At 35.4% G+C, this 257,017-nt stretch overlaps 2 protein-coding genes, 4 long non-coding RNA genes and 1 other non-coding gene across 10 annotated transcripts; 3 read left to right on the plus strand and 4 right to left on the minus strand.

The window, feature by feature from the left end:
- Positions 1–1,984: 1,984 nt before the first annotated feature.
- LOC136040745 (uncharacterized) lies at positions 1,985–20,680 on the minus strand. The gene is made up of 2 exons (XR_010620866.1): positions 20,499–20,680; positions 1,985–2,227 (listed from the first exon to the last, which is right to left on the minus strand). It is a non-coding gene; the product is annotated as an uncharacterized LOC136040745 (long non-coding RNA).
- A 4,184-nt stretch (positions 20,681–24,864) lies between these two features.
- On the plus strand, positions 24,865–24,936 carry Trnah-gug (transfer RNA histidin (anticodon GUG)). Its single transcript has one exon. It is a non-coding gene; the product is annotated as a tRNA-His (tRNA).
- Positions 24,937–46,791: 21,855 nt separating this feature from the next.
- Positions 46,792–130,420, minus strand: LOC136040747 (SWI/SNF-related matrix-associated actin-dependent regulator of chromatin subfamily E member 1-like). Of its 4 annotated transcripts, XM_065725059.1 has the most exons (13): positions 111,259–111,394; positions 101,242–101,267; positions 96,941–97,027; positions 92,633–92,845; positions 87,107–87,185; positions 75,500–75,598; positions 72,746–72,918; positions 69,334–69,435; positions 62,118–62,213; positions 59,795–59,947; positions 54,124–54,279; positions 49,640–49,661; positions 46,792–47,531 (listed from the first exon to the last, which is right to left on the minus strand). In XM_065725059.1, the coding sequence occupies exons 1-12, from the start codon at positions 111,314–111,316 to the stop codon at positions 49,644–49,646; spliced, it is 1,260 nt and encodes a 419-aa protein (XP_065581131.1). In that variant the 5' UTR covers positions 111,317–111,394; the 3' UTR covers positions 46,792–47,531; positions 49,640–49,643. The 4 variants fall into 4 exon arrangements, with proteins under 4 accessions (XP_065581131.1, XP_065581130.1, XP_065581129.1 ...); XM_065725058.1 differs by lacking the exons at positions 49,640–49,661; positions 111,259–111,394 and adding an exon at positions 130,325–130,420; XM_065725057.1 differs by lacking the exons at positions 49,640–49,661; positions 87,107–87,185 and adding an exon at positions 83,825–83,900.
- A 21,478-nt stretch (positions 130,421–151,898) lies between these two features.
- Positions 151,899–155,714, minus strand: LOC136040748 (uncharacterized). The gene is made up of 2 exons (XR_010620867.1): positions 155,594–155,714; positions 151,899–152,340 (listed from the first exon to the last, which is right to left on the minus strand). It is a non-coding gene; the product is annotated as an uncharacterized LOC136040748 (long non-coding RNA).
- Positions 155,715–165,840: 10,126 nt separating this feature from the next.
- Positions 165,841–169,850, plus strand: LOC136040752 (uncharacterized). Its single transcript, XR_010620873.1, has 2 exons — positions 165,841–166,046; positions 169,411–169,850. It is a non-coding gene; the product is annotated as an uncharacterized LOC136040752 (long non-coding RNA).
- Positions 169,851–174,100: 4,250 nt separating this feature from the next.
- LOC136040753 (uncharacterized) lies at positions 174,101–176,403 on the plus strand. The gene is made up of 2 exons (XR_010620874.1): positions 174,101–174,770; positions 175,944–176,403. It is a non-coding gene; the product is annotated as an uncharacterized LOC136040753 (long non-coding RNA).
- A 32,285-nt stretch (positions 176,404–208,688) lies between these two features.
- Positions 208,689–216,205, minus strand: LOC136040764 (shematrin-like protein 1). Its single transcript, XM_065725085.1, has 2 exons — positions 216,073–216,205; positions 208,689–209,368 (listed from the first exon to the last, which is right to left on the minus strand). The coding sequence occupies exons 1-2, from the start codon at positions 216,079–216,081 to the stop codon at positions 208,763–208,765; spliced, it is 615 nt and encodes a 204-aa protein (XP_065581157.1). The 5' UTR covers positions 216,082–216,205; the 3' UTR covers positions 208,689–208,762.
- Between the last annotated feature and the right edge of the window lie 40,812 nt (positions 216,206–257,017).

Consider the following 257,017-nt stretch of genomic DNA (forward strand, 5'->3'; position numbering starts at 1 on the left):
TAATAAATATACTGTATTACAAGGCAAAATAAGTGTTTGCGGTCCTAGCGTGTTCTCCTTTTTTTTAAACATTTTAGGAAAAATTTGGAAATTTTATTGAATATTGCAATCTAAAATTCCTTCAAATTTTGTTTTTTAAAATATTGTCTAAAGGAAAACCCCGTTTTTGTGTTTGAATCTAAAAAAATACTTGTACATACAGCTTAATTATTCCTTGTTTTTTCTATCGAAATTTTGGATTTTTTAGTTGCCGCAAATTGAAGCAAAACAAATTGTTCTCCCCCCCCATTTTTTTGTTATATTCGTGACCATTAGAAAAGCCGCAAGCTTTTCTCCCACCTTGCGAAAATTTGACATTTTCTGCTTACGATATGAGTACGCAAAGACTGTGTTTTGGTCTATTTAGGTTTTAGACAGAATTTTAATCGTGTATTAACATGGCTAGAATTTTACTTTTGGAAAAATATCGCTCATGTTGGTGTGAAGGAGGGGTTGAATCGTAAAAAATGTCTTTATATATTTCTTTATAGCCATAATATTATAGAATGGGCAAATATTGTACGTATTTTTTCAGAACCAGGGGGGGGGGTGTTTGACCTCTAAATAATAATTTAATTTCAAGAAGCAAATTTTATTAGGACTGACCTGAGTTAATTCATTGACCACTAAAAATAATTCGTAGTATCGGTGAAGTATACCAAGAAAAGCTTATGTGTGTGTGTGTGTTTGATAATGTGTTGGGTTGGAACCTTCTCAAGCCCAAAAATGACTATCGTAACTTCTCTTTAACCCATCCTTCCTCCTGAAATGAGCTTTGGGTGTCTAAAATCAGGACACTAAAGCCTCTCTCCCTAAAAGACCCCATTGTTCCCGGACCTTGTTTTTTTTTATAAGGCCAACATTAGATGATATTTGATTTGATATTCGATGTTTTGATCCAATGATATTCAGCTTAATACTTGTTTGAAGAGGGTGTTTACGAGAATACGTAAAAAAAAAAAAAACACATTTATCGTTATATCCATACTTTTTTTTTAAATTGGCTGAATTTATTATTGACAAATGACCGACCTAAAAGCTATTGAAAGACAAAGAAAACAAAAATAAAATATCCCCACCCCCTTGATCCTTCTTAGGTCTATGATAAGTTGTAATATTTTTACTTTGGTGATTTCAAACTATGAACTTTTTTGGACAGTACAACACTTAATCGGTGTTGTCACGTTGAGCCATTAAAATAAAAAAGTAATCCAGTAAATCCAGTAATCCAGTTAAATCTGACAAATCGTTTCGTTCCTAATAAATTAAACATAAGCAATCTGCTGGTTCTCAAGTATAACCAAACTGTTCTTAGCTGTTTGGTATCACATGTTTTAGCTCACTTTTCGCTAATTTTTTGCCCGTGTTTCTTCTCTTTTTGAATCTAGAGCTCGCTAAAGCCGGAAACTGCATATGGACAGGGGCGAATATCCAGAATTTTTAGGGCGAGGGGTGAGAGGGGTCCATATCCGGATTGTCAAGGGGCATTGGGTATATAATAATTCCCCCCGGAATTGGGGAGGGACTCCCCCCTCCCCCAAAAGACGCCCCCGCATATGGAGGTCTTTTTATTACAAGTTGAGTTTCAAACTCTATTAATTTTATTATTTTAATTTTATTATTTTATCTATTATTTTCATATTTTTCCACTTATGCAATTCAAACAATTAGAATTTCACTGTCCCTGATATTTCAATGAATTTGAAGTTACGATATTTAACACTAGAACATAAAATTGTTTTGAGACATATGAAGAAAACGGTATTTGTACAGGGTTGCCAAGTTTATAGTGATTATTGGTTGATTTAGTGATTTTCTTCAAAAATTTAGTGATTAATGTGCGGATTTAATGTTGTTTTTGTTTAGGCAATACAAAAATAACTAGAAATACTGACAAATCACTAGGCTGTCCTGTATTTAAGACCAAAGAATACTACCCCATACGTAAAAATTAATTTAGTTTTTATTTAATAAATACGAATATTACAAAGAAAAGAAACTCCGAAAAACAGGGTAAAAAAAATTATGCAGTAATTTTGAGAAATTTTTTCATCATTTCATCTGAGAGCATCTGCACCTCCTTTGAATCTTCCATATAGTCCTTAGGTGGCTCTGTAGGTTTTCTGGGGCTTGACATTTTTGGCCTTGGGATTCGGAGACGTTGAACCTCAGAATAGTTTTGAACTGCCTAGAAGATGCCATAGAGTTAAGAAACATATCCACAACACTATCCTAAGAGCCTTAGAGGCATTAATTACATATAAAAACTTCCCAAAAGCCCAATTTTACACTTGTAAGTATGACAAATAAACTATATTTATGTTTGTGAGCCAATAAACCGACACACAAAAGAAAAAAGCCCTATTTGAACTGATTTAGTAATGTTCCTATGGATTTTTCACCCAGAGAAGCTTATGCATAAGATGAGGAGAGCATATTCTGCCTTGTCTTTAATCCTGCATAAGATTAAACAAAAAAACAAGTCTTTTAACTGCAAATAAGGAGCGACATTAAACTTAAAACGAACAGAAAATTATTCAATTTACGAAAGGGGTTGTCCCCTCCGCAACGCCTCACTCTTTACGTTAAATTTTGACTCTGTCACAACTCTACTTTTAAAAACAATAAAAAAAAACTTTAGCGTAAAGAGCGAGGCGTTGCGGAAGAGACAACCCCTTTTTTATACTGAATAATTTCTGTTCGTTTTAAGTTTTAATATCACTCCTTATTTGTAGTTAAAAAAAAGTTTTTTTTAAATATAATTTCTGAACGTTTTTGAATGAATACATGTTTCGATTTAGGCTCACCACACATGAATAATTAAAACGAAATTTTCATATTAATTTTTTTTTGCTAAATGGCTTTCTCATAGCTGTGATCAAATGATTTTGATAAAAAAAGGGGTGGGCAAGGAAGCCTAGTTGCCCTTTAATTTTTCGCTACTTAAAAATGCAACTAGATTTTTTATTTCTTGTACGAACGTTTTTGGTAGTAATAAGCATACGTTCCGAATAAACTTATTTAACGAACTTCTATATTCGTGTATTTTTATTACGTATAAAAGGAAATTTGCCCCCTCGTCAATACCTCGCTCTGTACACTAAAGCTTGAATTTTATCCCAAATCTTTAAGAATGACACCTGAATCACAAAGGCCGTAGAATAAATAGTTGAAATTATTAAAAATACTTTAGCGTAAAGAACAAGGTATTGCGGAGAAGACGAACCCCCTTATAAACGTAATATTTTATGTTCGTTTTAAGTTTTAATACTACTCATTACTTCCAGGAGAGAAATTTCTTTTATTTAGTTTCTCATTGTTTTTTTTTTTATTCTAGAAAATCCTGTGCCCTCTTCATGGACACTCTCTTTCCTCATGATAAATTCCTCCATAGAAAGATCCTCCTACGTAATCCCCGACCCACTCCCACCCCAACACGAAAAAATCTCCCTGAAAACGTCTGTAGACTTCACAATAACCATTATTATATGTAAACAATGGTCAAAGTTTGTAACTTGCAGCCCCTCCCCCGGGGCCTGTGCACTTAAAAGGACACTAGAAATTTTAATTTCCCTTAGAATGAGCCCTCTCGCAACATTCTAGGACCATTTGGTCGGTACGATCATCCCTGAAAAAAAAAACAAATAAACACGCATCCATAATCCGGCTCCGGGCAAAAATACAAAGTTCCACATTTTTAGATATACTAGATTGAAACTTTAACAAAAGGATTCTCTGATACACTGAATCTGATGGTGTGATTTTCTTTAGGATTCTATGACATTTAGGGGGTGTTTCCGCCTATTTTCTTAAATAAAGCAAATTTTCTCAGGCTCGTAACATTTGATAGGTAATACTAAACTTGATTAAACTTATATATTTAAAATCAGCATTAAAATTTGATTCTTTTGATGTAACTATTGGTATCAAAAATCCGTTTGTTAGAGTTGTGGTTACTATTGAGCCGGGTCAATCCTTACTACAGTTCGTTACCACGAATTGTTTGATCATTATAGGTGACCTCTCCATACCTTCCTTCATTAATCTCCGTATAAATAGATATAAGGTGAGTCGAAATGCAGGGGGCGTCGTTTGGAGGAATGGGGAGCAAGGGGGACAGTTGCCCCCCAATATTGTGAAGAAGAAAATTATCATATATCCCATGCCCCTTGAATATCCGTATACTGACCCCTCTTGCTCCCCCTCAATAAAAATGCTGGAGATTCGCCCCTATCGAAAGGACAACGCCTTTCTTTTTTCCGAGCTAATCTCCATTTCGAACCTCAACCGGTTTTTGCTCTAATACTAATATGAATAAGAACAATAGATATAGCTTCTTACTTATGGTTTTTATTCAATTTTGCAAATGTACAGTAAAGACCCTGACATATGGTCAATTGAAAACATACAGGTCACTTCCAGATTCAGGGACGTGCAAAAGAATCAGGGACGTGCAGAACGAGGGAGCACAGATTCAAGGAAAATGATGAAATATTAGATGATAAAAATTTCCCAAAGATGTACCAGAAAAAAAAATATTTTACGGTTTGTGCTCTCCCCTGTAAGTGTTTGTAACACACAGTTTTTAGAAACACCGCTTGCGTGGCTCCAAGTGAACATTGGAACCACCAAAGATAAATAAATATTACTGTCCTACACTCCTCTGTTAAAAAGCGTACTGTAATTCCATTGGCATATATCTGTGACGTATTTTTGTAAGCCAGTAAAATTTTGCTTTATTTCCCTACGGAAACAGAGAGACACAGAGCCCCGCCTCATCAAAGCCTCATTTATTTTACAACCTCCTACTCAGAAAAGTAGTTTTTCTGAAAAGTTGCTATTTGAATCGAAGAATCTCTCAACTAATGCTTTGGTCCCGATTGGTTGTTTTGTACGAAGTTTTAAGCCAGTAAAAAGAACGGCAGGTTTTGAGTTGCAATGGTTTTTACAAGCAAACTCTCTGTTTAAATTTGGTACAAATGTTTCTAAATACATGACATCAAAGTTATCAGCTATAGGTTACAGGTTTAAAACATAGAAACAGTTATAGAATGAGTTTTAAAAAAAGAGTAGATAAAAAGCTTTTGCAACAGTTTAGCGCTTGAAGGGCAGTTCAACATCCAATCTCACTGGAAATATTTGAATCTGATGAAACATTTCGATGAAAACTTGGGAGCACCCCACCGAGCAAAACAGAGGGTTTTAGGGGGGGCCCAAATGCAGAAATTTTAAAGGCGCAAAACTTCAAACAAGGAATCTAACCGTTGCAATCATTTTATAATTTTTAAAGCTTTATGTCTATTAAACCGAAGTAGAGGGTGCAGTTAATAAATGAAAATAATTAATAAATAAACTAAAAAACATTTAAGTAATAATAATAATTATTATTATTTTATTTAAGAATTAACGACGCTTCTTTGACTACTATGGCCCCTGCGTCGGCCCTGCAGTGCGTTCCTGCAGCGTGATTCGATCTCTGGGTCCCGTATCACCAAGCTAAGGTCAAATCCACAGCGCCACCACAGGACAAAAAATAATAATAATAATAATTGAAAATAATAATATAATTTAAATAGATTTCAAAATAAATGTTTAATGAATAAAAAATAATTTTGCTATTAAATGAAAATTTTATGAATATTTGATCTGAAAATTCTGCAGGAGACAGGGAGAGACTAATCATAGTTTTACTTTGGGCGCAAGAGCGGCCAAAGTCGCCAATGTTGAAAAAAGGGGTAGACATTCTTTCTCCACGCCCGGTTAAAAAATCTGATAATGAAGTTCTAAACTAACAAAAAGGGAAATTTATTACACTTTAACATTACTTAGCATAACATTTTTGGAAAAAGCAGCAAGTGGAATGCAATGGCGAGACATATTAAAATTTTGTAGCTTTGTCAGTTCTGGTTTAAAATAAATAATGGGTTTTTATATTTGGCAATTAGAAACTGGACAGAGTGACGTCGTACCTCAAACTTGTGACCGACTTCGGTTTGTAGACGCAAAGTCATTCGATTTCCCTATCACGTAGAATTGGCAAGTCACAATTCTACAATTCAAGTCACAATTCAAGCCACAATTGCTTAATTCCATTTTAAGATTCTAGTGAAAAAAAGAAAATTCAGGCGTATCACGTTTTTGAACCTTCAACTCTTTAACCAATTTAAGCTTGTTTACTAGAAGCACCAGGGAATTGTTATTTATTCTTTGTGTTTAAATAAAACTTAGAGGAAAAACAAGACGTTATACTGAGATTTGTTTATTGATTATATTTTAGCGTCTGTTTACTGGCGGATCCAGGGGGTCTGGGGGGATTCCTGTCCCACTAATTATTTTTGGCACCCTCATTCCTTGTTTTTATCTGTTTTCACTGTTTTAATGGCACTTGGTATTAACCAAGTGACATATAGCAATCGCCAATTCTGTCGGTCTGTCTGTCGGTCCCGATTTTGCTACTTTAGGCACTTCCAGGTAAGCTAGGACGATGAAATTTGATAGGCGTATCAGGGACGGGACCAGCTTAAATTAAAAATAGTCGTTTTCCCAATTTGCCCATCTGGGGGGAGTGTGGGGCCAGTTAATTCTGAAAAATTAGAAAAAATGAGGTATTTTTAACTTACGAACGGGTAATCGGATCTCAATGAAATTTGATATTTAGAAGGATATCGTGTCTCAGAGCTCTTATTTTAAATCCGACCAGATCTGGTGACATTGGGGGGGGGGGGGGGAGTTGGGAGGGGAAACCTAAAACTTGGAAAACACTTAGAGTGGAGGGATCGGGATGAAACTTGGTGGGAAAAATAAGCACAAGTCCAAGATACATGATTGACATAACCGGAATGGATCCGCTCTCTTTGGGGTAGTTGGGGGAGGGGTTAATTCTGAAAAATTAGAAAAAATGAGGTACTTTTAACTGACGAACGGGTGATCGGATCTCAATGAAATTTGATATTTAGAAGGATATCGTGTCTCAAAGCTCTTATTTTAAATCCTGACCGGATCTGGTGACATTGAGGGAAGTTTGGGGTGAGGAACCTAAAATCATGGAAAACGCTTAGATTGGAGGGATCGGGATAAAACTTGATGGGAAAAATAAGAGCAGAAATCTTACATACGTGATTTACATAATTGGAACGGATCCGCTCTATTGGTGGGGGGGGGGGGGGCTAATTCTGAAAAATAAGAAAAATGACGTATTTTTAACTTACGAAGGAGTGATCGGATCTTCATGAAACTTCATATTTAGAAGGACCTCGTAACTCAGATTTCTTATTTTCAATCTCAACCGGATCAAGCGTAATTGGGGAGGGGTGCAGTTGGGGGGACTGGAAATCTTAGAAAATACTTAAAGCGGTGAGATCAGGATAAAACGGAATGGGAAGAATAGAAACCTGTCAAAGATACGTGACTGACATAACCAGACCGGATCTACTCTCTTTGGTGGAATTCGGGGGGGGGGAACAATTTTGAAAATTTAGGTATTTGTAACGCACGAAAGGGTGACCAGATCTTAATGAAATTTGATATTTAGAAGGATCTTGTGCTTTAAAATTCTGATTTCAAATTCCTACCAGATCCTGTGACATTGGGGGGAGTTGAAGGGGGAAACCGGAATTCTTGGAAAACGTGAAAATTGGGGTATTTTTATGTTACGAATAGATGATCGGATCTAAATGAAATTTGATTTTTAGAAGGAATTCATGTCTCAGAGCTCTTATTTCAAATCCCAACCAGATCTTTTGACATTGGGGGGAGTTGGAGGGGGAAATCTTGGAAAAACACTTGGAATGGAGGAATCGGGATGAAGCTTGGTGGATAGAATAAACAAATGTCCTTGATACGTGATTGACAGAATCTTACTGGATTCGCTCTCTTTGGGGGAGTTGGGGGGAGGGGTTCAGTGATTTGGCGAGTTTGGTGCTTCTGGACGTGCTAGGACGATTAAAATTGGTAGGCGTGTCAGGGAGCTGCACAATTTGACTTGATAAAGTTGTTTTCCCAGATTCGACCATCTGGGGCTAAAAGGAGAGGAAAAATTAGAAAAAAATAGGTATTTATAACTTACGAGTGGGTAATCGGATCTCAATGAATTTTGATATTTAGAAGGACCTCGTGACTCAGAGCTATTATTTTAAATCCTGACCAGCATTAAGCCTCTTATTTTCCTTTTTAAATCGATCTATTGATTCATAGAATTTTGTTAGAGCTCATACCATATGATCTCTTGGCTCTTAGCTCTTCTCGCCTCGTCACAAGTGCCATATGAGCTCTTAGCTCTTGTTTTAAGATAAATTAGTCAATTTAGTCCAAAATTGGTGCCCTTGTTACATTAAGCCCCCCCCCCCGAAGACTTTGCTCTAGATCTGGACCTGTCCCTGCTTACATTTTGGAGCTCCAGTTTACAAGCCACGTATTCAATCATTTTTTCTTTTTTGATCCTGGAAACACTTAGAAAGGTAGCATTGGGAGGAGACCTAAGGTCAGAAACCCCCTCACACAAGAGCTGTAATAATGATACTGTGAGACGGGGAATTACTCCTCTATACCTTTTTCTGGCAAGCAATTATAGATCTATAAGAAAATCTAGCTATATCATTTTATATAACATATAATAAGGGCGTACCCAAAATTTTTGTTCGGGTGGAGGTATTTTTTGCGGGGCACCAAAAACAGTTTAAAAGCGGCATTAAATTTATTTTTATGTATCTCCGTTATTGTTTCTAAGTTTGGGGGGTCCCAACCCTGTACCCCACCCTCTCTCCCACCCCTCTATGGATACGGCTTGATCAGTAATCAAAATACTGTCAGATAGAAACAATTTAACAGTTTAGGCACTAAAAACAGTTAAAAAACACATCAAAAAGTTATTTATATTGATTTCTGTTATTTTTTTACGTTTGGGGGTCCCAATCCTGTACCCCCTCTGTGGATACGGCCTTGATCACCAATCAAAATATTGTCAGATAAAAACAATTGTGGCCACTGTTTTGTAATACTAGCATGAACAAAGTTATTATTTAAGCCCATCATCAAATTGTGAATTTCACCAACTCAGCAGGAGTACTGCATCCAAATTACTAGGCTAGGGTAACGGGAATGTCAGTAAGCTTTCAATTAATTTAAATTATCTCGCATCTGGATGATTTCAAAATAGTTGGCACAACGGTACTTGACTTGGACTGATAAAAAAAATAATAATAGTAAAAAAAAAAAACAAAAAAAAAAAACATGCTTAACTGATCATGTGTCATCTCACATGAGTTATCTTGACTTTTATTTTCATTTTGCAAACCAACTGCTGCACTTAAAAATGAAACATTAACCCTCGAACATAGCTAAAAATAAGTTTATGTCTATTCATCTATACAATTTAACAAGTTTTTTATTTTTGTAAGAAAATTCGCTAATGAGATATATGGTTTTGAGGGACTTGTAACTTTTGTCCGAGAACACATTACGCGGGGATTTGCAAACTATATGACTGGATGAGTAGGCCGAGGCGTCAACAATTCTTTATTTTACACCGTATTTTGGACTAGTTTTTTTTTCTAGATTAAAAAAAAATCCTAGTGGGAGGGGAATTTTCCATGATGTTGGAACTGGATTTCCCGGCATTATTTAAAAAACGACCAGAAATTAAATTTAAAAAAAAGTTGTTTCAACCGAAAGTAAGGAGCAACGTTAAAACCTGAAACGTACAGAAATTAATACGTATATGAGGGGGTTTGTCCCTCTCCTCAACACCTCGCTATTTACACTAGGTATTGAGGAGAGGGAAACCCCTCATGTACGTATTAATTTCTGTTTTTAAGTTTTAATATTGCTGCTTATTTTCAGTTGAAAAAACCTTTTTTTAAATTTAATTTCTGATTGTTTTTTTTTTATTTCTGATCATTAACCCTTGAACATAGCTAAATAGGCTATATTGAATTGAACTGAATTTATTTATAACCCGTTATAATACGCATGAAAACGGAGTATAATGTACTATTATATTCATCTATATAAAATAGCAAGTTTTTTTTATGAGAAATTTGCTAATGAAATACATCGTTTTGAGGGGCTGGTAACTTTTTGTCCGAGAACACATTACGCGGGGATTTGCAGACTATATAACTGGATGTGTAGGCCGTGGCGTCACCAACTCTGTATTTTAAACCGTATTTAAGGCCTGTTTTTTTTTTCTAGATTAAAGATTTCTTCTTAATTTTTTTTTTTAGATTAAAAAAATCCTCGGGGGAAGGGAATTTTCCATGATATGTGAGCTTGATTTCCCGGCATTATTTAAAAATCGATCAGAAATTAAGTTAAAAAAAACTTTTCAACCAAAAAAAGGAGCAACGTTAAAACTTGAAACGCACAGAAATTAATACGTATATGAGGGGTTTGTCCCCTCCTCAATACCTCGCTATTTACACTAGGAGGGGGAAACCCCTCATGTACGTATTAATTTCTGTTCGTTTAAGTTTTAATTTTGCTCCTTACTTTCAAATGAAAAAACTTTTTTAATTTAATTTCTGATCGTTTTTAGGGAAATCAAGCTCAATATCATAGAAATTTCCCTTTCCCCACAAAAAACTCCTTCATGGAAAGATTGTCCCGCATACCTCTCCCCTCCCTCGAACATATCTGTATACTTCCCAGTAGCCAATGCTGTATGTACACCATGGTCAAAATTTGGAACTTACAGTCCTTTCCCGGGAGTTGCGGGGGGCCACGTAATCCTCAAAGACATAGGTATTAGATCTTTGGACTATATTGAAAAAATTGTCCGTCTCGAAATTCAGACCCGACGAATTTGGAGCTAACTGGGAGTGGAGCTAACTGCCCTCTAATAATTATGGTTACTTAAAAAGGCCGCTAGAACTTTTGATTTCCGATCAAATGAGCTTTCTCCGACCCTTCTAGGATAACTGGTTCAATACAATCACCCATGGAAAAAATAACACGCATCCCTGATCTAGCTTCTGGCGAAAAATACAAAAAAAACACATTTTTGCATATAGGAGCTTGAAACCTCTACAATAGGGTTATCTAAGGAGTTGTTTATCTAAAACAAAGAATTGTGTCCAAGGAAAAATTGCTATCAGGAGGGAATTGTCCGATTAAGAAGTTTTTTTCAGGGGATTTCGAAGAGTGGCTTTTCAGGGGGAATCAGCATAGATTCCCCCTGAAATCTATGCTCGTACACCATCTGCTATTGGATATGAACCACCATCCGTCAAACAGTTTGAGATAACAAACTGTAAGTGTAGGGATTGACTATTCTTAATGCTAATTGAAGCTTATAAAGAGAAGAGGTGGAATGAAACATATAAAGCCAGATAATCTGTTGTTTATGGCAATTCTGTTTTATTTATAATTATATCCTTCAATATTTTTTTTTATTTTTTCATGTTTGTGAGGTGTCGGGGTTTAGGGGAGAGGGGAATAAAGAAAATAATTTGATTTTTTTGGGTGGAGGGATTTAGGGGGAAGGGAATTTCTAGAAAATAATTAGCCAAGAATCGTGAACACCATCTACTTATAAACATGACCCACAATCCGTCAAACAGTTCGTGGTAGCGAACAGTAAGTGCGGAGTGACTCTTTTTAAAGCTAATCGAAGCTTAAAAAGAAAAGAGTTTTAATAAAAATACATACAGTCAGAATAAGTTTTTATTGCGATCTTATAGCATTTATTTTTATATCTTCATTTCTTTTGATTCTTTTTTTTCACGTTTTTGGGGGATTGAGCGCAGAGTTATCATAGTAAGGTAAGCTAAAAGCAAAACAAAATAATGCGATTCCTCATTAGCTTTGATAAATTATATACTGTTAGGCTTTTTTCGTCGTTTTTGGGGGTTGATTTATAATAGAAGGACAAGAGTTGATGAAAATCTTGACGAATCTATAGAGAATCTATACGAATAGAAAACTATACAGATAAATTTAAGGTTTTTCAAGCTCAAGACTTACAGCTAATAATTACGAGCCTGAAAATATTTGTCTGTTTCTAGTAAGAGGGGAGGGGGGTAAACACCTCCACAAGGGTAAATGATCATGATGAGAATTATAATCTCAATTTCATAGATTAGTGATTTTTTCTTCCCATGGTAATCGTATTCAAAAAAATGATCCAAGAAAATTGGAAGAGGGCTCATTCAAACGGAAATTCGAAGGACAATTATCCTTTTGAAGTAGCACAAATATTTTCCTGCAGCAAAGTGGCAGTTTCTGCCATTTTAAAACAACAATTTTGCCTCAAAGAGATCCAAAAAGCTATCAAGTGAAAATTCTAAGCTAACCTAACCGATTTAAAGTGTCAAAAAACTGTATTGTGAGCTTGCCAGTTTCAAGGGCTTTAATTTTTCATTAAAAGTGCACGTAGCCCATACAAAATAAAACCATTAACATAGACATTTATTTCAAAGCTCCATTTTACAAAGTTGTTTAATTTAGGGCTGAAACAATTATGAAAAGTGATATAAGCTATTCTGATAGTGGGTTTCTGTGCATGGTTGGGGGAAAAGAGCCTAAAAAAGAACCCCTCGGAAAACAATAATGTTTCCCCCGGAAATTTTACCAAATTTTAAAACACTTCGTGAGCCTTCAGATAAACACAGAATGATGGCTCTTTGGGAGACGGGTAGAAACTAGTTTACAATCACTCTACATATCCGACAGTATTTTTAGACCAAATCAGCAATACGGGCATTGTAGGTTGATAGCCCCCCTCTAGTGGCAGTTCTGGCTTTTCGTTCACCCGGAGCAAAATCTTGATTAGCGCCAGCTCCTGTCCCCCTAAAACTTGCTGACAAAGTTTTAATAAAAGTTGGAAATAAAAGTTTCCTTTATTGACAAAGTTTGAATACAAAATATCACGAAAAAACATTAGGCTAATCAGATTCGGTCTGTTTAATTTTTTTCAAGGAATGGTGATGAAGATATGGGGAAAAAGAGAATTTTGGATTCGATTTGCTTATATCTACTGCAAACTGTGCCCTCCACTATATTTTAATAAAAATGAAATTTCAAAAATGACAAATGATCATAACTGTTAGATTATTTATTTGAAAATTTAGCGCCCTTAAAATTTCTTCGGGCAGGGCAACTGTTCCCCTCCCTAAAACTGCCTCTGCCCCCCTCTTATTGTCGAAAGAAATACTAGTGTAGTATGGAAGATCACCTGCGCATGTTTAATGGTGGAAAATTAGGAGAGTTGGAGGATCATAAGGACCCCCAACAGATTTCCCAGGGGTGGGGGCGGGATTAAGTGCTAACAAAAAGCTCTGTTTTTACTGAAATTTAAATTTGAATATTTCTTATTTTCCTATTTATATATATATTTTTGATGTCTTCTTGTCTCTCGGGGGCACTGCCTCTTTGACCCCATGTTGGTAAATCGCCTTGGAAACCGTGGAAATGATGACCCAATAAATTAGTCTTTAAATCTTATACCCTCTCCCCCTCTTATTAAATACTTGGAAGGGTACAGTCACTAATTCTCAAAGCAACGTTATACGAACATTAATCCTAATTTTTTTAAAAGAGGCTTCAATGAAGGAGTATGGGAGCCTTGGGTCATTCGGTTTGCCATAACAAATTGTATGGGAAGAGCGAGCCTTGTCAATAGAAACAGAAACTTTGAAAAGTGAATTTTTGATTAATATATATACACAACAAAGAAAATCTGTTAATTATTCTGGTCCTAAATACTTACAACGTATTAATTTAGAGTTGCTCATCAAAAGCTATTAGGAGATAAAAATTTGCATAATTCTAGAAAACTGTAGTAAGGAGCGACCCGGCTCAATAGTAACCAAAACTCTAAAAAATGGAATTTTGATACCAATAAGCTACATCAAAAGAATCGCATTTTAATGCTGATGTTAGATATATAATTTTCATCAAGTTTAGTTATGCCCATCAAAAGTTACGAGCCTGAGAAAATGCGCCTTATTTTAGAAAATAGGGGAAAACACCCCCTTAAAGTCATAAAATCTTAACAAAAATCACACCATTAGATTCAGCGTATCAGAGAACCCTATTGTAGAGATTTCAAGCTCCTATCTCCAAAAATGTTTGCCTCATCAACAGGGGCTGCTTCCTCATCAACGCCCCACTCTTTACGCTAAAGTTTTTTACTGTTTTAAAAAGAAGAGTTGAGAAACAGAGTCATACTTTAGCGTAAAGAGCGGGGCGATGATGAGGAAGCAGCCCCTTTCATATACGAAGTAATTTCTGTTCGTTTTAAGTTTTAATGTCGCTCCTTACGTTCAGTTAAAAAAAAATTGTTTTTTTTTATTTAATCCTTAAGAAAACGTAGAGAAAAACTGCAGGTTTACAACTTAAAAAAATGTCCTTAGATCTTCAGCTATCTTTCTTTTTGTCCCAACGACCCCTAAATTTTTCTTGAAGGGAGGCAGGACAAGAGGGCATTGAAGAAAATCATCTTATCAACTGAAAGTTAGCATTATTATACAATATTTCTTGGTCAACGTCAGGAATTGGTCACAGCGAAATTGGTAGGCCAAACCCGTCTTTCTCGTTGATAATAGCTAGTAGCTAGAAAATAGCTAAAATTTTGTTTTTAAAACGGGTTAACTACAGGCCCAATTATGAAAAGCTGTTTTTAGCTGTAAAAAACACACTTAGATAATGGCGACTAAAACGAAAATTACATGCTTCGCAGAAGGCGTATCCAAATTTTTTTTTCGTGGGGAGGGGTGACAAAATCAGAAAATGCATCAAGAAATGGTTTAAATTAATTTCTATTATGTTTTTACGAGACAGGCCAAAATTTCTTGGGGGTGGGATCAAACCATGTACCCCCTCCCCTGGATACGGCCTTGAGCGTCAACCATTTTTTTACACAAAATGTATAAGGCAAAGAAGATATGAGACAAACAAACCACCCCTGATTGCATCACTAAGCGCCAATGATTGTTCTATTCAAAATCATGTAATAATCCCATTCATCACGGAAATTCCTATAAAATATAGAAGAAATAATTTTCTAAATAATGTTTTTGTTTCCACCGAAATGATTCAGACACACCCTATCCTGCAACCTTAACAATAATGGCAGTATCATGCACCAACGATGATATGCTGAAACTTTCACAAATAAAATGGTAAATATGAATTTATTTTGTTAGACGGAAGCTATAGCGCTAAATGCACCATTCTTTTTTATGTGATTATGATCAGGGATCCCAGTTCACAAAAAATTAAGGGGTAGGGAAACAATTTTTTTTAAAGATGCGAAGAAAGTTACTTTCAAAATTGACAGGGAATGATAACCCTCTTCCTCTATTTCCCTCAATTGGCACCCCCTAAAGCTAATTTTTGCTTCTTTATTAGCCTAACTGCTTCAAATGAATTAGTTATAAAACTTTGACTTTTATTTACATAATAAACAAAAAAATAGACTATTACAGATATAAATCACTTCGCTAGGGAAAAATTTAAATTTTGCTAATGCGTAGCGATTAACTACATAAACATTCCTAAAGGCATCCTCAATTAAAAATAATAATAAAAAAAACCTACATAAATGTTCCTAGAAGCATCCTACACTAATTAAAATAATAATGAACGAGAAAAAAGAAAAAAGACAATCACCTATCTCAAACACCCCCAGGGTAACAACCCTCATCCAAATACAACTCCCTCCACCCCAACCCCTTTAACCCGCTCCTTCCTCCAGTGCTATAGCCCATTCCAATCCCCCCCCCCCGAATATAAAAAACTAATTCCCCAACAAGCACTCTTTTAAACTGTGGGAGGTGCTCAGCCTCTATAACACTCAGAGGCAGTGAATTCCATACAGAGGCGGGAAGATACTTCAAATTAAAACCAGATCTTACACTATTTTGAATATCCACAACTAAATCATCACATCTTCTTGTATCATGCTCATGAACAGAACTTCTAAAACGATAAAACTCATTAAAAGTTTTCCGGAACTAGATTCTGCACATAATTGAACAAATCACCACCGCTTAATAGTCCTTTATCTACCCAACATTGAGTAGCCTTAGAGACTTAAAGCAAGCACTGGTGTCTTTAACATTTTTACGTACTTCCAAATTATTCTTGCTGCTTTATTTTGTAGAACTTGCACACGCTTGTAATTAAAATAAAAATTGCTGCTCCAAACTAAACATCCGTATGATATATATGGGTATCTTATTGCAGAATATATCGTGTGAAGAGTACATTCCGGCAGGATATGCTTCAATCTTCTGAGGATGCCAACTCCACGTGCAATTTTGGCGGAAATAATGTCGCTATGATCCTTCCACGATAGATTAGAATCAATATGGAAGCCAAGGTACCGCACTGATTTAAGTTGTAAAATAGGTTTTTCACCTAATAGCACTTTACTACTTACATCTACAGAATCACCCACTCTACAAAATGTCAGTAAAAACGTTTTCTTTACATTCACGCACAGTTTAAACTTGTAAACACCTCTAATCTTTTGAGAGCATCATTAGCTTTTACTATTAAATCATCGATGGATTTTGCGAATACTGTTAGCACAGTGTCATCCGCAAAAGAAGTAATACATGCATCCTGCAGATAAAAGCTCATCATATCCAAAGTAAACTAGATAAAGTAAAGGCCCTAGCACAGAGCCCTGAGGTACACCACACTTCCCAGGAAAAGACGATGAGACTACATCATTTAAAACGACTTTGAGGGACCTACCGTGAAGATAGCTCTCAAACCATCTGAAGAAAACTCCATTTATTCCAAGACTTCTCACTCAATGAATCAATACTTGGTAGTCAACCGTGTCAAACGCTTTTCTAATGTCAATGAAAATAGACATAGGTACGTTACCTAAGTTTAATGCACAGTCAACACTTTAAACCAGGTGCTGTAAGGCGTGCGTCGTGGAATGACTCTTACGAAACCCAAACTGTGTCTCTGACTCAAAAGCCTATTCATCTAAAGGAAATTATAGAGTCGTTTATGTACCACTTTCTCCACTATCTTTGAAAAGCTGGGTAGAATTGACATGGGTCTCCAGTTTTCTATATCTGACTTGCGACCACCTTTGTGAAATGGAATGTCCTTCGCCACCTTAAACTGCACCGGAAAAATTCCCTTTTCCAGGGAAACATTAATGATAAAAACTAGACAGGGAAGAATATATCCTAAAATGACTTTAAGAGCTCGAAGGGTCAAACCTTCAACACCGGCAGAATTAGACGTAAGTGACTGCACAACTTTACGCACTTTTTTATTCGTGCCCAGCTGAAATTCCGTATTTAAAGTTTCACCACAGACGCCATTAATAATATTACTGTTCGTTTCATTACATTTGTTGGTAACTCTAGATCGCACCTCGGAACCGACATTTGAGAAAAAATTATCAAACTTACTTACAATTTCAATCAGAGGCGCCATTTGGGCCAAATCTTGGGGTGGGAATGAACTCCATCTTAGCCCCCCCCCCGAGTCACTTCGTGTCGCATAAGAAAAAATGCGGTCGTCAGGTAATTATGCTCTTTGGTTAATAGGCGTGCAGTAATTTCAAATCAATTAGACAGAATGGATTATGTTGGACATAATGGATTATTATGGCCGGCAAAGGGCCCTTTGTGGTGGAAGTTTGGGCCCCCTGGAAAATCTGGGGTAGGCATTTGCCCACCCCTGACCCCCCCCAAATGGCGCCTCTGATTTCAATTGAATCACCAAGGTTGCACTCATCCAAATTGATGTCTGGCGTGGTCTCTTTTCCCTCCCATGATCTCATTCAAAATATTCCATGTTTCCTTCATATTACCTTTATTACCTTCAACTTCTTTACACGTCCTTTCATAAATAGGGTTAATGACTTCCATTAGACAATCCAGAGCTTTAGCAGGGCATTCATTCTCTTCAAACAATATACTCCAGTCTATTACACTCACTTCCTCTGAGAACTTTAGGAAATTTTCTTTTTTGTCAGTCGAAATTTTAGCTGCTTTTTCTGGACTCGTTTAACACTACAACAAATTTTAGCTGAGAGTGGAAGATGATCAGACCCAAGAAACATGATTACATCGGATAAACTTCAATTCAAATCAATTGAACGAACAAATACATCGTCAATAATCGAAGTAGTAGTATTGCTATAAAATTCTATTTTTAAGAGTTTCAGCTTCTATAGACGCTCTTTCCTCATTGTTCATTACCGAAAACGGTGTGTGCATGACCCCAAGTTAGTTATATTTTATACACCGTAATAAACGGTGTATAACTTGGGGCATGACCCCAAGTAAAACAGCCACATACTATTTTGGTCTCATAATGAGATACATAACGACCTCAAGAAAAAACAATCAAGTAGGTTTTTTTTCTGCAATAGTTTTTTTTTCTCCCCTTATCGGTTGGAGTAATTTAACTTCAGCAAGGAGCGATTACTCCACCTGATCTTTGCTGATTGGTCAGCAGGAAGAAGTAACATATTCATCTAAGTTTATATTTAAAAAAAAGAACCACAAAAAAAACAGAAACTAATTAAAAGAATGATATATATTTTTATTGTCAATTTATGGGTTTGAAATCCGGAAGTTTATGAATGTCAAAAGCCTTTCCCACCCAGGAAGCGATATAAAAGAAGGCAGGAGCATGACTGAAACAAATATTTCTTAAGTATTTTTATTATTATTATTATTACTAATCATCTGTACACAATAGAGCAGTCTTATCTTTAAGACTATAGCTCATGACACAGTGGAATCAATTAAAGAAAATAAGGGGGTTATGTATTTTTTTTTCAATATTTAGAGGTGAGACTTTTATTTTTTCAGTGTAAATACGAAAAAAGGCATTTTCAATAAAAATACAAAACAGGTGTTTTTAAAATCTAGGTGGGTGATTAAAATCTAAGGGAAGGCCTCAACATAACCTGTTTCGTAGCATTCTGCATTATAACCTTGATGCACCCCTTTCACAGGGTATTAATAGGTTGGAAGGGGGTGACATGGGGTTAATTACCTCCTCCTTTATATTCAAAAGACTTTTTTTGGTATTTTCATTTAAAACTTGAAAAAATGCGTCTTCCCCTAAATTTAAAAAAAAAAGCTTTTTTTGTATCTTTGCTCAAAAAATCTAAAGAAACTTTTTCGGACAGCTACATTTTCGTGAAATGCTACCACTGTTTTTCCACCTTGTCGTCTCAAAAAAACTTTAGGTCTGAGATAATTTCTTAAACCACATTGGCCTGCCATAACATAAAGAAAGAAAACGATCAAAAACGGGGTTTCTCAAGGCCAAACGAAAATACTGAAGAAAACACAGAAAGCAAATATTTCACTTTTGCAAATCGCTGATATTGGCGAATTACTTACTTTATTTAATTTTTTAATTTTTGGTCTTTTATTGGATTTTACTTAATTTTTGGCGGTTTTCTTTCATTGCTTTTGTTGTACATCCATGCTTGTTTTTTGGTTTTGCTTTTTCCTTGATCATACTATTTTGTTCGCACTGAAGAAGAGAGGTGGTTGTTCTCTCGAAATATTCGCTTTCTGAGTTTTCTTCAGTATTTTCATTTGGCCTTTAAAACCCCCATTTTTCCTCGTTTTCTTTCTTTATGTAAGGTCTGACTATAAAATATTGTAAATTTCTCGAGAATAATACTTAAATGAGCATATATAAGCATCATCATGGTTTCATTTCGCCATTCCGTTACATAAGCTACTTAAGATAAGTGTGAAATTAGTCTGTAAATGGTCAGCTAGGAAAAACTTTCCAGTGAAAAACAAGTTTACATTCTTACGAATATCCTGTTAACCAGTTAGATAGGTTTACATAGTGAATATGAAGACGCTGTTATTAAGCAGCAAATGCTCATAATTCCGAACTCTGGAGGGGTCCCTCACTGCTAGCCATGTCGAAAAAGCTATATATTTATAGCAAAACTATAGATGTGAAAACATTACCTAACAGCCTCAGTTCGAGGTGGGTTGAGAATTAATTGTCAAAAACGCGAACCAAACCATGAAAATAAGCATACAATTTACCAATTTAAACAAATTTTCACCGTTTGTTTATACAGCTTTGTATGAGACCATCAGAGGGGAGGGACTTGGGATGAATTGTCAAAAACGCAAACCGACCTATAAATATGATAATAAAATTAGCAATTTAAAAATATCTATCTTTTTCCTTTAGCATATCTCCTCCTTAAAAAGTCCAATTCTTAACCATTACTAAGCTACTTGCTTAGGATAGTGGCACTGTTATGGGGGCGGTTGCCCCCCCAAATAATATAGATAAAAGTTGAAACGGAGATCAGCACCGCCGGTACAGACTGTAAAGTCTAATGCCGTATCCTTTACCTTTTTTTTATTATATATCCCATGCCTTTTTGCTTTCCGGGTGGAGACCCCTCTACCCTCCCCACAAATTAAAATACTGGAGCTGCACCCTTGGCTTAGAATATATCTGTTCAACAAATGTTTCTTAAATGCACCTACCTCCATTTTTGCAGATTATTGATTCCAGTTAGTTTTATACGTTTTGAACTTCAATAATTGACTAATGTCAATGAATTGTGGCTTGGTTAAAAATCAACACGCAAATGTGCCTTCAGGTAACGCAGAAAGATGCATTTTTTCTATATTCATCTTGGCAGTGAGGCGATGATAGGAAGCATAACGTTTTAATTTGTTTATTGATACAGTTATAATGTGTATACCAGTTAATCTTAAGCCTCAGAGACAGCCTTTAATGCCTCAGGATCAAGGCCGTATCCAGAGGGAAGGGGGCGTTTGACCCCCCCCCCCATGAAGTGTTTGCCCGAATCCTAAAAACGTAAACATAATGAGTGTTAACAAATTTTGATGCGTTTTTTAAAGCTTTTGTAACTCCATCTCCCCCCAAAAAAATCCTGTATACGACCCTGCTAAGGATACAAACTTAAAACCATGCTCTTACTTCAATTCCATTTTCCTGCTTCCCGTGTAGATAAATCTAGCTAGCTTACTGCAGGGGTGTGCGTGTAACTCAGCCTCCGATCAATTGAATACACTTAGCTCAACCCTCGATCAACTCACCCCATTGAACTCTACTGATTCAACCGGATCTGTTACAGGGATTGAGTTAACGGTAGGGGGGCTAAACCGGGGTTGAGTTATATGAGACGGCAACAAGAGGTGTGCATAAATTGAATCTTTGGGTGGGGATGATGGTTGAAACGCCATTGTGGGATGGGAGCCAGGTAACTAAGGTTAAAAACGTATGAGATATAGTCAACTACAGCGTGAGGAAAAGGTAGGATATTACAACACCACCCCTCACCTTGGAAAATAAGAAGATATTGTAAATGATATATATAAAAAATGAATTTATTTAGGTATTTGTAAAAACAAAGACTCTTGTAACTTTTCCCCTCCTTTCCTTGGAAAATTTTCTGGTGGTACTCTTGGATATGTGTTCCACAAAGTTACACCGAATAAGGGGGAGTTTATTGGGATTGGGCTGCATAGGATTAAGTTAAACGGGGATTGAGTTGAACGGGAGTTGAGCTGAACCGGGATCGAATGCAATGGAATTGAATGAAACGGGATTGACATGAAAGGGGGTTGCCATACAAGCATGACTCCCTCTTTACCCTCCACTTTAGCCGCCAGACACTTAATATTCACGTGACTATTTTATCGAGTGTGCTGGTAATTCAGTCTTAATAAAACGGGACAGGTGCTGTCAACTTCCGAAACACCGTCCGCTACACCGTCCGTGACCACACACCGTTCATGATAAAAACGTACTACGCATTCCATGAAGCATACCGTGTGTGATAAAAAGAGGCCCGGATGTGTATCACGCGTGGTGGCATAGTCTTCGATATATTTACGAAGTGGCAGTGAGTGGACAAACCCTCGTGTAAAATAATAGGAGTAAATCTACATTTTTGTATATTGATTCTCGTATTGGATTTGCTTAATATGTAAAACAAACTATAAGCCTATGGAGAGTAAAATTTATTCCCATTATCACACGCAAGATCATAAATTCATTCATTTTTTATCCGTGTGCCATAACACATGTGAGCTATGTAGCGACAAATTCTTGTCTCTATCTTTCACATTAGCGCTTAAAAATTAAATCAGGGTATGCATAAACCATTAATTTCATTAAACAAAGGATATCAGACACCCACAAAAGATCTTTTTTGGGGGAGGAATTTCGTTGCAATAATAAATTTCAAAAAGCCTTATGCTACACTGACTTGAGGGTAACCTAACGTAAGTGCTTTTTCAAACAGTTCGTGGTAACGAACTGTAGTAAGGAGCGACCCGGCTCAATAGTAACCAAAACTCTAAAAAATAGAATTTTGATGCCAATAGCTACATCAAAAGAATCGCATTTTAATGCTAATTTTAAATATATAAGTTTCATCAAGTTCAGTCTTACCCATCAAAAGTTACGAGCCTGAGAAAATTTGCCTTATTTTAGAAAATAGGGGAAAACACCCCCTAAAAGTCATAGAATCTTAACGAAAATCACACCATCAGATTCAGCGTATCAGAGAACCACTATTGTAGAACTTCCAAGCTCCTATCTACAAAAATGTGGAATTTTGTATTTTTTGCCAGAAGGCAGATCAGGGATGCGTGTTTTTTTCCCCAGGGGTGATCGTATCGACCCAGTGGTCCTAGAATGTTGCGAGAGGGCTCATTCTAACGGAAATGAAAATTTCTAGTGCCCTTTTTAAGTGATCGAAAAATCGGAGGGCACCTAGGCCCCCTCCCACGCTAATTATTTCCCCAAAGTCAACGGATCAAAATTCTGAGATAGCTATTTTATTCAGCGTAATCGAAAAACCTTATAACTATGTCTTTGGGGACGGCTTACTCCCCCACAGTCCCCGTTGGAGGGGCTACAAGTTACAAACTTTGACCAGTGCTTACATATAGTAATGGTTATTGGGAAGTGTACAGACGTTTTCAGGGGGATTTTTTGGTGGGGGGAGGGGTTGAAAAGAGAGGGATATGCTGGAAGAACTTTCCATCGAGGAATTTGTCATGGGGGAAGAAAATTTCCATGAAGGGAGCGCATGATTTTCTAGCATTATTTTAAAAAAAAAACAATGAAAAAATAAATGTGAAAAGTTTTTTCAACTGGAAGTAAGGAGCAGCATTAAAACTTAACACGAACAGAAATTATTACGCATATGAGGGGCTGACCTCCTCCTAACACCTTGCTCTTTACGCTAAAGTATTTTTAGTGATTTCAACTATTTATTCTACGGCTTTTGTGATTCAGAGATCATTCTTAATGAATTGGGACAAAATTTAAGCTTTAGTGTAAAGAGCGAGGTACTGACGAGGGGGTGAACCCCTCGAAAACATGAGATTACAAAAGCTCGTTACGTAAGCTTATTTATAAGTTACGTTTATCTTTTACTAATAAAAACATTCGTAAGAAATTAAAAGTTCTAGTGGCCTTTTTAAGTAACCAGAAAATTGGAGGGTAACTAGCTTCCTCCCCCGTTTTTTTTTCTCAAAATTATTCGATCAAAACTATGAGAAAGCCATTTAGGCAAAAATAAATAAGCTTGCAAATTTCGTTTTAATTACTCCTCTGCGGAGAGCCAAAATCAAAACATGCATTGATTCAAAAACGGGCGACATTAAAACTTAAAACGAACAGAAATTACTTCGTATATGAAAGGGGCTGCTTCCTCATCAACGCCCCGCTCTTTACGCTAAAGTTTTTTACTGTTTTAAAAAGCAGAGTTGAGAGAAAGAGTCAAACTTTAGCGTAAAGAGCGGGGCGTTGATGAGGAAGAAGCCCCTTTCATATACGAAGCAATTTCTGTTCGTTTTAAGTTTTAATGTCGCTCCTTACTTTCAGCTAAAAAAACTTGATTTTTTTATTTAATTGGTATCAAGTGCCATGGGATACTGTGTGAAAAAACGAACAAAAGATGAGATTAAAATTCAGCAACCCGTCTTGAGGCTAAAGTTAAAAGATCATCGGTGGATTTTTTGAAGTCAGTAAAATTTGATTTTTACTGGTAGGAAAGAGGGAAGGTGGCTATTTTGGAGGTTGGTTTGCATGGTCACACAAGTTGAAGCATAATAGGGAGGAATGGAGGTAGGGGGAAAGGTGACTGGCGTAACATGGAGGAATGGTAGTAGGGAAGAAACATGGTAAAGGTTTTAGCATGGGTGTGTTATGGAAATGATGATGTTGAAGAGTTTGGTTCGCTGTTTGACTGTTTTGTCCCTGTTTTTATTTTTCATAGTATTATTTACTATTGTTGGCTATTAGAGTTGAAGAAACTGGCTAGTATCTTATATTACACGTTAGCCAAAATATCCGGATTTTCGTAAGTACAACAATTGTAAACAGGAAAAATTGGTGTTCTGCTTATGAGACCTAAATTAGTAAATAAAATTTCATTGGCACCGGCAAGGAGCGGGGCAAGGGAGTCTATGCCCCCTGGAAATTGGGGAGCATAAAGAAATCAACATGGCACCCAACACGGCAATACAATATTTGTTCTCGACTTTGCAAAAAAAATTGTCTAAAATTATTCCAACATTTATTATTAAATTTTTAAAAAAATTTTATTTTTTAAATTCCGCCAAAAGACACTTTTTGGCCAAAAAAGCACCACTCGGCCAAAAGCACTTTGCATTCATGCATTCAACAAAGCAAAACAATATCTGCTCTCATGGCAATTGCATCCCAGCCGTCTCCTCATAATTCCTAACTACCTACACAATTTTTTAGTTTTATTTTTCAGTATATTTTTTTAGCAAATAGGCTATCTAGCTAGACTGCAAAAACAAAACCATCTTTAATAGACAGATGTTTCATTTGTTCTGTCAAGCCGTGATCGTCTAGTGGTTAGGACCCTACGTTGTGGCCGTAGTAACCCAGGTTCGAATCCTGGTCACGGCATTTTTTTTTCAAATATATAATACTTCGAGGAAGAATATTCCTGATAAATGTCTGACTTAAGATCACAAAGAATAGTTTGAACGAATGTAGACTACAAGAGCAAGAAGAGAAATGGGACGGGACTCAGGAACAGAAATTCTGAATTTTAAATAAATAACTAGGGTCTACTTACAAGAAAAAAATTATTGGTCTTGAAAGCCCTCTTTCTTCTGCTTCTTCGATTATTTGGAGACTCTAATACGTACTCTCTTACACAACTCCGGGTTAAGGGATTTGCAGCTGATGGAGTCGAACTCCTGGCTACGAACCCGAGCTGTGCCTCTTATTCAGACTAACTGTCTTTGCTATTTTTCCAATTAGCCATGGATTGATGGCAACTTGATTTTAGGTCAAAAATCAACGGGTTTTAATTTAAACATTGTTTTTATACGTTCCTGAAATAGGCTAATGCCATCTGTGCTGCTCACTAAGACTATTAGTCTTGGATTTTTCTCCAATTTGCCATGAATTGGTTGCAACTTGATTTTATCATCCATCCACCCATCTTAGGGCAGAACTAAGGTAGATAGTCATAGAACTTTAGGGACAATCGAGATTTTTGGATAGACTCATGAATAATACCCAGCAGAAATCATCCACTGGCCTCCCTCCAGTGGGATTATATATCAGAAGATAATTCAGACGTACACCATTAACGTACTGCGGAAATCTTGCCGTGTTGTTTCATTTTTTATACTTAATGCTTAGAGATTATGGATATTGTTTAAATGTCAGTTTTACAATCGTTTTTCTTCTTCTTTTGTACATCGTCTTACTTTTTTCGTTTACTTTTTTCGTTTGTTTACTACATCGTTTTACTTTTCGTTAAAAGTCTTTTTTACTTTTCTTTATACGTTTTAAAATAGTTTGTTTTTCGTTGATATAGACTTACAGGTGTGAAGCCGCAATATTCAGACTTTTATCCGCTAAAAATTGGCTGTTTTTTGCTGTCTTATTAAAATGATTTACAAGTTTTTGATCTGTTTGTTTTGAACTGTAAATGGAACTAGAAAATTATTCACCAAATGAATTAGTTCCAGGCATGTAAAAAGAACTTCTTTGGGGGGAGGAGGAGGCATTTATAAACAAAAACAATTTCTTGTTTGATAATTTGAATAGGAAGTGGCCTGATATCTGGGGCAATTTCAGGCATAGGTGTTGCTGGAGCCAGAACTAAAATAGTCTAAAAAATTATTCACCAAATGAATTAGTTCCAGGCATGTAAAAGGGACTTCTTTGGGGGGGGGGAGGGGGCAGCTATGAAAAACAATTTCTTGTTTGATAATTTGAATAGGAAGTGCCCTGATATCTGGGACAATTTCAATATACCTGCATAGTAGTTTATCTCACTGGGGTGCACACAGAGAAACCGGTTTTGTAACAGATCAAGAAAAACAATATGGTCGCTATAATACATAAGTACCTTTAATATTATGCGTTCTGGACGGCCTGCTTTCCATTATTCACTATTGTAGTTTCCATAATTTTGTTCTCAAAGTATTATATTTTCACCGGATTTTGGTATATTTTGTTATGATTACTCTAACTTCACTTCTTAAGCTTGGTACCAAAACTACCAAAAAATATGTTACTACCAAAAATGGTAGTTACTACCAAAGTAACAAGCACTACCAAAAAATATGATTAATTTGTGTGGGATTTCTCAATAGGATTATAAACACTAATCTTAATCTCAACTGTTAATCAATCCTCACAATAAGATTTTATTAATATAATAAAAATTGGGCATTTTTTGCCAGGGGTTCGATCAAATACTCCCCCCCCCCTGCAGGGCTCTATGGCCATGAATGCAGGGGGAAAGAGCAAAAAGACAAAAGTAAAATAGGTAAAAAATAAAATGCATACACATACGGACACAAAAAAATGAAAATGTCATTTAGCTTTCTATGATTGACTGCTGGGTGAGAACGAAGCTGGAGCAAAGTGCCGCGCCGAAAATATGCGCGGTAAAGAAAACAGAAAAAATGAAACAAATTGAACAGAGATCAGAAATGTTTTTATAATCCTTTTATAGGCACCAAACGATTGACACTTTCTGGCTAATTCAGGTAAAATATTCCAGGCAGACGGATAAGCAATCAGGCCGAATATTCCGGGCAGAATATTCTAGGCAGAATATTCGATGCAGTATTTTCCAGGCAGACGGATAATTAGTAAGGCCGATTATTCCAGGCAGTATTTTCCAGGCGTATTTTCCTGGGAGACAATTCTAGGTAGACGGATATACAGTAGGACTGAATATTCCAGGCAGACGGATAAGCAGTAAGGCCGGATATTATCATAATTCCGAAAATAATATGTTTCAAGGGACTTAGAAACATCACCACGTGCTTCAGTATAACTGTGAATATAACCGTGTAAAAAGAAAAATGGTAGACACACACGAAACAATATAGAGCGGGTTGATATCAAGGAACGGTTTATTAATACAAATATTTGAATCAGACATTCATTGCTTTGTCATATTCCCTAGAGCAATGGTTCTCAAACTGTGGTACGCGTACCCCTTGGGGGCTACGCAAAATTTTTAGGGGATACGCGGCCGCCCAACAAAAAAATATATAACAACCCTTTAATTGTAGGACTGACAAAGTTTTCGGATTGTTCCTTTCTGACTCTCAAGCGTTTTCAGTGGGCACACGTTGACGTGCGCGCATCACTAAGGCTTAGTCAACAAAATAGCTGAGTAGGGCGACCAGTCTTTTGTGTTACTACACTGCAGCAGTATTGCCTGTTACTACAAGCACACTCTCAGTGTCCTATTATTTTTGTGGTGTGTTCTGTTTTTGTGGTGTTTTCAGTTATTCTGTTCAAACAGAATACACCATAATAACTCAATCCTGTTCAAACCGTACGCCAGTGTATTGATTCAGGTACGGAAGGGAATTTTACAATAAAAATTAACAACGGATAAATAGCTCCTAAACAAAGGGCCTCAAGGAGATCTGAATCAAAGTTCTGGGCCATCAACTTCGCAAAATGAAAGTAGTCCTGAACGTCTTGTTTCAAATGAGCAGCCCAAGGAAAAAAAAATGAAACACTAGCAAATGAATCTAAAAGTAAAAAAAAAAAAATATGACGAGTTGTACTTAAAATTACATTTTACTTGGGCTGGAAGCTCAGACGAGCTTAAGCCACAATGCGTAGTTTGTTCTGAAATTTTATCAAAGAAACCTATGAAATCTTCTCTTTTAAAACGCCATCTTAGCATCAAACATGAGAATTTAGTTAAAATGGAGCTACGGCACTTTGAACGACTTTTGGAATATCTTAGAAGTAGGAAAAACACAACAAAAAAAGTTTTCTTCTGCAGAACAAATTGAAAGTGCTGTGATATCTTCTTACAAAATTAGTAATTTTACTGTGAAGACTGGTAAAACTCTTACTATCGGCGAAAATCTGATCCCCCCCCCCGTTGCAATGCGTAGTTTGTTCTGAAATTTTATCAAAGAAGCCTATGAAACCTTCTCTTTTAAAACGGCATCTTAGCATCAAACATGAGAATTTAGTTAAAATGGAGCTAACGCACTTTGAACGACTTTTGGAATATCTTAGAAGTAGGGAAAACACAACAAAAAAATATTTCTTTTGCAGAACAAATTGAAAGTGCTGTGATATCTTCTTACAAAATTAGTAATTTTACTGTGAAGACTGGTAAAACTCTTACTATCGGCGAAAATCTAATCCCCCCCCCCGTTGCAATGCGTAGTTTGTTCTGAAATTTTGTCAAAGAAACCTATGAAACCTTCTCTTTTAAAACGCCATCTTAGCATCAAACATGAGAATTTAGTTAAAATGGAGCTAACGCACTTTGAACGACTTTTGGAATATCTTAGAAGTAGGAAAAACACAACAAAAAAAGATTTCTTTTGCAGAACAAATTGAAAGTGCTGTGATATCTTCTTACAAAATTAGTAATTTTACTGTGAAGACTGGTAAAACTCTTACTATCGCCGAAAATCTAATCCCCCCCCCCCGTTGCAATGCGCAGTTTGTTCTGAAATTTTGTCAAAGAAACCTATGAAACCTTCTCTTTTAAAACGCCATCTTAGCATCAAACATGAGAATTTAGTTAAAATGGAGCTAACGCACTTTGAACGACTTTTGGAATATCTTAGAAGTAGGGAAAACACAACAAAAAAATATTTCTTTTGCAGAACAAATTGAAAGTGCTGTGATATCTTCTTACAAAATTAGTAATTTTACTGTGAAGACTGGTAAAACTCTTACTATCGGCAAAAATCTAATCCTCCCCCCCCCCGTTGCAGCAGAAATTGTTTCTTACATGTTTGGAGGGAAAGAGGCAAAAAGAATTAAAGTAATTCTATTGTCAAACGACACAGTTTCAAGCAGAATTAGACACAAAAGAACAACTTGTCGGAACAATTCGAGGTAGTTCTTGCTTTGGTATACAACTTGATGAAACCACGGATGTCGCTGACTTTGCCCAACTGATTGTTTTTGTACGTGGCATTTTCAAGATGAAATATTTGAAGATATTTTATTTAGTAGAATACTTAAAACATTGACAAAAGGTGAAGATATTCTCAAGTTGTAAGATTCTTTTTTTTCTGAAAACCAGCTCGAGTGGAAAAACCGTGTGTAAGTGGTATGGATGGTGCTCAGACTATGAGCGGTCACACCACGGGGCTTGTAGGCCATATTAAAAAGGTTTCAACTATGTGTAAGTTCACTCATTGTGTACTTCATCGAGAGGCTTTGGTGGTTAAGAAAATCTGATGAACCTAAAAATGTCCATGATCAGAATGTTATAATTGTGAAGTTCATAAGAACTAGGCCTCAAAAATCTTGTTACTTTAAAATTCTATGCCGGGAAATAGGGAGCCTCCATGGTAGGTTATTTTTAGATACTGAAGTACGATGGCTTCTTGGGGAAATGTTTTGTCCCATGCATTTGAACTCAACAAAGAAATACATTTTTTTTTTACCGAACACAAATCCCACTGATTTTGATTGGCTTTTGAAGTTGGCTTATTTGAATGATATTTTTGGAAAACTCAACATCTGGAATTTATTCATGCCGGGTAGTGTTTCTGATATTTTTTTTAGAAAAAAGAACTGAAGCATCGGTAAAGAGGATCACTCTCTGGAATAAACCAATAGGAAATAACAACTGCGAGCCGTTTGGAAGATTATAAACATTTTTGCAAGATAATGAGAAAAACATATCTGATTTCACTGAACTCATGACTCAGATATTCAGACTTTGAATGCATTTGAGATCCGCATAAGATAGTACTTTCCATTTTGGAGAAGAAGTTAGACACGATACGTGACCCCTTCAATGCTGATGCTATGGACCCTAACCTAACTACCTTTCAGAAAGAAAAACTCATTTAAGTCTCATGTGATCCCACGGTGAAAAATAAATATTCGACTGTTTGTAGAACATTGTTAGATTCCTGGATCGATATTGTGAAGGAATACAAAGAACTGTCAAGTACTGCTGTTAAACTTCTTGTAGGGTTTTCCACCACTTATTTATGTGAAAAGGGTTTTTCAAGTTTAACCTATTTTCAAAATAAATCTAGAAACAAATTAAATGTTGAAGATGATCTAAGATTGTATTTAACTAAGTTAGAACCCGATTTCAATAAACTGTGCAAAGGGAAACAAGTTCATCCATCTCACAAATCTCTTTGAAAGTAAACACGTTTTGTTCTTTAAATTTTGAGTGTTTGTTTTTAAGTAAAAATGCTTGTAAAAAAGTATCTCTTTGTTTTAACTTAAACGTGATGTTTAATTGAGTCTAAAAGGTTAATGCTTTAAGATTTGTTTAATATTTAGCTGTAGTTTACTTAATACCGGTAACTGAGAAGGGATACCTAAAATGTTTTGTGTGTAAAAAGGGGTACAGTGTCTAAATAAAGTTGAGAACCAATACCCTAAATTGTGGTATCAGAACGCTAGAAAATGTTGACATCTATACAGAGTAGTAGTAAATGAAGAAAAACGGAACTAAACTGTGAAAAAAAGGTTTCAAGGTCGACCAAGTAAAAACTAAGTACTTCTTCCGTTTAATCAACAGTTATTTTTCGGCAATTTGGAAATGGATTTTTCACCCTCTTCTTTTTGGTAAATGTTGCTAAGTTCGATGTCCTTTACTTAAACAAACTGCTGCAGCACCGACACTATCGAATCTAAATACTGTGACTGCCAATGTCACGTTTGTCAATATGTCCATGACTGTCAATGTGTTAATGTCAACTGAGCATTTTCCTGTCAAATGGAACTTGAAAACTGAGACACTAATCTAAACGTAGAAAATGAGTTTGAAATCTAAACAACCCGAAACTAAGTTACAAAATAAGTTGAAGTTCAAGTGATCAGATATTACTGTGGATCAATAAGACAACCCAAAATGAACAGAAATTACAATAAATGCTGCTATTACTACTACTAATAACTCACTGCAGCACCAAGCTGCCTGAGGCCAACACAGCTACGAACGCTCCTCCCTCCAACCTAATCTATTGAAGGCCTTCCTCTTTACACCCTCCCAGGAGGTAGGTCAGGTAGGTAAATTTTTTATTTAAAACCTTTATATCATATGCATATCAATTAGTCACCAAAATGCCGTTCTGGCCTGTAATAGCGACTACATTCATGTCACTTTAATCATCAATAATACTAACTCATTAAATACACAAAAACAAAGAAAAAAAAAGAAAAAAAAGTGTATATATAAACATATACACACATACGCACACACATACACATATAATAAATATATATACATATACATACATAAATACATATACATACATATATACATACACATACACATACAAATATACATATATTGCTCGATGATTTGTTATTGGTGATTTTAGCATATATATATATATATACATACACATACACATATACATACATAAATACATACACATATACATATACATACACATACACATACACATACAAATATACATACACCACTCCAAATAATTACTCAGACCTGAAAAATTCTGGATAGCCCACTCTCATTCAATACGCTTCCCATCACCATCCTGATCATTTATCATTCAAAAAATGCATTTTTCACAGGTGCTTAAGCTGTGGGAGACTCTCTGACTCCCTTATATACTCTGGGAATGCATTCCAAATTGTCGTGCCTATGTGTCTTGTCACATGCCCCAATCGTGTTGTATTCCTTACCTCATTAATCAGATCATTTCCATGTCGGGTAAAATACTGATGGTAAAACGAATTATGTTTAAAATAACTTCTAAAAACTTCAGGTCCTAAATTATTCAAGCATTGAAAAAAAAAATGCCTATCTGCATATCTCTAATTTGACCTACATTTAGTAAATTCAACATTTTAAATATACTTAAGGTACTATCAGTTCCTCGGTCATAATTTCCAATAATACGAACAGCTTTATTTTGCTGTACCTGTACTCTTTTATAATTTGTGTAAAAATCACTTGCCCATATCATACATCCATAATTAATATAAGACGATAATATAAGACATTACTTTAGTTGGAAAAAAATATTTAAGTTTACGCAGCATCCCAACACCTCTTGAAACTTTACATGAAATCACATCACTATGTTTTTTCCAGCTGAGTTTATTGTCCACTATAAATCCCAGATATCGAGTTTCTTGAACTTCTGCTAGAGTAGTTCCATTATATATAATAGCTCCTGGAGAAGTGGTAGGTGCTGTTCCTATTCTAATGAATGTCATAAAATTTGTTTTGGTTGTATTTATTGCAAGCTGACTTAGAGAGACGAATGTATACAGTCCTTTTAATGCTTAATTAGCATTATCAGTAAGTTCATTGAGAGTCTTTCCTGTAACTGTAAGTGCAGTATCGTCTGCAAATGAAGTAATTTTGGCTCGTGGTATGTAAAATCGCATACTATCACAATATATAAGGTATAATAGCGGACCCAAGACTGAACCCTGGGGAACTCCACAAGTAATTGGATAACATTTAGAAATCGAACAATCTAATATCACTCTTAAAAACCTTCCATTCAAATAAGATTCAAACCATTTAAAACAATCATCCTTTATTCCTAGGCAACGTAATCTTTTCAATAAAATGTTAAGATCTACTGTATCAAAAGCTTTTTTAAAATCTATAAAAATCGACATACAAAAATTCCTTTTATCTAGTTCACTATTTACGGTATCTATCAGGTCCTCCAGAGCATGCACAGTTGAATGAGCTGCCCTGAAACCAAATTGCGTCTCGGATAAAAATCCACATTTCAATAAATACTCATAAAGTCTTTTGTGCATTGCTTTTTCATAAATTTTTGACAAAACTGGCAAAATCGATATGGGTCTCCAGTTTGAGATGTCGGTAAGTGATCCTGCTTTTGGCAGCGGGACAACTTTTGCTAGCTTCAATGGATCAGGAAATTGTCCTTCTTTAAAAGATAGATTTATCATATAGACTAATATGGGCACTACTGTGGGTAGTATGGATTTCAAAGCCCGTAGATTTAGTCCATCTATTCCTGCGCTGTTCAACTTAACTGATGCTACAATTTTATTTACCTAATCTGTTGTACACGGTTCAATATTCATTTGGTGCCCATCACCTCGGTTGTCTTCAAACTCCAATGTCGATGGTTTGTCGCTAGGAATTTTGCTTTGGATCATTTTTCCGATATTCGAAAAATGGTCTGCGAACAGTTCAGCTACTTCAACTGGGTTATCAGCAATCCTATCATTCGTTTGAATAGCTATAATTTGTTTTTTCTTCGTTCCTTTTATGACTTCATTTATAGCTTTCCAAGTCTTCTTCCGATCATTTTTATTTTCTTTAAAATAAGCTGCATAATAATTTTTCATTTTTCGCATCCTTAGAGAGTTTGTTTTATTTCTATATTCTATGAACTGAGCACGATTATCATCATTTGGCTGACTTGAATAATGCTTAAACAGATAACTTCTATGCTGTATCATATATAAAAGTTCCTCATCAACCCATGGTTTCCTAGTAGAATTGTTTTTCAGTTTGACAGTTTTCACAGGGCATGTCCTGTCATAAATTTGGTTTAAAGTGACGTAAAACTTTTCGAAAGCTTTAGATGGGTCTTTTTCCTCAAGTACAGTTTCCCATGATATTACTTTCATTTCCTCAGCAAACTTTTTCAAATTATTTGCTTTCAAATCTCTAAAGCTCATTTGCTGACCTTTAAATCTCTGTCTAGTAGTCACTTTCAAACACGCTAATAGTTGGGAGGTGATCCGATACAGGGGTTAGTATAATATCCGCTTGTATTACAGGATACAGATTATAAGACAGCATAAGGTTTAAAAAATCTAAATTAAAACCTATTAAATTCTTCAAATCATAATTAAAATCTCCCATACAAACATATTCAAGCCTTGAACTACTCACTATACCCATTAAAGATTCAAAACCATGCTTAAAATCTTCAAAAGATGCACTCGGAGGTTTATAAATCAGAATAAACAAAATTTTTCTTCCAATAACATCCATTTCTAACGATAAGCTTTCAAACTTACCTTCAATCCAAATTTCCATATCATCACGAATTTTATACTTATGTGACTTTCTAACTAAGAAAGCCAGGCCTCCTCTACCCAATACTGAACGACTTCTTGATTCAAGATGATAACCCGGAAAATCGTAAGACGAGAGCGGACTATCCTTACCAAGAAATGTTTCACATAGGCCTAATAACTGGATTCTTTTTTGAGAAATAGAAAATCAACTATTTCATGATAGGAAGATGTAACGTGACAATTCCAGCTGCACACAAAAAAATCATCATTTGAAGTAGTGATTCCTAAGCTATCAATGTATCTACTCGGTTTCGCTGGTTTAAAACTAGTTTCTGAATTTTCTGACGCTATATCACACAATAAAAGTTCATCAATATCAAATGGCTCACTTTCATACTGCGCCATTTTTGATCTTTCAAATTTCTGCTCACTCATCATATTTCAAATATCCATCTCATAATAATAAGAGAAAGAAATACTATAACACTTGGATTTCTAAATGGTAGAAAGAAAATAAAAACATAAATAAAGCAATAAACAAAACACAATAGAAAAGAATAATAAAAGAGTAAACAAATAAGTAAAAAAAGAGAATAAATAAATAAATAAGAAAAAAAACAACAAAAAAACGAACCAACAAAACAAATATTTATTACACACAGTCAGATATGAATCGAATTTTCTTGACATGGTTTTGACCAGATGGTTTTGCAAGAATCTGGCCGCGATCGGACCATGCATTTTTATTTCCGTATTTTTCTTTAGCTGCATTCAGTAAATCACGTTTCCTTCTTGTAAGTGCTTCGCCAATAAATATACCACTACCCGCCAATGATGCTTTTGCTTTATAGACTTTCCGGGCCATTTCTTTATCAGTAAACTTCACTACGACTGGAGCAACTTTGTTTATCGAGCTTTCAGACTGGTTGCTCATTCTGACTCTGTAAACGGCTGCCATATCAGAAGTTGTTACGCTGGGTAGGTTAATCTTGTCAGATGAAAGACGAATCATGGTGGTTTGGAGGTCGAAGTTAGGTTGCTGCCTTCTGTCATCCTTCATCCACAAAACGTGGCCTAGCCATCTAAACCTTTCTTTCATTATAGCCCTAGAAAGCGGGATTGAACCACATTTTTCGTACAACCTACTGTTTGAAATACGGTCAGTCAGCCAAGTACCCAGAACAATCCGTAGGCAATTTCTCTGGAAAACATCTACTAAATTTTCATCCGCTTTTCGGAGCGCCCATGCTTCAGAGCCATATTTGACCGCTGTCATCACTGTAGCTTCCAATATTCTAATCTTGGTTTGCAGACTTATCTTTCTATTCTTCCAAAAAATTTTAACTGTGAAAAGACACCCAGAGTTAGCTATTCTTCTTTTAACATCTTCACTGCTCCCATCGTCTTTACTAATAATTCTACCAAGGTAAGTGAAGCTGCCAACCTGATCAATCTTTTCGTTACCCAACGTCACCTTTTCATCTCCACTTATTCCTAGCCTTAGTGACTTAATCTTCTTAACATTCATTTTCAAGCCTATTCTAGCACCCTGAACTCGCAACACCTCTAAAAATTCATTCATTTTGCTCACACTTTCGCCTAATATGCTTAATTCATCAGCATAATCTAAGTCCAGGAGCATCCCCCCCCCATTTGATTCCGTGGTCTCCAATTGCCTTTCCTGTGTTCCTTAAGACGAAGTCCATCAAAATGATCCATATAAAGAAGGATAGAACACAGCCCTGCTTAACTCCTGACTTAATACAAAACCAGCTGCTAACCTCATTTCCTACCTTAACCGCAGCAGCATTAATTTCGTACATAGCACAAATCACTTTAATGTATTTTTCTGGTTTACCATATAAGGATAAGACCTTTTCTAAAGCTCTTCTATCAACAGAATCGAAAGCTTGCTCAGAATCGATAAAACTGAGGACCAAAGGTGTTTGACAACGAAGGGACTTCTCAATTATTATCCTAAGAGTGAAAACTTGGTCGACACATCCTCTACCTTTTCTAAAACCGCACTGTTCTTCCCTTAAAACTTTGTCTACAGCTTCTCTCAGTCTAAAAAGTATCGTATTACTAAGTAATTTGCTACCTACAGAGACCAGACCAATGCCTCGATAATTACGACACTCGCTCTTGTCACCTTTCTTATACAGTGGTTTAATTAAGGTTTTCCTAAAATTATTAGGTACTTCTCCTTTTTCAAAAATCATATTCATAATCTTCAGTAGCTCATTTCTAACCTCAGAGCCACCATATTTTATGGCTCATATTTTTGTACAAAGTAGATTCGACAAGTGTGGCCTTAATTGAGTATATTTGTAAGTGTGGCCTTAATTGAGTATATTTGTAAGAGTGGCCTTAATTGAGTAGATTTGTAAGTGTGGCTCTATTTGAGTAGACTGGCCCTATTTTGGACAGTGAGTGATTTCATTTTATGGCTCATATTTTGGTAGAGAATAGATTCAACAGTGTGACCCTAATTGACTAGATTTGACAGGCTGGCTCTATTTGAGTAGACTGGCCCTATTTTGGACAGCGAATGATTTTGTTTTATGGCTTGGATTTTGGTACAGAGTAGATTCTACATTCTGGCTTTAATTGACTAGATTTTTCAGTCTGGATTTATTAAAATAGACTGGCCCTATTTCACACAGAGAGTGATTTTGTTTTACGGTTCACATTTTGGTACAGAGTAGATTCGATAGTATGGCCCTAATTGACTAGATTTATCAGTGTTTCTAGACAAGCCCTATTTCGGATAGCGAGTGATTTTGTTTCATGGCTCATATTTTTGTACGGAGTATATTCGAAAGTATGGCCCTAATTGACTAGATTGGTCAGTGTGGCTCTTTTTGAATGGACTTGCCCTATTTTGGACAGCGACTGATTTTGTTTTGTGGCTAATACATTGGTACAGAGTTCGACATTGTGGCTCTATTTGAATAGACTGGCCCTGTTTCAGACAGCGAGTGGTTTTGTTTTATGGCTCACATTTTGGTATGGAGTAGATTCGACAGTGTGGCTCTAATGGACTGGATTTGTCAGTGTGGCTCTATTTGAATAGACTTGTCCCGTTTCAGACAGAGAGTGATTTTGTTTTATGGCTCACATTTTGGTACACAATAGATACTACAACGTGGCCCTAATTGACTAGATTTATCAATGTTGCTCTATATAAATAGACTGGTCATATTTCAGGTAGCGAGTGATTTTGTTTTATGGCTCAGGTTTTGGTACAGAGTAGATTCTACAGTGTAGCCCTAATTCACTGGAGTTGTCAGTGTGGCTCTATTTGGATAGACTTGCCCAATTTCATACGGCGAGTGATTTTGTTTTATGGCTCAGATTTTGATACAGAGTAGATTCGACAGTGTGGCCCTAATTGACTGAAGTTTTCAGTATGGCTCTATTTGGTTAGACTGGCCCTATTTCATACAGCGAGTGATTTTGTTTTATGGCTCACATTTTGGTGAAGAGTAAATTCAAAAGTGTGGCCCTAATTGACTAAATTTGTCAGTGTGACTCTATTTGTAGATTTTACCTATCTTGGACTGCGATTGATTTATTTTTATCGCTAACATTTTGGTACAGAGTAGATTCGACAGTGTGGCTCTAATTGAGTGGATTAGTCTGCGTGGCTCTATTTGAATAGACTTGTCCCATTTCAGGCAGAAAGGGATTTTGTTTTATGGCTCAAATTTTGGTACAGAGTAGATCCGACAACGTGGCCCTAATTGACTAGATTTATCAGTATTGCTCTATTTAAATAGACTGGCCCAATTTTGGATAGCGAGTAATTTTGTTTTATGGCTCACATTTGGTACAGAGTGGATTCGACAGTTTGTCACTAATTGACTGGATTTGTCAGTGTGGCTCTACTTGAATAGACTTGCCCTATTTCAAACAGCGAGTGATTTTGTTTTATGGGTCACATTTGGTACAGATTAGATTCGACAGTGTGTCCGTAATTGACTGGATTGGCAATATTTTGTACGTGGATTCGACAGTGTTTATTTAAGAATTAACGACGCTTCTTGACTACTATGGTCCCGGCGTCGGCCCTGCAGTGCATTCCTGCAGCGTGATTCGATCTCTGGGTCCCGTATTACCAAGCTAAGTTCATATCCACTGCGCCACCACAGGACATTCGACAGTGTTGCTTGTTAGTGTTGCTCTATTTGAATAGACTTGCCCTATTTCAGACAGCGAGTGATTATGTTTTATGGCTCACATTTTGGTACAGAGTATATTCGACAGTGTTGCCCTAATTGACTAGATTTGTTAGTGTTGCTCTATTTGAATAGACTTGCCCTATTTCAGACAGCGAGTGATTATGTTTTATGGCTCACATTTTGGTACAGAGTAGATTCGACAGTGTGTCCCTAATTGACTGGATTGGCAATATTTTGTACGTGTATTCGACAGTGTTGCCCTAATTGACTAGATTTGTTAGTGTGGCTCTATTTGAATAGACTTGCCCTATTTCAGACAGCGAGTGATTATGTTTTATGGCTCACATTTTGGTACAGAGTAGATTCGACAGTGTTGCCCTAATTGACTGGATTTTTCAGTATGGCTCTATTTGAATAGACTTACCCTATTTCAGGCAGCGAATAGTTTTATTTTATGGCTCACATTTTTGGTACAGAAGATTCAACAGTGTGGCCCTAATTGACTAGATTTGTCAGTGTTGCTCTATTTGAATATACTGGCTCTGTTTTCGACAACGATTGATTTTATTTTGAGGCTCATATTTTGGTACAGAATAGATTCGAGAATATGACCCTAATTGACAAAATTGACAATATTTTGTAGAATCTAGTGGTTTAATTTCCTGGTTCATATTTTGGCAGAGACTAAATTTTCAAATAATTTGACCGTGAAATGGCAAAGGACCATCCGATAAATGACCATGCCTTAAGAAGAATTGATGTCAGAACGTCCACAGATTCAGGTCCATGCCTTAAGAAGAATTGATGTCAGAACGTCCATAGATTCAGGTGATCTTAAACATAAATTCAAAAATTATCATATAATTTTTTTTAACTTATTATAAAAAAAAATTTTGATAACTGCATTAGTTTTTTTGTCATAATATATTTTATACGACATATATAAAATTGAGAAAACTCAATAGAAAAAAATGCAGTTAGAAACTAAATTTGAAACACGAGTTATCCAATCCAAGTTAAATCCAAACCGAGACATGTTCTTGAGCAACACATCGATAAGATTGTGATAGAAATGAAAACTTTTTTATTAACAATGTTGATGATGGTCCTCGGATCCTTAGGTTCTTTACAAGGAGGACTCATGAATCAAAAGTCAAAAGAAAAACATGACGCACAAGAAGAGACTGCAGATAATTCTTTACAACAACAACACTCCATAATAAAAGCTCAAACGGATAAGATTGAAGCAATAAAAAATTCAGACAAATTTGAAAACAGAATTAGAACAAAATCCATTTTACCGTTAGTCACCAAGACAGATAAAGATAAAAGCTTTAATAATGCTAATCTGCCAAATAACGAAGAAATTTTACAAGCTTTGGCTGAAGAAAGGATTATGGCAAAAATAAAACATCTCAATAGGACAAGAATTAAAAAGTCTAAGAATAACGGAGAATATACAAATGTCATAAGATGGTCAGTCGGTGGAGCTATTTTATTAGTTACTCCATCGGTAATACTAGTAATAATCATAAGGATTATTATTATGCAGTAAACGAAGCAAAGGTGTGAATAGGCAATATCACAGGGTTTCACAGTTCGGGGAGAGTGACAAGTTCACCAGAATTTCCAAAAGCAGGTGAAATGCGATTAGAATACGGGATAACATCTTGAAACCAGGATTTTTAAGACAGAGCACCGGTCCAAAATGTCCTCTTTCTGTGTACGCACTTTACAAAAAAAAACGGATTTCGAATATGAAAAAGTGTCTCCATACTAATCCAAATAAGATGATGAGAGTTAGTTAAGTCATGGGGTGGCATTTTATGGGGCTGAAATTCTAGAAGGTGAAGGGGGAGGATAATAAAAAATGAAAAAATCAAATTTTTCTGCGAATCTTCAATACTTCGATTCGCAGAAAAAATTTATAAAATAAAATAAGATTATTCAATGCTTTGAAATTCATTTTACGAGCAACAGTGTCACCATTAGTGAATATTTTCTCACCACCGCACGGAACTCTCAAAGTTGTCAAAGTAATTAAATAATATTTCCGTAAAATTTTGGTAAAAGTTGATAAGAAATGTCAAATGTGTCGCAGTTCCAAAAGCTAACCAGAGGATAGTTTAAAATAAAGAGAATACAATTTTTACTAATTGCAAAGAAAATTGCTGTGTATTGAGTACAAATAATATAACCTTGTAGCGACGAGGTTTTCAACCAAACGGGTAACACCACCGGGAACTCCCCATGCTGTCAAATCGCCCAAATGTTATTCCTTTTTAGCTGATTTTTAAGATTTTCCCAGCAGGTATGCTCAGTGCCGTATCTAAGATTTTTGTTCGGGTGAGGGGGGAGTGAATAAAAAACTTGAAAAAACGCAAAAAAAAATATATTTTGTACATTTTCCATGCATTTTTATTACGTTTCTACGAGTCGGACCAACATTAGGGTAGACTCAAATCTAATGACCCCTCCCCTGAATACGGGCTTGGGCATGCTACAGCATTTTAGCGACTACTCTCTATGTTGTTCCAGTTTCCCAATAGCCGTGACAAAAAAGATCAAAAATAGAGGACACATCAGTACTACCCATGCAGGTTATTTTCCATGTTGATGAAGGTGGGGACTGTAACTTTTCTGTGGCGAGTTTTCGGCAATGACAATTCCAGTAGTGTACGTTTTGTTTTGATCCGTCAGCTTTGTCAAGGCTGGTTTTGAAGTTCCCATAAATTTATTTTCCGACAGTCTTTTTTAACTAGAACTACTCGAAAAATAATAGTTACCATTCCTGAATCAGCCACAAATGACCATTTTTTTCCCAAGAGAGTTTTTTTTTAAAGCACGTTATGAGGTTTTGGGTGCTATTGGCCGTGGTTTGTTCTTTACTAGGTTGCTATCGCTGTAACCATGATGTGTTTACTGACGTATTTTTTGACCTTTTGGTGCTATTGGCCGTGGTTCGATTTTTACTAGGTTGCTATCGCCCCAACCATAACGTATTTACTGACATATTTTTTGACTTTTTGGGTGCTATTGGCCGTGGTTCGTTTTTTACTAGGTTGCTATCGCCCCAACCATAACGTATTTACTGACATATTTTTTGACTTTTTGGGTGCTATTGGCCGTGGTTCGATTTTTACTAGGTTGCTATCGCCCCAACCATAACGTATTTACTGACATATTTTTTGACTTTTTGGGTGCTATTGGCCGTGGTTCGTTTTTTACTAGGTTGCTATCGCCCCAACCATAACGTATTTGACATATTTTTTGAGTTTTTGGGGGCTATTGACCGTGGTCCGTTCTTTAATAGGTCGCTATCTCTACAACCATGACGTATTTACTGACATATTTTTTGAGTTTTTCGGGGCTATTGGCCGTGGTCCGTTCTTTAATAGGTTGCTATCGTTACAACCATGACGTATTTACTGCATTTTGTTTTTACAAGAATAGTTCATGACAAAATGCATATGTGACAGAAAAAAACATATTTGATGATATAAAAGTTCGTATTGTCCCTAGCAGATGAAATTCCGATGACGTTCCGAGATGAAGATCCGTTGATAACGTTCTCAAACTTTGGAAAGAGCATTATTATTTAAAAATCAAAAAAATATTTCCTACTCGGGAATATGATGGAAAAACTTACATCACTCACAACTGTTATAAACATAGTACACTTGAAGTTACTGAAGGAGACAGAGAATAAGCTAGGGGGAAAAATGCTCAACCAATATTTAAATGCGTAAGCCGCAAGAAAGACACAAGTAGCAACAGAAAATTTATGAACAGGCCCATCTTAATCTTAGATTTTAAAACATATTACATATGGTGATTTACTGTCAAATGAGCCGTCAACCCAAGGCTACAACCAAGAGGGGGGGTGGGGTATGGAGTTTGCCCCCCTCCTGTATTGCTCGTAAAAAGCTAACGAAAATGCATATTAACCAATTATTGATGCGTTTTTCGTTTTTTATTTATTCCCACCATTCCAAAAAACAAACAAATCCTGGATGCACCCTTGCATCTCACCACATTCTAATACCAATGAAAAAAAACCCATTGAAATGTGTTCTTTCTATATGAAAACTACAGAAAATTCAAATTCTTTACTTTTCTTTAAAAAAATCTGTCTCAAAATCCCATCATAACCCATACCAAATTTCTGTTTTCCTAGTATTCCTAGTGTTTCCTAGTATTCCTTGTAAAATCATCTTAAATCTATTGAAATACTTATCTTTCTAATGTCTAGAACGTCCGATAGTACTTGTTACAAAAAATTTTGAACTGCCTGTGGAATCTTTAAAATTGTTTCTATTATATATCTATATAAATAATATAAATACCTATATTCACGGCGCCAGGTACTTAAAGGTATCTGATTCTGCCATTATTCCTTGACCTCGTTTTGAAACTTCGAGGTTGTAAATGTCTGTTGAACCTTCTTTTGAAGGAGTCAACAGAGTGAGAACTCTGATTAGAAGTTCAAATAAACTTACTCACAAGTCCCGTCCATCCTCGTGGGACGTTTTGAGGCCACTCCTTTAGACAGGGCAGGAACTAGGGCGCGGTATGTTGTTCTATCGTGTACAGTTCGAGTCAACTCTACGATACACTTTCGGTAAAAGTTTTCGATCCACCTCTTGTGAGGTCTTCCTCGTGGTCGAGATCAATCTATGGTTCCTTCGAGGGAAAATTTTGGTAGACGGTCGTGGTCTATTCTCTTGACATCCCCGAGCCATCACAGTTGTCCAGCGAAAATCCAACGAAAGGGCAGAATCGAACGAAAAGGCTCGAAAGATTTTCGAAATTTAGATAAGTGTTTGAGAAGGGGGATCTGAATAGGATGCAAGAGGACTAGCGGCCCTCTGATCACTTTCAAGTACCCCCGAACATACCCTAAAAGTTTTAGCTTAATACTCTCAGGCATCCATGAGATATTGGTGATACGCCCTTTTGACAATCAGCATGTACATAATGTGTCTTGATTTTTTTAGTATCCTCTTCAAAGCTCCTCGAAAATTGTTGCAAGTAAATGTAATCGTAATCGCAGTCACAGTTGCGAGCAGACGCAGTAGCAGCAGTAATGATCCTAAGAATATGGTAGAAACAATGCACGTAGTCTTTTGATTTAGCTCAACATACCCTAAGCGGACCCAAAATTTCACCTCAATACACACCCAGGATCAAACATTTTACCTTTCCCAATAATAAATCCTGCATGTAAAAAATGGACCAATTTATTTCTGCTCATTTTAGCTTTTTTTACAATCTTTTAAAAATTACTTTTCCTAGAATGACGTCCTCAATTTCAAAACTCAATAGCAAAATTTACATTTCTTGCCCCAGGGGCTGCAGGGGGCATGGTATCTCCGGCATAATTGTTAGTCCTTCTGACTATTTTGACAAAATGGCTTTCCAGAATTTCTATCAGTGTTGAGGGGAGGGGCCATCTAAAAGGGGGAGGGGGCTGTTTGTCCTCCGATCATTCTTCAACGTCCCCCTCAACTGGCAATAAAAGTTGAAGTTCATACACTCAGCCGTTCCTTTTATATATCTGACAAGCATCCTTTTGACTACCGTCCTGCATATAGTGTGTCCTAATTTTGTTCGATATCCTTCTTAATATTTTTTTTTCATTCTTTAATCTTTTTTTGTTTCAACAGCCCACTCAATATTTTCAAAATAAAATTTTGCCATTAAGACTTGTCGAAATCATAGATGCAATTCCTGAATCAGCAACAAATGACAATTTCTCGCTAGCCAGTTTTTTAAGGCGCTTTTTAATTTTTGGTTACTTTAGCCGCGGTTCAATCTTCAGTGTTTTTGCAGTTGAAAATAGTTTGGAAGAATAGAAAGATAAGTCTCTGAGCCAAGGGTAGAATGTTGGAAGCTACAGTTATGTCAGTGGGCAAATGCGGTTCTGAAACATGGGGGCTCCGAAAAACGGATGAAGATTTGAAAGAATTTTACACAGAAATTGCTTACGAATTGTTTTGGATACCCGGCTGACTGACCGTATTTCAAACAGTAAACTGTACGAAAAGTCTTATTCAATCCCGCTTTCTAGGGCTATAATGAGAGAAAGGTTGAGGTAACTAAGGCAAGTTCTGCGGATTAATTATGACAGATTGCCGAAGATGTTTGTTTTCGGCCAACTGTCTAGGGCTAAACAGAAAGCAAATCGTCCGCGGTTGAGGTGGGAGGATGTTTTAAAGAAAGATTTAAGGGAAATAAAACTTCCTGGGAGGGTGTAAAAAGGGAGGGTTTGAATAGATTAGGATGGAGAAGGAGCATGTGCAGCTCTGCTGGCCTTGGGCGACTCGGTGCTGAGGTGAGCTATTAGCAGTAGTAGCAGTAGCATCTTGCAGTAGAATATCATCTGTTTTTTTAAATCCCGTTTCTTAACATCCATTTTTTATCAGGTTGCGGAGCCAAGATTGGAGTTTTAGCAACTTTTGATGAATGGAGTTGGAGCATCAGAAATAGTGTAAAACCCTCTGGAGTCGGAGTTATGGAAACAAATAAAGGCTGGAGTCAAGCCAATGCTAAAAAAGACAATGAAAATAAAATTAATATTATGGGCTAATTATAATTAACAAGATTTGTTAAAACTATGAATGTATTTAAGGAGGATCTTATAAATTTAATTTCTGCTGTAAATTAATAGGAATATTAAAGTCAGAGTTTTTTACTTCTTTGAAGAAAATATTAAGAGTCGGAGCAATTATGTTTAAAGTTTCAAGAGTCAGAGTTAGAGTTGGAGTGGATCGACTCCACAAAAAAACTTTTTTCACTTCGTTCCATTTTTCTACTGTAATACCTAATTTGCTATTAGGATAATTTCGTACTAGATAGGAGGTAAGATTTTCCCGTCTAATGTACAGGCAATGCATAGATTTATAGACAAGCAGGGACTAAAACAAAATAGAGGCATTAATTCACGAAAATCTAGGAGAGAGGGCCCATTTTTTTTTAAGTTTCTTGGAGAAAAATACAAGAAAAACATATTTTGTTTGGTTTAGTTGGCTTTTTTTGTTTTTCAATGAAAATGTCGGAAAAGAGTATTTTCCAAAATTTTGGGGGAGGGGTCGAATCTTCACCTCACAATTGGGAACTTTCTAGCTACTATTACTAACAACTAACTGTAGCACCAAGCCGCCTGAGGCCAACACAGGTACGCAAGGTCCTACTCCATCCCAATCTACTCAAAGCCTCCCTATTCACATCTTCCCAAAAAGTTCCCATTTCCCTTAAATCTTTCCTTACGATATCCTCTCACCCCATTCGGCAATGACTCGCTTTTTGTTTGGCCCTAGACGATTGGCCGACAAGAAAAATTTGTAGTCATTCATTCGCAGAGCCATCTGATTCTTTCTCTTATCATAGCCCTAGAAAGCAGACTGAACCACATCAATCATAGAGCTTACTATTTGAGATAGGATCAGTCAGTCAGTTACCCAAAACAACCCATAGACAATTTCTCTAGAAAACATCTAGCACCATCCTCCTCCGCCTTTGGCAGTGCCCAGCCCTCAGAACTATACTTGAACACTGTCATCACTGTATCTTCCAATATTCTATTCTTGGACATCACTTGGTAACTCTGAAAAAAACTTTTAAAAAATTAGACAGAGAATCTTGAATTTGAATTTGTCAAAGCCGTTATAAACTAAATTAGCCTGAAATCAGTTCTAGAACATAACATATTTTGGATTGAGACGGTTGAACCATATTTGGTGGCGCTAGTGAAGAGAGTTATTTAATTAGTGTTAGATTAACCACCTACCTAGATTTCACAACTGCAAACTGATTAAAGCTGAAACACAACGAACAACTGCCATCTTTTGTCGTACAATGTAGGTTGCGCTAGTAAAGCGAGTTATTTAATCAGTATTAGATTAACCACTTACATTCAGATTTCCGACGCAGGGATCATAGTAGTCAAGAAGCGTCGTTAATTCTTAAATAATAATAATAATAATAATACATTCAGATTTCACAACTGCAACTTGATTAAAGCTGAAACGCAATGAAAAACTGCCATCTTTTCTAGATTTTCCCCCTTTCCAAGCTGATAAATAAAGAAAACATATCCAGTTATACTATATTTAATATATAGGTAATTATAAAAAAGACAAATTACGCACCAATTTACACCCTAAAGTTATGAATTAAGTTGGCAAAGAAATAAAAAGAGACAAAGTACCTAATCTTATTCCAGGTCCTGTGGTAGCTGGGATAGAACCTTGGGCCCTGTATTGCTAAGCAGAGATAAACCCACAAAGCAGCCAAATGGTAAGCTTAACTTAGCTAAGTAGGATATTTACTGATACATGGTTAGATTTTAAAGCATTACATACAGTGCTTTAATAATAAAGTATACATTATTTAATGTGATAAAAATGACCTTCTAAATTCATAACGCATTCACTTCAAAATGGTGGTTCCAAGATGAACAACTTTTATGGTGGTGTCTATAAAATCGCCATGAAATACATGAAAACTCGAGGTGGTTAAAAAATTGAGTGTCTGGGTAGAAAAAAAAGAAGCGGGATAGAATTGAACAACACTATCTATCATAAATTTTTTTTTCAGAGGACAAAATATACTGCTTCTTTTATCAACATAAAATTTCAGTAGTGTTTTTTTGCTACCCTGGTGGTATACTCTTTCAATTTGAAGCATCAACTAAAATGTCAACTATTGTAAAAAGGGTAAAATAGGGGAAAAAGCAAGCGTGAATAATTACTCTTTCACTAATTGATCATTAGAAGTATTTTCAACAGAGTTCACTAATCCATGATGTTGTCTGATTGGAGACTGTTGTGCACCCTAGAAAACATAAGCCAACTCAATAAAAGTTATTGGTATTAAAACAAAATGGCACCTTGACATTTCTTAAACATTCAAATGGCCTTTGCAGACAAAATTAACCCCTAATTAAATTAACCGCTAATATTGAATAAACCCCTAGGGCCCGTATTGCCGAGCAGAGTATCTATCCATTACACTATCCCAGGACTTCCTTATAAACTTTTAAAAATGAATAGACATATAAGTTGATAAGTGTAATAATAATTTTTTTTTACTTTATTATAATTATAACTTGCCAACATGACCCATAAGAATAATCAAGTAAAATAGATTAAGTGGCTATAGAAACATACTTATCTGTTCACAAAGATGTTGAAAATATAACAGTTCAAAATAGGGATGAAACCTTTTAATCGACAGAGAACAGATATAAAATTTTTAACTGGATATTTCGAATGCATATACAGTGTTCATTATCAGCAGTAAAAATAGTCACCATAGTTTTACTGCTGATGATGAACACTGTATATGTGTTCGAATATCTAATTAAAAAAAAATTATATCTGTTCACTGTCGATTAAAAGGTTTCATCCCTATTTTGAACTGTTATATTTTCGTCATGGAAAGGCAGTGTGATCTTCGGAGTTATCCAAAAAGATGTTCATTTCCAACTCAGTTGAGAAGGTACTTTTCTAATGATAGAGGTATTTGGAAGGTAGATTTCATTCAGGCTGTGAAAGATTGAGAATAAAGTGTGCGAAAGATTGAGCTATTTTCGGCACCAATCTCACCAGCTTAGGCAAACGATAGCGGTATAAAAATAATGCCTTTTGCACGACATTTTCAAAAGTAAACATCATGGATAACAACTGCGGTCAACCGATTTCACCACCTCAGTAGGTAAAAGATGGCGGTACAAAACAATGCCCTTTGCGCGAGATTTTGAAAACTAAACATCATGGATAACAATGGTCAACTGCGGTCAACCGATTTCACCACCTCAGTAGGTGAAAGATAGCGGTACAAAACAATGCCCTTTGCGCGAGATTTTGAAAACTAAACATCATGGATAACAATGGTCAACTGCGGTCAACCGATTTCACCAGCTCAGTGGGCGAACGATAGCGGTACAAAAACATTGCCCCTTTGCGTGAGATTTTCAAACTAAACATGACATAGTTACCCATTAACAATACGGGACCCAGAAATCGTATAGATAGTATTAGATATAGTATTTATACAATAGTATAAAAATCACACTATCTTAAAAATAATTAAAAACGAAATGTGTCATAATAGAAATGACCAATGTAAAACTCTAAATGACTTAGAAAGATATAGATTACCTAAATAATGTTTCCAAAAATAAATTTAAAAAATAAACCATGACTGATATGAGAAAATACCAGCCATCTTTTCTTTTATTATGATGAAAATCAACCCATAGAAGCGTGCTCACATGCAACTCTATAAAAAAAAACGCAAAAAAATCAGGATGGGACCATGACACGTCATGACGGTGACATTTACAATTTTATTTGACCAAAAAATTAAAGCCATCTTTTTTCCATTGTGGTAAAAATCAACCTGTAGAAGCTTGCTCAACGACTGTACGCGAGAACCGCAAAGAATCAACAAAAAAAGAAAAACGAAAGAAAATTTTCGGAACTAATATCTTCTTTTTTTGAAACGCTAATAAAAGAATAGATAGCGGCTCTGTCGACCGTATTGATCATGAAGCAAAACAAAACATGCTAAGTGACATTTATCAATGCTATATAATGGGAAATTTGGATCATGCATGTCCAAGAGAAGGGGAGGGGGGTCCCGGCCTCCCAAAATCCTAAGGTTTCTTGCAATTCTTGACACCACTTATTCAAATGATGTAACATTTTGTATTATCCCCTTCCCGACGATTTGAGTATCCCCTTCCCTGATTTGAGAGTAGACACTTCAGCAGTTATGACCATCGAAGCACATCCTACCACAAAAAACCCTTTGAAAAGTAAATATACTTTAAAAGCTATCCTATTTTTAAGCGCAACCTTTATGCGCATGCGCATGCACATCAGCAATAAGTCCAAGAAGATGCATAGTTTTTAGCATTGCGGAAAAGAGCACCTTACCTATTTACAGGTAATATCGATGCTGCATAAAACAGAAAGAAAGTAAATTAGCAGGTGCACAAACTGAAATGTAAATTGAAAATATGCACTTAAAGACGTAATAAATACCTTTCGTTAGTTCAATTCAATAACATTTTTATAAAACAGTTAATTTTACAAAAATTCACGAAATGATACATATGATCAGCATGACCACAATCATCTATTTCAAAGGGTCTCAACTATTTGGTAGGGCCACAAGCCACAGCATTGAAAAACAATACATAAAAAGAGGCATTTTTTTTTAGTCCTGTTCAATTACGTTTTTATAAAACTGAAAATTTTACAAAAATTCACGAAATGATACATAAGATCAGCATGACCACAATCATTCGTTTCAAAGTGTCACAGTTCTTGGGTAGGACCACAACAGTGAAAAAAAAACCACAGCAACCAAAAAAATAGACAAACACGTGGAAAATATATAAAATTCAAGACAGGTTAAAATTCCACGATTTGCGAGCGGCGACAGGAAGTGAAGGTGTCCTTTCTACTTAAGCATCCGTAAGAAAATTTTAGCCTACTAAAGACTGTGTTCTGCTTTTTACTAGATTGCAACTACTGCTGCAACCATACTCTATATAATGGCGTCAATAAACGAATTTCCAGGAAAAAGGGAGGACAAATTCATTATTATTTTTTTTTAATTTGTTCAATGAAAGTCGCCAAAAAAAAGCATTTTCAATGGAAACATCCCCCCTCCCAATGTATCTTTCAAAATCTAGGGATACAGCCCCACCCAGTTAATACCACTGGATCTATGCGTCACAACAAGGTGACCTAACGGTCTTTGTATATAAACATAATTCTTTTATGGATGTATTTGAAATATTAATACAATACATTTGAAATCAGCATACAAAGCATATTTATCAACTAAGTACTTAAGTACTAGGTTATTTGGGCTTTCGATCCATTCTTGAAAGTTTCTCATACTTAATTTATCATACTTATTAATTTCTCTTATTAGTCTTATTCTTATTTCTCTTATTAATTTCTCTTATTAGTTTCATACTTATTAGTTATTAGTTTCTCATACTTAATTTATTAGAAAGTTTCTTATACTTAATACTTAATTTATCAACTAAGTACTTAAGTACTAGGTTATTTGGGCTTTCGATCCATTCTTGAAAGTTTCTCATACTTAATTTATCATACTTATTAGTTTCTCTTATTAATTTCTCTTATTAGTCTTATTCTTATTTCTCTTATTAGTTTCATACTTATTAGTTATTAGTTTCTCATACTTAATTTATTAGAAAGTTTCTTATACTTATTACTTAATTTATCAACTAAGTACTTAAGTACTAGGTTATTTGGGCTTTCGATCCATTCTTGAAAGTTTCTCCACCTAGCTTGACAACTTTCCAATGTTTTGCCATCCACCGAGTCTGAATTCGAAGTTGCATATGACCAACTGACTCATTTTGGGTCTCGCTACTACATACTAAATATTAAAAAAATCCAGGATAGGGGCACAAAGAAACACATTTTTAAATAGATAAGAAAAACTGTTAAACAAAGAAAAACTTCTAGATAAACATCAAAATTATTTATATGCATTTTTGCTTTGTTTTTACAAGTCAGACAAAAATTTTGGGGGATGGAGAAAGGCGTCTTAAAACTTCTAAGCACTCCCTCTAAATATGGCATTGAACAAAGGATATAAATGTGATCTTGAATATAGTTTTCCATGTTGTTTTTTCTTAATTTGAAATTGTTCAAATATTATGTCTGATTGGCCAATCACAAATGTCAGATTTTTCCTGATAAATGTCAATTTGACAGGATTTTTTGACAATATCCATATAACGTAATATGAACATTTTCCAGTTAGGTCAGGCAACGTTCTGATCGCACTTATCAACAAAACTAAAATTCCGTACAACTGCTGTATATCCCAACAAAAAAAATTTTCAAATGCATTCAATTTAATCCATAATCCAACTTTAATTATCAACAAATCCAATCATTATCAACAAAATTAAAATTCCCTACAACTGCTGTATATCCCAACTCATAATTTTTCAAATGCATTCACTTTAATCCATAATCCAACTTTAATTATCAACAAATCCAGCCATTAATCTGACTAACCCAACCATTAATTAATAATTAATTAATCCAACCATTATCAATAAAACTGAAATTCCGTACAACTGCTGTATATCCCAACTCAAAATTTTTCAAATGCATTCACTTTAATCTATTATCCAACTTTAATTATCAACAAATCCAGCCATTAATCCAACTAACCCAAACATTAATTGATAACTAATTAATCCAACGATTATCAAAAATAAAATTCCGTAAAACTGCTGTATATCCCAACTCATAATTTTTCAAATGCATTCACTTTAATCAATAATCCAACTTTAATTATCAACAAATCCAGCCATTAATCTGACTAACCCAACCATTAATTAATAATTAATTAATCCAACCATTATCAATAAAACTGAAATTCCGTACAACTGCTGTATATCCCAACTCAAAATTTTTCAAATGCATTCACTTTAATCCATTCTCCAACTTTAATTATCAACAAATCCAGCCATTAATCCAACTAACCCAACCACTAATTGATAGCTAATTAATCCAACGATTATCAAAACTAAAATTCCGTACAACTGCTGTATATCCCAACTCATAATTTTTCAAATGCTTTCACTTTAATCCATAATCCAACTTTAATTATCAACAAATACAACCATTAATCCAACTAATCCGACCACTAATTAATAATTAATCAATCCGACTATTATCAATAAAATTAAAATTCTGTACAACTGCTGTATATCCCAGCTCATAATTTTGCAAATGCTTTCACTTTAATCCATAATCCAACTTTAATTATTAACAAATACAACATTAATCCAACTAATCCGACCACTAATTAATAATTAATCAATCCGACTATTATCAATAAAATTAAAATTCTGTACAACTGCTGTATATCCCAGCTCATAATTTTGCAAATGCTTTCACTTTAATCCATAATCCAACTTTAATTATTAACAAATACAACCATTAATCCAACTAATCCGACCACTAATTAATGATTAATCAATCGGACTATTATCAATAAAATTAAAATTCTGTACAACTGCTGTATATCTCAGCTCATAATTTTTCAAATGCTTTCACTTTAATCCATAATCCAACTTTAATTATTAACAAATACAACCATTAATCCAACTAATCCGACCACTAATTAATAATTAATCAATCCGACTATTATCAATAAAATTAAAATTCTGTACAACTGCTGTATATCCCAGCTCATAATTTTGCAAATGCATTCACTTTAATCCATAATTCAACATTGATCAACATTAAAGCATATGATTTGCGACTAATCAATCAGAGTTTAAGACATCCATTTTTGTGAACCAAAAAAATGTATGATTGACGAAAAAATTGTCATTTGTCAAAAAATCTGTTAAATTGACATTTATCAGGAAAAGACTGGAATTTGTGATTAGCCAATTAGATATAATACTTATGGCATCAATTTTGAGAATTGAAATTTTTGGAATTTTGGAAAAATTTTGGAATTATTGTCACACGTGCAACGTCAATCTCGTCAATGTGTTGCAGCACACTCGTCGTTAAATAGAAACGGAAGGTCACCAGGAGAGGGCCTTGCCCCTCCCACGTAATCCTAATTTCTTCTCTAAATTTTAGGGTATTTTTATTCAAGTTTCCGAAAATTTCTTTTCTATCATTGCCAGCCCCCTCCCAAAAACGTTGTGCGTGCGTTCCGGCTAAAGAGTATTCTTTTTACTTATTTATATGGGTTGTTATATGTGTAGTTATTTCTTATATGTGTAAGTTATATGGTAGTTATTGTTATGGGTAGTTATTTATATAGGAAAAGGGAAGACCACTGAAGGATAATTCTTTGTGGACAGAATTATCCTGGTCCTTGACAAATTTTTCCAGATAAAAGAAATTAAGCTATGAATTATAAGTTAATTATATGATAATTAATTATATGATAATTAATTAATAATTTATAATATGAATTAGAAATTAAGCTATAAATTAGAAATAAAGAAATTAACTCTATGAATTACTGTAAAAATAAAATGCAATATTTTTCGTTATAATTTATTTAGCTTTGCTGATTACAAAAAACAAAAAAAAAAACAAAATAGATGACTAGACTTGCAAATTTCATCATTCTGAGGGATTATTTCTCCTTTTTTTAAAACTGACTCTATCATAAAGTTAATGTTCGCTATAGAGGTGTCGATTCACGGAAGTGTAGGGGAGGAGGGGGGATACCTAAAAAGGTATTTCTGAATATAGGGTAGAGAAAAAACATCTTGAGGGAGAGAATGGCCCCGCTCCCCATTGGCACCATTGGTTTGCTATTACTGAAAACTTACTCCTGAAATTTTTTTTTAGGAAAAGTAAGATGACACAAAAGATTTACTTACGATCTCTGGATGCTTTACTGCCGAAACTTCAACATGCTGGCCAGCTGGCTCAGCGGATGGAGCAGCTGGCCCATGGCCATAAGCAACGTTCTCTTCAACTTGCGGCACGTGCCCGTTAGACACCTTTTCAGCAATGGCTCCAAACCCGTTCTTTATCTAAAGGTAATCAAGGTTATTAAGAGCGTGTATGCAGATGACATTCAAAGACCATCAGGAAATGACAGGGCGAAAGAGTTTGAGAAAATTAAGCAAGGGAGACCGAATACAATTGCTGACGCAAATGTAACCAACGTTCTGGACATAAGTGCTTTTACTGTAAAATAAAATTTAAAAGTCCTTTTTTGTTTCTTTTTTCATTCAAGATTCTTATATTTGTGTTCTAAGTAAAACATTGTTTTAGGATTTTTATTGACTTCTTCGTTTACGAAGAAGAGTGCCTTTGTGCTTTCAAAATGGAGACATAATTACAATGAGAACATACATAAGATAAGGGGGAGGGAGGATCCTAATTTTTCTACTTTCTGGGTACTTATCATCAAATTATTCAGTAATTTTTTCGTTAAGGTACAGGTACGTACCTTATTTGTGATACATCTGACTTTTCTGAACTTCATTGATGGTTAGTCCCAGTTATTAACTTTCCTTTAAAGTCAAGAGACAGCGACACCTAGCTTAGCTAGGTGTCGCCTAAGCTAGATGTCGCTAAGAGAAGCTAAGGAGCTTCTCTTAAGCTAAGGTGTCGCTGTCTCTTGACTTTAAAGGAAAGTTAATAACTGGGACTAACCATCAATGAAGTTCAGAAAAGTCAGATGTATCACAAATACACATCTGACTTTTACATACACAAATACTTAGCTAAGAGAAGGCTTGGCGTCAATTAATGAGACTGTCGTGAGCAGTAATTTTAATGTTCTAATTCAAACTAGTAAAATACTTGACAATTTTGAAATTAGTTTGGTTTTTGTTTGAAAAAAGATACTCAATACGTGAATGAGGCCTACAGGCTTGAGAGCATCCAGCTATATAATGCATTTAGGAAGACCCCCCAAAAAAATTTACATTTATTGCAAATGATGACTCTTTGGAATCACATGAACTGTCAAACGTGAAAAGACCGAGAGAACAGCCCGAACAAATGAAATTCACAGTGAGTGAAAATCAACCTGGACCGTCAAGACCAATACGAGCAGCTAAAGCAAAGGGCATTTCTAAATTGCCTGAAGTAATCCAAATTCAAAATAAGGAAGAAAGACAAATGCGTTTGGAAGAAACAGATAAATGTGTTTAGGCAAAAGCAAGTATCAAAAATGAAAATGAAGAGCCAAGACAGGGGCGGTTAGAAGAACAGCGACGTCCTAATCTTCGACACCAACAACGTGTGGTACAAAGCCAAGCATATACGAACAAACATGTCATTAACTCAGTAAATGTTGCATATAAGTCATTGGGACCCATCAACATTGCTTGTATTCACTGTGGAGCCCTCCAATTTCCCGAGGAAAGAGTAGAAAACAAAGGTGATTCCTTTGGAGATTGCTGCTTGCATGGTCGAATTGCATTGTCGCCACCATAAATTCCAAATGAATTAGTTTGCCTTTTTTCATGACGTCACTTGCCCTATGAAGAATTTTATAAACATATTCGAAACTTGAACTCGTGTTTTGCTCTAGCTTTGTTCAACGTAAGCGATGATTGAACCATAAATAGTCGTAATATATTTAGCTCTAAAGTAACTGGACAAAGTCATCACAAAATCAATTAGGCAGCACATCTATCAAAAACTACTGAAGATGAAATTGAGCCACATTCGTAGAGCTAAATATACTTTTTAGGCCCCAACGAAGATGTTGAGGAACATCTCACACATCCTATAAATTATGGGATCTCTCGTAATCTAGTGAATCTCTTGGAGGAAATATTACGAGACACAAACGGCTATGCCAAAGGTTACGAAAAAATGTTTGAAGTGGAGGATGATGCAAATCAACTTGCTGCTTCACTAGGACAACAACCTCCGAAAGTGCACTTCATTTTTACTGTGCGAGATAGTATCGATTATAGACGATTTAACCCTCTTGCATGTAATGAAGTATGCGCCGTGCATATACTCTTAATGCTATCCCGAGTTAGGATGGACCCTAGTAGAGGTCAACTTGGATGTACTGTTCAAGGACATCAATTTCCACTTCGACCCGCATTTGCCATGACTATACATATGCTGCAACGGCAAGCTTTTGAAGTTGTTGGTGTCGACCTCAGTACTCCAGTTTTTAATCAAGGACTGTTACAAGTGGCATTTTCTCGTCTGAAAAGACAACCTAGCAATAAAAGTTTTCGTACCACCTGAAAATGAAGGAAGAACATATGATAAAGTGTGGAGGGAAGCCCTGACAACTACCAACGAAACGCATTATTGTTAGACTGATATTTCATTCTTTTAAAAATTAATTAAACGACTAATAATTATAATATATATTACATCAATGACATTCAGGTCACAAGAAAGATCTAAATAGGTCTGAACTTTAAGGAAGAATTCATATTTTTCCCAGGATGGTCATAACAAAACTGTGTTTCCGTCATGACATAAAAAAGAACCTCACGTCTGCTGTTAAAACGATAATGAAAATCCATATATAGAAACCTGCCACGTACCGAGTGCCGGTGGCAACGCAGCCGGGCTCCCGGTACTACATATATATATATATATATATATATATATATATATATATATATATATATATATATATATATATATATATGTCATATATATATATATATGTCATATATATATATATATATATATATATATATATATATATATATATATATATATATATATATATATATATATATATATATATATATATATATATATATATATATATATATGACATATATATATATACAGCATACAGCATAATATCATAATATCATATATATATATGTATACAGCATAATATCAATTCATGGAAATATAACCGTGGATTTAACACTCACACTGTATGACGCAGCTTTACGCAGCTAATATGTACGTAATTTTCGTGACGGTACGAAAATTACGGTATTTTAAGTTACGGTACCTTAGGTATAAACTTTCACACTTAAACAAGTCCTTTCACACTAGGCTATCGCAGAGATTCATAGAACCACCAGGATTCTCGTCTTAAATTGTCATAATCATCATAAACAAACTAGTCACAAATTGAAAATATTAAATGCGCATTGAGATTCAGGCTCTGATCTACCTTATATTATTTGAGCAGGGTGAATGAAAAGATACCTTATATTATTTGAGCAGGGTGAATGAAAAGATGACGTGAAAAGATTTCTAGAAAAAGTTCATTAATTTATTTTCAAAATTTATTAGCTTCTTATACAGGAATTTTATATAATTACAACTATGTTTTCCATAACGTAACATAAACGTACGTAACATAGGATTCAATGCAGAGCTTGAGTCTGCTTGGCACTGACTACATGGCGGACAAATTAAATAGTACAGTTTAATTAATTACATTAAATAATTAATTAATTACATAGATTACATGTTACATAGTGCACCGTAAAATTCTAAATTATGTTAGCATGAAAGGTTCTACGGTGTAATGTGAAAGCACCATTAGGAGGTGACTCGGAACAATTTTTTCTGTGGCAGGAATCATTGAGCAGTGAAAAGTTTTTGCATTTTTTGCTAATCGGAGGTATTGGCAAGTGATCTCGCCTTTGGTGTTAAGGTTTTTAGTTTTAATTTTTCTAATTTTAGTTTTTATTGAATTTTATTTATCTTCTAATTTTGGCTTTTATTTGTTTGTTTTTTCCCATTGGCTCTACGCGTTGTTTTGGTTTTCTATGTCTTTCCACATTTTTTTGCATTTTCCTTAAAAAAAAAACCACACACTTTTTGTTCACACAAAAGAAGAGAGGCGATTGTCCTCCCGAAATATTCGCTTTGTTTAATTTTCGTTGGCCTTAAAAACAACACATTTTTGATCGTTTTTTCGTTAGTTTTTATTAAACTTTAAATTTTAAATTGTAACTTAAATCTTAAATTTAATCTTTAAATTGTATAGTTTCTTAATTTTCTGTGATATGCTAAGAATCCTCGAATGATAATATATTTGTCATTGTCAATCAAGATCACCCGAAAACTAATGGCGCTATCACAATAGACCATAGAACCTTTCAAACTAAGGTAACTTAAGCCTTCACCTTATGTAAGATATTATAGAGCGAATTTTGTCCGTAATGTAGGCACTGTCAATTAGACTTCCCCCCTCCAAAAGTTCCAAGATGTCGGCACGTACAATATAATCTAGCTTATGTTTTAAAATTAATTTAGCTTATGTATCTACATTTGTCGGCACGCTGGACGATTTTGTCGGCATATTCTGTATATCCCCTCCAAACTCAAAAACAGAAACTGCGCATCTGTAATGTGATAGTTACCTCAGCTTTGTTTTTCGAAACGTCTATAAACGTTTGCTATACATAAGGGTTTAAAAAATGATAGAACTTTTAAAAGATAAATTGTATTACATCAGATTTATTCATTTTCCTTGCCTCTAAAAAAGACAGAACATAGGAAAGCGGAAAAAAATAAGGGTAGGTTCCCACAATCGTAAAAAGAGTCTTTTGGCCGGTAAAAAAGTGCACAAAAATATGTAATGATTGTAAAACATAAAACAAACTTACATTCTTTTTTGAATCTTCAATAAAGAAAATTTTTAATTTCCCAGAAAAACAGAAATAAAAAAATTAATTTAATAGAATAAAAAAACAACTTAACTAGATATTTTATTTGAAAAACACATCGTTTTGGATGTTAAGTAGCAAATTGAAAAAAAAATACAACAAAAACAATATAATTGCAGCACTAAATTTTGAAAAAATTATTTTGCCCCCTCCTCTACATTTTCTTGAATTGACGCCACTGCCAACTCTACACCAATTGTACATCAACACATCAGGGCTATAACTGAGAACCAAAAATATACAGATTTAATTATTCTTTTTTAATTATTCTATTTATTAATATATTAGACTTTCCCCAAGATCTCAAATCCAGGACTGAAATTACAAGATTTTTCGGGAATGTAATATTCAGTGGCAGTCTGTTTCCTCTACAGTAGAAAACAAAACACTTACTTCAGTTTTAATTTCGCCTGCCTTTATTAATATGTATTTATTAATATGTAATGAATGATTATAAAAAAGAAAATCACATTCTTTTTTGAATCTTCAATAAAGATTTTTTTTTAATTTCCCTGAAAAACAGAAATAAAATAGCTAATTTTCCAAGTGAAGGGGCGTAAATTGCTCATTGAAGTTAATTTAATAGAATAACAAAAAAAAACTTAACTAGATAATCTATTTAAATTTTATTTGAAAAACACATCGTTTCGGATGTTCAGTTATAAATTGAAAAAAAAAAACAAATAAAATTTCGGGACTAAATAAAAAAAAAATATTTTGCCCCCTCCCTTATATTTCCTTGAATTGCCACCACTGCCAACTCTATGTCAAAATGTACATCAACACATCAGGGCTGTAACTGAAAACCAAAAATATATACATATTTAGTTATTCTTTTTTAGTATATTTTTTAATATTGGGAATGAAATATTCGGTGGCAGTCTGCTTTCTCTACAGTAGAAAACATAGCACTTACTTCAGTTTTAATTTCGCCTGCCTCTGTTGGGGGCGACGCTTGCTCTGACATCTCAACTGGACGTTGAGCTAATTCGTTTGGTAGTACAGATTGATCCGTTTCCATAGCAGTTGGTACTGTTTGAGCTTGGACATATTGAGGCTCAATTGAATGCTGAAATATTGAATATTTAACATTGTTTAATTTTTTTTTTAATTTATTAATTTTTTAATTTAATATTACTATCCTCGTTTCTAGTTAGAGTGGCAAACCACAAGGAAGAATAAGATCTATCAGTATACCCAGAAAAGGAATCAGCGCGCACCTTTACAATAAAAAATCTAGAAAAATAAAATGTAAACTAAAAAAAATCTATTGACCTTAGTCACAGTTTATTTTTCTAAGATCGTATAGGAAGTTACCATCCTCCAGTCTAACAAATATTAAAACAGTTCTGGAAAATTACAACCGTAAATAATGGGCCAAAAATTATTCAATGAATTTCAAGGAGGCTTATTCTTCTGGACTCTTTCAACTTCAATACTTATCCCACTTTTTCAAGCGATATGACTTGGCGTTTGAGAGGAGGGCGGTTAAACAATGTCAGCAAATAGAATATCACGCCTCGCTCCCCCCCCCTAGTCTCTCATACCTCATCCCTATCCAGTTTCATGAAATAGTAACACTGGTTTTAAGACTGCAAAGATCTCAAGTAATACACATTTGAACGAATTTTCTACCACTAACAAATGGAAAAGGGGTTGTGAAAGAAAAAGACAAGCTCCAGATGCAAAATGTTCTCACCCCAGGCATAATTTAGGGGTTGAGGACGCGGCCCACAATCTTGCAGAGTTCCCACAGCCTTATCATTAAACAAAGCATATTATCGTAAGATATATACCACTGAGCTCCTGGGATCCTGCAGAAGACAGTAAAAAGGAGAAAAGTTCAGGATTGTAAATATGCTAATATATTGTGGGAAAAAGGATAGTTAAGTTGTTCCTCTTTAGGATGGGGAAGGCGAGGTCTATATTGTCTTTTATCTTGTGTCATGTATTGTTGATTTTTTTTTTCTTTTTTTTTTTATCGAATTGTTGAGATTGAACTGAGGTTGAAATGTAACATGTATTGTTGAAATTGAATAGTTCTTTTGTTTAAATTGACCTTCTGAATAGAATTGTTGAAATTGAATTGAAATCTTTAATGTATTGTTGAAATTGAAATGTGACATGTATTGTTGAAAGTGAATAATAGTTGTTTTGTTGAAATTGAACTATTGAATTGAATTGAAATTTGACATTTATTGTTGAAATTGAATAGTTGTTTTGTTAAAATTGAAATGTTAATATTGGATTAAAATTGAAATGTGGCATGTATTGTTGTATTGTTGAATAGAGTGTTTTGTGGCTTGTTTTGTTCTTGATCCCCATTCATTAAAACTAATAATGCTATCCAGCCCATTTTTATCAATATAATCGCTTTCCTTACATTAGCATTTGTACTCGTTATAGATAAATTGGCAAATTGTTGCCATAGATGCGGTACTGATAGACTGATATCTGATTTGAGGCACTGACGTAAGAATTTAAATATTTTACTGATAGGAAATACTGTAGCAGGCTTTAGACTTAATCGACCCAAACCCCCAAAGTATAAGAACCCCAAAGCATGAAGGACTATCTAGAAGTTTTAGCATACGAATCATTTCAAGAAACTGTAGGAAAATTTGTAAAAAGAAAAAAAAAGCTACAATTGACGGGGTTTCTCCGAATGTCAAATAAAAAAAAAACAAAACCATTAAGGGTGTCCGAGACCTACCCGAAAATTAAAGGTTATTTGTTCAGGCCCTAAAATACCTAAAACGCTAAAAATTAATTCAAAGAAATTATTATTTGAGTAACTTGCCACTTAGTAAGTTCCCTATGGTGCTATTTCACTTTGAATAAGAAACTTGCTAACTAAAGGGAAGTAAATTTCACTGTCTTGTGGTCAAATTCCTCAGTCAAACCAAAATTTTTTAACAGCTTCTGATGAATAACTATTCCCGTGGGAGAGCTCGTAAATAAACCCTTTGTCTTTGAGACATCAGCCAATGCCGAGGCTCACAAAATAATTTTTACGCTATCATATAGCCTTAACACTCACGTATTTACAAACATCAATTTCACGGAAAAAATGAACGATACGTTTTCCGCTCCAATGTTCATTAGCTTGCAGACGGTAATTTTGAAGACGAAAATTCTCTTTTTGAATTTACAATTTTTGAATCAACCCGAAAAATCCAGGACAATTTAATGCATTGGTTGGCAGTCTTGCTATTTAGAACTATTTGTGATTTTCATACCTTAACCGCTTGTCCAGTAAGTCCTTGTTGAGCTGTTGTAGCTTCAGTTCTTTGTATATATTCTCGAATCATTTCTTCAGTTGGTTTTTTGCAAAGCTAAAACAAAGAGTTTTGATAAATTTAGACATACCAAAATAGTCGTTTTATAAAAAAAAGTTTTTTTTTTTTTTTTATTATTGATGGATTAGTGGTTCATTTTTTGTTTGTTCTGTATCAATGAGGATTGTTAATTTTTGTTTATATGTTTTGCCCAATAGTCGAGCTTGTCTCTCCATTTGGGCAAGTCGTAGATTTGATGAATATGAATTTTTGAATAAATGAATCTGAAGAACTTAAATGCTATTTAAATATTGAGCATAAACATATTTATGCTTTTATTTAAATGCCACGACCGAAATCATTCATTGAATTTCTTGCAGCAGATATTCTTACAATTTTCAACTTATCTCATTAGAACTTTCAGTGCCATCCCAAACCAATGCTTCACCCGGGAGTGCCTTTATAGGAAACTTTTTTGTAAGTTCATTATGCAGTTACAGAATTTAAAATACTTTTTTTGCGAGCCGTAACAGTTTTTTGTAAAGTTAAAACAGAGAATTATGATGAATTTAGACACATTAGAAGAACGTATCAGTTGCTTACAAATGCGTATGTGATACAACACAAGTGGAGCTTAAAAGTTTAAATTATTTTTGATAAAAGATGTCAAATTTTTATTCAAAAAAATATCTATACTTATATTTATTTGCCTTCACCCAGCCTCCTCGCTGAATTTCTTATATCAGACATACTACTGCCATTTCCACCGCCCCTTCCTAAGAATTTTCAACCCTATCACTCCCCAATATTTCACCCGTGTACCCTCACACTATATCCATAGAACTATGCAATTACTGTTGTACTTGGTTTATAAGGATTGCTAAAAGAAATCTTCCGGTCAATCACTTCCGGTCTACACTAACAAGTTCATCTGGTCGACCCATCTGACTTCGCAGAAGAAACAGGATGCACTGGTCTCTTACTGCTGTGATTCAGTTTGCTATTTTTCACACAGATAAATAATTAAACATGGGGACAAACACCAGGAGATAAAATAGCTGACTTTATTGCTGCTTAGAGACGCCCCCCCCCCAGCAAAGGTTATATCAAATTTGGACTTCTAAATGGAAAAACTAGGACACCTACTATTACTTTTCCCCAAGTTTAGTTGCATTTCGACAACTTCTTTTGTTAAACATTATGATAATAAGAATTTAGGCTACGCATTATATAGGCTGTATTATATTATGTCTTATACAGCCTATATCACAGGCCGTACGTATAAACACCCACATTTGGTAAATAAACACTTTTACAGGCACTGCTTTCCCTTGTTATTTAACCGAAAATATAGAAAGCAGATGATGAAGAGTAGGAAGACTATTAACATGCCCCTGAAAGATCAAATTGCTTTGTTTCAAGCCCGACCTGACAAGCTGACTTGCTTTGACCTGACAAGCCCGGTCTCAGAAAGAAATTTCTTGAAGAGATATGTGGGAATACTTGTGATAAAATTGTCGAGCCAAATAAAGTAAACTAGCGTGTCATTACTGCCTCAAAAGAAGATGCAGAAGCTGTACTACAAGCACTCGCGAGCGGTACCCCAAACGTCGAGGCAAATATTAAAAGTAGTATCTATTCTTGAATGTTTACCTACCAACAAACTATCGTAACGAGAAATCCGACGCGAAATTTATGGGGCCTTGCAAGAAAGTGTGTGAGCTGATCAAGAAAAAGGAAAAATTCACAGTCACACACTCGATGTTAATAGATGACTTTAACCGTAATTTGACTGATAAAACGCTCCCAAGAAGCCGGTCCCTTTGAACCTCCATTCCTCCTTCTTATTCATTAGTTGACAAAAATCAATCGTATACCTATGTTGGCCCCAGCTCTTTAACTTCGAACTTCGACCATGTTGTTTCTTCCTTCCACATAAAACAAGCCGCTGTACTTGGTGAAGGCTACTACTCTGACCACTTACCTATTTGTGCGACAATTGAGAAGAATGTCGAAATCAAAACCACGGAAGAGTAAAAGTGGTTTTATGTTCAGGACTGGAGTCAGGATGATCTTCAGGTGTTCATGTCCGAGTGTGACATGTTACTCAACAAAATTAAAGTTCCTTTTTACCTACTTAGTTCAGAATGCAGGTCTTATATTAGTGAGCACGAGATCAAAATACAGCTTACGAGTCATCTTGCAGAAATCAACCACGCGCTCCGATGCGCGGAAAAGTGTGCAGTCCCATCTAGACGTGTTCGCAAAAAGACGGAAGTCACCGAATGATCTAAAAATCCAAGTGTAATTGCAGCTTACGATTCAGTTTGATTGTGGCTCCGAATCTGGAACGACACCGACAAATTGCGCTCCGGTATAGTAAACGAATTGGGTTTAAAAAAAAAAGTTCACAAGGCCACAAAATAATGTTGAAAAAAATGTCGATAAAATAGCTGGTGACCCTTCACTTTTGTGGAAAAGTTTCAAACCCAGTGATCGGACTTCTGTCAGCAGTATCCAAGAAAAAAGCTGGACTGATTATCATAAAAGTGAATTTTCGTCGTCTGACCTTGTTGCAGAAAGTAAATATAAAAAAGAGCTTGACCGTTTGGTTGCTAATTCTACGCGCTCTGCTTTTACAGTGACGCCGTCTGATATTGCGTTTACTCTATAAAAAAATAAGAAAAAATCATCTACCGGTGTTGATTTAATATCTGCTAAACACTTCAAACATTATAGTGATCTTTTGTCGCAGCATCTTTCGTTACTTTTTCAAATGTCTATTTCTTCTGGTATTGTGCTTCAGTAGTTTTCTATTGGCCAGATTACGCCTATACCCAAAAAAGGAAAAAAACCTCGATGAATGTCTATCGTATAGGCCTATAACCGTTTCTAGAACTTCTTTTAAAATATTTGAGTCTATTATCCTTAGAGATATTTCCCAAAAGTGTTCTGTGCCTGCGCATCAGTTCGGTTTTCAGAAAAGAGCTTAGTCGTGAGCATGCTCTTTTTTCCCTTTTTAAGGTTTTTGTAGATGTGGAAGATTCCGAGGATTTTCTAGTTGTATGCGCACTGGACATAGCCAGAGCATTTGATTCGTGTATTTTTTGCCTAGATTTTGGTAGAAGCTCTTGAAAGAAGCATTTACTTGTCAGTTATAAAATGGCTTCGATACAAGTATAAGCATCTTCGTGCCAAAATGAAGTGCGGCTCAGGGCTTCTTAATGTACTAAAGGGCGTTAGACAAGTAGATCTTGCTTTCTCCACGCTTTTTAATAATTAAGTCATTTTAGGCCAAAAATATATGAAGTCTACCTGTATTTACTGGGGTTTAGACGTGTCTTTACCTAGGTGTGCTGATAATATCCCGAATCCGGGTCGCACTATCTCTGGTTGCGAGAGATTCCGGATTTGAGCAATTTCTCAAAGTTAAAACTAGAAAATCAGCAGATTGGTTTAAGTTTTAATGTAGATAAAACTGTAACTGTTGGTTTCAACATGAAATTATGCTCTGACAAATCCCCTCAACTAACTGAAACTTGTATCCCCCTCTCTAAAAGCCTTATTTACCTGGGAACGTCCATTGGAAATTCAATTTAAGAAACTATCAAGCTTGCCATCCAAAATCTTGAATAAAAAGACAAGGATAGCTTATGCGTCACTTGTCTCTAACGTTACAAACCTTAGTCGTTTCAATATTTTCTAAACTTTACAATAGTCTAACTGTGCTTCATTTCTTGCTCTGTCTCCTATTTGGCAACTATTTCCTGCTTAAAAAAAAACTTGTTCACCAGATTTATTTTAAATTTGCTAAATTCCTTTCGTATTTGCCCCCTTGGACTAGTAACTCTTTTTTGTCTCAAAAATTTGAACTCATCTTTCCATCTACAATTACTGATAAAAGAGTAAAAGAACTTAAATCTTCCGCCAGTAAACTTAATCACGATTCGTCTTCTTTATTTTTTTGATCTTATGATTGAGATATGATTCTTATGATTTACGTCTTATGTTTTCTATCATGATTGTACTATGTTATGGATTTTTTTATTATGTTCTTACAATTGTAAAAATTACTTTGTTTTTATTCTATTACTTATTTTTATTTTTAATACTTTTTTTTCTTCTCTTTTTTCCCTTATAGTTGTACTCTGTCATTTTGGGGATCTGCGCCCTTTTAGGTTTTGACAGGTTATAAATAAATTGTTTTTGATTTGACAAAAGAACTCAGACAAGAAAAAATCGTTGTCCCTATTAGTTCAAACACTGACCTTGTAGATAAAGGGACTTGGAGACAAAAGTAGTTTTCAGTGTATTCATTATATCGTAGTTTCGTGCAGGCACTTATTACAGAAAGATGACATTGTTTCCCAAAGCAAACAATGATCTATTAATAAGGACCTTTCGGATTTCAATTCATACTGAATTCTAAGGATTGCAAAAAGACGACTCCACTTTCTTAAAATAAATTGGTAAGTATTTTTAAATAGCTAATTATATGTCGAAGGAATATAAGTTCCTTCTGTTTGGGGGGGGGAGTTTAAACTGTTCGGCATGTATTATTCATATGCATCTTAATCTTCTTCCAAACAATAATATGAGATTCCCTGTAGCTTATGTACACGTATACTTGAATATAGGCAAAAACGGGGAGGGGGATTATAATTTCAGCTAGTTATAATTCGTTCTCTGGAGCGATATTCCCCTCTATCCATATTGGGAGGGGCAAAAAATAATGCAAGGGAATTGTCTGGCTCACATTTTTTATATTCATCTTTAGCTTCTTTGACCTATTAATAGATGAATTCGCTACTTTCTGTACCGACTTGCATGAATATAGGCTAAAAAAGAAAGGGAGAGGGAACTATGATTTCAGCTAGTTACAATTCGTTCTCTGGGGCAAGATTCCCCTCTATCCATATTGGGAGGGGCAAAAAATAACGCCAGAGATTTGTCCAACTCACATTTTTCATATTCGTCTTTAGCTTCTTTGACCTAGTAATAGGGGATTTCGCTACCCTATGTACCGACTTGCTTGAATATAGTCTAAAAAGGGAAGGGGATTATGATTTTAGCTAGTTATAATTCGTTTTCTGGGGCATGATTCCCCTCTACCCATAATGGGAGGGGCAAAAAATAACGCAAGGGAATTGTCCAGCTCACATTTTTCATATTAATTTTCAGCATATTTCACCTAATAAAAGGGGATTTCGCTACCCTATGTACCGATTTGCTTTAATATAGAATAAAAAAGGGGAGGGGCGATTATGATTTCAGCTAGTTATAATTTGTTTTCTGGGGCAAGATTCCCCTCTACCCATAATGGGGGGGGGGCAAAAAATAACGCAAGGGAATTGTCCAACTCACACTTTTCGTATTCCATCTTTAGCTTCTCTGACCTAATAATAGGGGATTTCACTATTCTATGCACCGAATTGCTTGAATATAGGCTAAAAAGGGGAGGGGGGATTATGATTTCAGCTAGTTATAATTCGTTCTCTGGGGCGAGATTCCCCTATATCCATATTGGATAGGCAAAAAATAACGCAAGAGAATTGTCCAGCTCACATTTTCATATTCATCTTTAGCTTCTTTGACCTAATAATAGGGGATTTTGCTACCCTATGTACCCACTTCTTCAATATAGGCTAAAAAATAGGCTATCCAATATAGGAATGAAGAGTTTGCATCATCCGGAAACTTATTCCTGGAGTTATTTACTTCCACGAAAAATGAAAAGTATAAACCAGATATATTAGTTTTTCCTAAAAAGAACTAGTTAAAAACATTGGTGTAGATTTCCGAAATTCTATTTGCTGTACCCACCAATTTTCAGTTTAAAGACTGATTATTCTGGATGACAGATTGCCGAAGATTATCCTTTTTGGCCAGCCGTCTGGGACTATACGGAAAGCAGGTCGTCCTCGTCTGGGTTGGGAGGATGTCATAAATAAAGATTTAAAGGAAATGGGAACTTCCTGGGAGGGTGTAAAGAGGGATGCCTTGAATAGATTAGGTTGGAGGAGGAGCGTGCGTAGCTGTGTTGGCCTCAGGCGGCTTGGTGCTGCAGTGAGTTATTAGTAGTAGTAGCATTCTGAAAAAAAGTTTTACGAAGGGTAATATACAAAACAGTTTAAGCTTTAATTAAGGCATAACTTGAAAAAGTGTGTCCTTTCCTCAGTAAATGGCAGAAATTTCTTCAGCAAAATATCAAATTTTGGACGAAAAAAAAATTAAGTAGATAAGTTTGAAAAGTAATTTAATGACTTTTTGTGAATGACAAATTTAGGTGTGAATAACATAATAATATGATTTTTATTATAATGAAAATTAAAGTGTGAATATCAATCATTTCATCCTGCAAGACCTGTTCTACACCAACTTTTGGTCTTTAGTCAGGTATCAAAAGATCGTATCTCCATAATTGTCAATCTTCAGAAGAGTAAACAAAAAACCTCATAACTTTTTTATTTTCGAAAGTAAAACAGTTCAAAATAGGGATGAAACCTTTTAATTGACAGTGAATAGATATAAAATTATTTAACTGGATATTTCGAACACATATACAGTGTTCATCATCAGCAGTAAAAAAGTTCGAACGAGGTCTGCAATTCAGTGTTTTTATCATCAGATAAAAACATCTTAATCATCAGAGTTTTACTGCTGATGATGAACACTGTATATGCGTTCGAAATATCCAGTTAAATAATTTTATATCTATTCACTGTCAATTAAAAGGTCTCATCCCTATTTTGAACTGTTTTACTTTCGTCATGGAAAGACAGTGTGGTCTTCGAAGTTATTTTTTATTTTCCTGACAACTACAAAATGAAAATAACTAAACTGATTTTACCGTTTTTTTATGGCTATGAAAGGGGAGAAAAAAAGTTGTATGGTTTTCTATTTGTTCTTCTGAAAATTTACAATTATGGAGATTTGACCTTTTGATACCCAACTGACGTAGTACGTCTCAATTTTTTAGAATGTAATCTAAAAAATCTAATCTTTTTTTTAGACCTAATCTAAAGGATACAAGACTTAAAAATTAAGAAAGAAGGCTGAGTACCTGGCGAATAGAACGATAATAAATAGAATAACGAAATATTAAAACAGAACGAAAAAATAGAACGAAAAGAATAGAACGACATAGAAAAGAAGAAGAAAAAGGAATTCTCTTTACCTTCTTCAGTTCTTGCTGGAAATTCTCACTAGCTTGGATGAACTTTCGCTTTTTCTGTTCAAAACGCTCCTCAATTTGTTGGAGTTCATTCTCGAGCTTTTTCTGTAAAGAAAATATTTATACTCTACGTTGGCCACCCTATATATAAAATAAATCCGTATAAGTTGAGATAGCTTAAAAAAAGGTCAGTGACGCATATTTATATGCTATATTCTTTCCCCTTTGATCGAAAGCGCAGTTATTTGTTAAATTTGTATTTCATTTTATCCTAAAAAAATCATGCATAGTGAGACACATAAACAGCTCTTATAGTCTACTCCCAACTTCATAAGTACTTCAGTGGGTTAAAACCCACCAAACCTCCCCCCTGGATACCGCCTTGGCAGCTATATTGGCCTACTATCGGGGAACTCCCCTCGAAAGAAGTTCGGAAGTCTCAAAGTTTCCTCGAAAAGAGTTCTGGACGTCTCGAAAATCTAACTTCTGGAAATCAAAATTTCATCAAAGCCTTTTGAGTTGGTCACTAAAATTGTGTCTTCTGGCGCAATTCCGACAAACTTCTTAGTTGATATTTGATAATAACAGCTTACCGATCCCGGAGAGGGATTGGTAAGCTTTTATAGGTAAGGTTTTATCCCGGGGAGGGAAAGAGGAGGTACCGAGTTTGAACCCTCTCGAGAAATTCTTGTTCCACTCATAAATACATGACAAAAATGCACGTAAACATAGCTTTGATGCCTTTTTTTTAAAGACCCCCGAAAAAAATGGATACAGCCCCTTCGCGTATTCATCTTAGTAATTAGATCAAAAACTACTCATAAACCAGTGTTTTGGCAAAATCCTAGCATGATAAGGATCCACAATCAAATATAGTGAAAATATAAAAAAAGATTGGAATATAGTTTCTCTTTGTTAAATACTGTTTAGTTGACCGATAAAACTACTTCTTCTTCTGAAAATCAACCCCCTCCGTAAAAAAAAAATCCAGCGTACGGGCCTGCCTAAAACTCAACGTCAGACTTTTTTCAGATTCAAAGGGTTTTGGAAAGCAAATCTTTTGCTTTTCATCTTCTTCTTGCAAGACACAATTAGCCAAAGCGAAGCAGATCTTAGGATTGGGTTGATCTTAGGGTAGGGTGGACTGTATTATTCACTTCAATAAGTGGAAAATTACTCAGAATAAATTAATCTCTTGTTTTGCTGTAACATTCAGTAGTTAAGTAAATACTTAAGCAAATAAGGAAATTAAATAATCAAGTAAATAATATATTCCGTAAATAAGTAGTGTCAAGGTATAACTTTAAGCCTTAAGGATATCTTCCTTGTGTCGTGCGACCCGAAAGCGTGGGACGCACAAATCATATGGCCTCCAAAGAATAGAAGGCTTCCACATAGGGCTTTCTATGTATAGGGTACAGTTTAGAAGAAAGTTAGAGTTTAGTGGTCTGTTTTTGAAACCCTAATTGGTATAGGGCCTACTTCCATGAAGAATTGTTTAAGAGACTTTTGGTCCTTAAAAGTTCTTAACCTGAAAACAATGAAGTTTCCGTAAAAAGACTGTTCCAATAGACGTTAAATAGTTAATAATCGTTAAAAATACATTTAATAGACGTTAAAGGTTATAATAGTTATAGTTAATGTTATAATAAATATTATAATAGTCAAAATAGTTAAATGAGGTTAACAGTTAAATATTGCAAGCTGATGATAGGGTGTAACAATTCCGTGGCAAAACTGGTCAGCAGCAACTATCGAAATGGTTTTCACACGTATTTGCCAATTCTCTCATACTGAGCGTCGTGTACTAATGAAAAGTTGACATAATTCTAGAGGATGCTTATTCGCGTCTTCTAGCTAATGAGAGCTTATTGCTTGTGAAAAAACAGCAGGTTAGTTAAATCTTCACCCCTCTCCCCTTCAAAACTCGAGCATCTAACACTCATTATAATGGCACAATTTCCAATTTCAACTCAACAAGTTGGGCAGGTTTTTAATTTAGGAATAAAATATAGATAGTTTAGCGACTCGTGCGAACGAACATTTAGAAGAATTCTGCATATGCTCTTAAGACAAAGTAATTTTGATGCGTTCATTGACCCTGGAATCCTTGATAGAGTAGTTTCTGGTATCGAACAAACAATTAGATAACAGTATTTTCTTCGGGATTTACAGCGAAATTTAAGAATAAAAAAATAATGATGAAAAACTAACAATTGCGTTATGCATCTTAAATTTTTCGCATTTCGTCTATACTTTTGTACATCCTTTTCAATTCTTGACAAGACCTTATTATCCCTTGTAAAAAATTCGTTATGCGTCACGGAATTTTAAATCCTGAATTTGTCCAATAAAGGTCACGACTTATACACCAGAATAAGTAACACGTCTAGTTGAAAAGAGCCCATCACTAGTAAAAAAAAAAAAAAAAAAAAAAAAACAACAACAACAAAAAAACAGCAAAATAACATCCTCAATTTTAACACCGAACTCCCGTCTATTTCACCAGAGCCCCGAAATATTTATTGAACATAAAAAAAAGGTTTTGATTGTTGGCCTGTTTTTAGGGGATATGAAAAACGAAGTTTTATTCCATTTTTTCAAGTTTTCCAAGAAAGAAATCCCCATTCTCATGTGTACAGGGACCCTAACAAAGTCTTATGATTATTTAAGCATTTGTAAAACCTTGTCAAAACAAGATAGAATGTTAAGCCGACATCCCTTCCTCCAATTGAAAAGCGCTTTTAACGCTAGTGGCTAAAAATATATATTTTATTTCATCCCCAATTTATCCCGCCGATATTCTATTTCTGTACTTCTGTTTAAAAATTAGAAATCTCGAATTCTCGGGGAAGAAATAATCAGCAAGAGGCTTCGGGCCCAGCCCTCGATCCGATCCTCCTTGACAATCAGATTTTGAAGGCATTATAATGAGTTGCATAGAATTCACACATTTCTTTTTACTATTTTTGAAGTTGAGTCCCAATTATTTATACCCAGATTTCGAGGAAGGGGGGGGGGGGTCAAAACAGGCGACACTCCTTTTCTTTCACTCAGTCATTAACAGATACTACGAGGATACCAAAACCACTAACGTCTATCATGACCAATTAAACACTTTATCAGAGTTGAACTCAAGTTCAGTTCAAAGCTTCTCAAAGTTAAGCCTAAAGTAGCCTAACACATTTTCACATTGGACGACTTGAAATCTTGCTAGCGGAGTAAAATTCGAATCCTGGCTTTGTAAACTCGAGTCTAAAAGAAAAATTAACCTAATAATCACCCAGCAGAAATAAAACTTTTTCATTGGGCGATATGGTGTCAGAATCGGAGGTACAAAATAGCTTTTGTTAGAGGCAGGCCTACTGTTAAAATTTTTTTACCGAAAGATTACTCAGCTTATATATAATTCTACCTGGTGCATAGTCAGAGAGGTAACTTGTCGTTTGAGAACAGCCATTCTTGGTGATGTAACCACACTTCTAACATCAGGAACCATCATCTCCGAATAAATTTCATTTACTAAACGATGATTACGCAAGTAGCGAGCATGGGCGGCGTGCTTAACAGAAAGACCGTCATCAGTATCTAGAAAAACATACAACAAATTTGGATCAAAATAAGAAAAATCGGATTAAATTTTTAACTTTTTTACCGCAATTGTTTTAGAATGAAATGACTTATTTAATTGTATTTACTTGAAACAGTAAAATTTTCAGCTCAAATACTTTTAATGGAAATCGGTCAATGAAACACCTGCAATTAAAAGATAGTTACATCTGTTGTATTGTAAAATTCTTCGTGGAAAGCGTCTTCCATATACATTTTACACTTGCCCTATAAATTGGATCATCTACGTTAATTTTATTATTATCAGAAATACCAGTTTTTATTAGGAATCTCCATGTTATAACCAAAACCCTGAATACTGGTAAATCTTAGTTTCCGGCGACTTTTATCATTCTCTAGGGTTGAACGTTGAACGCTCAGTAAAGTGTTGAACGTTCTAAATTCCCTTTTGTAAATTCGATAAGAACAGCTACAGTAATAACTGATTTTTTGTCAAAATAAAAAAAAAGACATATTTGTCAAAACATAACAAAAACATGCAAAAAGAATTATATGACAAGAGCAATTGCAGTAACAAAAAACAACAAAAGGAAAAAGAACACGTACGAAAAGCTCTATAGATTAATTAGCAAAAAAAGGAGCTTCAAAGAAACATACACCATGAAACGTAAAGAGCAGTTTTAAAACTGAAAAAGATTAAAAACCGACTATATAAAATGTCAAAGTTATAACGAGCAGAAATTACAATAAATTAAAAAAAAAACATTTTCAATAACGTCAATAAATTCAATATCACTGAGGCTTCCAAGAAAAAAACACCGTCAGACCTAGCCTACTTATTAAACGGTCAGTCTACTTTCATTAATTCTTTTCATTAATCTTATCACTAGTCTTAATCTTGATTTAAATAATTGATTTATCTTGATGAATCATTACTCTTAGTTATTATGAAGTTTTGTTGTTGTTGATTTATGACAAATAAAAAAACTTCTTGAGATGAAAATTGTTTAATTTTTTTTTGGAGTTTGGGCTGGGGGGGGGAGGGAAGGCGCTGAACTGTTGTTGGGAGAGAACGAGAATGGAAATCAAAGCGACCTAATGCAGCCTTCGAGGTTTGATAACAATATCGAGGCTGGAACAGCTTCTTTTAAAGTTTTCACTTGATATTATTTGTTATCATTATTTGATTTTATTTGTTTATTATTTGTTATCTGGGTGCTTTCAGGGGGAAGTGTACAGTCCGAAAGTGACCATAGTATCTGGAAAAAGCATTTTAACTAAGCAAGACTTTTAACAATCAATCATTAGCAAGTCAACTGAATACGTTATATACGATGAATTTTTTAGGATTACAGAATACGTAACAGAATAATACGAGATAGCGCATGATATACGATTCAGATTGAGGGAATTCTTTGTCCTCACAAAGAGCTGAAAACCCAACGAAATTGGAATACACTAAAATGGTGTGCATCTACATATACATAATAACGGATATTCTACTGTCTGATATTGAAGGTCTCTCAAATTGCTACATAACCACTTTTGTATCCCCACAAGCTGGAGTTTCGTCTGACATATATTGCAGCAAAATTGTCTTGCTGAGAAAAGGCTAAATAATTGACTATCCCGTTTCCACATTTTAGGGTTGACCAGGAGGTTGATATCGAACTCAAAGCCATAACCCAACGAGATTAGAATAAACTGGATTGGTGTGCATCTACATATACATAAGACTGGCTACTCTATTGTATGTGATTGAAGGTCTCTCAACCTGCTACATAACCACTTTTGTATCCCCACAAGCTTGAGTTCTGCCTAACATATATTGCAGCAAAATTGTCTTGCTGAGAAAAGGCTAAAAAATTGACCATCCCGTTTCCACATTTTAAGGTTGATTAGGAGGTTGATGTCGATCAGGAGGATGAAATCGATCAAGAGGTTGATATTGAATTCATTTAGATTGTGGCTTGGACTTTAGATAGCTTGCGATAACGCTCTAAGAGACTACCTTTCATTCCTTTCACCTCCACCCTCACCACCTGCCTTTCACCTCCCTTAGCTCTACGGCTACCCCCCTCTAACGTGACGTCACATTTTCAGCTCATGTTTTTCGGATTTTTAAGCCTATATCTACTTTCCTAATTCCAAAATAATTGTGTATAAATTTCTACGTTTCTAGATTTTAGTTTAGCTTAGTTTTCACATAATTAAACACAAAACTAAAACATAATTTCCTGTTAGAGAAGTCATTCCCCTGGAACGGGGGTAATACCCCCAGCCCTCGACAGGAGGAAATTATACAAGCGAACATCGAGAAACAAAACAAAAAAGTCTATAAAAGTAAAAAAAGAAAAAAAAACAAAAACAAAAGGAAATAAAAGAAAAAACCAACAAACAACAGTTTTTTTCGTTCCACCAGCTTCAAGAGCCTATTTCCTGATGACAGTTTCGGTTTTTTTTCTCCCTCTATCCTTTTTTAATAGTTGGTATCTATTATTTTAAAATGCTTTAAAATAGATAAAAAAAGGCTTTACTGAAAAAGATTCAAAAGCTTTATATAAAAAAAGATATAAAATAAATAATTAAATCGGATTACCTTCCTCATCGTCAGCTGGCTGTATTTCGATTCTTCGTTCTACATGCTTATTACCGGCTCCGCGTTCAGTTGGCTCTTTTTCTTCAATCCCTTGATTGACTAAAAAACATAATGCATTAAGAATATATATATATATATATATATATATATATATATATATATATATATATATATATATATATATATATATATATATATATATGTATATATATATTGCAACAAAAGCCTCTTAGGGGCCTTGGCAAAAAACAACAAATAACAGCGTACGTAATAATAACTATGAAAAAGCATAACAATTGCAAAAAGAAAATAAAACAAAAAGGCACATACTACCATAAAATTAACATAATTATTATTATGTGATTATTAAACTATCAACCACTAAGCCTAGCCACCCTCGCGAAGTGGATAGCACGCTAGATATATGATCCTATGTCCTTCGGGGCGGCGGTTCAATAGGGGCCTTCAACTGGGGAGGGGGAAGTATTTGCCCCTATATTATTTGCCTTCCCCCTAGATTTTGAAAAATACTGGTTGGGGCGTATCTTATTTAGAATGCCTTTTTTTGTATTTTCATTGGAGGAATTGCTAAGAACAACTAACTTGCCCCCCCCCCCGCCGTAAATTTCCGTGAATTGACACTACTACAATTCATAGCCATCAGAGTTTCTATGCTACCTAATGACACCGCTGAGGTTCCCTTTCAGCAAGAGTCCTCCTAATTTGAAGGAGAATTTCAGCTATGGAAGAGGTTATTTTTTTTTCAACAGTAATAACACGATCAACAATATTTATTTTGGTAATTTCTTTTCTGATTTTACGAGGTCTCAAATTTAGCTCCAATGCGTCCTATTAAACGAAGAGTAAACTCAATCTTACTAACCAGTTTTATATCGGAAATTAGTTTACTTAAGAAGTCATTTCCATTAACTGAAATTTAGTGAAACAACAATTTGCCATTCACAAAATTTAGAAAAATATATCATTCTCAGTTCTTTATACTATTTTTCTGAAGGAAATAATTTACCAACAGTTTGTTTTAATGGCTAATCATTTTAATAGGTGGCCAATAATATTTTCCCTGTGCCAAGAAATCATGAATAGCCCCTCCGATATAAGTGATTTTAAGCTGATTTTTTTTTGTGATAGCTTCCGATATTACAAGGAAAAGACTATTCGTTTCTTTTTATATACATATATATATATATATATATATATATATATATATATATATATATATATATATATATATATATATATATATATATATATATATATAAAACTATAGAAGAAAAGAACAAATCACATTATTCGGGTTAGTCGAATGAATACATAAAAAAAAAAAAAATTTTTACAGATACACCGTGTCAGCGCATTGGACGATTGATCCTGTTCCTAAGTTTCTCGTATTTGCCTATAATATTTCAGATCACCCCACCCCCGTCTTCCTTTCATTTGGTTATAATAAACAGGGTGGTAATAATAATTAAAAAATAGTAAAAATAAAACATAAAAAATAGGAATGAAAATAAATATTTTTTGGTAGATTCGACCAGTATTTTGAAAAAAAAAAAAAAATGTTGCTTCTAGTTTTTTATAATTTTTAAAGGTGTAAAAACGTCGCATAGGACAATTATTCGATCCCTAGATTTTCTCAAAATTTATTTTTATTCTTACTTACTGGTTACTTTCCATTTGCTTCCGGAATCATCGACTACCTGTAATTGGGGGGGGGCAGCTAAGGGAGGGAAGGTGATTTCGCCCTCCAAAGTTCCAAGGTATCGGTGCATAGCACCGATACTATGAAATTCAGTTTATGTTTTCATTTCTTCTTTCAAAGAACTTGTTCAAAGAGCTTCTTTTTTAATTAGATTTTTTGCACTAGCTATTTGGAATTTAATTCCCTTGGAAATCCAGAAATCAAATAACCTTATCACCTTCAAGCGAGCAGAGAAGGGTCATTACAGAAATACTGTTTAGATTTGAATATCGCACGGTCCTTGTATATCCAGTCGGTTCCTTGTTTCTGTTTGTTGATTGTATTTTTAGTTATGTTTCTGCCCTAGCCAAGCACTTTTTGTGCTTGGCTAGTACATAATCCGCCCTGGCATATTATGTACAGTAATTATGTGTTTTTTGTTTAAATATATTTGATTGAATTGAATTTTAATTCAGCTTATGTGCCAGCACTTGTTGGCACACTGAAGAATTTGTTGGCATAATCTTTATGCCCCCCCCTAACCGTAAAAAAAAAACTCAAAATTTAAGCTGCGCAACTGCCTGTAATAGGTATCTTTATGCAAAAATTAAAATGAGAAAATTATAGAAAAGTAATTTTTCTAGAAAAAGCATATATTAAGCAACCCTTTTCAAACAGATTATTCATGCCTCTATAGAACGCAAAGGTTGTAACAATAGTAGTAAATTTATTCCAAGAAAATTATTTCTAATAAATTTTTAAACATTAAAGAATTGATTTAACCACTTGCATTTAAGAAGTACTTATGAAAAAATGCGAAAATTAGTGCACTATTACTAGGAAACGGAAATGATTTGGGACAGCAATAAACGAATTCTTAATATATGTAATTTTTCTATTTAATTACTTAATTTTATGCGTGGCGGTAATAAATTAGAAGAGGAAAAATAAATTTCTAGAAAAAAAATGAATTTGCTTGGTTCAATTACGCTACTTTAGTCCTGATTTTTTATTTTTTTTTGAAAATTGCCCCATTTTTAAGAATATTTAATTTATTCTCCAAAAAGGAGTTTATGTGGCATTAAAATCGTGACTCGATTAATTCATACATATGAAAACAATGAATCTAATTTTATAAGTACTTTGTCTTTCTGGCACTAGTTACAACTGTGGCAAAATGGCATGTTTCAGAGGGAACACAAAGTTGTAACTTTTCACACATGGTATTTCTTTTCCAAATGCCAAGTTACAAATATTTAGCAGAATTGTATTGGAAGATCCGAGGGACCATATATAAAAGTGATGATTACATCTATCTATCAACAAAAGTATCAAACTTGAAACCAAACTCTGTGACTTCAAAAGCACTTTTTTTGGTGAAAAGGGTTAGAAAAAAGTTTTAAAAACGCATCAAAAATTTGTTTACACTCAAGAATCAGACAAACATTCCGGGGGGGGGGAGGTTCAAACCCCCTAACACCTTGGTTTTTAACACATTGGCAAAATGGCATGTTTCAGTGGGAACACAAAGTTGTAACTTTTCACACATGGTATTTCTTTTCCAAATGCCAAGTTACAAATATTTAGCAAAATTGTATTGGAAGATCCGAGGGACCATATATAAAAGTGATGATTACATCTATCTATCAACAAAAGTATCAAACTTGAAACCAAACCCTGTGACTTCAAAAGCACTTTTTTCGGTGAAAAGGGTTAGAAAAAAGTTTTAAAAACGCATCAAAATTTGTTTACACTCAAGAATCAGAAAAACATTCCGGGGGGGAGGTTCAAACCCCCTAACACCTTGGTTTTCGGTTATTATTAAAAAAAAATAAATAAAAATCTTACTAACGCAGCTGAAATGACATGGTCAGTGAAATGACAAGAAGCGTCAAAATATATACTACAACTACCCCTTAAACTTCTACCCCTTAAAATTACTTACCCCTAAAACTACAACTACCCCTTAAACTTCTACCCCTTAAAATTACTTACCCCTAAAACTACAACTACCCCTTAAACTTCTACCCCTTAAAATTACCCCTAAAACTACAACTACCCCTTAAAATTACTTACCCCTAAAACTACAACTACCCCTTAAAATTCTTCGTAAAGCCAAAAACAAAGAAAAGAGAAGACGAAAGTAGTAGATATGACGAGACAAAAAAAAATTCAAAGCTGCAAAGTAACAACAATCAAACCTTTTCAAAGCAAAAAGCGCAAATTTAAAACATGTTTAAAGAAAAGGACACAAATATAAAAGAACAAGTTGAATAGTAATTATGTCATTGTAAATCTAATAACGCATTTAAGACAAAGAACTACAAAGAAAGGAAGGTCCGGGGCAAATTATTCCTCAAAGCTGAACTCAAGGTTCTAACACCATCTAGCTGTAAAAAAATAGATGTCATCTGAAGTTAGTCCAATTTTTCATTTTTCATCGCTTCATTAGCGCTTACGAAAACTTTTAAAAAAATTCAAAGCTGCAGAGTAACAACAATCAAACCTTTTCAAAGCAAAAAGCGCAAATTTAAAACACGTTTAAAGAAAAGGACACAAATATAAAAGAACAAGTTGAATAGTAATTATGTCATTGTAAATCTAATAATGCATTTAAGACAAAGAACTACAAAGAAAGGAAGGTCCGGGGCAAATTATTCCTCAAAGCTGAACTCAAGGTTCTAACACCATCTAGCCGTAAAAAAAATAGATGTCATCTGAAGTTAGTCCAATTTTTCATTTTTCATCGCTTCATTAGCGCTTACGAAAACTTTTAAAAAAATTCAAAGCTGCAGAGTAACAACAATCAAACCTTTTCAAAGCAAAAAGCGCAAATTTAAAACACGTTTAAAGAAAAGGACACAAATATAAAAGAACAAGTTGAATAGTAATTATGTCATTGTAAATCTAATAACGCATTTAAGACAAAGAACTACAAAGAAAGGAAAATCCGGGGCAAATTATTCCTCAAAGCTGAACTCAAGGTTCTAACACCATCTAGCTGTAAAAAAAATAGATGGCATCTGAAGTTAGTCCAATTTTTCATTTTTCATCGCTTCATTAGCGCTTACGAAAACTTTTGAAGTTAATTTCTTACTTTGATGTAAAAAAAAAAAAAACTGGATTATTATTGATAAAAAGACATATCGTTTTTAATGCTATAGAAATATAAACCCTTTGGCTACAAAAATATATAAGTGTCAAATAGTGAATGATACTTAAGAAATATAGAAGAATAGAAATTAATCCGCAATCCAGAGCTTAGTTGGAAACTATTAAATTTAATGAATTAAACGTTAATAAATTTGAAATTAGCTTTGATAATGAAATCTAAAAGTGTCAAGACGGTAGAGCTAGTCAAATAAGCTTGTGAATGGTCCACTATAGAACAATTTTATAAGGAGAACCAGAATATTACAACAGACATAGACCTACTCCCTTCTGTCTCCACGAAAAACTGTTTTTCTTCCTTGTTTTTTTTTGGGGGGGGGGGAGGATCAAAATAGAATGTGAAGCTATAGCCCAGAGTTTGTTTGGCCCAAAGCTAACACTTTATTCTTCTTCTTTTTTTATAAAAAAGAAGGTTTTTGAAAATTGAAAGAAAATTGCTTGAACCGAATATATAGTTTGAATGTCTTATGATTTCAAATCTCTTCCTACCCCTTACACCATGCTCTATTACCTCTGAAAATTCCTGTATTTTTGTCGTTATTCATACAGTTTTCCGTATAAAACTGTGTGTTCGAATTTTGAGCAAAAAGGAAAAATTCCTGCCCATATCAAGCCTGTGCTCAAGGACCTTTGCTAAATATTTGTTCGTTTTTATGACGAACGCTGTTACGATAGGATCTATGCTTCGATGGTCAAGGCCATATCTAGGGGGAAGGGGTTTTGACCCCCCCCCCCCCTAGAATGTTTGTGCGACTCGTAAAAACGTAACAAAACCGAACATAAACAAATTTTTGATGCGTTTTTGATTTTTTTGTCCCCCCAACAAAATTCTTTCGTACCCATCCCCCCCCCCCACCAGAAGAAAATCCTGGATATGGACCTATGGGGGGTTAAACCGTTTTTGGAGCTGGCCTCATTGAAAGAGCCTAACTTCTCAGGGAACAGAGTCTGAGGTCTTACTTATCCATGCATTGTAACCAAAGGAAATTTGATCAATCTAACAAAATCTAAACAAGATTCTTTATTCGCCTCAAGAGGAATAAACATAGCTTAATGAAATGTAGCTTAGTTAAGAAACTTCAGCATAATGGTATGGTAAATGGTAAAGTGGCTGCAGTCTAGGGATCCTTAACCCTGAAGGACCTAATCTCTTTTTCTTAACCACTAGATATTCTTCATCCAGTGGTGACGCCGTAGATTGATCTCTTTTGGCAATACAACGCCAGGGGGTTCGAACCCAGCCGCGGCAAGGATGTGCGACAGACTTCTGACCTGTATCTATAAATAAAGCAACTGAAATGCCGCCGGCCCTGTGCACCATCAATACCTCTGTAGGATATTTATCTAAAAAAATTGTTCCAACTTTGATCCTTAATTAGAGAACCACTATAATACATGACATGCATCATTTTTAAATCGTTTATTTCAGTTTAGAAGTCTCAATATGGGTCCCAAGTATCCTTATTTCAATAATAGATCAAATATGCGTTATAAGAGGGACCCAAAAATGGCATTGGCCCCCGGCCCTCCACTGGGTTGTACTCCACCCCTGTAGATGTTGAGTATAAGTTGATGAAATGCACTTAGCGTAACAAAAACACCATTTTATCATGCCTAGTATTTTTGCATTAAAAAAATCATAATAACAATAAAAAAATTAAATTCCTTGTAAAAAATTTAAATGACCAGTTTCAGAGTATTGAAAATTTCATTATTTGTTTTTGATATTTTGTATACGCCGTCAATCAGGAACCTCTTTCTCACTGGGAATTTTCTTTGAAGACGAACTTAAAATTTTTGCTTAGAGCAGGACGTGATTTAGTCTTTACTATATTGCTCATACTGTGGCAGCTTTTATGAGAGACTGCAAACCCCTCATGAGAGCACTCTCAACTAAGGTCTAGCTGTGCCATTTTCATTGCTAATTTTCTCTGCTCTGGAAATGATCTTTGACATGTGATCCTGACATATATGTAAATATGATTCATTTAGAATAAGCTGTCATAGACAGGAATCATTTCACGATTATTTTATTTAAGAGGCTTCAATCTGGGGTCCCTATCATCCTTATTTCAATAATAGATGAAATGTGCGTTATCTTGGGACCCAAAAAATGGCATTGGCCTTGGATTTTCATGGTTTTACTGCAGCGCTGTAAGTGTTGTGTACTTTCTTAAACCACATAGGCCTGCCGTAACATACTGAAAGAGAACAATTAAAAATGGGGTTTTTAAAGGCCAAATGAAAATACTGAAGAAAACACAGAAAGCGAATATTTCGAGAGAACAACCGCTTCTCTTCTTCAGTGCGAACAAAATAATATGATCGAAGAAAAAGCAAAAACCAAACGCGGAAAGTACAACAAAATCAATGAAGAAACTGCCAATTTTCATCGTCCTAGCACTTCCAGAAGCGCCAAACTCGCCAAAGCAGTGAACCCCACCATCTAACTCCCCCAAAAAGAGCGGATCCAGGCCGGTTACGTCAGTCACCTATCTACGACATTTATAAGCATTTTCCAAGATTTCTGGTTCCCCCTCCAGCTCCCCCCAATGTCAACAGATCTGGTCGGATTTGAAATAAGAGCTCAGAGACACGAGTTCCTTCTAAATATCAAATTTCATTATGATCCGGTCACCCGTTCTTAAGTTAATTTTTTTAATTAGTCAGTTTCATTATCGAATATTTCGAGAGAACAACTGCCTCTCTTCTTCAGTGCGAACAAAATAATTGATCGAAGAAAAAGAAAAAACCAAACGCGGAAAGTACAACAAAACCAATGAAGAAACTGCTAAAAAAAAATTAAATGTAAATCAATAAAAGGCCAAAAATCAAATACCTAACGACAATAAAGTGAGTTATTCGTCAACATCCGCGATTTGCGAAATATCCAAACAAATATGAACTGCCTTCGACAGATACTAACGAACAACTGTTCATTAACTGATCGTAATTCATATTTGTTCGGATTCTATGCAAATCGCGGATATTGGCGAATAACTCACTTTATTGTTGTTAGGTATTTAATTTAATTCTTTTGATTTTTGTCTTTTATTGAATTTGATTTAATTGTTTGGCGTTTTTTTTTTCATTGGTTTTGTTGTACTTTCCGCGTTTGTTTTTTGGTTTTTCCTTGATCATATTATTTTGTTCGCGCTGAAGAAGAGAGACGGTTGTTCTCTCGAAATATTCACTTTCTGTGTTTTTTCAGTATTTTCATTTGCCCTTTAAAAACCCCATTTTTGGTTGTTTTTCTCTCTTTATGTTGGACACTAATTGATGAAATTTAAAAGCATAACAAGAACAAAGATATTACGATGCATAAGGCTTTTGCAATGGATATATAGAAATAGTTACACTTTCTAGTATTAAATTTACACTGAGCGATTTCAGAGAACTAAAAATTAATTTTCGGTTCTTTTGACATTTATTATTTTTTATATTTGTATACTAACCCTTATTCTTTGCAGCAAGATATGCCAAATAGGACGGAGAATTCACATAAGCTTTCATCAGTCTTTCATACTCAAGCTGCAAACAAACAAAAAGAGGATGAAAAAGAGGGAAAAGGAGAAGAGACAGAAAGAAAAACAGAGAACCACAAAGAAAAAGAAGCTGTAACGTAGCCAAGTGATAAGTGACGCCTTAAAAATCAGTTGTTAATAACAAAAATAATCCCTGATGTCTTTAAAGAGCTGGAGGGGATTTCTTCTTTCTCAAAAAGATCTTTTAGGCTACAATTCAAAGGTATAAGTGCAGGGTTATTCCGGTACCTAAGGAAACATATTAAGAAAACAATTCTTACTTCATAATATACAAAATAATCCTAGTTAACATATTTTGCAGGGGAAGAAGCTTTATCTTCAGTTCCTTCCTTCTTCTTCCAGTTTTACAATAAAATTTTTGGAAAAAAACCATACTTTTGATAAGCGTTTTGTCTGTTTGCAAATTTGAGCTGGAAGAAATGCCATCCTATGGGATTTTATAGATGGCAGGATCCTTGCCGTTTGTGTTAAATACAAAGTTTCTTATTAATAGCGAGGCATATAAATTAATTTTGAAGATGACGCAAGCTCATTTAGCCGGTTTTTCATAACTGAACTAAATTTTATTGCGAAAAATTATGAATTTCTTAGAGAAACTGGGAAAAGAACAAGGAAGGGAAGATGAAAGTTCTCCATCTGCAAAATATGTTAACTAGGATTATTCTTTCTCGGGCCAAAGACCTGGCTACGCCACTAACAAGGAACCAAATTAAAAACATATATACAGTGCGCTTTCATTCTTTTTATTTAAAGGTAAGAATAAATTAGCAGCTGCAATTAGCAAATAATAACCCAATTTATGTCCGAATAATTCAGAATTAATACGACAAAGAACATTAATCCAGTTTAATAACAACCCCCCGGGACGGGGGAGTAAGGCAAAAAGCCGAACTTGAACTGCTTCACTTTAATCACCCCCTCCCAAAAATATAAAAACTTACTGTCACTCAATTGTCAAAACTTTCCAAGTCTAGTACAAAACCTGAAATAAATTTTGAAATTGGAGCCATTGGTGAAATTTGAGATTCAATAATTCTTAGTTCTACACGCTAATTTTGGTAAAAAAAAAAATCAAGTCTAACTGCAACTGCTAATGAAAACTAAATTTAGGTGCCAGTGTTGCCAAACAAAAAGATGCTGTTCATTCAACGTTCCAGTATTCCAGCTGCGCTTACATTTAAGGATCCACATTAACAAAATAATTTCAAGGTTTACTCCTTTGGTGATGGTAAAATATTAAGCCAAAAATAGACAAATTTCTTCCAAAAAAACATTAAAAAAATTTAGGAAAGCAATCATATATGATGAATAATTAGCAGCACACCCCTAAAAATAGCGCAAAGTACCCGAAATATAGTAAAAATCAGAGGAATTCGCACAAAAGAGAAGATGAACTGATCCAGCAATTTACCCTAGGGTATATTACTTCGCGCAGTTTTTTTTTTTTAGCATTTCGTTTTGAAAACCTCTTTAGATTTTAGCAAATTTGGCAATTTGGAGTTTTAGCAATTTTATGCAGATGCCAGTTGATCATTCACTCACGATACCAACTTTTGGACAATAAGAACGTAGATGGCGATACCTTGTATACGAAAGTTGTACATTTTTAAAATCTCTAGTTTACACTAGATGCAATATTACAATTTTTATGGAATTCGAATCACACTATGTTTATTTGAAGTCAAAATCTATGACTCCATATCAAATCTACACCGATAATACCATGGTTTTATCCGTCTAATTTGCCTGTTGCATAAATCTAGCCAGTTTAAAACTTTTAGTAGCTATTATTCATTCATAAAATTCTCAATTGAATATTAAAAAAGAGAGTTGTGTTTCCCAACTCCCAAATTTAACGACATCAAGAGAAAAAGACACCAAATTAAATATTACATCACAGTTTTAGTTTCTAGTCTAATAGTCTATGGGGGTCTTTGGAACTTTGATACTCGAAAACCCAAAAAAGAAAACGTAACGAAGAAGAAAACCGAAGAAAACCATAGCCAGTGAAAAAAAGAGAATACAATGCAAATTTTTCGGTCGAGACCTCCATTCAGCTGTTCTCAATACAAAATTAGAATAAAAAAGGGGATGAAAGTTCACAGGACAATATAAAGAGACAAGTGAAAAAGCATAGGTATAAAAAAAAGAGAAAACAATGTAAATTTTTTGGTCGAGACCTCCATTCAGCTGTTCTCAAAGCAAAATTAGAATAAAAAAGGGGATGAAAGTTCACAGGATAATATAAAGAGACAAGTGAAAGAGCATAGGTGACTTAGAGGAGTGGAAACTGGCGCTAGTATCAGCTATAAAATCACCAAAGCCATCTAGCGTTTGGCCTATCTTCAGTGCAATTACAAGGCACAATTTATGTAATATGAGCGATTGGCAAAATCAGAGCAGAAACAATTGCCTAATCTTAGGAATTAAGAAGCTTGAAAACTGATGGTCTTAGTAATCTTTTTCTTGAGCCTAGCGCCAGTTTCCACACTTATAAATTACCCATTCTCTTTGATATAAACCTTAAAAATAAAAACTAGAATAAAAGAAGCCCTTTCTCAAGTAAAGGTGAAAAAGCAACTAAATAAACCCCCTTATCTCTTCGTTACGTTTTCTCATTAGGTAATTCTTAAGCCAGCGTGGTTTAAGAAATCATTTAGGGGAAAGCTCAAACAATTCCCTCTCCCTTTGTACAATAGTTAGAACAAAACATACCCACGAAATCCTATTTTGGACGGTAATTGAAAAAAAAAAAAAAACAAAAAAAAAACGTAAATGTGCCCCCTAGACATATCTTCTCCCCCTAGATTTTGGAAAATACCTTTTGAGAGGTATTTTCATCGAAAAATGCCCATTTTTTGCTATTTTTTTTATGAAAAACCTGAAAAAAGTCAAATTTTGCTATCTTCTCCCCTCCTGAATGTTCGTGAATGTATTGATTCACACCATTTCCTCACCAGCTCCCATCCTTCTATCTTTCTGAAAACCAGAAAAGCAAAAATACCAGTCAACGCCCAAAGGAGTTAATAACAAAGTACAAAGACAACTAATATTTCACATTGTAATTTTAAGCGCAGCCAAAATACTTATAAGAATAAAAATGAAAAAAAAATCCAAGGCCTTTCATAACTTTAAAGATATAATGAAAAGCAAATGACAAAAGCATGCTCATCACCCAATTCATAGCAATACCTTTCTTATTTTTGGCGATAAGCCAAGCTTGGTAGGCTGGCGAATTTTGGTACGCCTTCATAGCCTCGGCATATTCCGCCTGAAACCAAAGTTAAAAAAGTAAAAATAATCAATATACACATAAAATATTGGAAGTGAAACTGAATTTTGACAAAAGAGGATGAAAAATTTCGCCTGATAGAAACTACAAACCATCTTGATTTGCAAATGATCTAGTAGAGCCAGCGTTGCCGTTAGTGGTATTTGTCAAAATCTAACGCATTTCGATTTCTGGTCAGCCCAAAAAGGTAAAAAAAAATCGAATCTAAATCTTCTAAATTAAAATCTTTCAACGATCCAATCCAAAACAAAGAAAATGTTATATGTTATCTATGCATGAGTCATTTAGAATCACAGACCACTTAAATCGAGTATTAAAAAAAAAAGTTTTCCACTATTTCTAGTTTATTTTGTAGTTATTACTCAATCGCTTATATTAAGTTATTTATTTATTATTTATTTATATTAGTCATAATTCTTTATTTATTTATTGGACACTCATCATTCGCGTAACATGATAAGACGAAGTAGAGGAAGAAAAAAAAACAAAGAAAGGCACAAGAAGAAGAAAAAATCGATTACTCAATCGTTTATATTAAGCACCCCATCGGATTTGATGTAAAACATCTTTCACTGTTACTTCTAACTCCAAACCCAGCCTCGCAGCATTGATAAAAGTTAAAACAGCTGAAAGATTAATGCCATCTATTGTGTCAGCGATTTTTATATGGCACAGTTTTTTAAATTGTGTCAACATGACAGGAAATCTGTTATTTTAATAGAATTTCAAGGTCGATGATAGCAGGAAGTCATGGTTTGATTAGATTTTGCCTGGGTGTTTTCTCCTTGTGATTTTTTTTTTATTAGGTTTCAAAAAAGTACTTTTGTTTGTTCTCAAGTTTTGTCAAGAAAAAACTATTAAGCGACATGGCTTAGGGCGTATAAAAATAGTTTCTAAGAAACTGTTTAAAACTTCTAGTGTATGGAAAATCTTAAAATTACGGAAATTAGAAAGCAAACCACACAAGACCACAAAAATACATTGATTTTTAAGATACTATTGCATTTACAAAAAAAATACTACATTTCCATTTACAGAAAAAAAACAAAAAAAGCTTTAAAATATTCCACCGAACAAAAACATAAAGTACCACGGTTATTGAAAATGAATATGGCTGTTTGTATGGGTTTAGTGGAAATTCAGTCAACAGCATACACCTTAAAATTTATGAAATAATGAGAATACAATTCTTAATTGAAAAGAACTCCGAATGCATTTATCAGTTTTTGGTTGTAGCCTAAAAATATTGATTTTACTAGTGCGGTATTTACTTCTCCCATGTTTCACTAAACTTTTGCAAATGGAGCTTGGGTACATGGATAACGTAATTGGTGTTGTAGGTTAGGGTCCCTCATGTTCGGGGGTGTTTTGTTATTGGTCAGTTTCATTTTAAAAAGAAATATGAAAAAAGATTCGTAGGTATAAAGTGAACCAAAGCGATAACAACTTTTTTGCAAGATTTCTCAAATAAAAAAGATTTTCTTTGTGACGAAAACGTTTAAAAATACATTTTTGATTAAGATATTTGAAAAAAGTGAACAAATTTAAATGTATATTAATTTCAGCAGGTATGGAGGAAGTATCAAATTTAAGCACTTAGTTGTTTTTTTTTTACGGTTTAAAGTAGCAACGATGACGTGGTGCGGCCCTAAAAACGTCGCAACTTTGAAACATCAAAAGAAAATCTTAAAAATCGTGATTTTCAAGAATGAGGAAACATATTATGAGTCTAGGAGGGGGAAGGGGGTGTTCGGATGTCTTTATTTTTTATGTTTTTATTTTGATTGGAATTATTATTTGATTTTGGGGGAAATTATAATTTGCTTTTTTCCACAGCGAAATTCTGTTCTGAATGGAAACATCAAACTGGTTATTATTTAACTGAATTGGAACCTATATTTTTTTCTGATATATATAATTTCTTCTTATTTAATTGCTGATATTTAGGTGAAATATAAGTTTTTTAGTAAAATAAATTTTTCTTGTTTAAAGATTATAATTTATGTACTTTTCAGCGGACGTTTTTGGTTGTAGCAGACGCTAAATGAAAAAGGGAAGAAAAGAAATACGGGTAAAGAATCAGCAAAAACTGAGCTAAAAACATATGTCATGAAACAGCCTAAAATGGTTCTGTTTAAATTTTTACGGACAAAAGGCGTAGTCAAATTTTACTAATTGGCATTGCTTATTTATTTGTACGGAGTAATCTAGGACTACTAAAGGAATATTATATTACTAATTTATTTTTGCGGTGTGAAAATTTATTTTCAATCTAGCACTACTAAAGGAAATGTGATATTACTAACTGGTACGGCTAATTTATTTTTACGATGCACTCTAGCACTAGTAAAGGAAATGTGATATTACTAATGGGTTTTGCTAGTTTATTTTCATGGTGTAATCTAGCACTACTAAAGGAAATGTGATATTACTAATTGGTACTACTTATTTATTTTTACGGTGCAATTTAGCAATACGAATGGAATTGTGATGTTATAACTTGGTTTTGCTAATTTATTTTCACGGTGCAATCTAGCACTACTAAAGGAAATGTGATATTACTAACTGGTACTACTTATTTATTTTTACGGTGCAATTTAGCAATACGAAAGGAATTGTGATGTTATAACTTGGTTTTGCTAATTTATTTTCACGGTGCAATCTAGCACTACTAAAGGAAATGTGATATTACTAACTGGTACTACTTATTTATTTTTACGGTGCAATTTAGCAATACGAAAAGAATTGTGATGTTATAACTTGGTTTTGCTAATTTATTTTCACGGTGCAATCTAGCACTACTAAAGGAAATTTGATATTACTAATTGGTACTACTTATTTATTTTTACGGTGCAATTTAGCAATACTAAAGGAATTGTGATGTTATAACTTGGTTTTGCTAATTTATTTTCACGGTGCAATCTAGCACTAATAAAGGAAATGTGATATTACTAATTGGTACTACTTATTTATTTTTGCGGTGCAATTTAGCAATACGAAAGGAATTGTGATCTCATAACTTGGTTTTGCTAATTTATTTTCACGGTGCAATCTAGCACTAATAAAGGAAATGTGATATTACTAATTGGTTTTGTTTATTTATATTCTAGGTACAATTTAGCACTAGTAAAGGAAATATGATATTACTAATTGGTTTTGCTAATTTATTTTCACGGTGCAATCTAGCACTAATAAAGGAAATGTGATATTACTAATTGGTTTTGTTTATTTATATTCTAGGTACAATTTAGCACTAGTAAAGGAAATATGATATTACTAATTGGTTTTGCTAATTTATTTTCACGGTGCAATCTAGCACTAATAAAGGAAATGTGATATTACTAATTGGTCTTGTTTATTTATATTCTAGGTACAATTTAGCACTAGTAAAGGAAATATGATATTACTAATTGGTTTTGCTAATTTATTTTCACGGTGCAATCTAGCAATACGAAAGGAAGTGTGATATTGGAATACAAAATTCGTTATTTTAAAACGACTAACAAGAAAAGCCTTAAAAATCGTACTTTTCATATATGAATAGACCTAGGGACGGTCTAGTTTTGCGTGTTTTATTTTGATACCTTTGGTACAGTAAGAGGTCTAATTTTGTACTTGCTGTTCCAGAAAGTTTTGACTTTTTATAGTGTACTAAATAAAACTTCAATTAGGCAATACTTCACTGCAATAAATTGAAATAATACAATTTTAAAAGAAGCAATAGAAAGCCAGCACCCAGTCCTTCAGTCAAGGCGATGCATACGTTTAGCCTCAAGGAGAATATCCTTTTTCATCCTTTCTTAGAATTTTGTACACAAGCTAGCATACACATTACAATGCTGACAAATTTGAAAAAAAAAAAGAATTTCAAATTTAGCAGTATATAATGTAGTTTGACATTTTTATTTCTCGTTAGGACGAATGATGGACACATATATAGTTAGAGAGTAATAAATAATATTTCAATCGAGCAATATTACATGGCTGTAAACTAAAGTATTGGAATTAAAAAAAAAAAAAAAAAAAAAGAAAGCCAGCACTCAATCCATCAGTCAAGGTGCTAAATTATTTTTTAGTCTCACAAAGAATGTATTTTTTCCACAGCTTTTAGCGCAAGCTTAGTATGCATATTATGGTACCAAAATATTTGTTTAAAAAGTACTTAGCTTTAGTTCGTATTCTAAACTGAAAACAGTCGAAATCAATTCAATCATTTTCAAAACGTAACAGGTTTCTCTACCTTCTAGACAGTCATAATTACAATATTAACAATAATGCCAGATTTTAATCTTAGAAATTATATTTCACTGTAAAATATATCATAACAATACTAAGAAAAGTTAATGTTATCGTCATCGATTAAAACTTCTCAAATGAAGATTTCGGCTAGAAAATATTCGGTTTACAAAGCACCGAATATTTACATTCTATTTTCACTTTCCAGTCAGAAAGTTTAGTAGTTTTCAAATTGGGACCAACAATTGGTACTTATCTGTTATAGCGCCTATGTTTTCTTCATCCATTGACGCACTTTAGAACCTATTTTTTTGTTAATTTCTTTTGGCTTAGCGTGAGACAAGCCAAAGACAAGTGATAGAATAGATGGCATATATAATTTGTGATATATATTCACATTAGGGGGGGGGGTCTAAAGTATTTGGATAGTGTGACGATAGAAAATAGATCTTATTTCATACTACGCAGAATAGTTGTACCTAACACATTTTGCATGCAGACTTGTTATACCTTACCGCCAACCCCCCTCATGTGCAAACATATAGCCCAAATTTGTCTCTTAAGTATTGTATTTTCACCATATTCCTTCATATTTCATGAGGATTAGTTTGAAAAACAGCTTCTACTTAGATGAAAAACTTAACATAGGCGCTATAACAGGTAAGCACCAATATGGGTATTATCAAGACATACAGGCATGCAGATTATCAATTTAAATGCTTGCAGTAATCAATAGAAAGTTATTGGGCATGTAAATAACTGCAAAAGTACTACTGTCATTTTTTTTATTGGGGAGTAGTTCTAAATAAATACCACTAAAATTATCTTGATAAAAACTGTTGATAATAAACAGCTTGTTGAACAATTTGCTAAGGAGCTGTGGGGCAACTGCCCTCCCCAGATAAAATTTTGCCCCCATCCAGCTGAAATTTAGCGTTTAGAGAAACACGTTCTACTTAGATGAAGATCTTATCATAGGCGCTATAACAGATAAGTACCCAATAATGTTTTTAAGTACCTTGTGACATGTTAGTTAGGTAAGAAGGTAGGTAATTTTATTCAAAAAAACAATGCTATAAACTTCTATTGATCAGCTAAAAAAAAAGTTAAGTACATTAGAAGATTTATGCGGTTGCATTGCAAAAACAAAACAAAGAAAGTAAAACAAAACACGATTTAAAAGACTTTACCTTTTCATTTTCATAATCATCAAAAAATTCCTGCTTTTCAGCATCGCTCAATTCACGCCACATTTGTCCAATGACTTTGCCAATTTCCCATAGTTTCAGACCAGATTGTTTGGCTTTCACTTCCTCCCAAACTTTGCGACTGTATCTCATATACGGCTGAAGAGGCTTCTCAGGAGGCTTTGGTGGCTTTAAAGTTGACGTCACACCAGAATTCTTTGGAAGAAAAAGTTATGATAAAATCAAGGTAGGAAGGTAGTCAGATCAGTATGTTACCCAGGCTTTCTATATTTTCTTAACTTTTATGACAAACTTGTGCTTTTTAGACCTTATGTCGATAAACTATTTATTATCATATATATATATATATATATATATATATATATATATATATATATATATATATATATATATATGAATGAATGAATTAAATTTATTTCTCGTTTGTAAGAAGAATTACAAAAGAAGTAATAATAAATGAAGAAAAAAGAAGAAAATGAAACATAATGAAATACAACACAATATGCATAACAAGAAAAAGGAAGATCTAGCGAATCAACTAAAAACACAGATAAATTACACAGCTAATTAACACAGATAATTACACACAACATTTAAAATACACTTGAATTAGACTTAGCACAACAAATTACACTTTAAGAAAATAACACGTAAAAATCATGGTTCAGATCGAGTGAATTTTAAATTTAATTTGCCCTTCAGTGACAGCGGTAAGAGGATATATTATATAGTAACCATATTTTGTGGTTACTATGGAATTACTGACCCAAGGTGGGAGATTAAGAAGATACAGGAAGATATAATAATAAGTATCTAGGGAATACAGTCTCACTAGGTTAAGAATACCTCAGAAGCTAGGTATACTTTGAAAATTGAATCAATTTCTCCCCAAGGGACTTTGAAATTAGTTTATTCATTTGTTAAATCTTGCATCGTTTTAACAATTTAGATGGTTACATCTCCTTATGATATAGTCAGTCCTGGCTGGTTTAAGGGTTAGATGCAGCCCTGAAACATTTTTCAAACTCACCTTCAGAGTCTGATTCACTATTATTATTTTACCAGCCTGCTATACTTCTCATACCCAAGCGAAGAAGTTTATCACGGAGTCTGGGGTTTCAAGAGTTTTTAAGCCCAATTTTCCAAGGAAAACTACTGTTAACAGACATGCAAAGATATGTACAGAAATGAGGTAATCTACATAATTTGAACGTTCCTGGAAGGGGAGGAGCTAAAGATTAACCACCTAGTTACCACCTGGCGTCTATGCCTTGACAAACAGTTAACTAATACTAACAGAGTTTCATGTAGATGAGATAGTCCATACAAATTTGAAAAACAAATCTGTTAAATTAGACGCGAATATGAAATAAGAACACCATTTTCAAGAGATAAATATTTCTTGTAAAACCTCTTATCATCTTTCTTCAGGGTATGGGTTCTGTAAACATTCTAAATAGGTCCATACCTTTGGGACGAAATAGATTTTTTTTTTTCATAAACGTAAAATTGAAAACAAACTAAGTAAATCTTTAGGCCCAGTTACTAAGTATGAGTTCTTTGGACAAGCTTTTGATTTTTTTTTTCATAAATTTTTTTGATTTTTGATTTTTTTTTTTCATATCTGATTTTCTTTTTCATATTTGATTTGATTTTTTCATATTTGATTTTTTTTTTTCATAAACGTAAAATTGAAAACAAACTAAGTAAATCTTTAGGCCCAGTTACTAAGTATGAGTTCTTTGGACAAGCTTTTGATTTTGGGATGTCTTCAATCCCACTGCGTAGGAGCACAGTTGCATCTGTTTACCAATTATTTTTAAACCCCTAGTCACCAAAAGACAGTCTGGTTCTGAGGGTTACTCGTGAATTTAATAGGTAACCTCACTTCATATCTCAGTACCCCATCCTGAGAAAAATTGATTTAAAAAGAATCGGGAGTAGTTATTTCAGGTACTGTAGGTTTCTCCTTTTCATTCCTCCTTAGACATGCAACCGGATTCTAATTGATAAATATGGTGAACCTGTGTTGGAAAAGCTACACAGGAAGCTCTCAGGTGCTGCTCTTGATGGGCTTTCTCCACATAATCATCTTTTAAATATTTTTTCTATAGTTATCTTTCGTTGGTTGACTTTTTTTTCTTCTTTTTTCGTGAATTTCATTTCTTCTTTGTATTTGATTTTTTTTTAGTTTATTTTAGTTTATATTTATTTAATTTTTTGTGTTTATTTAATGCAAAACATTTTCTATAGTCATTATTTTTCTTTTTTTGTATGTTTTGCATTTTTTGTGTGTATTTTATTGTTTTTACTCCATACTTTAATACTTTTATAGGGTTTTTGAGGGTAAGAAATAAATTATTATTATTACTATATATTGTCATTAATTAAGCAGATCAACTTTTGAGTAACTTACAACTTGATTAGATGAACGACGCTCCTCCCTTCTGCGTGATAGCGTCCTCCAAGTGAGATATTTTCATTCACATATTAGTAGCGGACGAATACAGAAGTACGTTTTATATATATTTGCGTACAGAGTATAAGTAAATATGAGCAGTAGCGAAAAGTACTATACTATCCCTTAAAGATTTTTGGCACATATCAGTCAAGATCTCTCTTCATGACTCCGCCTCTTCACATACGCGTAGTGACAAATGTTTAGCGCATTGAATATGCTGTGATTTGACTGAATGCCAAGAAGCAATACTATTGCTGTGACGTGCTGGGAACTTCCCAGTCAGCGCGGTATGATGTTTGTCATTAAAAAAAAAAAATTCGCTACTGTGCATATGTACTTATACTGTGATTTGCAGATGAGTACCTCCCCCAAAAACGCTTAGAGAAGTGATACTGTCAGATAACAGTTGGTTGACAGTAAGGATATATTCACCTCTCTCTCTATTTATTTACTATTTATTATTTAATGTTTAAAAAGTGTGCACTTCCCCCTACTTTACAGGCCATTGCGGGAATAAGCGCATTGTTTGTTTCATAACTTTTGTCTTTTTATTGAAAAAAAAACCTTATATCTCTTATCTGATGTTTGGCATTCTTCTAACTTCCACTCGATTACACACATTTTAACATTTCCCTTACTCCGATAGGGCACCAAGCCATGATCCCTTAACCTCAAAAACCTAAAAATCAAACAACGAAACCAGTTCTAAATGGCCTGGAAAAATCTAGGGGGAAAACACAGACAGCATCAGATGATTTGCCCTCAACCACGCACTACCATCCCGACCGAAGGTAGAGAATCAGAAGATCGGAACCTTCGCCACAGAGATCATTGGTCAGCATTCGAAAAAGTTTTATTTCTTCTACAAGACGACTAGATCAGATCATGAGTTTTTTCTCCCTTTTTAGGCCTCCTTATAAATATATATATGACTAATTAGTAGATATTAAATGATTAGAAGAAACAACACCTTCTTGCCCAACAATCCCCCTGAGCCTGTAATCGGAATTTTTTCCTAAGCTAAGATAAATAAGAAAACAAAAAATTGTGGTTTTATAGTAAGATATCAAATCAGAATATTTTCTCGTCCCTTAAAATAGACCTAGCTGAAATTGTCAGGTCTATTCTTACCTGAAAACCACGATTTTCTAAGATTTTACTTTTGGTTGTTTCAAAACCAGAAAGTTTTCAGGGAACTGGAAGTTTTAAATGACGAAAACTAAGTAAGAACAATTTAAAAACAACAATACCTTTAAAAGAAAAGATATAGGTTGTTAATATCTTTTTTTCTAACTTTTCACCTCTTTTCTTTTTTTAATGTGACGCCCGCTACTGCCGAAAACTGTATAACTACACATGGAGAACTTTTCCTTTAAAAGTTGAATTCTCGTTTTTTTCTAATTTCTTACAATATACAAGGCTGTGTAAGTTTACACCATCAATTCAAACAATCAGATTTGACTTTCACTGCCCTTGGTACTTCAATTGTAGAATAGCGCCCTAATTTAACATCATTGGCACTATTTACCTTGTTTACGCTGGCACCCGAAAACGAAGGGCCCTTATTACCGTTCCTCAGCAATTAGGAATCCTCATAAGAGCTGAACAGCTGAATATAAACCAATAGCTCTTAATTAAGTTGCACAAATAAATCTTGTTTTAAATCATGATATAGATTACAGGCTCGTAAACATGGCCCGTAATAAGTTTTAATTATAAATAACTAATTTGCATCAGTACAGAGTAATAGCTCTTAATTAAGTTGTACCATGAAACTGGCTTGAAATCACGATATAGACTAATAATTTGGAGAAAATTGCTTTACTTACAGCCAATGACTTTGCAGTAACTTTCTGGGGAGTGAACTGTGGGTGGCCATGTGGCATTGATCCAAAAGGATTTTCATTGGCAGCTTTCTAAAATTAGAACGATATGGAAACAAGTGTGCCAGAAAATAAGAAAAGAAAGAAAAGGAACAAGAAAAAATGTCAAATTCCTAAAATACTTCATGCAGCACTGCTTCTACAATTTGCAGTAAACTTACGGATTTTATTATAAATTTCAAATTCTGAGCCATAAATTGATCTTAAGAGGTTTTTCTCCAAACAAAATAACTTGGCAATTTAAGAAATTTAGTTTTCAGTATAAAGAACTTTTAGGTAGATATATTAAAAGTTTTAAAGAAATATTGAAGAATATTTCAGTGTATTTCTTCTTTTTTTATAACTGGTTCCAGAAATCAATAAAGTAGTTTATTTATAAAACACAAGGTAAGCTTTTATTTGGATGGGGTTAATAGATATATTAATAGATATTTTAATAGATCTTTTAATAGATATATTAAAAGTTTTAAGAAATATTGAAGAATATTTCAGTGTAATTCTTCTTTTTTATTATTTGGATGGGGTTAATAGATATATTAATAGATATTTTAATATATCTTTTAATAGATATATTAAAAGTTTTAAAGAAATATTGAAGAATATTTCAGTGCAATTCTTCTTTTTATATATAATTGGTTCCAGAAATCAATGCAGCAATTTATTTCAAAACACAAGGTAAGCTTTATTTGGATGGGGTTAATAGATATATTAATAGATATTTTAATACATCTTTTAATAGATTTATTAAAAGTTTTAAAGAAATATTGACGGATATTTCAATGTAATTCTTCTTTTTTTATAATTGGTTCCAGAAATCAATAAAGCAGTTTATTTCAAAACACAAGGTAAGCTTTTATTTAGATGGGGTTAATAGATATAGATATTTTAATATATCTTTTAATACATACATTAAAAGTTTTAAAGAAATATTGAAGAATATTTTAGCGTAATTCTTCTTTTTTTTATAATTGGTTCCAGAAATCAATAAAGCAGTTTATTTCAAAATACAAGGTAAGCTTTTATTTGGATGGGGTTAATAGATATAAATATTTTAATATATCTTTTAATAGATATATTAAAAGTTTTAAAGAAATATTGAAGAATATTTCAATGTAATTCTTCTTTTTTTATAATTGGTTCCAAAAATCAATAAAGTAGTTTATTTCAAAACACAAGGTGAGCTTTTATTTGGATAGGGTTAAAAGATATATTAATAAATACTTTAATATATCTTTTAATAGATATATTAAAAGTTTTTAAGAAATATTGAAGGATATTTCAGTGTAATTCTTCTTTTTTTATAAATGGTTCCAGAAATCAATAGAGCAGTTTATTTCAAAACACAAGGGAAGCTTTTATTTGGATTGGTTTAAAAGATATATTAACAGATATTTTAATATATCTTTTAATACATACATTAAAAGTTTTAAAGAAATATTGAAGAATATTTTAGTGTAATTCTTTTTTTTATAATTGGTTCCAGAAATCAATAAAGCAGTTTATTTCAAAATACAAGGTAAGCTTTTATTTGGATGGGGTTTAATTTTAGGCTATGTTGAACCGATTCTTGGAATCAAGTTCACTTTCCATGATGAGAGGTATGGAAATTGTTTATAGAAGTTTCATGTACCCAAATTGAAAGTGCAAACAAACGGGATAACAAAAAAAGGCGGGGTGAATTGAATTTCCATCCTTTGAACTGTTGGATGGTTTTAGTAGTATTCAGCATCAAATCTCAGCTCTGATCTCATGTGGTATGAATATATTTATAGATAATTTTACAAACTGACATTCATTCCCAAGTGGCACCGAGCACAGGGATACCGTAAAGAGCTTATAGTAGGCCGTCCACTAAGCCTGGGCAAGGAATTTAATGCACCAAAACCCATTTAGGCAAATTTCTATTCTCTGAAGAGTTCTGTTCGGAGGTGATAACTTGGGAATATTTCATTAGATTTGAGGTGTTTTGGTTGTAGCTTTACGATGGCTTACATTTACTAATGATAATCTTGCATGGATACGGACACTTCTGTCTGGTTATACTGTTTTATCCTAGATGATTGAACAGGTGAGTAAGGGTAAGTGACCTCGTTCTAATGCTTATTTGTCTCAATAGCTGAAGTAGAAAACTACATTCAATAATTACATTCAAAACATTATAGCAATAAAAATTGCTGACGATTGTCCGTAAATCCCTGTCTTGGAACAAAGAAAATGATTATAATCTATTTATTAAATATTAGTGGTAACTGACTTTCTTTAATTGCCTTGATTCTAAGCTCTACGCGAGCCGGTTCAGGGACAAACTCTAAAATCAGTCAATTTTTATATAAATATCTTTTTTAGCTTTTTTTTATCTTTATCTTTTATTTGGCTTTTTTTTTATCTTTTTTAGCTTTTTTTTTATCTTTATCTTTTATTTGGCTTTTTTTTTTATCTTTTTTTAAATCCCTAAATTTTACTGCTTTGATGTCAGAGCAGTTTTTTTTTACTTTGTGACATATAAAAAATTAATAGAAAATTCGTATAAATTACAAAATAAAAGATTTCAAGAGTAAGAAGGCTAAATAAAATAAATTCTCCAAAAGGCACACACCTTCTCGTTTTCCCCTCAAAAAATTGTGAAAGAATTGACTGATTTAGTTTTAGCTAAAAAAAAAACGCTTAAGAGCTTGTTCTCAAAGTATTTTCCGTGATGTCACAGTAAAGCAGTTTCCAATGTTGCATTTCTGTACATACTTCTTGAACTATTGATCAACGAACTGACAACTGAGTTTTCCTTACATATAGCCAGCCCCTCTTAAATTGCAACTAAAACTATTTCACTTTTCTAGCTCTACTCGTACTCATAAAATTTTACTCTTATATGTTTTCATTTTTATATATAAAAATTTTAAGGGATCACGTATTGTAACAAGCTTTTAATAAGCGTATACCTCTTAAAAGAGATACAGATGGAGTGCTTGTAAAAAAGGTTATGACTCAAAACTTTTTACTTTTTACAAAAACTATGTTACTTTTTACTGGCTTGAAATTTCCCAAAAGAAAGCCAATCAGGTTCAATTTAACTTTTCCTACTTCTTACTGGCTAAAAATTCCACACATAATGCTTTAAAACCAACCGGGTTCTAAAAATGATTAAGTTCCAAGAATAAGGAGATATATGATAGGCATAAGAAAATATATCAACAATTCCACTACAAGACAAATTATGCATTGATCTGGGTGAGCAGTGTCCGTTAAATATACCCATCCCCCTTGAATTGAAATCAGAACCATTTCAGCTTTCTATTTATACTCACAAGGTAGAGGTCTGTGGCATCTTGCAGCACTACATCTGGTACTTTATATGGACAAACAGATGATATACCTCTAAGCAGTTTTCTCCAAAACATATATACTTCATCTCCATTTTTGGTTACCATGGACAAAGATTTCCTCTTCATTAGTTTACAGCTTCTGCTGTATACATAATTCTACAGACACGTTTTTACTGCCTACATAAATTCTTACATATTCACTCTTTCCCTTTCTCTGTCTCTTCCTCTATCTTTCCGATCAATTTTTCAATACCATACATCGTATTTTCCATCCACATTGTCAAAGTGGACAAACGGATGTAACTACCAACATAATGTCTGAATGAAATAATTACTAAGGTAACAATATTGATTAAGTTTTTTAGTGCATCAGCCACTTGCAAGATTACAAAAATAAAAATGGACTGCATTAATTAAAAATCTTTTCAAATGTTTGTAATTTCTGACTTTTGTTTGAAAATGTTGTAAATACACACACACAAAAAAAAAACGATTAAAATGAGGAAATTAGGTAAAACATAAATTTTTGTGGGTAGCTGAAAATTGCAAAATTATGATAGAATATATAACACAAAAAAATGAAATGAACAAACTGGTAACAGCTGATGTAAATTCACATGGGAGGGGAGGGGCAAAAATTAATGTTCAAAAATCTACGATGGGGGCAATTTTGTTATTTTTTCAATTATCTTTCATAAAACAACCAACAAAAATCATGTTTCAATGAGAACACCAATTTTTTTTTCGGAATTTAGGGGAGGGGGAGGCCAAAATCTCTTGACACCACTGCTGGCTTTTGACAACCTCATTGGTTACCCATAAATTTTGAATCATAATAGTACAGAATGTGGTAAAATTAATGAAAATTTTTTGATGTGATCAAAATTAAAAGAAAAAAACAACAACAAAATTTAAGACAGTACTTACGGATGAGCCAGGACCACGAGAACGTTCTGAAAAAAAGAGAGAATTAAAAAATTAATATAAATGATTTTGGGTTACTAGTTGAAAACTTAAGTTATGTAACTCAGTAGACTGGTGAATACCAGTAACTAAGGGTAACTTAGTAAACTAATGTGGAGAAGAAAGAAAAGAGAGACAGAGAGAAGGAGAGAGAAAAAAGGAGAGAGAAAGAGAAAAAGAGCAAAATGTCTCTGAATTTTGTCTTTTTTTGGGGGAGAAGGGTTTTTTCTATCATCCAACATGTTTTGTTGGTAGTCTTGGAGGATTGCCAGAACTGTTTGCCAAGCTATTCTCAAAGGATGATGAGCAGGACAGTGCATGCTCGATCACACTTTGGTGCTCCTGATGTGCATTACCCTGCTGATTCTCCCTTTGAGAACAGCTTAGCAAACAGTTTTTGGCAATTATCTAGAAATGTGGAAACGCCAGATAAAACCTATAGACTTTATGTACATATAATTCTGGTGTTGCAAGAAAATTTAGAATATTTTAAAAGAGGTGACCCAACAAAGTCATCATTGCCCATCTAATGAAAGTACTTCTAAAAATACCTGAGAAGTTACTTCTATTGACGGAAAATGAAATTTTTTCTACAAAACAACATCAGTGAATTTCCAAAATCTTTGGTTATCGTCAAGATTCTTCTTCTGATCAGACAAGCAGGGAGATGGATAAAAATTACCTCAAAATTCTACCTCATTGAAGAAGGAATAATTGCCGGGTTTTTTTGAAAATAATTTGCTTAACACTAATGATGTTACCTAAATGATTTGCACTAAAGATAATTATTGGCGTTTTAGCATAAATGTCTAAGTACTCAGCGCTGAGTTAGTTAGCACCTATTTCAGCTAATCTGTACATAATTATATGTTCATGTCAATGGCAGATCTAGGGACTTCATGATTGTGCTTTGTTCTCTCTTACCAGATGCACAATTGACATAAATGAAAATTCTGAACCGACTGTTAAAAATGCATCCACCTAATTTTATAACACTCACCACAAAATTTTTATATGCAGTCAAAGTTTTTTTTTTCCCTTCAATATTTCAGCAGTAAAGATTAAACTAAAAATTTAATTTTTAAAAGATTAAACTAAAGCAGTAAAGATTACTTGATATATAATTATATCAGCTGCTGAAAAGCCCATCATTTCAAAATTTAATTTTACTGTAATTTCTGGGTTTTTATCAGCAGTGAACATGCCTTGTTTGACACATCTGTCCTTTTTCAGTGGCTGGCGTTTATCCCCTGGAAAACACCCCCCCTCCCGCACAGAAAATTTTCCCCCAAAGAACCACAATCCCGAAAAAACCACCCCCACGCAGCTGGTTGGTCTCCAATCCCTTGGATTTTAAAAAGAAGGGACTAAAACTCTTAATTTCTGATCTAATGAGCACACTCCGAAGTTTTTGTGGCCTTGAGGTGGAGGTGTGGATGAAGAAGGGAGAGTCCTTCTCCTGTATAGAATAAATTCTGCTCATTCTTGGGGTTTAGTGTTATTCTTTACTTTCATAATAATAGCATAGACCAGAAATATTCCCAGAAATCACAAGTCAGATTTTCTGGCATAATCTAATTAATTATCAGAAATTAAAATTTTAAAAAACAAGATTTTCAACTTAAAGTACAGAACAACATTGAAAAAGACAAAAATTAGTCCATATTTGACTGGGGATGCACCTTCCTAAATCCCTTGCTCATTAAACTAATGTCTCTATTGCTCTCACAAAGCTTTTTAATCTAATTCAACGGCCATAATGTTTATGAACTATCAAAGAGTTCGTGCTAACGAAATGTAGTAAGGAGCGACCCGGCTCAATAGTAAACGAAACTCTAAAAAACGGAATTTTGATGCTAAAAGATACATCAAAGAATCGAATTTTCATGCTGATTCTAAGTATACAAGTTTCATCAAATTAAATTTTTGTCATTAAAAGTTACGAGTCTGAGAAAATTTGCCTTATTTTGGAAAACAGGGGGAAACACCCCCTAAAAGTCATAGAATCTGAACGAAAATCACACCATCGCATTCGGCGTATCAGAAAACCCTGTAGCAAAATTTCAAGCTCCTATCTACAAAAATGTGGAATTTCATATTTATTTGCCAGAAGACACATCACGGGTGCGTGTTTATTTGTTTATTTTTTCTTTTTTTTCCAGGGGTCATCATATCGACCAAGTGGTCCTAGAATGTCGCAAGAGGGCTCATTCTAACGGAAATGAAAAGTTCTAGTGTCCTTTTTAAGTGACCAAAAAATATTGGAGGGCACCTAGGCCCCCTCCCACGCTCATTTTTTCCCAAAGTCAAGGGATCAAAATTTTGAGATAGCCATATTGTTCCGCATAGTCGAAAACCGTAATACCTATGTTTTTGGGAATGACTTACTCCCCCACAGTCCTTGGGGGAGGGGCTGAGAGTTACAAACTTTGACCAGTTTTTACATACAGTAATGGTTATTAGGAAGTGTACAGGCGTTCAAGAGGATATTTTTGGTTTGGGGTGGGGTTGAGGAGAGGGGGCTATGTGGGAGGATCTTTCCTTGGAGGAATATGTCATGGAGGACGAAAATTCAATGAAAAGGGCGCGGAATTTTCTAGCATTACTATAAAAAAGCAATGAAAAAATAAACATGAAAACATTTTTCAAGTGAAAGTAAGGAGTAGTATTGAAACTTAAAACGAACAGAGATTATTACGCATATGAGGGGTTCTAAAAATACTTTAGCATAAAGAGCGAGGTATTTAGGAGGAGATAAATACCTTGCTCTTTATGCCAAAGTATTTTTAGTAATTTCAACTATTTATTCTACGGCCCTTCTGATTCGGGGGTCATTCTTAAAGAATTGGGACAAAACTTGCGATTTAGTATAAAGAGCGAGGTATTAACGAGAGTACAAACCCTCTCGTAGGCTATACATAATAAAAATATAAGAATATAAAAGTTTCTTACGTAAGTTAATTCTTAAGTTACATATATTTTTTACTAGTAAAAACATTCGTTAAAAATTAAAATTTCTAGTTGCCTTTTTAAGTAACCGAAAAATTAGAGGGCAACTAGGCCTCCTTCCCCACCCCTTTTTTCTCATAATCGTCTGATCAAAACTAAGAGAAAGCTGTTTAGCCAAAAAATTAGTAATTAGTTAATTAGTAACTTAATTAGTACTTGAAGTACTGCTAAAGTAGAAGTTCTGTACTTAAAACTCAAGCACTACTTGAGTACAGTTGTGGTCTGGTACTTAATAATTGATACTTAAGTACAAATTTGAAGTACTTGTCACAACACTAGTTGCAGGAATAGGTTAAACTAGGAATATGTATTGGAAAATCATAAACATCTTTAAAAATAGAAAAATAGAAATAGAGAATTCAATTTTAACAAAAAAGTCAGCTAAATATCAAACAAATCAGCTAAGTATCAGTGACAAATCAGCAAGTATCAACTTGGAGTTAAGTATCAGTACTTAAGTACTGATATCAAATTGGATATGTTTAGCATCCGTATCAACTTGGAGTTAAGTATCAGTACTTAAGTACAAATTCAAAGTACTTGTCACAACACTAGTTGCAGGAATAGGTTAAACTAGGAATATGTATTGGAAAATCATAAACATCTTTAAAAATAGAAATAGAGGATTCAATTTTAACAAAAAAGTCAGCTAAATATCAAACAAATCAGCTAAGTATCAGTGAAAAATCAGCTAGAAACATATGAAAAGCTTAAGAAGTTGTAGTTTTTCTTCGAAAGTATAGGTACCTAATGGAATCAACAAATTGTAAATGTCTGAATTTTTACAGACTAAAAAATTTTTCAAACTTAACTAATTACCTTTATTTATTTAAGTCCCTGATTCAACCTGACAATGCTGACGAAATTGCAGTACTGTACAAATAGTGAAGATTCCAGCCTGTCTTGTGCCAGGGCAAAATCTTGATAAGGGCCCCCTTGCCTTCCACAAATTTTTGAGGCCAAATTTTAACAAAATTGTCATTTATTGACAAAATTATTTTCAATTTATTGATTGATTAATGATTTATGCTTTAACTATTTTTTAGTTTAGTATTTAATTATTAATTTAATTATTGTTATTTTCAGTTTTAATTAGTTATTTATTTTTAGTTTATTAATTATTAATTTTCTAATTGTTAATTTATTAATTATTTTTGTTTATTAACTGTGCTCTTTAGTTTTTTTTAATAGAGTAAAATTTCAAAAATTACAAAATGGTTATAAAAGTTAGATTATTTATTTGAAATTCTGCGCCCCTAAAATTTTTGCTTCTGGGGCAATTGCCCCTAAAAACAGCCTCAGTGTACAGAAAACCTCATTATTTTAAAACTGTCAAAAGAAAAATATTAAAAAATCGTAGTTTTCATATATGAATAAACTCAATAGGGCTCCAGGGAGAAAAATGTCCCAGGCACTTTAAGGTAAACATATTTCCAGGATTTTAAGTAATAAAATAGGACTAAGGCAATTTCACTAACTTCTCCCCAGATGTTTTCTCCAAAAAGGTTGCCTAAATTCGAAAATTCCGTCCACCAGGCGACATGCACCACGCATGACAAACGTATGCAATGCACAGCACAAAGAGGCATGATGGAAGTGTTCCCTGTGCCCCGGAACACGGCGCTCCAAATGTGCATCAGGGAGAGGGGATAACCCCTCGATTGTCTCTATTAACAATATCATTGAAAATGTTTAAGGGTTTATGGTTCTAATGGTGAAATTTCTATGTTTAACATCCTCTTTATTTATTAGATCTTACTTCATATTACTTTGATCTAAAATAGTGAACTTAAATGCAGATAAAACAGAATTTTTTATGTTTAGCAAGTTAAAGACAAAACACAGTGACAATTTGTGCTGCTAATGATTCAAGTGATTATTGGCCACATCCAGGGTAGGGTTAGAAGTTATAAACCCCCACCGAAATTCTTGCCTGACTTGTAAACACATAACAAGGAATGTATCCATGATTTTTTTTCTCAGGGGGAGGGGGTTACAAAAGGATTTCTTCGGGAGAGGCTATACAAAAAACTTGCATCACAAATTTGTTTATATTCATTTTTTAAGCTTTTACAAGTCAGAGAGACATATTGGGGTGAGGGAGAGGGTGTGTCAGACCCCTAACACCCCCCTTGGATATGGCCTCACACGTAAGAAAAATGCATTTGAACAAACTTGTGATGTATGTTTTTAAGTTGTTTTTTTTTGTGAAGCTCCCCCCACAAAGAATCCTGGATGCACCCTTGTCAACCAAACTAATATAATATGTGTATGGACAATTCTGAGAGGGTGACATATAACTAAAAAAAAAACCCTTCTATATGTGCCAGACAGACAAACAACCTTTCTCCATTGCATTCTGCTTAAAGAATTTGTTTTGGTCGAATCAAATGAAACCTCCCTAATGGTGGTATTCATATACTATGCTGATTTTGCTATTTTAAAGAGATTGACGACCCCCCTCAAATAAACCAGCCAAGAGCTCATATAGCATGAGCTCTAGCAAAATTCTAAGAATCAAAAGATTGATCTAAAAGGAAAATCAGAGGCTCAATGTCAGTCGGGATTTAAAATAAGAGCTCTGAGACATGAGGTTTTTCTAAATATCAAATTTCATTAAGATCTGATCACCCAGTTGTAAGTTTAAAATACCTCATTTTTTCTATTTTTTCCTCTCCCTTCAGCCCTCCAGATGGTTGAATCAGGTAAAACGCATATCAAGTCAATTTGTGCTGGTCCCTGACATGCGTACCAATTTTCCTTGTCCTTGAGTGTCCAGAAGAACCAAACTCACCAAAGCACAGGACCCCCCCCCTTAACTCCCTCAAAGAGAGTGGATCCAGTCCAGTTACGTCAATCACGCATCTTAGATAGATAGATAGATAGGATTTTATTTTCACCAAAATTTTCATGGCACTGCCCAATTTCTTTGGTATAGTCACATTAAAAAGCAACACAAAATAAAAAATAAATAAAAAACAAAGAAAACAAAACACATCAATCCTCCTGACTTTTATTATATATTTTTACAAAGCTAGGTATAAAACTCTTTGCTAACCGCTGGTGGGCACAGCGTACTGGCTGAAGTTTGTCAACAGGCACTGCAACCCAAGAAAACGACTATTTCGGGAAAACGACTATTTCTAATTTTATCTGGTCTGGTCCCTGATATGCCTGCCAAATTTCATTGTCTTAGCTTATCTAGAAGTGCCTAAACTAGTAAATCTGGGACAGACAGACCAACAAAATTTGCAATCACTATATGTCACTTGGTTAATACCAAGTGGCATAAAAACAGATTATTCAAGTGAAAACAAAGAAGTAACATTAAATTTCAAATGAGCAAGACTTATCCTATTTGTAAAGAACATTTTAGCATTCTTATTTTTAATATATTTGTGAAAAATTTATAATGACGGAAATATTGTTAAAGACTGCTAACAAATCAGTAAGTTGTTCATAAGTCTTCTTTGTGTTTGTTGAATCAAGAGGTCCCATCTAAGACGGTGTCAAATTACAAAATTTAGAGGGGTGTAATATGCATTTTGAAAATATACTGGGGGGGCAGGGAATTTGTTGTTCTTTTTCAAAGAAAACACAAATAAAGGCATTTTCAATGAAAATGTAAAAAATCTAGAGGAGTATGGGGTGGTTCCCTTGTCCCTCCTGTAATTGATGCCACTGGTCTCAGATTTCTGTTTCACCTCTCTTCAGGTTTCCAAGAATCGTTATTGAGCCTTCTTGAACAAATGGACTTTCTCTACACTGTTATGATTTAAAAAATAGATGTTATTAACACACATATAACATAGAAACTGCAAACACCATACACAGGGGGTTGGCTACCAAGTTTCATCCCCGCCCCAAACATTTTTTTTACTTGTAAAAAGTAACAATACATATAAACAGATTGTTCCTTTGTTTAGTACTTTTTCATCCCTCCTCCCCCCAACAAAAGCTTGCATATGCCCTTGAACACACAATAAATCTGAATAAATAAAAACAAACCAGAAAAGCAGATAGGAGATGAAAAAATGATTTAACTAAGCAAGAACAGAATAATTGCAGGGTTGCCATATTATAAAAACTATTTCTTGAATAACAAAATTGTTGAAGTATTTATTTGGGCAACTGCCCTGTTGTAGCACCATAGTAATCACATATAGCACATATAATCACATTTGATATTACATCAATTAAGCAAAAATTAAAAAAGCCTCTTCTTTGATAAATAAATATTGGAAGTTTCCATAGATTAACACAAAGGTTCAACAACTCAGAAACTATAACACTGCTATAAAACCAAATTGTATAAATTAATAGTCATACCCAAGCAGACTTATATCAAATATGAACTGCTGAATTATGTGCCTAGTGAACGGAAACCCTTAGATACAGATTTTATGATGTGATGTTGAACTCCTTACATCTGAACTACAACACTGTCAAGCTACTGGATTAAATTAAAATATTTACCAAGTTATGAATTAAATTAAAAGTACCAGGGGGCCAAGCTTCACAGGATGAAAAAGAATTATATTTTTCTTAAGGATTTCTTTTTTGGATTTTAGTACAGGCAAATTGTTCCATGTTACTGTCAATCAAATTAAGGGCAGAATAAGTAGTGTACAGACACCAAACTACCTGTTAATAAATAAAAAGAAAATTATATTGTATAAATAATTACAAGAAGAATTACTAAGGATAACCTGTACCTAATTGTAATTTTGAGTGAGAAACCCTTAAGTTCAACCATCTCTTCTTTATTTACCCCTGTTTAAAGGCCTTTAGATAAGACATGTCAAAACAATTGTTATCTGGACTTGAGCCAAGGGTTTGTTTAAATGCCCACATTCTAGTCTTAACTATAACATAACAGGTAAAAGCTGTCTTTCAATGTTGGTGTTCTAATTATGGAATATAGTAGCTTAAAAACAGTGAAAAGTTAACTTTTTCTAAGGTAAGCAAGGATTTACACTTTTAATAGTAATATAGGATCAAATTTGACCAAAATATAAGATGTAATGCACAAAAAGCTGCATTATATAGAGGAGGAGGAGGGGGTATAGTTAGGGACCTCAAAATACTTTCCCAGGATATACTTTTTTCTGTAGACCCAAGCCTACCCCTGAAAGTTTCAATTCTCTAGCCCATCAACTTTCCAAGATAGCAAGAATTCAATTGACTAGAGTTTTACCTAAACTTGTTGCATTAAAATATTTTTTAAACTATCATTTGCATAGGAGTTAAGCCCTACTCAAAAACCAGAATTATATTTTTAGTACTAAAGCCAAAGAAAAAGAAACTGATAATTGAAAATTAAGGTAAAATTTTGTTTTGTTAAAATTTCAATAGGTATAGTCCTGTCATGTAGGCAAATTTCAGGACCCTCTAGAGAGGAGAAGGAGTATAGGTAGGTACTTCAAAAGACCTTCCCAGGACATACTTTAGCATTTAGACCTATCCCTGAAAGTTTTATTTTCCTATCCTCCCTTTTCCAAAATAGCCAATACTAGCTAAAATAAAATTTTACCAATACTTTGAAACACCTTCTGAGGACATACCTCAGTCTGTAGACCCATCCCTGAAAGTTTCATTTTCCTAACACAACCCCATTCCAAGATAGCAAAAGAAGCTAAGCTAAAATTGTATTGCTGTTTTAAATGGAAATACTAAAGGTAAAATTCTGGTTGAGTGACTTTTGTCTATCTTGGAAATGGGTTAGGTTAGGAAAATGAAACTTTCAGGGATGAATCTACAGACTAAAGTATGTCCTGGGAAGGTATTTTGAAGCAACTAACTCTACTCCTTCTCCCTCTAGAGAGCCCTGACCTTTGATGACCTTTAAAAATATGTGTCTTATAAAAGTAAAACCCTGCAAAATAGATCTACTGCTTAATTGAAGTACAACAAAATTGTTTTCAGCTTCATAACTTTGCTCAATTCCATTTTATGCCTGTAAGGTTTTAAAGATATGCAAATAAATTTCCTAAATTTTGAAAAAAAACACTTATATGGCTCAAAATTCTACTCAAATAACAGGAATTGCATTTTCAGAACTAAATGCAGAGAAAAAGTGACTAGTAACTGAAAATTAAGGTAAAATGTTGTTTTGTCAAAATTTCAATAGGTAGACCTGCCATGTAGGCAAATTTCAGGGCCCTCTAGAGGGAGTAGGAGTCGAGATGGATGCTACATAATACCATCCTGGAACATACTTTAGCCTGTAGACCCATCCCTGAAGGTTTCATTTTCTTAACCTAACCCCTTACTGAAATAGCCAAAAGTCAATCAGTCAATGTTGGTACTACCTGAACAATTGTTTAGGGTCATGAAACTATTGCTAATAGTGCATTTTGACTTTTTTAACATCTTTTCTCTCTTGCAAAACTACTGCAAACTCACTATTATGGAGTACAGTGAGTCCAATCTAAATATTCTTGTATTTATACACATAGGATTGCAATCATTTCCATTTTCATTGATTGGATATTTGAAATCGTGAATCTGTAATAGTTTAGAAACAAATTTGGGCTATATATTTGCACATTAGGGGGGTGGGGGTAAAGCATAGCATATATTAAATATGTAAACTAACCATTGCTGTATCTAATACAGGCTATGCTTTACCCCCCCCCCCCCCTAATGTGCAAATATATAATAACTAGAAATAAATATATGAAAATACTAAAAAATGAATTCTTAAAATCTAGAGAGGCCATAAAACTACAGATCTCCAACCACTGCAGTGAGTAGTATGTTCATCTTTTAGGCTAAATGAGAAAGGAAAATATTTACCTATAATACATACTGCCAAGAAAATGTTATGTCAACCCCTCTCCAAAACTTGAAGAAAGCCTGAATATACATAGGCCTGTACACCCTAGGATAGATTGCTCTTACACAATTAGGTTAGAACTAGGCTAGCTTAGGCCTTACTTGATAATCACAATTAACGCAAAAAGTTCTTACGAGGTGATCCTTGAGACTGGTTGCTCTGTAACTGTCTAAAGTGACCTGTAACCGACATTTTTATTAGGATCTTCTTTTATAGTTCTACTTCTAGAAGTAAAAATTAAAAACTCTAGTTTGGAAGAAGGGTGCCATCTTTAATATGCAAATACAGATAGCCATGTTAAATCTATAAATAATATCTTAGAAAACGGGCGGGAAATCACTTATAGATGCGGCTAGATAAGGCTCGCCTTAGCCACTGATAAATTAGTTTTTCTTGCATTTAATGTTTTATGTATTAAAACATTAGATGTTCCATGTTAAATGTGAAAATATAGATGTTCCATGTTAAATCTATAAATAATATCTTAGAAAACGGGCGGGAAATCACTTATAGATGCGGCTAGATAAGGCTCGCCTTAGCCACTGATAAATTAGTTTTTCTTGCATTTAATGTTTTATGTATTAAAACATTAGATGTTCCATGTTAAATGTGAAAATATAGATGTTCCATGTTAAATCTATAAATAATATCTTAGAAAACGGGCGGGAAATCACTTATAGATGCGGCTAGATAAGGCTCGCCTTAGCCACTGATAAATTAGTTTTTCTTGCATTTAATGTTTTATGTATTAAAACAATTAACCAAAATTTTCTCTAGTATTTTCAGCGGGATATTTGATAAATAAATAAATATATTCGCAAATTTGATGGCAGGCCGTTAAGCCTCTACAAAACAAAAATCTTAATTTGCATTTCTTCTAAATTTGCATAAGGAGAAAATGTCACTTGAATAATATGCATCAACTTCCTTCTTGAATGTCCGTAGATTTTTGGAGCAGATTACTCTTTCTGGTAAGTTGTTCCAATGCTGAACAACTCGGTTGCCGAAAGTCCATCGGCCCATGTCCTTGTAAAAACGTTCCATATTCACTTTGTACTGATGTCCTCGGAGATGATTTTTATTGAACTGCACGATTCTCTGGGCTGGTACGTTATCATAGGCTCCATTGCAGAGCTTGTACATTTCAATAAGATCACCACGATGGAATCTATAGGCGAGGGTTGGGATTTCAAGCTTTCTAAGCCGCTCTTCGTAGGGAAGGAAGCGTAACCTGGGAGAGAATTTAGTTATCCTCCTCTGAACATTTTCGAGAGCATCTATGTCCTTGTTGTAGTATGGTCTTGTAGAACAGTGTCCATACTCAAGAATCGTGCGGACAAGGGACTTATAGAGCGTAGCAAGCATTTTGTCGTCCTCGCACGAGAAGTTTCTTCTGATCATACCAGCAACTTTGGAAGCCTTCTTGACGACAGCTTCATAGTGGCTACTGAAGTTCAGTTCAGAATCCACTAAGATGCCTAGGTCTCTTTCTTCTCTACTAAGAGTGAGTGCAGCGGAACCAAGAAAGTATGAGGAGGAAAAGTTTTGTGGACCCAGAGTGAGGATATGACTTTTCTGGGTATTGATTTCCATGATCCACTTCTTCATCCAGTCATCGATTCGTTGGAGATCCGCCTGCAGGTGGTGAATGTCTTCACATGACGAGATGACGCGATAGAGCTTTGTGTCATCCGCGTAGAGAAGGATGTCAGATTTGATGCCCTCAACTAGGTCGTTGATGTAGAGATTAAACAGAAGGGGGCCGAGAATTGACCCCTGGGGTACTCCGCTAAGAACTTCTTCGGCATTGCTGAGACAACCTTCTACGCACACAACTTGCTTTCTGCCAGTTAAGAAGTCCGTAATCCATTGAAGAAGACTGAATGAGGACCCGGATGAGGAGAGACCGTATTTCCTGAGCTTCTTGACGAGACGCTTATGGGGAACTTTGTCAAAGGCTTTCTTGAGATCCGAGTATATGAGATCAATCAGGAACCCCTTGTTGATGTTTTTCTTCCAATCATCTGTGGCACAAAGCAGTTGGATCTCTGCAGATCGTTCCTTAAGAAAACCAAACTGCTTTTTGGTAAGTATTTTTTCTCGTTTTAAGTGTTCTAGGGTGTGGTCTGCAATGAGAGACTCAAGTACTTTACACGTAATACAAGTGAGGCTTATCGGTCTGTAGTTTGATGGGTTTTCTCGTTTCTCACCTTTGTATATTGGGACGACAATAGCTTTTTTCCAAATAGTGGGAAGCTCACCGAGTTCAAGAGACTTTCTGTAAATGTAGACTAGTGGCTCTGTTATTACCGTTGCAAGTTCTTTGAGCAGTTTTGGATGTAGATTGTCTGGGCCTGTGGACTTGCTTGGGTTAAGTTCTCTGAGTTTTTTTAGAACATCGCTATGTTTGATCTCTATCGGTCTTATCAATTCGCTTATACCCTGAATTGGTTCCTCGCGGCTAAAGTGGTCTTCGTTCTCAGGTTCCTGAGGAAAAATAGAAGAGAACTGGCTGTTGAGAAAATTTGCATTGTCCATGGGGTCGTGTACCAGCTTTTGTTTCACGGGATCGTAAAGAGATGAGACTCCACCTTTGTTTTTCCTTTTGCTGTTCATGTGTCTCCAGAAACTTTTTGGGTTTTCTTTCAAGGAGAAAGCTAATTTACGTTCTCTAAGCTTTCCTTCTCTTCTTGTTGCTTTTCGAACCCTGTTGCGGAGCCTCTTGAATGTTTTCTCTCGGTCGTTACTTAGTCGATTACTTTTGTAGTCTCTCCATGCTTTTTGTTTTGCTTTAATCAGTTCAATATTGGCTTTAGGTAATGCAACACGGGTGCATTTATTGTGCATAGGAATAAATTGTTCTTCCATTGAGGCTACAATCTTAGTGAACCTTGTGTAAATGGTGTCTAACGACTCCGACCCACTGAATTCTTCAATCCAGTTGACATCCGAAAGCTCTCTTCTCATAGCAACGTAATCTCCCTTGTAGTAGTTACGTTTCAGTGCCACACGTGTCCTCAAAACCTCCGTTTCTAAGCTAAACACAATTACCGAGTGATCCGATTTACCGATTGGTGGCAACTGCTTAATATCTGATACCAGGTCTCCATCGCTTACCAGTAACAAGTCGAGGATACTTGGTGTGTCAGATCCCCGCATCCTTGTTGGCTCAGATATTAGCTGCTCCAGAAAGTGTTCGTTAATAACGTCCAGGAATTTACTCGTCAAGCTTGCGGTAGATTCTGTGGTGTATCGTCTATTCCAGTCTATCTTAGGGAGATTGAAATCTCCGATAATAGCAAGCTTTTGGTTGGTGTTCTTAGCGAATGCTGCTATTTGCGAGAACAGAGCTTCGTCGGATGTGTCAGTGTTGTTGGGGCTACGATAACAGATCCAAAGAACAGTGTCGCTGGTCGTTTTAGACTTAATGCAGATCCACAGACTTTCTTTGGGCTCAATCGTGTCGGTTGACCTCGATATTGGATGCACATTGATGCCTTTTCGACAATAGCAGACTATCCCTCTACCTATATTCTTTTCCAGATTTTGTTCATACAGATAATAATCTTCGATACTGAGCTCTGTGACAGTAGGTAAGTATCTGTAGTTTTTTGGCTTAACTTCTACTATTGCCACAATATCCGGATTTTCCAGTTTGATAACCTGCTTTGCTTCCTCCATTTTGTTTAAGAGAGAGTCAGCGTTGAAATAGAGGCATTTTATTTTTTTTTCGAATTCATTTGTATGGCTTGGGCCTTTTTCTCGTCAATTTTGGGGCTGTCGTTGGCTGGGACCATTTGATGGTATCGCTTGTTGTCTCATTCTCTGGTTCCCGTTGGACCTGGAATTGGTTAGTAAATGCCAGAAAAATTCACGATTTGGGGTTAGATTGCGCCCGGTGGCCCTCCCTCCCTCCTTCCATATCCCTTACAGCCATTTCATTGGATCTCCTTCCTCTGATACTCATGTAGTTGTCTGGGGAGTCCTCTACTTCCGACAGCCCCTCCTACATAATATGTTTGATAGGATATTTCAAATGAATAAATCATTCTCTTCTGTATATTTTTGTCATTTTAAATCCATACCTTTTAAATGTGTATATTCAAATAAAAGCAAAGTGGGATCACTGTATTAATTACTTTTTCCCACCAAGCCACTTTGCATTAAAGTCACATCTAAATCAATGACACAGTAAAAACAAACAAAGGCACACCTCAGCAGATCTTGACCAGGTGCGCCCTATACATATACACCTCATTTCTTTCATTCCTTCTCATTCTTGAGGATTTTTTAAAGAAAAAAGGTGAATGAAGACCAATTTTTTACGGGATATTTACTTTTTTGTTGTGAGAATGAAGTGTCATTCAAAATAGTTCGAGAAAAGTAAAACTAAATTGCACCCGAATCAGCTTACATTTTTTAATGCGTGTTTTTTTCTGCTCCAACAGTGAAAATACTTTCCAATTCATAACAGGTTATAAGGGTAGAGAGGGCTTCAATTTCTTGCTTAACTTACAAAAAAGGCATTTTTTCCAAATTTTGAGGAGGATTTTTTATTTTTCAATGTATTTACATAAAAAGTTGTGTTGCGAAATTTAGAAAAGACAACTGGTTTTCCCCTCTAAGTGCCTCTCTTGAATCAAAGAAACAAATGTGCCATACTTTGATAAGATATTTCCTTGAACAGTTATTTTCCTATCGAAAGTTCCGAAAATGTTACATCTTTGGCACTAGAAGTTTCTTTGTTCCGTGGTAACCACGGGGAGGAATTTTGGAGGTGGCCCATTTAATTTGAAACAAAAAGCTCTAGTGCTTCTTTCAAGATTAAAAAAAAGCTGAAGGGAAAGCTGCCCCCCTAACTGTTGTTCCACCAAAGATTTCCGATAAAAAATTGGAACAGTCATTTTGCTAAGCATAGTTGACGGTCATATAACTATGCTTCTAAGGGATGACAACCCCTCCCCCCACAACCCTTTGGGGAAGGGATATAAGATGCGCAATTTACTCATGGTTTACGTAGGGAGTTGTTGGGATTTTGGAGTTATTGTTATTGGGAGAGGGGGCTATGATCAACCCTTAGTATCCAAAAAGGCAAAAGATATTAAGGTGAAGTTTTCAGGGAATGTTAAGGGGAGTTTTGAACTAAATCAAAACATGCTAAGGGCATGTAGGTTGTGAAAAGTCTGTATCAGCAATACTGTACTTTAAGCTCACGAACGGCTTAAAGTACAAATTCAAGCTTAGAGGATACGTTGAGGGAGATGCTGAACCAGCCAAAATCCACTAGGTATATACTACTACTACTGCTGCCACTAGGATTACTCCTACTACTTAGGCTAATGATATCAAGGTGAAACTTTCATGTAACATTTAAAGGAAGTTCGAACTAAATGAAAGTAAACTGTGCGTATGCCTCTTGCTAAAAGTCTAAAACATATCTAAATAAAATATCTAAAATATCTAAAAACATATCTCAGGATTAACTTAGAGTGATAAATGAGATCAGGTATTCTAGTTGTTCTGTTTTGGAGAACTGTGCCTTTTTGACATATGTCGGAAGAGGGAATTTAAGTGTCTGCAATCACAACTTTTGACTCTTAAAACAGAATTTTAAATTTACAATCAAATGAGTCTCCTCTGAATTCTTTCAGAGCCACCCCTTCTGAAAAGCTTATATGTCAGTAGTGATGCCCCAATTTACTTAAAGGAGACTCTATCCCTTTGGAACCAAGTCCCGGCACTTTTTTTTAAAAGTAACTTCTTCAAGACGCAGATGCCTGTTACGTAATAGGAATTGTTTGTTTACATATGCAAATTTTCTCTTCAAAATTTCTTTGGTTGTTATGTAATTGGGGCTTGTTTCTTTATTTATGCATATATTTTCTTCAATATTTCTTTAGTTGTTATGCTTAAAAACTCACGAGGGCTAGAAATAACCTTCAGGGCTCACCAAATCATGATTCATTTGGCTTTTACGCAATAAGGGCTTGTTCGTTTACTTATGGAAATATTTTCTTTAGAATTTTTTGCGGTTGTTTTGTTATATGTTTAAAAAATCGCAAGGGCCAGGAAAAAAACCTTCAGGAACCCGAGGCGCAAACATAAAGTTTATTTCATAGTTTTTTTTGTTTGTTTTCGTTGTTTAAAAGCCTAAGGGTATAGGGAAAAACCTTCAGCGCCCTCCCCAGTGGGGAACCTTCAAGACACTAGGCCCTAGCAGTCGACTCCAGCGAGGCCCTCATATCCAATTTCACCGGGGCCCTAACATCCAATCCCACCAGGCCCCTAGCAACCAATGTCTTCGGCCCCTTAGCAACCAATTCTGACGGGGACCTAATTGGCAATTCCAACGAGGGCCTAGCATCCAAATCAACCAGGACCCTAGCAACCAATTCAAACCGGCCCCTATCATCCTATTTCACTGGGGCCCTGGCAACCAATTCAAGCGGGGGGGGGGCGCTAGTGAAGTGGGGAACACCCGCTTGTAACAGAGAGTGACTTAATTTCTCGTGACATGTTACAAGGCAGGGCCCACCAGTCAAGTAGGGAACTCCAGGTTGTAACCGACAATGGCAAATTCTTGCGTGACTTGTTCGAGGTCAGGGCCCGATAGTCAAGTAGGGAACCTTTGGTTGTAACTGAAGACGGCAAACACGTGGATGCTGCGCAATACTTAAAGAAATTTTTCTTCAGGATTTCATTTATCTTTCAAGGCATTTTTGCTTCAGGGCATTTTCTTTCTTTGAGATTTTATTTTCTTCAAGATTTGTTCCCGCCTTATAAACCAGACCAGCCTCTCTTCAGTCTTTGCATCAGTGGTGAAAAGTCGACCGCACGACAATTTACTCTCAGCAGCTAGCAAACTTGAGAACGGGAGGCACTTGGTAGAGACCATATTTCCACTGAAATTATCAAGTTCAGCCTGTGTCGAACTCTATTCACCTAGCTATCCTTATTTTCGCTCCTCTGGCAGACCGAAGAGCTCCCCAAAGACTGGATAACAGAAACCTTAGTCAAACTATTCAAGAAAGGAGGGACGAAAGAATGAGGCAACTATAGAGGAATCAATCTTTTCTTGATCCCTGCGAAGCTCTTTACGATAATAATATTAGGAAGACTCCAAGCTGTTCTTGATCATAATTCTCGATCGTAAGAGTATTGGGCGAAGAAGCTGAGCCCTTCAGTGTAGAAAATGGTGTGAAACAGGGGTAAATATTGTCCCCTGTTTTGTTTAACTACTATACAGTTTGAATTCTAGAAAGGGCACTCTCAAGTTTTGATGGTGTTGTTATGGGATTGGGCATTAATGTGTCAAACGTGGACTACGCGTGTGACATCAACGCTCTTGCTGCTGATCCAGCAACTGCTCAAGCAATGTTAAAAGAAATAGCACATTTCTCTCAGCTACTGGGTATGATGATCAACACGGCCAAAACTGAAGTCATTGATTTAAATATACAGTCGGATTATCAGCTTGTTCTTTACGGACAAGAGTCGGAAGAAGTCGATAGTTTCACCTATCTTGGCTCAGTAATAGACCCTAATGGAGGCTGGGACCTTGACGTACAGAACAGAATAACAAAATCCCAGGCCCTCTTCTCACAAATCCGCCGTAATTTGTGGAACCGGCAGGAGATCAGCATGAAGACAAAAATTTCTGTATATAAAGCGACTGTTAGATCTGTCCTCTTTTATGCTGTCGAAACCTGGCCACTGAAAGCGCTTCATCTCTATGATTTTGAAGTCTTTGACCACTGCTGTCTACGAAAAATCCTGAAGATTCGGTACTCCGACAGAATCTCAAATGTTGATGTGCGCCACCACTGCTATAAAATCAAACCCGCCGCCACGATTGTCAAACAGAGAAGACTGCCTTGGCCTGGTCATGTGCTTAGAAGACCCAATGACCGCATCATAAAGCAAGTACTTCAAGCTGCCTCTTTGCCAGACTGGTGCAGGCGTCTGGCGGTCAATTAAAGAATTGATGGGCAACTGCCAAAAACAACCTCAACCCCGTTGGCGGATATAGAAGATTTGGTAGAAAGTGGGAGAGCTGCTGGCTCCGGTTTGCTGAAGAGTTGGCACAAGATCGTGATAATTGTGAGTCAACCATACGTAGTCTTCTAGATGTTGGGTGAGGCGTCCCCTTCTGGTCCTGCTACATGTACAAGTAAGTAAGTACTCACTTACGTGAAGAACAGCATGTATTCTGCCCGAAACGATCTTTTGCCGACCTCATTTTTACTATCTGGTGGAATCTAACGAATGGAGACAGCGCTTCTATATACTGTTCGTGGACTCTGAAAAGGTGTTTGATTTAGCAGATCGTCAAACCTTGCGAAGATTATTGCAGTTTTACGGCATTCCCGAGAATCTAATCCGTCTAATAATTGCTACGTGCGAACAGACGGAATACTGTGTTGGAACATCGGGCAGTAGCAAACACGGCTTCAAGGTGATGTCTGGTGTCAGGCAAGACTATGTTCTGCAACCTCTCCTCTTCATTTAAGTTTCAGACCACGTTTAGTTGTGGAAAGACAAATAAATGGGTATGGAATCCGAATTGCAGAAAACTTCTTCAGGACGTCGACTTCACCAACAATATTGGGGCCATGGAAGCCAGCAAGCTGAAGCTTTAGAAATTCCTAAGCAAACTCGCAGAAAAAGCTGAACAGCCCGGATTACACGTCAACGCCCCAAAGACAAAAGCTATGTCGATCAATAGTTCACCCATGGGAATCCAACTAGGAGGAGCGGACATCGATTAGGTGACCAACTTCAAGTACTTAGGAAGTTCAGTTACTTCCAGTGGCGACTCTAAAAAAAATGCACAGCAGGATAGCCTTGGCCAATGTATCATTTCAGAGACTTCTACCAGTCTGAAAATCTAACGTATACTCCCTGAAGTTGAAACTCAGGTTGTTCCAGAGCATTGTACTGTCTGTCCCAAGTCACGCCATTAAAGGCCTTAAGCTAATTGCGGAACAGGAGAAAAGACTTACTGCCTTCGAGAATAACTGTCTTCGTCGAATCTTTAAAATCACTTGTTGAGACCGTGTCAGCAACGACGAGAACCATAAAAGCACTGGCCAGCTAGATATCGCAACCGTTGCACGACAACGTAGATGGCACTACCTTGGACACACCATCCGCATGCCAGATCACAGACTTTCAAAAATACTCCTCCACTGGCAACCAGAAGGCACCCGTCGCCAAGGAAGACCAAAAACACGCTCTGTAGGACGTTTGAACGTGACAGAAGAGCCCTCCAGCGTGTTCATTCCAGAGCGGGAAAACATATACGTAGCGGCACCCAGGAGGGAAGATCGAAGGCTACTCACCGACGCCCTGTGTGCCACTGGAGTCACTGGAGGAACTAAGGTCTAAGGTAAGGTAATTAGCAAAACAAAATTTTGAATGGGCCTTAAGTATTACGCTTTATGCAGCAGCAGCCTCTTTACTTACAATAGAACTAATTATAAGAAGAGGGATGTCAACTTCACAATGCGTTTTCTCGCTAGTAAATGAAGCACACAAACGAAGAAAAAAGAGAAACTTCTGCATTTTCAAGATGGATAAAACATTTCAAAATTCCTACTAGAACGAGGGCAACTAGGAATAAAGAAAGTAAGCAAATGAAAAACATAAATGAAGAACAAAGAGAGTCATATATGGGTAATAAGATGTAAAAGTCCTACTAAAAGGAGGGAAACCAGGAACAAGGAACATTTTCTGGCTAGCAAATGAAACGCACTAACGAAGAAAAAAAGACAATTCTTCATTCGATTCAAGATGGGTCATAAATTTTAAAATCCTTACTACAAGTTGGGCAACCAGCAACAAAGAATGTTTTTTGCTAGAAAATGGCACGTGCTAACGATTAAAAAAGGGATATTTTTTTGCTTTCGGGTCAAGATGGGTTATAAATTTTAAAATTTCTGCTACAAGGAGGGCGACCAAAAACAAAGGAGAGAAGAATATATATAAACACACAGAGCCAGACACACAAACACACAAAAACAGGCAGGGAGACATGGAAACAGGCGATAAGTCAAACAGGTACAGCGAGAAAGAGACAAAAAACACACCTGAAAACAAAAAAGTCTAATACACAAACACACACAGACGGTCACAGGGACCGGAAAACAGGCGTTCAGTCACACAAGCATGGTGGAACAAACAAAAACACAAATAAGACACACGACCACACGAATACAGGCACAGAGACAAGAAAGCAGACTCTCAGTCACAAAGCCTTGGTGGGAGAGAGACAAAAAAAACCCACAAGAACAAAAAGTCAGCTGCACAAAAAGATAGGTACAGAGACATGCAAACAAACACTAAGTCACACAGGCCTGGTGGGAGAGACAAAAACACACACAAAACGCAAAGTCAGACACACAAACACGCATACACAGGTACAGAGACCAGCTAACAGATACTCAGTCACATAGGCACCGTGGGAGAGAGACAAAATGAACAGACAAGAAAACAAAGTCAGACACACGAACACACAAAGACAGCCACAAAGACATGTAAACAAACGCTCAAATCACGCATGGAAGGTGGGACAGAGATTAGAATAACACACAAAAACACAAAGTCAGACCCAGAAACAAAAACAAACAGGCATAGAGACATGCAAGCAGACGCTCAGTCACACAGGCATGGTAGGAAAAACATAACAAACACACACACAAACACAACGTCAGACACACAAACACACAAAGTCAGGCATAGATATATTCAAACAATCACACAAACAAGGAGGAAGAGAGACAAAAAACAAACATATAAACACAAAGAAAGACACAAAGACAGGCGTAGAGACATGCAAACAGACGCTCAGTCACACAGGCACGGTGGGAGAGAGACAAAATCTACACACAAAACACAAAGTCAGACACAAAAACACACAAAGACAGCAACAAAGACATGTAAACAAACGCTCAGTGACACAGACACAGTTGGAGAGAGATAAAAATTAAAAACACACAAAAGATTTAGTCAAACACAAAAAGGTAGGTGAAGAGACATACAAACAGACCATCAGTCACACAGGCACAGTGGGAGAGAGACAAAAACGAACAGAAAAAATAAATGGTAAGACACATAAACACACAAAGACAGGCAAAGAGACATGCAAACAGACACTATGTCACACAGGCACAGTGGGAGAGAGACAAAATATAAATACAAAAACACACAGTCAGTACACACAAACAGACATGTAGGCAAACGCTCGGTCACACAGACACAATGGAAGAGAGACAAAAAAACACACAAAATACGAAGTCAGACACACAAACACGCAAGGAGAGGTACAGAGACATGTAAACAGACAATCAGACATCCAGGAAAAGTGGGATAGACACAAAAAAACACAAAAATTCCAGTCAATCACACAAAGACAGGCACAGGGGCATGTAAAGAGACGCTCAGTCACACCGACATAGTGGAAAAGAGTCAGATTCACAAAGTCAGACACATAAACATGCAAAGACAGGCACAAAGACATGCAAACAGACGCTCAGTAGCACAGGCACGTTGGGAGAGAAACAAAAATCCATACACAAAAACAAAAGTAAGACACACAAACACAAAGCAGGCACAGAGACATACAAACAGACACTCAGTCATAAAGACGCGATGGGAGAGAGACAAAAACACAGACACAAAACACAAAGGACGTTTGGCAATTAAAAGTACCAGCCTCCCGCAGCAAGGATACCCACAACAAACATATAGCTAGGTGGGTTACCTGCAACCAACAGGTCACACCTCTGGTACCTGCAGCTGACGTGTTTTAACAGCTACAAAAACAATGTGATTAATATGGTTATTGCATGTAAATTAAATCATTTTTAAGAACTCAGTCTTTTTTTATATGCTACTAGGTTAGATTAACCTAACCTACACACGGAAGGTTAGGTTAGGGTAGATGGCATAACATTTAACCTAACCTACCGATGGCATAACATTTAACCAGACCTGCTGTCTGGAGGCTAGGCTAGGTTAACCTAAGATAGCAGTATTTACGAAAAAGGCTGAATCCTTGAAAACTATACGAGTTTGCATAAAACATCAATATGAATCATATTATTATTCTAGCTGTTCAAACAGGTTGACAGCAGGTGCCAGGTTGCGGGTACCCGGGTTAGTTATTAGATTGTTGTGGGTACCCGCGCTGAAGTAGGCTGGTAATTTTTGTGGTCAAGTGTCCTTTTTGTTTTGTGTGCATGTTTTTTATCTCTCCCATCATACCGGTGTGACTAAGCGTCTGTTTCCATATTTCCGTGCTTGTCTTGGTGTGTTTGAGTGTTTGAATTTATGTTTGTGTATAGTTTTTTGTCTCTCTCCAAACGTGCCTAAGTAACTAAATGTATGTTTGCATGTCTATGTGCCTGTCATTATGTGTATGTGTATCTGACTTTGTGTTTGTGTGTCTGTATTTTGTATCTCTTCCACCGTGTTTGTGTGACTGAGCTCCTGTTTACATGTCTCTGTGCCTGTATTTTTGTGTTTGTGTTTGAGACTGTTTTTTGTGTGTGTTTTCGTCTCTCTTTCACCGTGTCTGTGTGATTGAGCTTCTGTTTGCATATCTCTGTGTCTCTCTTTGCGTGTGTGTGTGTGTGTATGACTATGTATTTTGTGTATGTTTTTGTTTCTATCCTATCGTACCTGTACGACTGGGCATCTTTTTATGTGTCTTTATGTATGTCTTTGTCTTTCTATGCGTCTGACTTTGATCAAAATGTTGTGAATAGATTGTTGGTCAAGCTGTATAATACTCCATTCCGTTGGGAGAAACCTCTTTCGAACACTAAGGCGGACAAAAATCTTTGGCATATAAATGTTCCCTGAGGAAAACATTTCTAAAAAAAGGTCTGGATTAAGAAGAAGATCTTGAAGAAAGCGAAATTTCGGAGAAAAAAAATGCCTTGAAATAGAAAAATGCCTTGACAGAAAAATGAAATCCAGAAAAAATATCTTAAAGTATTAAGTAACCTCCTCGTTTGTGCCATCCTCAGTTACAACCGGGTGTTTCCGGCTTGACTAGCGGGCCGTGACCTCTAACAAGTCACGCGAGAATGCATCGTCCTCGGTTACAACCGGGGGTTCCCCACTTGACGGGCGGGCTCTGACCTCTAGCTTTTCATGCGAGCTTACATCATTCTCAGTTACGATCGGGGCTTCCCCACTTGAATAGCGCTCCCCTTGTTGAAATTGATTGCTAGGACCCCGGTGATCCGAATGCTAGTGGTTGGTTTAAATTGATTTTTAGGTCCCCCGGTGGAATTGGATATTAGGGCCCCCGTTTGAATTGCCTGCTAGGCCCCACGTTGGAATTGGTTGCTAGGGGCCCGGTGAAATTGGTTGCTAGGCTCCCGGTGGAATTGGATGTTAGGGTCCTGGTGAAATTGGATACTAGGGCCCCGTTGAATCTGACTTTTAGGGCCCGGTGTCTTGAGGGCTCCCTACTGGGAAGGGTGCTGAAGGTTTTTCTATAGAAACTTAGGTATTTAAACAACCAAAAAAACTATGGTGTAACGTCTACTCTTGTACCTTTGTTTGGTGGGTCCCTGAAGATTTTTCCTGCCCCTCGCAGTCTCGTAAGGAGAACAGCCAAAGAGAACATTTGCATGAGTAAAAAATTAATTCCTATTACACAACAACTAAAGAAATTTGGTTGAAGGGAGGTCCTAAGGTTGGGAAGATTATTTTTTGTCCTAATTTAGGGCAGTAGCTTGCTTATTACAGTACCCAAGAAATTTAAATGTACCTAACAGGGGGATGTAAATTGCTAACTGTAGTTTTAAAAACAATCAATAATCATATCAAAATCAATAGATATCATATCAATATCAATATCAAAATCAATCATATCAATAGATAAAATGGATGTACATCTATATAAAATTATTTCACAACAAAATCATAGAATTATAATATTAATGATTTTATATTTCCATACAGCATTGGTAGGATCATTGCTTACTAAACCCATTATGCTAGACTTTGACGTACTACCACACTTTTTGAGGTAGTATCTCCAGCCCCATCTCCTCAAGAACCAAGAATGACAAGTTATCAGAGTTTTTTATCAGTTTCCGCGGTTTCTGTATCGACGAAAAAGCTAGAAAATTTCCCTCAGGCCTAATACTCAAACTTTCCAGAGTTGAAAAATGATTTAATTGATACGGATTATCTAATTATCAAAATATCGACTATCATAACAGAAAAGCCTATTAAACATTATTTAATCGCCACAAAGAAAATTGACCGCTGGGATATCGAATAAAATGGATTTCAATTTTGCCAGTTTTTGTTTTAGTTTGGTTCCAAGTAGTGGCACCAGTTCATAAAATACAGTTAGAGTAAAGAGAACTTTCATTCTTTTTTAAATATAGATAGCAAATAGAGTGTATTTTGATGGTTTTTTATTTTTATTTTTATTTTTTTCGAAGAAATACAAGCAATTTGAAGGGAACCTCTACCTGCTTCGCAGGTTGGTAGTGGAAAGGGTTATAAAATTATTCTAAGATCTGGTGAGAGAGAAAATTTCTAACAAATCTGTTAAAATTAAAATGATGTAAAAATATTGATACAAAGAAAGTAAGTTATAAAAACTATCCCGCTTTAAAGGAAAGTTGTCCATTCTCTATAAAAAAATGTGATATTTGATATTTTCTGAATAATATTTTGCCTTTGCACTTCTGACCATTAAACCGAGTGATTTAAGCTTTGTATTGTAAAAAAAGCGGTATTGAACCATCTTTTGGGGTCATTCATTCATTGTGACTATTTGTACAGGTTAACCCATTTACCATGATGCCTAATTTTATGGCATCGCTTAATAATTATGATAGTAATGAGGAGTAGGAAATGAGGATTAAGATACAACTTATATATTTGTAAAAGATGTATTAAAAGTTAAATACTAGTTCGTGTAGGGGTTTAGCAAGAAAAATAGAACAAAAAGATAGAATACATTTAAAACAAGGGTTTTATGTGTAAGCAATCAAACATTAACTAATTACTTTTTTTAATAGAGTTTTAATAAACAGTGTCAACTTTGACAAAATTTCAAAAATTTACTAACAAAAATTTTACTTTTCATAACAACGTAGCGAATCAATCCACTTTTGGAAGTTTGATATATTTTGTTTAAATTAAAGAATTCACAGTTTTATAAGAAAGTCTATTTCTTTCTTTCAACTCCCGTCATATCTATTTATTGCACGGTCGATGTCTACTTCAATATTTTGGTGAACGTTTATAATGGCTAGCCCTGCCAGTTGAGAGCTTTTTGTTAATATTTCCTACTCCATTCATCCTAAAATATTCGAATAAAGACCAAAATCGCCAGAAAAATTTGAGCTCTAATAAAGATGCATGTAGATTTGTGCTTCAAACTATATAAATGAGTCACGATACTTCTTATAAAAACAAATAATTATGTTTCTGTTATTTTTGTATTTGATATGAATAGATTGGTGATTGAAGTTCTCAGGGTTTCAAGCTGTGGTAGATTTCTAATTAATTTTGTTTTAATTTGGAAATTTTCAAATATTTAATTTAAACGTTTCATCTCGATATATCTGTTGAGCACAAAAATTGAAATTTGGAATTCTTTCAACATTAAGCATTAAGAAATTCTTTCATTAGAAATTCTTTTAGCATTTAGCGTTCATTAAGAGATTTGTCATAAAAACCACTAATCGTGGAAACACGATTGGATGGGATCTATCAAAACAAGTATAAAAATCCTGAGCGTAATATATTGCAGTTTATACAATTTTATGGACAAATACATGCAACCCCTGTACAAAAACATAACTATATTTCGCGACTGGTTGATGTTGAGAAGGTGAGAAATTCTGAAGTAATATTGTAGTTGCATTCCGTTTCCGTGGTTAACTCAAGTTGTGTAAATTTGCACTTTATTATCACATTTCGTCAGTAAATGTTTAAAAAAAGTTTGGTGCTATTCTGCTTGGTCGCACTTTATTATCACATTTGCACTTTATTATCACATTTCGTCAGTAAATGTTTAAAAAAAGTTTGGTGCTATTCTGCTTGGTCGCACTTTATTATCACATTTGCACTTTATTATCACATTTCGTCAGTAAATGTTTAAAAAAAGTTTGGTGCTATTCTGCTTGGTTGCACTTTATTATCACATTTGCACTTTATTATCACATTTCGTCAGTAAATGTTTAAAAAAAGTTTGGTGCTATTCTGCTTGGTCGCACTTTATTATCACATTTGCACTTTATTATCACATTTCGTCAGTAAATGTTTAAAAAAAGTTTGGTGCTATTCTGCTTGGTCGCACTTTATTATCACATTTGCACTTTATTATCACATTTCGTCAGTAAATGTTTAAAAAAAGTTTGGTGCTATTCTGCTTGGTCGCACTTTATTATCACATTTGCACTTTATTATCACATTTCGTCAGTAAATGTTTGAAAAAAGTTTGGTGCTATTCTGCTTGGTCGCACTTTATTATCACATTTGCACTTTATTATCACATTTCGTCAGTAAATGTTTAAAAAAAGTTTGGTGCTATTCTGCTTGGTCGCACTTTATTATCACATTTGCACTTTATTATCACATTTCGTCAGTAAATGTTTAAAAAAAGTTTGGTGCTATTCTGCTTGGTCGCACTTTATTATCACATTTGCACTTTATTATCACATTTCGTCAGTAAATGTTTGAAAAAAGTTTGGTGCTATTCTGCTTGGTCGCACTTTATTATCACATTTGCACTTTATTATCACATTTCGTCAGTAAATGTTTAAAAAAAGTTTGGTGCTATTCTGCTTGGTCGCACTTTATTATCACATTTGCACTTTATTATCACATTTCGTCAGTATATGTTTAAAAAAAGTTTGGTGCTATTCTGCTTGGTCGCACTTTATTATCACATTTGCACTTTATTATCACATTTCGTCAGTATATGTTTAAAAAAAGTTTGGTGCTATTCTGCTTGGTCGCACTTTATTATCACATTTGCACTTTATTATCACATTTCGTCAGTAAATGTTTAAAAAAAGTTTGGTGCTATTCTGCTTGGTCGCACTTTATTATCACATTTGCACTTTATTATCACATTTCGTCAGTAAATGTTTAAAAAAAGTTTGGTGCTATTCTGCTTGGTCGCACTTTATTATCACATTTCCACTTTATTATCACATTTCGTCAGTAAATGTTTAAAAAAAAGTTTGGTGCTATTCTGCTTGGTCGCACTTTATTATCACATTTGCACTTTATTATCACATTTCGTCAGTAAATGTTTAAAAAAAGTTTGGTGCTATTCTGCTTGGTCGCACTTTATTATCACATTTGCACTTTATTATCACATTTCGTCAGTAAATGTTTAAAAAAAGTTTGGTGCTATTCTGCTTGGTCGCACTTTATTATCACATTTGCACTTTATTATCACATTTCGTCAGTATATGTTTAAAAAAAGTTTGGTGCTATTCTGCTTGGTCGCACTTTATTATCACATTTGCGCTTTATTATCACATTTCGTCAGTAAATGTTTAAAAAAAGTTTGGTGCTATTCTGCTTGGTCGCACTTTATTATCACATTTGCACTTTATTATCACATTTCGTCAGTAAATGTTTAAAAAAAGTTTGGTGCTATTCTGCTTATCCAAAACGAGAATTCAGAGACTCATGTATACCGGCTAGATAAAAAATAAACACATAATTGTATGCCTTCTTTTGTAAACAATTTTTCAAAAATCTAGTTATCTTAAAAGATTACTCCGACCTTCGAAGCAGTATTTCGACTCATATACTTAGTTTTAGGTGTATACTAATGCGAACCTTTATTAAATTTTAAATATGTCTAAAGAGTTTGTCATTTATTTTGAAGTTTTAGGATGAACAGAGAAGATGATATGTTATATAATGCAAAGCTTTAATGACATGGAAATAGGCAGCAAAGTGGCCACCGTTTCTTCGCCGAAATCCAAAACGTAAATTAATTATATCTTTATACTTCGCATATATTTACTTTCTATTATATAAATCCCCTAAAAAACAACAATGCTCTAAAAACCACCCCGCTTCGCAAAAAAAAGGAAACCCAAATTTTAGACAGCCAAAAAAGTAATTATATCAATTTCTTCGCCTCTGTGCCATAGAAAGTCTCGAAAACAAATGTTTGGCTGTAAAAAAAAAAAAAAAAAAAATTAAATGTAAATTTTTTTCAGCCTCTTTGTGACAGCACAATCCTGAAATATCATTTCGATACCCTAAAGAAGTTAGGATTCTAAATTTCTCGTGTATGTTATTACGAAATGAAAGTTTTAGCCTCCCAGTCAGATTTTGTGGGAATATGAACAGATTCCCATGATAAATCTAAATTTAATTAAATACTTTTAGGCATTCTGCCTCATCAGTAAAATATAACAGAGGTCACACAAAGTAACTGAGATTTTATGACTAACTTTTTTGCAAAAAAAGATAGTCTTAACAATAGAAAACTTATCAATGATTCAACTATTAAAAACCAAATAAAAAAACAATAACTTTCATCCGGACGCCAACCAGAGCAAGTGGCCTAACCCCAAATCTGCCACAGCATTAGGGGCAAGCGTACCTCCCGCGCCCCCAACTGGATCTGCCACTATGTACAACCATCTACGTGACTCTATTTTTGTTCTATATAGAGGATTCTATTAGTTGTTTTCTTTTGCTATCCCTTTTATTCATGTTTTTCCTCTTAATTTGTTGTGGCTTACAATAATAAAGAATAAGAAATTTCTTAAGCTTTCCGAAACCATTATAAAACATTGTGGATTAATGCATAACTTGGCACTATAATAGAAAGCAGTTCATTGTCTTTGTACTCGTCTGAAAGAAAAACTCCGAAAAAAATAAATAATAATATTCTTAACTTAGACAGTAGTGTCTAAACTAATACCTGACAGTGGCACCGGTTGGGGGGGGGGATATTCCCTCTTAGATTTAAAAAACACTTTTTTTCGGTATTTCCTTTGAAATAAACTGTTTGTCCCCTTAAATTTTGAAAATATCCTTTTGATATCTTCGTTAAAAAAAATGAAGGAACCCCTATCTTTTACATTTTCATTAATTTGTACCCTTAATACTTTATCCCGCGATTAACCAAACAATTCCCCGAAAAATCTATCTTTTATATAAAATTAAAAGAAAAACAAATACTTATAAAAAGTTTCCAATTTCCACTATAATTTATCATAACTGAAGCCAAATAATCACTAAGCTTTAGTTACAATTTTGGTTTGAAATAAAACCAGTTCTTAAACTAAACCATGCCCAAGAGAATTTCAATATTGATTTTCAATTGCAGAAAATTGACCTGACTTCAAGAATATATACAACGTGCTATTTTATCAAACATTCAAGAGGCAGTAGCAAGTATGTACTAGTACGTAGTTGTACTAGCATGTAGTTAAACATGTAGCAGATTTGGATGAAAAACTTTGAAGCTCTCAACATTTTCCGAATTTTTAGTTCCCATGTATCAAACTGTTCGTTGTAACGAACTGTAAGTAAGGAGCGACCCGGCTCAATTGTAACCGAAACTCTAAAAAACGGAATTTTAATACTAATAGATACGTCAAAAGAATTGGATGTTTATTCTAATATCAACTATATGATTTCCATAAACTGTAACCGTACCCATCAAAAGTTACGAGCCTAAAAATATCGCCTTTTTTCAAACAAGGGAAGAAACACTCCCCAAAAGTAATAGAATCGGAATGAAAATCATTCCATCAGATTCAGCGCATTAGAAAACCCTACTGTAGAGGTTTCAAGCTCATATCTGCAAAAATATGGAATTTTGCATTTTTGTCAGAAGAAAAAATCTCGGATGCCGGTTTATTTTTTTCCCAAGGGGTGATCGTCTCAACCCTTTGGTCATAGAAAATCGCACGAAGGCTCATTTGAACGAAAATTATAAGTTCTAGTACCCTTTTTAAATGGCCGAAGCAATTGGAGGGCAACTAGACCCCCTCCCACACTCATTTTTCCCCAAAGTCACCCGATCAAAATTTTAACGTACCCATTTTTTCAGCCTAGTCGAATAACTTAATAAACATATCTTTGGGGATGACTTAATGCCCAACAGTTCCCGGGGGAAGGGCTGAAAGTTATGAAAGTTACCCATTATTTACACATAGTATTGGGAAGTTTACAGACGTTTTCAAGGGGATTTTTCCCGTAGGATCGGGGGGAGGGGGTTACGTGAGATGATCTTTACATGTAGGACTGTTTCATGGGGGAAGGGATTTTTTTATGAAGATGCCATATTTCCGAGCATTCAATAAAGAACTATCAGAAATTATATAAAAAAACAAGTATATAATATAATAAAACAATATAATAAAACAATATAATAATATAATATAATATATATAAAACAAGTATATTATATAAAAAACAATTATATAAAAATCAACTAAAAGCAAGGGGTGCCATTAAGACTTAAAACGAACAAAAATTATTACATATTTGCCCCCTCGTTAATACTTAGCTCTTTACGCTATTTATTAGTATTTTCAGAAGAGCTATTTATTCTTATTAAACGGCCTTTGTGATTCAAGGGTAATTCTGAAGGAACTGGAGCAAAAATTCAAATTTTAGCGGAAAAAGCGAGATATTGAAGAGGGGATGAACCCCCCTCATATACGTAATAATTTCTTTTCGTTTTAAGTCTTAATGTCGCTCCTTACTTACTTGCTTTTTTTTCCATTGAATTTTCTTATAAAAGGGATAGGTAGCCTTATGGTATCTTGGTTTGTGCCCCGAAGTGGTGGTTCTAGGACCGGTTAGGGGGACAGCTGCCCCCTACCTTTCTATTATTTGACGTTAATTTTTTTTTATTTTCTTTTTTTACACAACTATAATACGCATAACCCCTCTCTAGACTATGAGGCTTAAAACCGCTACTGGTGCTCTTGATTCCGTATTGGCATGCAGAGAAAAAAATCAACTCTACTACCACAACCTGTACTATTACTATACTTTAAACAGATAATATTTGGAATTTATTTTCGCAAGTTATACATTTGGAAGGATAGAAGGGTAAACATAGTGGCTGAAAAAAATACTACTACTATTATTACTGACAACTCACCGCAGCACCAAGCCACCTGAGGCCAACACAGCTGCACACGCTCCTTCTCCGTCCCAATCTATTCAAAGCCTCTTTTTAATCCCTCCCTGAAAGTTCCCATTTCCTTCAAATCTTTCTTTATTAACATCCTCCCACCCCAAACGAGGACACTTTGCTTAAAATAATTGCTGAACTAATTAAGGTGGAAAAATTTAAAAAACGCTACAACAATTTTCAGAAAAAGAAGAAGAAAAACTTTATCTTTAATTACGTCATATAAAGTCTTTGAAAGACTAGACTGTTTATTTTACTGAGTGGAGCCTCAACTCCTCGCTCTTCACGCTAAAGTTTGACTCTTTCTCTTAACTCTACTTGTTAAGATAGTGAAAAACTTTAGCGTAAAGAGCGGGGCGTTGAGGAGGAAAAGCCCCTTTCATATACGGAGAAATTTCTGTTCGTTTTAAGTTGTAATGTTGCTCCTTACTTTCATTAAAAAAACTTGATTTTTTATTTAATTACTGGGCGTACGAAATTTGCATATTATTTTTTTGGGGGCTAAATGGCTTTATCATAGTTTTAATCGAAAGATTTTGATAAAAAGGAGTGTGGAAGGAGGCATAGTTGCCCTCCAATTTTTTGATTACTTGAAAAGGCAACTATAACTTTTAATTTTTTACAAACGTTTTCATTCGTAAAAAATATAAGTAACTTACGAATTAACTTACGTAACGAACTTCTATATTCGTATGTTTTTATTGCGTATATGAAGGGGTTCACCCCTCGTCGATACCTCGTTCTTTACACTAAAGCTTAAATTCTGTACCCATTCCGTAAGAAAGACCTCTGAATCAGTCCATAATTAAGAGTATTGCAGTGAGATGTTTGACCAGTTAGACTACTAAGACCAGTTAGACCGTTAGACGAATTTTGGTTAATACCCTATGATCCTTAGCAAACTAGGGTCGTAGGGTATTAACCAAATTTTGGTATATACTAGAAACTTATCCAATCGCTGCACAGGTTTATAAGATGCAACAAATTATTTTCGTTATTAATATAAATACAGATTTTAAGAGACTTCTACATTACTCAGTTAACGTCGTTCTCTTCATTTATTTATTAAATAAAAACAAACTAATTTTTTTAGCTGAAAGTAAGGAGCGACATTAAAACTTAAAACGAACAGAAATTACTCCGTATATGAAATGGGTTGTCCCCTCCGCAATCCCTCGCTCTTTACGCTAAAGCTTTTAATTGTTTTAAAAAGTAGAATTGTGGCAAAGAGTCAAACTTTAGCGTAAAGAGCGTGGGATTGCGGAGGGGACAACCCATTTCATATACGGAGTAATTTCTGTTCGTTTTAAGTTTTAATGTCGCTCCTTACTTTCAGATAAAAAAATTAGTTTTTTTTTATTTAATTTCTGAACGTTTTTGAATTAATGCATGTTTGGTTTTGGCTCTCCGCACATAAATTATTAAAATGAAATTTGTATATTAATTCTTTTTTGGGCTAAATGGCTTTCTCTTAGTTTTGATCAGACGATTTTGAGAAATAAGGGTGGAGAAGGAGGCCTAGTTGCCCTCCAATTTTTCGGTTACTTAAAAAGGCAACTAGAACTTTTAATTTTTAACGAACGTTTTTATTAGTAAAAAATATACGTAACTTAAGAATTAACTTACGTAACAAACTTTCATAATCTTTTATTTTTATTATGTATACGAGGGGGTTTGTACCCTCGTTAATACCTCGCTCTTTACACTAAATCGTAAGTTTTGTCCCAATTCTTCAAGAATGACCCCTGAATCAGAAAGGCCGTGGAAAAAATAGTTGAAATTACTAAAAATACTTTAGCATAAAGAGCGAGGTATTTATCTCCTCCTAAATACCTCGCTCTTTATGCTAAAGTATTTTTAGAGCCCCTCATATGCGTAATAATCTCTGTTCGTTTTAAGTTTCAATGCTACTCCTTCCTTTCATTTGAAAAAACGTTTTCATGTTTATTTTTCATTGTTTTCTTATAGTAATGCTAGAAAATCCTGCGCCCTTTCCATTGAATTTTTCTTCCCCTATGACAGATTCCTCCAAGGAAAGATCCTCCAACATAGCCCCGTCCCCTCAGCCCCACCCCCAAACAAAATAAAATCCCCCTGAAAACGTCTGTACACTTCCCAATAACCATTACTACATGTAAACACTGGTCAAGTCAAAGTTTGTAACTTGCAGCCCCTCCCCCAGGGATTGTGGGAGAGTAAGTCATCCCCAAAGACGCAGTTATTATAGTTTTCGACTATGCTCAACAAAATGGCTATCTCAAAATTTCGATCCGTTGACTTTGGGAAAAAATGAGCGTGGGAGGGGGCCTAGATGCCCTCCAATTTTTTTGGTCACTTAAAAAGGGCACTAGAACTTTTCATTTCCGTTAGAATGAGCCCTCTTACGACATTCTAGGACCACTTGGTCGATACGATGACCCCTGGGAAAAAGAAAAAAAAACAAACAAAAAACAAACAAATAAACACGCACCCGTGATTTGTCTTCTGGCAAAAAATACAAAATTCAACATTTTTGTAGATAGGAGCTTGAAACTTCTACAGTGGGGTTCTCTGATACGCTGAATCTGATGGTGTCATTTTCTAGGAGATTCTACGACTTTTAGGGGGTGTTTTCCCGTATTTTCTAAAATGAGGCAAATTTTCTCAGGCTCCTAACTTTTGATAGGTCAGACTAAACTTGGTGAAACTTATATATTTAAAATCAGCACTAACATGCGGTTCTTTTGATGTAGCTATTGATATCAAAATTCAATTTTTTAGAGTTTTGGTTACTATTGAGCTGGGTCGCTCCTTACTACAGTTCGTTATCACGAACTGTTTGATAGCTTATATGGATAAACAAAACATGAAACTGGTAGGTGCGTTTTCCCATAATTATTTTTGAAGTATGATACCCTCTTTATTGGAAAATGATAGTTATTTTGAACATTTGTTTTCTGTTTATTACCAGAGTATCGTTAAAAAAAAAACAAAAAAAAAAAAAAAAACACCAGGTTAATTTCATGGAGAGAGAAAAAGAACAATTTTTAGTCGAGGCCGAAGGCCGAAAAAAGACTTCGTTGATTTTTTAATTAAAGTTAAGTTGGCATCAAGCCATGGCTAATTGGAAAAAACAGCCAAGACAGATAGTCTTAGTGAGGGGCAAAACTTGAATAATATTTGGAACAATCAATTTAACTTTACTACTCTAATTATTCCACAAATCTTCGTAAAGTATGTATAGTTTAAATTCTGTTTGATGAAAATGCATAGAAGAGAAGTAGATAAGAGATAATTTGCGGTGATTTTGCTCTTGAAAGATTAGAAAAACTAGTTTGTAGACTTTGACAACGCTTTCCTCTGTAAAAGCTTAAACAATAAGAAATAGTTGGCCTAAAGCCAACTTCTGGTCTTGAGAAGACATTGGAGTTGTAAGCCCTACTTTTTTTTTTTTTAATCGTTTTCAGTGTGACCAGATTATTTATTGTAATTTTTGTTCGATTTGGGTTTCGTTAATTTATTAATGTTGGTTTGTGGTAGTTCTACACTTCAAAGAAAAGAAAAAAAAACTAGCTCATAAGATTTGACAACGCTTTCGTCCGTAAAAACATAAACAATAAGAATTTGTTGGATCCCAAGGCCAACTATGTTTTAAAGGAAAGTTAACCATATTAAACTTTTTTGTGTTATACGTTTTTTGATTAATTTTGGATGATTTTTGCGCATATTCTTTTCTCTCTTTTTATATTTGGCGCCTGCAACTGCCTAAATTTGAAGAAGTTTTTATGGAAGTGTTTGCAACACGAATTGATTTGTGATGTTATCTTCTAAGTTGTGAAGATACATATGGTGTGTAAATTCCTCTTTTTTACTTTCTTTGGTACTTCTCAACGAAAAACAAAAAAAACACAATCCAAATAAAATTACCTAATTCGGAAAACACTTTTTTCCCTAGGATGGTATTTCCCAGGGGGGGGGGGGGTATTTTCCGTGGGGGGTATTTTCCACGGGGCGGGGTGATATTTTTCTTGTGATATATTCTGAGTTGGTATTTTCCAGGGGGCATTTTTAGGGTATTATTCTCTGCGGAGAAAAATGTTTTTCTCATTTTTTCCGCAGAATTTACATTTTCCTGGGGTGAAGGTCCCAAGGAAAGGTATTTTTAACAGGGGGGGATTTTCTGGCAGGTAGTTTCTGGTTGGGTATTTTACAGTGGGAGCGGGAGGGTATAAACGCCTAGGGCTGGGATGGTTCATGTTTTATTCTTTCATGTTTCACTGTTTATTAGAGTAGAAATAATAATAATAATAATAATACCACACTCTTATGGAAAAACAACCAAAAATATTACAAACTTCAGAGAAAATATTCTTCTTCGTTTACTGTCGTCATTCATACTTTTTTTGGCATTATCATATCCGACTAGAAAAGCTATGGCCGGAAAAAACTATCACGAAAAAAAAAGCCTACTAAGGAACTAATGCATCTCAAAAGCAAAATAAAATGGAAGCGCAATGGTAGGAGACTTACTACTTCCGAACGTTTCAATTATTGTCATTTTTAGTAACAGTTTGAAAATATTTGCCTTTACAATTGTTAAAAGCCATATCAAATAAATAGTAAAGAATTTGATAGAAAAATAAGTCAGGTAGGCTCTGTCATTGGTCATGAACGCAATACAAAAGAAAATATCGCAAATAATAATGAATAGATGCATGAATAGCATAATCCCAAATTTATTGCCGACAGTTCTTATATTTACAAATTATTTTTATGGCAAAGAGGATTGAGCCACAAAGAAATAGAGGGTTTAAAAAAAAGTAAAATTTTCTTTTTTAACAGTCTACAATTAGAGACTATGGATTGTCAAATGCTTGACCACCCTTCTCTGGTAGAAAAGTAAGACATATCATAGTGTGCCAGTAGTGGTTCTAGGATCCTCGAATTTCTATCAAATCTGCGTCCCAATTCTGAGGACTTCAATCCCTATTTCTAATATTATTCAAAACTTCATTGGGTATCAGCTTTAGATGAGGAATTTTAAAATTAATGCATCTTACACATATAGATTTAGCAAAAATAATAGATTCTGTTGTTAGAAGTGATGGGTCAATCTATTCTGGGAGCCAGATAGGGGGCAAACTATTAGAGCTACTAGCCTCTCAAGACATAATCATGCAAACTGACGTAATAGTGCGCGTCTATAGTACACCTACGTCACAGGAATTGAGGGTAACCCAATCTTGTGTGACTGTGTTTAAAAAGAGTCCAGTGTGTCAACATCAAGGATACATTAGCAATGGATGCTTTTACTCTATTGGATATCGAAGGCACTAACAATGTTGAAATGAAACCTAGAGTGCATAATGCTGCAGCATAAATTACAAGGGGCTGTTGGCCAACCCTACAATGGGACGGGTTATTTGCTCGATATGCTATATCATTAAGCAAATTCAAGCTGGAAGAACAGTCATGCTTTGCCGTAAAAGTATATATTATGCACATACAAAGATTACAAGACAGATAAAGCGCATTAGTGAAATAGAAAACAGATGACCGTGGATTGCAAATTTAATACACGTATTGTGGTATATATTTCTAAAAGTCTTAATACTTCTTTGATTATTAAAGTTAAAAAAGCTAACACATTTAAAATGTGTTTTGTTTTCCGTAAAGTATAATTATGTTCTGGTCTTGAGAAGGTGTTGAGATTGTGAGACCTATTCATGTTAATTTTTGCCCGTTTTGAATTTGACCCGGTTATTTATTGTTATTTTGGTTTAAATTATTTATTGATGGTAATTTGGGATAGTTTTACGCCACAAAAAGAGCCAACGACTTTTCTCCTAATAGTTGGCCTGCAACACTAAATAGCTGTTAGTATCACAGCCAGGAAATGCAATGGGGGGTTGGGGTCAACCATCCTGCGCTTTCGCACACCCTTTCTGTTAACATTCCCCAGATTTCTCCGGGTACCAATTTAGATTTGGGTCAACTCTGGCTGAGCTTAGAGAATCACGCTACTGACCCACATCCCAAACTAAATAATTGGATACACTAGGATTCGAACCCTCACTCTCTCAGAAAAAGGATCATGAATCCAGCGCACCAACTCACCCGGCCAGGGTACTTAGCCTATAACAATCGTGTTATTGTGTGATAAAACGAAGGAACTGAATAAGAAACTCACTCAGTGAACTACTGAATAGGGTAATTCACTATATTTCAGCAGTATGACTTTTGAAGTGAGAGAGGGGATACTAAGATTATCTTGGTGGTTCTTGGAGGAGCGATTATTTTGGCACAAGAAACAATTCCTAAGCAAATACAAGTTGAGAGGCAAGATGAAGGATTGACAACTTCTGAAATAAATTTACCAGTTGAAGAAGGTATGGAAGGCATTAGTACCCATTACCAAAACTACTACCCTTCATATAAATATGGTAGTTATGTAAGGTCATCAAACTGGTCTCCAAGTTAGAAGGATCCACCCCTTCCAAAGGGTTTATATTGGAGGGAGTTAAAGGGTTATTATTATTCTCAAGGGGCTTTGTTACCCCTAAACCCCCGAGGATAGACATAATGAAGAAGGAAAGGAGGAGTTGAAGGGAGGAAGTCAAAATTGTAGAGTTGCTTGTGCATTATTGCTGGTGTATGTTTCTTCGTTTTTTTGTTTTTACAATTAAATCGTTTATAGCTACATAATTCTAACATTTTAGAAGGAAGTACAGTCCAATTTTATTTTCAAGGACTTTCAAGTTTTATTTTCCATTCTAATTTCTTTCAGGACTCCTCATTCCGCCACAAGATCTTTCCACTGTACCCATCTCTAAAAAGGGAATCCCACTTGCGTGTCTTCATAGTGGCATCAGGGAGAATCGTTAATGAGTTTGCCTCGCCAAAACTTTCATAACGGACGGTGCTGCAGGGCGACTTTGATGAGCGACGCATTTTGAAAAAATTATAGCCTAGTAAACAACCCAAAATTCTTATGATAAGTTTTAAGAGAGGAAAAGTTGGGTTTTGGGAAGGGTAGAAGATATGATGGCCAAACTTTCGCTCTTAGATTAATACTTGAGAAGGACCTGAGCTATCAAACACCTTTATTCCCCAGTTTTATTGATCATGAATAAGCGTTAGATTTGGCTTACAGAAGAGCCTTAACAAAGGTCTTATTCTTGTAGGTTATATTTTTTTAAGCGACATTAAAACTCAAAATGAAAAGAAATTACTCTGTATATGAAGCGAGCTGTCCCCTCCTCAACGCCTCGCTCTTTACACTAAAGTTTTTATCGTTTGTAAAGTAGAGTTGTGACAAAGAGTCAAACTTTAGCTTAAAGAGTGAGGCTTTGAGGGTGGGGGAAGCCCCTTTCATATGCTGGATAATTTCTGTTCGTCTTAAGTTTTAATGTCACTCCTTACTTTAGTTAAAAAACAAAAAACTTGTCTTTTTATATTTAATTTCTGAACTTTTTTCGACTAATGCAGGTTCAAGTTTGGCTCAATATTTAGTAAAACAATTCTTCTTTTACTTTTCCTCTTAAAGTGTTCAGAAGGGGTTTTTCCCTCCTTAAAACCCCAATCTTCATGCAAAAGATGTTAGCGCTTTAAAAGAAAAGCTTCCAGTTCAAATTAAACGGCCCCCGCGTTTCATTAGCCGCTGTTAAACAATACGGACAAACATTCAAACTTTATCGTAAAGAGCAAGGTATTGAGGAGGGGGCAACTCTTCATATAGGGAACATTTTCTCTTCGTTTTTCAAATAATGCCCGTAAATCTGACTCACCCTCTATAAAATATACCCCTCTCCCCCTGAAAATCTCCTCTGTAGAAATTTCCTCCAGCAGAAAGTGTACCCTTCCCATCAAATTCCCTACCAGTCAGTTCCATCCTCGCTGAGCATCTTCTTTCTCTGCTAAAATCCTAGAGGACGATTCAGAGTGAAAATATCTCCTTAGCAGTCTTTCATTTGTATAAGACTTTAATTGATAATTGGTTTCTGGATCACTCCATAAATGCCCCCTTCAGCAGAAAATAATATCCCGGAAATCAACACACAAAAAATAGCTCCCGGATAATTAACCTGGAACATATCCATATGAAAAATCTAGCAAGAAGAATGCAAGACAATTAAAAAGAATTCCATGTAGATGTTCTGTCAAATCTCCCCAGTGTAACATTTCCGCTGGAAATTTTATCCCCTCCCCCAGAAATTTCCCTCCCCAAGCGAAATTTCCCCCTGTAGAAATCCACCCTAAGCACACACCCCCCTGAAAAAGGTCTTTATACTTTTCAATAAAAAATAACATGCTCAAAACAATGCAAATTTTAACTCACAAACCTCTTCCCATGGACTATGGGGGGTTATTTTACACGTAAGGACATAGTAAATTGATTTTTCAATTTTACTGAACAAAATTGATATCTCAAAATGCTGATCAGATAACTTTGGGGAATAAGGGGTGTAGGAGGGGGTCTAGTTGCCCTCTGATATTTTTGGTTACTTAAAAAGGGCACTAGAACTTTTATTTTTGTTTGAATGCACCTTCTCCTAATCTTCTAAGATAATTATTTTAATACCCCTGGAATAACCCCTGGAAATAAACACGCATCTGTGATCGGTCATCTGGTAAAAATAGAAAAATTCAACATTTTTGCAGATAGGAGCTTGAGACTTTTACAATACGGCTCTCAGTTACGGTGAATATGATGGCGTGATTTTCATTACGATTCCTTGAATTATAGGAGTTTTTTGCCTCCTATTTCAAAAGTCTGGCAATTTTTTTAGGCTCGTAACTTTTGATGGGTTAAACTAAACTTGTTGGATCTTATATATTTGGAATCCACATAATAAGTTGATTCTTTAGATATATCTATTAATATTAAAGTTCCATTTTTTAGAGTTTCGGTTACTATTGAACCGAGTCCCTCCTTACATACATTTCTTTACCATGAATCATTTGATAGCAGACCAACATATTAAAGAGATTATTGCTGTTTAAAAGAATATGATAGCTGTGGTCAATGTAAGAAATCAGATCAGTAGTTCGTTTTGTATTAAATTGGAAGTTCAACAGGGCTACTTTCTATCCCCTTTTTAAATGGAACATTTTGATCGACTTCGTCTTAAGGAGCACAGCAGAATCAAATGGGGAGGTGAAACGCTCGTGGACTTAGATTGTACTAATGATATAAGCATCCTAAATGAAAGTGCTACCGAAATGAATGAAGTTCTAGATAATTAGCGAGTTCGAGGTACAAGAATAGGACTGAAAGCCGAAATTCCGTGGTAACAAACTGTTAAAAAGGAGCGACCCGGTTCAATAGTAACCGAAAGTCTAAAAACCGGAGTCTTAATACCAAAATATATATTAAAAGAATCGAATTTTTATGGTGATTTCAAATAGATAAGTTCCATTAAGTTTAGTTTTACTCATCAAAGGTTACAAGCCTAAAAAAACTGCCTCACTTTCAAAAATGGAGAAATACACCCTAAAATTCACATAATATTAATGAAAATCACACCATCAAATCAAATGTATCAAATCAAACCCTACTGTAGATGTTTCAAGGTGTAGATGTCTATCTGCAAAAAAATTGGAATTTGCCTTCTTTGAAAGAAGAAAATCACATATGCTTGCTAAGGTGTTGTTTTTCTCCCAGGGTGATCGTATCGACCCAGTGGTCCCAGAATATCGGGGGAGGGCTCATAAGCTGTAATGCCCTGTTTAAGAGACCAACAAATTATAGGGCAATTATTGCAATGGTAACCACGGCTGCTACCTGATATTGGCTCAGAAATGGTGCTGAACCAGGGGAAGGCCTCGCTGGCACCAAAATTTGTAATGGAATGCCTCATGGTTACTACTACTATACCGTAAATATAGAGTATTTTAGTACACTTTTACGGTATACCCTGCTTCAGGGTATGGTAACATGATCGGACGATTAAATGGGCCAAACTCTAGGCCAAGGGTGCACCCAATCTGGCTCACCACTAATGTCTCAAGATATGTCTTTGGAGGGTAAATGGACCCCTGTTGATACACTAGCGACGGTATTTCCTGCGAACGATACACATCAAGAAATTTCACCATAGTAGCTTGTGGTATAATATCGGTATAACATAGCTCGCACCCGTTCCCTAATCCTCCGCCAGTCTTCAATGTTGCATCAGGTTAACTCATTTCTTGCTCCTGATATTATGGTTTCTCTCTATTATGCTTTTATTTATCCTTATCTTTCTTATTGCTGCTCTGTCTGGGGTAATAATAATAGATATCGTCTCTGTTCACTTCAAAGTGCCCAAAATAGGGCAGTGAAGGCTATTTTTCTTCTCCCTCGGCTTTATTCTGTCTCTGATCTTTATAATGATACTGGAATAGCTCCGCTGGATCGTATTGTAAGTCATATCATTTCAGTATGTATGATGTATGCAAAATTACACAAGGTGACAAATGACTATGAACAGCTAAAGAAAAGGTCATGGAACAAATAACAACAAGCTCACATTGAATAGCGTTGTAAAAGGAAAACGAATAGCGTTCTGAAGGAAAACGTTGTAAAATGACATCTGCTGTTAGGCGGCAAAGCAAAATTGTAATGTGATGAAGGAACATGTTAGTTTAGCTTGTGAGTTTTTATTTAGCGTATTCTGCTTTTCTAGGTACTCTTCCACCACCCCTGTAGCAATTTTTCCAAGAACAAGCTAAGTTAGGTGCTCATCTTTTTTACATACTTCTTCTCGACGATTTATTTTACCAAAACGATCATCTGAAGCAGCCCAGAGGTCTCCTGTATATCAATCAATTCTATTATGGAACTCCATCCCTTCGGATGTCCCTCTTTTTCTTTCTGCAAAGGCATTACTTCGTCGATTCCTTCCTGTTCAGTAATTTCTCTCTCTTTCTTTCCTTTGTTTTATTTTTCCTGTTTTCTCTTTTCCTATCGTTTCCTTTTTTTGGAATTCTTTCCTAACTGATATATCTCTCTCTTATTCTTTTTAAAATTGTTTTCAGGAATCGTTTTAACTTTTAAAGTCCTTGTTTATTTGTCTATTTTTTTCTGATGTTCTAATGTCAACTTTTGTCTTTAGCGTTTCTCTACTTTCTTGGTTTCTACTTATTTCTATTATAATAATTACTAACAAGTTTTTTTTCTACTGTATGCTAGTGTTTATTCTTCTTCATCTTCATTTTTTAGGCATTGTTTGATTCAGGGTATTATTTGTTGTTCTTTTAGTGCTCTATTATTGCATTGTATGGCCCATAACAATCAAAGCTTCTTGGGCCGAATAACTTTTTTACGTTTGTAATAGTGTTTTAGTATTAATAAAATGATTGATGATGATTAAGAGGAAGGGGTTATTACTCATCCTAATGACTGAAGGACTGTGCGATAATATTGAACGATCGTGATTGAAACGAATGTCGATACTCATTGTCGATGAATGTCGATACTCAATGTCGATACTCGACGAATGTCGATGTCGTAATTAAATAGGAAATAATGGAATTATTTCAGAGTGTACAGCATCAAGTATAGTGGTTGCACTATGATGGACTATATTTGAAAATAGGAATATCCTAGTTCAATTGAAATTGCTGATTTGCCTCTAGGATTTAAAATTTAACAATTCCAAGATAAATTGGTAATTTAGACTTTTCAGTAGGTATTCCATATGAAACATGTCTGGTTGTTGCTGACCTTAAACTGGTTGAAACTGATCGAAATTTTCAAGGGTTTTAAGCAAAAAAAGTTTTCTAAGCTCAAATAACCTAGCTAAATCTAATCTCGATTTTTTATTCTGAACTGATAAAATGTTTGAATATTTAAATATTCAAAGGAAATTCCTTGCGATTGCTATTTTTTTTAAATTATCATGCCAGATTAAAAAACTAATAGAATATTTCAAAGGTTTTTCTTCATTTTATGTCTAATTTGTTAAACTTAATTTGTTAAACGGTCAAATATTCTTTTTGAAACTAATTCTACAGCTGATCTCATATTTTTTTTTGAAAATTTGTCTTAAAATTTGATACGATTTTCTTGATTGGTTCAAAAGATATTTGGGGCTTGGCTTTTTTTTATGCTTTGCGAAAACGAGGTAGGACCGGTAAATCTGGTTTATTTTAATAAAGAAATCATGATCAAATAATCGGAAACACTAGAAAATAATAGGAAACACAAACAGGAAAATACTCTGTTAGAATATTGTCCCCAAATATGGCTACTTTACAATATCCAATTGGGAGTGGTTTTTTTATGATTAGAATGATTTAAAAAAAAATTCACAATGCCAAAATTCAAAGCAATCAGAAGAAGGACCAAAAACTGTTGCGAAACTGAGCTTAGAAATACTTGAAAAGTTCCAGCTTTTCTGAAAAATCTTTTGTAGCCCGATAATTAAAGATAAATTTAAAGTTGCTAAATTTATTTGCTACTAAATTTTTCTGCTGGAATGGGTATTGAGAATTGGTTGTTTCGAACCAATGGTGCTAGAACACTACAAAAGGGCCTTTTTGAATGAAAACTAAAAGTTTTACTGAATTTTAAGTAACAAAGAAAAAAAATTTAAGGACAACTAACGTCCCTCCTGTGCCCTTTCTTCCCGAAGGTCATAACATCCCTAGTTAAAAATTGAGCAAACAGGTTCGAGTTCCATTGCCTCATCTACCAGGAATTTAAGTGTTTTCGGGCATTTCCATTTGCAGTTAACCATAGTATTCATCTACTGAGTCTGTCATATCCAGAATTTACTGTAGGTTAGAAGTATTGACCGTAAGTTCAGGAATATTTGCCACATTTTTGCTAAGATTCTCTAGCCGTTGTAGAATTTGTTCCAAGGAACCGTTTAGCGTAATTGAGGGATATTTGAGAGAATAACAAAAAAGATTGATTTGACCTCTCAAAAATAACAATTCTTTTTCACCCATACAATTCCAGGAATACAATTCTCAATAACGTGTCCAGGAGGACACGTTAAACACCACTATTGAAATTAGTTGTCTAATCGCTTTAATATCATATTAAAAATAAAAATAAAGTTTTCGAACTTACAGTAAGGAGCAACATTAAACTTAAGCAAATTGAAATATCCCGTATATAAGGGGGACCGCCCTTCCTCAACCCTTGTTCTTTCCGCTAAAGTTTGACTTTTTGTCCTGATTCTTTAGGAAAGACTACTAAAACACTAGGGACTTTAATCTTGAATAGGAATTATTTTTAGAGAAATTAAAGTCTTCAGTGTAAAGAGCGAGGGTTGAGAAATTGGCACAACCCTTCATATTCGTGTTTGTTTTAATACCAACTAAAAAGTAATTTCAGTTTAAAGAACGTTTTTTATTTAGTTTCTGATCGTTTTTCAAATAATACTAGGACATCTAGTTCCCTTCTCTGAAAAATTCCCTCCCCAACAGAAAATCCCTCAACATAAAATTTATCCCGCTCAAAATACCATACCCTCCTTAAAAACCTCCCATAAAATTACTTCCTAACTGAAAATCCCCCATGAAAATTTCTTGTGGACAATTCCGACAGAAAAGTTTTCCGCGGCAAACTTTATTTGAAAATGACTTTAATTTCTGATCTTTTTCTAATCATCGCATAAATCCTATAGATTTTAATCTTTCCCAGAAATCACCTTGCCTCCAGTGGAGAACTCCTCCCACACAAAACTTCTCCCCTCCCATGGAAAAATACTCCAGACACTTTCAATCCCGCTTAAAAATTCCGAAGGAACATCTCCATATGTAAAATTTAGTCAGCAAAAACAAAGTAAGTAAAAGAAAAAGTATTTCGTGAAGGAATTCAGGCAAATTCCCCGAGTGTAAAATTTCCTCTAAAAAGCTCACCCACAGAAACTTCCCACCCCATGGAAAGTTCTCACCTTAGAAAATACCCCAAAATAGACATCCTCCCCCCCTAAGAAATGAAATGTCTGTGTAATTCCAAATAAATATTACTATATTTAAACAATGGGTAAAGTTTGTAACATACAGGTCTTTTCTCAGGGGCTATGGGGGGGGGAGGTCGTATTATCCCCAAAGATATAATTATTAGACCTTTCAACTATGCTAAAAACATAGCTAACTCAAATTGTGTTCGGACGACATTTGGGAAAAGGGGGCTTGGGAGGGGCTATCTGTCATCCAATGTTTTTGTCCTCTTAAAAACAGCACTAGAATATTTGATCAAATGATATAAGTGCTTATTGCGAGTGAAGAATGATAAGTTGGCATTCTTCACTCGACCATCCCAGAATGACCCAGAATGAACTGATTTAATTTGCTCGAAATTTAAGCTGTTTTCCCTGTACCCCTATCGTTTTCAAAGGCCTGTGTATTTTCAGCCTTGGATTATTTCAAATTCGCGTTTTAATTGAGATTTGTTGTTGTTTCCACCAATGGTGAGTAAGAGACTAGTTCAGCCATCTTTCACGATGACTGGCATCATCAAATGTCCCAGAACCCGAATCTATACTCTTTAAAATGTAAATTCGTGAGAGGAGAAATTGTCTGTTAATCATGCTAAGCACGATTATTTTCTGCTAATCTGTTTGACTTAAATTGTCAAAACCTCATGCGGATGCCCATCCGATCTGGACCAGATCGGAAAAAGGGCATTACAGCTTAGGAGCCCTCCCCCGATATTTTGGGACCACTGGGTCGGTACGACCACCCCTGGGAGAAAAAACAACAAATAAGCATGCATCCGTGATTTTCTTCTTTCAAAGAAGGCAAAATCCAAATTTTTTGCAGATAAAACCTTGAAACATCTACAGTAGGGTTCTCTAATACATTTAAGTTGATGGTGTGATTTTCATTCAGATTCTGTGACTTTTAGGGGATGTTTCTCCATTTTCAAAAATAAGGGAGTTTTTCAGGCTCGTAACCTTTGATGGGTGAAACTAAACTTAATGGAACTCATCTATTTGGAATCAGCATAAAAATTTGATTCTTTTGATATCTTTCAATTGGTATCAAAACTCTGTTTCTTAGAATTTCGGTTACTATTGAACCGGGTCGCTCCTTTTTAATAGTTTGTTGCCACGGAATTTTGATTTTCAGTCCTATTCTTGTACCTCAAACTCGCTAATTCTCTGGAAGTCCATTCATTTCGGTAGCACTTTCATTTAGGATGCTTATATCATCAGCCCAGTCTAAGTTCATGAGAATTTTACTTCCCCATTTGATTGTGCTGTGCTCTTTAAGACTAGGCTAAGTTGATCAAAATTAATCAAACAATAAAAACACTAATTAGAACCAAATTGAAGCTGTTTAAAAATGGTAAACTCGATAAAGCCAATATACTAAGAAAATCAATTAAAAGAGAAATTCGTAAATTGGCACGATTGTACTACAAGAATTAAATCGAAGAATTGTTCACTAATCAAACAGTTCGTGGTAACGAACTGTAGTAAGGAGCGACCCGGCTCAATAGTAACCAAAACTCTAAAAAATGGAATTTTGATACCAATACCTACATCAAAAGAATCGCATTTTAATGCTGATTTTAAATATATAAGTTTCATCAAGTTTAGTCTTACCCATCAAAAGTTACGAGCCTGAGAAAATTTGCGTTATTTTAGAAAATAGAGGGAAACGCCCCCTAGAAGTCATAGAATCTTAACGAAAATCACACCATCAGATTCAGCGTATCAGAGAACCCTACTGTAGAAGTTTCAAGCTCCTATCTACAAAAATGTGGAATTTTGTATTTTTTGCCAGAAGGCAGATCACGGATGCGTGTTTATTTGTTTTTTTGTTTTTTTGTTTGTTTGTTTTTTTTCCCAGGGGTGATCGTATCAACCAAGTTGTCCTAGAATGTTGCAAGAGGGCTCATTCTAACGGAAATGAAAAGTTCTAGTGCCCTTTTTAAGTGACCAAAAAAATTGGAGGGCACCTAGGCCCCCTCCCACACTAATTATTTTACCAAAGTCAACGGATCAAAATTCTGAGATAGCCATTTTATTCAACGTAGTCGAAAAACCTTATAACTATGTCTTTGGGGGCGACTTACTCCCCCACAGTCCCCATGGGAGGGGCAACAAGTTACAAACTTTGACCAATACTTACATATAGTAATGGTTATTGGGAAGTGTACAGGCGTTTTCAGGAGGATTTTTTTGGTTGGGGGAGGGGTTGAGAAGAGGGGGATATGCTGGGGGAACTTTCCATCGATAATTTGTCATGGGGGAAGAAAATCTCCATGAAGGGAGCGCAGGATTTACTAGCATTATTTAAAAACACAATGAAAAAATAAATATGAAAAAGTTCTTTCAGCTGGAAGTAAGGAACAGCATTAAAGCTTAAAACAAACAGAAATTATTACCCATTTGAGGGGCTCACCTCCTCCTAATACCTCGCTCTTTGCGTTAAAATATTTCAGTAATTTCAACTATTTATTCTACGGCTTTTGTGATTCTGGGGTCATTCTTAATGAATTGGGACAATATTTAAGCTTTAGTGTAAAGAGCGAGGATCTGACAAGGGGGCGAACCCCCTCATATACGTAATAAAAATATGAGAATACAAAAGTTCTTTACGTAAGCTAATTTATAAGTTACGTAAATCTTTTACTAATAAAAATATTCGTAAAAAATTAAAAGTTCTAGTTGCCTTTTTAATTAACCAAAAAATCGGAGGGCAACTAGGCTTCCTCCCCCGCTCTTTTTTTCTCAAAATTATGAGAAAGCCATTTAGCCAAAAAAAAAAAATGCAAATTTAGTTTTAATTATTCCTCTGCGGAGAGCCAAAATCAAAACATGCATTGATTCAAAAACGTTCAGAAATTAAATAAAAAAAACAAGTTTTTTTAACTGAAAGTAAGGAGCAACATTAAAACTTAAAACGAACAGAAATTACTTCCTATATGAAAGAGGCTGCTTCCTCATCAACGCCCCGCTCTTTACGCTAAAGTTTTTTACTGTTTTAAAAAGAAGAATTGAGAGACAGAGTCAAACTTTAGCGTAAAGAGCGGCGCGTTGATGAGGAAGCAGCCTCTTTCATATACGAAGTAATTTCTGTTCGTTTTAAGTTTTAATGTCGCTCCTTACTTTCAGTTAAAAAAAACTTGTTTTTTTTATTTAATAAGCCAAAAAACTGGTATTCCGAGGTTAAAAAGCTATGCGGCAGGAGTCTTGACCAGCTTAATTAAAACTTACCAGAGCCCCCTCATGTTACTGCAAATAGTCTAAATAAATTTCTCGCTTCCATTGTCCAGAGCCTTCCAGCATTGCCAATCCAATTATCAACAGAAGCCCCATCCCCCTTTTTCCCGACTGTTTCCCCGTCTGAGATTGAAAGAAGAATTGACAAACTTAGGAAGACAAGTGTTTGTCCTTTGGATGTCAGATTACGACAGCCTCGAGCTGTATAGTAACCGAAACTCTAAAAACAGAATTTTAATATTAATAGATATATCTAAAGAATCAACTTATTATGTGGATTCCAAATATATAAGACTCATCAAGTTTAGTTTCACTTATCAAAAGTTACGAGCTTAAAAAAAATTGCCAGACTTTTGAAATAGGAGGGAAACACCCCCTAAAATTCAAGGAATCTTAATAAAAATCACGCCATCATATTCACCGTAACAGAGAACCCTACTGTAGAAGTTTCAAGCTCCTATCTGCAAAATGTTGAATTTTTCTTCTTTTGCCAGAACACCGATCACGGATGCGTGTTTATTTATTTTTTCCAGGGGTATTAAAATAATTGTCCTAGAAGATTGGGAGAGGGTGCATTCAAACAAAAAATATTAGTTCTAGCGCCCTTTTTAAGTAACCAAAAAGATTAGAGAGCAACAAGACCCACACCTACACCCCTTATTCCCCAAAGTTATCTGATCAAAATTTTGAGATATCCAATTTGTTCAATAAAATTGAAAAATCAATTTACTATGTCTTTAGGGGTAAAATACCCCCCCTACAGTCCATGGGAAGAGGCCTGTGAGTTAAAATTTGTATTGTTTTGAGTATATTATTTGTTATTAGGAAGTATACAGACCTTTTTTTTGGGGGGGGGTGGATTTCTACAGGGTAAATCTTCCTTGGGGAGGGAAATTTCTGGGGGAGGAGGTAAAATTTCCAGGGGAAATGTTACACTGGGGAGATTTGACAGAAATAGTATATGAAATTCTTTTTAGTTGTCTTGCATTCTTTTTGCCAAATTTTTCATGTGGATATGTTCCGGGTTAATTATCCGTGAGCTATTTTCTGCGTGTTTTGATTTCCGGGATATTATTTTCTGCTGAAGGGGGCATTTATGGAGTGATCAAGAAACTGATTATCGATTAAGTCTTATAAAAATGAAAGACTGCTAAGGAGATATTTTCAGGCTGAATCATCCGCTAGGAATTTAGCAGGGAGGGAAGATTCTCAGCGAGGATGGAACTGTCTGGTAGGGAATATGATGGGAAGGGTACACTTTCTGTTGGATGAAATTTCTACAGAGAGGATTTCTGGGAGGGAGAGGGGTATATTTCATAGAGGGTGAGCCAGATTTACTGGAATTATTTGAACAACGAAGATAAAATGTTCCCTATATGAAGAGTTGCCCCCTCCTCAATACCTTGCTCTTTACGCTAAAGTTTGAATGTTTGTCCATATTTTCAACAGCGGCTACTGAAATACGGGGACCGTTTAATTAGAATTGGAAGCTTCTTTTTTAAAGTGCTAACATCTTTTGCGTAAAGATCAAAGGAGGGGGCACCCCCTCTTTAACACCTTAACAAGAAAAGTAGAACAAGAATTGTTTTACTTTTCAAAAACAGTGAGCCGAATTTGTACCTGCATTAGTTGAAACACGTTCAGAAATTAAATATAAAAAACAAGTTTTTTAACTAAAAGTAAGGAGTGACATTAAAACTTAAAACGAACAGAAATTATTCCGTATATAAAAGAAGCTGTCCCCTCCTCAACACCTCACTATTCTTTAGCTAACACCTCAACACCTCACTATTTTTAAGCTAAAGTTTGACTCTTTGTCACAACTCTACTTTATAAGGAATAAAAACTTCAGGGTAAAGAGCGAGGCGTTGAGGAGGGGACAGCTCCCTTCATATAGGGAGTAATTTCTTTTCATTTTGAGTTTTAATGTCGCTCCTTGATTTAAAAAAATGCTTTTATTTATTTAATCCCATACAAGAATAAGACCTTCGTTATGGCTCCTCTGTAAGCCGAATCTAACGCTTATTCATGATCCTTAAAACTGGGGAATAAAGGTGTTTGATGACTCAGGTCCTTCTGAAGTATTAATCTAAGTGAAAGGTTTGCCAGCATATCTTCTACCCTTCCTAAAACCCCGCTTTTCTTCTCTTAAAACTTATCATAAGTAATTTGTGTTGTTTACTAGGCTATAATTTTCTCAAGGTGTGTCGCTCCTCAAAGTCACTCTGCAGCTATGTTCGTTATGAAAGTTTTGGCGAGGCAAACTCGTGAACGATACTCCCTGATGCCACTATGAGGACACGCAAGCGGTATTTCCTTTTCAAAGATTGGTACAGAGGAAAGATTTTGTGGCGGAATGGGGAGTCCTGAAAGAAATCAGTATGGAAAATAAATTTGAAATTGTTTGACAATAAAATTGGACTGTCCTTCTTTCTAAAATGTTAGAACTATGTAGCTATAAACGATTTAATTGTAAAAAACAAAAACAAAAAAAAAACAAGGAAACATGCACCAGCAATTCTATAATTTGACTTCCATTCTTCAACTCCTCTTCTCTTTTTTTACCCATTTAGGCGTTCCAAAGTCCCTTGTTGAGTCAAATAATAACCCTTTAACTCCCTCCAATATAAACCCTTTGGAAGGGGTGGATCCTTCGAACTTGGTGACCAGCTTGATTGCCTTACATAACTACCATAATTATATGAAGGGTAGTAGTTACGATAACTATGGGGGTAGTAGTTTTGGTAATGGGTACCAACGCCTTCCATACCTTCTTCAACTGGTAATTTTATTTCAGAAGTTGTCAATCCTTCATCTTGCCTCTCAACTTGTATTCGCTTAGGAATTGTTTCTTGTGCCAAAATCATCGCTGCTCCGAGAACCACCAAGATAACCTAGAAAAAACTAGACAGGTAGATCCAAGTCATTTAAGCATACTAGCTTTAAATTATCAAAAATAAAACTTATTTTAGTATACCCTCTCTCACTTCAAAAGTCACACTGCTGCAATATAATGAATTTCTCTATTCAGTAATTCACTGAGTCAGTTCCTTATTCAGTTACTTATTCAGTTCCTTTGTTTAATCACACAATAACACGACTGTTTTAGAATAAGTACCCTGGCCGAGTGGGTTGGTGTGTTGGATTCAAGATACTTTGTCTGAGAGAGCGAGGGTTCGAATCCTGTTGTACCCAATTATTTAGTTTGGGACGGGGGTCACTAGCGTAACTCTGTAAGCTCAGACAGAGGCAACCAGCTTTAAAATTTGACCTGGAGAAATCTGGGGAAAGTAAACAGGAAGGATGCGCGAAAGCACAGGATGGTTGCCCCCAAACCTCCCATCACATTTCCTGGCTGAAGTGCCAAGAAATGGAGAACAGTACCTGCGGTAGGGAATGTGAACTCTAATACCGGTTTCTTTACAACCTATTAGTACTCTGTAATATTAGCAGCTATTTAGTGTTGCAGGCCAATTATTACTAGAAGAATCATTGGATCTTTTTGTAGAGTAAAACTATCCAAAATCACCATCAATAAATAATCTAAACCAAAAATGAACAAAAATTACAATAAATAACCGTGTCAAATTCAAAACGAGCAAAAAAAAATATATGAATAAGTCTGACAACCCCAACACCTTCTCAAGACCAGAACTCAATTTGCACGTTACTGAAAACAAAACACATTTTAAATGTTTTAACTTTTTTAACTTTAATAAATAAAGAAGCATTAAGACTTGAAGGAATAAATACTAGAATACGTGTATTAAATTGACAATCCACGGTCATCTGTTTTTTTTCACTTAAGTGCAAATTTTGTTCTGGTCTTTAGTTATTAGGCATTGGGGTCTTCAGTCTTACTCCTTTTAATTTTTGCTCGTGAGTTTGACTAGGTCGTCTATTGTAATTTCTTTTGGTTTTGGGTTTTATTTATTTTTAATGGTGATTTGCTGCAGTTTTGCACTTGAAATATTAGAAAAACTAATTTGCAGAATTTGACAACGCTTTCCTCTGTAAAAACTTAAACAATCAGAAATTGTTGGTTCCTAAAGCCAACTTCTGGTCTTGAGAAAACATGGGAGTTGTAAGCCCTACTTTTTTTTAATTTTTGCTCGTTTTTGAGTTTAACCATATTATCTATTATAATTTTTGTTCGATTTGGGTTTCGCTAAATTATTGTTAATTTAAACTGTATGTTTTATTCATAATGATATCAATTGCTGAAAGCTCATCAACTCAAGATTTTGTTTTACTTACAATTTTTCATTTTATTTTCAATGTTGTAATAAGTACAAAAGAAATGTTGTGGTAGAAAGAAAGGTTGTGGTAGTTTTACACTTGGAAGAAAAGAAAAGAAAAACTAATTCATAGAATTTGACAACGCTTTTGTCCGTAAAAACATAAACAATAAGAATTTGTTGGTTCCCAAAGCCAACTATACTTTCAAAGGAAAGCTAAACCATATTAACTTTTTTGGGCCATATGTTTTTAGATTAATTTTGGGTGATTTTTGGACATATTTTTTCTCGTTTTTTTATATTTGGCCCCCGCAATTGCCTAAATTTGAAGAAGTTCGTATAGAAGTATTTTCAACACAAATTGACTTGTGATGTTATTTTCTATGTTTTGAAGATTCTTATGGTGTGTAAATTCCTCCTTTTTACTTCCTTTGACACTTCTAATCGAAAACAAAACACAAGCCAAATAAAATCCCCAAATTTGGAAAACCCTATTTTCCGCAGGGTGGTACTTTCCGGGGGGAGGGGTTTTTTTCGCGGGGGGTATTTACCACGGTGTTGGGTGGATATTTTTATTGCGATATATTCTGGAGGACTATTTCCCAGAGGGTATTTTTAGGGTGTTTTTCTCTGCTGGGAGGGGGAATTCTGCGGGATTTGTATTTTCCTGGGGTGAAGGTCCCAGGGGGAGGTATTTATAATTGGGAAGGGGGCAATTCCTGGTGGGTACTTTCTGGTTGAGTATTTTACAGTGGGAGCGGGAGGGTATAAACGCCTAGAGCTGGGATGGCTCATGTTTCATTCTTCCATGTTTCACTATTTATTAGACTAAAAGAAAACAAAAATACCACATTCTTATGCAAAAACAACCAAAAACATTACAAACTTCAGAGAAAGTGTTTTTCTTCGTTTACTGTCGTCATTCCTACCTTTTTTTGCAATATCATATCCGACTTATGAAAGCTATGGCTGGAAAAAACTATCACGAAAAAAAAAAATCCTACTAAGGCAGTAATGCATCTCAAAAGCAAAATAAAATGGAAGCGTAGTAGCAGGAGACATACTATTCGAGAACGTTTCATTTATTGTCATTTTTAGTGAAGGTTTGAAAATATTTGCCTTTACTAAAACTTTACTTTTTTTTATTAAAAGCCATATTAAATGAATAGTAAAGAATTTGATAGATAAAAAAGTCAGGTAGGCTCTGGCATAGGTCCTGAACGCAATACAAAATAAATATTGCAAATGATAATGCATAAATGCATGAATAGCATAATCCCAAATTTATTGCTGACAGTTCGTATGTTTGCAAATTATTTTCATGACAAATAGGATTGAGCCCAGAAGAAATAGAGGAATTCCACAAAGAAAATTATCAACAAAATCAAACCCCTATTTTAGCAATCTACAATTAGAGACTATAGATTGTCAAATGCGTGACTACCCTTCTCCAGTAAAAAAGTAAGAAATATCATACTGCGCCAGTAGTGGTCTTAGGATTCTCAAATTTCTATCAAATCTGCATCCCAATTTGGGGGAGTTCAATCCCTATTTCTAAGATTATCCAAATTTTTATTGGGTATCATTTTAAGATGAGGAATTGTAAAATTAATACATCTTACATACATAAATTTAGCAATAGTAATAGAAGCTGTTGTTAGTCGTGATGGGTCAATCTATTCTGGAGGCCAGATAGGAGGCAAACTATTAGAGCTAATAGCCCCTCAAGACGTTATCATGCACACCGACGCAATAGCGCGCATGAAATCTCTCCATGAAATTCAAGTGTTTTTTGTTTTTTTAAGGATACTCTGGTAATAAACAAAAAACCCAATGTTCAGAATAATTATCATTTCCCCCAAAAAAAGGAAATCATACTTTAAAAATAATTATGGGAAAACGCACCTACCAATTTCATGTTTTGTTCATCCAAATAAGCTACAAGTAAATGAAGTGAACGACGTTAACTGAGTAATGTAACCAAAATTTAGTTAATACCCTATGTTTGCTAAGGATCATAGGGTATTAACCGAAATTCTTCTAGCGGTCTAACTGGTCAAACATCTCACTGCACTACTCTTAATTGTGGACGTAGCTCGGAGAGGGTTTGGCCAGTAATGACCCAGACTATTTTCCTTCCTAAATATTGGCAGTTTGGGTAAAACTAAGGTCACAGAACACGATAAACCTCACCCTCTTACAATCCAGTTGTCCATCCCTCCTCAGGAAAACACCTTTTACCCAACTATACAAATCATAAGTATAGATTACCATAGGGTTAATTCCCAATGAAAGTAAAAGAAATAATCATCTCATGGAGATGGGGGGGGGGGGGAATTAAACGGTTTCAGAATATTTGAACAGATTTAAAGTTTTGTTTGGGAAAAATAGGAGTAACCAAACAAATTAAATTCTGATCGGTTGCCCTGGAGCAAACATGGATGGAAAAGGTTTTTAGATATACATTTGGGAGGATTAGACACAGGCTAAAAAAAAAGAACTATATGTGGCCTTAATGGGAAGTTTCGGGACTTCTGAAAAGAAAAAGCCCTCCCCCTCCCCCTCCAAGGAAACCTTTGGAATGAGTTACAAAAAGTAATGGACACCGAAGATTATTCAAGTAGTGTAAATGTGAGTTTCACTTTACATTAGCGTTACTAGATTTCTAATCTTTGTCTCAAGGGATAAGCAGTGCTGTGGATCCTCAGTAGTAACCTTAGGTGTGTTGCGTAAGGAAATATAATAAATAACGTGAAACTAGAACTAAACTCTTATGTTAAACTTGGTTTTATGTTGTGTTTGCATAATATGAGGATAATTTGTTTCCTTTTTCAAGAGCTCTGCCAATCTTTATTGTTCTGATATTGATTACAAACACTTTTACAAGAAGCACATTAAAGCAGCTGGTTAGTGTTCTAGTAATCAGTGGTGTTGAATATAAGACCTTTATTCCTTGGTAGTTAGGCTAAAATCTTGGAATTTGTTGACGGTTATTTTTTATGGCACTTGGTATTAACCAATTGACATATAGCGATCGCAAATTCTGTCGGTCTGTCGGTCAGTCTGTCAGTAAGCAGGGTTGCCAAAGGGACACTTTTAGTGCTTTTTTGACACTTTTTGACTCTGGGTGAAACCGTGCCACTATTGGGTAAAAAAAGGCAACTTTTTGAAAAAAAGGACAATTTTTGGCATTTTTTCAAAATCAATACCATGCGTATTTATTTTCAGTTGTTTCTTAACTGCAAATGATTTTAATTTGTACATTGTGCTTTTCAGGTTTGTTTTCATCTTAGGGTTTTTTATCGTATCAGCACTACTTTCCTTTTCAAAAGCGCGAAAATCCTTTTCAAAAGCGCGAAACGTGGTGAAACATGTGACTTGCTCAAGAGAGGTTAGAAAAAGTTTTTTTGAAAAAAAACTGAAGCAAGCACTTATTTGCTGGTAAGTAAAGGCTTAAGGTGTTTTATGACTTGTATTCTACAGGATTATGCAGAGGTGCGGCCTCTGCACCGCATTTGATAAGTGATTGCATATGATAATGAATGTGTAAACACCGGGGTTCATGGTGGATTAGGTGCGTTGTTTCAGGAATCTTTACCACACCTTTTTACGCTGGGATGCAGAAGCCATTCACTTGCATTATGTGCTAGCTATGCATTCAAGTTTCTTCCGGACGGATTGGAGCTCTTCCTGAAAGATGTTATAAACTATGAAACTTTATGTTGAACTTATGCGCGTTACCTCACTCAAGTGCTGGTGCCAAAAGACAGTTTTCTCAACTGACAAACATTAAAACTAAGTTGCGAAATCGGTTGGAAGTGAAAACTGTGGATTCCCCCATGTATGTAAAGCAGATGGTTACTCGTAGCGCTGTGTCGGTGGATCGGTGGCAGATTCTGCCAACATTACTTAACAAATTTTCGAGGTGGTACTGCAAGGCAGACGACAAGGATGAGCAAATAGAAAATGAATCTGAACCTGACCTAATTGACTGACTAATCAGAAAACCAAATAACTGAAATCAGACTGCAGTAGCGGAAGTCTTTTCCTCCAAAATGTTTAACCACTAGAAATTGATTTTTTTTTTTTCAAAAACGAAAGCTGAAGCTTTGAACATATTTTTTTGTACAAGAATTCTGTATTAAAGTTTCCCTTCATGCTCTCACATTCTTCTAGTTTTCTCCTTTCTTTCTTGAAAAACTTGGCCTTTTCTGAACCCAGGGTGTGCCTGGATCTCTGTATAACGCTTCTGAATTGGAATCCTATTCATTCACTGCTATCTGCCTGTCTGCTTACTTTTCGTAACAGGGAATGCACCGTATGTGAAATCCAGCTCAGTATTTCCCTTATAATGGTCTTTTCATGCTGTCGCGGTTTTTTGGTTCGGTCCATCTTGAGCTGCGAAGATGACAAAGGCCTAGCGCAAAATATTTCAGATTTGCCTAGACATTTGTTATGCACCATTCTACTTTTATGCAAACAATTCTACTTTAGAAAACCATTCTACTTTAGTAGAATGGTTTAACATTTCTACTTTAGTAGAAAACCATTCTACTTTATGTAAAACAAGTGCTATTTGTCTTGTCATTATTTCTCTCCTTATCAAGTTTGATCTCTTACTTAATTGATCCCATGAATACATTAATGTTTGGAGAGCAGCGTTACCATACGCGTTGGCAAAAGCCAGGTCAAAAGGATGTGAAGCACGTTCCAAGCCAAGTGTGTTTCACACGCTTTTCGATATCAGTCTGCAGGAAATGGTCGACAAAATTTTGCAGAAGATCTGATATGCTACTGAAGGAAAAGAGGGAACAAGGGCAACTAAGTCGTGTCGGCAGTGACAAACATCGTATCTGTCGTCTGCTGGCGCAAATCCTTTAAGCCCTGTCTTCATTATGGCGTTTTCCGACCAAGACGGCTCGGGCTGCTCATAGTGTAGACAGGTTTTATCGCCGTTTACGTTTTCTCGCCGTACAGAGTAGACATTTTGGCTGAAAACATAAAAACTAAACAACACGATTTGTCATTCATCTTAGTTGTACTTCAACTTTTCTTTACGTTCCTGTAACACCGCAAACGCAGCACAAATGATTCAGTATCTTCTGCAGTTCCTGAACTAAGACTGCATTTCCGGATTTCTTGTCAAAACTGACGAAAAGGAAAACTGTTGTGCAAAAAGCAGCAAAGTTGTGCAGCAAAGGTTGCTCTGTTGCCAGAAAACGTCATAATAAAAACGGGCCTTTACTGAGTTTTCGGGAGAAGAATAACTAGTACAACCGAAGGTTCGAGAGAACCCGAGAAAATTGTACTGAATTCTTTTTCTTCTTCACGTATTAGGCAATTTGAAGTTTCACATGGGATTGTACTTAGTTGAAGAACCGCTTTGCTTTTACTTGAAAAAGAAGAACGTAAATCTGGTACTGAAATTGCGAGAAAACCATCTAAAGCCTTTTTTGTCAACTTTTAAAGTATATTGGCTAATTTTCTAGGAGGACACTAAAAGTGTTCCTTTTTTGCAGAATTTGACATTTTAGTCCCAAAAAGTTTTGGCATCCCTGTCTGTATGTCGGTCCCGGTTTTGCTAGTTTAGGCACTTCCAGGTAAGCTAGAATAATATCAGGGACCAGACCAGATTAAATAGAAATAGTCGTTTCCCCGATTCGACCATTTGGGGAGAGGAGTGGGGGGACGGTTAATTCGGAAAAATTAGACAACATGAGAAAAAACTGTTATTTCAAATTCCGACATGATCTGGCGACATTGGGGGGGGGGAGTTGGAGGGGGAAGCGTAAAATCTTCGAAAAATATTAGAAAAGAGGGATCGGGATGAAACTTGGTTGAAAAAATAATCAAAAGTTCTAGATACGTGATTGATACAACTGGAACGGATCTGCTCTCTTTGGAGGAGTTGGGGGGAGGGTTAATTCAGAGAATTTCGAAAAAATGAGGTATTTTTAACTTACGAAGAAGTGATCAAATCTTAATGAAATTTCATAATTGGAAGGACCTCACTACTCAGATCTCTTATTTTAAATCCCGACCGGGTCCAGTGTCATTGGGAGGTGTTGGGCGGGGGAACCAGAAATCTTGGAAAAGGCTTAGAGTCGAGAGATCAGGATTGAACTTGGCGGTAAGAATAAGCACAAGTCCAAGATAAGTGGCTGACATAACCGGACCGTATCTGCTTTCTTTGGGGGATCTGGGGGGGGGGGTTGTTAATTTGGAAAAATTGACATATTTAAACTTAAAAACCGGTGACCGGATCTTAATGAACTTTGATATTTAAAAGGAACTTATGTCTCAAAGCTCTTATTTTATATCCCGACCAGATCTGGTGATATTGGGGGGAGTTAGAGGGGAAAAACGGAAATCTTGGAAAACGCTTAGAGTGGAGAGATCGGGAAGAAACTCGGTGGGTAGAATAAGCAAATATCGTAGATACAACATTGACGTAACCGGAATGGATCCGCTGTCTTTGGGGGAGTTAGGCGGGAGTCCAGTGCGATGAAAATTTGTAGGCGTGTCAGGGACCTGCACAAATTGACTTGATAAAGTCGCTCTCCCCGATTCGACCATCTGGGGGGGGCTGAAGGGAGAGAAAAAATTAGGTAATTTTAACTTACAAGTGGGAGATCGGATCTTACTGAATTTTGATATTTAGAAGGACCTCGTGTCTCAGAGCTCTTATTTTAAATCCCGGCCGGCATTAAGCCTCTGATTTTCTTTTTAAATCAATTTATTGATTCTTAGAATTTTGCTAGAGCTCATGCCATGTGAGCTCTTGGCTCTTCTGGCCTCGTCACAAGTGCCATATGAGCTCTTAGCTCTTTTTTTTTGCATTGTATATTGAGATCAGAAAGGTCTTTTAAGTTGAATTTTTCCAAATTTTGTTGATTTATTTAATCTCAGGTACATGCCTCCATTTTTCCTTTTTTGTATAGGCACAGAGGGCGCAAAGGTTGAATGGTTCTGGTCAGTTTTTTTTTTTTGTTTGAATGAAATATTGATACCAATCCAAAATTATCTTTGTAGTTATTTGGCTCTGGACCGTGGCTCTGACTTAGGAGGCTTTTAGGCAAGCTGTGAAATTATATGAGAACCTCGAAGGAGTCATTCAATAAGAAATTGAATAAAAACCTAGAAGGATTCAGTTAGTATGAAATTGTATTTAAATAGAGTGAGAGTTAAGCGACTAGGACTGGATAAAGGTCGTAAGCTGTATTGTTAGATGTCCATCTATTTGATTATTATTTTCCTGAGCTTTCTAATTATTTATCAACATCCTGATAATAAATTCACGGAATCCCCAGAGAAAATCCTGTTAAGTAGAAAGGATAGAAAGCTCCAGATGGTCCATTTTGAAAAAGGCCAAAAACTTCTCCCTGGATATATCCCTCCAACCTATCCGTTCAGAGCCCATCCGCTGAATGGGGTTTTTTACAGAAGACGCTAGCTGGCTTACCCCTCATGGAAAAACCCTGAATCTGGATCCAGTTTACATGACAGTAGACGTAATCGTGATTCCCTAGCACGAATCAGAAAATCTGAGCAGTTAGCCAGCTAAATCCTAGCCTTTCCTTCTCTAACCTCAACTATTTGGAACGGGACCGTGACTGTCACCTTAGGGATCGCTAGACCCTGCTCGATTAATATCCTTTGGACCGTTTTGCGCTCAGCACCTCTAACTACACACTCCAATGACCCAAATTTCCAAGCTTAATCTTGTGGCAAAATGTTGACTTCAATAAAAAGCCAGCTTTAATATCTTTCGGAAAATAAGAAGACACGATAGGAATCTTAGGATATCCAGGTCTTTGAGCATTGAAGCAGGTACTCTTCAACCAAAATTCAACTGTAGTTGGATCAAAAAGAAAAACCGGTCTCCTTAATGAAGAGACGTCCAATTAAAAGCGGATACCGCAAATTTGGTACTAACAAAACATAAAATGAAATATAGTAGTAGATCCGGTCCTTAGTAGATCCGGTCCATAGACTTTTATCTATGCAACTATGGACCGGAGATACTTCCTGTATGCTCGAGTGACCTGGTTCACAGTATTTCATGATTTTTTTTTTTCAATGGTCTAGGGTACTTACGAAGTAAATTTTGCACAGCAAAGCTCATGACTGAATCTCGGTTTCGTAGCACACATAAATCCGACAATATGATAATCTAAGAAACGTCAGGATAGAATAGAGTTCTTTCAATCGTTTTGGACAACACCACTTGCTATTCCGTTTGCTCCACGAATTGCGACTGTTTCACACCCCATTACGCAGTAGACTTCTATAAATTCCCAGAAGTCTGTTGATGTGAGAATAAACCCGTCAAGTTATATGTTGTAACTTTTGTTTGTAGAGAAATTATGAAGCATTATAGCGTAGAAGTGCAAATACATTTTCAAGGTAAAAGCACAGAACATGTTAGGAACTATTAACCCTATCCTTTTTTCTCTCCTTTTTAGTCTCAGCCTTGCTAATGGTATTTCGTTCAAAACTCTTCGTTTTAGGTTCTGTCAGCTCAATTCCATGTTTTCTGCAACAATTTTATCTTCGCATGTGTCACATAAGTCCTTTTTGGGTTTATAGAAACCCAAATTGTAATTTTGGTTGAAAATATTCCTGTAAATTCTAAAAGATACAGGAATATTTCTTTCATCACCAAAGACTACTAAATAAAGTTTATACATTTTGGATACATTCAACCCTGCATTTAAATATTTTGTAATTGAGTCTGATCTACGGCAGTTTTTGACTCCAGTTTCGGAAAGGTATCAATATGCCTTTTCACTGTGTTAGGGTCTTCTTTCTTTGTTTTGTGACAGGGAGCCTTAACTACATTTCGTCGATGCATACCTGTAACAATTGTCCTACTATCCTTTTGAGAATAGTATATTCGTTGTTTGGTAACATAAAGATTTTTCAAAGAAAAGATTTTACAAACTCATCTTGTAATGCCCATTCCTGTGAAATAGTATCTCTTGGAAACTTTTCTTCGATTTTCTACTTTTACGCTCTGTTTCTTTTTATCAAACTTCACAGTTTTCAAATAGAATATTTTCTTCTCTTGTGTATTGAGTTTCCAGAAGTCCTCAAAAATTTCTTTTCTCACATTATAACTGATCAGGAATTTACATAAGAACTTGCTTGAGCTGCTACACGAACTTTCTTCCACTTTCATTTCTCTACCGAAAACTTTCTTGTGGATCTACCCAAAACTTTCTTGTTGATTGTGGATCAACAAGTATCTTTGCTTTGCTTATTCTGCCACTTGTTTCGAACCCATTGTGATGGGTTTGTTTTGATTTTTTCAATTTCTTTTTATTCTATATTGATTTGTCACTCTCCAGTTCATTTTATTATTATAGTAGGTGCTTCTATCTCTGCAGCAGAATTAGTACCACCTTCAGGTTCATTATAGTGTTCTAACCTCAGGGAGTCAAAACAACTGATTGCCTCAACAAATGCCTCTTTCCTTTCAAATATTATTCCTATTAAACATATTTGTATTCAAATAATTCTTTTTCTTCTTCTCAGATCAAGTTAGACTCCTACACTTCTCTTAGGAGTGTGTAGTTAGAGGTGCTGAGCACAAAACGGTCCAAAGGATATTGATCGAGCAGGGTCTAGCGATCCCTTAATTGACAGTCGCGGTCCCTTTCCAAATAGTTGAGGTTAGAAAAGGAAAAAGAGGATTTGGCTGGCTAACTGCTCAGATTTCCGATTCGTGCTAGGAAATCACAATTACATCTACTGTCATGTAAATTGGATCCAGATCCAGGGTTTTTCCATTAGGCGGTAAACCAGCTAGTGTCTTCTGTAGAAAACCCCATTCAGCAGATAGGTCCCCACGGATAGGTTGGAGTGATATAGCGAGGGAGAAGTTTTTGGCCTTTTCCAAAATGGACCTTCTGGAGCTTCCTATCCTTTCGACTTAATAGGATCTTCTCTGGGAATTCTGTGAATTTATTATCAGGACGTTGATAAATAATTAGAAAACTAAAGAAAATGATAATCAAATAGATGGATATGGAACAATACAGCTTACGGCCCTTATCCAGTCCTAGTCGCTTAACCTCTCACTCGATTTAAATTCAATTTCATACTAACTGAATCCTTCCAGGACTTCATACAATTTAATATTGAATGAATCCTTCGAGGTTCTCATATAATTTCAAAGCTTGCCCAAAAACCTCCTAAGTCAGAGCCACGGTCCAGAGACAAAAAACTGCAAAGATAATTTTGGATTGGTATCAATAATTCTTTCAAACAAACAAAAACTAACCAAAACCATTCAACCTTTGCGCCTTCTGTGTCTATACCAAAAAAGAAAAAATGGAGGCATGTACCTGAGATTAGATAAATCAACAAAATTTGAAAAATTCAACTTCAAAGACTTTTCTGATCTCAATAAACAATGCAAAAAAAAGAGCTAAGAGCTCATATGGCACTTGTGACGAAGCCGGAAGAGCCAAGAACTCATATGGCATGAGCTCTAGCAAAATTCTAAGAATCAATAGATTGATTTAAAAAGGAAAATCAGAGGCTTAATGCCCCTCGGGATTTAAAATAAGAGCTCTTAGACACTTCTAAATATCTAAATATCTCTTAGGTCCTTCTAAATATCAAAATTCAGTAAGATCCGATCACCCATTCGTAAGTTAAAAATACCTAATTTTTTCTAATTTTTCCTCTCCCTTCAGCCCCCCAGATGGTCGAATCAGGAAAAATAAATTTATCAGGTCAATTTGTATCAGGTCCCTGACACACCTACCAATTTTCATCGTCCTAGCACGTCCAGAAGCACTAAACTCGCCAAAGCACTGGACTCCCCCCTAACTCCCCCAAAGACAGTGGATCCAGTCCTTTTACGTCAATATTGTATTTACGACATTTTCTTATTCTACCCACCAAGTTTCATCCCGATCCCTCCACTGTAAGCGTTTTCCAAGATTCTAGGTTTCCCCCTCCATCTCCCCGGTCTGGATCCGGTCGGAATTCAAAATTAGGAGTTTTTTTCTCATTTTTCCTAATTTTTCCGAATTAACCGTCACCCCACTCCTCTCCCCTGATGGTCGAATCGGGGAAACGACTATTTCTATTTAATCTGGTCTGGCCCCTGATATTGTCCTATCTTATCTGGAAGTGCCTAAACTAGCAAAACCAGGACCGACAGACAGACAGACTGACCAACAGACCGACAGAATTTGCGATCGCTAAGTGTCATTTGGTTAATACCAAGTGCCATAAAAAATAACCGTCAACAAACTCCAAGATTTTAGCCTAACTACCAAGGAATAAAAGGGTGGTCTTATATGCAACACAACTGATTACTAGAACACTAACCAGCTGCTTTAATGTGCTTCTTTTAAAAGTATTGTTAATCAATATCAGAACAATAAAGATTGGCAGAGCTCTTGAAAAAGGAAACAAATTATCCTCATATTATGCAAACACAACATAAAACCAAGTTTAATATAAGAGTTTAGTTCTAGTTTCACGTTATTTATTATATTTCCTTACGCAACACACCTAAGGTTACTACTGAGGATCCACAGCACTGCTTATCCCTTGAGACAAAGATTAGAAATCTAGTAACGCTAATGTAAAGTGAAACTCACATTTACACTACTTGAATAATCTTCGGTGTCCATTACTTTTTGTAACTCATTCCAAAGGTTTCCTTGGAGGGGGAGGGGGGGCTTTTTCTTTCCAGAAGTCCCGAAACTTCCCATTAAGGCCACATTTAGTTCTTTTTTTTTTTAGCCTGTGTCTAATCCTCCCAAATGTATATCTAAAAACCTTTTCCATCCATGTTTGCTCTAGAACAACCGATCAGAATTTAATTTGTTTGGTTACTCCTATTTTTCCCAAACAAAACTTTAATTCTGTTCAAATATCCTGAAATCGTTTAATTTTCCTCTCCTTATCTCCATGGGATGACCATTTCTTTTCCTTTCACTGGGAATTAACCCTATGGTAATCTATACTTATGATTTGTATAGTTGGGTAAAAGGTGTTTTCCTGAGGAGGGATGGACAACTGGATTGTAAGAGGGTGAGGTTTATCGTGTTTTGTTAGACCTTAGTTTTACCCAAACTGCTTATATTTAGAAAGGAAAATAGTCTGGGTCATTACTGGCCAAAGCCTCTCCGAGCTACGTCCATAATTAAGAGTATTGCAGTGAGATGTTTGACCAGTTAGACTACTAAGACCAGTTAGACCGTTAGAAGAATTTCGGTTAATACCCTATGATCCTTAGCAAACATAGGGTATTAACCAAAATTTTGGTTATATTACTCAGTTAACGTCGTTCACTTCATTTACTTGTAGCTTATTTGGATGAACAGAACATGAAATTGGTAGGTGCGTTTTCCCATAATTATTTTTAAAGTATGATTTCCTTTTTTTTGGGAAATGATAATTATTTTGAATAATTATTTGAAGTTTTTTGTTTATTACCAGAGTATCCTTAAAACAGCCAAGACAGATAGTCTGAGTGAGGGGCAAAACTTGGATAATATTTGGGACAATCAATTTAATTTTACTAGTTGAATTATTCCACACATTTTCGTAAAGTATTTATAGTTTAAATTCTATTTGATGCAAATACTTAGAAGAGAAGTAGATAAGAGAAATTTTCAAAATTTTCTTTGACACTTTTTATGTAAAGCATTAGTGACAAGTTAGTTTTTATAACTTGACTGGGGTCTTTATTGGGAAATGATAATTATTCTGAACATTTTGTTTTTTGTTTATTACCAGAGTATCCTTAAAAAAACAAAAAACACTTGAATTTCATGGAGAGATTTCATGCGCGCTATTGTGTCGGTGTGCCTGATAACGTCTTGAGGGGTCATTAGCTCTAATAGTTTGCCTCCTATCTGGCCTCCAGAATAGATTGACCCATCACGACTAACGACAGCTTCTATTACTTTTGCTAAATCTATGTATGTAAGATGTATTAATTTTACAATTCCTCATCTTAAAATGATACCCAATGAAAATTTGGATAATCTTAGAAATAGGAATTGAACTCTCCCAAATTGGGATGCAGATTTGATAGAAATTTGAGAATCCTAGGACCACTACTGGCGCAGTATGATATTTCTTACTTTTTTACCAGAGAAGGGTAGTCAAGCAAACATAAGAACTGTCAGCAATAAATTTGTGATTATGCTATTCATGCATTTATGCATTATTATTTGCAATATTTTCTTTCGTATTGCGTTCTTGACCTATGCCAGAGCCTACCTGACTTTTTTCTATCAAATTCTTTACTATTCGTTTAATATGACTTTTAATAATTGTAAAGGCAAATATTTTCAAACCTTCACTAAAAATGACAATAAATGAAACGTTCTCGAATAGTATGTCTCCTGCTACTACGCTTCCATTTTATTTTGCTTTTGAGATGCATTACTGCCTTAGTAGGATTTTTTTTTTTCGTGATAGTTTTTTCCAGCCATAGCTTTCATAAGTCGGATATGATATTGCAAAAAAAGGTAGGAATGACGACAGTAAACGAAGAAAAACACTTTCTCTGAAGTTTAATAGCGTTTTCCAAATTCGGGGATTTTATTTGGCTTGTGTTTTGTTTTCGATTAGAAGTGCCAAAGGAAGTAAAAAGGAGGAATTTACACGCCATAAGCATCTTCAAAACATAGAAAATAACATCACAAGCCAATTTGTGTTGAAAATACTTCTATACGAACTTCTTCAAATTTAAGCAATTGCGGGGGCCAAATATAAAAAAAGGAGAAAAAAATATGTCCAAAAATCACCCAAAATTAATGTAAAACATATGTAATGTAAAACATAATGTAAAACAAATCACCCAAAATTAATGTAAAACATTTTATTTTGCTTTTGAGATGCATTACTGCCTTAGTAGGATTTTTTTTTTTCGTGATAGTTTTTTCCAGCCATAGCTTTCATAAGTCGGATATGATATTGCAAAAAAAGGTAGGAATGACGACAGTAAACGAAGAAAAACACTTTCTCTGAAGTTTAATAGCGTTTTCCAAATTCGGGGATTTTATTTGGCTTGTGTTTTGTTTTCGATTAGAAGTGCCAAAGGAAGTAAAAAGGAGGAATTTACACGCCATAAGCATCTTCAAAACATAGAAAATAACATCACAAGCCAATTTGTGTTGAAAATACTTCTATACGAACTTCTTCAAATTTAAGCAATTGCGGGGGCCAAATATAAAAAAAGGAGAAAAAAATATGTCCAAAAATCACCCAAAATTAATGTAAAACATATGGCCAAAAAAAGTTTAATATGGTTTAGCTTTCCTTTGAAAGTATAGTTGGCTTTGGGAACCAACAAATTCTTATTGTTTATGTTTTTACGGACAAAAGCGTTGTCAAGATCTATGAATTAGTTTTTCTTTTCTTTTCTTTCAAGTGTAAAACTACCACAAACCACCCTTAATAAATTAGCGAAACCCAAATTGAACACAAATTATAAAAGATAATATGGTCAAACTAAAAAACGAGCAAAAATTAAGAAAAAAGTAAGGCTTACAACTCCCATGTTTTCTCAAGACCAGAAGTTGGCTTTAGGAACCAACAATTTCTCATTGTTTAAGTTTTTACAGAGGAAAGCGTTGTCAAATTCTGCAAATTAGTTTTTCTAATAGTTCAAGTGCAAAACTACAGCAAATCACCATTAAAAAATATATAAAACCCAAAACGAAAAGAAATTACAATGTTGACCTTGTTGAGTTGACCTAGTCTAACTCACGAGCAAAAATTAAAGAGGTAGTGACTGAAGACCCCAATGCCTAATAACTAAAGATCAGAACATAATTTGCACTTAAGTGAAAAAAAAAACCAGATGACCGTGGATTGTCAATTTAATATACGTATTCTGGTATTTATTCCTTAAAGTCTTAATGCTTCTTTATTTATTAAAGTTAAAAAAGTTAAAACATTTAAAATGTGTTTTGTTTTCAGTAACGTGTAAATTATGTTCTGGTCTTGAGAAGGTGTTGGGGTTGTCAGACTTATTCATATATTTTGTTTTTGCTCGTTTTGAATTTGACACGGTTATTTATTGTAATTTTTGTTCATTTTTGGTTTAGATTATTTATTGATGGTGATTTTGGATAGTTTTACTCTACAAAAAGATCCAATGATTCTTCTAGTAATAATTGGACTGCAACACTAAATAGCTGCTAATATTACAGAGTACTAATAGGTTGTAAAGAAAACGGTATTAGAGTTCACATTCCCTACCGCAGGTACTGTTCTCCATTTCTTGGCACTTCAGCCAGGAAATGTGATGGGAGGTTTGGGGGCAACCATCCTGTCCTTTCGCGCATCCTTCCTGTTTACTTTCCCCAGATTTCTCAAGGTCAAATTTTAAAGCTGGTTGCCTCTGTCTGAGCTTACAGAGTTACGCTAGTGACCCCCGTCCCAAACTAAATAATTGGGTACAACAGGATTCGAACCCTCGCTCTCTCAGACAAAGGATCTTGAATCCAACACACCAACCCACTCGGCCAGGGTACTTATTCTAAAACAATCGTGTTATTGTGTGATTAAACAAAGGAACTGAATAAGGAACTCACTCAGTGAATTACTGAATAGAGAAATTCATTACATTGCAGCAGTTTGACTTTTGAAGTGAGAGAGGGTATACTAAAATAAGTTTTATTTTTGATAATTTAAAGCTAGTATGCTTAAATGACTTGGATCTACCTGTCTAGTTTTTTCTAGGTTATCTTGGTGGTTCTCGGAGCAGCGATGAATTTGGCACAAGAAACAATTCCTAAGCGAATACAAGTTGAGAGGCAAGATGAAGGATTGACAACTTCTGAAATAAAATTACCAGTTGAAGAAGGTATGGAAGGCGTTGGTACCCATTACCAAAACTACTACCCCCATAGTTATCGTAACTACTACCCTTCATATAATTATGGTAGTTATGTAAGGCAATCAAGCTGGTCACCAAGTTCGAAGGATCCACCCCTTCCAAAGGGTTTATATTGGAGGGAGTTAAAGGGTTATTATTTGACTCAACAAGGGACTTTGGAACGCCTAAATGGGTAAAAAAAGAGGAGAGGAGTTGAAGAATGGAAGTCAAATTATAGAATTGCTGGTGCATGTTTCCTTGTTTTTTTTTTTGTTTTTTTTTACAATTAAATCGTTTATAGCTACATAGTTCTAACATTTTAGAAAGAAGGACAGTCCAATTTTATTGTCAAACAATTTCAAATTTATTTTCCATACTGATTTCTTTCAGGGCTCCCCATTCCGCCACAAAATCTTTCCTCTGTACCAATCTTTGAAAAGGAAATCCTGCTTGCGTGTCCTCATAGTGGCATCAGGGAGTATCGTTCACGAGTTTGCCTCGCCAAAACTTTCATAACGAACGTAGCTGCAGAGTGACTTTGAGGAGCGACACACCTTGAGAAAATTATAGCCTAGTAAACAACACAAATTACTTATGATAAGTTTTAAGAGAAGAAAAGCGGGGTTTTAGGAAGGGTAGAAGATATGCTGGCAAACCTTTCACTTAGATTAATACTTCAGAAGGACCTGAGTCATCAAACACCTTTATTCCCCAGTTTTAAGGATCATGAATAAGCGTTAGATTCGGCTTACAGAGGAGCCATAACGAAGGTCTTATTCTTGTATGGTATTAAATAAATAAAAGCATTTTTTTAAATCAAGGAGCGACATTAAAACTCAAAATGAAAAGAAATTACTCCCTATATGAAGGGAGCTGTCCCCTCCTCAACGCCTCGCTCTTTACCCTAAAGTTTTTATTCCTTATAAAGTAGAGTTGTGACAAAGAGTCAAACTTTAGCTTAAATAGTGAGGTATTGAGGAGGGGACAGCTTCTTTTATATACGGAATAATTTCTGTTCGTCTTAAGTTTTAATGTCACTCCTTACTTTTAGTTAAAAAACCTGTTTTTTATATTTAATTTCTGAACGTGTTTCAACTAATGCATGTACAAATTCGGCTCACTTTTCATGAAAAGTAAAACAATTCTTGTTCTACTTTTCTTGTTAAGGTGTTAAAGAGGGGTTGCCCCCTCCTTTGATCTTTACACAAAAGATGTTAGCACTTTAAAAAAGAAGCTTCCAATTCTAATTAAACGGCCCCCGTATTTCAGTAGCCGCTGTTGAAAATATGGACAAACATTCAAACTTTAGCGTAAAGAGCAAGGTATTGAGGAGGGGGCAACTCTTCATATAGGGAACATTTTATCTTCGTTTTTCAAATAATTCCCGTAAATCTGGCTCACCCTCTATGAAATATACCCCTCTCCCTCCCAGAAATCCTCTCTGTAGAAATTTCTTCCAACAGAAAGTGTACCCTTCCCATCATATTCCCTACCAGACAGTTCCATCCTCGCTGAGAATCTTCCCTCCCTGCTAAATTCCTAGCGGATGATTCAGCCTGAAAATATCTCCTTAGCAGTCTTTCATTTTTATAAGACTTAATCAATAATCGGTTTCTTGATCACTCCATAAATGCCCCCTTCAGCAGAAAATAATATCCCGGAAATCAAAACACGCAGAAAATAGCTCCCGGATAATTAACCCGGAACATATCCACATGAAAAATTTGGCAAAAAGAATGCAAGACAACTAAAAAGAATTTCATATACTACTAGCTGTTGGGGTGGCGCTTCGCGCCACCCCAACACCTAGTTGGTGGGGCGCTTCGCGCCGCCCCAAGCCCCCCCGCGCACGTAAGTCGTTACGCGCCATATTAGTTACGCGCCATTGTAGTTGTGTCCCTGTGTCCCACCTGTGAATATAGATAGATTTATATATGTGTTTCAAACTACGTAAAAATTGCGAATATACAAAATTTTTGGCTTTCCCACTACTGGGAGCTTTCCGTTTCCAATTGCCAGCAATTGATCTGAAAATGTTTGACCAGAGTCATCGTTTTGCAATCGGACACGCATATTTGTAGTTAATTTTAATATTTTTACGTGTTCTCATAAATTAGAATTTTTCAGGCAAGCATTCATTTCGTCTGCAGGAGTTAAACTACGTAAAAATTGCGAATATACAACATTCTTGGCTTTCCCATTGTCTGTGCATATACAAAGCCGTATGTGCTAATAATGACGTCATATGCAAACGCTCTTTTTACAAACAAACAAACATGCATACACACAACTCGTTTTTATATAGATAGATAGATAAGTAGATACAATACAAATTAACTGCGCAAAACTTGCGAATATACAACATTTTTCGCAGTCCAATTGTCGCTGCATATAAATAGATTGTCAGGTTTACCGACCCTCGAACATGCAACGCACAATTGTCCATGGGAAAAACAATCAGTATTAAGATCTATACCACATTTTTCTAATGATTGACCTTGAGCTTTGTTAATGGTGATTGCAAATGCTAATCGAATTGGGAATTGCAATCTTTTAAATTGAAAAGGCAGATCCGTTGGAATCATGGGAATGCGAGGAATAAGAACAGCCTCACTCTCAAAAGGCCCTGTCAAGATTGTGGCCTCTATTAGGTTTTCCATTGTTTTTTTTACGGCAAGTCGCGTGCCATTGCAAAGCTTTGGTGGGTTGATATTTCTTAAAAGTATTATTGGTACGCCTATTTTTAGTTGTAGCACGTGTGGTGGAAACCCTGAAAGATCTATGGAATTTAAAAATTCAGATAGATAATTAACCGCTTCATTTGGTTCCAAAACCGTGTCGACTGACTTGTAAAGGACTGCCTGGTCTCGAATCTTGGTCAAAACAATATTGTTGATTTCGTGGACGTCTATATTTTTGGGTGCGAGAATCGCTCTTTCACTAAGCCATTTATTATTTTTATAATTTTTTAGAATATTCGGAAATACTTTTTCAATCAATTCATTTTTGGACGTCACTAAATTACAGAAATCAGCAGGTAGTTGTATACGTCCTGAAATTTAGTCTATCGTATCATAAATGTCTTTTTGTTCCGATGTTAACTTGGAAATGTTGTTTTGTACATACGACAATAGATCATTCGTAACTGTAACTTTTCTCACGATCCAATTCTACACATGTCGAAACAGCAGCGATACGGTTAGGTGACGGCATTCCCAAATCCTGAAGAGGTTTGTTTGCCATACGTACGCACAAATCTTCTATAATAACTAAAGTGTAGTTATAAATTTCTGATGTAAAATCAAAAGTCATATCTGATGTCTCTAACTGTTTTCGATGGAGTATATCTTCGGACATTTTTGACTTATATTTTTCCCATAACTCTGTAGGAGCTGATGGAGAGCAAGTTGTTAAAATGATGCCAAAAAATGCACGAATTTGACTTGGGGTTGACGTTTCGCACTAATGGGGAATATGGAACAACCCACTGGTTATCTACTTCGATGGTGGTACCGTTGCCATTGTAGGTTCTTCAGTCATTTTACAATTAGAAATTTCTCTTTCAACGGTCTTCTTACAATTAAAAATTTGTCTTTGAACGATATTCTTAAATACCTGTGTCCTGGTCGTCATTTATATTCCCTGTGTCCCGGTCGTCATTTGTGTCCCGGTATCCCAGTCTGTAATTTCTCTTTGAGTGTCCCGGTCGTTATTTATATTCCCTCTGTCCCGGTCGTCATTTGTGTCCCGGTCTGTAATTTCTCTTTGAGTGTTTTTTCTTTTTAGTATTTTTTAGTTTTTTACATTTTTTCTTTTTTCAGTTTTCTTTTTCTTCTTTATTTTTCAGCTTCACTATGAAATACATATCGCCGAACCTTTGTTGTTTTAACTAAAATCTGGTAGGCATTGATGACCTTATCCGAGTCAAAATCCCAAACCCAATCATCATCGCTATCATTTTCAGTTTTGATATGTTTTGACTCTCGCTGTCCAGGTGGATCTTCATCTAACTGCGCGGTTTTGCGTTCTTTAGCCTCAAGCCTGTTTCCTTGCTGTTCTTTTGATTCCTCGGCACGCTTTCTTTTCTGACTTTCTCTATCAGCAGCAAGTTTTTTGGCATAGACTCTTTGAGCATCTTCATCGGCTTTTGCCATTGTAAGTTCATCAGTCATTTTAAACTTAAACATTAATAGATTTCTACGTGAACATATATGTCTTAAATATCTTTAATGACGTCACCGTCATAGCAAAAATGACGACAATTAACTTCATGACGTCAGCCGACACAGAAACATGACGTCACCTGATCCACAGACAGACACACAGACAGACAACTTATTTTTATATATATAGATTTCTGTCAAATCTCCCCAGTGTAACATTTCCCCTGGAAATTTTACCTCATCCCCCAGAAATTTCCCTCCCCAAGGAAGATTTACCCTGTAGAAATCCACCCCACCCCCCCCCCCAAAAAAAAAGGTCTGTATACTTCCTAATAACAACTAATATACTCAAAACAATACAAATTTTAACTCACAGGCCTCTTCCCATGGACTATAGGGGGGGGTATTTTACCCCTAAAGACATAGTAAATTGATTTTTCAATTTTATTGAACAAATTGGATATTTCAAAATTTTGATCAGATAACTTTGGGGAATAAGGGGTGTAGGTGTGGGTCTTGTTGCCCTCTAATCTTTTTGGTTACTTAAAAAGGGCGCTAGAACTTTTATTTTTTGTTTGAATGCACCCTCTCCCAATCTTCTAGGACAATTATTTTAATACCCCTGTAAAAAATAAATAAACACGCATCCGTGATCGGTGTTCTGGCAAAAGAAGAAAAATTCAACATTTTGCAGATAGGAGCTTGAAACTTCTACAGTAGGGTTCTCTGTTACGGTGAATATGATGGCGTGATTTTTATTAAGATTCCTTGAATTTTAGGGGGTGTTTCCCTCCTATTTCAAAAGTCTGGCAATTTTTTTTAGGCTCGTAACTTTTGATAGGTGAAACTAAACTTGATGAGTCTTATATATTTGGAATCCACATAATAAGTTGATTCTTTAGTTATATCTATTAATATTAAAATTCTGCTTTTTAGAGTTTCGGTTACTATTGAGCCGAGTCCCTCATTACTTACAGTTCTTTACCACGAATTATTTGATACCAGACCAACATATTAAAGAGATTATTGCTGATTAAAAGAATATGATTGCTGTGATTAAGGTAAGAAATCAGATCAGTAGTTCGTTTCGTATTAAATTGGGAGTTCAGTAGGGTCACTTTCTATCCCCATTTTAAATGGAGCATTTTAGATAAGATAAGATATTTATTTCAAAAAGACTATCTCAAGCCCTCAAAGGGCCGAATTCGGACTTTGGAGTCGACTAACAAAGCAAACAAAGCAAAAAACACTAACACTAATAAAGCAGTAACAAAGCAAAAAAAAATAATAATAATAATAATAATGAATAATCAAATTATGAGTAAAAAAAAAAAACAAACAAAAAAAAAACAAAAAAAAAACGGTCAAACTAAACTTGAACAAATGCAAGTCAGAAAATTTTTTATTTATTCCTTAAAGTCTTAATACTTCTTAATCTATTAAAGTTAAAAAAGTTAAAACATTTAAAATGTGTTTTGTTTTCAGTAACGTGTAAATTATGTTCTGGTCTTGAGAAGGTGTTGGGGTTGTCAGACTTATTCATATATTTTTTTTTTCGCTCGTTTTGAATTTGACACGGTTATTTATTGTAATTTTTGTTCATTTTTGGTTTAGATTATTTATAGTTTTACTCTACAAAAAGATCCAATGATTCTTCTAGTAATAATTGGCCTGCAACACTAAATAGCTGCTAATATTACAGAGTACTAATAGGTTGTAAAGAAAACGGCATTAGAGCTCACATTCCCTACCGCAGGTACTATTCTCCATTTCTTGGCACTTCAGCCAGGAAATGTGATGGGAGGTTTGGGGGCAACCATCCTGTGCTTCCGCACATCCCTCCTGTTTACTTTCCCCAGATTTCTCCAGGTCAAATTTTAAAGCTGGTCGCCTCTGTCTGAGCTTACAGAATTACGCTAGTGACCCCCGTCCCAAACTAAATAATTGGGTACAACAGGATTCGAACCCTCTCCCTCTCAGACAAAGGATCTTAAATCCAACACACCAACCCACTCGGCCAGGGTACTTATTCTAAAACAATCGTGTTATTTTGTGATTAAACAAAGGAACTGAATAAGGAACTGACTCAGTGAATTACTGAATAGAGTAATTCATTATATTGCAGCAGTGTGACTTTTGAAGTGAGAGAGGGTATACTAAAATAAGTTTTATTTTTGATAATTTAAAGCTAATATGCTTAAACAAGTTAGATCTACCAGTCTAGTTTTTTCTAGGTTATCTTGGTGGTTCTCGGAGCAGCGATGATTTTGGCACAAGAAACAATTCCTAAGCGAATACAAGTTGAGAGGCAAGATGAAGGATTGACAACTTCTGAAATAAATTTACCAGTTGAAGAAGGTATGGAAGGCGTTGGTACCCATTACCAAAACTACTACCCCCCTAGTTATCGTCACTACTACCCTTCATATAATTATGGTAGTTATGTAAGGTCATCAAACTGGTCTAGTTCGAAGGATCCACCCCTTCCAAAGGGTTTATATTGGAGGGAGTTAAAGGGTTATTATTATTCTCAAGGGGCTTTGTTACCCCTAAACCCCTGAGGATAGACATAATGAAGAAGGAAAAGAGGAGTTGAAGGGAGGAGGTCAAAATTATAGAGGTGCTGGTGTATTATTGCTGGTGTATGTTTCTTTGTTTGTTTTTTTGACAATGAAATCGTTTATAGCTACATAATTCTAACATTTTAGAAGGAAGTACAGTCCAATTTTATTTTCAAAGACTGTCAAGTTTCATTTTCCATACTGATTTCTTTCAGGACTCCCCATTCCGCCACAAGATCTTTCCTCTGTACCCATCTCTAAAAAGGAGATCCCGCTTGCGTGTCCTCATTGTGGTATAAGGGAGTATCGTTCACGAGTTTGCCTCGCCAAAAATTTCATAACGAACGGTGCTGCGTTGCGACTTTGAGGAGCGACGCGCCTTGAAAAAATTATAGCCTAGTAGACAACACAAAATACTTATGATAAGTTTTAAGAGAAGAAAAGTGGGGTTTTGGGAAGGGTAGAAGATATGATGGCCAAACTTTCACTCTTAGATTAATACTTGAGAAGGACCTGAGTCATCAAACACCTTTATTCCCCAGTTTTATTGATCATGAATAAGCGTTAGATTTGGCTTACAGAAGAGCCTTAACAAAGGTATTATTCTTGTATGGTATTAAATAAATAAAAAAAAAAATTTTAAGAGACATTAAAACTCAAAATGAAAAGAAATTATTTTTTATATGAAGCGAGCTGTCCCCTCCTCAACGCCTCGCTCTTTACACTAAAGTTTTTATTGTTTATAAAGTAGAGTTGTGACAAAGAGTCAAACTTTAGTTTAAAGAGTGAGGCGTTGAGGGTGGGGGGGGGGAAGCCCCTTTCATATACAGGATAATGTTTGTTCGTCTTAAATTTTAATGTCACTCCTTACTTTTAGTTGAAAAACTTCTTTTTTTATATTTAATTTCTGAACTTTTTTCAACTAAAGCAGGTTCAAGTTTGGCTCACTTTTTATGAAAAGTAAAACAATTCTTGTTTTACTTTTCTTGTTAAAGTGTTCAGAAGGGGCTGCTCCCTCCTTAACACCTCAATCTTTACGCAAAAGATGTTAGCACTATAAAAGAAAAGCTTCCAATTCTAATTAAACGGCCCCCGTGTTTCAGTAGCCACTGTTAAAAAATACGGACAAACATTCAAACTTTATCGTAAAGAGCAAGGTATTGAGGAGGGGGCAACTCTTCATATAGGGAACATTTTTTCTTCTTTTTTCAAATAATGCCCGTAAATTTGGCTCACCCTCTATGAAATATACCCCTCTCCCTCCTGAAAATCTCCTCTGTAGAAATTTCATCCAGCAGAAAGTGTACCCTTCCCATCAAATTCCTTACTAGACAGTTCCATCCTCGCTGAGCATCTTCCCTCTCTGCTAAAATCCTAGCGGACGATTCAGCCTGAAAATATATCCTTTGCAGTCTTTCATTTGTATAAGACTTTAATCACTAATCGGTTTCTTGATCATTCCATAAATGCCCCCTTCAGCAGAAAATAAAAACTCGGAAATCAAAACACGTAAAAAATAGCTCACGGATAATTAACCCAGAACATATCCACAAGGAAAATTTAGCAAAAAGAATGCAAGACAATTAAAAATAATTCCATATAGATATTCTGTCAAATCTCCCCAGTGTAACATTTCCCCTGGAAATATCTCCCCCTCCCCCAGAAATTTCCCTCCCCAAGGAAGATTCACCGTATAAATCCATCCTATGCACACGCCCCCACCTGAAAAAGGTCTTTATATTTCCCAATAAAAAATAATATACTCAAAACAAAAGCTAACAGCTCACATGGCACTTGTGACAAGGTCGGATGAGCCAAGAGCCAAGAGCTCATATGGCATAAGCTCTAGAAAAATTCTAAGAATCAATACATCAATTTAAAAGGAAATTCAGAAGCTTATTGCCGTTCGTTTTCCAAGATTTCCGGTTTTCCCCTTCACCCCCCCCCAAGTCACCAGATCTGGTCAGGATTACAATAAGAGCTCTGATACATGGTTTCCTTCTAAATATCAAATTTAAAAAAAAACACACGAACGGTCCCCCGTTCTTAAGTTAAAAATACCTCAATTTTTCTAATTTTTTCGAATTAACACCCCCTCCAACTCCCCCAAAGAGAGCAAATTCAGTCCAGTTTATGTCAATCACGTATCTAGGACTTGTGCATATTCTTCCCACCAAGTGCCATCCTGATCTCTCCGTTCTAAGCTTTTCCAAGATTTCCAGTTCCCCCCAAATCCCGCCAATGACGCTGGATCCGGTCAGGATTTAAAATAAAAGCTCTGAGACATGAGTTCCTTTAGAATTAACCCTCCCTCCAACTCCCCCAAAGGGGAAGAATCCGTTCCAGTTATGTCAGTCACGTATCTAGAACTTGTGCTTATTTTTCCCACCAAGTTTCAACCAGATCCCTCCACCCTAAGCGTTTCCCAATATTTTAATGTTCCCCCCTACAACTCACCACAATGTTATTGGATCCGGTCGGATCCAACATATCAAATTTCATTATATCAAATCATTATATCAAATCATTCATTATAATCATATATCAATATATCAAATAAATCATATATCAAATCATTATATCACTACATATCAAATTTCATTATGATCCGGTCCCCCGTTTGTAAGTTAAAAATACCTCAATTTTTCTAACTTTTCTAATTTTTCCGAATTAACACCCCCTCCCAACTCCCCCAAAGAGAGCAGATTCAGTCTGGTTTTGTCAATCACGTATCTAGGACTTCTGTTTATTCTTCCCACCAAGTTTCATCCTGATCTCTTCGCTTTAAGCGTTTTCCAAGATTTCCGATCCCCCCCCCCAATTCCTCCCAACAACATTGGGTCCGGTTAGGATTTAAATTAAGACATCTGAGTTACGATGTCCTTCTATATATGAATATCATTAAGATCCGATCACTCCTTCGTAAGTTAAAAATAACTCGTTTTTTCTAATTTTTCAGAATTAACTCTCCCTCCAATTCCTCCAAGGAGAGCCAATCCGTTCTGGTTATGTCAATCACCTATCTAGGACTTGTGCTTAATTTTCTCACCAAGTTTCATCCCGATCCCTCCACTTTAAGCGTTTTCCAAGATTTTAGGTCCCCCCTCCAAATCCCCCAGTGTCACTGGATCCAGTCATGATTTAAACCAAGAGCTCTGAGACACAATATTCTTCTAAATATCAAATTTCATTCAGATCTGTTCACCCGTTCGTAAGTTAAAAATGCCTCAGTTTTTCTATTTTTTTCCGAATCAACACCCCCTCCGATTCCCCAGAGAGAGCATATTCAGTCCGGTTATATCAATAACGTATCTAGGACTTCGGCTTATTCTCCTCACAAAGTTTCATCCTGATCTCTCCACTCTAAGCGTTTTCCGAGATCCCCCCAACTCCCCCAATGACACTGGATTCGGTTGGGATCTAAAATGTGAGATCTGAGTTACGGGGTCTTTCTAAAAATGAAATTTCACTAAGATCCGATCACTTCTTCGTAAGTTAAAAATACTTCATTTTTTCTAATTTTTCAGAATTAACTCTCCCCCCCCCCAACTCCTCCAAAGAGAGCAAATCCAATCCAGTTATATCAATTACGTATCTAGAACTTGTGTTTATTTTTCCCATCAAGTTTTATCCCGATCCGTCCACTCTAAGCCTTTTCTAAGAATTTAGATCCCCCCTTCAACTCCCCCCAATGTCACCAGATCCAGTTGGGATTAAAAAAAGAGCTCTGATAAACGATATCCTTCTAAATATGATATTTCATTAAGTTTCGATCACCTGTTCGTAATTTAAAAATACCTCATTTTTTCTAATTTTCCCCATTTAACCGTCCTCCCACCTCCCCCCCCCCCAGATGATCGAGTCGGTGAAACGCCTATTTCTAATTTAATCTGGTCCTATCCCTGATGTGCCTGCCAAATTTCATCGTCCTTGCTTATCTGGAAGTGCCTAAACTAGCAAAACCGGGACCGAAAGACTGACAGAATTTGCGATCGCTATATGCAACTTGGTATTTACCAAGTGCCATAACAATGCAAATTTTAACTCACAGGCCTCTTCCCATGGGCTATGGGGTTATTTTACACCTAAAGACATAGTAAATTGATTTTTCAATTTTTAATGAACAAAACGGATATCTCAAAATGCTGATCAGATAACTTTGGGGAATAAGGGGAGTAGGAAAGGGTCTAGTTGCCCTCTAATATTTTTGGCTACTTAAAAAGGGCACTAGAACCTTTATTTTTGTTCGAAGGCACATTCTCCCAATCTTCTGAGACAATTATTTTAATACCCCTGGAATAACACCTGGAAATAAACACTCATCTGTGATCGCTCTTCTGGTAAAAATAGAAAAATTCAACATTCTTGCATATAGGAGCTTGAGACTTCTACAGTACGGTTCTCTGTTACGGTGAATATGATGGCGTGATTTTTATTAAGATTCCTCCAATTTTCGTTTTTTTTCCTCCTATTTCAAAAGTCTGGCATTTTTTTTAGGCTCGTAGCTTTTGACGGGTTAAACTAAACTTGATGAATCTTATTCATTTGGAATTCACATAATAAGTTGATTCTTTAGATATATTTAATAAAAAAAAACAAGTTTTTTTTTAACTGAAAGTAAGGAGCGATATTAAAACTTAAAACGAACAAAAATTACTCCGTATATGAAAGGAACTGTTCCCTCCTCAACTCCCCGCTCTTTACGCTAAAGTTTGACTCTTTCTATCAACTCTACTTTTTTAAAACAGTAAAAAACTTCATTAAGTTTAGATCAAAAGTTACGAGCCTGATAAAATTTGCCTTATTCTAGAAAATAGGGGAAACATCCCTTAAAAGTCATTACATCTTAACGAAAATCACACCATCAGGTTCAGCATATCAGAGAACCCTACTGTAGAAGTTTCAAGCTCCTATCTACAAAAATGTGGAATTTCTGCATTTTTTGCCACAAGACGGATCACGGGTGCGTGTTTATTTGTTTGTTTTTTGTTTTTTTTCCCCAGGGGTAATCGTATCAACCCAGTTGTCCTAGAATGTCGTGAGACATGATACTTATATATTTAAAATCAGCATTAAAATGCGATTCTTTTGATGTAGATATTGTTATAAAAATTCCGTTTTTTAGAGTTTCGGTTACTATTGAGCCGGGTCGCTCCTTCCTACAGTTCGTTACCACGAACTGTTTGATCTATTAATACTAAAATTCCATTTTTAAAAATTTCGGTTACTATTGAGCCGAATCCCTCCTTACTTACAGTTTTTTTACTACGAATTATTTGATACAAACCAACATATCAAAGGGATTATTGCTGTTTAAAAGAATATGATTGCTGTGGTTAAGGTAAGAAATCAGATCAGTAGTTCGTTTTGTATTAAATTGGAAGTTCACCAGAGCTACTTTCTATCCCCATTTTAAATGGAACATTTTGATCGACTTAGTCTTAAGGAGCACAGCACAATCAAATGGGGAGGTAAAATTCTCGTGGACTTAGATTGTGCTGATGATTTAAGCATCCTAAATGAAAGTGCTACCGAAATGAATGAACTTCTAGAGAATTAGCGAGTTCGAGGTACAAGAATAGGACTGAAAATCAAAATTCCATGGTAACAAACTGTTAAAAAAGAGCGACCCGGTTCAACATTAACCGAAAGTCTAAGAAACGTAGTTTTGTTACCAATTTATGCTGATTTCAAATAGATGAGTTCTATTAAGTTTAGTTTCACCCATCAAAGGTTACGAGCCTGAAAAAAAACTGCCTTATTTTTGAAAATAAAGAAACATCCCCTAAAAGTCACAGAATCTTAATGAAAATCACACCATCAAATTAAATGTGTCAGAGAACCCTACTGTAGATATTTCAGATGTTTAGGTTTTTAAGTTCAATGTTTAGATTTTTAAGGATGGACCAGTGTGGCGCGTGGGTTGTCATTTATCCAAAGAGGGGAGGTTTTGGGGTTTCACCACTGTTTCCTTTCTCTTTCAGATAAATGCCCTGTTTTTGTTTCCGTAATTATATTTGTTTAGATCCCTGTAGTATAATTTTCAATGATAAGTTAAAGTCTCGTTGCCAAGCTAGATTATTTAGTAACAAGTAAACTTGCGAGTTAAATTCTATTTTCGTCTTCCTGGTCTGGGCCAATGAAAGATAATGTTATGCGAAAAAAGCGAGGGATCTGAACTTTGATTTAGCGAATTGGCCATGGCCAATTTAAGGTCCACCCCTACAAAAAGTGTATTTGCGCAGAAGTGGTGTTTTGTTTTGAGTCTAAATTGACCTCTAAAAAGACCCTGTTTAGGGAGTTTATATATGTGTGTTTTGTCAAGTGATCTTTGGAAGAATACAAGTAAGCCACTTTATACAGCCTTTGAAGTTTATTTTTGCGGATTGGCCACGGCCAATTTAAGGTCCACCCCTGCAAAAAGTGCTTTTGTACAGAAGTGGTGTTTGTTTTGAGTCTGCATCGAGACCCCGTTTAGCGAGTCTGTTTTTTTCAGAGCTGATACATGTGCGTTTGGTCAAGTGACCTTTGGAAGAATACAAGTTAGCTATTCTATACAGTCGTGTGGGATTATTATTCCAAGAAGCCAGGCAGTCACAGAATCTTCAGGAAAATCACACCATCAAATTAAATGTATCAGAGAACCCTATTGTAGATGTTTCAAGGTTCTATCTGGAAAAAAATTTGGAGTTTGCCTTTTTTGAAAGAAGAAAATCACAGATGCATGCTTATTTGTTGTTTTTTCTCCCAGGGTGATCGTATCGACCCAGTGGTCCCAGAATATCGTGGGAGGGCTCATAAGCTGTAATACCCTTTTTGAGAGACCAAAATATTACAGGGCAATTATTGCAATGGTAACCACGGTTGCTACCAGATAGTGGCTCAGAAATGGTGCTGCACCAATTATAGGAGGGGAAGGCTTCGCTGCCACCAAATAATATAATGGAATGCCTCGTGGTTACCACTACTATACCGTAAATATAGAGTATTTTAGTACCCTTTTACGTTATACCCTGCTTCAGGGTATGGTAACGTGATCAAATGATTAAATGGGCCAAACTCTGGGCCAAAGGTGCACCCAATCTGGCTCACCACTAATATCTCAAGCAATCTCTTTGGACGGTAAACAAGCCCCCCTGTTAATGTACTAGTGATGGTATTTCTTGCGAATTCTTTTCCTACCCTGCCTGGGTTCCTGGAATGAAAATCTCACACGGCTGTATAAATTAGCTTTCTTGTATTCTTCTAAATGTCACTTGACAAAACTCACATATGTCAACTCTGGAAAAAACACCTCCCTAAATCTCCCTAAACGGGGTCTCAATATAGACTCAAAACAAAACACTACTTCTGTACAAAAGCACTTTCTGCAGGGGTGGACCTTAAATTGGCCCTGGCCAATCTGCTAAAACAAAGTTCAAATCCCTGGCTTTTTTCGCATAACATTATCTTTCAATGACCCACATAGACAAATATATAAGACAAAAATAGAATTATATAATAATAATAAAGAATTATAAATAGAATTATATAAGACAAAAATATAAGACAAAAATATATAAGACAAAAATAGAAAATAGAATAAAAATAGAAAAATAGGTAGACAAAAATAGAAAATAGAATAAAAATAGAAAAATAGGTAGACAAAAATAGAATTTAACTTGAAAGCTTATTTATTGCAAAATAATCTAGCTTAGCAACGAGACTTATATAGGTATCTATCTATAGGTATAGTCAAGGAGGCACACTCGTGCCTCTTTAAAGAGGCGAACCACGACAATGTTAAGCGATCTTCGGTTCCAGTGGTCGCAGAGGGATGGGGAGGGATGCATTTCGTAGCCCGAGCTCCAACTAAGTAACCTGCCAAATTTCATCCCCCTCTGATTTTTTCTTCATGGGGAAAATCTGGCCGAAAGTTTCGACCACCCAACCCCCCCCCCTTTAACGTTGTCCGATCGGGCTGAAATTCACAAGTTAAGGTCCCCTAGGGCCCAGGAGCTTATCCGCGAAACTTCAGCTCGATCCGATAACTCCTTCCCTGTTTTCCAGAAACCACGCATAGCCACTTAATGTTCATATTCTCCTTTTGTTTTTTTTCTGCCACGCCTACAGGTCACAGCCGACATCGGATCTGGGTGTACGAAGACTCATTCGACGCGGAATTCTCTAGTAATTTTCCTGGAAAGTTTCGTCGTAAAATCTTAACCCCCCGATTTTCTAGCTTAGAAAAACTCATTTCCCCATAAGAGCCCATGTTAATTTTTGAAATTCTTAAAAGTTATTTAAAAGTTATATTTATACGCATGCAGGTATTTCGACTTCAAACATGCCACGTTAGCTCAGTCGGTAGAGCGTGGGACTTTTAATCCTAAGGTCAAGGGTTCAAGTCCCTTATCGGGCGGTTTTTTTGTCACAAAATATGAAAAAAACTTCGTTTTCTTAAAGAGTTAAAGAGGCTGCGTCCCAAAGTCGAACCTTAAAACGTACAGGAATTAGGAGAGGCAGTCCTAATTCCTGTACGAGGAGTACAGGAATTATTAAATTACATCCACCATGGATTGTAGAAAAACGTACAGAAATAATATGAAAAAAACTTCGTTTTCTTAAAGAGTTAAAGAGGCTGCGTCCCAAAGTCGAACCTTAAAACGTACAGGAATTAGGAGAGGCAGTTGGGGGGCTGCCACCCCCCAAACCCCCCGCTTTTAAAGACTCTTTTTTACAGGATTTTGTTTTGTTAATTAAAAGAGGGCCTTTCCGAAGCCAAGAGCGGGGGGTTACAACAAAAAACCTGTACAAAAAAAGTCTTTAAAAGCGGGAGGGTTTGGGGGGCGGCAGCCCCCCAACTGCCTCTCCTAATTCCTGTACGTTTTAAGGTTCGATTTTGGGACGCAGCCTCTTTAACTCTTTAAGAAAACGAAGTTTTTTTCATATTATATATATCTATACTATAGGTATCTAAGCAAATGTAACTACGGAAACGAAAACAGGTCATTTATCTGAAGAAGAAATTGAAGTCAACAGATTAGCAGAAATCCTGCCTAGTATGATTAACAAATAATTTCTCCCCTCACAAATTTACATTTGAAAGAGCGTAGATTTGGGTTCTGGCACATTCGATGATGCCAGTCATCATGAAAGTTGGCTGAACTAGTCTCTTAATCTCCATTTGTGGAAACAACACCAAATCTCAATTAAAACGCCAATTGCCCCTTAGCAGAATTTGAAATAATCCAAGACGGAAAATACACGGGGCTTTGAAAACAATAGATCAGTTCATTCTAGGTCATTCTGGGATAGTCGATTGAAGAATGCCAACTGATCATTCTTCAGTCGCAATAAGCACTTAGATCAGTTGATCAATTATTCTAGTGCTGTTTTTATAAAGGCAAAACATTGGATGACAGATAGCCCCTCCCACGCCCCCTTTTCCCAAAAGTCATCCGAACAGATTTTGAGATACCGATGTTCTTAGCATAGTTGAAAGGTCCAATAATTATATCTTTGTGGATAATACGAACTCTCCCCCCCCCATAGCCCCTAGGAAAAGACTTGTATGTTACAAACTTTACTCCTTTCTTATATATAGTAAAATTTATTTGGAAGTACAAAGACATTTCATTTTATGGGGAGAAGGATTCTATTTTGGGTATTTTCTACGGTGAGAATTTTTCATGGGGAGGGAAGTTTCTGTGGGTGAGCTTTCCAGAGGAAATTTTACACGCGGGGAATTTGCCAGAATTCTTTCACGAAATACTTTTTCTTTTACTTACTTTTTTTTGCTGACTAAATTTTACAGGTGGAGATGTTCCTTCGAAGTCGGAAAATTATCGAAAACTTCGAAGTCGAAGTCGGGAAGTCGGAAATTTTCAGCAGGATTGGAAGTGTCTGGAGTATTTTTCCATGGAAGGGGGGGGGGAGTTTTTTGTGGGAGGAACTCTCCGCTGTAGGCAAGGCGATTTCTGGGAAAGATGAAAATCCATAGGATTTCTATGATGATTAGAAAAAGATCAGAAATTAAAGTCATTTTCAAATAAAAGTTTGCCGTGGAGAACTTTTCTGTCGGAATTATCCGGAAGAAATTTTCTAGGGGGATTTTCAGTTAGGAAGGAATTGTATGGGGATTTTTTTAAAGAGGGCATAGTATTTTGAGTGGGATAAATTTTATGTCGAGGTATTTTCGGTCGGGGAGGGATTTTTTCAAGGGTTGGAGCTAGATGTCCCAGTATAATTTGAAAAACAATCAGAGACTAAATAAAAAACAAGGTCTTTAAACTGAAATTATTTTTTAGTTGAGATTAAAATGAACACGAATATGAAGGGTGTTGCCACTTCCTCAACCCTCGCTCTTTACACTGAAGTATTTGATTTCTCTAAAAATATTTCCTATTCAAGATCAAAGGCCCCAGTGTTTCAGTAGTCTTTCCAAAAGAATCATGACAAAATGTCAAACTTTAGTGGAAAAAGCAAGGGTTGAGGGAGGGACAGTCCCCCTTATTTACGGGGTATTTAAATTTGTTTAAGTTTTAATGTTGCTCCTTACTGTAAGTTCGAAAACTTTTTTTTATATTTAGTATGATATTTAAGCGATTAAACAACTAATTTCAATAGTGGTGTTTGACGTGTCCCCGGGGGTGTTTGTTAATAAAAAAAAAGTGTTAATAAAAAATGGCTGCTTAGCGAATGGTAAAGGATACGGCATTAGACCTTACAGTCCCTACCAGCGGTGCTGATCTCCGTTTCTTGGCCCTTCAGCCAGGAAGTGCAATGGGGGGTTGGGGGCCAACCATCCTGTGCTTTCGCACACCCTTCCTGTTTACCTTCCCCAGATTTCTCCAGGTACCCATTTAAAGCTGGGTCGACTCTGGCTAAGCTTACAGAGTCACGCCACTGACTCCTGTCCCAAACTGAACAATTGGTTACACTGGGATTTGAACCCGCGTCCTTTCAGACAAAGGATCCCAAATCCAGCGCACCAACCGACTCGGCTAGGTATGCCTTAGCGAATGGTATGCCTGTAATTGCATGAGTGAAAAAGAATTGTTATTCGGGAGGTCAAATCAACCTTTTTTGTCATTTTCTCAAATATCCCTCAATTACGCAAGAACAAATTCTAGGGCGGCTAGAGAATCTTAGCAAAAATGTGGCAATTATTCCTGAACCTACAGTCAATATTTCTAACCTACAAAAAAGTCTGAATATGACGGACTCAGTACGTCAATAATATGGTTAACCGCAAATGGAAGTGTCCAAAAACACTTAAATTCCTGGTAATGGAACTCGAACCTGTTTGCCCAATTTTTAACTATATCAGTGGGATGTTATGACCTTTGAGAAAAAAGGGCACAGGAGGGACGTTAGTTATCCTTAATTTTTTTTGGCTACTTAAAATGTCAGTAAAACTTTTAGTTTTCGCCCTTTTGCAGTGTTCTAGCACCATTGGTTCGAAACAACCAATTCTCAATACCCACTCCAGCAGTAAAATTTAGTAGCAAATAAATTTAACAGCTTTAAATTTATCTTTAATTATCGGGCTACAACAGATTTTTCAGAAAAGCTGGAACTTTTCAAGTATTTCTATGCTCAGTTTCGTCAAAATTTTTGGTCCTTCTTCTAATTGCTTTGAATTATGGCACTGTGAAAAAAAAAAACTAATTTATCATTCTAATTATAAAAAACATTCCCAATTTGATATTATAAAGTAGCCATATTTGGGGACAATGTTTTAATAAACCGGATTTACCGGTTCTATCTCGTTTTCGCACAGCATAAGAAAAAGCCAAGCCCCAAATATCTTTTGAACCAATCAAGAAAATCATGTCAAATTTTAAAGACAAATTAAAAAAAAAATATGAGATCAACTGTAGAATTAATTTCAAAACGAAAATATTCCATCCTCTGGAGTAGTAAAAAAGGTTCATCTGTAATCCAGATTGTTTATTTTGAAATTTCAGTTACTATGGACTATAGTTTGTCCTATAATATACGTTACTGCAACGAACACCCCACAGAAAAAATAATTGACCTTATGAATGTTCCATAAGCAGCGCAATAGCGCCGCCTAAGTAAAAAACGAATTGGGCACAATGTATTCATTATCTGTACCACTCCTTTGTATAATTCTTTATTATATTTTCCTATGTTTAAAATAACAAGTTTAAAAAATTAAACAAAAATGAAGAAAAACCTTTGAAATATTCTACCATTTTTTTTAATCTGGCATGATAAATTTAAAAAAAATGGCAATCGCAAAAATTTTCCTTTGAATATTTAAATATTCAAATATTTTTCAGTTTAGGAAAAAATAACCGAGATTAAATTTAGCTAGGTCATTTAAGTTTAGAAAACTTTTTTTGATTAAAACCCTTGAAAATTTCGATCAGTTTCAATCAGTTTAAGGTCAGCAACAACCAGACATGTTTCTTATGGAATACCTACTGAAAAGTCTAAATTACCAATTTATCTTGGAATTGTTAAATTTTAAATCCTAAAGGCAAATCAGCAATTTCAATTGAACTAAGATATTCCTATTTTCAAATATTGTCCATCATACTGCAACCACTATACTTGATGCTGTACACTCTGAAATTATTCCATTATTCCTTATTTAATTACCCTTACATGAGTATCGACATTCGTTTTAATCACGATCGTTCAATATTATCGCACAGTCCTTCAGTCATTAGGATGAGTAATAACCCCTTCCTCTTAATCATCATCAATCATTTTATTAATACTAAAACACTATTACAAACGTAAAAAAGTTATTCGGCCCAAGAAGCTTTGATTGTTATGGGCCATACAACGAAATAATAGAGCACTAAAAGAACAACAAATAATACCCTGAATCAAACAATACCTATGAAATGAAGATTAGGAAGAATAAACACTAGCATACAGTAGAAAAAAAAACTTGTTAGTAATTATTATAATAGAAATAAGTAGAAACCCAGAAAGTAGAGAAACACTAAAGATAAAAGCTGACATTAGAACATCAGAAAAAAACAGACAAATAAACAAGGACTTTAAAAGCTAAGAGGATTCTTGAAAACATTTTAAAAAAGAATAAGAGAGAGATATATCAGTTAGGGACGGATTCCAAAAAAGGGAAACAATAGGAAAAGAGAAAGCAGGAAAAATAAAAACAAAGCAGAGAGAGAGAGATAGAGAGAAATTACGAAACAGGAAAGATCCGACGAAATAATGCCTTTGCAGAATGAAATAGAGGGACATCCGAAGGGATGGAGTTCCATAATAGAATTGATTGATATCCAAGATACCTCTAGGCTGCTGTAGATGGTCGTTTTGGTAAAATAAATCGTCGAGATGAATTACGTAAAAAAGAAGAGCACTTTCCTGAGCCTGTCCGTGAAAAAAATTGCTGCAGTGGCGGTGGAAGAGTACCTAGAAAAGCAGAATGCGCTAAATAAGGTGGTTTAATTAGAATAATAATTCTTTTCAAAAGTTATAACAGCAAAAACAAAAGTTACAAATGTTATATCAAAAGAATTGGCTTATTATGCTAACTTCAATTTTATAATATTCATATAATTAAGTGTTTCCTATCAAAGGCTAGCAACCTGAAAAAATTGCAGGAATTTTTGAAAAGGAGGTAAAGTCAGGAAACTAATTCACACCATCACCTTCAGCTTATCAGGTAGTATGCCCTATTTATCAGTATACCCTACTGTAGAGTTTCCAAGTTCCTGTTTACGAAAACACTGAATTTTCTTTTTTGTTTTTACCAGAAGAAAGATCACAGATGCGTGTTTATTTGTTTTTTTCCGAATTGGTTGTTTCAAACCAATGGTCCAAGAACGCTGCAAAAGGGCCCATTCAAACAAAAATTATAAGTTCTACTTTTTTCAAAAGGTCGAATGATAAAAAAAATTGAAAGAGCTGACATGGATTGCTGACAAGGTGACATGATTGGGGATGAACCTCCCAGACCCACAGGAGGAAGGGCGACAAGCTATGAAATTTTCCCATTGTTTACACATGGGAATTTAACAGAATTCGTATATGAAGCTTATTTGATTAGTCTTACTTTCTCGTAGGTGCCCCCATTTTACGTTTGGAGAGGCTTTGTAGGAGGTTTTGGGGGAAATTTTCAGCGGAGTTAGAATTTTCCTGCGGGACTGCTGCGTGGGGGGAATTCCCACGGGAAATACTATTCGTAGAGTAGATGTCACCAGGAGAAGTTCTCCACGGGGAAATTTTCTGTGGGATAAACTTTCCTTTGGAGTGGGGTGGATTTCAAAGAAACATTTGCTACATAGGGGAATTCCTCCAGGACTTCAAATAGGTTCAGAAATTAAGCAACAACACATCTTTCCTCAAATAAAAATAGGCTAAGGAATATTTTTCAGGCAGAATCGTAAGCAAAAACTTTCTGGGGGGGGGGAATTTACAGCAAGGATGGAATTGCCCGGGGGTTATTTCCCGGCGAGAACAGTTTTTGGTCAGAGAAATTCTCCATGAAAGAATTTTTCGTGGGGGGATTTTCACCGGAGGTTGATGATTTCTTGGGATTATTTGAAAAACGATCAGAAATTAAATAAAAAACAAGCTTTTTCTACTGAAAGTATAGAGATTAAAACTTAGAAAAAAAGAAATGATTCCGTATAAGAAGGGATGTACCCCCCCCCCCTCTCTACCCCGCTCTTTACACTAAAATTTGACCTTTTGTCTCAATTCCTTATGAGAAACTTTGGAAACTCAAGGGCCGTGTAATTAGAATCAGAACCTTTTTTAAAAGATCTTTAAAAAATTTAGCTTGAAGAGTATGAGGACGGGATAGCCCCCCTTATATAGGGAATAAATTCTCTTCATATTACGTTTTAATGTTTCCCAAAAAAATCTGCCACATTAAAACAAGGTAAATCTCTAGTTGGGGGGAGGGAGTTGGGGGAATACTGAACCATGTGACCTTGTAAGTAGAAAGAAATGTCTACCAGTAAACGTTATATAGCTTTGTGTATTCTTTGAAGTCATTGAAATAAATGAATCTTCCTAGATAATGGTTTTAAATACTGTGTAGTCAAAATATCTAGATGGCAACCAAATACAGTGAACGACCAAAATGCTTTATAAAGCTTTGTGTACAGCATGTATTTATTTATAGCTTTACATGGTATATCGTATGTAACTTTATGTACTCTCTAAAATCATTGATAAAAAGAAGACAGATTCTTCCTAAATAGTGGTTTTAAATGATGTGTAGTAAAAATGTCTAGATGGGATTTAAATACAGTGAATAATCAAAACGAAGGAACTCCTTTATGGAATTAAATAAAATGAAAGTAAGGAGCGACATTAAAACTTAAAACGAACAGAAATTACTCCGTATATGAAAGGGCTTTTCCTCCTCAACGCCTCGCTCTATACGCTAAAGTTTGACTCTTCTTCTTAACCTTACTTCTTAAAACAGTGAACTTCTACAACAAGGTTCTCTGATACGTTGAATCTGATGGTGTGATTTTCGTTAAGATTGTATGACTTTTAGGGGGTGTTTTACCCAATTTTCTAAATGAGGCAAATTTTCTCAGGCTCGTAAATTTTGATAGGTAAGACTAATCTTGATGAAAGTTATATATTTAAAATCAGGATTAAAATGCGATTTTTTTATGTAACTAATGGTATCAAAATTCCATTTTTTAGAGTTTCAGTTGCTATTGAGCCAGGTCGCTCCTTACTACAGTTCGTTACCACGAACCGTTTGACAAGGTCATTGATTAAGTATCTCAAGCTATTAATTCAGGAGTTCATTCAACAATAAACCCAAAGTTTTCTAATAAAGTTGTAGCACAAATTACAAGACTGAGTTCTCAAAAAGGATGAGTTTCATGGAAATTTAGTAAATTTTTTTTTTGCAATTTAGATCATCTTCCCCACAAAAGTATCAGCTCTTACCACCCAATTCTTCCCCTCTGCCAACCTAAAATTTGAGCCATACCCCTCAGGTTTCTGGAGTTTTTTCAGAGAGTACAGAAATTACCAACGATGCGTAATTGCGCTGTCTTGGGTGAGCTTCAAAACCCCTTTTAACTACTAATTTCATAGATTTGAAAGCGAAAGGGATCATCTATATATTTCTGATATATGTAATCATAATTATAAGTATTTATATCAAATAAGTATTTGGCATGTAATTTGTGTGCTGCAGATCAGTCTTTTCATGCTGCTACATTAAAATAATCCAAAAAAGCATTGTGGTGAATTATTTATAGCATTCAGGCTGAATTTTTCCTAGATTAAATAAAAAACAAGTTTTTTTAATTGAAAGTAAGGACCGACATTAAAACTTAAAACGAACATAAATTATTTCGTATATATAAGTAGTTCATCTTTCATTCTCAGTCCGTCTTTATAGACTGAAAATTTGTCTGTATCTTTTTTCATTGCTGGAAAAATTTAGCCTGTAAAAAAAAAAAACATAAGCATAGTTCTTTTAGCTTCAAGATGGGTCAGTTCCCAGAAATGTAGTGAGTATTTTCTTTTAAACCCAAGGGAGACCACTTCTGTTTTTTTCAATTTTTTCAATGAAAATACCAAAAAAGGAAATCTTTCACTGAAATTAGTCAAAATCACATTTTTGAAAACCTAAGGGGGATGACGGAGGACAAATCTAGGGAATCAAATGCACTCTTCTATTGTCTTTGATAAGTACAATGGGGGCAATTGATGACAATGAGGTGGGGGAGAGGCAAATGTACTTTCAAAATATTTTTTTTTTGGGGGGGGGGTTATTTTTTTTAGTGAAATCCAAAAAAAGTCTCTTTCAATGGAAAGTAAAAAAAAGTATAAAGCAAAAAGTAATATTTTTTTTGCAATTTGGATCATCCTCCCCACAAAAGTATCAACTCTTATCACCCAATTCTTTCCCTTTGGCAACCTAAAATCCGAGCCGTACCCTCAGGCTCCTGATCTTTTTTTAGAGAGTACAGAAATTACCAACGATGCATAATTGCGCTGTCATTGAAAAAAACTTCTGTTTTTTCAAATTTTTTTTAATGAAAATACCAAAAAAAAGGCATCTTTCACTGAAATTAGTCATAAACATATTTTGAAAACCTAAGGAGGATGAGGGAGGACAAATCTAGGGAATCAAATGCACTCTTCTATCATCTTTGATAAGTACAATGGGGGCAATTGATGACAATGAGGTGCGGGGAGAGGCAAATGTACTTTCAAAAGCATTTTTTTTGGGGGGGGGTAATTTTTTTTAGTGAAATCCCAAAAAAGGATCTTTCAATGAAAAACAAAAAAAGGTATTTTATAAAATCTATGGAAAATATACCCTCCGCCGTGCCCCCGAACCTTCCCGTTTTCGCTAATGGATGCGGACCCTCTAGACTAGCTGAAGTAGCTTTCGAATGTTTATCTTTGATGTCAACATGCATAGATAAGTGAAATTAATTTTGGATATATTTTCATATAAGACTGTTTTCACTTCAGTATCCGTATCTAGCATAATCTGCCGGGTTACTTTTCATATTCACGGAATATATTCACATATTCACTTTCACTTTTCACGGAATAATTTCTATTCGTTTTAAGTTTTAATGTCACTCCTTACTTACAGTTAAAAACTTTTTTTTTAATTTAATCACTTGTAAGACTAAGAAACCGCAATTTAATATTAAATTTCTTTTGGTGATCTCAATTTTGAGACTATTTAGTATAAGACATTTGATAGTCTTGTAACAGTAAAAAGGGCCGTCCTAGCGGAGTGGATAGGGCACAAGACTTGAAATTCTTTGTTTTTGAGGACGGAGGTTCGAGTCCTGGCATCGCTTGTTAATTGGTTTGGAACGTTGGTTACAGAGTGGTGTGACTCTGTAAATAGATGCTGGCATCCAGTGGGTACAAGCAAACGATGGCTGGCACTCCCCTCCCCCCCCATTGCACTTCTCGGCTGAAGGGTCATGAAACGGAGATAACCACCACCGGTAGGGACTATAAAGTCCAAGGCCGTTTTCTTCACTTCTTTTTAGCCTAAAAATTTATACTTGTGTTTAGTCTCAGAAGTTTTAAGAATACATATGTAGTTTAGTAATTTTCTGCTTAATCACTAAAGCAATCAGATCTACTTTTCACAGTTTATTGCACTTAAAAGTTAAGTACTTCGTTGAAAGAAAAGAACCAACATCAAGTCTGTTACTAAAAAAATATACTTATTTTATAGGCAAGGAGAAGAAGATACCCTAACAGATACCCTTTCAGTTTTATTAAAACTTTTAGTTTGTGAAATATAACATTAAGAAGTCACTCTTTCTCCGGTTCGTTTCATTTTACACTGCATGTAATAGGTTCATTTAGTTCACTTTTAACTATAACCAATTTTAGTTTTTAATTACACGGGACATTTACACATTCTATTAAATTACTAAACAGAAAGTCCACAGTTAGAATAATATTATTAAGGCCGTGATTAAGCGAACTCGAAAACATCGAGGTTCAAAATTAAAGTTAGGGTAGCCTTATGTCTCTCAATTCTCTAGAGAACGTCGATTGTCAAAAACCCTTCAAATAGCACTTATTCATTGGCAGAAATAGTGGATTAATTATACCAGCTTGTCAATCTGGTCTCTAGGGGTGTTATCGGCCATTTCAAACGATTCTTTTTGGCAAAAAACTTGTAAAAATTTCAGGTAGCTGAAAATATTCTATGGGACTGTTCGAAAACAGGAAAATATGTCGAAAAATGGTTGCATTCATCTTACACATTATTGTCTTCTGCTCATGATAGTACCAACTTTGTTCTACAAGCAATATCCTTCATAGAGTACACTATTGAAAAAGAGTGAGGTATTTTCTAAGATTTCTAAGCAATTAGAGAAAATAGAGCAAAATTCTAGCAAACATTTTGTAGCATCTTCAAGAAGCTACGGCCTGATATTAAAAGCGGTATCTTCCGCCAATGAATACTTGAGTACTTTTTAAATATAAATTTTCGATTTTAACATGGGATTTTCGAGTTCCACCAGTATGTATTTGTATTTGCACCTTTCTTTGACTGTTGTTTTCTCGGTATTGTAGCCCTCCCACAACACATAAGCCATCAATTACCCATCATAACCCATAATAACCCATCAATTCCGTCCGGAACTTCCGTTGCAAGGTCTACCGACATTTCCTAAAATTCAGAAAATTACTTATAAGACTACAGTCAATGATAACACTGTATTCGGTATGGTTACTTAGGAGAGGGTTAGATAGACTTCGTCTGTAGTCTAATAGGTTACTCTCTGTGTTTACCAGATTTGATACCCCTTTCTTACAGGTGATTTATTTATGGACAAATATAAAACCCAAGAATGTAAAATACTAAAATTTTAACCAATTGATATATCTTAAGTTGTTGGATTATGTTTTTTTTTAACTAATTAAACTTTTTACCTTTTGAACCAGCAAAAATATTAAGAGAATTTATTTTTAAGGGGAAAAGGTAAAACTCATAAGAATGTAAAAAAACGCTAATGAGTAAAAAGAGTAAAAAGTTTTGATTATTCGCCTCCCCCTGTCCACCCCACAAAAAAATAAAAGAAAAAACTCTTAACCAGATACGTACCAAGGGAGGAGGGGCCTTTGGCTCCAACTCCACCTCGGATTTCTGGGCGCTTTTATTCAAACTATCAAATATTTTTTTTGTCCCCCCCCCTCAAAAAAAAGAACTCCTGCGCATTTGTCTCCAGAAAAACCATAACAGAAAAATCAAGCTGTATGATTAGCTATCCTGACTATTTCAAAGGCCTTTTACTACTATGTGGTTTATCATGACTTTCCTTAAAAGGAAGGATATCAAAACTTAGTATGTACAGAGGGAGATGGTGGAAATAAAACATATTTTATAAATAACTTTAAAGCAATATTTCGATTTAGACACGTACTTTCACAAACTCTAGAACATTTCAGCCTCGGTGGGGTTTAGCTTAAGCCCCCTGCACCATCATATGTTCGCAATGACATGGTAGCCTATCATAAAGACAGACTAATATATATATATATATATATATATATATATATATATATATATATATATATATATATATATATATATATATATATATATATATATATATATATATATATATATATATCACCTCGTCACCAGAATATATCACCAGAATCCCCTCGTCGATAGACTAATCAGCTTAAGCTAGCTAGCCTAGATAAACTATCAAGATTTTCCAAGGTTAAGCAAGCCCTATTTTGGTAGTAATGGATTTTGATTTAAAATAATTCTTGATATGATAAATTGTGGATCGTAAATTAGTTATTAGGAGTTATTATTAACCATAGAGGAACCGTCACAACTTTCTATACAGGTCTACCCATTTTAGAAACCGAAAAAAGAATGCTTTATTTTGCATATACTGATTTTATTTTGATTTTTCGTCTTGGTTTGTAGGTTGAAGTGGGTGGCGTGGACATTTAGCTTTTATAAAAAAGAAGAAAATGTGAGATTTTATTCGATTACTCTGCTTGAGCTGTATTTATAGCGAAACAGAACAACTTTTGGGTACTTGTATGTTGTAGCGCAGACCACTCAAGTTGTTCATCCTTTGATGCATTGTAGAATCGTTTTTTCGTTAATTTCTTTCTGCTTAGTGCAAGACAAGACAAAAAGAAGTGACAGAATAGATGGGGAATATTTATTTTGGGCTATATTTGCGCATAAGGGGGTGGGATTAAAGTATTTGGACAGTGTCAATTCAGAAAAAAACTATTACTTCATAATATGCCTTTCTGTTTCAGGGGTCATTCTTAAAGAGTTGGGGCAAAATTTAAGCTTTAGTGTAAAGAGTGAGGTATTAACGAGGGGTTAAACCCCCTCATATACATAATAAAACATAAGAATATAAAAGTTCGCTACGTAAGTTAATTCTTAGGTTACGTATATTTTTACTAATATAAACGTTCGTTAGAAATTAAAAGTTCTAGTTGCCTTTTCAAGTAACCAAAAAATTGGAGGGCAACTAGGCCGCTCCCCTCCCTTTTTTTTCTCAAAATCGTCTGATCAAAACTAAGAGAAAGGCATTTAGCAAAAAAAAAAAAGAATTACTATGCAAATTTCATTTTAATAATTTATGTGCGGAGAGCCAAAATCAAACATGCATTAATTCAAAAACATTCAGAAATTAAATAAAAAAAACTACTTTTTTTTAACTGAAAGTAAGGAGCGACATTAAAACTTAAAACGATCAGGAATTACTCCCTGTATGAAAGGGGCTGTTCTCTTCTCAACGCCCCGCTCTTTATGCTAAAGTTTTTTACTGTTTAATAAAGTAGAATCAAACAGTTCATGGTAACGAACTGTACTAAGGAGCGACCCGGCTCAATAGTAACCGCGACTTTAAAAAATGAAATTTTGCTACCAATAGTTACATCAAAAGAATCGCATTTTAATGCTGACTTTAAATACATGAGTTTCATCAAGATCAGTTTTACCCATCAAACGTTACGAGCCTGAGAAAATTTGCCTCATTTTAGAAAATAGGTGGAAACATACCCTAAAATTCATACAATATTAACGAAGATCACACCATCAGATTCAGCGTATCAGAGAACCTTATTGTAGAAGTCTCAAGCTCCTATCTACAAAAATGTGGAATTTCGTATTTTCTGCCAGAAAACAGATCACGGATGCGCGTTTATTTGTTTTTTTTGTTGTTTTTTTCCCCAGGGGTGATCGTATCGACTGAGTGGTCCTAGAATGAGGGCTCATTCTGACAGAAGTTAAAAGTTCGAGCGCCCTTTTTAAGTGACCAAAAAAATTGGAGGGCACCTAGGCTCCCTCCCACGCTAATTTTTTACGAAAAGTCACCGGATCAAAATTCTGAGATAGCCATTTTATTCACCATAGTAAAAAAACCTAATAGCTATGTCTTTAGAGACGACTTTTCCCCCCGCAGTCCCCGTGGCAGGGGCTGCAAGTGACAAACCTTGACCTGTGTTTACATATAGTAATGGTTACTGGGAAGTGTACAGACTTTTTCAGGGGTATTTTTTTGCTTTAGGGGGAGAGTTGAGGGGGGTGAACGAGGGAGGATATTTCCATGGAGGAACTTTTCATGGAAGGATATACTTTCAATGGAGGGGACGCAGGATTTTCTAACATTATTTAAAAAAACAATGAAAAAATAATTATGAAAAGTTTTTTTTCTACTAAAAGTAAGGAGCAGCATTAAAACTTAAAACGAACAAAAATTATTACACATATGAGGGGTTTACCTCCTCGTTATACCTCACTCTTTACGCTAAAGCATTTTTAGTGTTTTCAACTATTTATTCTACGACCTTTGCGATTCAGAGGTCAAAATTTAAGCCTTAGTGTAAAGAGCGAGGTATCGACGAGTGTTGAACCCCCTTATATACGCAATAAAAACATATGAATATAGAAGTTCGTTACGTAAGTTAATTCGTAAGTTACGTATATTTTTTTACCAATGAAAAAGTTTTTAAAAAATTAGAAGCTCTAGTAGCCTTTTTAATTAATCAAAAAATTGGAAAACCTCCCTCGCTTCTTTTTCTCAAAATCCCCCGGTTAATTGCAATTAATTAATATACAAAATTCATTTTAATTATTTTTGTGTTGAGAGCCAAGATTAAAACATTCTTTAATTCAAAAACGTCCAGAAATTAAATAAAAAAGCAAGTTTTTTAAATGACAGTAAGGAGCAACATTAAAACTAAAAACGAATAGGAATTACTCCGTATATGAAAGGGGCTTTTACTCCTCAACGCCCCGCTCTTTACGCTAAAGTTTCTTACTGTTTTAAAAAGTAGAGTTAAAAGAAAGAGTCAAACTTTAGCGCAAAGAGCGAGGCGTTGAGGAGGAAAAGCCCCTTTCATATACGGAGTAATTTCTGTTTGTTTTAAGTTTCAATGTTGCTCCTTACTTTCATTTAAAAAACTTGTTTTTCTTATATTTGATTGAGAGAAAGAGTCAAACTCTAGCCTAAAGAGCGGGGTGCTGAGAAGTTATTTCGGCAGAAATAGTCTTGCATTTACAGAAATAGAATTGCAATCATTTCCGTTTTCGTTGATCGGATATTTGAAATCTCGAATCAGTAATAGTTTAGAAACAAATTTGGGCTATACATTTGCACATTAGTGGGGTGGGGGTAAAGCATAGCATATATTAAATACGTAAATTAACCATTGCTGTATTTAATATATGCTATGCTTTAGGCTAACCGCCCCCCCCCCTAATGTGCAAATATATAATAACTCCATAATGGTGAGTTTGCGGTTGTTTTGCAAGAGAGAAAAGATGTTCAAAGAGTCAAAATGCATCTATTAACAATAGTTTCATGACCCTAAACAATTATTCAGGTAATAGGAACATTGATCATAATTCTTACTTTATAACATGTAGGAAAATTGGAGCTAACTTATTTTGCATGCAGACCCACCATTCTTTAATCCCCCCCCCCTAATGTGCAATACATAGCCCAAATTATATATTTTCCGTTTATTTCGTCACCTGGGTACTTGTGTATTATCCAGAACACACTCAATAAGTGAAGTTAGGTTAGGTATCTTGTATGCGTTCCTTCTCGTAATGTTCCTTCTCACAAGAGTATCAAGTCATGTTGTGTCCATTGACGCACTGTTTTGTTGTGGGTAACAACCCCTTATCTTGGAAAAATATAATTGCCTCTTTCTCAGTCTTTGACAAATCCCATATCTTTATTTCAAAATCCATGTTCAAACACTTTCTTCTATCACTATACGTAGCAAACTAAATTGAGTTTTGTCTTTGTGGCTATGAAACCGGATTTTCTCATAAAATGTATTAACATCGTAGTTTGTCAAACAGTTCGTGGTAACGAACTGTAGTAAGGAGCGACCCGGCTCAATAGTAACCTCAATTTTGAGTAGTAAGGAGCGACCCGGCTCAATAGTAACCTCAATTTTGGTATCAATAGCTACATCAAAAGAATCGCATTTCAATGCTGATTTTAAATATATAAGTTTCATCAAGTTTAGTCTTACCCATCAAAAGTTACGAGCCTGAGAAAATTTGCATTATTTAAGAAAATAGGGGTAAACACCCCCTAAAAGTCATAGAATCTTAACGAAAATGACACCATCAGATTCAGCGTATCAGAGAACCCTACTGTAGAAGTTCTAAGCTCCTATCTACAAAAATGTGGAATTTTGTATTTTTTGCTAGAAGACAAATCACGGGTGCGTGTTTATTTGTTTGTTTGTTTTTTTTTTTTTTTTTCTTTTTCCCAGGGGTCATCGTATCGACCAAGTGGTCCTAGAATGTCGCAAGAGGGCTCATTCTCACGGAAATGAAAAGTTCTAGTGCCCTTTTTAAGTGACCAAAAATATTGGAGGGCATCTAGGCCCCCTCCCACGCTCATTTTTTTTCCAAAGTCAACGGATCAAAATTTTGAGATAGCCATTTTGTTCAGCATAGTCGAAAACCATAATAACTATGTCTTTGGGGATGACTTACTCCCCCACAATCCCTGGGGGAGGGGCTGCAAGTTACAAACTTTGACCAGTGTTAACATATAGTAATGGTTATTGTGAAGTGTACAGACGTTTTCAGGGGGATTTTATTTTGTTTGGGGGTGGGGCTGAGGGGAGGGGGCTATATTGGAGGATCTTTCCTTGAAGGAATCTGTCATGGGGGAAGAAAAATTCAGAGAAAAAGGGCACAGGATTTTCTAGCATTACTATAAGAAAACAATGAAAAATAAACATGAAAACATTTTTTCAAATGAAAGGAAGGAGTAGCATTGAAACTTAAAATGAACAGAGATTATTACGCATATGAGGGGTTCTAAAAATACTTTAGCATAAAGAGCGAGGCATTTAGGAGGAGATAAATACCTCTCTCTTTATGCTAGAGTATTTTTAGTAATTTCAACTATTTATTCTACGGCCTTTCTGATTCAGGGGTCATTCTTAAAGAATTGGGACAAAACTTACGATTTAGTGTAAAGAGCGAGGTATTAACGAGGGTACAAACCCCCTAGTATACATAATAAAAATATAAGATTATGAAAGTTTGTTACGTAAGTTAATTCTTAAGTTACGTATATTTTTTACTAATAAAAACGTTCTTTAAAAATTAAAAGTTCTAGTTGCCTTTTTATGTAACCGAAAAATTGGAGGGCAACTAGGCCTCCTTCTCCACCCCTTATTTCTCAAAATCGTCTGATCAAAACTAAGAGAAAGCCATTTAGCCAAAAAAAGAATTAATATACAAATTTCATTTTAATAATTTATTTGCAGAGAGCCAAAACCAAACATGCATTAATTCAAAAACGTTCAGAAATTAAATAAAAAAAACAACTAATTTTTCTAGCAGAAAGTAAGGAGCGACATTAAAACTTAAAACGAACAGAAATTACTCCGTATATGAAATGGGTTGTCCCCTCCGCAATTCCTCGCTCTTTACGCTAAAGCTTTTAATTGTTTTAAAAAGTAGAATTGTGGCAAACTTACTTTAGACTTAGGTCCTCCCACGCCTGAGGGCGCATAAGGCAGCAACAGTGGTTCGCCACGACGACCTGTCCTGAGCCTTCGACCAAAGCTCCTCCATCGAAGACCTCGCCAGCTTCGCCTCCTTCTCTAACATCCTGCCAACTGTCATTTTGGGTCTCCCTGACTTGCGGAGGCCGGGGGTATCCAACACCATATGTCATGAGGCAGCCTTCCATCACCCATTCGAACCATGTGCCCCCAATACATCCATCGTCGCTTTCTAATGGTATCAAGGATGGGGGTATGATTTGTTATGGTATAAATCTCATCATTTCTTATTCTCTCAGTCCAATGTATATTCAAAATATATCTTAGGCAGTTATTATCGAATGCCCATAGTCGTTTTCCTAGTGGCGCAGTGATACTCCAAGTTTCACAACCATATGTAAGGACGGAGAGGACATTGCTATTATAAATTCTGAGTTTTAGCTTCTGGGAATATTTACTATTTCTCCAAACATTTCTGAGACAATTGAAGGCAGAGCCAGCCAATGCTATTCGGCACAAAATTTCTCTTTCAGGATTGGCATCTTGCGTAAGAATGCTGCCTAGATATTTGAACTCTCTCACTACTTCAATTTCCTCATTGTTGACCAAAAGTCCCTCAGCTAAGTCAGGAATGACTGCATTTGATATTGATTTAGTCTTGTTAGCGCTTATGGAGAGTCCAACAGCATTTGCCACACGCTCAAGTTCATTTATATTGTGTTGTATATCTTCTGATTCGTGAGCGAAGAGTGCAATATCGTCCGCAAAAACACCATCATGAAGGGTTCTTAGTGGGTTTAATTGTAGACCCCCACTGAAGCTACATCCACGAAGCACAAAATCTATGACTATGCCAAATAACAGTGGCGATAGAATGCAGCCCTGCCTTACACCCGACTGAACAAACCAGTCCGTTAGGCCACCCTCGGTTTGTACTGCACACTTAATATCGAGGTAAAGCGCTTTAATTATATTTACAATTTTAATCGGGATCCCGTAATGTATTAAGATTTTCCACGTGGTCTCGCGGTGTATCGAGTCGAAGGCCTTGAGAAAGTCAATAAATACTACGAGTAATTGAACCTGCCATTCGTTAGATGGCATGTCACTCCTTACTTTCAGCTAAAAAAATTAGTTTTTTTTTTATTTAATTTCAGAATAGAACCTAACTTTACTATTTGAGTGTGTTGTAAATAATACACAAGTACTGTCACTTGTCTCTGTGACTGTGAAACCGGTTTTTCAAATCTAACCAAAGCCTGATTCTTGAATGAGTGTTTCGTTTAATTACCAAGTATCAAGAGACATATTACATCGCGAAGCACATTCCCAGTCATATTCTATATAGATAATATATGACTTAATATGACTAAATATGATTATATAGAATGACTAAATATATGACTATATAGAAAATCGTATGACTTAAGCCAGATATATGGCTTAAAGCTCTATGCAAGACTCTGGCTCTATTTAAAAAATCTTAATCTCTTTAGTCTAAAAAGACAATATAAAGTCAAAGGTTTTCCATTTTAATTTTCAGATTATAGTACCTATAGTCCATTTATCGTAGTTTTAGCGAACAATCTACATAACTCACTATCATTTTGCTAGCGAAGTAGTTTTTTGGTATTTATGTATTGTCCCAACCACACTCAAGATGGGAAATTAGGTTAATCCTTATGAAATATACCAAAATATGATGAAAATATACTTTATTAACACAATTATGGAAACTAAAGAAAAAAAAGTGCCCAGAATGCCCAGAATGCATAACATTAAATACAAAACCTAACATAACCGAAATAACAACTTTATGTTACGATAAGCGATAGTTTAAATTATACATTATATATTATACATACATAAATACATATAATACATAAATATATATATTATACGATAAATTAGATTATACAACTTTATACATTAAAATGTTCAATTAAAATACAGCTTCAATGTAGTCTATCTCATTGAACCTAAGCTAATTGTCTGCGTATACATTATGTTAAACCGGTTCTTAACTCACACGAAACAGATCAAGAAGTTGAATATGGTCGGGATAATAAATAAATACCAGTCTTGTTTGCATTTAGTGATATTGTAGGTAGTTGACACGTGTGACGCAATATCGCGTTATTTTCCGCGGTTCATTCATTTTTCGCAACACCGAAATTAGCAGCTTTCAACCCTGATGTTATAGATCTATACGTTTTTGGGGGATCTAATTACTATTTCACTAAGGAAAATTACACTATTTCGCTTTCGGGTAATGAAAATCCGACTTTGTAATACTAAAATACCACATTTTAAAGAGTCAGTCATCTTTTCGGCTGGACCCAGTTTCAAGCATTTTGTATCAAAATTGCATTTTTGGTCGTTTACTCGTAGTTTGGACAAAAAGAGACGCCTTTAAAATTGCTAATTTAATGTTTTCTAACAGTTACGAACTGGTTGATAACCAGTACTTGAAAAAAATAATTTCTCTCCGCTTTAAGTTTTAATTTTGCTCCTTACTTTCGGTTGTAAAAACTTTTTATTTATTTAATTTCTGAGTTTTTTTAAGTAATGCCAGGGAATCTGGCCCGACCATCACGGGGAATCCCCCTTAACTAGAAAATATCCTCTAGACAGTTCAGTACCGATGAAAATATATCCGAAAACTTACCCTTAACAACTCTACACCTAAAATTGAGACGGAAAAGAGAAAATAAGACATTTAAAAAGATTTTTTAATAGGAATTCTGGCAAATTCCGCATTACATCATTTCCCCTGACAAGGCCACCCCCTGGAAACTTCCCTCCCAATAGAAAATCCCCCCGTGGAAAAAAAAAACACAGAAGAAAATTCCTCCCCACACGAAAATGTATACATGCTTCACAATAACAAATACTATGTGTAAAAAATGGGAAATTTTTAGAACTTAAAGAAAATTCCCCTGGGGCTGTGGGAGGGGGGTCGTGTTGCATCCGTATGGTAAATTTATTTGGCCTTTCAACTATGATGAGCAAAACGACTATCCAAGATTTTTGACCGAACGACTTTGAGGGAAAAAGGGTGGGGATGGAGCTAGTTGCTCTCCAAACTTTTTGGTCACTTAAAAAGGGCATGAGATTATTAACTTTTAATTTGCGTTTGAATCAGCCTTATCTTGATATTCTAGGACCAGTGGTTCAATACGATCCTCCATGGGAGAAAAAAAAAACAAAAAAAAAAACAAACAAACAGATAAACACGTATCCTTGATATTTCTTCTGGTAAAAATACAAAATTTCACATTTTTGCAAATGGGAGCTTGAAACCACTATAGTAGGATTTTCTGATAGGCTACGTTGAATTTGGTGGTATGACTTTTAATAAGATTCTAATATTTTTAGGGGGTATTTCCCCCTCTTTTGAAAATCAGGCAATTTTTTTCAGGAACGCAGCCTATAATCAGTAAAACAAATTTATATATTTAAAATTAGCATAATAAGAATCACTTATTCTTTTGATATATCTATTGGTATCAAAATTCCGTTTTTTAGAGTTTCGGCTACTATTGAGCCGGGTCGCTCGTCACTTACAGTTTGGTGCCACGAACTGTTTGAAATGGAGAAGATCCACATTTAAATAAATTAGAGTAAAAATAATGATCCTGACTTTCAGATTTGATAAATGTTATGTAAATATCATGCAACAATGTTTCTACTGATGAAACCAAATTTTTTCCGTGAAAGAACATTTCTTGCAAAAATGTTTTTTTTTAAGTTAGTTTTAGTCTGAATGCGAACTAATAATGATGGTTTCATTTAATACCTTAGAACCTTTCAAACTAGTTTCTTTTGGTTTGAAATATTTTGGCTAGTGGCATAATAACTCTCAGGAGCATGCAGTGAAGGAATTTATTGTGTAAAGTGTAAATTATGCTGTAGCCTTGAGAAGGCATAGGGGTTGTGAGCCTTCCACATTTTAAATGTGTTCACTTTTTTAACTTTATTAAATAAAAATTATTAAGAATTTAAGGAATAAATGTCATCATATGTAGGGGAGAGTGTGGTACCTTTGACTACTTTGTGTAAAATTTTTTTTTTTTAAACTGTATTTCAATATGAAATGATTTATTGGATTCACGACAAGCTTTAGCTTTTACAACACACATTTAATCTCTGGAATATATGTCTTGTTATTTTTTCTAGAGAAAATTTAGGTCACAAAATGGACGTTAGTTAGTCAAAGGTACAACATAGGTGATGTTCCTTTGACCTCCCTATGTTGTACCTTTGACCCCTTACATAAATAAGTACAAAACAAACAGGGACACATTTCGGGTACTATTGGTTCTTTAGCAAGTATCAACTATTCTAAGTTAAATATTGACAAATGAATTTCAAATCGTAAATGTTCAATTTAACAAGCTTTCAAAAATGTTTCAATTTAATTGTTTAATTATAAATTAATTAACTAATTAAATTAAATTAATTAATTTTTAATATTTAATAAATAAATTAATTAATTAATGTAATTAAAGATTAATGTTTAATCAAATGAAATGATTCAATTTAACAGACTTTTACTTGAACTGGAAGCTTCAATAAAATATATGATTGATCAATGATTGATCAAAATATATGATTGATCAATAAAATATATGATATGATTGATATTCCTTTTGATCAATTCTTACAAATCTAAAGGACTTTGTACCATCTAGTTTCTTCAGATCTTCCTAGACAACGCTGGTTTTCATGCTACGAATGATATTAAACAAAAAAATCAATTTTTTTTAACTGGAAGTAAGGAGCGACATTAAAATTTAAAACGAACAGAAATTAAAGTTTTAATGCCGCTCCTTACATTCAGTTAAAAAAACTTGTTTTTTTATATTTAATTTCTGAACGTTTTTGAATCAATGCATGTTTTGATTTTGGCTCTCCACAGATGAATAATTAAAACAAAATTTGCATATTTATTTTTTTGGCTAAATAGCTTTCTCATAGTTTTGATCGAAAGATTTTGAGAAAAAAGGAGCGGGGGAGGAGGCCTAGTAGCCCTCCGATTTTTTGGTTACTTAAGCAACTAGAACTTTTAATTTTTTACGAATGTTTTTATTAGTAAAAGATATAATTAACTTAAAAATTAGCTTACATAACGAACTTCTGTATTATCATGTGGGGATTCATCCCCTCGTCAGTACCTCGCTCTTTACACTAAAGCTTAAATTTTGCCCCAATTTATTAAAAATCACCCCCGACTCACAAAAGCCGTAGAATAAATAGTTGAAATTACAAAAAATGCTTCAGCGTAAAGAGCGAGGTACTAGGAGGAGGTGAGCCCCTCATATGTGTAATAATTTCTGTTCGTTTTAAGTTTTAATGCTGCTCTTTACTTTAACTTGAAAAAACCTTTTCATATTTATTTTTTCATTGTTTTTTTTAATGCTAGAAAATCCTGTGCTCCCTTTATGGAAATTTTCTTCCCCCATGACAAATTCCTCCATGGAAAGTTTTTTTTCAAAATTTTTTATCATACTGGCGATCTAAAAAAAAATGATCGGATGTATTTGGGGAAAACGGACCTCGTGGCGGAGCTAGTTGCCCTCAGATCACTTCTGAATCCTAAAAAAGGTGCTAGAACTTCCAATTTCCAATTGAATGGGCCCACTCCAAAGCATATACAATGACCTCTTCCATGTGAAGGGTCCCTGGGAAAATGAAAATAAACTATAATGGAACGTTGGAGCCCTAAGGCCTTTACTACAGGCAACGCTATGGCGTTGCCTTCGATTTAAAAACAGTTTTATGGATATCCCTACATGAAAAAGTAAATCTTTTCTGCTATAAAAATATTGACTGCCAGGCCCAGCTAGAGTAACTGGGAAGTATATTAGTCATTTAACTGCTAAGTGTACTGCTTTAACTGCTAACTGCATTTAACTGCCAACTGTTAAGCATCTCCATAATTGTAAATTCTAAAAAGAGCAGAAAAATGCTCCATAACATTTTATTTCCCCTTTTATACAACATTTTATTCCCCATTTTAAGTAACTGGGAAGTATATTAGTCATTTAATTGCTAAGTGTCAGGAGCCATATAGCCATATCTTGCCACATCTTATATATATATATATATATATATATATATATATATATATATATATATATATATAATTATAAATATAATTATATTAATATATTATTATATTAATATAATATATTATATTATATATATATTATTATTATAATATATTAATAATATTATTATAATATATATAATTATATATTATAATTATATAATTATTATAATTATATATAGCCATATCTTGGGGCATTTTTTTGTCTAATGTTTGTACTTGTTAAGCATCTCCATAATTGTAAATTCTAAAAAGAGCAGAAAAATGCTCCACAACATTTTATTTCGCCTTTTATAACAGTAATACACAAGGGAGTGATATGTAATAATTTTACATATGGATTTGTTTTTGTTTTACGGTTATCGGATGGAGAAAAAACGTTCTAAGGTTTTTCTTTCTGCTCTCCTGAGAATGTGCAATTATGTAGATACGTCTTGTTGATAACCGAAATCCATATATATTACTGATGTGATCATGTCTTTACTGCTCATTTTAACACTTATTTATTTTTTGACCCTATCATATTTTTATTCTTATTTATATTCTTATTTATTTTTTGACCCTATCATAGAATATCCTTTACATATATCACACAGCGTATACATGAAAATGAAGAGTAGTTTTTATTTTATATTGGTTCTTTATTACAAAAGAGAATTTGTGTTGACAAATTTAAATTCTCTTTATTTACTTTATTTATTCTCTTTATTGTTATTATCTATTGTTCATTCAAATTTTCTTTATTTTACAAAAAAGCTCCTGCTTTTCTGGACAAGTTTTTGAAAACTTACAGTTTAATAAAGAATGGCTTTAATATCAATAATTATAATTTCAAAATAAACCGCTATAAAACACGCAATTATAAATAAACCATTCTTCTCTCTTATTTCCCATACATTCCATAACTAGATCCATATGATGGGTACCCCATTCCATAGCTAGATCCGTATGATGGGTATCCCATTCCATAGCTAGATCCGTATGATGGGTATCCCATTCCATAGCTAGATCCGTATGATGGGTATCCCATTCCATAGCTTGATCCATATGACGGATGGCCATAGGATGGAGATTGGCGACACGGAGATTGGTAAGAGCGATAGCTCTTATGTTTTGTTGCTGCTCCCTCCAATCCTTCTTTTTCTAATGTCTCTGCTTCAGAAATGTCTCTTCTCCCTCTATAACCACTGCCATAAGAGCTGTAAGATGGGTGGCCATAGCTATTTGAGCTGTAACAAGGGTGACTGTAACTACGGTACTTATAGTGTTTTGTTTCCGCAACTTCTAGTCCTTCTTTCATTGGCGCTTCTAGATCAAGAGTATTTCTTTTCCATCTGTAGCCGTTGCTAAAGAAAGTATAAGATGGTTGGCCATGGCTATATGAAGGATTATTGCCATCATATCCATGTGATGGATAGTGATCTGTTCCAGCAGCTAGTGGCACTTCTTCAGCCAATATGGCAGCAACGCCAACCGCCAAAAAAAAGATCTAAGAAAGAAAGAAACGTCAGTAAACTAGAATTCCTTAATTTAGCTTCCATGTAAGGGTATAAGCCATATATTAAAGATCTTACAGTAATCATCATTTAAAATTCTGACTATATAACACTCTGTCATCAAAATATAATAGCGGAGTGTCTTTTTCTGAGGATTGTTAAAGGGAGGGGTTCATTTCTTGAATTTAACCAGGCTTAGACAAACCGTAGTGCAAAATAGTAATTATATTCGTGGCATGAATAGGTTTTGTGGGCTTGTTGAGTTTTTGAGCACATCAGACATTTAAAGTTCATTTTTGTTAATGTAAGGATAAGTTTGTCTTCTAATAAAATACTTATAAAAACAATATCAAAAATGATATTATTTATTAGGGAATTGTTTGAGAAGAAAAATTAATTTTCTTCTCAAACAAAAATATAGTTTTTTATCTTGTTGCTAGTGTAGTAATAAAGAAATTTTTAAGAGCACTTCATTAATTACCGGGTGAATTTGCTGAAAACAGGTAAAATTTTTGTTGTAAGGGTTGATTTGTTTTCTATAAAAAAAATTTGGTGTTATTGAGGGTATAATAATGTATATTTCATAATATTTAGTTCCTGGACACAAATATAAAGAATTCGCGAACATATACTTTAATGTAAAAAAAAAAGTTAAAAGTACTTCAGTGAATAAATGGTGAAACTAGATTCCAAAAGAATAATTTAACATTCATTTTAAGGAACATAATTTACAATTCCCATCGTCCTTGATCTTCCTTTACAAGCAATTTCATTACGGACGCAAAAAGATAAAAGTTGATAATATTTTGGAAGAAGAGGAAGATAAGAATGTGAAATATGATTTGAAGATTATAAGCAAAGGTCAACTTATAATCAATCGGTCAATCGCTCAAGTAGGGTTCTAATAATAATAATAAGTTTCTTGAATCTCAAACGAGCCCAGTTTGAGAATTAATTTGAATTCCATCATTTCTATATCTATACATATACAAAAAAGTTGTTTGTTTGTCTGTTGACTGACGTCATGTTTGTTTGTCGACTGACGTCATGTTTGTCGACTGACGAAATTACAGACCGGGACACTGGGACACAAATGACGACCGGGACGCAGGGAATATAAATGACAACCGGGACACTCAAAGAGAAATTGCAGACTGGGACACTGGGACACAAACAACGACTGGGACACAGGGAATATAAATGACGACCGGGACACAGGGAATGTTCGACTAGCAATCACCTTCAACAAAGCTCAAGGGCAATAATTAGAATGATGAAGAATAGATCTGAATACGGATTGTTTTTCCTATGGACAATTATATGTTGCATGCTCAAGAGTCGGTGAACCTGACAATCTATTTATATGCACAGACAATGGGACAGCGAAGAATGTTGTATATTTGCATGTTTTACGTAGTTAAAAACATATATATATATATATATATATATATATACTAGCTGTTGGGGTGGCGCTTCGCGCCACCCCAACACCTAGTTGGTGGGGGCGCTTCGCGCCCCCCCCAAGCCCCCCCGCGCGCGTAAGTCGTTACGCGCCATAATAGTTACGCGCCATTGTAGTTGTGTCCCTATGTCCCACCTGTGAATATAGATATATATATATATATATATGGTTTTAACTACGTAAAACTTGCGAATATACAACATTCTTTGCTGTCCCATTGTCTTTGCATATAAATAGATTGTCAGGTTATCCCCCTGTTTCCCCCGGTGTCCCCGTTGTAGTTGTGTCCCTGTGTCCCGGTCGTTATTTATATTCCCTGTGTCCCGGTCGTCATTTGTATCCCGGTGTACCGGTCTGTATATACATTCGTTTTTTAGTTTTGTTTTTCTCCTTTATTTTTTTCCTTTTTTTTTCTTTTTTAGTTTATTTAGATTTTTAGATTTTTTAGTTTTTTTATTAGTTTTTAGTTTTTTTTTCTTTTTAGTTTTTTTGTAGTTTTTACCTTCTTTTTAGTTTTGTTAATTTTTTTTTTTACTTGTGTCCTGGTCGTCATTTATACTCCCTGTGTCCCGGTGCTTTGTTGATTGCTAATCGAACATTCCTTTTGTCCTGGTCGCTTTCTCTTTGAGTGTCGTCATTTATTTTTTTCTTTTTTAGTTCTTTTAGTTTTTACCTTTTTTAGTTTTTTTTTAGTTTTTAGTTTTTTTAGTTTTTTACCTTTTTTTAGTTTTTTTAGTTTTTTAGCTTTTTTATTTTTTTTATTAGTTTTTAGTTTTTTTGTAGTTTTTGCCTTTTTTTTTAGTTTTTTGTCCTGGTCGCTTTCTCTTTGAGTGTCGTCATTTATTAGTTTTTTCCTTTTTTTTTTTAGTTTTTTATTGGTTTTTACCTTTATTTTAGCTTATTTTTCAGTTTTTTCCTTTTTTTTAGTTTTTTTTTATTTTTTATTTTTTTTAGTTTTTTACCTTTTTTTAGTTTTTTTAGTTTTTTTAGTTTTTTAGCTTTTTTACTTTTTTTATTAGTTTTTAGTTTTTTTTTGTAGTTTTTGCCTTTTTTTAGTTTTTTCAGTTTTTTTTTTAGTTTTTTATTGGTTTTTACCTTTATAGTTTTTTTAGTTTTTTAGCTTTTTTATTTTTTTTATTAGTTTTTAGTTTTTTTTGTAGTTTTTGCCTTTTTTTAGTTTTTTCAGTTTTGACGTCACCTAATCCAGTTTTTTCAGGTGACGTCACCTGACACATCCATCCACACATCCATCCACACATCCACAGACAGACAACTTATTTTTATATATATAGATATATATATATATATATATATATATATATATATATATATATATATATATATATATATATATATATATATATATATATATATATATATATATATATATATATATATATATATATATATATATATATATATATATCACAGGTAGGACACAAGGACACATCTACAATGGCGCATAATTAATATGGCGTGAAAAAAGCTAAAAAAAGAAAAAACCTAAAAAGGAAAAAACTTAAAAAAAGAAAAAAAGAAAAAAGGTAAAAAAGAAAAAAGGTAAAAAAGAAAAAAAAGCTAAAAAAACTAAAAAAGAAACTATATCTATATATTTATAAAAATAAGTTGTTTGTATACATGTTTGTTTGTGGGTTTGCATATGACGTCACTCTAAGTATATACGGCTTTGTATATGACGTCATTATAAGATGACATTACACAAATGACAACCGGGACACAGGGAATATAAATGACGACCGGGACACTCAAAGAGAAATTACAGACCGGGACATAAATGACGACCGGGACACAGGGAATATAAATGAGGACCGGGACACTCAAAGAGAAATTACAGACTGGGACACCGGGACACAAATGACGACCGGGACAAAGGGAACATGAATAACGACCGGAACACAGGGACACAACTACAACGGGAACGCCGGGGGGCACAGGGGGATACATAAATGACGACGGGGACACAGGGAATGTTTGATGAGCAATCACCATCAACAAAGCTCAAGGGTAATCATTAGAATAATGAGGTATAGTATCTGAATACGGATTGTTTTTTCCATGGACAATTATATATTGCATGTTCAAGAGTCGGTAAACCTGACAATCTATTTATATGCACAGACAATGGGACAACGAAGAATGGACAGGGGGGCACGATGCGCCCCCACCAACTAGGTGTTGGGTGGTGCGAAGTGCCACCCCAAAAGCTAGTTATTTATATAATCTTTATATATCTATAATATTAAATCAATTTAGTAAATGGTCAATAATATTTTTGACTATTATTTATTTATGATCACGATTATTTAATTATTATTAGTTATTTGTATTTAATCATTTTAATAATTATTTAATAATTATTTAATATATTATTTAAGGTACTTACGGGTATAATTAGAAGCTTATCAGCAAAGGTCAAGCTTATAAAGGTTAAAGCTTAGCATAAATTAAATACAGCAGTGATTAGGTTACGCATTTGATATATGGTATGCTTTACCCCACCCCCTATTGTGCAAATATATAGCCTAAATTTGCCTCTAAACTATTATATATTCATCATATTTGGTTTCATTTCATTAGCATTAATCGAACTTCACTTCCCGACTGTCTATTATATAACCGATAAGTACCTAGCTCAATTTCGTTAAGGCTATGGTGACAAAACTATTTATCCATCAATCAAGACTTGTGAAAATTGATCCTCTTTTCTGACAAGTCTTGTTTGATGGATAAATAGTTATGTCACCATAGCCTTAACGAAATTGAGCTAGGTACATAACGGTTGTATAATATACACTCAGGAAGTGAAGTTCGATTTATGCTAATCGTCTAATAAACTAACCGTACTGTTAATCTTTTTTAACAAATATTCCCTATTTTCAGATAATCTGGCTATTTTTGAACCATATTAGGATTCCAAGAAAATATTAAAAAAAAAACTGAAAAAAGTACACACAGATACGTTTTTTATCACTTTTACTGAAAATATTTGAAAACAGAACGATAAAAAATACATGAGGTGAAAACAATAATAAATTTTAGCAAGTGCTTGCTTATCAAAACAAACTTTCATCCTGGCTTGCAGGTCATAACCTTTTCTTTTGTTTTTCCAATATAACACCGTCTCACGCACCGTCTCACGTCTCACCAATAACACCGTCTCACCGTCTCAATAACACCGTCTCACCGTCTCACCAATAACGCCGTCTCACGCATAGCTTCAACAGTCGGGCCGAAAGATAACTCGAGAAAATTATGGAATCATTATTCAAAATTTTCAGTGATCCCACCCTAATTGATTGACGGTTGTCAACAGGAATTGTGTTTTAGTAGGTTCAATTTCTAATCCTACTTCCCATAGATGAGATAGTAATGTCATAACTGTTAGCAGTTGTTTGTGCTTCGTTCGAAGCTGCACTCTAAGATTCTAAAGTTCTAAATTTACAGTTAACGGGTTCAGTGTCTAAAACTTGCGTTTTAATATTAATATAATTAATTATAATTATTATTAATTATTAACTAATTATGATTAATTATTAATAACATAATAATAATAAGGATAGGTTTGTTTTCTAATAAAATACTTATAAACCCAGTATAAAAAATGATATCCTTTATTAGGGGTGTGACAAAATTAATTTTCTTCCCAGACAAAAATATAGTGTTTTATCTTGTTACTAGTGTAGTAATAAAGAGTACTTTTGAGCACTTCATTAATTACCTGGTGAAATTGCTGAAAACAGGTAAAATTTTTGTTCTAAGGGTTGATTTGTTTTCTGTAAAAGACTTTTGATGTTATTGGGGGTATAATAATGTATATTTTATAACATTTAGTTCTTAAATGTAAATATAAAGAATTCAATACATATACTTTAAAGAAAAAAAAACAATTTAAGAGTACTTCAATGAATTAATGGTGAAATTGGGTTCTCAAAGACGAAAGGTATTAGACAGAAAAGACGAAATGGTATAAGATATGGGACCTGTTAATAATTTTAATTTGTGTCTGGAAGTTTAAAAAAAAAGGGTTTTTGCATTTATAATTTAGATATTCTCAATTATATTCAAAAATAAGCCTATTAAACACAGATCTGCGGGAATAGAGGGGGGTAAGTGTTCCGGGTTGTGGCAAAACAAGCTAAGAATGAACTTGTAAAAACAAACTTCCAAAAAAGGAACTAATTGAACATTCGAATAAAATTTTTATATCAAAATATATAAAAAATAAACAAAATATAAAAACATATTCAAAATATCAGAATTGTATTTTGATATTCAAGTTATACAAATTTTAGTATCTGACTGTTGTCCCATGCTTTTCCCTTCTGTTTTGCTTTACTGTTATATTTTTGCATGGAAATGGCAGAGCGACACAACGAACGGCTTTGAGGTTATAACAGATATTTGCTACCCATCTATACAGTTATTCTAGATAGGAGACCCTGCTGTTAATTTTAAGAGTTTTTTATGGGGCAGCAATCCGCAAAAATAAAGGCAGGCAACGATTTTGTTACGATACAAAAAAAAACACAAAAAAATAACAAAAAAAAACAAACAAAAAAACAAAAAAAAAACGAACTAAACTATCTATGGTCGGGGCTGTTTTTGTTTCTAATGGAAATACCAAAACTGTGTTTTTCACTATCAATCGGCTAGTTGGTGCCCCTCCAAATTTCCCCTTTATTCCCCATTAATTCTTTTAATTAACAGAGTTTCAAAAAACACACTCCCTTTGTCGATTATGTTTAACTATAGGTACCTAATTAGATATAATGACACTTTTATTTCATTTTATTGTTTTCTCCGATTGAAATAATAGTCAAGAAGTGCAATGGGGGGCTGGGATCAACCATCCTGTGCTTTCATACATCCTTCACCCTTCCTGTTTATTTTCCCTAAATTTCTCCAGGTACCCATTTAGGGCTGGGTTGACTTTGGCTGAGCTTACAGAGTCATACCACTGAACCCATCCCAAATTAAATAATGGCTAATACAGGAGTTGAAAAATTAAGGGTAACTAAAAAAAAAGGAATAGCTTATGCATTATAGGTACAAGTTTAATAAGTATATAAACTCTTAGATTTGAAAGATCAAACAAGCCGAATCCCGTCAATTTTTGCGTTTCAATCTTGACACGAGATCCATGAACTGAAAGCTATAAGTGATAAATAGTTGGTCTCACCAAGACAATTGAAAAGATAGTTATTAAATGCTTACATATTTCATTGTGATTATCGTATGCACGTAATTACACGTGTGATTATTGCACGTGTAACTATGCACGTAATTACTGAAAAGACTGAAACCCAACTGAAGTATCCAAGAAATATTTAGCTTTAAATATAAGTAGAATTTCCCAAAGCTACGTCACTAAATCCGGGAAGATGAACATATAGACGCGGTTTTTGACGAAAAAAACCCGCTAGATTCATCAATTAATAAAATCCAAAACCATATTACATAATGAAAACAAGAAAAGTCAGTGACTTAGTATAAATTACAGGCTCAGACAGCAAGGGTGGAGGAATTATACCATAAGCTTTTCTCAAGCTTCTATCCACCATTATGAAATCCAAAAAAAAATTTAAATACACTTTCAAGATTGGCAAAACGCCCAGTTTTTTATTTATATTTAGGATTTTTGTTCAGTATTTAATTATAATAACAAAAACTGCAAAGAAAACAAGGTTAAGACCTAAAACAACAGGCCCATATCTATGCAGGGGGAGGGGTGATCCCCCACTGGATTTTGTCTGACTCGTGTAAATGAATTAAAAGTGCTTATAAACAAATCGTGGATGTGTGTTCAAAGTTCTTTTGCATCTCCCCCCTCCCTCCCCGGTGGAAAATATTCTCTTCCTTAACAGAAAATCTTGGCTATGGCCTTGTTAAAAAATCAAGATAAAACCGTCAAAGAGGATACGTTTATCTCCTCAATCTCCATGTCCACGAGGTCTTAAGTTTTCCCTTTTTAACTCTGGCATATATGACGATTTACTACCCACAAATTTACTGGATTTCGCCTTCAATAGGAAATTACTTTTTTGATTAATAACCGATATTCCAATTAATACATGCTTACAAGGAGAAGAAGGGAACAAGATCAGGGAGGGGGAACATGCTGGCTTTTAGTTTCACTGATTTTTTGTTCGCTACTTTGATGAATTTGTCCTACCACCATAAAAGACGGATCTGGTCGTTTACCTCTCCCAAAACGACCCCTTCCCCCAAAAATATCCCCTTCTGAAAATGCCCCCCAGCGTGGATAATACCAATGGAAAATAAACCCCGTAAAATAACCCAGGCTGACAATACCCATCCCCCGAATTTACCCCCGCAGAAAGTACCCCTGGAAAAGACCACCCGGAAAATATCCCCCACAGAAATTACCCTCCCGCGAAAAATACCATCCCCCAGAAGATACTCCCCCCCCCCACACGGAAAATGAGGTTTTCTAAATTTTATAATTTTATTTGAGTCGTGGTTTTTTAGTTTCGTTGAGACGTCCCAAGGAAAGGGATAAAGAAGAATTTACACTCCATAAATATGTTAAAAACTTAGAGAAGAAAGCTGCAAATCTGTTTTTGTTGAAGAGACTTCCATATTGACTTGTGCAATTTTTGGCAGTAGCAGGCACAAAATTAAAGAAAAAATTAGGAAAAATATGAGTGAAAAATCATCAAAATCAAGGTAAAAGTGTACGGCCACAAAATGTTAAGGAATGTTTATCCCCTTTGAAAGTATAGGGGGCTTTGAGAACCAATAAATTCTTATTGTTAAGATATTACGGACAAAAGTGTTTTCGAATTCTACGAGTTAGTTTTTCTTATCTTCCAAGTGTAAAACTACCAAAAGTTATCATTAATAATTAAATAAGGGAGTAATAAATAAGTTTTAAATAAGTTAGAAGCTATTTATTGATGCTAATTTGTGGTTGTTTACGGTTGGTAGATTATTTGATTCTAGTTATGCTCATTTTTAGTTTAATTCTTTACTTTACTTTTCTTTACTTTTCTTTTCGAATTCTTTACTTTTACTTTTCGAATTCTTTACTTTTCTTTGAAAAACTTATTTGCAGAAAAAGATTTCTTTTTAATTTCTGTTCGTTTTATATTAGCCCAGTCTTTCTCAGGGACGAAGAAAATAATAGTTTCAATCTTTTCAGTTTTTTCTTTAAGAATTCCTAGTTTGGCATGCTATAAGTATGCTGGAGAAACTTTTTCTACAATTTTTAACAACACACACCCTTTTGAAAATCTGGACACTAACATTAGCGTTTAATTTAATTTAATTTAATTATACCTACTCTAGTTGACCTGAAAAATAAAACATAGTCTTTCCCAAAACATTCTATCTATGCTCTTTGTAAGCTTACACACTTTTGATTTAGTTAAATTTTAAGAACAGAAGTGGTAATAGAAATACCTCCAAAAGTTTGAACTTATTACCCTCTGTCTTTCTTGGGACATTGTTGAGACATCTTAGTTGCAACCAGCACTCACACAGTACGTTCTGGTTTAATCTTAAAGCAAAATTTGGTGTTGAAGCATAATGAGCAAATTGCATAACTATGGGGTGGCTTGACCCACACAATAGCCCTAGAGATATAGTTAGAAGACCTATCAGCTATGCTTAACAAAATGACTGTCTTTGATTCAAACTGTTTGGAAAATTACTAGCTAAAGAGGAGGGCTGTAAGCACTCCAAAGACTTTTGGCTCTTAAAAAGGTTACTAGAACTTTGAATTTCCAATCAAATTAGTTCCTTTAAAATACAAATGATAGCATCCTCTGGCTAGTTCAAGATCCACCACAACTTACCCTGAAAGGACTAACTTAATAATGTAAAACCGTTATTGTGATATTTGCGTTTTGTAAAAGAGGGGCAGCTGGGTAGTGGGTTAATTGACCTCCATTACTTTTGAGTCTTAAAAGGGAAGTAAAAATTCCAATTTCAACCGAATGAGCCACCTCAAAAGTTTGTACAACCATGCCTACCATTTGAACCTTAAATGTCCCTGGGACATAACTTACAACACTCACCCCTAGGCTCTAGTGATTTATATCAACCCCAGAAACTTTGCTATATGATCTTTGGAGTATTTTGAATAAAATGAGAATCTCAAAATTTATATTGGACGTATTTCGGGTAAAACACGACGTGTAGGGGGTGGTGGCTACACTCTGATCATGCCTAAAAAGGGCACTAGACCTTCTGACTTCCAATCCAATGAGTCCCCTCTGAAGTATATATTGATTGGATGTGTTTGGAAAAATGCTGGGTATGGAAATCGGGGAGGGGATGGTTGCTATTAAATCAGTTTTGACTCTTAAAAGGGCACTATAATATACCATAGATACAGCGATAAGACCCCTTAGGCCATTTGAATGCTATGCAATACCATCTAGACCTCATCAGCATAAATTTATTAACACTAAATTAGACTAACTATAGATTGCCTATACTAAAGACAGGATACCTAGGATTTGTCCTAGTTAAATGTTAACATGCAGCAGTGGAAAAATAGAAATTTATATATATTCATATATATACATACACACATATATATATATATATATATATATATATATATATATATATATATATATATATATATATATATATATATAATACATATATATATATATATATATATATATATATATATATATATATATATATATATATATATAAATACATATATATATATATATATATATATATATATATATATATATATATATATATATATATATATATATATATATATTAACCTTCCAAATTAAATTTCTCGTCTTCTAAACCTTCCAAAGCACTACTTTTTTTAAGAAGGCACGTGTTTCTCGTCATCTTTGGTGGCACTTGAAATCTCTCTCTTAGGAAATCTGAGGATTTCCTATCCTCAGATAGGAAATATCTGAGGGAAATATCAGGCCGACTTAGAACCAGAGAGAAAGAAGTCACTGGGACCTCCAGTATGAATGGAGACCTTAGGCAAACCTGGGCCCGGCTTGGTTACAAACGGTTTTCAACACTTGTCAATGCTCTTCTATCAACAAGAGTCGAAATCCTGTACAGAAAATCACAAGTCTATTACTTCCAATTCATTATATATCGATGTTGGCTTATTCCTGGAGACTGGAAATCTAGGAAAACGCCTAAAGTGGAGAGATCGGGTTGAAACTTGGTGGGTAGAATAAGCAAATGTCTTAGATACGTGATCAACGTAACCGGACTGGATCCACTCTCTTTGGGGAAAGTTAGGAGGTGTTCATTGTCTTGGCTATTTCGTTGCTTCTGGACGTGCTAGGACGATGAAAATTGGTAGGCGTGTCAGGGACCTGCACAAATGACTTGATAAAGTCGTTTTCCGACTCATTATATATCTCATTCTACCGACTCATTTATATATCCATGCCTACAAATATTATGCTACTATTACATATTATTATACTACTATATAATAATATGAGAGGCAACCCATATTAGTGAAATCCGCTAGGAAGAGATTTTTTAGCCCGAAAACATCTCCAAAAACTAACCAAGCCCAGAAGAATTATCCATGAATCAGAATTCCGTGCGAACACTATTTCGTTTACTAGGCTATAATTTTCTGGAGTGGAGCCACTCCCCAAGTGGGAATTCAGTTGACCGCTAGGTTCCCAGTCTAACAGGTACTCTGAAAGAGTTAAGACAGCCCTTTGAAGAGGCCGTTTGTCCATAGATCTAGATCTTACAACCTGCCTCAGTCCAGCATACAAATAGCAAGCCGAATATAAATTCTTCCCGATAAAACGAAAAGATTTAAAATATCCCTGAAAAATTTCCTGGAAAAGACGCAAAACGTAAATATAAACAAAGAAAACTAATTTTTAAAACTTTTTCCGCAAATAAAATTTTTCAAAGAAAAGTGAAGAAGTCTATTAAATCAAAAATGAGCAAGAATAAAATTAAATAATCTATGAAGCATAAAACTACCACAAGTCGGCCTCAATAAATAAATGAAACCTGAACCGAACATAAATTGCAATAAATAACCCAGTTAATTTCAAAACCAGCAGAACTTAGCATGAGTAGGGCTCACAACCACTAATCTTTCTCAAAGCTAGAACATACATTGCACTTCAATGAAAAATACAAATGAATGTGTATTTTCAGTTTAATATAGGGCTGTACTGTTGAAGCATATGCTCACATATGCTGACTTTTATTCCTTAACTTCTTAGTAAGTTTTGATTTAATAAAGTTAAAAAAAAGTGAACACTGTTAAGATTGACACGTTTAAAATTTAGAATTAAAATTAACAAACGAATGTGCATTTTCGGTTTAATATAGGGTTGTGCTGTTGAAGCATATGCCTACATACATGCTGACGTTTATTCCTCAAATTCTTAGTAAGTTTCAATTTAATAAAAATAAAAAAGTGAACATATTTAAAATTAGCATGAGCAGGGCTCTCAACCCCTATGCCTTCTCAAAGCTACAGCATAATTTGCACTTTACAGAATAAATTACTTTACTGCGCGCTCATGGGAGATATTACGTCACGGACCAAATATTTCTAACCAAAAGAAACTAGTTTGGAAGGTTCTAAGGCGTTAAATGAGACCATTCAGACTAAAACTAATTTAAAAAAAATGTTTTTGCAAGAAACCTTGTTTTGCGGAAAAAGCTTCGTTTCATCAACAGAAACATTGTTGCATGAAAATCAATTAACATTTCTCAAGTCTAAAAGTCAATTATTGCCATTATTGCCATTTTTTTTTTTCAAAACTTAGTTACCCATTAGGCTCATTATTTTTACTCTAGTATATTTAAATGTGGATCTTCTCCATTTCAAACAGTTCGTGGGACCAAACTATAAGTAAGGAACGACCCGACAGGAAAAATTAATTATCATTTATTCAAATCTGAAAGTCAACTGTTAATATTACCATTTTTTCCATTCAAAACTGAGTTAACCATTAGGCTCATTATGTTTACTTTAATGTATTTGAATGTGGATATTCTCCATTTTACGTATAGAATTAGATCAAGAGTCTACATAGGTTGACTCTAGTTAGGCATTGTGGAGTGATATGCATGCCCAGAGAGGTGTAGCACAAATGGGAGACAGTATTAACGGCAATCAAAGGGGTCAAATTAACCTTGACTGGGATGCCCACCCAATTGGATAATCTGTCTTGGCTTTTTTCTACAATTGGCCATGACTTTGACTTTTCTCACAACTATTCCCTTTTTTTTAATTCAAAAGAAAGCAACATTAAAACTTAAACGGAATAGAATCATAACGAATAGGAGGGGGTTGCCCCCTGCTCAATTCCTCGCTCTTTATTCTAAAGTTTGACCTTTTTCTCCAATTATTTCAGAACGACTCATGAAATACAAGGGTCGTTTAATTAGAATAATGACCTTTTCTTTGAAGCCAAAATAAAAAACTTTAGTGTAAAGAGGAAGGTATTGAGTAGAGGGTAACCTCCCTCATACTTTTTATAATTTCTGTTCGTTTTAAGTTTTAACGTTGCTTCTTACTATCAGTTGAAAGAACTTGTTTTTTTTAATTTGATTTCTTATCGTTTTTTTAAATAATGCCGAGAAATTCAGCTCTCCCTCCATAGAAAACCCCTAAGAAATTCCTCTTATAAACACCAGTAAACCCCCTAACAGAATTCCCCCTCTCCCGAAAACTATCTTTATACTTCCCTATAGCCAGGACTTTATGTAAATTACATAAAAAAACTAGTTTTTTTAACTGAAAGTAAGGAGCGACATTAAAACTTAAAACGAACAGAAATTACTCCGTATATGAAATGGATTGTCCCCTCCGCAATCCCTCGCTCTTTACGCTAAAGCTGTTAATTGTTTTAAAAAGCAGAATTGTGGCAAAGAGTCAAACTTTAGCGTAAGGAGCGAGGGATTGCGGAGGACAATCCATTTCATATACGGAGTAATTTCTGTTCGTTTTAAGTTTTAATGTCGCTCCTTACTTTCAGTTGAAAAAACTATTTTTTTTTATGTAGTTTCTGAACGTTTTTGAATTAATGCATGATTGATTTTGACTCTCCACACGTAAACTATTCAAATGAAATTTGCATATTAATTCCTTTTTTGGCTAAATGGCTTTCTCTTAGTTTTGATCATACAATTCTGAGAAATATCGGATGGGGAAGGAGACCTAGTTGCCATGCAATTTTTCGGTTACATAAAAAGGCAACTATTAATTTTAATTTTAACGAATTTTTTTATTAGCAAAAAATATACGTAACTTTAGAATTAACTTACGTAACAAACTTTTATATTCTTTAATTTTTATTATGTATATGATTGGGTTTGTACCCTCGTTAATACCTCCTTCTTTACACTAAATCGTAAGTTTTGTCCCAGTTCTTTAAGAATGACCCCTGAGTCAGAAAAGCCGTAGAATAAATCGTTGAAATTACTAAAAATACTTTAGCATAAAGAGTTAGGTATTTATCTCCTCCTAAATACCTCGCTCTTTATGCTAAAGTATTTTTAGAACCCCTCATATGCGTAATAATCTCTGTCCGTTTTAAGTTTCAATGCTACTTCTTCCTTTCATTTGAAAAAAGTTTTCATGTTAATTTTTCATTGTTTTCTTATAGTAATGCTAGAGAATCCTGCGCCCTTTTTATTGAATTTTTCTTCCCCCAAGACAGATTCCTCCAAGGAAAGATCCTCCAACATAGCCCCCTCTCCTCATCCCCACCCCCAAACAAAATAAAATCCCCCTGAAAACGTCTGTACACTTCCCAATAACCATTACTATATGTAAACACTGGTCAAAGTTTGTAACTTGCAGCCCCTCCCCCAGGGATTGTGGGGGAGTAAGTCATCCCCAAAGACATAGTTATTATGGTTTTCGACTATGTTGAACAAAATGGCTATCTCAAAATTTTGATCCGTTGACTTTGGGCAAAAAATGAGCGTGGGAGGGGGCCTAGATGCCCTCCAACTTTTTTGGTCACTTAAAAAGGGCACTAGAACTTTTCATTTCCGTTAGAATGAGCCCTCTTGCGACATTCTAGGACCACTTGGTCGATACGATGACCCCTGGGAAAAAAAAAACAAACAAAAAAACAAACAAATAAACACGCACCCGTGATTTGTCTTCTGGCAAAAAATACAAAATTCCACATTTTTGTAGATAGGAGCTTGAAACGTCTACAGTAGGGTTCTCTCATACGCTGAATCTGATGGTGTCATTTTCGCTAAGATCCTACGATGTTTAGGGGGTGTTTCCCCCTATTTTCCTAAATAAGGCACATTTTCTCAGGCTCGTAACTTTTGATGGGTAAGTCTAAACTTGATGAAACTTATATATTTAAAATCAGCATTAAAATGCGATTCTTTTGATGTAGCTATTGATATCAAAATTCAATTTTTTAGAGTTTTGGTTACTATTGAGCCGGGTCGCTCCTTACTACAGTTCGTTACCACGAACTATTTGACAATGGACCAAGTTCATAGTTAGCACCCCATCCCTAGGGGGCTTTGGGGGGTCAGGTCATCCTCAAGGACATATTTATTAGATCCTTAGACTGTGTTGAACAAAACGACTGTCTCAAAAACTTGATCAGAAAACTTTGGGAAAACGTGGGCGTGGGAGGAGGCTAGTTGCTCTTCAAACTTTAGTTAACTGAAAAAGGGTACTATAACTTTTAATTTCCTTTTGAATAAGCCCTGTCTTGATATTTTAGGGTCACTGGGTCAATACGATCCCCCCTGGGAAAAACAACAACAAACAAACAGATAAACACCCATCTTTGATCTTTCTTCTGGCAAAAGGTATAAAAGCTTCTCGTAAAATATTCAAAATTCCTCCTTTTTTCCAAATGGGAGCTTAAAGCTTCTATAATTACGTTCTTGAAAACTCTGAATATGATGGTAGCATTTTCGTTAAGATTCCTTGAATTTTTGGGGTTTTCCCTCGTTTTTTTTCGAAAATCAGGGAAATTTTCTCAGGCTCGCAGCTTTTGAATTTTTTAACACTAAACTCAAGAAGTCTTATATATTGAGAATCAGCATATTAGGTAAATTCTTTTGATATGTTTATTTATGTAGAAATTTCATTTTTTAGACTTTCGGTTACTATTGAGCCGCATTGCGGCTCGTTACCACGAACTGTTTGATTAACAGTTCTACAGTAGATAGAGCAATGAAAGAACAATAGCAAAAATATATATTGGAATCAGGCACGTACGCAGGAATTTATTTCGGGGGGGGGCCAAAACCTTCGAAACAGCGGATATAAAGTAGCACTTTTTTTTATAATAACTAAACAAATACAAAAAGCACGTACATCGGAAAATACAAACTAACTTTAATCAGTAGTATTGTAGCGGATGGGGGAAGGAGACTGAGGCTTCAAAAGTACGTTTTAGACTCAGGTTATGTTCATAGCGATTTAGAACCAGTGATTAATCTATTATATCCCACTGAAAGGGAAATTTGAGGGTTAATAGTGCAATATGGGTGCTGTAGGGCTAGTTCTTCTACTGCAAAAATTGAAGTTCTTTCGAAAATTGATCCATTAAAAGCTGTACTTCATCCTGAAAACGCCATAATATCAAGGATAATTCTATTTTACAAAGCGATAACTCTTTTTACAAAACAAAATAACAGTACAATCGCTAATTACTTCAAAGAGGGTAAATAGTTAGACAGAAAATGGGTTAATAATTGGGCAGTGACTTGATCAGATAATTGCATGCTGTAATATCCCAAAAAAAAGCTTCGTACATGTATGTAGATGCTTAAAAAATGTCCCAATGTTGCCAGAAATCCCAAGAAACCAAGGAAAAACGTGTCAGATTGGAATAGCTTTATATGCGTCCATCGGAGGGGGGGGGGGGGGTCTTTTGTCAGAGTAGTGACTATTATGATGAAAATGAGAAAAAAAGGAGCCTAAGACTATTTCTCGTTTATATTACTTTTCTATAACTTCAGGGCTAAATGTGGGACCATTATAGAGTGGAGGTGAACTGTCACAAGATACAAATTTAACAACAAAAAATCATTAAATTAGCAATTTTAAAGTGTCTCTTTTTGTCCAAGCGATGAGTAAACGACTAAACAATACCATTTTAATAGTGCTTGAAACTAGGTCCAACCGAAACGATCCTTGAATCTTTTAAATGTGCCATTTTAGGATAACCAAAGTCGGTTGTTTCTTACCTGAGTCAGATTAACGAAATAGTAATTAGATCCCCAAAAAATATATAGATTTCTATATTCATGGTTGCAAGTTGCTAATTATGGTGTTAAGAAAAATGAATGAACCGCATCAAAATAACACCATAATGCGTCACATGCGTCAACTACCTACAAGATCATTAAATGCAAAAAAACTGGTATTTATGGATTATCCCGACCATACTCAACTTCATGATCTGTTTCATGTTAGTTAAGTACCGGTTTACCATAATGTTTACGCAGAGAATTAGCTTAGGTTCAATGAGATAGACTACGTTGAAGCTGTATTTTAATTGAACATGTAATATATAGAATTGTTATTTCGGTCATATTAGGTTATGTGTTTAATAAAATGCATTCTGGGCGGGATGGAACAGCACTTTTTGTTTTCTTTAGTTTCCATAATTGTGTTAGTAAAGTATAATATTTTCATCATATTTTGGAATATTTTATTAGGATTATTTGACTTTTTATTTACATAAATTTTTCTCACTTTTATTTACATAATAAACAAAAATATAAACTATTACAGATATAAATCACTACGCTAGGGAAAAATTTAAATTTTGCGAACGCGTAGCGATTAACTATATACCATTTCTGGAGACATCCTAAATTAAAATAATAAAAAAAAAACCCACATAGATGCTCCTAGAAGCATCTACACTAATGAAAATAATAATGAAAGGAAAAAAAGAAAAAAGACAATCACCTTCCCTCAAACACCCCAGCGTAACAACCTTCATCCAAATACAACTTCCTCCACCCCAATCCCTTCAACCTGCTCCTCCCCCCAACCCTATAACCCACTCCAATCCCCCCAAATAAAAATAAATAAATAATCTAATTCCCTAACAAATACTCTTTTAATCTTTTTTTAAACTGTGGGGGAGGGGGGGCTCAGTCTCTCTAACACTCACAGGAAGTGATATCCATACACAAGGGCCAAGATACTTCAAAGTAATACCGGATCTTACTCTGTTTTGAATATCCACAACCAAGTCATCCCATCTTCTTGTTTCATCCTCATGAACAGAACTTCTAAAAGGGTAAAAAGAAAAATTAACCTAACTTAACATCTTGAGTGTGGTTGGGACAATACATAAATACCAAAAAACTGTTTTAATAACAAAATGAAAGTGATTTGTGTAGATTGTTAGCTGTAACTACGATAAGTATAGGTACTATAATCTGAAAATTAAAATTGAAAAATTTGCCTTTTTAGACTAAAAGGAATTAGAATTTTAAATAAAGCCGGAGTGTTAGCCTACATAAAACTTTATGCCATATACATGATTCAAGTCATATGGTTTAACACATTTTTATCTATATAGAATATGACTGGGAACAAAACTTGTGAAATGTCTTTTGATACTTGTTAATCAAACAGTTCGTGGTAACGAACTGTAGTAAGGAGCGACCCGGCTCAATAGTAACCAAAACTCTAAAAAATAGAATTTTGATACCAATAGCTACATCAAAAGAATCGCATTTTAATGCTGGTTTTAAATATATAAGTTTCATCAAGTTTAGTCTTACCCTTCAAAAGTTACGAGCCTGAGAAAATTTGCGTTATTTTAGAAAATAGGGGGAAACGCCCCCTAAAAGTCATAGAATCTTAACGAAAATCACACCATCAGATTCAGCGTATCAGAGAACCCTACTGTAGAAGTTTCGAGCTCCTATCTACAAAAATGTGGAATTTTACATTTTTTGCCAGAAGGCAGATCACGGATGCGTGTTTATTTGTTTTTTTGTTTTTTTGTTTTTTTTTCCCAGGGGTGATCGTATCGACCCAGTTGTCCTAGAATGTTGCAAGAGGGCTCATTCTAACGGAAATGAAAAGTTCTAGTGCCCTTTTTAAGTGACCAAAAAAATTGGAGGGCACCTAGGCCCCCTCCCACGCTAATTATTTTCCCAAAGTCAACGGATCAAAATTCTGAGATAGCCATTTTATTCAGCGTAGTCGAAAAACCTTATAACTATGTCTTTGGGGACGACTTACTCCCCCACAGTCCCCGTGGGAGGGGCAACAAGTTACAAACTTTGACCTGTGCTTACATATAGTAAAGGTTATTGGGAAGTATACAGGCGTTTTCAGGAGGATTTTTTTGGTTTGGGGGAGGGGTTGAGAAGAGGGGGATATGCTGGGGGAACTTTCCTTCGAGAATTTGTAATGGGAGAAGAAAATTTCCATGAAGGGAGAGCAGGATTTACTAGCATTATTTAAAAAAAAACAATTAAAAAATAAAAGTGAAAAAGCTTTTTCAGCTGGAAGTAAGGGACAGCAATAAAACTTAAAACAAACAGAAATTATTACCCATATGAGGGGCTCACCTCCTTCTAATACCTCGCTCTTTACGCTAAAGTATTTTCGGTTATTTCAACTACTTATTCTACGGCTTTTGTGATTCAGGGGATCATTCTTAATGAATTGGGATAAAATTTAAGCTTTAGTGTAAAGAGCGAGGTACTGACGTTGGGGCGAATCCCCTCATATATGTAATAAAAACATGAGAATACAAAAGTTCTTTACGTAAGCTAATTTATAAGTTACGTAAATCTTTTACCAATAAAAAGATTCGTAAAAAATTAAAAGTTCTAGTTGCCTTTTTCATTAACCAAAAAATCGGGGGGCAACTAGGCTTCGTCCCCCGCTCTTTTTTTCTCAAAATCATTCGATCAAAATTATGAGAAAGCCACTGAGCCAAAAAAAATATATGCAAATTTCGTTTTGATTATTCCTCTGCGGAGAGCCAAAATCAAAACATGCATTGATTCAAAAACGTTCAGAAATTAAATAAAAAAAACAAGTTTTTTTCAACTGAAAGTAAGGAGTGACATCAAAACTTAAAACGCACAGAAATTACTTCGTATATGAAAGAGGCTGCTTCCTCATCAACGCCCCGCTCTTTACGCTAAAGTTTTTTTTACTGTTTTAGAAAGAAGAATTGAGAGAAAGAGTCAAACTTTAGCGTAAAGAGCGGGGCGTTGATGAGGAAGCAGCCTCTTTGTCATGTCTTCCGCTAAGCTGAGAGAAATTAACAAAAAACCCGGTTCTACAATGCGTCAATGGATGAACAACTTGAGTGGTCGGCGCTACATCGTACAAGTGCTCAAAAGTTGTTTTGTTTCGCTATAAATATGTCTTAACTAGAGTAGTCGAGACAAATATCAAATTTTCTTCTTTTTTTATAAAAGCTAAATATTCGCCCTACCCACCCCTACCAACAAACCAAGAGGAAAAATCAAAATAAAAAACTGTACATGCAAAATTCCGATTACTTGCAAAATTCCAATCCGAGTGGATTTGTTTGCGAGATTCAGCATACTTTTCCGAGAGGGCGAGGGTTCGAATCCTAGTTTACCCAACTATTTGGTTTGAGACGGGGAAAGTGGCGTGATCCTGTAAGCTCACCTAGAGTTGACACAGCTCTAAATAGGCACCTGGAGTTATCCGGGGAAGATAAACAGGAAGGTGTGGGAAAACACAGGATGGTTGGCCCCCAGCCTCCAATTGTACTTCCTGGCTGAAAGGCCAAGAAACGGAGATCATCACTGCCGGTAGGGGCTGTAAAGTCAAATGCCGTATTCTTTTCATTTTTCAATATGTAAAATAGAGCAATTTTTTTCGGTTTCTAAAATAAGTAGGCTTATATAGAAAGTTATAGAGCTTCTTTTGTAGTTAGTAATAACTCCTAATAAGTGATGTACGATCCTTAATTTATCTTTTCAAAACCGTTTTAAATCAAAATCCAGTACAACCAAAATAGGGCTTGTTTAGCCTTGGGGAACTTGTGTATTATCCAGATCACACTCAAGAAGTTAAGTTAGGTTAATCATAATGAAATATACGAAAATATGAGAATAGTAACAAAATTTTGGAAACTATAAAATATAATAAACATTATACAATTTCGATCACGAATAATGCGAGCATGACACAAGAAACTGGTCAAGCAACTACTTTAAACCACACAATTAGCTTTGGTTTGGTTGAAAAATAAATTGTAGCTATATTTTATTTAAGTATTTAGTTTGTATTTTGGTTTGGTTTATGCAAACAAATTTGGGCTATATTTTTGCACTTTAGGGGGGTGAGAGTAGAGCATAGCATATATTAAATACGGCAATGGTTAGTTTACATATTTAATATATGCTATGCTTTACCCTCACCCCCCCTTAATGTGCAAATATATAGCCCAATTTTTTTTCTAAATTATTAAATATTTATCATATTTTGTTTCATTTCATTAGTATTAATCGAACTCAGATCAAACAGAGCAAACATCGTCAGTGTGTTCTGGATAATTCACAAGCACTAGCCTTGGAAAATTTTGCTAGTTTATTTAGGCTAGATGACTTAAGCTAATTAGCCTATTGAGGAGATGATTCTGATTTTAATTTTGCAGGACTTAAAAATGCCCGTAGAGAAAAAAATATAGCAGATTTAGGCCAATTCAATGAATATTATCCATTTTACTTCTTTTCAAAGATATTTGCTGTTTTAACCCTCTCTATAATATTTTTGTCCTCTCTCTGTGCTGGCATAGATATCACGAATTTGAGCCTCTTTACTGACAGCTTTTAATATTTTATACCTTTAGAAAATTTACCACATAATTCTTAATTTTGCAATCATTGTATAACCACAGTCAATAAACCCTTAATGCGTGATTTCCGCTAAAAATGGCGTGATTACGTAAAAATGCGTGATTACATAAAAGGTTTTCACTGTGATTAGTTGATTATGGTGAAAAGCTAAAACCACGTGTACAAACTTCATTTCATTTTCAGAGGAGCATCTTCAAAGTTATTCACGTTCTGTAATACTTTTCACTTGTTGCGCAAAAACTACACACTTAATTTAAGCAAAAACCTAGTTAATTATCAAAAAGCAATTATTAAATCAATGTTTTTCATTGTTGGCACGACCAAACTTTGTGTACACGTTTTCACAATCGTCCTATTTTTTGTTTTGTTTTTTTTTTTGCCTTTGCATAAACCTGCTTTTGGTGAAATCACATGTTTTCGTGTACACATTTTTTTTGTCATTGAAATTGTAAGTGAAGACTAAATTACTTATTTGGAAATTCAGAGTAAAACATTTTTATTAGCTCAAAAAACTGAATGCTAGAAAAGCACGGCCGTAGCCAATATTTTCGGGGGAGGGGGGGCTTAGATATAAATTCTAAAATGCACCAAGAATTTGTTTATACGCATTTTGTTACGTTTTCACGAGTCAAAAAGAACTTCGGAGAGGGATTCTAGGCCCCTAATCCCCCTAGCTCATCCTTGCTTGAAAGCCAGCGGCTCGCGCTGTTTTGTAAGACACTTGCATTGATGCAAGAGAATGCTTTAAATAAAAGTGAAGATATAAAATGAAAGATGCATAGTTTTTTTAGCATCAATTCACAAATTTTGCCGAAAGTTATATCTTTGTTCAAGTTTATCCCCTCTTAATCCGTTGACCTTTTCAGAAGGGTATACTAGCCCTTTTTAATGCTTGATGTCTTTTTCTAGCTATAATCTAACGATATTCCTCCATCTATCTGGTGAGGTTTTGTATGTAAAAACTTTTCCCGTGGCTAAAGTCTCGCTTGAGGTAAATGGCTGTTTTAACACTAACATTTTTATGGCACTTGGTATTAACCAAGTGACATATAGCAGTCGCCAATTCTGTCGGTCTGTCGGTCTGTCGGTCTGTCCCGGTTTTGCTACTTTAGGCACTTCCAGGTAAGCTAGGACGATGAAATTTGGCAAGCGTATCAGGGACCGCACCAGATTAAATTAGAAATAGTCGTTTTCCCGATTTGACCATCTGGGGGGGAGTGGGGGCCCGGTTAATTCGCAAAAAATAGAAAAAATGAAGTATTTTTAACTTATCAGCGGGTATTTGGATCTTAATGAAATTTCATGTTTGGAATGATATTGTGTCTTAGAGCTCTTATTTTAAATCCCGACCGGATCTGATGACATTGGGGGGAGTCGGAGGGGGAAAACCTAAAGTCCCGGTTTTGCTACTTTAGGCACTTCCAGGTAAGCTAGGACGATGAAATTTGGCAAGCGTATCAGGGACCGGACCAGATTAAATTAGAAATAGTCGTTTTCCCGATTTGACCATCTGGGGGGGGGGAGTAGGGGCCGGTTAATTCGGAAAAATAGAAAAAATGAAGTATTTTTAACTTATGAGCGGGTGATTGGATCTTAATGAAATTTGATGTTTGGAATGATATTGTGTCTCAGAGCTCTTATTTTAAATCCCGACTGGGTCTGATGACATTGGGGGGAGTTGGAGGGGGGAAACCTAAAATCTTGGAAAACACTTAGAGTAGAGGGATCGGGATGAAACTTGATGGGAAAAATAAGCGCAAGTCCTAGATACATGATTGACATAATCGGAACTTATTTGTTCTCTTTGGGGTAGTTGGGGGGGGAGTAAGTCTTAAAAATTAGAAAAATGAGGTATTTTCAACTTGCGAACGGGTGATCGGATCTCAATGAAATTTGATGTTTAGAAGGATATTGTGTCTTAGAGCTCTTATTTTAAATCCCGACCAGATCTTGTGATGGGGGCGGGGAGTTGGGAGGGGGAACCTAAAACTTGGAAAACACTTAGAGTGGAGGGATCGGGATGAAACATGGTGGGAAAAATAAACACAAGTCCTAGATAGATGATTGACATAAACGGAACGGATCCGCTCTCTTTTGGGTAGTTGGGGGGGGGGGTTAATTCTGAAAAATTAGAAAAAATGATGTATTTTTAACTTACGAACGGGTGATTGGATCTCCATGAAATTTGATTTTTAGAAGGATATCGTGGCTCAAAGCTCTTATTTTAAATCCTGACCGGATCTGGTGACATTGGGGGAAGTTTGGGGTGGGGAGACCTAAAATGATGGGAAACGCTTAGATTGGAGGGATTGGGATGAAACTTGGTTGGAAAAATAAGCAAAAGTCTTGCATACGTAATTTACATAATTGGAACGGATCCGCTCAATTGCGGGGGGGGGGGGTAATTCTGAAAAATAAGAAAAATAACGTATTTTTAACTTACGAAGGAGTGATCGGATCTTCATGAAACTTCATATTTAGAAGGACCTCGTAACTCTGATATCTTATTTTAAATCTCAACCGGATCAAACGTAATTGGGGGGGGGGGCAGTTGGGGGGACCGGAAATCTTAGAAAATACTTAAAGCGGTGAGATCAGGATGAAACTGGATGGGAAGAATAGAAACCTGTCTAAGATACGTGACTGACATAACTGGACCGGATCTGCTCTCTTTGGTGGAATTGGGAGGGGGGAGGTAATTTTGAAAATTGAGGTATTTGTAACTTACGAAAGGGTGACCAGATCTTAATGAAATTTGATATTTAGAAGGATCTTGTGCTATAAAGTTTAACTTTAGGTTCTGACCTTCTCACAAGTGCCAAATGAGCTCTTGGCTCTTGGCTCTTCCGACCTCGTACCATATGAGCTCTCGGCTCTTCCGACCTCGTCCAAATGAGCTCTTGGCTCTTCCGACCTCGTACCATATGAGCTCTCGGCTCTTCCGACCTCGTCACAAGTGCCATATGAGCTCTTAGCTCTTGTTTCTGACACATATTAAATGGACCCCTAAGTACATACTCACATAAGCCACAATTAGTGATAAGGAAAGAGTTAAAGAGGATAGGGCGTGACATTTTGAAAATGCGCTAAACCGAGATGTAGTTGCAGAAATATATATTTAAAAAAAAAATTCAAAAAAATGTTTTTACTATTATAATTTTTTTATTAAAAAGTTGTTTTATTTTACTGTGGAAAATTTTGAGAATATGCTAAACCGAGGTATAGCGGTAGGAAAAGATATAGAGGAAAATGAAAAAGTTTTAGATACCTTGGATGTGAAGGAAGATTTTTTTTTGTGAGGAAGAACTAGCAAAAGTACCAAAAGGACTAAAAAATGATAAGGTGCTGATAGTGTGGCAAATGAGTTTCTTAAATATGGTGGCTCTGCGGTTAGAAATAAGCTACTGAAGATTATGAAAATGACTTTTTGAAAAAGGAGAAGGACCTAGTGATTCTAGAAAAAACCTTAATTTAACCACTGTATAAGAAAGGTGACAAGAGAGAGTGTTGTAATTATCGAAGCATTAGTCTGGTCGCTGTAGGTAGCAAACTACTTAGTAACATGATACTTTTTCGACTGAGAGATGCTGTAGACAAAGTTATAAGAGAAGAACAGTGCGATCTTAGAAAAGGTAGAGGATGTGTCGACAAAATTTTCTCTCTTAGGTTAATAATTGAGAAGTGCCTTGGCTGTCAAATACCTATAGTTCTCAGTTTTATAGATTATGAGCAAGCATTCGATTACTTACTTACTTTTTGTACTTGTGGCGGGAATCAGGCGTTTCCACCTCGCCCGGCATCGATGATCTTAGAGACCTTCTTGGACCATGTTGCTCGATCTTGTGCCAGCTTCTCTGCAAAAGCGAGCCACTGTGTTGACCATCTGTGACCGAATTTTCTGAAACCTCCGATTGGTTCAAGGTCTGATTTGGCCAAGTTCCACCAGTTCTTCCTCTTTCCTACTTGGTGTTTCTTCCAGTAGCTAATAGGCTCAACTAGAAGTATTTGGCGAGGCAGGTACTCTGGCGGTTTCCGTAATACATGGCCCAACCATTTCAAACGGCGTTCTTTAATAGTGAGCACAACATGTCTCTGAATATTGCACATTCGACGTATATTCACGTTGGAGATACGGTCACGTAGCTCTACTCTGAGAAGTCTTCGTAGACAAGTATGCTCAAACACCTTAAGTGTATTCTCTTGTTGTAGTTTTACCGACCATGTTTCGCACCCGTAAAGGAGAACGGTGCGGACTAGTGCCATGTAAATCCGAACTTTCGTTTGGACACTGATTTCACGGCGAATCCACCAGGGTTTCCGAAGGGAGGCGAAGACTCTCTGCACTTTCTGTATTCTCTGTTGGATATCAGCGTCGGAAGATCTGTCAGTACAAAGCTGGGAGCCTAGGTATGTGAAACGGTTGAGTTTTCCAGCTGAACTTAGTTGACAGTTGGTGGGAATGGTCCTGTGTCGTGGTTAATAGCCATGAATTTCGTTTTCTCTTTGCTGACTTTCAAGTCGCTCAGGTCTGCCCAGACCACAACGCTGTCAAGCATGTTTTGGGCTTCTACAGGTTCTGACAGGAGGCCAACATCATCTGCATAATCGAGGTCAGTCAGTGAGAGATGCTGTCCGACCTGCGCTCCTGAATAAGACGATAGAGCATTTTCAAGCACCCAATCGATGCAATAATTGAACAGAGTCGGAGAGAGGACACATCCTTGTTTTACTCCGAACTCAACCAGAAATTCTTCGATTTCTTCGCCATAGATTCTAACTCGGCTCACTGAAGCGTCATAGTATGCCTTCATCAGTTCAAAAAACTTCAGCGGCATTCCGTCATTCTCTAGGATCTTCCAAAGTTTCTGGCGAGTGACAGAGTCGAAGGCGGCAATGAAGTCCAGGAATATCAAGATCAGGGGTAGGTTGTACCTTTCAAACTGCTGGATAATGAGGCGAAAGGCGAAGATATTATCAGTACAGCGTCTACCTGGTCGAAAATCGGCTTGATTTCCTCGAATTCTTTCCTCTCTTGCCCCTTTGAATCGGTTCAAGAGTATGATCCCGAATATTTTGATGGCAATGTCTATGAGACTTATTCCGCAGTAATTTTTGCATTCAGTTTTGTCTCCTTTCTTATAGAAAGGGAGGATGACTGATGTCTTCTAATCTTTTGGAAAAGTGTTGGTCCTCCACACTTCTTCGAGAATGCCATGGAGCTGTTCAGCAGTGACCTCAGGGCATTGTTTGTATAGTTCCGGGGAGAGGCCGTCTTCACCTGGGGCTTTGTGGTTTTTTAAGGGTTTTGATCGCTTTTAGTATTTCGGCTCTGGTGGGTGTATCCAGCTCGATATCGTAAGGCTATTTAGAGACGGAAGGTGGGAAGGCATCATGAGCAGATGAAGGGGATGGGTTCAGGAGGAGCTGAAAGTGATCCTTCCATCTTGCTGAACGTTCCTTCTGACAACTAATAATTTTTCCTGATCTGTTTTTGATTATTTCTGAGACAGCAGCTTCCTTACCAACGGATTCCTTCAGGATCTGGTAAAGCTTGCGGGTGTCATGTAAGCGTGCTGCTTTCTCTAATGACTCGGCAGCATCTTCCCACATTTGGTGGCGGTCCAGCCGAACAGAGCGTTTTACCTGTCTGCGTAACTCCTTTGTTTCTTCTTTAAGGCCTCCCATCTTTTGTCTTCGCTCACCGACTATTGACAGGGTTCTAGCGGTTACCCAGTGTTGTCGTTTGATTTTTGCTCGGCCTAGGATCTCATCGGCAGTCTCTGTCATCACGGTTTTAAAAGTCTATCGGGGGTTAGGTTTTCATCAGAGCTGAGGGCGTCAAACTGGTTAGTTAGTTCCAAGTTGAGGGCCTGCCGCACTTGAAATTTACCGATATCGAAGCCGACCTTGGACTTGTTTTTTCTTCGAATTGCAAGACGTAGCAAAATTTTTGCTGCGACGAGCCTGTCGTCAGATCCAGACTGTGAGCCTGTGTCCGCGCCGTTGTAAGAGCGAAAGTCCTGCACGGAGCTTCTCCAGTGCTGGCGTACGAGAATGAAGTCAATTTTGGCCTTAGTGACACCGTCATTTGAATGCCAAGTTAAGAGGTGGCTAGGTTTATGTTGAAATATGGTATTGGTGATAACAAGGTGGTTCATCAAGGCATAGTTTACCAACCTCTGCCCATTCTCACATCTGTGACCCTGTCCAAATTTTCCCAGGATTTTTCTTGTGGTCTGGTCTGATGGACCAACTCTTGCGTTGAAGTCTTCAGCAACAATCAAGTAATCACGTGCTGCTATAGAAGAAGACAACTGCTGCAGTTCACCGTAGAAATCATCCTTGGTCGTTTCAGTAGCGTCACGGGTGGAGGCATAGGTAGAAATTATCGACACATTTGCAGGGTTTCCTTTTAGTCTGATCCTAGCAAGTCTACAGGAGACTGTTTCCCATTCTAGGAGAGCGTTTCTGGTTCTTTGGTTCGGGATGAAACCAACTCCGTGGAGCCCTGAATTATCTTCTACTCTGGAATAGAAAAAGTGGAACTGATGTAGTGTTTCAGGAGCCGTTATAACTATAGAGCCGGAACCGGAGATTCTGGTCTCGGATATGCAAAGTATGTCTATGTTGTACTTCTCCATCTCATGGACAAGAAAAGCTTGTGTGGCTTCTTGTTTAGCGGATCTTACATTCCAGCATCCAACATTTATTCTGGATTTTGCCTGTTTAATGACTGTAGTAGGTTTTCCTAGATTTATGGAGTTGAAAGGATTTTCCGACTTCGCCACCATATTCAAAGTCGCGTCGCCTGCCGAGAACGCCGTAGTATGGTTGGCTAGATTACTTCTCGACACCCGTGCCAATACGGGGGCCGCGTTGCTTGCCGGGGACGCCGTAGTTGTTACAACTTTTCTTCTAGGTCTCAGATCCATCAATGTTTCTTGGGAATAGAGTTGACCGCAAGGTCCCCAGTCTTGCGGGTCACCCGGAGCGCGTCGGCCACCAAATCGCTCGGCGTGGAGCTCAGTGTACAGACAAATACATTAAATTAATTAGTGCTATGGACGAGAACAATACTTCAGCGGTTAAGGTAGGAAATGAGGTTAGCAGGTGGTTTTGTATTAAATCAGGTGCTAACACCAAAAAGAGTCGAAACCCCCCTTGTGTTCTATCGCCCTTTGTATGAATTATTTTGATGTACTTTGTCTTAAGGAGTAGAGGAAAGGCAAAACAAAATCAAATAAAGACCAAAAAGACCAAGACCAAGAAATCAAATGGGGAGGAAAAACCCCCCTGAACTTAGATTATGCTGATGATTTAAGCATATTATATGAAAGTTTTCGCAAAATGAATTAACCTTTAGAGTTTTTCCGTATTCGGGGTTCTAAAATAGGTTTGAAAATTAATGTTAAAAGGACTAAGCCACTAAGGCTAGGAATAATCAAAGACGAAAAGGTGATGTTGGGTAACGAAAAGATTGATCAGGTGGGCAGCTTCACTTACCTTGGTAGTATTATTACTAACGACAGTTTTGGGAGCAATGAAGAAGTTAAATCTAGAATAGCCTAGGCTCAAGGTGTTTTTTCACAATTAAAAAAAGTGTGGAAGACTAGGAAGGTAAGTCTGCAAACCAAGATTAGGATATCAGAAGCTACAGCGATGACAGTGGTCAAATATGGCTCTGAAGCATGGATGCTCTGAAAAAAAGATGAAAATGTACTAGATTCTTTCCTGAGAAATCGCCTACGGATTGTTCTGGGTACCCGGCTGACTGACCGAATTTTAAACAGTACGAAAAATGTAGTTCAATCTCGCTTTCTAGGGCTATAATGAAAGAAAGGTTGAGATGACTAGGCCACGTTCTGCGGATGAAGGGTGACAGATTGCTAAAGATTGTCCTTTTCGGACAATCAAAATTCTGGTCTTCTTTCCTTTGGTATGTGGCTGGATACTGAAGATTGGTCTGACATTTATAGTTTACAAAACCTTGATGAGAAAACGGCCACGTTTCATAAAAAGCTAACTGATAAATATCAAATTTGTTTCATAAAAAGCTAATTGATAAATATCAAATTTGTTTCCCAGAAAAAAGATTCAAAAGGTACTCAAGTGATAAGCCCATTATTAATCAAACAATAAAAACACTAATTAGAACCAAACTGATGCTTTTTAGAAATGGTAAACTCGATGAAGCCAATATACTAAGAAAATCAATTAAAAGAGAAATTCGTAAATTGGCGCTATCAAAAATAAATAACTACAAAAATAACATCGAAGAATCATTCACTAATAAACCAAAAAACTGGCATTCCGAGGCTAGAAAGCTATGCGGCAGGAGTCTTGACCAGCTTAATTTAAACTTACCAGAGCCTCCTGATGTTAGCGCAAATAATCTAAATAAATTTCTTACTTCCGTTGTCCAGAGCCTTCCAGCATTATCCATCCAATTATCAACAGGAGCCCCATCCCCTTCTTTTCCGACTGTTTCCCCGTCTGAGATAGAAAGAAGAATTGACAAACTAAGGAAGACAAGTGTTTGTCCTTTGGATATCCCGTTTCCTCTAGAGCCATCGGTGACTTTCATCCTAAGCCCTTGTCTTTCCTGTTTAACGAAATTACAGAGTCTGGGCAAATTCCAACAATTTGGAAACAGGGTTTCATTACCCCTTTGAAAAAGAAAAACGGAAAGCCTGGCTTTGAAGGCGTTCGACCTATTACTCTTACTCCCATTTTCTCAAAATTGTATGAAGGATTCCTTGCAGATTCGGTAAAGGAAAAACTCCTACCTCTTACTGACCTGAAGCAATTCAGAAACCTAAAATCAACTTCTGCTTCCCAGTACCTCGTTTCTTTTATTTACCACATCGGGAAAATCCTCGAAAAGCCCTGGCTAAACTTAATTTCCGTTGACCTTCAGAAAGCGTTTGACCTTGTTAACCACAATATTTTAATTGAGAAATTAGCTAGCAAATAGAATAATCTTTTTAGAACGATCTTTTTAACAAATAGATCGCAGGTGGTTAAATACCAGAACCATTGCTCAAACCCTCTCCCTGTCTACAATGGCATTCCCCAAGGTACTCTCCTTGGCCCCCTCCTTTTTTCAGTCATGATCAACAGCCTCGCGAAGAAAATTCCCAATCGTTGAAAAACTTTCAACGATCGTTGAAAGTTGCTTCAGAAATTTAATAAGCGACCACATGAGTATCCTCAATGAAATTGGAAGTGAGGCTTTGGACTTAGACATGACAGTAAACCCCTCTAAGTCCATGATAATGTCGATCTGAATCCTCAAATCCTCGCCCTGTTTTCTTAATCCTATCCCTCCCGAAATTTATGTGTCCTCGTTTAAATTACTTGGTGTCACAATTTCTTCAAATTTAAAATGGGATATCCGCGTTAAGGATATCATCCATAAATCTAATGTGTCTATCGCCCTCCTTAAGCTCCTAAATAAATATAACGTCCCTCCTTCTCACTCCTTAAAGATGTACACGTCTTTTGTCCGCCCGCTTCTTGAATGTGCTTGTCCAGTTTGGCACCCTGGCATCTCTCGTGAAGAATGAGACAAAATTGAGTCAATCCAAAAAAGAGCCTTGCGAATAATTTTCAACGAAGGCTAGGTGCCTTACTCTCTGCTCCTAAAAAAGGGGTAGTTTGGAAACCCTTGAGCGAAGGAGGGTGTCGTTGTGCCTCTGTTTTAAAAAAAAATGCAATACCAAACCCACGGACGGCAAGTATTTTCCCCAAACTTCACTCCCCATCCAGATTACGACTGCATCGAGCTGTTTCTGAGCTCATCCCAGTTTTGTCCCCCATTCGCTGCGTTACTTCCAGATCCGAAAAAACTTTTGTCCCATTCATCACAGAAAAAATGAATAAGATATCCAACTAAAATATCCAAATATCCAACCTCTGTTTGAGAAGGAATATAGTTAGTTACCCCAGTTTTAAAGAGAATATTTTCCCTAGTCATCCCTTTCATATTTGGTCATTTGATACCTCAGCAAAATTACGACTTTGTGCAAATGGTGACCAATGTATCATTATTGCGGTTGAACATTTTAGTAAATATACAGTAGTAGCACAATCTAAAGACCTTATGTCAAAATCTGTTATGGAATTTATAATAAAAGAAATCATATCGTAATTGGGTGGTATGTATTTTCTTTTATAAGATACCACGTCATGTTTCACGAGTAAAACCTTTAATGAAATGGCCAAAGCATTAGGATTTGAAATCTTACACTCATCCCCCGGAAATGCCCATTCTAATGAATAACCGAAAACAGGGCAAAATGTGTATAAACGGCACTCACTCGCTACCATGATGAAACACATTGAACTAATTGGAGTGAATTTCTACCATTCATTCAACTTGCGTTATATACCAGTATTGATTCTAGTAGAAAATTTACGGCATTTTCCTTCTCCGTGGATTTGTAGCTAAATCAATATTCGATTATATCTGGCACTTGTGCAGATATGGCACTTATGACGATGTCAGAAGAGCCAAGAGCTCATATTGTATGAGCTCTAGCAAAATTCTAAGAATCAATAGATTGATTTAAAAGGAAAATCAGAGGCTTAATGCCGGTCGGGATTTAAAATAAGAGCTCTGAGTCACGAGGTCCTTATAAATATCGAAATTCATTTATATCCGATCACCCATTCGCAAATTAAAAATACCTCAATTTTTCTAATTTTTCCTCTCCCTTCAGCCCCCCAGATGATCGAATCAGGGGAAAACGACTTTATCATGTGAATTTGTGCCACTCCCTGACACGTCTACCAATTTTCATCGTCCTGGCACGTCCAGAAGCACCAAACTCGTCCAAGCACTGAATCCCACCATCTACCTTCCCCAAAGAAAGCAGATCCAGTCCGATTATGTCAATCACGTATCTACGACATTTGCTTATTCTACCCACCAAGTTTCATCCCGAGCCCTCCACTCTAAGCGTTTTCCAAGATTTCCAGTTTCGCCCTCCAACTCCCCCCAATGTCGACAGATCTACTTGGGACTTGAAAAAGAGCTCTGAGACATGGGTTCCTTCTATATATCAAATTTCATTAAGATCCGGTCACCCGTTCGTAAGTTAAAAATACCTCAATTTCTTAAATTTTTCCAAATTAACAACCCCCAGCTCCCCCAAAGAGACTCAGTCCAGTTATGTCAATCACGTATCTAGGACTTGTGCTTATTCTTCCCACCAAGTTTCATCCCGATCTCTCCACTCTAAGCGTTTTCCAATATTTCCGGTTTCTAAGATTCTATTTCCCCTCCCAGCCCCCTATGTCTGTGGATCCAATTTGAATTGAAAATGGAGTATCTGAGACATAAGATCTTTCTATATATCAAGTTTCAGTAAGATCCGATCACCCATTCGGAAGATAAAGATATCTCAATTTTCGCGTTTTCCAAGATTTCCAGTTTCCCCCTCCACCCACCCCCCACCACCCAATGTTACTGGATATGATCGGGATTTTTAAATAAGAGTTCTAAAGCACTAGATCCTTCTAAATATCAAATTTTATTAAGATTTTCATCACCCGTTTGTAAGTTACAAATACTTCATTTTTCTAATTTTCGCGAAATAACACCCCCCCCCCCCCCCAGCTCGACCAAAGATAGCGGATCCGGTCTGGTTATGTCAGTCACGTATCTTAGATTTGGGCTTATTCTTCCCACCAAGTTTCATCCTGATCTCTCCGCTTTAAGCGTGTTCTAAGATTTCCGATTATCCCCCTCCCCCCAGTGACACTGGATCCAGCGAGGATTTAAAATAAGATATTCGAGTTACGAGGTCCTTCTAAATATGAAATTTCATTAAGATCCGATCACTCCTTCGCAAGTTAAAAATACCTCATTTTTTCTAATTTTTCAGAACTACCCCCCCCCCCCCAACTCCCTCAAAGAGAGCGGAACCGTTCCTATTATTTCAATCACGTACCTAGGACTCGTGCTTATTTTTCCCACCGAATTTCATCCCGGTCCCTCCTCTCTAAGCATTTTCCAAGATTTTAGGCTCCCCTCAACTCTCCCCAATGTCACTAGATTCAGTCAGGACTTAAATTAAGAGCTTTGATACATGATATCCTTCCAAACTTTAAATTTCATTAAAATCCAATCACTCCTTCGTAAGTAAAACAAATACCTCATTTTTTCTAAATTTCAGAAACAACCCTCCATTTCCCCCCCCCCCAACTCCCCCAAAGAGATCGGATCCGTTCCAGTTATGTCAATCACGTATCTAAGACTTCTGCTTATTTTTCTCACCAAGTGTCATCCCGATCCCTCCATTCTAAGCGTATTCGAAAATTTTAGGCCCCTCCCCATCTCCCCCAACGTCACCGGATCCGGTTGGGATTTAAAATAAGAGCTCTGAGACACGATATCCATCCTAACATCAAATTTCATTAAGATCTGATCACCCGTTCGTAAGTTAAAAATACCTCATTTTTTCTAATCTTTCCAGTTTAACTGTCCCCCACTCCCCCTCCCGGATGGTCGAATCGAGGAAACGACAATTTCTAATTAAATCTGGTATGGTTCCTGATGCGCCTGCCAAATTTAATCGTCCTAGCTTACCTGGAAGTGCTAAAGTAGCGAAACCGGAATAGACAGACAGACAGACCGACAGACAGAATTTGCGATTGCTATATATCACTTGGTAGATACCAAGTGCCATAAAAATTTGTAAAAGACGCTTAGTCAATATTAGACAGCTCAAAAGAATAAAGAAACCCGAAAACTTTTGTAACAATGAATCCTGAAATAGCGAGACAGAGGATGAGGCTAGAAGACAAAAATTCAACTTCTGTAACGGATGAAACTCAGGGGAACCAAAATAATGATATAATAGAGGAAGAAACCCCGATACCACTTGGCAGTGTAGTTTAACAAGAAACTTATTAAATCCAGAGAACGAAGGGAATACAGAAAGTTTAAATCGTGCTCCATTAAGAGAAATGGGTGGTTCTACTGCTTTAGGTTTTTTTTTTACAGATGTCAGTCTAGAAAATAACCAAGGTGAAACCATTGACAGGAAAAATATCGTTAATAAAAATGTAAAATTGGAAGCCACTACCTCATCATTCAAATTATATACAAGAGAAAAAAATAGGACTTGCAAAAAGCGAACTAATGTAAAAACAGTAAATTATAAAAAGCCTAGCTTAAGGAATGTCCACGGTGGAAAGGTGACAAAATCTTAATCGATGAGACACATACCGTATTCTAAAGACATTTCTTCAAGTGGCTTATCTAAACCGGTTCTTTCCAGAACTTTTCAAAACCCTTGAAAGTCCGATACCTGCACAGAATATGCTTGTTTTTTTCTGTTCAGATCAAACAGTTCGTGGTAACGAACTGTAGTAAGGAGCGATCTGGCTCAATAGTAACCAAAACTCTAAAAAATTGAATTTTGATATCAATAGCTACATCAAAAGAATCGCATTTTAATGCTGATTTTAAATATATAAGTTTCATCAAGTTTAGTCTTACCCATCAAAAGTTACGAGCCTGAGAAAATTTGCCTTGTTTAGGAAAATAGGGGAAACACCCCCTAAAAGTCATAGATCTTAACGAAAATGACACCATCAGATTCAGCGTATCAGAGAACCCTACTGTGGAAGTTTCAAGCTCCTATCTACAAAAATGTGGAATTTTATATTTTTTGCCAGAAGACAAATCACGGGTGCGTGTTTATTTGTTTTTTTTTTTTTTTTTTTTTTTTTTCTTTTCTTTTCCCCAGGGGTCATCGTATTGACCGAGTGGTCCTAGAATGTCGCAAGAGGGCTCATTCTAACGGAAATGAAAAGTTCTAGTGCCCTTTTTAACTGACCAAAAAAATTGGAGGGCATCTAGGCCCCCTCCCACGCTCATTTTTTTCCCAAAGTCAACGGATCAAAATTTTGAGATAGCCATTTTATTCAGCATAGTCGAAAATCATGATAACTATGTCTTTTGGGATGACTTACTCCCCCACAGTCCCTGGGGGAGGGGCTGCAAGTTACAAACTTCGACCAGTGTTTACATATAATAATGGTTATTGGGAAGTGTACAGGCGTTTTCAGGGGGATTTTTTTGGTTTTGGGGATAGGGTTGAGGGGAGGGGGCTATGTGGAAGGATCTTTCCTTGGAGAAATATGTCATGGGGGAAGAAAAATTCAATGAAAAGGGCGCAGGGCGCAGAATGAATCTGGTCAGGTTAGAAAAAAACGTCAAATTCAGAGCTTAATATACAATGCTGGGTGTTCGGAGCCTCTCTATTATGGAGTATAATTGAAAATAACACAACTATACGAGCGATAAAACATATATACCACAACCATAACTCAACTAACGAAAGAACTGCTAAGAGATAACACAACTATAAAGCGAAAACAGGTGAAAACTAACGGGAAAATAAACGAACTAAGAGGTGGAAGGGGCGCAGAGAAAAAATATAATACTTTTCGAATTTTGAGCCTAACTTCCGCAAAGGAGTAATAATGTCAGAAGCCCCGAAATACCGAATTATTTTCTTTCAAACAGTTCGTGGTAACGAACTGTAGTAAGGAGCGACCCGGCTCAATAGTAAACGAAACTCTAAATAATAGAATTTTGATGCTAAAATATATATCAAAAGAATCGGATTTTCATGCTGATTTTAAATGTATAAGTTTCATCAAATTTGGTCTTTGTCATCAAAAGTTACGAGCCTGAGAAAATTTGTCTTATTTTAGAAAATAAGGGAAAACACCCCCTAAAAGTCACACAATCTTAACGAAAGTCACACCATCAAATTCGGCGTATCAGAGAACCCTATAGCAAAATTTTTAAACTCCTATCTACAAAAATGTGGAATTTCGTATTATTTACCAGAAGACAAATCACGGGTGCGTGTTTATTTGTTTGTTTGTTTTTTTTTTCTTTTCCCCAGGGGTCATCGTGTCGACCAAGTGATCCTAGAATGTTGCAAGAGGGCTCATTCTAACGGAAATAAAAATTTCTAGTGCCCTTTTTAAGCGACCAAAAAAATTGGAGGACACCTAGGCCCCCTCCCACGCTCATTTTTTCTCCAAAGTCAACAGATCAAAATTTTGAGATAGCCATTTTGTTCCGCATAGTCAAAAACCATAATAACTATGTCTTTGGGAATGACTTTTTACCCCACAGTCCCTGGGGGAGGGACTGCAATTTACAAACTTCGACCAGTGTTTACACATAATAATGGTTATTGGGAAGTGTACAGTCGTTTTCAGGGGTTTTATTTTTGGTTTTGGGGGTGGGGTTGAGGAGAGGGGGCTATGTGGGAGGATCTTCCCCTGGAGAAATATGTCATGGGGGAACAGAAAGTCAATGAAAAGGGTGCAGGATTTTCTAAAATTACTATAAAAAAAAAACAATGAAAAAATAAACATGGAAAAGTTTTTTCCATTGAAAGCAAGGAGTAGCATTGAAACCTAAAACGAGCAGAGATTATTACGCATATGGGGGGTTCTAAAAATACTTTAGCATAAAGAGCGAGGTATTCAGGAGGAGATAAATACCTCGCTCTTTATGCTATAATATTTTTAGTAATTTCAACTATTTATTCTACGGCCTTTCTGATTCAGGGGTCATTCTTAAAGAATCGGCACAAAACTTACGATTTAGTGTAAAGAGCGAGGTATTAACAAGGGTACAAACCCCCTCATATACATAATAAAAATTTAAGAATATAAAAGTTTGTTACGTAAGTTAATTCTTAAGTTACGTATATTTTTTACTAATAAAAGAATTATAGTTGCCTTTTTGAGTAACCGAAAAATTGCATGGCAACTAGGCCTCCTTCCCCATCCCTTATTTCTCAAAATCGTCTGATCAGAACTAAGAAAAAGCCATTTAGCCAAAAAAGGAATTAAAATGTAAATTTAATTTTAATAATTTATGTGTGGAGAGCCAAAATCCAACATGCATTAATTCAAAAACTTTCAGAAATTACATAAAAAAAACTAGTTTTTCTAACTGAAAGCAAGGAGCGACATTAAAACTTAAAACGAACAGAAATTACTCCGTATATGAAATGGGTTGTCCCCTCCGCAATCCCTCGCTCTTTACGCTAAAGCTTTTAATTGTTTTAAAAAGTAGAATTGTGGCAAAGAGTCCAACTTCAGCGTAAAGAGCGAGGGATTGCGGAGGGGACAATTCATTTCATATACGGAGTAATTTCTGTTCGTTTTAAGTTTTAATGTCGCTCCTTACTTTCAGTTAGAAAAATTAGTTTTTTTATGTAATTAGTATGAAAATACAACAGTTTTTTCACCGTAATACCCTCAAGCACTAAAACAATGCATCTACTATTATTTGGGCATTCACAAGCAGAAATGTTCCATATTTTAAGGTTTTTGGCCTCTGCTAAACTCACTCTATAATGAGTGCCTAAAATATCATCCCGGTCATTCGACAAAAAATTAAAAACTTAACACAAGCCATTCCTTATCTAAGCTGGTTAACACTAACTGATATAATTTAAATTAGTCATAAAAGTATAATCGGCGGGTTGTCTGGTAGCTGGCAAGCTCCTTAAAAATCAAAGTCAACTGCCTGCACATTGCTACGACTAGTCGTTGTTCCGTCTTAGTTGGTGTGAGAATGTAGGAACCTCTTTTTGACCAGTAAAACCTGTAGGAGGAGAGGGAGAAATCCATGAAATGCAATTAGTACCATATCCATACATCTGGAACGAGTCGAGTAGAGCTCACAAATATCAGAAAGGCTCCATATAGTGAGGTTTTTAATCTTTTCTAAACTAAGTGTCATAAGTAGGTGCGATAAAATCTCCATCGTTTGATAAAACACTATACATTTTAGACTAGCCGTATCCAACTTCTAGATTTAACTGATAGACTTTTAAAACCGTTTCAGGGAATGATATTGTCCCAACTTACCTTGCTGACCTTGCTTACAAGAGGTATAATTCTTCGGGGGACAGAAATATACAACCAAATAGCCTTCAAGGATATTGGTAAAATATACCTTATAAATGGCGTGCACCAAGTACTTTGGTATGTTAATTTAAAAACCGTCCGATCAAAATTTGATGAATTTAATTGCATCGTTTCTAGCATGGAAATGTAAATTTTTATGGAATAAATACCAGACAGGGATTTGGAAAGGGAAAAAAGAAGTTCACAGATCTTAAGGTGATCAGTGATTTGTTGAATGCGTAGTCGATAATTGTAAAATATTACACGAAGAACTAAATGAAAGTAAGGAAACCTTAAGAATAATGCAATCTTTAATGAATGATGGTAAAAAAGAAACAAGAGAAGCTTACTACCCCTTCTAGGGCAAGCCATAGGGTGGGTAACAGGTCTAGTCACTGAAAGGGAAGTAGAATTTTTTTTTTCAGAAAATGGATAATTTATCAAAAAGAAACGAAAAAGTAATTCACCTGTCTGACCAGTCTGTTTCATTAGTAAAAGATATAGACAAAAAAATGACAATCGAAAAGAAAGACGGTAGAAATTTTATATAAAACGTCAAGAAAGATTATTGAATTGGTATTTAAACAAAATAATGAAATAAATTTCTTATTGCTACAGGTAGATAAAGAAATTATAAGGAGTTGAGTCCAAGTTAAGAAACTAGTAAAGATTTTTTAAAAGATAATCTTTTCCATTCTTCAGGCAGAAAGCATAAGTTTCCCATTTCTAGTTATCGGTCCTGCTGACATGCTTAAGACAATTTTCAAGATTGAAAGTACGTTGCCCATAGGATTTAGAATATCCGTCGAACTACTAACGATAATGATTACTGGAATTATATAAGGCAACTCCTTGTAATGAGGCCACACAATAACTCAAACTAATAGTAAATTGTGTTTTTTCCGTCTCTAACAAACAGGATGAATTTAGAATGTTGGAAATGGTAAGCATAGCGTTCCCAGCTCTCACAACCTTGTATTTTTTCAAATAGAGAATGATTTTAAATCCTTCAGAGTCATTAAAGATCAAACTAAATATTTCTTAGCACTATCCTTAGATCCTCCTGAGCCATCAATGGCGCATATGGCGTCGACAAAGTCTCTCCATTCATCACGAAGCTGATATCTTCCCATTGCGGAGTGAGGGAAATGTTTGCCTTTTTCAGGTCCCGATCATACTGCCTCCGCAGTGTGTGTTTTGGTCGGCCTTGTCTTCGTCTTCCTTAAGGCTGCCACTGATACACTCTTGAGGGCAGTCTGTCTTCGGGCATGCGTAGAACATGACCCAAATATGTCCATCTTCGTTTCTTCAAAACTTCGGTCACTATGGGCTGGCTTGTTTTCAGCCGGATTTCCCTATTGGTAATTTTCTGATGCCTACTGATTTTGATGATCCTTTGAAGGCAAATGTTTTCGAATCCAAGGATACGTTTCTCAAGTTGTTGGTTGAGTTTCCAACATTCACTGGCGTAGATCAATATAGACAACGCATTGCTGTTGAACAGGCGCAATTTTAAACGAAGTGAGTATTTGTTGCTTCTCCAAATTGGTGTTAGTCTGTTGATGGCGCCTGATGCTTGTCCAATCCTTCTCTTGATTTCAAATGTTACATCGCCAGCATTTTCTATCCAGCTTCCTAAGTATTTAAATTCTTGAACCTGTTCAACAGATTTATCGGAGCATTGTAGAGTTAGGGGGGAGCCAGATGTGGACATACTTTTTGATTTGTCGACGTTGATCGACAATCCGACGTCTCGGGTTTTTTCTGAGATTTCATCAAATAGCAGCTGTAATCGATCTTTGGCGCCTTCTAGTAGTACTATATCATCTGCATCATCTCCGTAGACTGTCTGAGTACGTAGTCCATAACTATTGTAAATAAAATGGTGATAATACACATCCTTGCTTGACACCAGTCATGATTTTGAAGTATCTTGTAACTCCGTTTTCTGTTCGAACACAGCATTCTGTTTTTTTGTACAGGGCGATGATCAGTTCTACTATCTTGGGGGGTATTCCATAGTATTTGAGGATTTTCCATAAGATTTTTCGGTCAACCGAGTCAAAGGCCTTTTTTAGGTCAATGAAAACAAGATATAGCTTTTTATTCCATTCCTTTGAGTCGCCAACCAGTATTCTCAGTGTGAAAATTAGGTCTGCACAGGATCTTCCAGGTTGGAAGCCGTGTTCTTCATCACGAAGATGTTGGTCCAGTTTCTGCTATAGGCATATATTTATTTTTTAGGCGTATTTATGCTAAAGTATTTTTAGTAATGTCAATTATTTGTTCTACGGCTTTTGTGATTCAGGGGTCATTCTTAATGAACTGGGAAAAAATTATATCTTTTACTAATAAACAGATTCGTAAAAGTTCTAGTTGCCTTTTTAATTAACCAAAAAATTGGAGGGCAACTAGGGTTCCTCCCCCGCTCTTTTTTTATCAAAATCATTCGATCAAAATTATGAGAAAGCCATTTAGCCAAAAAAAAGAATATGCAAATTTCGTTTTAATTATTCCTCTGCGGAGAGCCAAAATCAAAACATGCATTGATTCAAAAACGTCCAGAAATTAAATAAAAAAACAAGTTTTTTCAACTGAAAGTAAGGAGCGACATTAAAACTTAAAAAGAACCGAAATTACTTCGTATATGAAAGGGGCTGCTTCCTCATCAACGCCCCGCTCTTTACGCTAAATTGTTTTACTATTTTAAAAAAGAAGAGTTGAGAGAAAGAGTCAAACTTTAGTGTAAAGAGCGGAGCGTTGATGAGGAAGCAGCCCCTTTCATATACGAAGTAATTTCTGTTCGTTTTAAGTTTTAACGTCGTTCCTTACTTTCAGTTGAAAAAAATAAACTTGTTTTTTTATTTAATTAGAAGTACAAGATTCAACTTGAAACTACAAAAATGAATTTGGAAATAAATTCCAAAGGAATTTAAAATTCCGGCAGTGGCAAGAGTTGAAAGATATTAGTAGTGAGGGCTAAATGGTTTTAAAGAGAACCAAAGGCGCTATCTTTTTCTTCCTTAAGGGTTTAAGATCACGAAGAATTGTAACGGTGATTCTCTCGAGACGTAGGTGTTATTAATTTTCTTCAAGATTCATGTGTTTGTTACTAAGTAGGGAATGTTTTTTCTTTGATTGTTTTAAAGCCCTTTAGGGGCAGGAAAACCCTTAGGAGCTCCGCCAAATCAAGGTGCAAACGTAGATGTTACATCATAGTTTTTTCGTTGATTCTTCAAAAGCCTATGGACGGATGTAGAAGAAAAACCTTCAGGGTCCTCCCAAGCAGGGACATAGTCCAAATTGATTTTAGTTCAATATTTTTTGTTGCTTTACACACAGAGGCTTTGTTTTCAAAGCTTTTGCCGGACGAAGGAATTTCCCACTATTTTCAGTAATACGGTGCGAAGCGTTCCGTGATCTTTTATTGATTTAGTCAGGAATAAAGGGTTCCCGTTATATAGTGGCCTATTATTCTTCTAGTGGAACTCGGTGATTTTCTATTGTTCTCTGAGGACAATAAAACCCACTTTTAAAGGGGAAACTTTATCAGTCTATTTATCGAAATGAACAGTGACAAGTGAAGAAATTAAATAAAAAGGGTTTGATGTCTGCTTATATGAATGTAAGCCTCTATGTGTATTATGGATACCCCCTCCTTCACCAAAAAAGAAAAGCAATATTATACTCAAATAGGAACTAGTATAATTCACTCTGTGGAATTAATATGCAAACCCTGCTCCACAGCTCCATCGCTGGATCAATTCTGTAGAGCTCCATCTCTGATCAATTTATCTAATTTTTCTTGCAAAATATACGTTTTTCACCCGCCCTGCTCTTTCTAATCGCTTCCTATATTATAAGAGAGATACCATTACCATCTGTCGCATGTTTGCCTAACCTTTAATGATACCCACCCTCAGGTAAAAGAGTTAGTTTCTAGTAAATAGCTGGCGTTAATCAATTACATAGGGGATCATCCCTTTTGTCCGGTAGATTTAAACACTCTAATATTATGTACGAATCACAAATGAAGATGCTTTTTCTGGTCAAATTGACGAGCTGTATTTACAGTAAATATTTCCATTTCTTAGAGGGGGGTCAATTTTTATACATTAAAAAATCACTACCTTCATTTTAAGCGGTCAACATAAGTTTTTACATAGCTTTTACATTCTAGTGAATTCCCAAAAAAGAGCCTTTTATAATATCTGCATTCTATGGTGAACTGTCTGTCTAAACAAGTTGTTTATTCTCGTTAAATGGTTGCATAAATGTAACTTATTTACACGTTACATGAAGGTACGGGTAATATTTTTTCCATGGTGTAAATAACAAAAATAGCTAAACAAGGAATATTTTGACTATAATAATGACTTATTGTGTGAGAGCCCTCACCCCCTCCCCTTAACAAGGCCAGATATAATCCTAGGCTACAGAATAAAAGTTTACTTATTGTGAGGCTTTGATTCTATGCTGCCCTATTTATTATGCCCCTTTCTCATAAAAAATTGCCTCTTATAAGCAATGTAGCCTAAATAAGCAAAACAAATTGCTAAAATTCCAGTTTAAACATATTGTTTTTGGTTATCTATAAATTGGGGAAATGAGACTTTTAGAGACAGGTTTAAAAACTATTACATGTCCTAAGGAGGTATTTTGAAGCACATAGCAGGCTTAATATATCACCCTTTAAGGAAATAAGTATGAATCACTGTACTTGGGTTCAAACAAAAATCTGTATTGTTAATTGATTACCCCACTGTGGCCTAGATTTTGAATTTTTGGGCTGGAATGGAGGCACTATTAGGGCTGCACTAAAATTATCTGCCAGTGAATGATGGCAATTTTTTTTTAGCAACAATTGAAACCTTTCTCTTTACAAATAGGACATTGAGGGTCCAAGACTGGCCTAAAGTTAGACGCTATTAAAGACAGCCCCTTAGCTCAACACTGCTGTTGGGGGCCTCCCTGGCCCTCTAAGAAATAGCTTTTTCACCACAATGAAAATAATGTATATTTGTACCGATTAGTAGCGTCCTACTGTTGAAAGGGAAGAGAGGGATTTGAGGACACTGCCCCATAATTTTGTTTCGTCACAATGAAAATACCACATTCAATTTTCAAAGGAAATGTCTACGTCAACTCAAGGGGTAAGAACCCTGGATCTCGATAATGCTCATTATTTTCTAAGGCTTAAAATTAAAATTGTTTCAAGGGAATAACAAATTTTATTCTTTTTTCAGGCGGCTAAGGATGATTTTGACCATATAATAGATAATCTGCTGGTCAATTTGATGGGGATGGAGCTACCAACACCACAAGAGCGGGTAATTTAAGCACCAACAACTCTTTAAGTCCAATTTTTAAGACTCATAATTTCAATGGGGGACTTCGTAATAGCTGAAACGTAAGGGGGGCAACTTAACCCAATGTATGGGGTAATTTGTGTTCCTTACATTTTTAACTGGTAGAACACCCTCGCCAAGGCCGACAGGCTACTTCGGATTCATTTATGGAATAATTTCTGGCCATCAAATCTTTAGTTGGTAGCATAGGATTTCCATATCCAAACGGTTACTTTGACCTCTCAAGGAATTTTCGGACTAATAACATATTCTTTTTCAGCCTAATATAAATTCTTTTTCCGGATGAAATCTAAAATGTTTCAATGGGCTTGTAAGCACTTGTTAGTTTTAGGTTCACGTATCAAAATTAGCATCATCTCAAGGGACCTACAACCTCTATGAAGATGTTGAAACGTTAATGGATATGGAATAGGCCCCAGAGGAAATTGAGCGTGAGAGGGATTTCAGTGTGGGTGTGAACCCAAACAGTGCAGCTCTCCCCATCTTTTGGGATCTAAAGGTGGTTTTATAGCCAATCTTCACCTCGACAAGGACTATGAATGTGTTGATCAACTGCAAGAAGGTGAGGTTGAGAAATTGCCCACTCCACACAGCGACCATGATAAAGGGGGAGCAGGACAAAAGTAAAGCAGGTTCACCCCCAATATTACCAGAGTTTTACCCAGCCGACACCACCTGCGGAATAGTAATGTTTTTTGCGCTGAGTTTGGACACCCCTTTAATACTCTTACATATGGTAGTATTCATACGGATCCAGTTGACATAATCTACCCCTTTGTGGGTAAGATTTGGACCCTTCTTGAAAAATAGATTCGGGAGATGGGAGGTAGGGATAGTGTAAAAGCATACATTACTCATTTTGTTAATGAAAAGACGGGTGAGACGTACTCGCATTATCTACAAATGCAGGCAGTTAAGCCGGACTTACAATTTTAAGGTTATTTTTTTGGACTGGGTAGGAAATGTGGTTTAATAAGGTGGAAAATTTACAATTAGATGGGAAGGGATTCGGTCGTTTTGTTTTTTGAAAGTTTGGATTTAACTGTAACTGAGTTTAAACAGGAGCTTTTTTAAGGGGTGGGAAGCGGAAGGGGGGTTGAAAATATAATGTAGATTTTAAGGGTTATAGAGGTGTACAACGCATCATTGTGACAACGCTTGCAAAGGTTTTCGACACGGGCTTTGAGTTTCCTAAAGTATATTTAAACTGTTTAAAGGAACAATATCCTGTAACACTTTAGGGAATAGACATTTTTGAGAAGGCTAATGAGCATTTGAAGATTGGTGTTTCAGAATTACAGTACAATAAAGAATATGAAAAGGGGGAACTAAAAGATAAAAAGGAGGTAATATATTCAGCAAGACTCCATCCATTGATTAATTGAAACACTGGGTATGACTTCTCTAAGAATTTACCAAAGACCCACATTCAATTGGACATTGTTCTCCAATTTCACAGATTAGTCGAGTTTTAAGTGATGGTTCAAAATATAGTAAAGGGATTACTTGCTATTATTGTCAAATGTTTATGTCTAGTTCCATACAGAGTTAAAATTAAAACATCACTGTGGCACTGTAAGCGTCATGGGAACCAATCTGTGAAGACGGTTTGGGGTGACAATGCCAACTTGTGTTTCGAGAACTTTCAGAATTTGTCCTTGAAGAGCGACCAGTTGGCATTAAATATCAAAGCTAAACTCATGGATAATTGCGATTCATCAAACACAAATCTTGTCAAAGGACGTGAGTAATATATTTTCTTTCTTTCTTTTTGATCCAATCCTGTCAAACACGTGAAAGACTCATCGGACTAATACAAAATTCCATTTGAGGTTTCACGAATCTAAAGCTCCGCTCGCCTGTGAAGTATGAATAGGATGATCCCTCCTGATATTTTAAAACTACTGGTTCAGTATGTGTGGATATTGTTAAGAAAACAGTTCATACATCATAAGATGCAGAATAGTTGTAGTTAAAAAATTTTGCATGCCATCCTACTATACTTTTCAACGTTGCTTTCAGTACTGGAGATTCACTGCTTTGTATAACAAAAAATTGTAGCATATTGGTTCAATCGTAGATTTCAAAGTTTGAACATCAGGTGCCGCCCAACGTTGTAGCCAGAGATTTTGAGCCTTGATTGAAGAGTAACGAGGTTTCTTTTCTGAAAATGATTGTTATTTTTATTAAATTAATGAAAAGTTTTGCCTCTGGATTATGATATTACGTTACTTTAATGCATATGAAATATCATGAAATATTTCTTAGATCACGGTTTTACCCTCCAGCCCCCTTTTACCTTTTATTTGTTATTATTTTTATTTGTAGCACACCCTCGCAAGTGGCTTTTTTGGTTTACTAACGATTAATTTTCTTTATGGGGTTGGGAATATATTAATTCATATTATTTAGAATCCTAAATGGGATGTTGGGTATGTTCCAAAGTTTACCAATGGTAGTATTCTTTTTTTTAGCTAAGGTTGCTCCACACATATCTATTCAAATAGGGTCTCACACTTCTGAAGTTCCACAGTTGTTACATTGCAACCGGGCATGCGGTTCGAGGTATTTCAATTCATTTGAATTTCCCAAACATACTTTTCTCTGATAATGCAATCTTTCAGATTCGGGAGATGAAGCGAGGAACTCTAGCATCTAGCTCAAATTTCTTGAGATGTAGCCCAAGAGATGAACCCACGAGTCTGTGGCTGATATTGTCTAGTTAAGCTCCTTATACTTTCAACATCTGGCAACATATAATCTTCATCTCTGACTTACGCTGATGTGTATCTATTATCTTCCTGACCATCACGTCATTGCTATACCAAGCATGATCTTTTATTCTCTTTCCTTGAAAGAACCTAATTGTAATAGTGAAGTTATTTGCTGGGACAATTTTAAGACACGGGTTCCATTTTCATTAGCGACGTCTGAAGTCGCTCCACCAGTTACGCCACACTTTATAACGGCTGGGTCTGAGACGGTGGCGTCAATGTAACCCAGAAGAGTAATGATATCGTGGGATGATATCTGTGACAATAATGCTGGTAGTAAAAATTTTCTTTGGTAGACCCATAGGCATTGCTAGCTGGAGTATAACGAACTGGTATACTCCTCTTGCCATGCTTGTGTTGACACTTCTTTATGATCGCAGTCATGATAAGGCCACCATTATTCCGGTGTTTCTATTTTAGACCCCCAGGGAACAGGGCCTCCCTTGTTCCGCGTGTCCCATTTAATAGAGGTACCCTACATATCTGTAGGGGGTTCCTCTATCTTCCCCCAGGGCGCACGCTGAGTGGGTTGGGGGAGGTTCCTACTGAGAAGGTGAATCAACCCAGAGACAATACATGCAAAAGCAACGAAAGCTAAAAAGAATTAGGTCTCAGCGTCTGACATTTTAAGTAGTTCTCAGAGAAAATGCGAATATGAATTGTATAGTCACCAGGGTGTAATGTTGTCATTGGTCTTGTCTGCGTGGGTTGCTAAGGAAAATTTCCCTATTTCATAGATGTACATATTTTCACAAATTCTGAAGTTCCATGTCAAAGACTCTCAAGCCATTAATAATTCTAATTGCAAAAGGACGAAGCCTAATGCTTTAATTAAGCAAGTGGGAACAACTGGGGAGGACAATCTCTCAAAAATACTAAAAAATTACGAAGTTTCCCATCATTGTGAATGAGTTTACTGACCAAATAACAACCAAATTTCTAGTTATAATGGTGAAATATTTTTTCAGGGAGGGATGAAGGTATCATTGTGTTTTTGTTTCCATACCGGTTGTGACTAATGCCTCCTTAAAAAGCCTCAAAAAGCCCATAGTGAAAAAAATTCACTCAGTTGAATTCTTTTCAAAAAGGTAATCAGCTTCTCGTCAGATGATACCTGCGTTATTTTTGGATCAAATAATGGTCTCGTGACACCTTTCAAACGAGACCTGCTTTGGCTTTCAGTTTTGGGTGTATTTGTCACAATGTGTTGCGCTCAGAAGCTGCACTGGAAATTTT

Source organism: Artemia franciscana, chromosome 21 (genome assembly GCF_032884065.1).
Source record: "Artemia franciscana chromosome 21, ASM3288406v1, whole genome shotgun sequence".
In the NCBI taxonomy this organism is placed as follows: Eukaryota; Metazoa; Arthropoda; class Branchiopoda; order Anostraca; family Artemiidae; genus Artemia; species Artemia franciscana.

What these genes read in the sequence shown, in the direction of transcription:
- LOC136040747 (XM_065725056.1), bottom strand. Translation starts at nt 111,316, where the DNA reads ATGTCGGTTACAGGTCACTTTAGACAGTTACAGAGCAACCAGTCTCAA. An exon ending in TTACTGCAAAGTCATTGGCT is followed by an intron (nt 92,846 to 96,940) that starts GTAAGTAAAGCA and finishes TTTCTTCCAAAG; the next exon opens with AATTCTGGTGTGACGTCAAC. An exon ending in CAGTAAAGCATCCAGAGATC is followed by an intron (nt 47,532 to 54,123) that starts GTAAGTAAATCT and finishes TATGTTTTCTAG; the next exon opens with GGTGCACAACAGTCTCCAAT.